General features: G+C 40.6%; 1 protein-coding gene and 2 pseudogenes across 14 annotated transcripts; 1 reads left to right on the top strand and 2 right to left on the bottom strand.

Moving 5' to 3' along the window:
• Window positions 1-11434: 11434 nt before the first annotated feature.
• On the bottom strand, window positions 11435-243188 carry Reps2 (RALBP1 associated Eps domain containing protein 2). Of its 14 annotated transcripts, none has more exons than NM_001290633.1 (18): window positions 242757-243141; window positions 164711-164834; window positions 154280-154428; window positions 152026-152149; window positions 146238-146332; window positions 125741-125879; window positions 122405-122468; window positions 119604-119746; window positions 117812-117906; window positions 113762-113834; window positions 112162-112215; window positions 107090-107135; window positions 103254-103390; window positions 71278-71339; window positions 40520-40603; window positions 38131-38276; window positions 27136-27241; window positions 11435-17094 (listed from the first exon to the last, which is right to left on the bottom strand). In NM_001290633.1, exons 1-18 carry the CDS (start codon window positions 242988-242990, stop codon window positions 17026-17028), a joined length of 1944 nt encoding a protein of 647 aa, NP_001277562.1. In that variant the 5' UTR covers window positions 242991-243141; the 3' UTR covers window positions 11435-17025. The 14 variants fall into 14 exon arrangements, with proteins under 14 accessions (NP_001277562.1, NP_839987.2, NP_001346031.1 ...); NM_178256.4 differs by having other exon boundaries at window positions 152026-152152; XM_030251264.1 differs by having other exon boundaries at window positions 11436-17094; window positions 113762-113831; window positions 242757-243188.
• Gm7331 (predicted gene 7331) lies at window positions 166294-166814 on the top strand (annotated as a pseudogene).
• Gm15206 lies at window positions 176101-178316 on the bottom strand (annotated as a pseudogene).
• Window positions 243189-288358: the final 45170 nt, after the last annotated feature.

Consider the following 288358-nt stretch of genomic DNA (forward strand, 5'->3'; position numbering starts at 1 on the left):
GGGGGGTAACATTTGAAATGTAAATAAATAAAATATTCAATAAAAATATGTCTATGATATAACAAGGGCAGACCTACCCTGATCTCTGGAGAGCAATCCAACTCTCCACTGCTTTACTCCTAACTCAGTCTCCTGCACATCCCTCCTGTAAGCAACCCAACTAGAACAGAGGGACAGAAACTGTGGGAAACATACCAGCTGACACATTACAAACCACTTTGTCTTGGCACTTATTTGAATAGCAAAACACTTAGACGGGAATTGGAAAGTAGCTCTCATGCACTAAACTTTACATTTCTGAATGAAAAAAAATCTCTGAGATAACAGTGCTAAAACTCACCTAGATTCTAGATAGGTTGCCACACGATTTCATTAAATTGAATACAAGCCACTCTCCTCCTCCTCCTCCTCCTCCTCCTCCTCCTCCTCCTCCTCCTCCTCCTCCTCCTCCTCCTCCTCCTTTTGCCACTCGTCTTTTTAAGTTTCTTTTTGTTAAGGATTGGCCTTGTGCACACTAAGCTACACCACTTCCAGCCATGTTTCATTTGTGGGATAGGAAAAATCTTATTAAGAAGTCTTACAGAAAGATGGTTTTCCAAATGCTTTTCTATTTTCTTTTTTATTGATATTTACTTCTTGGAAGTTTCTGGTCTTCTACAAATTTCTCTCGATGATTCCAGATAGTCTTCTAAAAATGTTCAGATACCATAGGCTAACTACTTCTACCAGTCAGAAGGGGTGGTTGTCACCAGGAGAAAACACCACTGAATCAACTAAGTAAGTCTCACATGGGCTCACAGAGACTGAAACAGCAAGCACTGGGCCTGCAGGGGTCTGTGCCAGGTCCTCTGTGTATATGTTATGGCTGTTAGCTTGGTGGCTTTGTGGGACTCCTAACAGTAGGAGCAAATGTGTCTTCGACTCTCTTGCGTGCTCTTGAGACTCTTTCTCTCCTACTGGGTTACCTTGCCCAGCCTCAATATGAGGGTTTTGCCTTGTCTTATTGTATCTTGTTTTGTCCTGTTTGGCTGACATCTCTTGGAGGCCTGTTCTTTACTAAAGGGAAATGGAAGAAGAGTGGGTCTGGGGGAGAGAGGGGTAGTGGAAGGAACTTGGAGGAATGAAAAGGGTAAACTGTAGCTGGGATGTACAGTTTAAAAATTACAATAAAATTAAAATAAATAAAAATTAAAATGCAAAACAACAATAACAATAACAACAGAATCCATTCCTACCCACTTGGCAGAGAACAGACAAGTATACCTCCCAGTGTTATATTCTAGGTCTTCCATAAATGAGCAGGAGAAGAAAGAGCTATATTCTCTCCATATCTTATCTAGGATCCATAGATCTTTGGGATTCCACAATCAAAAGGGACCTGACTCTCAATGGAATGGAGCACCGCAATTAATTTTAATGTTTTTCTATATGTTATTGGAAGCCTTTTTCCACTCTACCATCACATGTAGGCATGTGAAGATGTGTACTCACACACAAGCACATGTACATGTGTACACCTTGCAACACATTCTTAAGCAGCCTGTTTATTTTTTTATGGTAAAAATCATTTGGAAGTCCTAATGCCCTAAATTACCCAACATAACTGTATGTCAGCCTTCTCTGATACATCCCAGGAAAACTGCCTTCATGAATATGAGAAGGAGGCAGAAAAGCAGCTTGCCACACCCAGCTCCTCCTGAATACTATAGCTACAGCAGTGGTAAGAATCCCTGGAAACATGTGAGCCATGGTTGAGAGCCAGGAGTCCCATGTGAGCAGCCATACCTTCTCTCCAGAAGGAGCCAAGACAAGGTCTCCCCTTGGCACTCTCAAAGGTATTCTGAAAAAGAATTCAGTCAATATTGCCTGGTTTAAGTTGTATTAGACATAACAAAGTCCAGCTATGAGTTAAGTGATGTTGCACAGTCGGCAAGATGCCTCGATGTACAGCCTGTTATTGAATCAGAGCTGCAATTCCTCAATGTGGGTCTTCTCCTCCACCCTTAATGATAAGATGTCAAGGCAAAGTTAAGAGGAACAATGTTCCCAGAGCCACAGCTTTGACAGCAGCACCCAGGACTGCCATTCAGGCCTTCTCAGCTCAGTTCATTGCTCCTATCTTTCTGTTCTGTTGCGGCCATCTGGGACCCAGCTGGCAGCACTTAGCTGCCATGCTCCTCCTCTAAAGGACTCTCCACTCCACCCCCACACTCACAGTCCAGGCTGTCTCTCTCATTTTTGTAACCTCATCGGTATAGCATCTCTCTGTAACTATTCTACAAAGGTTGCTTTCATGACCAGGCTCATAAACTGGGGAAGAAATAATCGCTTTGCAGGATGGATATAGCAAAGAACAGAATGGTCTCTACAAACCCACCAGAAACACTCATTGTACCTCTTTGACTTTTTTTTCATTTTCCAAAAGACAATCTTTCATGAAAACCATGAATGCTCAGAGAGGTCAAAAGAGAGGTCTTAGATCCCCACCCCTTCCTACTCCAGCCCCAGCAAATTCTCAGTAGACAAAATGTTGGAAGCTGAAACCAAAGTTTCTATTAGTTGATTACTTTTCTATTGCTGTTATAACAAACTACCAAAGCAGAGAGACTTTAAAAATAGAAAGTTACTGTCTTAATGCTTTCATGTGTGAAACATGGCTCAAGTGAGTCCCTTCTTCAGGGTTTCTCAAAACAAAACAAAACAAGCAAGCAAGCAAATAAAAACAAGAACCAAGATTCTGGCAAGGACATAATCCTTTCTGGAGGCTTTGGGATGAACCTGCTTCCATGCAATCACCAATTGACAGAATTCAGTTCTTCGTGGCTATGGGGCTCATGTCCCCTTTCTTTTCTGTTAGCTGGGATATCCTCTCAGTTCTTTACGGCTGCCAAGACTTCCTCCTTACTTTGCCACCCCGTCTTCTCAGGCTTCCATCCTTGCAATCTCTCTTCCTCAAGGGCTCATGTGATTATACTCAGAACCCAAAATAATCCCCCAATTTTAAGGTTAACTGAGAATTACTTCAATTATCTCTGTGAAGTCTCTTTGCCATAGAATATAATGTAACGCTAAGAGTAGAGATTAGGAGAGCACAAATTCTGCTTGCAGACTGCTATCCCCTGGTGTACCCTATGATTCCAAACCATTCCATACATAAAACATATTTACCTCATTCTAAGGTACTTAGAGACCTCATCCTTTTATACCAAAAGTCTCTTCTGAGTCTCACTAGCTCCAAAGTCCCACATCATATCATTTGTATCATCTAAATCAGACACAGATACAGCTCAACTTCGGGACATAATTTCTCTCCATCTGTGAATCTGTAGAACTAAAGAAGCACATCCATCCATCCCCTGTTTTCAATACACAATGGAAGGACAGGCAAAGCATGAAATCTGTGGACAATTATGCTTCAATAATAGATAAGTGAATGGGGAAAAAATGAAGCTTTGTTCCAAAACATTTTCAAATCCAGCCAAATTCCATTATGTTTCAAGGATTTGAAGGAAGCCTTTGCTGGTTTTCAGCGTCCCTTCCAGGCTCCTAGCCTTGCTCTCTGAACCCTTCTTATGTCACGCTTCCTTTTTCATGAACACTGGTCCAAGTTTATGTGGGAGCATCAGCTTACTTCCTGCCTACGGAATTTGAAGAATCTAACAGCCCTTTCCTTTCAGTTTTTCTACTGATGTAAAATCGTCACAAACTTATGAAATCTCCTAGGAATGTCATGGGTCACACTCTTAGAAGCCAGATCTGCAACCATATTTTATTTTATCTAGTCTCTTTTCCATTTTCAGCTTCTGCTAGATGGCTGAGCAACAGTGCCCTTCTTCATTCTGAAAGGTCCCTGGGAATCACAGCTTTCATCTCTTTAAAGTCTTTGAATGAAGGTACTGACCTCTGTGGTCTAGAAGGGCTAATAATTTCCCGTGTTCCTTTTCTTTTTTTCTTTTTTTCTTTTTTTTCAGATTCCTTTCTGTTTAACAATTCTTTCCTCAAATTTCTACCCGTTCTCTCATATTTTCCTATAAAAAGGAAGAAATCAAGTTCACTATTGTATTTGGAAATCTCCTCCCCAGCTCTATATCCAAGCATACCTTTCAGAAGTCTTGCTTTCCATGCCATTCCAGAACAGTCCTTCCAGGTTGTCTACCACTGCAGCCCCCTTCACTCACTTCTAAAAATGGGATTCACACTTCCTAGTGACAGTTCACAAGAATAGATTCCTACTGCTTCTTGGCGAAATTCAGACCTTCTCTGAGGTGATTTATAATTCTCCTAGATCACCAAAGTTTTTAATGACTTTTTTAAAACTGTCACGCCATGAGTAAACTAGTTCACTTCTTGAAGATCAAGCTTTCCTCGTTTCTACTGTAATTCTAGCTTCCACTTTAAAGAGAATATATCCCACCCCCAAATGATCTTAATCTTCTGAGTGGTTTTGAATTTTAGCCATGACCATGTTCCATAAGAAGAAAGCCATCAAAAAAGCCAGCAGCCCCATGCTGGCCAGTTCAAGGAAAAAGGAGGGTTATTTTGGTAAAGTTATTTGCCTCTCTTGAAATCAAGAGTGGGCTGGTGGTCTTTGGAACAATGGCCCCTTTGTATTCTGCTTCCCAAGGCTTGGCACAATAACAAGACCTGACAGACAACCAGCCAACAGTCAATTTTCACTTTAGTGAACATGTTTAGCAATTGCTTGGCACCATTGCAACTGATACACATACACTATTATTAGTGACTTATAGATGAGGGTTTGAGTCAGAGGGAAGAAAAGAATTTGCCCAAGACTGTGAAACATTATAGGCAGGGTTTGAATCCAAGGGTCTAACTCAAGCTCCTATCCTAGTAGCACACAATCTACCAGGCCACGTTCTCTTACTCAGTGGTGTTGGAAGACGATGACAAGAGAAAATCATCCCCCACCTCACTAACCTTTAACTATAATAGAACTAAGAAAGAGTAGTGCTGAAAAAAGAAAGGAGGGAAATGAAAATTACGGTTTGGAACGTACAAAGAACTTGGACATTAATGGGCTCAGAATGTTCCAAGTTTAACCTTCATCTACTGCATCTTTTCCATCTCACTGGAGCATGAAGTTGACTTTCCAGGTCTCTAGACTATCATCCATGCATGCTGAGCATTCCAGAGTCTGAGAAGGTAAGGAGACAGAGAAGTCTGCTTTAATCTCCACAGTGCTAATGGCAAACAAAGAGTTGATTAAGTGATGGTTTTGTTTTTAATCTCTGTGTCTATCAGCAGAAAGGTACCATTTGCTTAAAATGGCAACTTACTACCTATAATAGCCATCCTGCCGTCCAATGGGAAATGCGTGCTGCTGAGAACTGGGCCGTCTTTGAGAGGCTGCTCAGAGAAAGTGTAAGAAAACGTGGAAATAGTCAAGCAGCTTCATTCTCCACGAATGCTCAAGGTGAGGCTGCAAACTGGCCATGTGTTTGGCCTGCAGGACGTCAGCCTGCACAGAGTTTGTTCTTCCCTCAATGTTTTAAATAAGAAATAGTTGCCAACACACACACACACACACACACACACACACACACACACACACACAGCAAGTATCCTTTGACAGACGTATTGCAAAGAAGTTCTACTGTTTTGCAGCTTGCCAGAACATTCTTAGTCATAGATTCTGATTAACAAAAGTTCTTAGCTTTAATGAAATCTTATTTATTAGTCTTTTCCTTCATGGGTAATACACTTTGTAAATTTTATTTTTTAAAAATCTTTCTATTATTATTATTTAAGATATTATTTTAGACTTTCTTCTGGAGGTAGAATTTTTGGCCTTTAATAGTCAGACCCATACTGTATATTGAATTAAATTGTGAGCATGGCACAGTGTCTGCATGGATCTGCACCAGGCCCTCTGAATATATCATATGGCTTCCAGTTTAGTGTTTTTATGGGAATCCTGAGTGTGTAAACGAGTGGGTGTCTTGATTCTTGTGCCTTCTCTTGAGATCTTTTCGTTTTGTTGATTTGTTTTGTCCAATATGATGCGGTAGTTTTCTTTCATCTTAATATACTTATTTTGTTATAATTTAAAAAAAACGAATAAATAAATGAATGAAAACCTAGCCACTAGGGCAAAGGTTAACAACTGAGCTGTTATTTATGCCTGCTGGGAGAGGAAAAGTCAGCTTTCTCCAGTGGAGTGACACTGAGTGTATCAACCAGTCCAGGGCAGGACTCATGTTCAGGAGGAGTTGAGCAACACTTAATGGACTCCATGGATTGTTTTGTGTGCTTTCATTTAGTTATAGGTTTGTGGGGTTGTTTGTCTGTTTGGGGTGTGTGTGTTTTGGTTTGGTTTCTTGGTTAGAGGGGGTTGTTGTTGTACTGGGTTTGGTTTTGAACTTAAAGTTGGGTGGGTAAGGAGAGGTAGGGATCTGGAAGGGCTTAGGGAGGGAAAGAATATTATCGAAATATGTTTAAAGTTTAAACACTGTTTTCAATAATAAAAAATAAATTGTGTGCATGGTAGGGATTCCAGGTTTATGCTTTTTTCTCATGTGGATATTCAATTGTTACACTGCCATTTATTGAAAAGATAATCTTTTCCATCACTGAATGATGATGGCTTTTAAAATTATAAATCAAGGAACTGTATTATGTGGAGGTCTGTATTCTTGCCATTAATCTGCTCATCGTTTCCATGTGTGTGTGCCAGTACCTTTCTTGGTGTGGTTTATAGTAAATATTAAAGTCAGATAATCTAAGGCCCCCAGTAGTCAATCTTCACGGTTACCCAGGCACACTTAAAATGCATGCGTGTGTCATCAGAACGTAAACAACATAAAAGGACTTGCCAGGGGATGAAGGAGATGAGATGGTGAGTCTCTTCGGGAATCAGAAATGTAGTGACATGGCCACTTGTGTGGCAATAAACAACACTGGTACTGTCCTTATAGGCAGGGTAGACAGCTGCATGACCACCATCCCCACCACTTCTTGTTTCCTATCACCGAAATGGATGACCAGTGCTGCTGTTCATTTTATCCAATTCACTTCACTCATTTACATTTGAATTAATGAGCTAATTTAGCATAGCCTTTCAATGTAGCCTTGGCTATTTGAGGAAGTCTCCATGACAGTAGTGAGAATGGGGGTAATTTGCTATAGATAATAGAGGAAAATGGACCTCAATGGGCTCCTCTGAATAGGACTTCTCAATTTGCTGATATTTTGGGGCCAGATCACTTTTTGTTTTCAGAGGGCTATCCTGTATATTGTAGCATGTTTAACAAATCCCCACCCTATATCTACGATATGCCAGGAGCATCCCTCGGTTATGGAAACTAAAACCATCTCTAAACATGAGGCAGAATTAAACCCAGCTAAGAACTATTAGACTAGATCCAGTGTAGAAAGAAGGTGGTGAAGGAGGGTAGAAAGGCACTGGGTTACAAGTGCTGGCAGGACCACCAAAGTTCCCACCTCCCTACCGTCCCTCAGCCAGCAGTATCAGAACAGTAGATCCATATGTAGGGTAAAGGGGTACATTTTGGTAAGGTGAAGGTGAACTATGAGGCATAGAGATATGGAGAAACCCACTGCATCTAAAGGGTATCGTTCATATAGACTACAACATGAACAATGTCCTCTGGAGTTGTACAATGTGATCAGCCTATCCATAAACTAGTTCAAAGTTCTTATTACCCCTAAATTTTCTATAAATGTTGCCTCTTTACTATTTTACTTCATCCTCTACATACACATAAATACCTAGTGTTTATAAACTGAGGGGGGCAGGTAGATAATCTATGAAACTAATTCCTAAGAAGCCTCTTAGAGACAGAAGCAACAGGAACAAAAGTAGTAATCTCTCCACCATCACCTGGGTCACAGAAACTCCAGGGAGACCAGGATACAGGCTTTCAACACACGTGGGTTGAAGTTCAAGCCAATTTCATTTGAATATCAAAGAGCCTGCATCACAGTTCTCTGCGTCTGCATTTAATTTGTTTGCTTGCTTTTATTCCATTCCACAAGCATTATCTTTCTTCCCCTTGGCTTTCCTTCAGCCTTGTAGTTTTGATTAAGTCCAATACAGGAGTGAAGGCATGCAGTCTGTTTTATAATGCTGTACCAAAGATGGAAGTAGTCATCTCAAGATATAGGAATAGGAGGGACATTCTCTTTAGAAAACTTAAAAGCAACGATACAGACTACAAGCCAGCTGTTCTTATCGTAGTGAAATCTTCCATGATTCCAAACACCAATGATCACATTCCCCACTTTCCAAACCATTCTTAGCAGTCTATGCTTTAAACAACTACTCTGGCTGTTTCTATATCTACCTCTCTCTCTCTCTCTCTCTCTCTCTCTCTCTCTCTCTCTCCCCCCCCTCTCTCTCTCTCTCTGTGTGTGTGTGTGTGTGTGTGTGTGTGTGTGTGTGTGTGTGTGTGTGTACACTCTACTGATGATGCCACAGAATCCTCACAGCTGAGTTTTCAAATTTTCCTGTTTCTGTTCCAATCCCTTCTACCCAATTTGCTATGAGAACTTCAGGGAAAGCAAAGGAAGATCTGTGTGGGGTACAATCCCATACCTTTCCTTCTGTGTTTAAAAGGAAAATGCTATGAAGGAAACACTCCCACAGATGCCTGTAAATACCACTGTCCACAATCCTACAACACATCACCATTAGAAAACGGTACGACAGGGTTCTTGGACCATGGAGACATTCTACTTGGAGCATTTTCTGGGACAGGCTTGGGGATTTCTTCAAATTGTTAAGTAAAATTACTATGTACTCTTATTCACAAGTAACAATATTTCCCAACACTTCATTTCCCAAAACTTTATTTCTGCACTTTGATAATCTTCTTGACAAAAAACAAAAACAAAAACAAAACCTCTACAGTCCTCAATCCTCACAGGGTCCCTGCAAAGGGACTGGGGATGGAACAAAACACACTTTCACATTGTCCCATATAGTATCTGCCTACAAAAGTTTATTCTCTTGTTGTGGTGGTTTGAATGAAAATGGCCCACTTAGACCTATAGGGAGTGGCACTATTAGGATGTGTGGCCTTATTGGAATAGGTGTGGCCTTGTTGGAGGAAGTCTGTCACTGAAGGGGTGGGCTTTGAGATTTCAGATGCTCAAGTTAGGCCCACTGTGTCACTGTCTCTTCCTGTTGCGTACTGACCCAGATGTAGAACTCTTAGCTACCTCTCCAGCACCATGTCTGCTTGCATACCACCCTGCTTTCTGCCATGATGATAATGAACTAAACTTCTGAATTGTAAGACAACTCTAAATCAATGTTTTCCTGATGCCTCTTCATTTCAGTAAATCCCTAACTAAGATACAAGTGTCTTAGATTCTTGTACATTGCCTGAATACATACATTCTCTCTCATATATATATATATATAACATATATATATATAAAATATATATATATATATATATATATATATATATATATATATATATATATATATAATTAAGCTAGCAGGTTTAGATCATATTAAAAACACTAGTTTATAGTCTTTGAGTAAAATAATTTCTTTATAGAGGGCAGAAAATGGGGAAATCACAAATCACTCCCTGAATATTAGAACTATGAATAATTGCATACATTTTCTCTTAATTATTGAAAATAGCTTCTATCTCAACTCAAGGTAGTTTATGCCTTCACAGTATCTACAATTAGCCTACCCTAACACAACATATTCCACTCTGTCTCATCTAGAGTTCTCCATCCCAATGATCTGTGAACTTCTTGAAGCGACATCTTGCTCTCATTTCCAGCTCCTGAGACAGTACTTGGCTGTGCAGTATATCATCTACAGCCAGCTGGTTAGCACACAGAACAAACTCATGGGCAATGTAGGAGAGTCTCATCACTGTGGAAAAATGCCTTACATAAACAGAAGATATAATTTGACTCATGGTTGAATGAAAAAAGATGAAATAGAAAAAGAAAAACATGACTGCTCCTAGATATGGTGGAGGAGAAGGTTTACCATAGATAAAAGGGAGCGCATAGTCAGAGGCAGGGATATCTGGAAGAGTCCAGAGTTAATAAACCCAAAGCAGAGCTGTGTGAGGGAGACGAAGTGATGGCAAAGAGGGGGAGCCTTGGCCAAGAGACTGACAGCCAAAATGGCTGAGTCATAGAGGGGTCAGAGGAACTGGAGGGAGTGAAGCCCAGCCAATACCTGGGCTGGTGAGTTCAGGGTAGAGGACAGGGTATGTTAGCCAGGACCACCCTGTAACAGGTAAAGACTATGAGATGCTGGGAGAACCTGATGGCCAGGTCTGCTTTGATGTGCCAAGGAAACCTCAGTTAGCCATTTGTCTGGGGTTTGAGATCTAACAATGGTTGCAGACATTTTGGTGCTCTGTGGAAAAACACCGCCTACATTACAGCAAGCAGAAAACAGGGAGACAGAGAGGGGCCTGGGACAAGTTACAGCCCCCAAGGATGTGGTCCTTCCTAAAGTCCTCAGAATCTTCCAAAATAATACCAATGGCTGAGGATCAAGCCTTTAATCCATGTCCAAATCCTAACAGATGGACACGACAACATGGCAGAAAGTCCAGACAATAGGAGACTTGTGCTTTGAAGGTAAAGATAAGAACTTACAACTGATGTATAAGAGTAATTGGTCAGAATTTGGGGACATGTATTCCTCATTATTCTTTATCATCCCTGTGATGGTCAGTATTGTTAAGTTGCCAGAACCTAGAATTACCTAGGAGTCAGGCCTCTGGGTGCCATATTCCTTGCAGCAGGAAAAGCCCTCTCTGTGGGCGGCACTGTTCCTTGGATGGAGAAAGAGACCTGAACAGCAGCATGTACTCCCCTATGGATGCAATGGAACAATAGCTCCAAGCTCCTGCCACCCTGATTGCTCAGCTATGTTGGATCGTGAGCTAGAATAAAGCTGTTCTCTCTGAAGCTGCTTCTGTCAAGATATTTTATGACAGCAAAAAAAAAAAAAAAAAAAAAAAGGTAACTAAGACAGTCCTTTGCAGCTAAGGATACCACGATGGGTGTCACTGTTTTACTGTTTGGGTTTTGAGACATGCCCTCACTATATAGCTGAAGCTGGCCTTTAACTCACTATATAACTCAAGCTGGTCAATAACATTTGATCCCCCTGCCTCAGCCTCTAAAGTGGTGGGATTACAGAAATATACACAATTTAGGAATATTCACAAGCTTAAAGAACACTGGGGAAATAAAACAAATAATTTGGTCCCACATTGAATCCAGTTTCGAGTCAGTAGTGTTTACTGTTTATAGATATTGAAGAAGCTATCTTGCCAGGAGATAAATTAATCAAATCTCAAACTTTGATTTTAATGGAATAGACCCTCCAACTCCTTCTTTCGCAATGCCTGATTGAAGACCAAATAGAAATCAGAAAATACTGACACCAGGACACCACAAAATCCATGAGTTATCATACATTTATTTTTAACATAGCACCCCAGTTTCACATCATGTACATTTTTCCAAGTTGGAAAACCTTAACTTACTATGTTCTTCACAGATTTTTCAACAAGTGTGAAAAAGAGGCAGTAAAGTTAGCATGAGTCTACAAATCACAATCCAAATATAGGACACTCTCAGGAATTTATTTATGTTTAAGGTAAATACACAGAATGTTCCCAATGCTTAGCAAATGAGTGAAACTCTGGCTGAGTTAAATATTAGCACAACTTGTTAGCACAATATCATGAAAGACAGAAAACATCAAATATATACTTTGCTGTTACACGTTTTACTGTTACATGTACCTATAGTGAAAAAATATAATATACATTTTTTTACCTTCGAGTTTAAAATAGACAGTCAGCTCATTATCTCTCTTAGCAGATAACTATGAAGACTAAAATGGCTCTGTTTGTCTCTGGCTCACTTAAATACCTTCCTTGTGCTAAAGATGAAAAGAATGGCAGCTCTAGTCCTAAAGAAGAGGGTATCCCTGCTTCCCAAGATAGGTGCAGTAGAACTTATCACACAAGTTGACTTGAAACAAAAACTCCAACTTAGTTCGTCAAAGTGGCATATGATAGATATGCTCTGTTTGCTCTCATGGCAGAGCTCCCTGAAAGAACTTTAGGATCTCGTCCTATCATCCCGGACTGCTCTGAACCAGGTACCTGGGGGTCTCCTGACTATAGTCCTTGACTCCCAATTTAAGCCCTCTTAAAGCCTGCTGTCCTCTGGTCTTCAGAGTCATAAACCTAGTGTTGCTAACTTCCCACAGCCATGAAATTAGCTAGGAACAATACAGGAGAAATCACAAGACATGCAAACCAAGCATTCTCCAATAGTTGCCAGCAAAGCCAGGCTTTTGCAGACCATGTGGGTACTGTCAACTGCAACCTGCAGTACTTTCAATGTGTTCTTTACCATCAGGTGTGTTTAAAGAAACTAGGAAGTAAACCTACAAGCCTAAAACTAACTATACCTGGGCTGCCCAGCTCATAATTACACAACGGCTGCTTCAAGGCATATTTCTAAGACTTCTGCTGGGCAGCAGCTCTCAGAATCCACATGGATAGTTTTAAAGTCTGATCCTCCTTGTGTACAATTCTTCAGAGGTTCAAATAATTAGAGACAATTCTTTTCACAAACAAGCAAAGCAAAATGGCCCACAGAAATATTTATGAAAATGGCCATCGGTGACCAACCTGTCTATGTTGGTGGCATGTCTCCATCAGCCTGCTGAAAAGGGAAGGAAGCTGTGAGGCTGAGGACTGCACACCTCCAGATCTCTGCTTCTCACTAGGAATGTGAACCACACTGAGTCATGACACAAAAACTCTAACACCCACAACTAAAGTACAAATTTAACTGATGTGTTGAAGTCTGAGTTTTAAGGGAACATTTGAAATAGAACTATTCAGCTAGAAAGAGAAAAGAAAGACACTAGTGTTGTATTTTGTGAGAGGAGAAGATTTCTTTAGCCACTGCTTCATTTTCTTCACACCCTCGATGTTCAAACCACAACCCAATGAGCCTCCTTGTCAATCCCATCAGGCAATCTGCTCAGGAGAGATAGTACATTCCTGTTTTTACACTTGTACATCCACATTCTCATGATAATATCAAGTCAGAGGTGTGATGGTAGTTTGTGTTGAACAAATGTTTTGGCTTTAAGGTGTTAATACTATAATTGAGCTCTTTCTAACTACTGCTTAGAAAAAGACATTTGCAAGTGTCTTGAATGCAAGAATCACATTAATATCAGATGTTGTCTAAGTGATCTTCTGATTATGTACCTATTATGGCCAACGTTATGAGACCATCCAGGATACAGAGAAATATTTAGAAATACTAGACAGTCAAAACACGGCTAAAGAATCATACTATTTTACAATAGTTTAGACATTGGTGGGAAGTCAAATAAAAGTTCATGGTTTTGATTACTTATCCCTAAAATGTGTTCAAATGAATCATTTGTGAGTGACCAACAATATACTGGAGAAAAGTATAAGCTACTACATATTGAGTTCATTTTTATCACAGTAGTCTATTTGAGAAAGCATGGGAATATGCCCATGGGAATATGCGGCTGGAATCTATTGAAAGCAGTAGCTTTAGAAAGTTCTGCCAAGATTTAAAGGAACATACTGCATCATCAAAAGTGAAGCATTAGAAGAATGGTTTAATAACATTATTTCCACTCAAATTTTATTTTTTTTTAAAGCGGAGAGAAATATCTAAATCTAAAACTCCTTAGAAGATGCTTTCATATCTACAGACCAATTAAGTCAATAAAATTCAACATGATAAATAAAAAAGGCTTTCTAATCTACTTTTAGGATAGACAGAGGACTACCTTGGAATCTATATAATCAGGCTACATCCCAATTCTACCACTAGCTATTATTGTGGATTCCTGGGCCAAGAGTCCACAATTATTAGGGATGGGATTTTCCCATGCTAGCTATAAAAGAGGAGCACTGGTCCTGCCTAGTTCTAATAGTCACACAGCACAGCTTCCATCTAAGCTGGCTTGTTTCTCAATTAGTCCCAAACACTTGTCTGATGCTTATAAAGTGCTTCGTCTTTCCAACTAGAACAAATATCTGCCTTGATTGTCACATTACACATCCATTCTTGCTATTTATCATTCAAGCTCTGCTTTAGGTTTGTGGATAGAAAGCCAGCCAAAGCTGTATGCTACTTACTAGAGATGCTAAAAGCCCCAATAAGCCCATGATCATTTCCTACTTTGCTTTCATCTGTAGGACTGGAGAATCCCCATGCAAGAACACCATTGAGCAATAGGGCAATTAAACCCCCATGAATGGAGACAAGGTTAACCTTCATGCTATAGAATTCTGCAAAACAAGCAACTCTTCATCTCTCCTCCTTCATCAAAGAAGCTTCTTTTTGTGGAAAATGGAGATAAATTCCAAAGTAGTTCTACAAGTGATATCAATGTATCTGCCTTCCTATATCATATTAAAGGCTCTCAAAAAATATTATCAGGCACTATAACTCTAAAAGTGTACATCCTAAGAAAACACAGAAGTAAAGGATAAATACTAGTCACATAACATGTATTTAGTAGTGTATATTTAATAGAAACACAAGTATTTTCTTTTAAGAATCTATGTATAAGCAACTACTCAACTGATCAAAAGTCCAGCTAAAAATACTGTGTGTGTGTGTGTGTGTGTGTGTGTGTGTGTGTGTGTGTGTGTGTGTGTGTGGTGTGTGGTTTAATGCAATGCCTCAGTTAAAATATTGGTGATGGGCTGAGGGTATGGTCCAGCATTTGCCTAGGATGAATGCTGTCCTGGGTTTGATCCCAGCACCACAAGAAATATATTGGTGAGGCTTCATTGTCCTTGATTGTCCAATGCAAGTTTTATCCTTTAAGGAAAACAAAGCCAACTAAATAAAATTCCAATCTCTTCAACCAGTTCCCTGTATCGTTTACTTCATGAGGGAAGCAATATGTCAGTGTTTTTTAACTGCTCAGTGGACTAACATTCCTTAGGTTATGTCTGCTTGGTGGATATGAAGTGCTCTCCCACGTGAGTGTATATGCACTGGAAGATCTTGAGATAAAGTGCATATGTTAGTCTTTCCTCTATTGAATGTACAAAATGCCAAACATGCTGTAATCATAACACAGCCCTCCCATCCCGGCACATGGAAAAAGGAAGTCACCTGGAATCTGTACTGACCCAACCATAATCTTAGGGGGGGTTAAATCATTCCTGAGCCCTCCCCACAAGAACAACAAACAAACAAACAAACAAAAGGCAGCCAAAGGAAAAAAGAAATGCAGAAACTGTTCAAGTTTCATGACTTTCCAAATCAAATCAGATTCAAATCCTTAAAATATGCATGGAAGAGAGTCAACAATTTGTTTTTCTTTGGAAAAAACATCATCTGTTTGAACTCTTCTCTTCTGTTGTTAAGCTACTGATAAAGCTTGCCAAAGGAACAGGGAAATATTAAATAAATGCCTATTTTTACTAAAAGCTCTCAGCTCTATTGAAATCAACAGCTTAATCTTACATATTGTAAATCTATCCAAAACCATTTCAAAAGTACCCTGTGCACACTAATGCTAATATTAAAATGCCCTGTTGAAGATCAGTGATTCAGGGACCCTATAACCCTACAGGTCAGTCATTTCCTACTTTCAGCTGGACTGTATTACGACATTTCGACAGGATAGTTGCTTCTGTAATTTAAGCTTGCTTTGTATCACTTCCACTAGAGTTAGCTGAGATCCCCTGAACTGTATATAAAGTTAATACTTCCCAAGAGTACACTTCACAGAGAACAAGTAGTCATGTAGCTGGTGGGAAGATTGCATTCTTTCATTGTGTCTTCAGAAGCAACACATCTGAAATCCAGCCTAAAATAAAGACAACAATGACAACAGCCAAGGATTGTTGCAGAGTTAGTGGCTATTTTTCTTCCCTTCTCAGCCTGGATACCCGGATTCAACAACAAATAGGTAGCTATCCAGCTACTAATATTTGTTGGGTGGTTTCCAAGCTTATACATTTACAAAGATGTTATCCCATGCAGGATAAAAGCAGAGATCTGGCAACTATTTATTTAATTTGGTCAGGCAAGGCAGTTAAAGTAGATTGTGCTTGCACAAAAATTTACATGAAAAGGACTAAGTTATCTAGGTTGATGGCCTAGATTGGCCAAGTTAAACAGTTCATTGCCAAAATTCTCTACTTCACAGAGGTGTAAAGACCCAGTAAGGTTCTGATATTTAATAGAAAACAATAGTCAGATATTATGTATAACTGACATAATATCAAAATGGTACTACAGAAGCAGTTTTTGGCATATAGTGGTAGAGGGCACAGTGCCAGTGTAAATCTGATGCTTTAATTGTATTCCAGCTTTTGATTTTATTATCATCATGCCTAAGACTATCCAGCTGGAATGCACACTATTCGGGAAACCAACATACTGTATGTAGCATACATATAAGAATAAAATGGGCATGAGCATCCTGGAAGTACAGCATTAATAGGTACTGTAGAATTATAAATTCTTTAAATAAATAATGCTCCGAATTATCTGCTAAAAGGGTAACTTAAATAAGGAGCAGTATCTAAAAGTGGTTAAAATGGGAGATAAATTCCAATGATAAGTATATTTTTGAAATGGGATTTAGGATTAAACTGAGGCTTCCTGTATATCAGGCAAGCACTCTACCACTGAGCTATACACACACTTCTCTTTTCACTTTCTATTGGAGACAGTGTCCCAACAAGCTTCTAAAAATGGCCTTGAGCTTATGACCCTTCTGCTTTATCCTCCGAAGTATTAATATTTTAAGTGCAATGATCAGTTGAAGACATATTTTACTACCACTGTAAAATACACAAGTGAAGTGCAAAAGAGAAAGTCATATAGATTGTGTTGTGCTGCTGACAGCTTTTGACATTCAGACATATATGACAAGTAGTTGGGCTTAAACACTCAAAAGGAAGATCTTGGCAGACAAGGTCACCTGCTGTCACTCAAGCCTCTAGGATGTCACAACACTGTGACTGGGCGAAGTTGTTCCAATTGGTTTTCCAATGCGATCCGTTCTTGATGAACTTCCTAAATTATACAAAACAGGAGAAAGAAAAAGAAGAAAAAGCATCATTTCGTGGGCTCATCTCTATTTCTTTACACGTTCAAAGGAAATATAGAACCAACCCTCAAACACTTGGAGACAAGTGGCCCAAAAGGCACTGATTTCAATGCTAGGGATTAGACAGTGGGGGATTCCCAGTCACTAACCTCAGCCACTGTACTGCTCAGCACTGATATGTGTTAACATAGAGTGGAAGCCTCAAAACAGCCATCTCAGCTACAGGAATGGGCAGCTAAGTTCCAGCATGATCACATGGCACTTCGAGCATGGTACAACTAACCTACTTCATAGCACACCTGATAAAATTTTCTTTGCAACCCTGCCTTAGCCTCGGTCTGCTTTGATAGGCTCAGAAGATAGTAGAGAATGGCATTAAATATTAAAAAGACAACAGGAGAAAACTAAAAGAAAAAGGCAGACTCCCAATACAGAACATGAGTCATCTCAACTAAATTTCTAGTTGCAATCTCTGGCTTCTTTTCTGGCACAATACTTAGCTAGGGCTGAAGGATAAAAAGACAGAATGGTTATCCTGCCACCAAAGTCTCTTGTCCAGGCTCTTGCACATAATACAGCTTAGCATAATTTCTGGCTATCTTTGTTCAGGTTTTATTGCTGTGAAAAGACACCATGACCAAGGCAACTCTTATATACAAAAACCTTTCATTGTGGCTGGCTTACAGTTTCAGAGGTTTAATACATTATCATCATGGTGGGAAGCATGGCAGCATCCAGGTAGACAGGGTTCTGGAGGAGCCAAGAGTTCTACATTTTGATCTGCAGACAGCAGAAGGAGACTGTGTGCCACACTGGGCATAGCTTGAGCATAGGATACCTCAAAGCCAACCCCCACAGTGACACACTTCCTACAATAATGCCACACCTACTCCAATAAGGCCACACCTCCAAATAGTGTTACTCCCTATGGTCAAGCACTCAAACATATGAATCTATGTAGGCCATACTTATTCAAGCCACCACACTGAGTAAAAAACAGAATATGCTATTTTGAAATTGAAACATTCAGTCTTAAAACAGAGTTTTGCAGAGACAAAGAGGACACATAAAGGTACTCTTAAGTGGAATTGTTCAATGTGGGAAAGAATTCTTATATAAAGGCTCAATTCTGAAATGCTCCAAAGAACCAACATATATTAGAAAACCAATGTATAGAACCAACTATTCATTCATTCACACTCCTGGCAAACTATCTTCTATATCTATTAGCTCTAGGTCAGATGCTGTTCTAGCTATCATAACAGCAAAGCCCAAGAAAAAAGTAGGCCAGGACCCTTATATGGCTTATATTCAAATGAACAGACAGACAATAAAATGGGCAAAGAAGACAGCTCTGAAAGTAAATAAACAATATGTTACATTAGAGAACAACAGGGTTAGCAGACCAGGGGAAAACAGAAAAGTATGACTAGGGAAGACTGCTTAGAGGTGATGCAACTTGGTCAGAGACATGAATGAAGCTAGAAGAAAGCTACTTGAACACATTGGGCAAAGATATGCAGGGTGACTACACTGCAACTTCAAAGGCCCCAAGGGAGCAAATAAGTTTTGTGAAAATGATGTGCAAAAAGAATGGAGTTCAGTTGGTAGAGTGCATGCCTAAAAGGCAGGTCACTCCAGATTCCATCTCTAGCACCACATAAATAGGCCATAGTGGCATGTTGCCTGGGATCCCAGCACTTAGGAGGTAAAGAAAGTATAATGAAAAGGAGTTCAAGGCTGTAATACATTAGTCATTCTGATATCAGCCTGAGCTACATGAGACCCTATCTCAATAAAACAAAACTGAAAAGAAACAAAAAGAACACTGAATAAAGCTAATCTACCTAAAAACAAAAGGATAGAAGACAGGATAAAACCAAACTAAATGGAAAAAAAAGAGGTAAAAGGGAGATAAAGATAGCTATCACTTCCAAAGCTTACTGAATGACTTTGCAGGGTGAGTCATTTTTCTATTTTGTGGTCCCACCACCAGCGCATGAGGCTCCAGTTGCGGTCCACTGACAGTGCCATTGTTTGTTTTAGCAGTTCTAGGAAGTGTACAGCAGCATGCAATGCACGATTACCTTGTCATTTCCTAAGTGGCTAATGACAGAGAATATCATCTTATGTGTATAGATGCCATCCTTATATCCTCTTTGGTGAAATATCTGTTCCAGTCCTTTGCCAATTTTTAAAATGAGATATTTGGCTTTTTAAAGTTCTTAATCTATCTTTAAATTTATTTACATTCTTCATTCAACATATTTTGATCATAGATTTTGCACTCCAACTCGTTCCAGATCCTATTTCTCTACCCATCCAAAGCCATGTTCTCTCAGTCTCTCACACAGGGAAAAGAAAAATGAAAATCAAAACAGACAAACAAGCTGAAAGAAAGATAGAAAGAAAGAAAGAAAGAAAGAAAGAAAGAAAGAAAGAAAGAAAGAGAGAAAGAGAGAGAGAGAGAGAGAGAGAGAGAGAGAGAAAGAGAAAGAGAAAGAGAAAGAGAAAGAGAGAAAGAAAAGCAATAAAATAAAAACAGCAAAGCAAATTTTTAAAAGTACACTGAATTCACCTTGTGTTGGGCAACTACTCCTGGGTATGGGGCCTTCCCTGAAGTGTGGTCACTATACTCAGTGAGACTCCACTAGAGAGAGCTGATTGTCCCTTTACCAGAAGGTGTCAATTGCAAATAGCTTCTTAATTAGGGGTAGAACTTTGTGTCTACTTCCTCTTCTGCATGCTAGGATTTTGTCTGGCTTGGACATGTGCAGGCCCTGTGCATACTGCCACAATCTCTGTGAGTTCATGTGGGTATCAGTCTTGTGTCTGGAAGATGGTGTTTCTTTGGAGTCATCCTCTACCTCTAGCTCTTATAATCTTTCCACTTCCTCTTCCACATAGATCCCTGCACCCTGGAAAGATGGATTTTGATGAAGATATCCTATTTAGGATTGAGTGTTCCCATCCTCCTTCTTTCTATACATTGTCTAGTTGTGAGTTTCTGTGTTAGTTCCCATCTAGTCCAAAAAGAAACTTCCCTGATGAGGGCTGAGTTGACTGATCTATGGATATAGAAATGTGTCACTAGGAGTCATTTTACTGTTGTGTTTCTTTATAATGCAGACAGTAGTAGGTCTTCCCAAAGACTTATTTTTGAGTTTTAAAATTACTTTTAATCAGAACAAAAGTTCTCTGACAAATATGTAGTTTGAAAATATTTTCTCCCCATCTGTAACTTGTCTTGTAATTTTTAGTGTCTTTGGCAGAAAAAAGGTGTTTTATTTTAATGAAGGCCAATAAACTAAGTTATATTCTTCTAGATTATGCTTTTAATCATTTCTTTACACTGGGGGGGTCATACCTAACTTCAAATCATGAACTGTTTTTCTTCTTTACTTTTTCCTAAAAGTTTTATAGCTTTATGATTTCCATTTACATGGACAAGTTAATCTTTGTACATGGGGTGAGTCTTAGATCAAGATTCCCTATTTGTTACACATGGATGGCCAATTGTTAAATATATTGTTGGGAGACTGACTTTTTTTGAGTTGATTTAGCATCACTGTCTTTTTATTAAATGGCTTTATTTATCAAATGGCTTTATTTAGATGATCTCTTTCAGGATTCTGATTCATGCCCCATTCTCAGAACTCTACTGTCTTGATTACTGCAGCTTGACAGTGATTTCTTCATTGGTTCCGCATCTCACATTGGAGTTTTGTAATTCCAAGTTCCTCAGCCCTCCCATATAAAATTTTTAGATCTGCTTGTTTGTATTCATTTTTAAAATCCTGCTGCGATCTTAATTGGTACTGTCATGAATCTAAAGATCACTGGGGAGAAAAATGACATCTCTATTCTATTGACTCTTCCAAATATATAAGAAAATATATGCATTCCTTAGGTCCCCCTGTATTTGTTTCGGCGGCATTTTTAGTTTCCAGTGTACAAATCTTAGGTTTACTCTGATAGATTTGTACCAAAGTATTTCATTTGGGGAAGGAGCCCAGCTACTATCAAGTGGTACTTTAAAAACAATTCCATTACCAATAATTTATGACTTATACACAGGAATATGACTGATTATTTTGTATATTGATCCTATATCCTGGGACCTTCAGAAATTCAACTGAACAACAGAATTGTTTTTTTAAATCTAACTTGAAATCGTATCACAAAGATTTTGGACAAAATTCGAAAGAGTACATACTCAAATCTTAGAAACCCTCAGAGGATTTTAGATGGCTAAAATAGTTGTAGCGACTCCTCTGCTTAAACTAATTGATAGAGTTAATGCAAATCTACCCATAGTCCTAACAGTTCTTATTTTGTGGCATTTTCCTACCAATCTTCAAATTTGCATGAGAGAAACAGCTTACAATATCCAGTGGAATCATGAAAAAGAATATGCTGAAAATTTTATATTACCACATTCCAAGACAGAATAAGGCAGCAACAATCAAGAATGTAACACAAAGATCTATAGAAAGACTAATAGAACAGACTTAGATGTCAGAACTGAGCCCCCCATGATTACAGATCATTGGATTTATGATAATGGCACCAAAGTAATCGATCCAAGGGAGGAAAAGTCTTTTCATCAAATGGTGCTGGATTAAGGAAATACTAAAGTGGGGAGAAATGAACCTTGACCCTAATGTCACATCATGTACAAATTTAACATAAAAATGTTAAAGAAGGGCTGGTGAGATGGCTCAGCAGTTAAGAGCACTGACTGTTCTTCTGGAGGTCATGAGTTCAAATCCCAGCAACTACATGGTGGCTCACAACCACTGTAATGAGAAACAAATAAGAAATCTATGGGCTGGCGTGAGCAGGGCCCAGAGCGAGTAGGGGCCAGAGCAAGAGGGAGAAGGGAAGGGAGGAAAATGTAAAAGAAAAAAAAACAATAAACCTGTTAGAAGAAAATATATTAAAATTATTTTATAATCTATAGATATATAGTTTCCTTACATTGAAAGTAACAAACATATGAAAAATAACAGTTGGATTCTATCAAATTTTGAAGTATTTGTTCATAAAGGTACGTAATTATCAAATAAATAGGTGATACAAACACTAGAAGGAAATACTGACAAATTTTGGTGGGATTACTTGTGAAGGAGTACTAGGTGTGGCCTTGCTGGAGGAGACATATCACTGGGGATGGGTTCTGAGCTTTCAAAAGTCCAGCCAGAACCAATCCCTCTCTCTGTCTGCAACTTATAGATAATATGTAAGCTCTCAGCTACTGCTCAACTGCCATACCAGTCTGCGTGCTGCCATGCTCCCCACCATGATGGTCATGGACTCACGCTCTGAAACTGCAAGAAAGCCTATAATTAAATGCTGCCCTTTATAAGTTGCCTTGGTCATGGTGTCTCTTCACAGCAACAGAAAAGTAACTAAGACACTTGGGGTCTGTCTCTTTCTGTCTCTGTCTCTTTCTGTCTCTGTCTCTCTCTCTGTCTCTCTCTCTGTGTGTGTGTTTGTGTGTGTGTGTGTGTGTGTGTGTGTGTGTGTGTGTGTGTGTGCGCGCGCGCGCGCGCGCATATGTATTAGTCTTTTTTTTTTTCGTTTTTTCAAGACAGGGTTTCTCTGTGTAGACCTGTCCTGAAACTCACTCTATAGACAAGGCTGGCCTCGAACTCAGAAATCCACCTGCCTCTGCCTCCCAAGTGCTGGGATTAAAGGCGTGCGCCACCACTGCCCGGCATATTAGTCTTTTTGAGACAGGGTTTTTCTCTGTGTATTCCTGGCTGTCCTAGAACCCACTCTGTAGACCAGGCTAGCCTCAAGTCACAGAGATCTACCTGCCTCTACCTTCCAAGCCCTGGGATTACCGATGAATCCTGATTAGGTAATCTAGGTCCTCTAGAATAAATGAGAATATATATCCAAACAAAAACATGTCTGAAATTTCTGCAGAGTATTATGTCATAAGTGGAACATGGATGTCATCCCTCCCTACAAGGCTCATGGAACATTTTTGGAGAGTGGGCAAAAAAGAATAAAATAGCCACAGGCTGTAAAGAGGCCTAGGGCAAACCAGCATTTTCTGAGCATGACTGAACTACTCTACTCATAAACTCACAGAAGTCATAACTGCATGCACAAGATCAAGCAAATGAGCATCCAAGCATAGGGGAAGGCCGGGACCTTACCTGCATACATGGGAACTATTGGCAGTTGATGGATGCTACCTGAGAGTCAGTTTTCTTTAGGGGTGTAGTCCCTCATAAATTGACTGGCTAGCTAGCTACCTCACACCCATACATATAGGGGCAGCACAAGTTAGACTCAGTGAATTATTGTAAAAAGACATGAGGTAAGGAAAGGGGTAAATATGACCAAAATACATTGCATGAAATTCTCAAAGACTAAGTAAAACCATGATATTAAAACATGTTCAAAGAATGGCTAAGATCAAAAATTCAGGTGACAGCAGATACTGGTGAGGATGTGGAGAAAGAGGAACACTCCTCTATTACTGGTGGGATTGCAAGCTTGTACAACCACTCTAGAAGTCAGTCTGGCAGTTCCTCAGAAAATTGGACATAGTACTACCAGAAGATCCAGCAATACCTCTCCTGGGCATATACCCAGAAGATGTTCCAACTGGTAGTAAGGACACATGCTCCATTATGTTCATGGCAGCCTTATTTATAATAGCCAGAAGCTGGAAAGAACCCAGAAGTCCCTAAACAGAGGAATAGATACAGAAAATGTGGTACAGTTACACAATGGAGTACTACTCAGCTATTAAAAACAATGAATTTATGAAATTCTTGGACAAATGGATGTATCTGGAGGATATCATCCTTAGTGAGGTAACCCAATCACAAAAGAAGTCACTAGATATGCACTCACTGATAAGTGGATATTAGCCCAGAAACTTAGAATACCCAAGATACAATTTGCAAAAAAAAGAAAATCAAGAAGGAAGACCAACATGTAGATACTTCATTCCCCCTTAGAACAGGGAACAAAATACCCATGAAAGGAGTTACAGAGACAAAGTTTTGAGCTAAGACAAAAGGATGGACTATCCAGAGACTACCCAACCTGAGGATCCATCCCATAATCAGCCACCAATCACAGACACTATTGCATATGCCAGCAAGATTTTGCTGAAGGGACCCTGATATAGATGTCTCGTTTGAGGTTATGCCAGTGCCTGGCAAATACAGACGTGGATGCTCACAGTCATCTGTAGGATGGAACACAGCCCCCCCCCAATGGAGAAGCTAGATAAAGTACCCAAGGAGCTGAACCTATAGGTCCGCAACCCTATAGGTGGAACAGCAATATGAACTAATCAATACCCCCCAGATCTTGTGTCTCTAGCTGCATATGTAACAGAAGATGGCCTACTCGGCCATCACTGGGAAGAGAGGCCCCTAGGTCTTGCAAACTTTATATGCCCCAGTAAAGGGCAATAAATGCCAGGGCCAAGAAGTGGGAGTGGGTGGGTAGGGGAGCAAGATGGGGGGAGGGTATAGGGAACTTTCGGGATAGCATTTGAAATGTAAATAAAGAAAATAACTAATAAAATAAAATTTTAAAAAATGTTCAGTGAGGCAGTTTAATTCACTATGTTCTAAAACTGTAAAGAGCTCCAATTTTCAATAGACCTAATAATGAAACTGGAGCATATTCACTCAGTACGGTATTAGGTAGCAGTGAAAGGAGTGGATTCCTCGTGCACACAACAAAATAAATGAATCTCAAAAACTTTATACAAAAGTATTTGTTATAGGATATCATCATATACAGTTCCATAACAGGCAAACCTATGGTATGAAAACATCAGAATACTGGTTGCCCAGTGAGTGGGGTAGAAGTAGAATAGGAAGGGAAATGAGAAACCCTCTTTGGGGATGGCAACAGTCTCTAAATCTGTAGAACTTGGATTATATAAGTATATCCAATTTGTTACAAGATCAGCAAGAATACAGTTATGATTTGTATGTGTTAAATTTCACATCATAAGGTGTCCTCGCTAGTTTTGTGTCAACTTGACACAGCTGGAGTTATCACAGAAAAAGGAGCTTCAGTTGAGGAAATGCCTCCATGAGATCCAACTGTAAGGCATTTTCTCAATTAGTGATCAAGGGGGAAAGGCCCCTTGTAGGTGGGACCATCTCTGGGCTGGTAGTCTTGGTTCTATAAAAAGAGATCAGGCTGAGCAAGCCAGGGGAATCAAGCCAGTAAGTAACATCCCTCCATGGTCTCTGCATCAGCTCCTGCTTTCTGACCTGCTTAAGTTCCAGTCCTTACTTCCTTTGGTGATAAACAGCAATGTGGAAAATGTAAGCTGAATAAACCCTTTCCTCCCCAACTTGCTTCTTGGTCATGATGTTTGTGCAGGAATAGAAACCCTAAGACATAAGGAAAACCTGTAGAAAAAAAATGAACTGTATGAGGAGGCTAGACTGTTCTGCACACATAGTAAGTTCCAGGATGAAGGGCTATGTCTCAAATAAATAGAAAAACTGAAATCTAGCTAACAATATATATGCTGAGATATTTAAGGAATATATACAGATGTTAGTAATTTATTTAAGTATATGTCGAAAGTAAACTGATGAATAGAGCTGATAGACAAACTGACACATGTATAATAAAACAAGTATAAAATACTGCTAGTGGCAGAGTAGTGGCTGTACAAATATTCCAAATTTTCTATGCATTTAGATTTTCTGGAGTAGAAGATCTTGGTAGAGAAGTCAGGAATGGGAAGAGAGTAGAGTACGCTGAAGCAGTACCATGGAGTAGAGGGCCAAGGAGGGACAGCACAGTATCTCAGTCGCAAGCACTGTCTCCATATCAGCATGCTGGTGCATGCGCATCAGCTCAGAGCTCAGGAGGATTCTGTGTTCTAGGCCATCCTGGGCTATGTATCAAGGCTTTGTCTTTTAAAAAAAACTGAAAAGTAATTTTAGAAAAAATGGTCATTTATGTAGATTCTTCTAAAAACGAGAGAGAGAGAGAGAGAGAGAGAGAGAGAGAGAGAGAGAGAGAGAGAGAGAGAGAAAGAGAGAGAGAGAGAGAGAGAGAGAGAGAGAGAGAGAGAGAGAGAAGAAGCAAAGCCCTTAAGAGGAATGTGAGACAGTGAATGAGAATAATCCCTAAGATTACTAATGCTGGAGTATGCTTACATGTAGATTGAAAATGACCCAGTAAATCATATCCCACCAAAATATGTTCAAATCCTAACTCTCAGGACCTGTAAACATGATTTTTATATGCAAGGAGAATCATATGAGGTTGATATCATGCTTGATTAAGTTGGGCCCTAATCCAATGACTGGTGTCCTTAATCAGAAAGGTCCAATAAGAACACATTACAGTCAAGACACAGGAAGAACGTTACATGACAGAGGAGATTGGACCTTTCTGTACAGGCCAAGGAACGTCAAGGATTGGCAGATAATACTTGGAGTTGGGAAGCAATAAACATGTCATCTCTGAAGCTTTCGAAAATGTCAGGGCTCTGATGACACATCGGCTTCAAACTCCAGAGCCAGGACAAAATACCTTACCACCACATTTGTGCTATATGACTAGAGGAGAAATGATGGAGAGAAACAGGTGAGAAAACCAGGGCTGATGCCCTTGAGAAAGTGAAATGGAAATTTCCAAGGTACCAGAAAAGGGGTTTAACCAGGCTGCCTACTTCCACAAAAGTGAGCATCATTCTTAGATGATCTACATATTTATGAACTTACCCAGAAGCTTTGGACAACAAGGAATACAGAGTTTGTAATCCTTTTAACTCATACATGGTATGTAGCCTTTAGATTGAAGTTACTAGTCCTAGTCTAATCATTCAAGAGCCAACCCTTGAAATGCAAATACACTTGGTCTTCACCAGCCAAAAGAGCTTTGAGAACAAAAGCAGGTCTTAGTGAAAGGAATGGGGAGCTGATGGTCGAACCGAATCAGAACCAAACATCAGAGTAAAGTGAGGGGATCCAAATGGGAGACATACTCCTTACCTTCAGCTGCTGCTGCAGCTCACTGTTCAATCGGGCCAGCACTGCATTGGCCTCCTTATTTTTGCGAATGGCAGTCTGAATAGCCTTCTTCTGCTTGGAAGACTGCCTGTAAAATAGTGCAAACATTTCTATGAAAAGAAACTCAGAGGTCTGGACTCTTTCTTGCAAGTCAGAACTCAGATTCATGAGAGGAGCTAAACTGACAAAGGTTAACATCCCAGGGCTCCAAAAATAACATCTCGAGTTCTCAGGCCAGCAAGCCAGCAGGCAGGCAGGCCCATGCCAAAATGAAACAAATTTGTCAGGATGAATTATTTATACCTGAAGCCATTCCCCATTTTATAACTTGAATAGAGATTGTGAATTGAACCTTTTCAAACATTTGTGTTCTATTATTCCAAGACATCTTTTTTTTTTTTTTTTTTTTGGTTTTTCGAGACAGGGTTTCTCTGTGTAGCCCTGGCTGTCCTGGAACTCACTCTGTAGACCAGGCTGGCCTCGAACTCAGAAATCTGCCTGCCTCTGCCTCCCGAGTGCTGGGATTAAAGGCGTGCACCACCACGCCCGGCTACAAGACATTTTAATACACATTTTTCTGATAAGTCTTATTAGCCAAATGACCCTTTTGTATAGGCATTAATGGAATCTACTTGAGTGGACAAGATTGGTAGAAAAGAGAGGAACTTTCTCTTAAGCAGAAATTTAGCAAGACTGCCTAATTCTCCTTTATTTCTTTATGAGAGGGCATGTGAATTGTACTATATATTACAATATATCTGAAGCACGTGAAGAAAATGAAGAATGTTTTTGTACCAGCATACCTTAGCTAAGTCAGTACTAAATTTAAAGAATGGTTGTAACTAGGGAGATCATGTGTTCCACTTGGGCCTATTAAAGTATCCATTTACACTGTTAGGCCATAAGTCTTCTTAGTACCATCTTGATCTTTTAAAACTGTCCATGGTGGGAATGATAAATCAACATGGTCATCACAAGTGTAACTTACAAACTCTTATTTCCCACAGCAAGAAACACAACAAAAAGGTGATTTGTACTCTTCTAGAAAAAAAAAAAAAACCAACCATATTTTTAATCACTGGCAAACGGGTTCTAGTACTGATCTACCCTACAGATAGGATGACTATCTCCTGAGGGATATCATGCTAGCCACCCTGCTAATCTGTAGATTAGTCCCTTCTGCAGAAAGTTTAAAGGGTAATTGTCTCAGCCACATAGAGGCAGGGAAGAGGCTTCAAAAGTGGACTTTATTATAAAGCAGAAACTGCATTTACAGTTGTGCTCTGGGATTTAAACTCAGGTCCTCGCGCTTATACAGCCAAGTGCTTTACCCACTAAGCCATCTCCCTCACTTCTTACAAAAGAATTTCATTAGCATATATTCACTGAGCTAACTAAGTGAAAGGTTTCATAATGACATTTTCATTCAAATACATTTGCACTTTGGCCAATATTCATAACTCAATACCCTTTCTTGTCCTGTTTATGACCACATTAGGTTCCATTTTCTTTACAAATGTCTTTACAAATGTTGCACATGTATGCATGTGTGTGTGCATGCGTGTGTGTGTGTGTGTGTGTGAGAGAGAGAGAGAGAGAGAGAGAGAGAGAAAGAGAGAGAGAAAGTTATCCAGGTTCCACATATAAAGTAAAATTTTAATTCATAACTCTTTACCGAATGAATAATATATTCAAGAATATGATAAAAATAAATATTACAAAGTAAAATGTTGAGAACAACACCAACATAACAGAAACAAAATATAAATAGCATAAGAAGAAAGCTTGAATTTTGATACAGGATCTATTCCTTTCCTTTACAACAAACTTAAATTTAAATGTCTACTAGAGAAAAACTGTGCCTTGGTCCGAAATTAGTGCTTTTTTCCAAAAGAACAACATTCTAGAAGGCTTTTTCTTTTACTTTGAGGTATTTACTATTCAGATATTTGTTCATGTACATAGATTTGGATTCAGTGGCAGATCTACAGATCTTGCTATTCTGGTAACATCTTGAATCACATCTATTTCTGAGCAAGGACTATTTCAAGTTCTCAAACCATTGATCCTTGAAATGAAATATATTTCAGTTGTGGGTTTTTAATAAATTAAGATGAAGTAAAATTAACCCTTTCCTCCCTACAGGAACAAAGAGCTATTATTAATGTTTAGAAACTCAACTATGTCTTTCTACTCCAAAGAACATTAATTACTAGCTCTTCTGGTAAGGCAATAAATGTTCCAAGATAATATTCAATATATGTACAAAGATTACACTGAATATCATGCTTGTGTGAAGAAGCCCTCACTTCCAGCTTCACACTTGAATGGCGGCTGGAGCATCCTTACCTAAACAGCTTCTCTCTCCTAGGTAAAAGAGAGAACTGGTCAGTTATGAGTCCAGTTCAACCATGGCCCTTCTTTTTTTTTTTTTTTTTTTTCTTTTTTTTTTTTCCATTTTTTATTAGGTATTTAGCTCATTTACATTTCCAATGCTATACCAAAAGTCCCCCTTACCCACCCACCCCCACTCCCCTACCCACCCACTCCCCCCCCTTTGGCCCTGGCGTTCCCCTGTACCGGGGCACACAAAGTCTGCGTGTCCAATGGGCCTCTCTTTCCAGTGATGGCCGACTAGGCCATCTTTTGATACATATGCAGCTAGAGTCAAGAGCTCAGGGGTACTGGTTAGTTCATAATGTTGTTCCACCTATAGGGTTGAAGATCCCTTTAGCTCCTTGGGTACTTTCTCTAGCTCCTCCATTGGGAGCCCTGTGATCCATCCATTAGCTGACTGTGAGCATCCACTTCTGTGTTTGCTAGGCCCCGGCATAGTCTCACAAGAGACAGCTACATCTGGGTCCTTTCAGTAAAATCTTGCTAGTGTATGCAATGGTGTCAGCATTTGGAAGCTGATTATGGGGTGGATCCCTGGATATGGCAGTCTCTACATGGTCCATCCTTTCATCTCAGCTCCATACTTTGTTTCTGTAACTCCTTCCATGGGTGTTTTGTTCCCACTTCTAAGGAGGGGCATAGTGTCCACACTTCAGTCTTCATTTTTCTTGAGTTTCATGTGTTTAGGAAATTGTATCTTATATCGTGGGTATCCTAGGTTTTGGGCTAGTATCCACTTATCAGTGAGTACATATTGTGTGAGTTCCTTTGTGATTGTGTTACCTCACTCAGGATGATGCTCTCCAGGTCCATCCATTTGGCTAGGAATTTCATAAATTCATTCTTTTTAATAGCTGAGTAGTACTCCATTGTGTAGATGTACCACATTTTCTGTATCCATTCCTCTGTTGAGGGGCATCTGGGTTCTTTCCAGTTTCTGGCTATTATAAATAAGGCTGCTATGAACATAGTGGAGCATGTGTCCTTCTTACCAGTTGGGGCTTCTTCTGGATATATGCCCAGGAGAGGTATTGCTGGATCCTCCGGTAGTACTATGTCCAATTTTCTGAGGAACCGCCAGACTGATTTCCAGAGTGGTTGTACAAGCCTGCAATCCCACCAACAATGGAGGAGTGTTCCTCTTTCTCCACATCCTCGCCAGCATCTGCTGTCACCTGAATTTTTGATCTTAGCCATTCTCACTGGTGTGAGGTGGAATCTCAGGGTTGTTTTGATTTGCATTTCCCTGATGATTAAGGATGTTGAACATTTTTTCAGGTGCTTCTCTGCCATTCGGTATTCCTCAGGTGAGAATTCTTTGTTCAGTTCTGAGCCCCATTTTTTAAGGGGGTTATTTGATTTTCTGAGGTCCACCTTCTTGAGTTCTTTATATATGTTGGATATTAGTCCCCTATCTGATTTAGGATAGGTAAAGATCCTTTCCCAGTCTGTTGGTGGTCTTTTTGTCTTATAGACAGTGTCTTTTGCCTTGCAGAAACTTTGGAGTTTCATTAGGTCCCATTTGTCAATTCTCGATCTTACAGCACAAGCCATTGCTGTTCTGTTCAGGAATTTTTCCCCTGTGCCCATATCTTCAAGGCTTTTCCCCACTTTCTCCTCTATAAGTTTCAGTGACTCTGGTTTTATGTGAAGTTCCTTGATCCACTTAGATTTGACCTTAGTACAAGGAGATAAGTATGGATCGATTCGCATTCTTCTACATGATAACAACCAGTTGTGCCAGCACCAATTGTTGAAAATGCTATCTTTCTTCCACTGGATGGTTTTGGCTCCCTTGTCGAAGATCAAGTGACCATAGGTGTGTGGGTTCATTTCTGGGTCTTCAATTCTATTCCATTGGTCCACTTGTCTGTCTCTATACCAGTACCATGCAGTTTTTATCACAATTGCTCTGTAGTAAAGCTTTAGGTCAGGCATGGTGATTCCACCAGAGGTTCTTTTATCCTTGAGAAGAGTTTTTGCTATCCTCGGTTTTTTGTTATTCCAGATGAATTTGCAAATTGCTCCTTCTAATTCGTTGAAGAATTGAGTTGGAATTTTAATGGGGATTGCATTGAATCTGTAGATTGCTTTTGGCAAGATAGCCATTTTTACAATGTTGGTCCTGAACCATGGCCCTTCTTAACAAGGCAATTAATCTGGGGAGCTGAAAGTGGTAGACTTCTTCACAGAAAAAAAAGTGACAAATACCCTTCAGAAGACTAGAGAAATTTCAGGAGTCCAAAGGTTTGCTGGAATTATTTTCTATAAACCACCCCTACATCGTTAAAATGAATGTGGTTCCTTAAAGTTTTTTATGGGTCAACAAAGAATATGCTAAGATACTCCAAGTTGTTGTATTGCTGTTATTGTTGTTTTGATTTTTGGTTTATTTTGTTGTTGTTGTTGTTTCTCATTTTTAACCAAAGGAGTCCTAAGTAAAGCAAATATCAGGTCCCAATTTAGACACCAATGTTTGGTCTAGGGCATCTGTTTACAGTTCAGGAAAGGTGTTTATTTTGCCTCTTAATTGCTTCTGAAGTTTTCCCCTACAAATTCCCCTAATGTTTTCCTCCATGTTCCAATCTGGAATACAACTGGCTCTGTTTCAAAGGCAGAAGCCTGTCCAGTAGATCCTGGCTTCATTTCATTCCATTGAATTCCACCTTATCACATGGAGCAGAAGCACTGTGCAGCACTGTCAGCATGAGAGTCTGAGGCAGAACACCTCTCAAAAGAGTTTTTCTGGTGTTTTATGGTGTTTATGGGGATTGAACTCAGGGCCATGTGTATGCTAGGCAAGCTCTCTACAACTAAGCTCTCCTTATGCCCTCGTGTTCCATATGCTATAACCCTTCTATTTCAACTGGCTATGTGGCCACCTGCCCTACTCTTATGTTTCATACTGTTGCTGTGATGAAATACCCCGACAAGGAGGCAGTTTAGATAAGAAAGGGACTTATTTGATTACAATTCCAGGTTATAGTCCATCATAGCAAAGAAGTCACAGTAGCAGGAGCTCAAAGCAGCAAGTCATATGATATCCAGAGTCAAGAGCATGCAGAAATACATGCATGCAAACCTATTTATATTCTCAGCACCGCAGGCCTAGGTAATGGAGGCAGCCACAGTGGTATGGATCTTCTTACATAAATTAAAAATCAAGACAATTCCCTCACAGACATGCCCATAGGCCAACCTGATCCAGACAAGTCTTTACTTAAGAGCCTCTTCCTTCCTCCCAGGTGATTCTGGGCTGGGTCAAGTTAACAGGTAATACTGATCATCACATTACCCAACCATAAACTGCATTTCTCTGTTGCCTTGGTAGGTAAGAACATGCGACTAAGCTTTAAGCCAGTGAGATCAGAAAGATTTTAGCAATAAGCTGGGGATTTTTCTTTCCATTTGTTCTTTCTCCCTTTCTATGCGACCTGAAATATAAATACATTGGTGACAAGTCACCATTAGCATATGAATAAAGGCAAATCTCAACAAAATCAATAACAGAAGACAAGATGCCTGGTTTCCTAACAGAGCAATCCTACTCTTCTGAAGTGTATTTTCTGCTCAAGTAGCAAATCTGAATTTTGAAATATATTTTTTTGCTTATTCTTTGAGAATCTGAAACATATATTTTATAAAATATATTTTATTATTTTAAAGGATATAAGCTAGGCTTAGTGGCTCACACCTATGACACAGAACTCAGAAGGCTGAGTCAAGAGGATTTCCAGATGTTTGAGGCTAGCCTAGGCTATGAGGTAGCCAGCCCAAGCTATAGTTCGAGACCCCATCTCAAAAAAAAATCCTTCCAAAAAAGAATATAAAGAGGATTCTCTAAGTGAAAAAATATATATATTAGCCTGTATATTTTGGCTCTCACACCTGTCATGCAAACATTTGGGCAGTGACAAGAGGTTCCTCCTTAGATACACAGAGAACCAGCCATGACTACATGAGATACTTACTGCCTTTAGGAAAAGGATAAATCTTCTTAGCCTTATCCCTGGGCTTTGATTTCCCCCAAGAAAATTGGGTGCATCTTCTGAGTCCCAAAGTTGTATTGCCTTTTCTATTGTTGGAAATGGAGGACTTCTACCAGGTATTCAAGCCATCAATCCCTTAGACAATCCCAATATATCAAGCATAAGGAGGGAAAGAAAAAAATTCCAACCACATTGAGAACATCATGCAGCCAAACAAACAGTCTATACTAGCTGCTAGAACACACTCTGAAGTTAGAGCAAAGAATACAGACTACAGAGTCTGGCCCAAGGCCATGGTACTGTCATATGGTGTCCTCTGTCTCCACACTGCATGAATAATCCTATTTTCCAAAGGTTCATCTTTAGTAGACAAGAAAGATTGGGCAAAGAAACAACTAGGCCCAACTGTTTCTAAGCCAAATTCATGTTTGTCCTTATTAATTTAATAATGACACATTATGAAATGCTTAGTGCACATAACCTGGACTCAGCAGTTTACTATTTCTTTGTGTGGGCAATGTAAGAGCAAAAGCTGAATTTGTTTTTGACCATGGTTCCCTTTTTATGTTAATTTCTATAAAAGCTGATGACAGGTTTACAACTAGTTCTACTTTATTTTTAGCCTTTCTTCATGTTCTATTGGAGAATTAGGCTTATAGAAAACGTTAGGGGCTCTTTTTTTTCATTTGCCTCAAAGATAGTACCTAGCAACTAACATTGTGAACAAGAAAAAAGTAGGGGAGGGGTGACGTAACTATATACATATAGCACATGTCTAAGGGAATCTGAGCTTACATCCCTCTCAAAACTTTGGCTTGGGAAAGACCTGTAGGCCAAACATTTTGTATATTCTGTCTTTTGCTCCAAGCCTTGAAAAATTATGAACATTAAATTTCATTCTATTGTGCCAAAATAAACTGGTCTTGAAACTAAACTAAGAAGCTGTATAAAATCCTCTCATGTGAACACTTAGGTCCTGACTATACACACTGTTACCTGTGCACTAGTCTCTTAGCTAAACACTACATGATCCCCACACTAGCATGCTGACAGACATTCACAGAACAAATGAATAGAAGAAAACACCATTTCAATAAATACTATAGGGACAACTATATAATTACTATGTCAAATAATGAATTTGAACCTCATCTTCACATGAGATACAAAATGAACTCAAAATAGACCATAAGAGTCAGCATTAACTATAAAGTGACAAGACTTTTCTAAGTAAATAATCTTTGTGAACTTGAACTAGGCAAGAGTTTCGTAAATATGACAATAAAAATCTAAGTACCAAGTAAGACATGGAGATTACACCTTCAATCCCAGAATTTAGGAGGCAGAGGCAGGTAGATCTTTGTGAGTTCATGGCCAGACTGGTCTACAAACTGAGTTACAGGTCAATCAGGGTCACAGAGTGAGATCCTTTCTCAAACACACACACAATGTAAACTTGGTACTTCAAACTATACAGAGAGAGGGAAAAAACACAAACAGGATAGGAGAAAATATTTGAAAGTCATGTATCTGACAAAGGTGATTTATACAGATTATATAAAAGGTCCCATAACTCAACTGTAAGTGGGCAAAGGATATGAGTAAATATTTATCCAAAACTATATTCAAATGGCCAATAAGTACAAGGAAAGATGCTCAACAATATTTAATCATTAAGGAAATGCAAATCAAAACTGCTGTAAGATGCTACATTACAGTCACTACTAGAATAGATGACTGCCTAAACATGACCTGAAAGAAGACAATACCAATAGACATGCTAACATGGGCACAGAAAAGATCACAAGCTCTCAACCCTAAACAAAGAACTACAGGCAACTAAGGAATGCCGCAAGAGAAATGGTCTTCCTCAGTGAAGAGCACACCAATTGGTTATCTAATACCAAGTGGTCAGCCCTAAAAACATACATACCAGTAACACCATATAGACTTAGCAGGTTGTGGTTATGTATTTAGGAATGCTATATGAATGTAACAATAGCTAATGAAAAAAAGAGGCCATGAGTCTGAAAGAGAGCAAGGTCGGGGGCCACATGGAAGTGTTTGGAGAGAGGAAAGGAAAGGAAGGGTAATGCAATTATATTATAATCTCAAAAAATATTTTTACAGAAATTAGATAAATATTGATAAAGAAGTAGAGAACTAGAAGCCTCAGAGACATTGCTGAAGATATAAAAATGGAATGGTTGGTCAGTGGGAAAAAGAATCTGGCACTTCTTCAATGTGTTAAACAGCATTACCATGTAAGTCCAAATTTTACCCATATATGTATTCCCAAGAAAAACAAAAACATAAAGTCCACACAGAAACATGAACACAGATAACACTATTTATTTAAAATATGCAAAAAGGTCAAATAACCCAAAGGTCTGATTTATGAATCACTGAATAATATGTGGAACACTAATAGAATAGAATAATATTCCAGCCTAGAGCTAAGGCTGTCCCACAGCTCACTGCACCCAAATCCCACCCAGAGAGAGCTAGTCTCCCAGGAGTGCTCTCACTCCTAAGCCCAGAGGTGAGATTACCACTTTTGCTCCAATAACTGTTCAAAGAGGGACCAGCCAGGAGTGTACAGGGCACAGGAACAGCAGAACAGCTGAAGACAGGAAGGATCCTTTGATCTCCATCTGCGCCCCATAGCTAAGGCTGTTCCACAGCCCTCCGTACCCAAATCCTGCCTGGAGAGAGCTGGTCTCCCCAGGACACACCTAAGATCACAGGCTCACAGGCCCACAAAAGGGGCAAGCTCCAGTCAGAGCCAGCAAGACCAACTAATACCAGAGATAACCAGATGGTAAGAGGCAAGCACAAGAACCTAAGCAACAGAAACCAAGGCTACTTGGCATCATCAGAATCCAGTTCTCCCACCATAGCAAGTCCTGGATACCCCAACACACCAGAAAAGCAAGATTTGGATTTAAAATCACATCTCATGATGATGATAGAGGACTTTAAGCAGGAAATAAATAACTCCCTTCAAGAAATACAGGAGAACACAAATAAATAGCTAGAAGCCCTTAAAGAGGAAACACAAAAATCCCTTAAAGAATTACAGGAATAGTATTCCACATAAAAAATTAAGTTCTAATTCATGCTACAACATGGATGAACCTTGCAAACACTAACAAAAGTAAAAAGTCAAACACAAGGGACCACATAATGCATAACTGTATCAATGTAAAAATGTAAGCAAAGTACAGAGAGGGGGTAAATTAGTGGTTTCCAGGAGCTGGGCAGGGAAGAGATCTTAGGGAACAACTTCCACTGGGCATTGAATCTTTTGGAGATAACAAGAGAAGGTTCCAAAATTACACTGTGGCAATGATCACATGAATTTTGTGAATATACTAAAAGCCACCTAAGTGTATGCTATGCAAATTATATTTCAACAAAGCTGATTTAACAAAAGAGGAAAGCAACATCTCTCTGTGTGAAGTTCACCAGATGCCTGCAATCTACCTTGGAGGGTAATGTGGCCACCAGTGACTGACTGGAATTAACATGAAGCTGAAATGAAGAAGGAAAACATAGCCATCTTTGTGCCTGACAGAACTCTACGCTCCTGGCTAGGAAGGTGACGATGATGCAGAAAATCACTCCCTGTACTGCACCCGTTGCTGCTCTTTCCACAGTGGTGTGGCAGAAGGAAGGCTCCAGAGCCCCTGAGATCTGAAACCCTCTACAGAAAGATCACAAGAAAGCACAAGCATTTGCGATACTGGCCAGCATGGATCACTTCAAGTCAAGCAACAGCAGTGGGATTTTGCCTTCAATATTTCACCTAACGTCACTACAGAATAGATCTCAAAGACAGCTTTCTAAGGAGGGTGGTTTGTCCAAAGTGTCTCGATCTTTGGTCCTGACCATGGTGTCTCCACAATTCCTCCAGTATCTGTTCCAGATGGTAAGGGAGGTATGGAAGATCTGACTGCATGATTCAGTACTGAGGTAATTAATAACAGGAACTCTACTATCACACTTCCATCCATATTTGTGTGTGTTGGTTCTCCCTGTCTTTGTCCCCCACCTGTGTCAGGATTTTTTCTCGAATCTTGGCACCTTGCTTTTGCCTGACCACCCCATTGGCCCCTGCTCTTTCCCAGCTGGCACATAAAGATGTTTTCAAATCATACTTCATACCCCAATTCTGCCAAGAATGGGGTCTGTGATCGCTGAGCTGGCCATATGCCCTAAAGGAACTTAAGATCAGGCATGAAATGAGAGAAAATGGCCTTGCCATACTGACCCCCTTCATAGGAAAATCTGGACCAACACAAAAAGGGTTATGAAGGAAAGAAAAGAGAGAAAGATGGGAAACCAAACCAAACACTCGCTTAGGACTTGCCTGCTCCTCTGGGTCAGGCTAACAGGAGTATAAAGTCTACTATCAGACTGGGAGCCTTTAATGCCACCACAATCACCATCACCAAGGCCGAGATGACTATGACAACCATCAAACTCTGTGGCTAGGAACAGAAATGCAAACACATTTCTAACAAATACATATGCATGCAGATGTAAGAGGAAACTCCCCACATTCTTCACTCATCTTTTTGCCACTTACTTTTGTACTGTTGGATGGGGCTTCACCATTGCTGCAGAAACTGCCCCTCCAACTGCAGCAGCAGGCTCTTGGCTTTCTGTTGTTTGATTTTCAGGTCGGAATTTCCTGCGAATAGGCTTTGATGGAGGCTGAGCATGTGGTGCATCCTGTGGATTAAAAATAAACCTAAAAAGCTCAAAAACTTTTTTTATGATCCTTCCATCTCTCTTGCCACTATTCACAGTTCTGTGCCCAAGATCAAAAGACGTCTCTATTCAAACCACACACCACAGACCTATAGCTGATTCTTGGCTCAGCAAGTCCTGGAGGGCTGATGGCAATGGGTTCCAGCAAATACCCTACCCGTCTGTCTTTTTAAAATACACTGGGAATCTACTACCCTTGCTGTTATCAAGAAGGACAATAAAATAAGATTCTAGTGATATTACTCTTGCCCTTTTTTAATGTTGTAAACAATCTATACTTTCTCGTCATTTAAAGTCACATAGATTTTATATAACAGCAGTTCTTAGCCTCTGGGTTGTGACCCCTTTGGAAGTCACATATCAGATATTCAACACCTCAGATACTTATATTACAATTTATAACAGTAGCAAAATTACAGTTATAAAGTAGCAATGGAATAATTTTATGGTTTGGGGGTTACCACAACATGAGGAACTGTATTAAAGGGTCGCAGCATTAGGAAGGTTGAGAAGTACTCTTGTAGTTATAAAACTACAAGGTCTCTTAATTGAAGACAAAACTGACTCTTGCCTCACCCTGAGCCTTTTTGAAGAATATATTTTAAAGTCTATCTTGGCCTTAGTCATATGCTCATCATTTTTCTATTCCTGATCCCTATATGAAGTCAAACAGAAAGCCAGTGTGTTCAAGGAAACAGTTGACCTGCTTCCTTAGAGGACCCCATGTCACCTTCCAAGCCCAAGGTCAGGTCTCTTAGCTAAGAGAGTGATCTAAGGGATAATACTGAAGACCAAAAGGATCGTGAGAAAGTAAGTGGGGAGCACGATAGTGAGTAGTGCCAGCTGGGAAAGAGCAGGGGCCAATGGGGTGGTCAGGCAAGGGCAAGGCGCCTGACACAGGTTGGGGACAATGATGGAGAGAACCAACAGACACAGCAAAACAAAACAAGAAAAGAAAGAAATCATGGTGCCAAGAAAGGGAGGCTGTCCTACCCAGCACAAGGGGTACTAATAGGGTCTCCCTGTTACCTGGAGTTGCTGTCTGAAACTACATGGTTCCAGATTCTTGCTGTCTTATTCAAAGAATTTCAAAACGAGCACATGAATGGCAAAGCAGCAAGATGCTTGATTTCAACAGACCGAACAATCTGCCTCTGTAGGCAACAAGTCAGTCTCATTAATGGATAGGATTGGATACACTGCAGAAATCAGTGGGCTATTGTTTGGGGCTTTCTCTTAGGGGGACCAGAAGAAAGAGCAAGTTTCTGAAAGGTGTAATGTGGAGGATTCTATTTGATTGTCAGACTTTAATTATATAAGCCTTTTCCTCACTATGCATGTCTTTTCTTCTGATATATCTTATTTTAATCATATGCACATCCAACCATGCATGTATAGACATAAAATGGTAACTAGAAGGTTTTCCTTAAAACTTCATGCAGAAGATACAGTTTGCCTTAATGCACATGCATCCAAAACTAGTTCAGGACAAATGGGCTCCCCGTGTCTCATCCCTGATATGTTCTGGGCATTTTTCAAAGAAAATTGACCACAAATGTGTAACTACTAAATGGCTACTAAAAGCCCGGAGTAATTTGTGCCATTGTTTGAAGTGAGGTATGCATGAAACTTGATGCAACTGAGGGTTCTCGGCTGCTGGCTGCACTCTTAGGAGAGCAGTGTGTGCACACTGGAAACCAAGTGAAGTCCAAAGCTGCAAAGCCATACCACCTCTACTAGTCTGCCTCATTAGCAGATGTATGGAGGCTACCAGAGTCACCCAGCTCTCCCCACATTTTATACTTAATTTCAAGTTGTCTGTATGTGCACCAGACTTGTACAATGAGCACAGATGTCAGAAAGTAGTGTACCACCATATATGGATGCTAGGAACTGAATCCAGGCCCTAGCTATGCAAGAGCAGTAAGCACTCTTAAAATGCTAAGCCATCTCTCCCGCTCCTCCAAAACATTTTTTGATCTTGTCAAAAGCAAGGCAGCCATGCTTAGTTAGAACGTTGAGGAGAGTACAAACTACCAGGGATATCCATAGCCCAGCCCCAGAACCTTCAGGATCCTAATCTTCAGAAAGAATTCACACTTCAGAACTGTGGATCGGTCACATTCATCTTGGAGGAAACTTTCAAGTTTCTGTAAGAAGTAAGTCATTATGCTACCACCGCAGCATCCTTTTGCCGCTCTTACCATCTTTGTTGGACTGCTTTCTGCAGCTTGGGAAGGAGCTCTGTTCAGCTGAGAGTGTAAATCAGCTTCAGACACTGGTTCAGACTGCAACAAGATCAAAGAGAAGGTATGTATGTAAAACCCAACTGTGTAAACATATGACCAAGAACACTTTGGAAAAGAGTTACTCAGGAAGACCAAGTCATACTGGTCTAGACCACACCACAGATACGCAGTTATCCTTGGGAAAAATCTTCCACCATAGACCTTGCTAATCCCTTCCACGTCTCCTTCCAGTATCAAGAAAGGGAACCGTGAGTATCTCATATATTTTCACATACAGATTTCTTAAAAAAAAAAAAACTAACACTTTAAAAAAGTATAAAAAAATACTAAACGAGAAAGGGTTAGGAAAGGACTTAAGGAATACTGAGAAAAACAATCAGTTCATAATAGACCCATAATTTTCAATATTAAATTCCTAATAAAGAAACACTATGTGGGCTGGAGAGATGACTCAGTAGTTAAGGGCTGCATTTCCAGAGAACTGAAGTTCAACTCTCAGCGCCCACACCAGGCAGCTCACAACACAGCTCTATAAGATTAGATGCCCTTTTCTGGCTTCTACACACACACACACACACACACACACACACACACACACACACAAATCTTTTAAAAATTGAAGTACTCTAATAAACATAGCCATTTACCTTTAAAAGGGAAGGAAATATGTAATGACTAATCAGAAAGGCTGACTATTAAGTGCACAAAGACTGATGAGGGATACTCCCAAGCACTTCACGACATAGAACACAGCCAAGAGGAACACAGGGTAAATGGTACATAAGGCTCTCTATGTCCCCAAGGCTTTGTACCTTCAGCTGTGGTAGAGCACTTTGCTTTCAGTTACTATTAACCAGTGATGCAAAATATTGACATGATGAGAAAAACCAGCTACCTAGGAGCAAAATGATTTCTGCATTGTACTGGTACCAGTCCTTCATTTATCCAAAATCTAATTCACACCACACACAAAAAAAAAACCCTCAGATTGTAGCACAAACAACTGCCACTCTGCCCCTTGCTTGGCCATCTCTAGCCTCCTACAGTGTGCCTTCTTTCCCGTGAACAGACTGGCTCCTAGGAAGCTAAGGCTAGCAGCAGACTCTGGCTGCCTTTATATTCTCCCCATTCACCTCCCTTCCAAAATGGCACCCCTGGTGCTCTCAGGTGGTGGGGAAGTGACACTCTCCAAGTTGTAGTCCTTCTCTTTCCCTTTTCCACTCTGACTGTTCTCACTCCTGAAACGTAGACTGTCTCGGGGTTCTCTGTCTTTAGTTCCCCTGCTGCAATTTTTCCCTGTTCATTCTTTCCTAGGGTAACACCATCTGCTCCTGAATCTTACTTACTCTTTTTTTATTAATATATGTATTGTGTGTGCATGCACGTGTGTGCCATGGTACATGTATGGAGGTCAAAGAGGACTTTTTGTGGGAGTTACTTCTCCTTCCTCAACATCTGGGTCACAGGGATCCTGCTCAGGTTGGTAGGCTTGTCAGCAACCACCTTTACCCACTGAGCCACCTTACTGGCCAAGTTCTTTATTTATTCATTTTGCAGTAGTGGAGATTGAACCTAAGGTTTCACACTTGGGAGGCAAGCACTCTTATACAGTATCTCCAACCCTTGTTCCTACAGTTAATCCTGAACAACTCCTCTCCTACCTCTTCTACATCTAGATACACGCATTCAACATGCTTGATGTCAAGTTCCACCTGCTTCTCACAGCTTCTCCTTCCATTAGAGATGACTGTGGTACTCATGCTGCTGCTGTTGCTATGCTTAGACTCCAGGACAAACTGAATTCTATGCATGTGTCATACAGACCTTTCTCAAGTGTTCTGCATAAATTATTATATCACATCATCATACCCTTAAGAAATAGGGATTATCCCCAGCCTGCTGATGACAAACTTAAAGAAGTCAAGAAACTCACCCAAAGACAGTACAAACAACAGGGTCTGAGGCCAGGTTTTGAGTTCCAAAGCTAGGCTTGTTACCATGGTTTCAAGTTCCAAAGCTAGGCTCGTTACCATGGTGCAATACAGCCTCAGGCACTCATAGGCCTCAGTGTTGTTCCTGCAAGGCATTACTTATCAGACAGCCACTGCTGGCTAGCTCTGCTGGCACTCAAAGAGAAACAAGGATCAGCTCTACTTACAACCATCTGGTGGTCCAGTGGAAGAAGTAGATAAATAATCAGAGATGCATGTTTCAATGTAGTGTGGTAGAGGAGTGGGGATTATAGGAGCACTCATTCTTGTAGGACAGTTAAGACTTAGGAGGTGACATTGCAGCTGAGGTCTGATTGAGATGTAGTATACAGTCAGCTACAAGAGATACATGTGTGGGTGAGGAGAGAGGTAGGTCCAAAGTAAACTCATGAAGGTCTATTGTACTGGCCAGTCTTATTTCAACACACAAACTAGAGTTAGCTGATTAAATTAGTGATTGATAGGACAGGGCCAACCCACTGTGGGTGGATCCATCCCTGAGCTGGTGGTCACGGGTTCTATCAGAAAGCAGGCTGAGCAAGCCATGATAAACAAGCCAGTAACTAGCATCTGTCCATGGCCTCTGCACCAGCATCTGCCTCCAGGTTCCTGTTCTGTATTAGCTCCTGTCCTGACTTCCTTCAGTGACAAACTACAATGTAAAAGTATAAGCCCAATAAACCCTTTCTTCCCCAACTGCTCTTTGGTCATGATGTTTTGTTACAGCAATGGAAATCCTAGCTAAGATACGTGTATATACTCAGACAATCAGAACTGTAGCCTGGAATATCAGAAGATTGAGGCCAGTCTCTCAGACAGGAAGTGTAGAAGGAGCAGTGTCTTAGGGTTTTATTCCTCTGAAGAGACTCTGTGACCATGACAACTCTTATAAAAGAAAAGCATTTAATTGGGTCTGGCTTACAGTTTCAGAGTTTAGTCCATTATTATCATGGCAGGAAGCATGGCTGCATGCAGGCAGACATGGTGCTGGAGAAGGAGCCTAGAGTTTTACATCTGAATCAGGAGGCAACTGGAAGAGAGAGAGCCTAGTCTGGGTATTTGAAACTCCAAAGTACACTCCAGGTAACATACTTCCTCCAACAAGGCCACTCCTCCTAATGCTACCCCCTAGTTAATGTTTGAGTCTCTGGGGGCCACTCTTATTCAAACCACCACAAGGAAGAATAAGGAGAGCTTGTTTAGAGGCATGTTAAGTATGAGTGAAGCTCTCCAGGAGCCATACATTGTCAACAGTCTGGAGAGTGTAGCATTCACCCCCTTGTCCCTGGGAGTTCTGAATCACCCGCCAAGATCCATGAGTGAAATGTCATTTCCTAGAAGCTGAGAGCTTCCCACCCACTCAAATACAGAGCTTCTGGTGAAGACCCCATCTTGAATCTGAGGTCCCTTCCTACCTGCCACTTGCAATTTATTCCCTAAAGGTATATGCTCTGGCCCCGAGTCTATGCATGCAGGCCCCTGCAGGGACCACAGGTGTGCAGGGACAAATCACAGCAGAGGAGTAGCTGGTCCAGGTATACTGCCTGTTGATTTTCTAGTTCCCTTCCATTACAAAGCAAGCAGAGGTTGTATCTTCCACCGATTCCCTGTGGAGATGGGTGAAGTTTCCTCGTGGAAATACTGAAGGAGACGACAAACTGACCTTTTCAACATAAATGAGGATTAGGAGCCCAGCAAAAGCAGCAGACTGACTTTGTTATAGCCACCTAAAAATAAGCAGCAATCTGGTAGGAAGCCGGGGAGGCAGCAGTAAGGCTTTTCCATTTACAAATGTACCTTCCTGAAATTGTATGTAGTGACCTGGGTATTATTGCCCTATGGCTGAAGACAGACAACTGCTTAATATTAGCTCAGAGAGAGAATCTTGCCAACAGTGTCCTTGGGAAGCACCCCAGGACCTCCCTACCATGTTTGTTACCCCAGGACTGATTTGAAATGGGTTCATCTACTGAGTATTCAAAGGGATGAATCTCACAAAGGTTGGAATGTAGAAATTGGAGAGGCAGTGTCAGAAGGTGGTACAGGAAGAAAAAAACTAATTCTATGGTAAGAGAAATTGAGATTTAGACATGCAAAACTGCCTCATCACAATAAGCTATTCCATTTCCCTTCATAAAAATAGCAAAGGCTTCACATTTCACATCAGGTTTAGCAGCTGGGTGGCAGCAGAAAGTGGGGGAAGGTTCCTTTGCTATTTCTTTACACATCCATAAAGGCAGGAGGGCCTCAGGAGCTTCCTTCTTCCTCTGTGCATTTAAGAAACTGGAGGTGGGGAAGACTCTACTATGTCAACAGTATGGCCTTGTGCAGAAGTCTTGGTTGTATAAACTGAAGTCCACCTTTTAATTCCAATGAAACAAGCATCCATTTAGCTTATAACTGATATTACAAACAGCAGTCGTACCTTCATGACTCCATGTAAAACAACATACAGTCAGTGAGTATGCAGACAGCTAGGTCACTGAAGCTTGAAATACATATGTATATGAATTTATAGATAATATATATATAACATATAATATATAACATGTTTATTTCATCATCTTTAGTTTATATTAATTATACATACAGGTTTCATTATGGATTTTTCATATATATGTATATATTTGATCATATTTCCTCTGTCACACTCTCATGTCCCCCTCTCATTCCCACAGATCCTTTCCTCTCCCTTATGAGTTCTTCCTTATTTATGTCTTTTTGTTGTTTTGGGTTTTGATTTTTTTGGTGACCCAATGAGTTTCACTAGGGTTGCTTGCAAACGCACAGGCGAGAGAGTTGTTTACAGGAATGTAGGCACCTTACTAGTGGCTACAACACTGAAGAAAATCTCTTTCTCCTGTAGCCACTATTAATTGCCTACAGATGCTAAGGGAGGGGTGGAGCTTCATGAGCTCCTCCCCCTTCCATGCCAGATTTTGTTGGGACCGATTATATACTGATCTTGTACAGGTAATTACAAATTCGGATTCTGTGAGTTCAGAAGGGCAATGAGCATGTCATGTCTGGAAGTCAGCATCTCACACCAGTCTTCCACTTCCTCCAGGTCTTACAGTCTTTCCACCCTCTCTTCTGTGATGTTTCATAAGCCTTGTAGGGGGTGATAAGGGTGTCCCATTTAGGACTGCACATATAACAGTAGCTTATTTTCAGCACTTTGAACAGTTAATAAGCCTCTGTATTAACCATCCCTCCATGCAAAATGTAGCTTCGTTGGTCAAAGGTGACAGCACCACTAATCTATGGCCATAAGCATAGTGTCTTAGCAAGAAATATGACAGGCACATCATGTTCATTTAATAAAACAACTGCAACGGAGTTGGTGAGGTGTCTCGGTGGCCAAGAGCACTTGGTTGCTCCTGTAGAGGACCCAGGTTCAAGTCCCAGTACCCACATGGTGGCTCATAACCATCCATGACTCCAGTTCCAAGGGATCTGATTCCCTCTTCTGGCCTCCACAGGCACCAGCAATGCCAGTATTGTGCTCACTAATACACATAAAATAAAAATAAATAAATCTTAAAATAAAAATGTATCAAAAAAGCCACCAAACCAGCAGTAGTTTCTCTAATGGGGCTTTACACCTTCCCAACCACTTGTTTTGACCACATCTATACAATGTTTTAATATTAATGTTCCTCTTCCTCTAATATAAATGAAAATATTTTCATTCTAATTTTTCAATGAAACAGCCTCATTAGATAACAGGATGTGAAACACTAACCTGTTGCTTTATGTATTCCCATGGCTGATGAGATACGGCCTTTGCTTATCTGACTTACCAGAAGAGCCGCAGAGAGGCTTCTATGCATTCATTTAGTCAGCTATAGACATTTTTTTTTTTTTGCCTCTGGTATGCCAGGGGCCATGGTAAAAGTATGAGCTAAAGGAAGGAGGCAAATAGCTGTCAAAAGTTCCATGGTGTCCTGCTTAGATCACCTTTACATAGATGGTACACACCCATCCAGCTAGCTGCCCTGAGTGCTAGCTACTAAGATCTTATATCTGCTATCTTCTCAATGGAGGAAGCCTGCCTCCCAAACTCACCCCCAGCAGTCTACAGATAATGAGTAACTCACTTGTAGATAGCTATAAAGGCAAGTTTCCTGCCTCTGCCTCAAAGAGGAGAGCTGAGTTGTAACTTATGCACTAAAATCTTTCTGTGTAGATTAGGCTCAGTTCTTTTCCCTTCATCATGCTTCCATCTCCTCTTTCTGTTTCTTTGTTTGTTTCCCGAAAAGCACTCCCTTAATAAATCACTTTCTAATATTCTTCACCTCGGGCTCTGCTTACAGGGAAGCTGACATGAGGTAGGACACAACATGCTCTCAGAAGAGGGGACTTGAAGTGTTCTTAAACATCCTCCCCTCTGCCCCGTGTTTGGTTTTGCCTTTATGTGGGCCTTTCTGTCTCTTCTATCACTTGTCCTGCAGGAAGCCACTTACCATGTTATGAAGGGTACCTAAGCAGTCCTAACATGGAATCTAAGCAAGGAAGTGAGGTTTCCAGTCAGTAGCCACCTTAGCAGTGGAGAACCTTTAGCCCCAATTGCTTTCCTTCCTTGATTTCTTGACGATAGCTTCATGACAGACTGTGAGTCAGAACCATCAACCAAAACACTCCCAAATTCCTCATCCAGAGACAGTTACACATGTTAGTTGGTTCCGTTTTCTTTTTTGAAGGTGCTCTAATGTCCCAGAATTTGGGATCTGGTTAGGGTAGTGTAAGGGGAGGGAGGCTATGGAGAGAAGAATGCTGGCAGGGCTCCATGACCTTGCACCACCTAAAGCATATTTGATACTATTTCCCACTTCTATGCTTTTCCCTACCTTGCAGCTGGTAGAAGCATGGAAATAGCTAATCCTCTTGGTACATTCCTAACTCCGTAAATTACATCATTTCTACTAAGAAGTAGCATAGTCTTCCCGTTTTCCTGACCAGACCTTAGCCCCATATATGTGAATGTTAAGAATTTGGAGCTTAGCCTGAGGGCGTTGGATCTACTGACAGATTTTATGTAGAGAGTGACCTAATTTCCTATGCACTTTCAAAAGCTTATTCTCCATCCAGTGAGTGGAAAGGACTAGATGCAACCCACACGAAGTGAAGGGAATTCTATTATAATGCTGAAGAAGAAACCCGGACTAGAGCAGATTCTTATGCAAACCATGTACACCTGTGATTTGAGGCGGGGGAACTGCAAGGACAAAGACTGCCTGGGCTATCTATTGAGACCCTATCTTAAGAAACTAAAATAAACAATAAAATAAGCCAGGTGGACAAGAATGGGAACATGCAGTGATGAGAACTATTTAGACTAGAAACTGAATACATGCTTGGTAACTGATGAAATATACTTACGTGAAACAACAACAACAAAAAAAAAAACACACAAAGATAAGGATCTCCAGCTTTGACCTGGGATGATGGGTAAATAGCTAAGAGAGAAAATAGCTCCAAGCAAGAGGGAAAAATTTATGGGCACACAGAAACTGAATATAATTAAGCAGGTGCATCACGGCATAGTGCTAGAAAAACGCCACATAATTCCCTGGGGCAGTAGCTCTCTAATGCAGCTACACAGAGAAGATTAATCCATGAACTGTCTAGAGCAGAAACATGCAAGCTTTTTCCATAAAGGGGCATACAGTAAATATTTTAGGTTTGGAAGATGGGCAGCCTCTATTTGCCACAGACAATATAATGAATGGGAATAGTTGTGCTCCAAGAAATAGTATTACAAAAAAAAAATGATGAAGGACAAATTTGGCTCTGAGCCATAGTTGCCAGCCCTCGTGATATAAAAGGAAAATATATAAAGATCAGCTTGGAAAGCACCGTCTCACCCATCTCCTCCTTGAAGCTTCACAGAACACATTGTACATTCTGAAATGCTGCAGGGAAAAGAAACCATTTGCCTTTGCTTGACCATAGCACGTCCTATACTCACTGGCTTCATTTCCTTCCTTTTGTGTTACTCCTGTTAGCATCCAGCAGAAGGAATGCTCTGTGGAATATACTTTTAGAACACAGAACATGAACTGGGTACTACTGGAATGAAGACCATGCTATTTGATTTTAATATCATGGCCCATGTGCTGGCTAGTTTTTATGTCAACTTGATGCAAGCTAGAATGATCTGAACAAAAGGAACCCTAATTGAAAAAAAAAAATTCCTCAGTAAGATAGGACTGTAGGTAACCCTGTAAGGCATTTTCTTAATTAGTGACAGATGTGAGAAGGCCAAGCCCATTGTGGGTAGTGTCACACATGAGCTAGTATTCTTGATTTCTATTAGAAAGGAGGCTGAGAAATCCATAAGGAACAAGCCAAAAAGCAGCATTCCTTCATGGCTTCTGAACCAGCTGACTCCCAGTTCCTGCTCTGACTTCCATCAATAATGAGCAGTGTCTATTGCTGTGAAACAAAGTATTTAATTGGATGCTTAGTTTACAGTTTCAGAGGGTGAATCCATGACCATCATGGCAGGAAGTAGGGCAGCAGACAGGCAGACAGGACATTGGAGCAGTAACTGAGAGCTTACATCCTGATCCACAAATTGCAAAGAGAAAGAGACCAGACCCAGCATAGGCTTTTGAAACCTCAAAGTCCACCCAAAATGATATACCTCCTCCAACAAAGCCACACCTTCTAATCCTCCCCTAAACAGTTCCACCAACTGGGGACCAAGCATTCAAATATATGAGCCTACAGGAGTCATTCTCATTCAAACCACCACAAACAGTAATGTGGAAGTGCAAGCAAGATTTCCCCACCAAGTTGCTTTTAGTCATGGTGTTTCATCCCAGCAATAGTAACCCCAATAAAGGTACCCACATTCCATCCTTGGTAAAAAACATAAGAGAGACCTTCAAGGTGGCTTAGCAGGTAAAAGTACCTGCCACAAAGCCTTACGACCTGAGTACAATTCACAGAACCTAAATGGTAGAAGTAGAGAATCAACTCCCTAAAATTGTCCTCTGATCTCTACATGGACAACAAAACTATGTACATACACACATGTACACATGTGCACACACACACACACAAAGCTTTAAAACAGGGTAGAAACCATCTATGACGTTGATAAAATATAGATTTTTAAATAACATAATCCAACACAATCCATTTCTTGTTCCACATTACCCACCTGGGCTATTGCAAAACCTTGAGCAGATTTTTTTCCCCTGCCTATAGGTTTTTATCCACACCATTCCATCCTGTGTGGAGTAATTCAGCTTGTATCTCATCCTAACTCAAAGCTATATAGTGGAACCCCCACTATATGGGGGTTTGCTACACACAATATGATCCCTCTACCAGGCAAAGGTTTTTCCATCAACTGACTCATAACCAGTTTACTTCAACCACAGAGAGCCTGTGCTGGGCACAGTTACATTCCAAATCTTCCAGCCCAGTAGCTTCCAAATACAGCTGACAGAAGAGAATCATCTAGGGAAGTTTAATAAACTACAAATATCAAGACAGTACTGTAGACTTTCCTCATCAGAGTTCTCCTAGGGATAGAACATTAGAAACAGATTTTAACAAGCCCCTGTGTGATTTTTATGCAGCCATCCCAGACCAACCCTTTATTTAAGAATTTGGTACTGATAGATCAAATTCTTTATTTAAGAGATGAGAAAATCAAGTCTCTGAGATGCTGGTCAGGACTGAGCCACAGGTAATCTTGAAAGGTTTGCTCAGCTACTTACACATGGAATGGGAGAGCAAGTCATAAAACTATAAATGCATATTAGCAGGAAAATTTAGTTTAAAATTTGATTTTGAAACAAAAACGTCCAATTTTATTTTTTAAGTTTAACTGCAGAACTTTGCCAAGGTATGAATAATTGGTGACTTTGAAATTTTTGTAATAGCCATACCCATGGGTTAGAAAAAGAAACACAAGGCTAGAGAGATGACTCAGTGGTTAAGAGCACCGGCTGCTCCTCCAGAGGACCACCCAGGTTCAATTCCCAGCACCCACATGGCAGCTCACAACTGTCTGTAACTCCAACATCTGACACCCTTACACAGACATACATGCAGGCAAAATACCAATGCACATAAAATAAAAATAAGTTCTTTTTAAAAAAGAAAAAAAATGAAATTCAAGCTTTGTTTAATCCTGAAGATCCTAGATTCTAGATCGCTAGATTCTAGAGAGATATATGGACAACCCTGCAGCAGCCTTCTGGGGATTTTCAGCATCATCTCAGAATCCTAAATGTCAGTGAGTGCCTGATTTTCACCTGGCCACATCTGTGCTCAACAAGGTCCTACCAGAAAGCCATGTGATGAAACCTAGACAAAAGATGCAGAATCAACAGCGGGCAGCACCCTAGTTCTCTGTTGTTCTACAACCAGTGTCCAGAGCTTCCTACAATCCACAACCCAATTACATGCAAAATAGAGAAATAGAAGTGAACTGTAAGCCCCTTGAGAACACAATGTGTGCCTTGTTTTGTCAACATTTACCCTGTACATAGCCTACATCAAGCAAGGGGTGTTGTAATCAACAAAAGGAATGAGGCAGCAACAAACTCAACACTGATCAAAAGGCAACTGTGATCACAGAACACAGCAGGTACTAGGTACATACTATGCAGTCAAATCCAGTTTGGGGCCTTACTAGGTGCATACTTGACCTCTCTAAACTGTAATTCTTTTCATCCACAAAATGAGGATAATCTATCTAATTCACAGCACTATGAGGATTACGGAGACTATCCAGGATGCTAAGCACAATTACATAATGACTGTTCAATAACGGCAGAAACTGCTATAATTAGGACTAAAGGTACAATTGATCTCTTAGGCATAGTTCCTGTCATTGTAAATAGCAGCCAATTCAATGCAAGGGACATTTTCTCCCTTGTAGAACAGATGAAAACCAACAGCGAGAACATGCTGGCTCCAGTTTAGAGTAAAAGTGATGAACTATCCGCAAAATAGATCTGTGCCACTGGATATTATTCCTATCAATACAGGGTGGGAGAACTTACGAGAATACAGTTGATTCAAACTCAGCCAGTTTGCACTGAGCACCTCTGAAGCACCCTCTTCCTCGCAGCACATCAATCCATGGAAGACACCAGAGAAAACACTGCCAAGATTCCCAGACACAGTTCAGTGACAGAAATCAATAACTGTAAACTACACCCTGAGTTCAGCAGTCATATGGTCAAACCTCATGGGGACTGTGGAAATCCACTGGATTATGGACAGTATCCATGAAACACATTTGCTCATACAACTAAGGAAAGTGTTTTACTTGGGGGTAAAATCAAATCAAAATCTTTTAACCATCGCTGAGGTTTGTTTTTTTCTGTTTACAATTTCTATTCACAGGACAGAGGTCTGAGCTGAATCCACACATCATTCTATCACGCACCTACAGTAGAATACACAGTATGCTCCCCAGAGACACAGTTGTCTATGGCAGACTTCTTCTGAGAGTTGAGTTCCCCAGGAGTAAGTTGAATAAGGATGCCTTATGCAATTCTCTTTCTTGCCTGTCCAAACAGGCCCGCAATTCAAAGGCATCTCATGATGAGGTCTTGAAAAAACTTCTTTGCTTCTCCCCATTGCTGTCTCTGAGTGATGGAGTAGTAGAATAGTATCTTTTCAAACTACTTTTAGTTCACAGTCAAGCTATTACAAATGTCCAAAGAGTGGTTGACAAAGCCTTTCTGGATGAACTTTATCTATGAGAGAAATATGGCTTTAAAATATCAGTTAAAAATAGCTTGCCAACAAGGAACTCCAAAAAAGGAAAGTGAAAAAGAAGAAGAGAGAAAACTATCTAAGAATTGGGATGCAGCTATAAAATAAGTTAGCACCTATGACACTGTGCAAGAGGGGGCTAGTGAGATAGCTCAGCAATTAGCAATACTTGTTGCTCTGGCAGAGGACCTGCTAATACCTACACAGGCAGCTCACAACTATCTATAACTCTAGTTCCAGGGAACTCAGTATCCTCTTCTGACCTCTGCAGGCACCAGGCACACATCTGGTGCACAGACATGAATGCAAGAAACATCAATATACATAAAATAAAATAAATAGATCTGGTTGGGCATGGTGAAGCATGCCTTTAATCCTAGCACTCAGGAGGCAGATGCAGATGGATCTTTGTGAGTTCAAAGCCAGTCTGATCTACACAGCGAGTTCCTGGCCAGCCAGAACTACATACTGAGACCTTGTCTCAAAAAGTCAAAACTAAATAAATCTGGAAAAAAAAGAGAATGAGCAAGTGGAAATGGAGGGCCACTAATAAGGTATTATTGTACCTTGTAAATTTGTTTATAGTTTCTATGAAAGCTGAAGATACACATATGAACATTTTATAACCCAGAACATTCTATGCTTTATACCCTCCAAAATAAAAATAGATCCACTCAACAGCTTAGACACGGTGGTACAGAGTTGCACTACTCCTCATTGCCAAAATCTGAAAACTTCCCAATATCCATCAACAAGAGCAAGCTACAATATTTGCATATATAGTAGAATACTATACAGCAATGATCATATATGTTATTTCAAAAATCACTTAAGCAATAGCAGCCAGACAAAAATAAACAGAACACAACTCAACTTATACAAGTAGAAAACATAGAGGTAATCTATGCTGCTAGAAGTCACAACAATGTTAATCCTAAGGACATAAGTATATCAAAACAGCATGGGGTGGAGGATACTTCTGAAGTGTTGATTATATTCCACTTCTTGATTTGTGTGTATATTACATGTGTGTATTCTCCTTTTCAAAATTGATTGAGTTGTACACTCAATGTAGATCTTTTGATATTTCTTTATTATATGTCAAAAACTTTAAAACATAAATCCAGTTGTGCCAATTTCCTGCAATGTCCCTAAAGTGCCACCTAGTGGCATAAGCTAAACGTATACAGAAGAAAAGTTTCACCGCAAGCAACAACTGCAAAAACATTTTAGCAGATGTTCAGGGATTGGGTTAAAAACAGTACCCTAAACTAAAACAGATAATGTGATCCCAAGGGGTGGATGCTCGTGTTGCCTGCTGGGAAGAACCCCCAGGAAGGAGTCAGAGGCAAGTGACACTCCAGCACACAGCAGGTTGGTATCAGTGCTGATAACACACACACTCCCTCCTCACTCTGCCTGTGATCAGCATGGTAGAAACACTGGAATATTACCAAGGCACTAAAGGCCGAAAACTGAGGCTTCCCCAGAATCCTCCAGAAACAGGGGATAGCGACATGTCAGTAGTTTGTCAGCAGGGCGATGCACGTTGGAAGGAATTGAGAACACCTGTTTTATCCTGTTTTCTCTAGCACTTTTTCATGACAGCGAGCCTTTAAAGCTGCCAGATGAATAAAGATATTTATCAAGAGTTTTTCTGGTAAAGTATGAAAGATGGTGCATCTTGGTCAGACAAAAATCTTCAAGAAAATAAAGAAATCTACAAATCCTGCACACAGAGATGATGCTCGCTGAGTTGGGAGACTGTAGGGGCAAAGACTGAAAGGACAGACAGACGCCCTACTTAGCACGCATTCATCTCCTTTGCCTTAGTTTCACTTGTGTTAGAAGTCTCTTTGGACTTGTGTTCTCCATGAGGGAAGCTTGAAGAAAGATGGCCTACACCTGCTTCTTGCCAACAGATTCTCCTCCTTCCCATTTCTAGTATGAGTAGAAACTGGTGACTGGTGATGATCTGGACCTGAGAATGATACAGGCAAGAGTGAAGCTCCTAGGTCACAGACATGAATAAGAAAGTGATTTGAATGTACATGTGCTACTACCACCTGTAATCCCAGCACCACGGAGGCTGAGACAAGAAGATCACAAGTTGGAGGTCTGCTTCGACTACACAACAAGACTCTGCCTCAAAAAAAGCAAAAACGAAACAAAAACAAAGGGCTTGTGGCTCACAGGTAAATGACTGGTCTAGCATGTGTGAAGCCCTGGGTCTGATCTTTCCAATTACCATTAAAAAGAAAGAAAGAAACGAATTCTATTACAAGTGGTCACGTGATCTATGCCAGCACTCATCCTTGGTTTGTGGCCACTCTGGCTATCCTGAGTTTCCTGTATTTTCCAACTAGATCTCATCCTTTCTGTTTCATTTGGCATAGAGTAATAATAATTATAATAGCTCTTAATGACTGTGTATGGCTGGTCATATGTCAGACACTAAGTGACCTATTCATTTTTACTCTTTCAGTTATAAAAACAGATACTCCTACTATATTCATTTTTAAGATGATGAAATTGAGGCAGGAAAACACTAAGTACCTTGCCCAAAGTTTCGAAGCCAGTAAGATATAGATTCAAAGCCCAAGCCCATGTTCTTAGTTACTTTCTCAGGCTGAATCCCTGACTCAAGCCCTACTGTCCTCCACTGTCATTACACATTAAAGCCAGAGTACACCTAGGACTACTTCCTGTTTTCTGTCACTATCTGGTGATAAAGAAGGAAACTGAAGAGAAGAGAAACAAGAACTTCAGGAACCTAGATAGCAACTGTAACTCATCCCCCATGGGGAAAGTTGAGCTATCTTGTTACTCAAAAAGAAAATAGTGACTACCTATTGTCTATAGTCCTTCTCAGTGAAGCACTGGGTTTAAATGAGACACATAGAATAGAATAGTTACAGAAAGGTACCATGAGAAAGTACACAATAGATGATTTGGGCCTGACTGTCTTCTGAGAACAATGAACCATAAAGGATAGGGCTATTACACCTAGCTTCATGCTCCCATAAGTCTTAGCAAAGTATGGCACTATAGTCAGTCCATTCCATTAAAGCTTGATGAAGTTACTACACAAACAGATGGGAGTGACAAGAAAAAGCATGTCAGAAAAGTAAGCTTTATGCAACACAACAATATCAGAAGCATAATGGGGGAGGGGGTCACTAGTAGTAGGGTAGGGTGCTTCAATTACAGTGTTTTTTTAAATAAAATATATTCTTGATGCGTCTGGTTGGTTGTTAAAAGTAAAAAAACAGCTCTGAGACACAGATTCACAAGTGGTGTGAATGAGAAATACCTCACATAGGCTCCTGTATTTGAACACTTAGTCCCCAGTTGGAGGCTATTTAGGAAGGTTATGAGCCTTGCTGGAGGAAATATGTCATAGGAGTGGGCTTTGAGGGTTTTCAGCCTTGCCCCCCACTTCCTGGTCTCTTTCTCTCTCCCTCCCTCCTTCCCTCCCACCTTCTTCCCCTCTCTGCTTCCTCTGCATGGATGAAAATATGATCAGACAGCTTCCTTTTGCCACTATGCCTGTCTGCTCCATGCCTTTCCCCACTACTATGGACCCTAACCCTCTGGAATCATAAGCTAAAATAAACCCTTTCTTCCCTAAGTTGCTTCTTGTCAGGGTATTTTATCACAGCAACAGAAAAATATCTAATTCATACATTATAGCATCACAGTGAAGCTGGTACTTGGGGTAGGCAGCACACTTAGAATCACAGCTTTGTGACAGTCCTTCTCTGAGTGACCTTGCATAATTTCCTGAGTTCTCTCCTAGTTTACTTATCTTCAAAATGAGCCACACCCATTAGAAGGATCAAATGAGTTAGCATTTGTATAGCACTAAGGAAGTTTCCATGTTCTCTATGGTTCGTAGGCATCTCAAAAACAGTTCTACAGTACACAAAAAGAGATTTCTTTATCATACAAAAGTTGCATCTTTTTGTTCCTGTTGGAAAGCACAATAAAGGTTACAGGTATCCTTTTGCTACAATAAATATGGAGTACAGACCAGCATTAGAGGCTTTGGAGGGGGCAGGATGGTGTTATAAGCACTAGTGAAGGCACTGTAAGCATTCTAGATGAAGGTTAAAAAAAACTTCACATTTGGAAAATGGCCAGTAGCAGCAGGTACTGGAAATTCTTGTCACCTTTTGATTAACAGTTAATTGGTGACATAAAGCAAATTATTTTCTCCCCATCTAAACATTCATCATAAAATTTCTAACACTTTCTCTGGACAGGAGAAGCCTCTGTCACCAATGACCTACGAGGCTGTAAGGGGCTCACTTCTAATTGCTAAACCCCAACTTCCTTTGTGGTAAAATTACAACGAAATGACACACAAAGACCTGAACATGAAGGTGTTCACATTAAGTAGACTTAGGACATACTCAGGAAAGAGCAAGCAAACGACTTCTATTAGCTAAGTCACAGCTTGGTAAGCCAAACTAAGGTTTTTGATGTGGCTAAGTAGCCTCACATTTGTGTTTAGCACAATGACATGGATTAAAATGCCTTGAGTGGTCAACAAGATGATGGTTCAGTCGGTAGAAGGCTGATGAGCTGAGTTCACTTACTGAATAAAACCTATGGAGGAAGAGCAGAACCAATACCCCACCCCCAGACACACACACCATGGCTTATATCTACTCATATTCACACACACACACACACACACACACACACACACACTCACACACACCTGCACACATGCACACAAACATACCATACACACAATAATAATAAAATAAAACACTCCGTGTATGGCAGGGAAGTGGTACCAAGTTCATCCCTTGAGGCCAGAGGCTACAGTGGTTCTTTAGTGCCTATAGTACTACAAAACTGGGATACAGAAAGTGCTCAGCTGTGCACTTAGGAATACAATTGGTAAACAAATATACAGTCCCTGACTTAACAATGGCTTAAGTTAGGAATTGTCAACTTTATAAGTGGGCAAAAACATTCCGGCAACCATTATGCTTTTCACTTTCAGTACAATAATATAAATTGCATGAGATACTCATTTCTTTATCACATGACAGGTTTGTGCTAAATGTGTTGAGGCCCCTGTAGCCTAATATAAGCATTCTAAAAATAAATCTAAACAGGTCAGAATCTTGTCATAAATGAAAGACCATTCGTCTAATATCATAGCATGGTATTGGGATAAGCCACCATCTGGGACCATCTTTGAGAACTCTTGATATTCACACCAGATAAAGGTGTTATACCTGAAGTCTAAGAACTGGCTGTGCATTGAAGGCCACAGGTATGGGTTTGTGATAGCCCTGAAGTGCTAGAAAGAAAGCGCTCAGAGAACTGAGAACATTGGGCTGAGGTCAGGGACTCTCATGGAAGAATAGAAGGAAGGACTGGAGGCCCTGAAGGGGTTAGGAACTCCACAGGAAGACCAACACAGTCAACTAGCCCGGACCCTTGGGGGCTCTCAGAGACTTCATCACCAACCAAATAACATACACAAGCTGGACTTAGGCCCCCTGGCACATATGTAGCAGACATGTAGCTGAGTCTTCCATGTGGGTAGCCCAACAACTGGAACAGGTGCTGTCCCTAAAGCTGTTGCCTGTCTGTGCAGGGCTGCCTTGTCTGGCCTCAGTGGAAGAGGATGCAGCTAACCCTACGGAGACTTGATGCAGCAGGGTTGGAGGAATACCCAGGGGGCCCTACTCTCTCAAAGGAAAAGGACAGGGGGAAAATGGGAGAAGGATTGTGGGAGGGGATGACCGGGAAGGGGAACAACAATTAGGGTGTAAAAAATTAATTAATTAATTAATTAATTAATTAGCTAGTTAAATAATTAACTAAAAAGGAAATTTAAACTCAAAACTGAAAATAAAAAACTGCAAGGCAATCAAAAGCAGAAGAGACAAAACCTAATATTAACACAAAGATGATTAGCAAAAAACAAAGCTCATTTCACTCATGATAAAAGTTAAAACAGAAACAAATTTAAAATGCACAGTTCTGCCTACAACTCTCCCAGATAAAAGTAAGTAACTTGTGAAAGAAAAATAAAAGCACAGGTTGCTATCTGGTGTTTTATAGGCTCCTATACCTCCAGCCCCTGGGGAATCTGATGCCCTCTTCTGGCCTCTAAAGGCTACTGAATTTATTTACTTGTATATAGCTCCACACAGACACTCATACACATTATTTAAAAAAAAATAAATCTTTTTTAAATTTTTTGACTATACACAGTTATGCAGTATGCAGTATTAAGTCAGAAAATGGTCATTTCACCTGGAGCCAGCCCATTACTAGAAATAATAGATGTGTTGAAAGATGTAACCAAGTGGCATTCAGGAAGTAATAAACAGAAAAATAAGCAAAACCCATGGAGATATGGCTCAGGGTGTTCTAAAATTAAACACATGATTTTTCAGATGGAAAATGTACACTGTCACCTGGCATAAATTTAAATCTATGACTAGTCATATCACAGTGACGTTGAAACAACATTGAGAGTACAGTTTTTCAAGTTCCCCTGAAGAAAAAGCAAAGTCACTCCAAAGGAACCTAAACTAGAAAAAAAAACAGTAGCCCAAGAAATGGCACATAATAAGGACTTGATGTACTTTAAATGGAGAGGGAGAATAACCTACAGTCTACAATTGTGACCATAGAAAAACGAGCGAGCATTTAAGAGTGAGGGTGCTAAGTGTTTGCCTATCCAGAGAAGTGGATAACAACTAGGTAACCTGTTTCTCTAAATTGTTTATTTGAACATAACAACTGCTAGAATTACTGCAACTAGGTGATTACTCAATGTCTCCATTTCTGGGAGCATGCTCTCTTAAAGTGGCTCCCAACAGTCATTTTGTTCTGGCAAAGTTCCAAATGATGTTTTAAAATTCTAGACATCTTATCTAGAGGATAAGCCAGGAGGCTTTCCCCCTGTTATCTTCAATCCTTGATTACAAAAGATATTTTTCTTAAAACTGCATTTTTCCTGCCACACCAGCTACTTTAAGCTTCTACCAATTCCTACACGCTATACTACCAAACGCTTAACAGAGCACGAAAGATCTGATTTTCTTACAGCATGTCGGTGCACAGAGCGAGTGAGAGAAGGAAAACCCAGCTCAAGCCATTTTGTCCTCAACTGTGCTTGATGACTTCTCATCTACATTTTGAATGCAATTTAGTATGCAGACTCAGAGGCCTCCATACTAGGACCCACCTCCCTGAATCAACTGATTTTGCAGAAAAAGAAATAGGTCCAAGGGCATAATTTACACAGTTCTTCCAAGGTCAATGAGTTACACAGTAGACTGTTAACAGAGTTGTTCAGCATCATCCTAGATAAAGATAAATCCTTGTTTTCCATCTTCTCTGATCACTGAAGTTCTCATTAACATAGTGCTGGCCTACATTGCAGCACAAAACAGTCACACTTGGGAAGAAAATGAAAAGTGGCATCTTAGGTAACAAATTTTGTAAATTCGCTTCAGAATAATTTAAGTAGTTTCTCATAAATAAAAGATCGCTCTTTTAAAATTTTCAGTTTCATATGTAACATTCTCTCTTCCTCTTCTCCCTCTAACTCCTCCCCTGCCAACTAATTTTCAAACCCAGGGCTTCTGATTCTTTAATCATTATTTTACACACACACACACACACACACACACACACACACACACAAACACACACACACACACTTATAAATACAATCTGCTGAGTCCCTTTAGTGTTGCTCATGTGTCCCTGTGTTTAGGGCCAAACACTTGGGACTGGATAATCTATTAGGAGGCTTGTCCCTGGAGAAGACTGAATCAATCAATGAATATCTCTGTGTCTCTGTCTCCCTCCATTCCTCTCTCTCTCTCTCTCTCTCTCTCTCTCTCTCTCTCTCTCTCTCTCTCTCTCTCTCTTTCTCCCCCCCCCACCCCCCGGAGTCATTACTATAGTACTTTATATAGGAATAGGGCCATGTGAGATTTCCCCACCCATGGCGGCATGTTGGCATGTCTACTGGTGTTATCATTTTTCAGGTCTTGTTTAGGCAGACACATTGGTGAGATTTCAAGGGTATAGCTTCCCTGCCATATCTAGAAAATACTACCATGAAGCCGATATCCTGGTCTTCTGGCTCTTACAATCTTCCTTCTCCCCCTTCCGCACTGTCACCCCAGCCTTAATTAGTGTGGGAGGTTGTACTATAGATGTATTTGGACTAGACATCACACAGTAAGTTGTTCTCTACATTTGACCAGTATGGCTTCCCATAATGGTCTCTGCTGAAAAAAAAAAAAGTTCCTTTGAAAGGGTAAGTTCTTAGAATGTAGTTAAAATTATACTGGTTTAGGTATGTTGAAGTAGTAGGATCTCTAGGTTCTGTGGCCTCATCAACCACTGGCTAGGTTCACAGTGTCAGGCATGATTTCCCTTCTACCGAGAAGGCATTATATCCAATTAGACTGCTGTTGGCTACCCCCAGGAAATAATGCCACTATTATATCCTGCCATTTGCCTTTGTTGTGCTCCATCCGCATTACAAATGGATCAGACTACTGATCCCCTTGGCAGTTTCTATTACTAGGAATGCTAGTCTCCAGGGAGGAGGCTTCTGGGTCAGAACCAGCTCAATTCCTCTAAGTTCTATATTCAAAGTAAATAGTGTCTTCAGCAATAGAATTTTACCTTCAGTCTCTGGGAGGCAACCAAGAATAACAGTAATAGCCTTATTGCTGTTACCCCTCAGAATACTGCTTTGAGAATCTATAAAACATTGTACTTAATGAGATAACCCAGATCAAAAGTCAAACACGGTATATTCCCTCTTACTTGTGAATCTTAATTCCAAATTTTTGGATGTGAATATATAACACAGAGTAACTACAGCTACAAAGAAAGTAAAAAGGAACACTGAGGTGGGGAGGAGATCTATGGAGGGAATAGTAGAATACTAGTGCTAAGAAGGAGGAAATGAGAAAAAGGTGAGGTAAGGGCCTTATCTGGGGAGGAGGACGTGGGAGTGGGATAAATAACACTAAGGATGTTTTTAAAAGCCTTAAGGAATCATATAATCTCATGTTTATTTAAAATCACCTATTTTACATATAAGCATATGTCTGTGCATATACATACTCTGTGTGTGTGTGTGTGTGTGTGTGTGTGTGTGTGGTTTAGATGAAGCTATGTCACTTGGGATGACATTGCTCCCAGAGATAGTGAAAATCCTCCTTTTGCATTATTGAATAAAAGATAGATATTAATACATATTAATTTATGTGTTGAAGACTAAAAATTAAGCAGTGGAATGTACTTTTGAAAGCTGATAAATACGTCAATTTGAAGAGTGGTAAAATGAAGGAGTAGGCAGTGGTGTCTCGCTGTGTATCTGACTAGCCTTTTCTCTGTCTTGTTCCAGCTTTGGCAGAACTTGAAATGGCTAATGGTGCGGCTGAGAAGGACTCTGAAAAGCCCAAGACAAAGGTGGTTTCCTGCTTGCAGCCTGCCAGCCTGCAGCTCTCTGTGGGCGGTCTTCAAGAACATCTGAAATTTCTGACAAGCGCCCATGGATGCGTGGGTGCAACTGCTGCTGAGCACAGCACAGCCATCCTGGAGTAACTCCACAAATATAATCACACTGGCAGGAAATGTTCCAGCAGACTTAAAAGTAAAGTGTATTGCCACATATCACTCACAACTTGATGTTTGTGGAGATGAATAATTAGATTCTCATCAACATTATAATTGCTGCTGGCGGTGTCACCCCACATACCCACCAATCTCTAACTAGGAAGAAAAGACAACAGAAAATTGTCTAAGGATGCCTGGATTCTTTACATTATCTCAGTCATCCAGTGCAGGTAACTAACTCCAGTGTACTGTATCACTATAAAATATACCTTGGTCTTTCATAATTGTAGCTGAACAAGCTGGATGTTTACTTAGCTTTCTAACTAACCTAACAGCTGTATTTCAATCTTAATCATACTTAATGGTTACTATGCCTTCAAAGCAGCTACTGATTCTGAAATAGCAGGTCTGGATTAAGATAACTAAGTTTTTATAACTGGATTTTATAGGCAGGAAAGTTGAATGGCTCAGTGGTTAAGACTGTGTACTATTCTTGCAGAGGATCCAAGTTTAGGTCCCAGCATACACATGGCAGCTCAGTCTCCAATAACTCCAGCTCTAGATGATCCCTCACCCTGTTCTTGACGTTGTGGGAACTTGATCAAACCCACATATAGATATACATAATTAATGATAAAATATAGTTCTAAAACTGGGTTTTCACTGTGAGACAGAAGTCACAAGAGCAAATACACAGACACACATCTATGTATGTATGTATGTATGTATGTATGTATGTATGTATGTATGTCTCAGGACCTCCTGCACAGCTGTTTCTTACATTAGGATTTTCCTGTACAGTAGAGCTCTGTATCCTTCAAACATCTTAAACAGAAAGGTTCTCCTGTTACTTTAAAAGTCACCTCACTGTTCACCTTCCTTACTGCCTAAGTTTCTTAGTCTAGAGATAAAAAAGATTAAGATGGCAGCTTTTTCCCTGCCTTCACTTCTGGTGCCATGAGGAGCATTTGCTCTGAGAGAGGAATCCCTAATTCATCAACTAAAATACTGATACAAAACTTAAAGGATAGTATTTGACATACACATCCATTTTTTTCCTTATTAAACATGGTCATGTGAATGCATGGCTTTATCACAATTGCCATAAGAAATTTGCCATGAAAATATACTAGTCCAGCCAGGAATACACAAGCCGCAGGAGCAGTGGAGCAGCTGGGACAGGGTCCTTCCAGCCTCCATCTGCACCCAGGAGCTAGGGCTATTCCGCAGGTCTCCCAGGCTTACAGGCCCACAGGAGGGACAAGCTCAAGCCAGAGACAGCAAGACCGACTAACACCAGAGATAACCAGATGGTGAAAGCCAAGTGCAAGAACCTTACCAACAGAAACCAAGGCTACTTGGCATCATCAGAACCCAAAAAATTCTCTCACCATAGCAACTCCTGGATACCCCATCACACCGGAAAAACAAGATTCAGATCTAAAATCACTTCTCATGATGATGATAGAGGACCTTAAGAAGGACACAAATAACTCATTAAAGAAATACAGGAGAACACAGATAAATAGCTAGAAGCCCTTAAAGAGGAAACACAAAAATCCCTTAAAGAGTTACAGGAAAAGACAATCAAACATAATCTCATGCATTCTATCAGACAACTAAGGCTGATCTTCAATAACAACATAAATAATAGAAAGCCCACATACACGAGGAAGCTGAACAACACTCTACTCAATGATAACTTGGTCAAGGAAGAAATAAAGAAAGGAATTAAAGACTTTTTAGAGTTTAATGAAAATGAAGCCACAATATACTCAAACTTATGGGACACAATGAAAGTGGGGCTAAGAAGAAAACTCATAGCTCTGAGTGCCTCCAAAAAGAAACTGGAAAGAGCATACACTAGCAGCTTGACAGCACACCTGAATGCTCTAGAACAAAAGTAAGCAAATTCACCCAAGAGGAGTAGACAGCAGGAAATAATCAAACTCATGGCTCAAATCAACCAAGAAGAAACAAAAAAAAAAACTATACAAAAAAAATCAACCAAACCAGGAGCTGGTTTTTTGAGAAAATCAACAAGATAGATAAACCCTTAGCCTAACTAGAGGACATAGAGACAGTATCCAAATCAACAACAACAACAACAACAACAAAATCAGAAATGAAAAGGGAGACACAAAACAGAAACTGGGGAAATACAAAAAAATATATCATCAGATCCTACTACAAAAGCCTATATTCGACAAAACTAAAAAATCTGAATGAAATGGACAATTCTCTAGACCGATAACAGGTACCAAAGTTAAATCCAGATCAGATAAATTATCTAAACAGTCCCATAACCCCTAAAGAAATAGAAGCAGTCATTAATAGTCTCCCAACCAAAAATAAAGCTGAGGACCAGATGGGTTTAGTGCAGAGTTCTCTCAGACCTTCAAAGAAAACCTAATACCAATGCTCTTCAAATTATTCCACAGACTAGAAACAGAGTAAACACTAACCAATTTGTTCTATGAAGCCACAATTACTCTGATACCTAAACAACACAAAGATCCAGCAAGGAAATAGAACTTCAGACCAATTTCCCTTATGAATATCAATGCAAAAATGCTCAATAAAATTCTCACAAATGGAATCCAAAAGCACATCAAAATGATCATCCAGCATGATCAAGTTGGCTTCATCCCAGGGATGCACGGATGGTTCAATAAATGGAAATCCATCAACATAATCTACTATATACACAAACTCAAAGAAAAAAACACATGAACATTTCATTAGATGCTGAGAAAGCATTTGCCAAAATCCAATACCCCTTCATGATAAAAGTCTTGGAAAGATCAGGAATTCAAGGCCCATACCTAAACACAGTAAAAGCAATATACAGCAAACCAGTAGCCAACATCAAACTACATGAAGAGAAATTTGAAGCAATCCCACTAAAATCAGGGACTAGACAAGGCTGTCCACTTTCTCCCTACCTACTCAATATAGTACTTGACTTCCTACCCAGAGCAATTCAACAACAAAAGGAGGTCAAAGGGATACAAATTGGAAAGGAAGAAGTCAAAATATCACTATTTGCAGATGATATGGTAGTATACTTAAGTCACCAAAAATGCCACCAGAGAACTTCTAAACCTGATGAACAACTTCAGCAAAGTGGCTGGATATAAAATTAACTGAAAAAAAATCAGTGGTCTTCCTCTATTCAAAGGATAAACAAGCTGAGAAAGAAATGACTGAAATGACACCCTTCATATTAGTTACAAATAATATAAAATATCTTTGTGTGATTCTAACTAAGCAATTGAAAGATCTGTATGTAAAGAACTTCAAGTCTCTGAAGAAAGAAATCAAAGAAGATCTCAGAAGATGTAAAAAGATCTCCCATGGTCATGGATTGGTAGAATTAATATAGTAAAAATGGCTATCTTGCCAAAAGCAATCTACAGATTTAATGTGATCGCCATCAAAATACCAAATCAATTCTTCATAGAGTTAGAAAGAGCAATTTGCAAATTCATCTGGAATAACAAAAAAAAACAGGATAGCAAAACCTATTCTTGACAACAAAAGAACCTTTGGTGGAATCACCATCCCTGACCTGAACCTGTACTACAGAGCAATTGTGATAAAAACTGCATGGTACTGGTACAGTGACAGGCAAGAAGATCAATAAAATAGAATTGAAGACCCAGAAATGAACCCACATACCTATGGTCACTTGATCTTTGACAAGGGATCTAAAACCATCCAGTGGAAAAAAAGACAGCATTGTCAACAAATGGTGCTGCTTCAACTGGCAGTTATCATGTAGAAGAATGCAAAATGATCCATTTTTATCTCCTTATACAAAACTCAAGTCCAAGTGGATCAAGGACCTCCACATAAAACCAGATACACTGAAACTAATAGAAAAGAAAGTGGGGAAGAGCCTGGAGCACATGGGCACTGGGGAAATTTTCCTGGACAGAAGAACATCAATAGCTTATGCTCTAAGATCAAGAATTGACAAATGGGACCTCATAAAATTGCAAAGCTTCTGTAGGCAAAGGACACTGTCAATAGAACAAAATGGCAACCAACAGATTGGGAAAAGATCTTTACCAACCCTACATCCAATAGAGGGCTAATATCCAATAAGAACTCAAGAAGTTAGGCTCCAGAGAACCAAATAACCCTATTGAAAATGGGACACAGAGCTAAACAAATAATTCTCAACTGAGGAATACTGAATGGCTGAGAAGCACCTAAAGAAATGTTCAACATCCTTAATCATCAGGAAAATGCAAATCAAAACAAACATAAGATTCTACCTCACACCTGTCAGAATGGCTAAGATCAAAAACTCAGATGACAGCAAATGCTGTCGAGGATGTGGAGAAAGGGGAACACTCCTCTGTTGCTGGTGGGATTGCAAGCTGGTACAACCACTCTGGAAATCAGTTTGGCAGTTCCTCAAAAAACTGGACATAGTATTACCTGAGGACCCAGCTATACCAATCCTGGGCATATACCCAGAATATGCTCCAACATGTAATAAGGACACATGCTTCACTATGTTCATAGCAGCCTTATTTACAGTAGCAAGAAGCTGAAAATAACCTAGATGTCCTCCAACATAGGAATGGATACAGAAAATGTGGTACATTTACACAATGGACTACTACTCAGCTATTAAAAATGATGAATTCATGAAATTCTTAGACAAATGGATGGAACTAGGAAATATCCTGAGTGAGGTAACCCAGTGGCAAAAGAACACACATGGTATGCACTCACTGATAAGTGGATATTAGCCCAGAAGTTCGGAATACCCAAGATACAATTCACAGACCACATGAAGCTCAAGTAGAAGGGAGACCACAGTGTGGATACTTCGGTCCTTCTTAGAAGGGGGATCAAAATACCCATGGGAGGAGATAACAGAGACAATGTTTGGAGCAGAAACTGAAGGAAAGGCCATCCATAGACTGTTCCACCTGGGGAATCCACCCCATATACAGTTATCAATCCCAGACACTATTGAAGATGCCAACAAGTGCTTGCTAACAGGAGCCTGATATAGCTGTCTCCTGAGAGTCTCTGCCAGTGCCAGACAAGTACAGAAGTGGATGCTCACAGCCATTCATTGGACTGAGCACAGGGTCCCCAATGGAGAAGCTAGAGAAAGTACCCAAGGAGCTGAAGGGGTTTGCATCCCCATAGGAGAAACAACAATATGAACCAACCAGTACCCCAGGGACTAAACCACCAACCAAAGAATACACATGGAGAGACTCAAGGCTCCAGCTGCATATGTAGCAGAGGATGGCCTTGTGGGACAACAATGAGAGGAGAGGCCCTTGGTGAAGGCTCGATGCCCCAGTGTAGGGAAATGCCAGGACAGGGAAGCAAGAGTGGGTGGGTTAGTGAGCAGGGGTAGGGGATAGGATATGGGGGTTTTTTGAAGGGGAAATGAGGAAAGGGGATAAAATTTGAAATGCAAATAAAGAAAATATCTGTCTTAGTCAGGGTTTCTATTCCTGCACAAACATCATGACCAAGAAGCAAGTTGGGGAGGAAAGGGTTTATTCGGCTTACACTTTCCACATTGCTGTTCATCACCAAGGAAGTCAGGATTGGAACTCAAACAGGTCAGGAAGCAGGAGCTGATGCAGAGGCCATGGAGAGATGTTCCTTACTGGCTTGATACTTGCTCAGCCTGCTCTCTTATAGAACCAAGACTACCAGCCCAGAGATGGTCCCACCCACAAGGGGCCTTTCCCCCTTGATCACTAATTGAGAAAATGCCTTACAGCTGGATCTCATGGAGGCATTTCCTCAACTGAAGCTCCTTTCTCTGTGATAACTCCAGCTGTGTCAAGTTGACACAAAACTAGCCAGTACAATATCTAATAAAAAATTTTAGAAATACAAATAAAAGAAAAGAAAGGTTTGTATCACATCCTGAATACCATGTATATAATATTATGGGTAATTTATTCAGTCTAATAATGAGACATTATTAAAATATGTAGTTATTCTCCATTTAAATTATTTCTGGTGGTCCTATTCACTAAAATAAATAAATAAATAAATAAATAAATAAATAAATAAGAGAATCCTAGTGAAGGAACTTAAGCTATTGAAGCATCAGGTCATCCTTAAGGTTAAAAACAAAACCCTTAGCAGAGTGTTGACTTATAAGGCAAATGCAAACTCTGTGGATGGTGTTTCCCTTATTTTATATGTGATCTAAAACATTTAAACTCTTACTTACCACTGTTCTATGTGAAATGGCTTAGTCTAATTGCCTTTTGGTTGCTTATGCTATGAATAATTTGATTAAATATGAAATAAAATTAGATCACCTCCTCTGGAGTGAGCCACACCCTGGTTTCTAGAAAATGAGAAACCAAAATACCTGATTCTTTCTTTACTTAGCACTCCTATATCTTACCTATACTGAGAAAAATACAATACAATATTTGTTTCTTTGATGTTCATATCACTGTGGTACTTGGTATAAGACAAGCCAAATAAATAGCATCTTATGCTGAAAAACTGTTTTGGTTTTGGTTTTTCAGTGCTGTGGACATAATCTATGACGTCTGTATATGCTAACCAAGCGCTCCACTCCTGAGCTCCATCCCCAGCCCTAGGTATACTTTTCTTGTATGTGGAAGCATTTCACTATTGGTTTGTTACATGCTTTTAAAGATAGTACTCCTTTGTAGAAAATAAAACATTGTCCTGTTTACTACAATCTTGTCTTACTCATATTATATAACATAGAATTTTTAAATCCAAAGAATTAGGAATTTTTAAATCTCATTTAGAGCTACTAATAAGTGGAATCATTTAAATTACACCAGACTCGTTAGTTTCTTCTCTAGGTGTCTGGTGGTGTTACTACAATGTAAACCTCAGAAAAGCCTCTATGGATATATTTCCATAGTCAAGGTCAGATTGATGGTCCATATACAGCAAAAAAAAAAAAAAATCAAAACCATTTAATAGAGCAAAAGCAGCATTCAGAAATGTTTAAGTTCTCTATAATAAAATCTGCTATGCATCGATAAAAATGATCTCATGAGAGAGTGAACAAGAAGGAGCAGATTCATGAGGAAGAAAATGAAACAAACTGAAAACTGGGACAATTTGAAAATCCCAGCCAAAGCACAAGCGATCAGCTTTCACTTTAAATTCTTCAAGGGAGGGTATTCATGTAATATGTAGAAGGCAACTTTAATCACGTAATATACAAATGAGGTAGCAGATGAGAGCAATTTGGCAACATTCAAGGCAGGACTTTAATGTGGATGTTTCAGTGTTTCCTAACCACTAAGTCCTTACAACAGAAATAAGTGTTTTCGATATAAAAAGAAGGTCAAAAAAGCTAGGAACTTGTCAGCTTTTACAAAACTGACCTTTGTTTTGTGTTTTATTATAGGACTTCAAAGCCTTTGGTGGGTTGGTGTGCACTGTCAATCTCCTGAAGGAGTTAGGTAAAGCTTCTTGCAAATTCATTTTATCACAAACCCCTATTAATGTCTCCCAGATTGTTTCATCCCAGGTAGCTTTGGAAACACTCTGATGTCACATGCACATGGCTATTTAGCTGTTTCTAGTTTGGCATGGCACAAAATTAAATACAACCACATGTTTATTACCCAGGACTTTATGTATTATATAGATGTGTCCCATTTACAGTGAACAAAGGGAAGTAAGAGGAGGGAAGTGGTCTGGGGATTTTCTGCCTACATTCCTTACACACCTGGTCCTGTAGTCTGAAATCTGGAAATTGGAGCTTAATGCCCAGCTCAGCACTTATGTCTTTCTAGGAATCTGGTAAACAACAGAGCAGACTTATTCATTAATATAAGCTTGAGAATTCCCAGTTCTCCCTGTCAAATTCTCTGTCATTAACTCCCAAGCAGGCAAGATGCTCTGGGCAAGCAGCTCAGATAAGGACAGCTAGTAGCAGCAGTGCTCTCCAGATAAGCATCCCAGAATGCTTACTAATGAATGCTATTGTGACCAAGTCCAGGTTTGCTGTAGATACAGAGTGGGAGTCTCAATTTCTCTGTGCCTTCTGCAAGAGGCTGTGGAGAAAGTCTCAGTTACAAGTGAGCACGACAGATCTACCACCCGTCTTGATGTACATTTAGATACTTAAACTCCCAGGATTGAGAGAAAGAGGGCGTAAACACTTCAGTTTGGGAAGGGCTCTACTATTTACTAGGTATGGCCCCTTGGTAACTTGCTTAAAACTGCTATGTTCCTTGCCAATTAGACAAAGAATAATATTAGCACCTACTTCATAATAGTTTGGGGAGATAAAATTCTGCATTAAAAGTGACTAGTGCAATGCCTGCCCTGATGCAGATGCTCAATTAACATAGCTAATTTTGAAGGAAAACATATTATAACAAAGGAAACACTTGGGCTAAAACTAAGGTTTGACATTAGACAAGTAGCAAGGACTCAATTACCACTTCTTAACAGATCAATTTCTCTTAAAGCCAGTGCCAAATTCTAGAAGAGGAGTCTTCACTTGTTTATATGCAGATCAGGAAGAACTAGGCTCTTTATTACCCTTCAGACTGAAGTAAAAAGCCTCACAGTATTTGTATCTCCTGGTTGCATAGTTGCTAGAGAAATTGTCTGAAGAAAGGCTATCCAAATGGTTTCCAAGACTGATCCTGAGACTCATGACATGGAAAAGTGTGGCCTGTTCCACACAGAGCAACAAAATAGAAACCTCGACTCTCCATGGCCATCTCCCAACATTTTTCACCAGCAGCTAGAAGTGACCTACAGCATTATGTATACCACCCCATGGGTTTGCTGCTCCCTCTCATTTCCAAATCTGGATGGGGAAGGCCATGGTAGCACACAGACAAAGGTGGCACAGTGAACTGACAGGGAAAACAGATTCTGAATACACACTCTCCCTTTCCAGCTTTCAGTTTATTAATCTGAGTGGAAAGGGCATCCTTAAGAAAAGTATTATGGGCCCAAGCCACAGCATGGGCTAACACTCACTGATTTTCAGTATATGTGGAAGTAACACATCTCCTACACTGCCACTAAACATATGGCTACTCGGGCTGCATGTATACAGAACACCTGTGTCCCCTGACCCCAATTACAGATACACCGTCTACTTCTCTTTGTGTAGAAAAACCACACACAGCTCTTAAGAGCCAGAACTGAAAGTGTAACTGTTAGCTAACAAAAGAAACTCCCTTTTCCACATGAGGAAGTGGAAGTCATTCCTGAGTTAGGAGAGATGAACTGCTATTTTCTTAATCCAGAAATTAGTTGGAGACTCCAATGCAAAGTACCATATTGGAAGGACAACAGTTTGCAGAAATCAAATATGTCACCTACCTGTGTTGGACACGGTCTCGGAGGAAGTGCCGGTGGTGGGGGTAACAATCCTGAGTTAGCAGCTAAAAAAAAAAAAAAAAAAGAATACTGTTAATTACCACCTTTCCATAAAAAGATGAAAAAATGTATTCAACTAATAATGTTGATGGCATTTAACATGTCTGTGTTTATTAAATCCCTTTGAAGGCTTAATTTTTCTATATAAATGCCTATACTATTCACAATGGCAAAATTATATTATAATGTGTGAATGTGTGTATATATATATATATATATATATATATATATATAATGGAGTCTTATTTAATAATAGAGAAAAATGAAATTATATGCTGAAAAATGTGTACAAACAAAGATCATAATATTAAGTGAATAAGCCAGACTCGGGAAGAAAAATAGCATGTGTTTTTTTCTCATTTACGGATCCTACATTATATATAGTTACATAAAGCCATGAAAGTAGAAAGGACACTAAAGAGAACAGACCTACCACAAGGGATGAAAGGGAAGGGGACCAATGGGAAAAAATGGGAGGGGCAAATAGTCAAAGCACATAATATACTTGAAAGAATAAAATTGTCATATAACATACAATGAATATATTCCAATAAAAAAAGAATGTGTGTTATTTCCAATCACTTTTTCATCTTCATGGTACCCAAAATTCAAGTATTTATGAAGGTGGTGAAGATTAAGACAGGATAAAAAATAAGGAAAACTTTTTTTTTTTTTAGCAAAAGACTGGATTTCACATGGAAAATGTGGTCAAGTCTTTATTCTGTTGTTATTTGCTCATTTTCAAATAAGCCAGATTCAAATAACTCAGGCCAGAAAGAATCTCCTTTTGGTTCTCGTATTTCTCACTAGCTTCCAGTCACTATTGCTCATCAGCTCGGTGCGTAGGCTGCAGTGAAGAGGGGCCTGGACTCAGCAGCTCTACCACCTAGGAAGAAATGGATTGACCAGCACAAGAAGAAACCAAAAATGATCAATTGGCTTTACTGATTCCAAAGATTTCTTTCTTTTCTTCTCTCCTATTGTTACTGGCAAGGATAACTAAATATGATTCTAAAATAATCTGGCCACATTAGAAGGATCTTTTGAAAGAAAGTTGAAGTGTAGCATTTTCTTTAATTTTATGAGATACAGAAAATTCCTTCGCTGAGGAAAGGAAGACCATCCAAATTCTAACTTAACAATGCAAACAAACACCTGGTATGGAATTATAATTAGAATCCATGATCACACACACGAAATAAGTTTAGAACCATACAGTGTCAAATTAAACCACATTCTTTATAGACTACTCTGAAAACACCAGATCTATATAACTGTACATAGTTTATTCACAAGTCTGTGATAAATGTGCTAATATTAGACAATGTTCTGTACCTTAAAAACAAGAGCCCCCTACAAGGCTCAGGCACCATCATGGAAGAGAGGACAGAAAAGACTGTAAGAGCCAGAGGTTGGGGAGGACTGAGACAAAACTGTATCTTCTAGACACAACAGGGTAGCTGCACTCAGGAACACAGCAGCAGCTCTGGTTGCTGCACAGGACTGCACAAGCCTAAGCCAGTCAACATTCCAGCATGGGGGAGGAAGAAGGTCATGAAGAGCAATTGACAATCCTATATGGCTTCTAGAGGGCAGAGAGCCTATTTTCCTTAATATATGACTATTGGTAGGTCCACCATGCTCCAGTAGATGCCCCCACACCCAAAAACATTTGGGCAACACACATTAAACTCACCGGGTTATTAAAAAGAGGGGGTATGTGAAGTTGGGGGAGTGAGATAGATCAGGGAAGAGTGGGATTAAATTTGATCAAAACACATCGAATATAATCATAGAATTAATAAAAGTATTATATTGTTAAAAAGAAATTATCATAGTATATCAAGAGCATAAATATTCTTGTACTTTCAAATGAATTTTGCCTTTCTTGATCAGACAAGCCAAAAGATGGAGCTTGGAGCTTTCTATAGATGTAACTCAGAATAATGTCACAGAAATGTTTATTTTTGGCTAGTGCCTGGATACAGTACCACCAAGTGTGTCCACCTGGGATCTGCTCTTCATTACAATTTTGAAAACAAATCAGTGGGTCATAACTTAACAGGGTGGGTAGGAAGGTTTACAGCCATGAGGATGACCTATCGCAGAGCCCTTAAAATCCTCATGGGCTAGGCCTTTACATTACCACCAGTTACTTTTAAAACAAAACAAATAGACAAGCAAAATTTGTACGCTTTCTAAAGAAAATGCCAAGCAATAAACAGTGCAGTTATCAAAGAAGACTGCTCAAGAAATGATTAAGCCATTTAAATACATTGACTCAACTTCCCGCCAAGATGAAGTATGAAAGAACACATATCCTTCACCCAGCTGAAGCAATCAAACCTAGAAAAACAAATGAAACAACAATTTCCATGATACTGGGACAAAACACGTAGGAAGAGTTTTGGAATCACAAGAAAATTAGGCAAGATGGTGATCCCTGAGAGAGAGGAAACAGAAAATAGGGGAGCCCTATGGCTGATTCCACTTGCTATCTTGGCGTAGAAAAATGACATAAATCCAGATCCAGGTCTGAATATGCTGTTTTCCAAAAAAATCATTAATCAATTTTATTAATTGGTTTCACTGAAAATTGGCCCAAATTTTGAGTTGTAAAAATTGAGATTATTCACAATGTAATCCTAAAATGAACAAGGATACATACTTGTAATCCCAGCACTCAGGATCTGAGGCAAGAGAAGTATCACAAGTCTGACGCCAGTCTGGGATACTGATAATGAGACCTTGTCTCAATTACGCACTTGTGTGCGCTCGCATACACACACACAGTATGAGAAATTATGAAAATTCCCATCTATTCTTATTTTGATTTTTTCTATGACAACCTGATAGTGAATTTTAACTAGCACTGCAATTGTATCCACTCATATGATAATGTAATTTTTTATAATGTGATAATGTGCTAAATGGCATTATGAATTTTCTAACATGAAAGCAAGACCTAATTCAAATTGCTCAGATTTTTCTATCTCCTAGGTAAAATTGGATAATATTTTGTTTAGGATATTTTGCAACCATATTCAGAGGTGACACTGACAGTCATGATTTTCCTTTCCCATATGACCCTTGGTTACACTTGATGTAGCTGGAAAGCATCCTCCTATTCCTTATTTTTCTGGAACAGGTTGTAGAGAGTAAGAAATGTTTTCTCAACTATCAAGTTTAAACTTTCCATCAGAGACATCTGGAAGGTGTTTGGTTGGTTGGTTGGTTTGGTTTGTGTGCTTAATTTGAAGGAGGAAGATCCACTTCCTATCCAATCTTTGAGATAGGAAGACACACCTTTAATCCAAACCTTGAGAAAGGACAAATCACCTTTATTGTGGTCTAGCCTTCTGCTGGAAGCCTATCTAAGGATTTGGGAGAAGGAAGCTCTTGCTCTTTGCCTGTTTACCCTCACTTCGCTAGCAAGTTCATTTCTTCACTGGCATTAGAGGTTACTTCTTCCGGATTCCAGCATCTACTGAAAACCAGCTAAGACTTCCAGCCTCGTGGACTGAGCAACTACTGGATTCTTAGAATTTCTGTTCGTAGGCAGCCATTGTTATATTAGCTAGACTACAGCCTTTAAGTCATTCTAATAAATCATGTTCTATATATACACAAAGAGATTCATTCTGTAAGTTCTGCAACTCCAGAGAACTTTGACTAATGGAACAATCCTCTATATCATGTGTTTGTTTTATATTTCATTAATCTTTCACTGACATGCTTTGGCCTTGCCTTGTTTTACTTTAAACTGGTTGCTTAGATTGTTGCTTTATTGCTCTTCTCTTTTTATACTGAGATAGAATTATAAATTTTATTGTAATTACTTTTTATTAAAATCTCCTAAGTTTTACATGTGATGATTTAGTGTTTAAAAATATCCTAGCTGAGATGAAAGGATGGTCCATGTAGAGACTTCCATATCCAGGGATCCACCCAATAATCAGCATCCAAACGCTGACACCATTGCATACACTAGCAAGATTTTATTGAAAGGACCCAGATGTAGCTGTCTCTTGTGAGACTATGCCGGGGCCTAGCAAACACAGAAGTGGATGCTCACAGTCAGCTGGTGGATGGATCACAGGGCTCCCAATGGAGGAGCTGGAGAAAGTGGCCAAGGAGCTGGGGGGATCTGCAACCCTATAGGCGGAACAACATTATGAACTAACCAGTACCCCGGAGCTCTTGACTCTAGCTGCATATGTATCAAAAGATGGCCTAGTCGGCCATCACTGGAAAGAGAGGCCCATTGGACACGCAAACTTTATATGCCCCAGTACAGGGGAACGCCAGGGCCAAAAAGAGGGAGTGGGTGGGTAGGGGGTTGGGGGTGGGTGGGTATGGGGGACTTTTGGTATAGCATTGGAAATGTAAATGAGCTAAATACCTAATAAAAAATGGAAAAAAAATAAAAATAAAAATATCCTAGTTCACGGGGTGGTAGTGGCACACGCCTTTAATCCCAGCACTAGAGAGGCAGAGGCAGGCGGATTTCTGAGTTCAAGGCCAGCCTGGTCTACAGAATGAGTTCCAGGACCACCATGGCTACACAGAGAAACCCTGTCTCGAAGAATAAGAATTAAAAAAAAAACCTAGTTTCCATTCTGATTTCTTGATTTCTTTTATGATGTTACTATCTATCTTGACTGAGTCCTGAGCTTTCTTTATTAGACGTCTATTAATAGCAAATTTGGTTATTGAAATACTATCTTATCATAGCATGTTGAGGATAGAATTTCACTGTCTTTCAACTTCCACTATCATAGTTGAAAAGTCAACTGTCAGTTACATCATTGTTCATTAGTTATTAGCTTTCTCTCTGGCTGTTTTGAAGAACTCTCTCTTTGATACTCTGAAATAGCAAGCTTTCCCCTTACCTGCACACACCCTACTTTCTTATTCTTTTCTTACCTACCTGAGGTTTTATAGAACTTCTCAACTATGTGGCATCCAAAATTAACTTTGGACAATCCTCAGGACAATTTTCTAAGACTTATTGTCCAATTAAGCAATTGTCTTTCTAGCTATACTTATTACACTATGAACCCAGTCACTAAAGTTTAGACACTAAGTATTTTGTTATCTTGCTTTTATTTGTTGTTTTTTGTTTGTTTGTTTGTTTTGTTTCTGTTTTTTGTTTTTTCAAGACACAGTTTCTCTGTGTAGCCCTGGCTGTCCTGGAACTCACTTTGTAGACCAGGCTGGCCTTAAACTCAGAAATCCACCTGCCTCTGCCTCCCAAGTGCTGGAATTAAAGGCCTGTGCCACCACGCCCGGCTGTTTTGATAATTTTTTGAAACACAATCTTTCTATATAGCCCAAGCTGACCTTGAACATACTATATAGCAGTTTCAAAGCATCCATTTTTCATGCTTCAGTATCCAAAGTGCTAGAATTACATGCATGTACCATGGCACCTGACTGATTTTAACATACTATATATACTCAGTAATTCTGTTATCTGAATTCTTTATATTTCCTATTTATTGCTTCTGCTGATTCTCATTGTGTTTCATTTCCTAATATGGCTGGTAACCTTTGAGATTGAACTCATCTCATTGTCTGTGGTAATACTTGAGGTCTGGGTAGTGGGTCCTTTACTTCTCTTTTGCTTCTGCCAGATACATGAGGGTACTACCAAGAGGCAGAAGTGAGATTAAGTCTGACCTGAGCATATACTAATATTTTTGTAATATATAGCAGTTTGAATAGACACAACTAATTTTACTCTTAACTCATTAATGCAAAAGAGAAACAAGTTGTCCAAATGTTCTTTAAATTTAGAACTCAGAAAAATTAGAAAAAAAAAATACTAATAGGTTACTACATAAATTTGAGAAGACCATTTAGTATGAAAATGCATATTCTTTAGATACTGAGACTTTTTCAAATCTCTTCCCTTCTAGTCCCCCAAAAAATGATATCCAAAAATTAAAAGAATGTTTTCCAAGAAATCTGATCAACCAAGAAGATAGATCAGAAGATACAGATAGATAGATAGATAGATACATAGATAGGTCGATAGATAGATATCACCAACAATGTTACCCTGCTACATAATTCTATTATTTATGCCCACATTTGGCAAATCCCATCCATTTGTTCATATATTCTATTAGCATACCTCTCATTCTTAAATATAATCAGGTGATTAAGTATTACTAGGTATCTGTATAAAATATTCAAACAAAGTACAGAATAAATAATAATAGAAAAAAATGATTTCAAAGAGGCTTGACTTATACTAGGAGAAAACTTTAAATTATACATTATTAGCATAATAAAATTAATTCCAGAAATACTTAAATGATTACTATATACTAGGCACTGTTTGGGGTGCTACAAAAATACTAGTGGAGAGGCAGGAGCTGAAAAAAAAACTTTATCCCTATAAATCTTATATGCTGAGAAGATAAAAATAGAGGGTGTGAGATGAAATCTTAAGTAGAATTATCAAGTAAAGTTGCAATAAGAAATGCTGTTTAGAAAGATGAGATAATTGGAAGCTATTGAAAAAAAGAACATTCAGAAAATTAAAAAGCACTCAGAAATTAAAATATGATAGCAGAAAGTGAAAGCTCAATAGAAACTTTCAAAGATAATCTCAGGAAATTTCCCAGAAAGTAGGGTACTATTCAAATAAAAGTTCTACCAAGAGACAGAAAATATAAAAAGGGAATCAATTAAATGGTTTAATAAATTTTTCCAGAAATGAACAGTTTGAGCTTCTAAGTTAAATGGGCCCACTGCGTACCTAACACAATGGAAGAAAACAGAAGTATGACAAGACACATTATCACAAAAATACTAGAATTAGAAAATATCTACATGTTTTTGTCAGGGAATGGGAGAGGAAGGCAGGCCACATACAAAGTAACAGATGTTCAAAACCTTTTAGAGTTTTTATGTGCCTTTAGAACCTAGAATTCATTGAAACAATTGTATCAAAATTCTAAAGAAAATTTACTTCCAAGTGATGGCTATATATTTGCACTTTTATTGTGAAATGTCCTCCACAGGCTCCTATTTTGGATCACTGTCTAAAACTGGTGGTAATGTTCTGGGAGCCTGAAGACTTGAGAGAGGAAATAGGTCACCAGTTCAAGCCTTGAGATTTTACAGCCCAGTCTTACTTCCTGAACTCTCTTTACTTCTTGGTCCATCTCAAGGTGGGGTTAAGGTCCAATTACCCACAAACTTCAGCACACCTTTCCCACCATAATGGCCTGAACCTTCTAAAGCCATGAGCTCAAATAAACCTGTTCTCTATCAAGTTGGGTTTTGTCAGGTATTTGGTCACAGCAATACGAAAAGTAACCGATATAGGATATTAACATCAAGAAATGGGGTTGTTGCTGTTGATAACCCTGAGAATGTGCTTTACAACTTCTGGAAATATTCTCAGTAGGAATATGCAAAAGTCTAGGACTGTGGACTAGAGCAGCTCTTGGATAGTAGTCTGGACTTAATGGGCCATTCTGATGGAAGCTCATAAGATGGGAATGGCAGTAGACACACAGACTGTAAAGACTAAGCTCACAAGGTTTCAACAGGGAAAGAAAAGCTCTACTGATACCTGAGCTGAAGGCCATTCATATTACATTCTGGTAAAAAGAAATCTGTTTGCATTCTATCCATGTCCTGGAAACCTAGTGAGGATGAATGAACATGCAACTGACTAGTTTATTTGGGAGAAGCAATTTTAAAACAGTATAATGTTCAAGCTGCGGCATGTTTATTGCTTGTTATATTCATTCTGATTTATAGGGAAAGAGAAAAAAGTGAAGCTTAAAGAAACAGAAAATGTGCAATTCAGTGAGAAAAGGAAGATAAACCTGGTTAAAGTCATGGAAAGAAATGTGAAGTTTGGAGAGGGAAGGTGCTTTAAACTCAAGTAAAGCTGAGAGTGGAAGAACAAGGGGAACGTGACTATAGTTATTCAAATGTTTAACACCATTAAAGTGAAATCTGGACTCTGCAGTGAGAGTAACATAAAGAGCACCTTGAGAGTAGGACCCTACTCATCAAAAGCTCCAATGGAAATCATGTATATTCAATTAAAAACTTTCATTTTGGAGGAAAATGCCTAAAACAGAGCCTTCAAGGTTCTCTACAGGAAAAATAAAGATGACCTGTAGGGGAAAATTTGGCTACGTTCATCCAAGAAGGCCACTGCAGCTATTATCTATGGAAGCCAGACTATAGACTTTGGCATTATCCAAATGCTGCTGGTTTGTAGGCACGCAAATTTCAGAGTTAAAGGGTCACAGAAGTGTGCACCAAGATTTCATAAAACCTCTGGTATCAGATAATGTATAGCAGGGTCTGATTCCCACCATGGCACTTGTAAGATGGCTGTGTGTACAACTATGGAAGTTAAGCATACATTGCAATAGAGATATCAGGATCAAGGTATTGGAAAGATGTCATAATCATAGAACATGCCAAAACTAAATTCCAAGACACAAAGTGTACCCAGTCCAACAGTGATACCACATGTGTTGTAGGCAAAAGAACTAGAGAGGAAGGGCTAGACGAACCCAGTGAGCTCAGGTTACCAAGCATGAAGATTCAGGATTTGCTGTTTATACTGATATATCTAGATTTTCTTTGGTCTGACCATTCTTTGATATTACTCATTATTCCCTTTTGGAATGGGAATATTTACTGTATGTCACTGTATATTGGAAATGTATATGACATGTTTTATTTTTATTTTACAGAGGCTCCAAGTTAAAAAAGAAAACTGAATTCCATCTAAAAAGAAATTTTGGACTATGGACCAGTGTTGTAACTTTTAAGGCCATGAAGATTCTTTAAGTTGAACTGAATGCATTTATATTATGAGATGACCTTGAAACTGTGGATATCATGAGTGGAATATTGTGTTTGAAAATGAAATGTTCCTCAAAGGTTCAATGTTTGAACTCTTGGTCTCCAGGTGGTGGCACTGTTTTGAGATGCTTTGGAAACTCTAGGAGGTAAAGTCTCACAAGAAGGTGGTCACAGGAGCACACCTCAAGATTTTTATAGCTTGGTCCCACTCCTTGAACAGTATTTCCTGGTCTGGAAATGGTGTAAGGAGTCTCAACTATATGTTCTAATGTCCATGAATTCCTCCATGTCTTCCACTCAATGGACTGTATCCTCAAAAACTGAGAACCAAATAAACAGCTCCTCTCTTACATTGTTTCTTGTCAGGTATTTAGTTACAGTGATGAAACAAATGACTCATGCACTACTCAAACTAACATCCTGAACAATGGTATAATTAAAATGAACACTGCATGTATGCTTTCCTGGGAAGCCACTTAAGGGTATGTTCTATCAAAATAAGAGAGAAAAGAGTTAAGGAATAATACAAGGGATATGGATAAAAGAAATCCTATATAGTTGAATGAGTAAGGGAATCCTGTGGTGACAATATGGAGAGATGTCATGAAGAAAAAAGGATTTAACAAGCACTTAAGACCATACATTTATATTTCTCTAAGAGAATAAAATGTATAGAATATTTGATGTGTCAAAAGTTCACAAGGGGAACTATAAAAAAACTGATGGGGTCTGTGATCAAATTAGGGGAAATAAAGTGGAAAAAGAACAAGTTGCATTATTCACTCTAAGATGAACTAAAACCTGAACAAACATAAAGGGTAAATGTACAAACACAAAAAGTAAAATTACTATATGGGGGGGCTGGTGAGATGGCTCAGTGGGTAAGAGCACCCGACTGCTCTTCCAGACTGCTCTTCCAAAGGTCTGGAGTTCAAATCCCAGCAACCACATGGTGGCTCACAACCATCCTAATGAGATCTGACTCCCTCTTCTGGAGTGTCTGAAGACAGCTACAGTGTACTTACATATAAATAAATAAATCTTAGAAAAAAAACAAAATTAAAAAAATAAAAAAAATTACTATATGGTTTAATGCACATAATATAAATTCTAAATATGTATCTAATTGCAGGCTACTTACGGTAGACTATCACCTATCAGTAAGGCTGTATCAAGGCAAAAATCTTGACTGAAAGGTTAAGAAGACATTATATTATTTATTCATTTGTGCAGGGAGACATATCAAAACAATCAACATTAACAATCTTATAGTAGAATATGTTCCCCTAAGTTTGGAGAGGCGATCGACGGCCTGAGAGGAACTCCACAGACTTGTTTATCCCTTAGTTTGGAATGGAACTTCTAGGCTGTTCTCTCTACCATGTCAAGATATCAGAGATGGCACCTTACAAGCTTCTTCCTCCTCTTTCAAAAGTCATTTCTGCTCTTACTTGTCTCCTTACTTCTTGTCCCTCACACCCCCTCTCTCCTCTCTCCTCTCTGTCTTCTCCTCTCCTCTCTCCCTCTTACTTTCTCTTTCTCTCTAGCCCTCTCTCTCTCTCTCTCTCTCTCTCTCTCTCTCTCCCCCTCTCCCTCCTTCCCTCCCCCCCCCCTCTCTCTCCCTGCATTTCTATAAAAAAGCTCTAAAACCACTTTTAAAAAGTCATTTCCACTACCCTCAATCAAGAGAAGGAAAAATTAAGAATGAGCATTCATTTCTCTTTGCTCCAGATGATTTGTCTATGGTACATATGGTTTTTGTAAGGAAACAGACAGCCAGGAATATATGAGTATGCTCAGATCTCTTATCCATCCTCCCTGAACAGCAACCAAATGACGCATGTCTTTGGTTGCTGTAAAATAAAAAACGTTTCCTTATGTTTATGGCTCATGGTGTGAGGTACTTAAAAAATCTCATTCTACCAGTTTAATATCTAATCCATCTGCCTCCCTCAGCACCTAAGCACACTGCCAATGTTTAGTAAGCTCTTACACAATGCTTTAATAACTAGAATTGAACTTAATGAAGAGTCTTCTCTTTTATTTGCAACGTGGTTTTGACTTAAAATTAGATTCAAGTATTTGATCCTGTATGTTCTAATCAATCAAAAAGAAAAAAAAAAAGAAAGAGAGAGAGAGAGCTTCACAAAAAGTGCCACTTTAAAAATACTTCGGCTAAATAACCTTTCACAAATTATGCAAATAATGACAATGTGCCTGTTAACTGTAATGGCACCATCCCTAGAATGGAAACAGAGGTAAGAATAGAAGAGGGAAAATACTTTTCTATACACAATTGCAGGTTGCTTCTAGCTAAGGTGGAACATCAGCTATCAGTAAGGCTTTATCAAGGCAAAAATCTTCATAAGTACAACCAGAAAAAAAAAATGTTGCAAGATATTTGAACCTGTTTCTAATTGTGGTGTGACTCAGCCCATAGTATAAACCTTTAATCCCAAACAATGAAAGTAAGGTTAGTTATTAGAAGGAAGCATCCATGTTTGAAAGTGATGTCTAATTAAGAGACAGGAAAAGTAATGAATCAGAGAAAGATTTGACAGAATAAGGTATATCCAACTCTCACAAGAAGACAGAGGAAAGGAAAGCTACTTAAGGAAGAAACAGACAGCACAAGAGAAAAAGAGTGTATTACAGGAATACAATAGAGTTTGTAGAGAACAGTGCAGTAGAGTTGAAAGAGAGAGTAGAGCAACAGAGAGAGGGAGGAGGAGTCAAGTTTACAGGGAGAGTTTTAACAGAGACACACTGAAGAGAGAACAGGCTACACACAGGTAAAGACAGAATGAGTCTGAGAATGAGAAGGAGCCAGAAAATTAGAAAAGATTGCTAGAGTTAGTTTGAGGCCAAGCAGAGCAATTCACAGGCAATGAGAAAGCCAGACTGAATAAGTCAGTTGGGAGAAGAGTCTGAGCCAGAACAGCTGAGTTGAACCAGCCAGCCAGAGTTCAGAAAGAACTAGAATGGGTGAGTTTTTCAGCAGTGAGTCTCAAAGGCTGGAAACATTCTAGGCCTAGATGAGATTGTACAGATGCTAGAAGCTTCCAGGACCAGGCCTAGGTTAGCAGACGGAGGCAGTAAGCCTCCCAGACAACAATTACAACAGGAGAAGAAAAGTTACTCTTACAAAAAATACTCAAATCATAAAAGCCAGATTTAAAAGTTCAGGTAAATAAATTGTCATTTACTACTAAATTCACATAACATGTTAATAGGCCTCCTCGTTTAAAATTATTTCTTGGGCTGGAGAAATGGCTCGGCTTTAATGGCTAGGCTTGCAACCAAAAAATATAAAGCTAATTCTCTTTTTCTTTTTTTCATTGGGTATTTATTTTATTTACATTTCCAATGCTATCCCAAAAGTCCCCCACACGCTTCCCCACCCACTCCCCCACCCACCCACTCCCACTTCTTGGCCCTGGCGTTCACCTGTACTGAAGCAGATAAAGTTTGCACTATGAATGGGCCTCTCTTTCCAGTGATGGCCGACTAAGCCATCTTCTGATACATATGCAGCTAGAGTCAAGAGCTCCGGGGTACTGGTTAGTTCATAATGTTGTTCCACCTATAGGGTTGCAGATCCCTTTAGCTCCTTGGGTATTTTCTCTAGCTCCTCCATTGGGGGCCCTGTGATCCATCCAATAGCTGACTGTGAGCATCCACTTCTGTGTTTGCTAGGCCCCGGCATAGCCTAACAAGAGACAGCTCTATCTGGGTCCTTTCAGCAAAATCTTGCTAGTGTATGCAATGGTGTCAACGTTTGGAAGCTGATTATGGGATGGATCCCTGGATATGGCAGTCTCTAAATGGTCCATCCTTTTGTCACAGCTCCAAACTTTGTCTCTGTAACTCCTTCCATGGGTGTTTTGTTCCCAATTCTAAGAAGGGGCAAAGTGTCCACACTTTGGTCTTCGTTCTTCTTGAGTTTCATGCGTTTAGCAAATTGTATCTTATATCTTGAGTATTCTAAGTTTCTGGGCTAATATCCACTTATCAGTGAGTACATATTGTGTGCTGACAGAATCACCAGAGGAACAATCTCTAACCAGAGACAACTATAACAACTAACTCCAGAGATTACCAGATGGCGAAAGGTAAAGCTAATTCTCAAATGTATTAAGTTTGATCCTCTGGATCACACCCAAAATACTAACCTTTAACATTTTTTTTATCCTTTTACATCGTTATACTTAGAAATTTCTAGGCAAGCTGAATACATGTTTATAATCCTAGCTAGTTCATGTTATAATCCTAGCACTCTGGAGACTAACCTGGGTCTCCATACATACATACATACATAATGAGTTCCATCCAAGACAGCCTAGTCTAGAGAGTTGAGAGCTTATTCCAAGAAAATATTCTCAGCAAAATAGTTTTCCTAGACATAACTATTTATTAATTTCTTTCTGATTTGTACAAGGCCCAAACAATCAGATAAAGGAAAACGTGTCCTAACTTACTGGATGAAAAGAAAGCATCAGACGTGAATGAAAGCTTCAAGAACAGAAGGACAATTCTGTAAGGGAGTGAAACTTGGAATAACTTCAGCTAGAGAAAAGGAACTCAAGTCCCTACTAAGAATAGTTTATGAAGAAAATAGAACTGTTCAAATTCCAATGGGGAGGCACTCGAAGAAGGGAAACTGTTAAAATCAGTCTGCCAGTAAGAACTAGACTTTTAAGTATCAGTCAAGTACAGAGTCATCTGGGGTCTCATCAGGAAGGACCCTTTTTCTTCTTAACAGTTTCACAAAGTGGCTATTTCACAGTAATAGAAATTGTTCATTCTTTTCTTTCTAGTCACAAAAGTATGTGTGATCTTATATCTATCTCCATTCCATCTCCATTACTCAGTCATACACAGGGATATCACAGCTATACCTATGTACTTAGCAAAAGGATTTCCAGGAGTGCGTTCATAATAATACCTACCTCTAATCCTGTTGGTTGTTCATATGCATGCATCCCCCAAATATAAATTCTATTAAAATCTATATCAGAATGAAACAATTTTGCCAACAATTAAGAGAGATGAATTTTTAATAGATATTTTCTTTATTTACATTTCAAATGCTATCCCGAAATTCCCCTATACCCTCCCTCCACCCTGCTCCCCAACCCACCCACTCCCACTTCCTGGCCCTGGCATTCGCCTGTACTGGGGCATATGATCTTCACAAGACTAAGGGCCAAGAGAGATGAATTTATACATGCTTTATTCAACAAGGATAATCTTATTAACTACGTTTGGAAAAGTGATACGATCAAATTCGATTCTTTCACTTTGTAAATGAGAATATTAAGGCCTGGAGAATAAAAGGATAATGTGAAGTTTACTACCAATTTCACATTTTGAGCCTTCAAGACAGGTAAAGAGCAGAAAAATCCAGGGAGATATGAAGAAGCAGGTAGATGGGGAAGGGGATGTTAAGCCCAGGGAATGAGCATTTCAAAGGGCCTCAGAGTGATTTGAAATGTAAATACATAAAATATCCAATAAAAAAAGAAAAGAAAATTTAAACAAAGAATTAGAAAAAAAAAAGGCCTCAGAGCAAGAATATGCTAGCTCATAGTAAAAGGATGCTTCTGATCATTTTATAAGCCAGACTCAAAAATAAAAGTGAGCTAGTGATACGGCTCAGTGGATGCCTTAGAGTTTTACTGCTATGAAGAGACACCATGACCAAGGCAACTCTTATAAAGGACAAAATTTAATTGGAGCTAGCTTATAACTTCAGAGGTTCAGTCCATTATTACCAAGGTTGGTGAATGGCAGCGTCCAGGCAGGCATGGTGCAGGAGCAGCTAAGAGTTCTACATCTTCATCTGAAGGCTGCTAGGAGAAGACTGGCTCACATGTGGTTAGGAGGAGGGTCTTAAAGCCCATGCCCACAGTGACACACTTCCTCCATCAAGGCCACACCTACTCCAACAAGGCTATACCTCCAAATAGTACCACTCCCTGGGCCAAGCATTTTCAAGCCACCTCAATGGGTAAAAGCACTTGTCATGCAAGCTTGACAGCCTGATTTCAATGTCCAGAACTTACATAAAGGTGGAAAGATGTTTATCCACCTTTCTTTTGATTTCAAGAAAGTCAAGGGCCCGTGAGATGATTCTGTAGATAAAGGTGCTTGACTCCAATCCTGATGACCTGAGTCTGATCCCGGGACTCACATGGTTGAAGGAGAGAACTGACTCTTCCATTCCCCCACGTGGTCCTGTGACCTCCACACATGTTCCTTAGTGTACACAGAGGGAGAGACGGGGAGGAGAATAAATAAATAAAATGTAAAAGGCCCACTTCACAAGAGGGAACCCATGCCTGCCATGCCTGGTCATACAAACCCAGTTTACCAAAACAAACAAAAAAAACATAGTAGGGAAATCGAGGTCCTGGCATGGGAGAAGAGACTTACTACTGTTGTTTAGTTAAAGTGTCATGCATAATGTTAAAATGCCTTCTATACACTTGTGTTTATATTCATAGACAAATAGTATTCTCAGCTTTAGTCAAAGAAGGCTCTCTTTACTATGAATGACCATTAATATGGAGATGCACGGTTGTTCAGGACATTTATGCCACCTCCTCTAAAGCCCAGGAAACACCCCAGATAAACGGTCAAAGAAGGTGAGAGCCAAGGAAAGGGAGAAGGGCTGTGAAATGTCATCTTCTAGGCACAACACAGCCATTGCTGTGTGATGAACTCACAGCGTTTGAAGTTAATGTAAACTGAGTAGTCACAAAATGTGGCCCTGTCAACAATCAGTCACTGATAGAGGAAGGCTCATGGAGCCCTGCTTCGAGCTGAACCATTGGGTACAGATGAATCTTGGAAGACAGAGTAGCTGTCTTTAGTTGTTTACCCACTGGTGAGCCGACCAAGCTCCAATGAACACTTCCATGGTGATACAGATGGCCCCGGTTAACCTCAATGGGATATAAAACAAAAGAAGTAAATGTAGGAAAAGGATTTGTAGGAGAGATGTGATGTTGACAGAAGTAGAATACAGATGAGAAAGGATAGAGCAAAAAGAATTAGGATGTGTTATATACATGTATAAAAAGTATCAAAGAACAAATTAAATAAAAAAGTAAATTTTAAATTAAAAAGTTATGTGATCACCTATTTACAAGTCCCAACTTTGATTTCCAGCACCTACATGGCAGCTCACTATCTGTAATTTCAGTTGCCAGGATTTGGATGCCCTCTTCTGGACTCTACTGGTACTTGCATTTATACAGATACATAGATAGATAATCAAATAAAGCTTTAAGTGTATATATCTAGTGTGGTATTGACATAAGAATAAGCATATGGGTCAACAGAAGGGGTCTAAAAGGACACCCTTAGAAGTCAGGTGAATCTCAACAAAGGTCCCAAGCAAGGCCATGGAGAGGGAAGTATATTTTCTTTGACAAATGGTTCTGAAGAAACTGGACATCCAAATATAAAGTGATTGACTCAGGACTTTACCTCGTATTTTATGCAAAACTAAAGTCAAAATTAATTATGAATCTGAGTACAAGAGCTAAAGTGATGAAACTTAGAAGAGCATGGACAAAATGTTCTAGACCTTGAGTTAGATAAAAAGTTCTTAGATATGATCCACAAAAGGTAAAGACTGATAAAACCACAACCCACCCAAATTCAAACTTACAACTAAGTCCAGTAGCACATTCCTTTAATCCTTAGACCTTTTAAGTCCCTGTTTTCATTACAGCGGAGTAATAGAGACAGACAGACAAAGGAAAAGGTAACCTGGGGAAAGTTTCTATCATCTGGAAATCTCTTTTCTACTCTAAATTTTTTAAATATGCTAGTAGTCAGACTAAGTCTTAAACATTTCTTATTGAGTTGACAAAGAATTTGCACCATAACTATAGCCAGGGAGATCACCCCGGATGCTAATGAAACTTCCTTTAAAACTTCTTAAATCATTGTGGTTCTTCCCTGATCATCATTTTTTTCTTGACCATGAAACAGAATAGAATCTTATTATCTCTACTTCCTTCCTATAATATATTCCAGCCCAGGCATGCCAACCCACGATACTGAATTTGTGTATTCTTGTGACTTCAATCTTAGTACTAACAGGAACTAAATGTTGACATAACAGGCCTTGAAGGGTTATAAGCAGGGAAGCAACCTCATTGCTACACTTGGGGGTGGGGGGAGGATCCTGTAGCTCCAGGAGAGCAAACAAGATTAGAAACTACTATTGAAGTCTCTCCAGCAACTAGCAATGTGAAATGAACAAATGCAGATGTTAAGGAAGAATCAATAGGATTTGACTCCAAAATAAGGTCTATATTTTGACATTTACTTCAACATCCCTACATTCCCTCTGTATACACATGAACTAATCGTTCTAGCTAGCCAATGCCTGTGGTCAGTTTCTTTGTCACATCATATTTACCAGGAGAGTTTGGAGTCATATCTCTATTCTTCATGGGATGCTACCCAATGCCAAACATGCAGTAAGCATTTCTTAAATACTGATAGGATACATACAACACTTTCCCTAACCACCATCACTAAAGTTATCTCAATATTCAGAAAATTCGATAAGCTCCTACAAATACTACCTTACACTACTAGTATATTACCATTTACTAGTTATGGTTTCCCTCAGCTTACATGCTTTAGAGTAATCACGAGCTTAATGCTCAACAATAGGATAATGGTTAAAGGAACCACAGTCTTAACTAATAAAGGTCAAAGTGATAAACTATAATACCATAATGAAGTAGAAACTTCTAGTTCTTTTGGAAAGTTAGTTATGCCAAATCATGTTTTGCTGGGGCACACAGGTGAAAGGATGTTGTGCTTAAGCAAACAGGTGAAAGACTGTCTTCCTGAAGCAGACAAGGTGAAAGGACTCTTGATGACGGAGTACAAATACGACCCCACAGACATGGGAGACAAGGACTGAGCTTTGGTTTGCTCTGCCTTGCCAAGCCTGGCCATTTCTTCAGGACTGAACTACAGCTGCCTGGTGTCTGCTTGCTGAAAGAACTGTACCATGGCTGCTGGTTTGTGCCTAGTGTCTGCCTGCCTAGAGGACTGGTCTGCAGCTGCTAAGCTATGTTTGGCATATGCTACAGGACTAAACTGCTGCCCAAGAAGATTGATCTCACCCCCAAAGAACTATTGCTGAACAGGTCCACCCCCCCATAACCTAATAACTTTTCTCTTCCACTACCTCTGCTCGGTGGTGGGCTAGAAGAGAAATTGAACCCTTATTAAAAGTAGGTTGCAAAAAATTTGTGCCTACACCATAATTTCATGACGACCAGTGAAATAGGACCCTGACCAACAGTTTTCTGGAAAGTGTTCATGCAAGCTTGTGAGAGCCTGTTGTACACACCAGTTCACAGCTCAGTACTCAGTGAAACGTCATTAGGCAAGAAAGCAGCCAAGGCAGGAGTGTTTTTTACCATGAAAACTGGAAAATGACAGGATTTTAACATTTACCAGTATACTGTTATATGTAGTGAACAATGATCAATGGCTGATATAAAAGCAATTATTTGAAAGCTTATTTGGGATCTCCATCACAACCCATGCATCAGGCTAATTCTATATGAACTCACTAATGAAACAAACAATTCAAATTAGAAAGACATTAAATATCAAGAATCTCCTAATATGCAACAGGAAAAAGTAAACAGTGTTACTAGGAAGTAACTTATAAAACAATTCTGATTCTAATCAAGTAGATGTACCTACTAGTTCACAGGAAATACAGCATATGGGAAAATAAGCAACCAGCCAAAACCTTGACAATAGAAATCAACAAGATGAACGGTTTTCTTCTGAACAAATGAGTGCATGGATGGATGAATAAATGAACAACTATAAAGGGATAAAAATGATTGAGAAAGGAATCTACCAATTAAGAGACAAATAATCAAAGCAAGAAGAAATGCTTATGTAGTCACATGTTTGAATCTCGATTTGAACAAGTCACTACAAAAAGACATACTTGGCAGAAATCAGGACACTGGCTGAATATTAAATGTTATTTATGAATTATTGATAATTTTATTAAGCAGAAGGGGGTAGAAGGGAACCACAGGAAGAGGAGGAAGGACTAGAGAGGTTGATAGGAGGAATATGAGCAATGCACAGCGACTTGTGTGTATGAAAAGGTCAATGAAACACATTAATTTGTATAAAAAAATTTTTAGAAGAATTCAGCAACCAATGACAATTTTAAAGAAGCTTTATCTGATACACACATGGAGACACTGTCTTATAGGGAGTATATAATATTTAGGATTTATAGCAAAATAATGTATGGAAATGGTCCACTAAATTTGAAATTTTTCATAATACACTTTTTTTTTTTAAAGGAGGGCCCGACCTGCACCGAGAGGAAAGCATGTCTGTGAGAAGAGTCGCTTTACTCTCAGGCGTTTAATTTTTATTTTTTTAAAGATTCATTTATTTATTATATGTAAGTACACTGTAGCTGTCTTCAGACACTCCAGAAGAGGGCATGAGATTTCGTTACAGATGGTTGTGAGCCACCATGTGGTTGCTGGGATTTGAACTCGGGACCTTTGGAAGAGCAGTCGGCACTCTTAATCACTGAGCCATCTCACCAGCCCCCATAATACACTTTTTAAATAAATTATTATACAGAATATCTGTATAAGAGAAAGACAAATGTCAGATAGACATGGGCCTATCTCTAGGAAATAACATGAAAATGATGAAGAAAACATAATGCATAATGTGGTCTCAAGTATTTTAAAGAATAAAACCTCAAGTTGATGTCACAAGGACATATAAACACTCACAAATGCACTATCAAATGTCAGAAGGAGACACTGCGTGGGCTGAGGTGGCACAGAGGACTTGGTGGGGATGCAGTCAAGAAATGGACTTATCTTTGACTGTACATACAAGAGGCATTTACTAATGGAATGAGTTTCATACACATTTTCAAAAGAGCAGTCACTAACTATTCCTACTTCATTCTCCGGAGACTATGGTCCTGTTCCTCCCATACATGCCCTCTGAAAAGCATTCACCAGCCAGGAAATCTCCATAAAATCAGAAAGGAGACAAAGAGAATGCACCCCACCCAGCAGCTCTGGCTTGTCATTACAAGGTTTGCTAAATCCCCCGGCTTTTACCTTTTGGAAGCCCAATCCACTGCATTGTGTTAGTCGAGCAAGTCGCACAGAATTTGTTGGAGAAGAAAAAAATCTCCTAAATAAAGACAGGCAGGAACCAGAAAAGGCAAAAGAAGCCAAGGACGGCTAGTGCACTGGCCCACACTTTGAAAAGACTGCCTTTCATCTAAGTGTTCATGCTGAGCCCTGGCACACCCAGGCTTAGAAGCAACCTGAACGAATCTCATACCTCTGAAAAGATTCATCTAGGCCAATGTCCAAATGTACTTCTCATTGTTTACATAAACTTCTTGACTTCAAATCTCATGCCAAAGGAACACTATGCTGCAGCCAAGACTTTTTATCATCTCAAGTACTGAAAACCTTAAAAAGACATATTAATGCTCTGTCAAGATCAATTCTGGTCGTGTTACTCCTAGGAGCAGGTCTAAAAGCAAAGATTCAGATCTGGAATGCAAAGGGAAGACTTAGCCCCACTGTTCTCAACCTGTGGGTTGTGACCTCTTTGACAAACCTCTATCTCCAAAAATATTTATATTATTATCCATAACAGTAGCAAAATCCAGTTATATAGTGGCAACAGAAGTAATTTTATGGTTGGGCGGGCTACCACAACATGACGAACTGGATTAAAAGGGCGCAGCATTAGGAAGGTTGAACCAACTGCCTTAGGCCTCCAAAGCCAGGTGACTGTACTAGCAGTCGAAGGTCTGAGTATGAGTGAAGAGGAGTTCTGGTCCAGCTAACTGTAAAGCAAAGTGAGGTGAATGAGTTAAAGTAATCACAACTTGATGTCTGCTGCTATGTCCCACTTCCACAAGAGGAAGCTTAGCAGATACTCCTATAAAATATTTGATTGAGCAGATGAATTGGGAAAGGCAAATGAAAGAGATGGAAGAGAAAAACTGCCCCTTTTGCAATTGCAAACTGGGGTCCTAGCTTTAGACCATATAGTTAAAACACTAGCTTTAATTGCAAGTACCTCAATGACCTTAGGCAAATTAACTTGCACCTGTTTCTGTGTCAGTAAAATGAGGAGGAAACAGTATCTACTTTGCAGGGTTACTGTGAATTTTGGAGATAATGCACACAAAATGCCTTAAATATGTCCTTTGTACAAAACAAGACTCAAACTCTTGTCACTCATAACTATTACATCTGGTGGTAGGCAGTAGTGAAATGAAAAACCTGTAAGTACAAACAGGGAAGCCTTACTTAAGGTAACATTGCCACTGCATAGCTAGAGCATATATTACTTGAGAAATGGTCTGAGATCAATTCTTTCATACACAAGAGAAAAACTGAAACTAAAATGTGACATTCAATAATGATCCTATTGGTGTCTTCCAGAGAGACTAAAGAGGATTTCATCTTTAATTTGTGCGTATCTGAAGGATTATTAGCTAAGCTGTTAGGAGCCCTGTAATGAACACACTCCCACCTCACTACGTAAGCTTCAGAATAAGATGTATCCAAACAAAAAGTCAATGAGGCTACAGAATTCATGATAAATAACTAAAGCCAACTGTATTTCTACACATTATCAGTTAAAGTTTTGAAAATGAATTCTCCTTTAAAAAATCTATTTAGAATAAAATTTTAAAAGAACAAAGTTCCTAAGACTAAATTTAACAAGATAAGTATAAGATCTGAAAGCTTATGTGGTATAAGACACTACTGAATCCAATTGAAAGACCTACATGAATTAAAAGTCATTCTGTGTTTGGGGAGTAGAAGACAATATTAGTAAGAGAATAACATGAATCAAACTTAACCTAAATATTGGTGCAATCCTTACTGAAACTCCAATCAAATTTTTTTCTTGCAGGAACCAACAAGCTAATTCTAAATTTTATATGGAAACACTAAAGAATCCAAATAATGAATAAAAAATATTTAAAAAGAAAAAAGTAGAAAGTCTTGTCATTCCTGACACCAAAACATACTACAGCAGCTATGAATTTACAGGAGAGCTGGGGAGTGTATGGGAGGGTTTGGAGAGAGGAAAGGAAAGGTGAAATTTTGCAGTTCAACTGCAATCTCAAGAAAAACCCTTTAAAGAACTGGAGATGGCTCAGCAGTTAAGAGCTCTGGCTGCTCTGCTGAAGGACCTGGGTTTGATCCCAAACACCATCATAGTGCCTCAGCTATAACTCTTACCTAAGGGGACATAATGCCCCCCTTTGGCCTCATGTGTGCACACATATGCAGGCAAAACAATCATACATATAAAATAATTTTCAAAAAGAACTATGAACACTTAATTACTAAGATACTGTGATGTTCAGATAAAGGGATAGACTTGAGGCTCTAGAAATAAACACATACTTAATTGACTTTCCACCACAGTATCAAAATTTAATAATCTTCAGGAAATGGTACAGGGAAAACTGAATAAAGGTATGCAGAAAAATAAAACTGGAGTTCTGTCTCATATGCAACAAATAACTTGAAATGGACTCCAGATACAAGTTTTAAAAGCACACTCATGAAACTTTCTGAAGCAAAGGAAATGTGTAACCTTGGGCTAGGCAATGATTTATTCAATGGGATACTGAAAGCACAAGTGACAAAATGATGTAAACTGAACCTATGAAAGCGCTCAAAGGTTTGCATTCAAATGATTCTATCAAAAATGCAAAAGACAAGCCCACAGAATGAGAGAAGGTATTTGCATGTGAAAGACCAGAAAAGAAACTTGTATCTAAAATATGTTAAAACAAAACAAAACAAACAACAACAACAAAAAAAAAAAAACAGGAGCTGAAGAGGATGGCAACCCCATATGAAGACCAACAGTGTCAACTAATCCTAACCCCTGGGAGCTCCCAGAGACTAAGTCACCAACCAAAGAGCATAAGAAGCTGATCTGAGGCTCCAGCACAGGTAAGGGGAATTCCCCAGGGAAGGGAAATGCAGGGGGCTGAGGTGTGGGGTGGGCAGGTGAGAGGTTAGGGAAGCGCTCTCTAGGAGGCAAAGGGGAAGGTTATGGGGTGAAGAACTCTTGGAGAGGGAAAGGGGAAGAGGGTCAACATTTAGAATATAAAGTATGGGGGTGGTTACCAGGGACTGCAGGGAGAAAAGGGTAGATGGGGAATGACTGGTAATGGATGAAGATCTCTTCTTGAGTGTTGAAAACGTTCAGAAATTAGAGAGTGTGGTTGACTACTTAATATGCTAAATATACAAAGGCCACTGAGCTGTATACATCTTTAAAAGGTAAATTTAACCTCAACTTATAAAAAAATAAAACTGCTCAAACTGGATTTGTATCATGAGCTTCAAATACTAAATGTGCAGCAGGAATCCCATAATCCTACTAAAACCTAAATCCTACTAAATTGTATGAAATTTCGAAGGGAAACAACTACCTCTTCCAGGAATGAGACATGAAGCGATCTATAAAGCAGAGCTGACCAACATCGTTCAGAGAAGGTGAAATGAAGTCTGGTTTTGAAAGCATCTCTTATACCCAAGGAGTTTCCTATTTCTCAAGTCACAGAGGAAAATAACCATGTATATAAAGTCTGGGACGGACTTCCACCAGCTCACCGCTGAGTAATGAGCACTCGCCTCCCACATTAAGCCGGAACCACAGCAGGACGTTTTACCTGAGCAAACATCTCACAATGGGAAGTTATGGGAAGTCCCCCAGCCCCCTATACTAAAGGGGTACAGAAAAGTAATCTGAAGAATATAGCACTACCTGAAAGAATGCTCTAGAATGCTTCTGTCATTTCAGCTGCATTCCAGGAGGTGGTAGCAGATGGTTATAAAGATATCCTGGAATGGTAAGCAACTTTGAGATGGGTGAATTTAGCCAGGAAAAATAGCTCTGGATTCTCATGTACCACCATTACCTATTACAGCATAATAGGTAATATGCATATATGCTGCACTATTTGAAAGAATGAATGAAAAGTAGGACTGTCTCTCATTCCTGTCCCAGCCATACTGTTCCTTTCCCTAGAGACAAACACCATGTATCAGTTGTCCTGAGCCAGGCACAGTAATCTCGGTACTTGAAAGGTGAAAGCAGATAAACCTGGGTTACAGGTTTTGAGACCTATCTCAAAAATAAATATAAGTATTCTTCTTGGAATTATCTATACATTTACAAGCACAAATATTCTGCAATGTGTCTTTGTTGCTTAATTTATCTCAGATGTTTTCTATGTAGTACACAGACATCATTCTTTCGAAGAGCTTCATTTTATGGTATGGATGAATTGTAATTTTAATTATGGGATGAATTTTATTATCAATATTTTTAAAGCAAAGGTAGCATCTTTCTTTTCTTTTCCTATGATTTAAAAAAAAACACTCTGACAAAAGCAACTTAAAGAAGAAAGGGCTTATCATACATAGCTCACAGTTCCAGGTTACAGTCCGTTATAACAGAGAGGTCACAACAGCAGGAATTCCCTTCCAAGGTAACTCCAGATTCTGTCTAGCCGGAACGTAACACTAACCATCATGAGTGGGAACCATTCATGATGTAAGAATTTTGTTCAGCCGTTTGAATGGTTCTAATATGTGGCTCTTAATGGATGAGGCCATATGAGGTATGGTAGAAAAGACTGTCCATCAATATCCACCCTCCTCTTTTAAAATAAAACAGTGCCATTAGAAAATTACTACCCTGTTTCATAGCTAAATGTATCCATGAGACCAGTTTTTGCTCCCTTGGTCAGAGTGGAAGAAGTGGAAGTCCCTAATCTAAATTTTTAAAGGGTAGCTATAACTCCTCACAGTCTTTGTGCTTCTGCCAGGATTCTCAATTACAAGAATAGATAGGACTGTTGTGATAAAGGCAGAATGAAAGCTTTTTACCATCACCATGGAAACCACAGGCTGTAAACCGTAGGCATGGCTTTGGAAGAACAGGTCAGAGTCAAGAGTAGGAGGGGAAGTTCCATCCAGTAGGAGGGAAAAAAACATTTCATGGAAAAAAGATTCACCATTGTAATGATAAAAGCCAGTTCGATTGTAAAAGGGATTGGCCTCAGCATGTGATTTTTCTTATAGGAATTTCAGTAATAGATGTTTCATGGCTACAATAGCAGACCTACAAAACTAAACCATCATCAAACAGGCCTCAGGCTTGCCTACCTCTAGATTTTGTAGATCTGCATCACACTCTACATGATTATCACATTTACTTATGTGTTTGTGCATGCACGTGGTGGGCTCATCCTCACACATTTATATTGTCTTTCAAAGATGGCAGTTGTGTGAGACTCTGAGTAGATGGCTTTAAGACCAGGATTAGCTATAACAAATTATCTGATCCAATCATATAACCTTCTCCAATGAAAGCCCACACTTGTCTGTTGCCTGTTCCTAGAGCCCTGGGCTCCTGTAAATTACATATCCACACTTTCTTTGCAATTCTCAAAATTGAAACCTATTTCCAGTATTTGCAAGCTTGCTGTTTTCTATACATTGTTGCTTCTTGTTCGATATAAATATTACTCTTCTTTAACTATCTCATCTTTCTCTTCGTTTCCTCTTGCATGGTTGCTTCTTGGCATTCTCTCTTTATCCATTTTTTTCCTTCTTTCCTGCCCACCTGCCTGCCTTTTTTTGGTTGTTTTTGCTTAAGAAATGTTCTCACAGCCGGGCAGTGGTGGCACATGCCTTTAATCTCAGCACTTGGGAGGCAGAGACAGGTGGATTTCTGAATTCGAGGCCAGCCTGGTCTACAGAGTGAGTTCTAGGACAGCCAGGGCTACACAGAGAAACTCGGTCTAGAAAAACCAAAAAAAAAAAAAAAATTCATTGTGTAACCCTGGATGGCCTTGAACTTGCTTCGTAGACCAGTCTGGTCTTGGACTCACAGAAATACACCTGCCTCTGAACCCCAAGAGCTAGGATTAAGGTAGTATACCACCACACCAGGCTTCGTTTTTTAGAATTTTAAAAAGAATTATTTATTTTATGTATATGAGTGCACTGTAGTTGTCTTTAGACACACCATAAGAGGGCATTGGGTCCCATTACAGATAGTTGTGAGCCATCATGTGGTTGCTGGGAATTGAACTCAGGACCTCTGGAAGAGCGCTTAACTGCTGGAAGTACAAAGAGGGTGTTAGAGCCTCTGAAACTGGAGTTACATGGGTGTCTTAGGTTTCACTGCTGTGAACAGACACCATGACCAAGGCAATCCTTACAAAGGACAACGTTTAAGTGGGGCTGGCTTACAGTTTCAGTTCAGTCTATTATCATCAAGGCAGGATCATGGCAGCATCTAGGTAGGCATGGGGCTGGAGGAGCTGAGAGCTCCACCTCTTGTTCCGAATCAGCTAAGAGAAAACTGACTTCCAGGCAGCTAGGATGAGGGTCTTAAAGCCTATACCCACAGTGACACTTCCAAATAGTGCCACTCCTTGGGCTAAGCATACTGAAACCACCACAATGAACAACCATGTGGGTACTGAGTACTAGACAGAGTAGTCAGTGATCTTTGCTGCTGGGCCACTTCTCTAGCCCCTCCATCCAATTTCCTTTCCATGTTATTTTTTTCTTTTTTTATTGGATATTTTCTTCATTTACATTTCAAATGCATCCCAAAAGTCCCCTATACCCTCCCCCACCCCCGCCCTGCTCCCCTACCCACTCACTCCCACTTCTTGGCCCTGGCGTTCCCCTGTACTGGGGCATATTAAGTTTGCTAGACCAAAGGGCCTCTCTTCCCAATGATGGCCGACTAGGCCATCTTCTGATACATATGCAGCTAGAGACATGAGCTCTGGGGGTACTGATTAGTTCATATTCTTGTTCCACCTATAGGGTTGCAGACCCTTTCAGCTCTTGGGTACTTTCTCTAGCTCCTACATTGGGGGCCCTTTGTTCCATCCTATAGATGACTGTGAGCATCCATTTCTGTATTTGACAGGCACTGGCAAAGCCTCACAGGAGACAGCTATATCAGGGTCCTTTCAGCAAAATCTTGCTAATGTATGCAATAGTGTCTGCGTTTGGTGGCTGATTATGGGATGGACCCCTGGGTTGGGCAGTCTCTGGATGGTCCATCCTTTCGTCTTAGCTCCAAACTTTGTCTCTGCAACTCCTTCCATGCATATTTTATTCCCTATTCTAGGGAGGAATGAAGTATCTGGGAGTTGGTCTTCCTTCTTGATTTTCTTGTGTTTTGGAAGTTGTATCTTGGGTATTCTAAGTTTCTGGGCTAATATCCACTTATCAGTGAGTGCATATCTAGTGACTTCTTTTGTGATTGGGTTACCTCACTAAGGATGATATCCTCCAGATACATCCATTTGCCCAAGAATTTCATAAATTCATTGTTTTTTAGTAGCTGATTAGTACTCCATTGCATAAATATACCACATTTTCTCTATCCATTCCTCTGTTGAGGGACATCTGGGTTCTTTCCAGCTTCTGGCTATTATAAATCGGGCTTCTATGAACATAGTAGAGCATGTGTCCTTATTACCAGTTGGAACATCATCTGGGTATATGCCCAGGAGAGGTATTGCTGGATCTACCGGTAGTACTATGTCCAGTTTTCTGAGGAACCTCCAGACTGATTTCCAGAGTGGTTGTACAAGTTTGCAATCCCACCAGCAATGGAAGAGTGTTCCTCTTTCTCCATATCCTCACCAGCATCTGCTGTCACCTGAATTTTTGATCCTAGCCATTCTGACTGATGTGAGGTAGAATCTCAGGGTTGTTTTGATTTGCATTTCCCTGATGATTAAGGATGTTGAACATTTTTTCAAGTGCTTCTCAGCCCTTCGGTATTCCTCGGTTGAGAATTCTTTGTTTAGCTCTGTACCCCATTTTTAATGGGGTTATTTGAATTTCTGGAGTTCAGCTTCTTGAGCTCTTTGTATATATTGGATATTAGTCCCCTATCAGATTTAGGATTGGTAAAAATTCTTTCCCAATCTGTTAGTGGCCTTTTTGTCTTATTGACAGTATCTTTTGCCCTACAGAAGCTTTGCAATTTTATGAGGTCCCATTTGTCAATTCTTGATCTTACAGCACAGGCCATTGCTATTATCTTTAAGCTACTCTCTCTCCATACCTTGACAGCACATACTGCTTTCTATCACCCTGTGGGCCCCATCTTTTAAAGAAGGCTTTGTTTTTTCCACTTAAGTCAATATCTTGCTTCATCTCAAACCATCTTCCCTTCTTTACCATACCTTTTCTTATTCCTGTTTTTATAAACAGAGCAGCCCAGATAGACTTGTGAAAGGAGAGACTGGAGGGATAAGGATCTAGCAGAGTGGCAGATCATTTCAGCTGCCCATGGCCTGTTGACATTCTCACATGCCTTAGAGAAGAGAAGCAGAGTTCTTAGGAAAGGTGAAAAAAATAGTAAATGGTACTTGTGATTCATCAACACAAGCTGAGTGAACCTTGTGAGCAAATGATTCACAAAAGATGAAATAATGGCCAATAATAGTGTAGGGGAAATGCTTGAACTTACAAGGAATCGGGAAAGTTTTTGCCTACATTCAAAAGGATGAAGACTGATGCCTGAGGGTGTAGGGGACACACTGAGACAATGCTAGAAATAAAGCAAGCTCACGGGCTTTCTGCAGCAGTCTAGCAATATACATCTGGACCATAAACATCTATAGCCTTTGATCCCAAAACCCCTCCATTTAGGATTTAACACAAGAAAATAATTGGACGAGAAAAGGTAAGTGTAGATTTGAAATCACTGACAACTTTGGCCTTGGTTAATCCTAAGAGCAAAGTGGGATTGTGGGGAGGAAAAGAAGGTGTGTGTCTGTTGGGAGAAATTTTTCCAGCAATGCATAATCAACTATTGTACATCCATATCATGCATCCATTAAAAAGAATGATACATTTTTTTTCACTGTGAAAAAGGGAAAAAGGCTAATTGGAAAGGACAGGACATGGAACAGCAAGTGTAATCTGATCCTGTTTGTCTAAAGACAAGTGCAATGAGCATGATCATAGAAGTTCTCTCAGGCAGACTCCTCTGGTATGTCTAGTCTCTCTCTACTTTAGGCATTTCTGGTTCATCACATTTTAAATATTTTCTAGAAATACAGAACATAATAAAATTATGTGCAATTTAGAAAACCTCTTGTACTTTTCTGTAAGAATGAACTAACAGAAACAAAAGTAGATGCAATGTATGGTGGTTTGAGTGAGATGTCCCTCCTATTCTCAGGCATTTGAATATTTGGCCCTGCTGGTGGCCCTGTTTAGGCAAGCCTAAGAAGTGTGGCCTTACTGGAGGGGGAATTATGCCACTGAGGACCGGTTTTGAGAGCTTGAGGGCCTGTGCTTTTTCGGGTTTCTCTCTGTTTCCTGCTTGTGGTTTAAGATGTAAGCTGCCAGTTTTCTGCTTGCTGCTCCACTTCTCCAACCACCATGGTGATGACTGGTCTCATTCCTCTGGAACTGTAAGCCCTTCTGTAAGCTCCCTTGATCTCGGGGCTATATCACAGCAATAGAAACCTAAGACACAATAACACCTGCCTTTTATACTATAGAAACATTCTATTCCTCATGAGATAAATTTAAACTGCTTGTTAAAAGTTCATTTCTGTAAGCCTTCTCTGTAAGTACTTGAGAGACTGATGCAGGAGGATTCCCCTAAAAGTTCTAGACTACCCTGGGACTACATAGTGATTCTGAGGCCAGCCTGGCCTAAAGAGTGAGACCCTATATGAAAACAAAACAAAAAATATCCAGTTGTGTACACCTATGCTTAAAAGACAGTGGAATTAGGCTATGAATGCAGATCTCTCTGCCCAGCTATTATTATTATTATCATCATCATCATCATCATTTGTGCGCATGTACTTTGCCTGCGTATAAGTCTGTGAGCCACATACATGCAGTGTCCATGGAGGCCAGAGAGCGTTGGATGCCCTGGAACTGGAGTTACGGATACTTAGAGTAGCCATGTGGGTGCTGGGATCTGAATCTAGGCCCCTCTGGAAGAGTGACCCATACTCTTAACAATTGGGTCATCTTTCCTAGTGCCCTATCAGCTATTTTTAATGCAACTATTAAATTTATCTAGACATAATGAAAGAGTTCTCTCCAACACATTTATCAAACCAAAATACTTTTCATCAAGAAATACATGTCACCATTGAAGATGTTAAAAGACACTGCCTGAATTCAGAATGTCCCTAAAGCAGCCTTAAGAAGGGAACTTCAGGGTACATCTTATATAGTTATGGGCAAAGTTAGACAGAGCAGGGGGGACAGAAACATATAAGATTTGTTAACAAATAGGTGCGATGACAAACTAAACCGTACTCTGATATTTCTGTAAGCATTCTAAAAAAACTTTCTGGAAAGAATCACAGAACTATCCACTGGCGTCAAGGGAGTGCTGGGGCTTTGTCTTCATCACTCGAAAACAAAGTATCGGGGCTGCCCCTGGAACTTTTCATCCATGGAAATGTGAGCCTTGGGTACATATTAAGGCCAAGCAGGTTAACATTTGAAGTATGTTTATCAACTAACCAAAGCTTTACAATCCCAAGTGCACATATTGGCCTTACTTTAAGATAAAAAATCTGGGGCAAAAGATTAGCTCACTCTCTGAAACACAAACAGGCAAAAAGCATCGACCCATGCTCCAAATACACTGAGATCCACATAACGTTTCCATTCTCAGTCCATGCAAGGGAAAGACACTGACACAGCTATCCATATCATTTTAGTCTTCTTGCAATCACAGTAGAGTCTTCTAGTTCCTAATCCTATATCCATGTGAAAATTTCATAATCTCATCAACCTATGGCTACTCTTACCCTAAAGACCTATGAAATTATGTCAGAATTTGGAACAAAGTATAGTGGAAGATTTAAGAGAAATTTTGATCTGATGAACTCGTTGCAGAGAATCAGTTTGATAGAGAAGTCCCAATTTGTGTATATTTAAAAAACCATCTATACCTTCACTATAAGAAGAGTATTTACTAGAACATGGGAACACCCTGAGCTCTGCCAGGACACGGAGCTCATGCCAATGAGACGCTGTGCTTTAGTAGAAGCGGTAATCATCTACACATCACTACCAGGCAAGTCTGCCTTGATTTAAACTGCATACAGATCGAGAAAACATTTCAGGAAATTCTATTGATAGTTCGCTTACATACATCAGTGGAAAGGCCCTTGTAGCTCCCCTCATGACGGCTGAGACAATCTGCTGTCACCTGTGCTGAAGCAAAGGCGTGTTTCCTACATTTTGTTCCTCGGCTTTCCTAGGAGGACACACCCTACCTACCTCACAGGAAGTAAAGGAAAAGGCCGTCCTCTCTGACACCTCTGGCCCCAGTGCAGCTATACAGCTCTGCTGACTCAAAACTAATTCCCAGAAACTCCAAAGCAGCCCACCCACAAGCCCCACGGCTCTATACCCCTACCCAGCACCCAAACATCATTCAGATTTGGAGTCTTCTGAATTGAACCCTAAGAACACAAGGATAAACTCCCATAGAAGGTTCTGGCCAGGGGCTGGTCACTGAGCTCTGACCTCAAAAACACACATAATGTGTCAGGAAAATAGCAGTGATCTTACTTTAAAATTACCATGATATAGAGGACAAGACTGCAGCCAGGCAGGCTCACAGTGGGCAGTCTGCAGTTGAAGCATTTTTGTTCTCCTACTTAAAAAAAAAAAAAAAAAAAACGAACTTCATAATTCTTGATTCTTGGCAGTGTGGGAAAGTCTCCAGCCCCATATGCTATGCATCTGTCTGGGATTTTTTTTTCCTGCCCAAGAATATCATAGCAACATAAAGACTTGCATGGCAAGGAAAGCTGCCAGGTCTGTGTGCTCTTTTCCCTAACACAGAGGCCTCTGCAGCAGGGATGTATGTGCACTGGCTCCAACAGGCAAGGGAACAGCTTGGGTAGATGCAGAGGGACACTTCACCTGGCGCACTGGGCAGGAAGACTTTATTCAGATCCAAGGAGGAGGCTCTGGAATGGGTTTTCTGTGGCCGTGGTGGTGGGGTGGGAGGGTCCTCACCCCTTTTCATGGCCTCTTCTATGGAGGTGCTAGAGTAAGATCTGTAGCAAAATAAGGGAAGGTCAGAGCAAAAGAGCAGAGCTTTATTCCCTGAAGCTGGGTGGAAACAGAGAATACCCCAATGTCAAAATGACTGCAGAGAACAGGCAAGGTGCCAAAGGGCAGCTAGAAATTCTACTGTCCCTTAAATGCCATTGCGTATAATAATTGTCCAAACCCAGCCATTACTGGGATCTTTTGCCCTTAGTATATTATTAGGCCTAAATTTACAACTTCTCCAAAAATGGTTTATATAAATTCAAATCAGTTTCTGTGATAGTTGTTAATAAGAACAATGTGTAAATAAGCCTTTCAGCTTGCAGCCTTCTGTGTTTGAGGAAAAGGGCTTCATGGTATTAACTGATTAAAACCCTGGTTTACTCACAGTGTGATCGCAGGCAAATGTGGAATTGAGACAGCCACACTGACCAAGAACTCAAACACAAGGCTTATACCACAAACGATGCTTCATTCAGAAAGGGAAACACAGCAATCAGCTTCAGGAGGTAAGCCAGCCTTGTCCTAAGAGGGTTTATGGAAATTTTCAAAGCAAAGGCTTAACTTGAACTTTCTTTAAAGTGCTTTAAAGTGAGGCAAAGCACAGCTAACTTGGTGACTTCTGACACTATAATAATAGCATTTAAAAAAAATGGAAGGAAAAAGCCAGAATCTTGCAAACTCTGATCTGTTTCAGTTTTTAAGGTGTTGGTTCAGTGCTTGTGAAACAGAGAGTAAATCTTCCTGGAGTAGTAGCTAGGATATTGGCAACATACTTGTTTTCTATGTTAATGCAATAACATACTTTTTGGTTTATTAATATGGACGAGTTCCTAATATGATGATCAGGAAAAACACGGAGATATGTGTGTCCATCTCTGCTGTTCACTTTCTCAGCTGACTTCATGACAAAGCAGAAAGCAGAAAATTACCTCTGAAGCAAGATACATCTGAGAAAGAAATTACCTTCAGGAAACTTGCTTTTGTAATTAGCTATTACAACAGTTCTTACTAAATCAGAGTTGATCGATGGCTATTAAACTCCTTTAGTTTTGGTAAAGCTGTTTTTGACAAAGCAAAGTTTTGCTTGCTTTGAACTTTTGTTAGGTCTGTTCTTTGACCACTTCATATATGTGTAATGTGCATGTGGATTATTACAGCCCCCTCTCTAAATTCCCTCCCATTTCTACTATTCCTGCTTCTTCCCAAGTCTCCTTCCCACATTCATGAGGTTTTTTGCTTGTTATTTTGTTTTGTTTCTTTGCTCATTAGACCCACTGAGGTTTATTGTGTGACTACAGACTTGAAACTTTCGATTTGTGCCTGGTGAACTCCTTGGTGGGTATGCAACTAGACACAATGGCTGCTCTTCTTCCAGAATCCGTCAGTAACCAATAGTTCAGCAGGGAGGGGCAGGGTCCCAAGAGGTCCAATTCATAGTCAAATGTTGCTAGGCAATGTTTTTCTTTTCAAAAAACAAAAGCTTCCCAAAGGTCTTTCTGTGGTGTCTACAGGTTTTGTTTGTCTTGCAAGGAAGCAGTCTTTAAGTCAACCATAATAATGGTTTGGGGGAATTCTCTTTGTTTGATTCTTGTACTGTATCTGGCTAGACAGTCAAGGCAAACAAAGACTAGAGCTAAGGGAAAAATTCTCTAACTCTGTCAAACAGAACCAAAGGGAATCAACAACTGTTCATCAAGTAAGCTAGAGTTCCTAGCTAGAAGTTTAAAAAAAAAAAGCTTTCTATGCCATGTACAGCTTTGGTGACATGTTCTACACAAGGAAGAAAAAATAAGTATAGAAACATAAGTGTATCAGTTTGTGTGAGCATGCATATGCTTGTACACATATATACATACTATCCCATACTCATATATGTACATACATATACATACTATCCCACACTTCCTTCCTGTATATGATCTCCATGTTTATATTTTTACATGGAAAGGTAATCAATATCAAATAAGTAAGACTGTATGGCATGACTGTGACCAGGTAAACCAAAACATAATGTGCAAGGGATCGGCAAAATGATGGACAACATCATAGCAGAATGGTCATTTTCCCTCTTACCCTTATACTTCTACAAATTCTTACCACTTGACAAATGAGAATAAAGATGGTTTGACAGTCTTGATCTCAGTAAATAATCCGTTAGAAATAAGGAAAATAAAATTATCCATATTGGACCAAGGGTCCAACCTCTGAAAGAATAATACATTAAATTTGTCCAGTCCATTACTAGTGGAGGATGTGCCTTTGGGATTTTGTACTTTCATTCATAGTGAGAGGAGAGAAGAACTCATCAAAAGCTATATTATGAAGTTCAATTCAATGGCTAATATCGTATATATCAAAGCCATATTTATGAAGTTGTTTGTGGCTAATATAGTATACATCAGCTCATTTCTGCAATTCATGGAAGGCCTTTCTTTTTTAAAAAGAGATTATTTGTTTGTTTGTTTATGTATATGAGTACATTGTTGCTATCTCCAGGCACACCAGAAGAGGGCATCAGATCCCACTGCAAATGGTTGTGAGCCACCATGTGGTTGCTGGGAATTAAACTCAGGACCTCTGGAAGAGCAGTCAGTGCTCTTAACCACTGAGCCATCTATCCAGCCCATGGAAGGCCTTTCTTATTGTAAATGTAGGTTAATATTATCATTTCTGTATCCCAGAGCTAGTACAGACTAATATGTAAAGAATCTGCCAATCCTTAAAAGAAAAAAGAATGATTAAATATGGTCACCAAAGAAAAAGTGACCATACTTTTCTTTTTACTGAAATTGTTGTTTAAAATATATATTAATATAAGTATCTGTGGCCTATATGAACAAGAAAGTGAAGCCTAAATTGTTTGATTTACATTTAGGTAGTGTTCCTTAACTTTCAAGTGCATAAAATATGATATGGTTTAAATCAACTTGCGGAGTGGTGGAGAGGAGCTGAAGCTGAAGGAGGAAAAGAAGTCCCTGAGGGTTAGAGCCAAGCAAAGCAAACAAACAAACAAAAAACACAACCAACCATGTGGTAGCCCATACTACACTACAGCTCTACTGCTTAAAAGTGGCCCCGATATTTCTTGTCTTCAGTGTCCTAGCTCTTTCGGTGTCTCTGGATTTCCCCTCTGCTCCTCCATTCCAAAGCTGATAACAGCCACGCTCTGTTCTTTTGGTTCTCCTCTTTTGTTGATGGCTATTTTAGAACTGTGAAGCTGAGAAAAGACACCAAGAATGGCTCACACAGACTCTAGGTAGTGCTTACCTGAAGCCCGGTGCCTCCTTGAAGTCACCATAAACATTTTCCCTTCTATAGATTTTCTGTTCCTGAGTTCTTACTGTTTCGGTGTTCACATTCACAGAAATGTTAGTTGTTGCCTTTTAGCCCTAATTCTCTCTTAACAAAGCTATACACCTACCCCAGCTCAGTCATGTTACACAAACTACTTCCTGTCAGGGGTCCAGATAACACCTAGCCACCATCTTCTAGCACTAATGCCCACAAAGACTAAAAGGCTCTCCAGCATCACTGTGTAATCGAGGCAGGCCACTCTTGAGAAGTGAAATGACCCACATCTTTAGATTTAAATCGAAAGGTAAACCAGATAGTGATTTGGATGTGGTTTGGGGGATTTTTATTTACTTCTAGGCAGGGAAAAGGCACAACAGGCACCAAATGAGAAATTAAATAAACACTACCTGGATCTTGGTCTTGCTTTGAGACTGTTGTAGTCCTTAGAAGTTGCTGAAACAAAAGATTATTTGTTGGTTGCTTGGCTTCTCATTTCTCAGCTAATCAGGGTAGTAAGTAGCACCTAGGCTAGTACAGAACGCAGCAACACGCAAAACTGAGGTTGATGTACCCATGTGAGAACGCAGGGGCTTCCACACTATGATAATTCTTATTTTACTTTTAAAGTTAAAGGCAAGAGAGGGAAAGAAGTCCAGCAAGTTTTCTTTCATAGAAACACTGAGAGACCATTCTCAAGTCTAAAATTTTTTTAAGTCTAAATGGATTAATGGAGACATTCCAAGATAAAAAGACAACCTACTTAAAAGTTTGTCTTTTTATATGATAGATTCCCACCTGAGGGCTTCTTGGTCTCCCATGATAGTCTAATAATAGACTTGAAACCAATCTCCCACAAAGGTTAGGAATATATCTAGCTGCATATCTTCTGTAACTATAGAATATTGCCAGAGTCAGATATAGTGGCTAATACCTGAATTCTAGACGCAGAAGCAGGAGGACTGCCACAAGTTCAAGGCCAGCTTTGTCTATATATTGAGTTAAGCCAGCCAAGACTAATTTAATGAGAGCCTGTGCACATTCATGCATGTGTGTGTATGTACACATTTGTATACATACATGTGTGCATGCGTAGAGCACCATGGTTACCATGGTCATGAGAAAGCTGAGCTCTTACAAAACAAAGTTAAAAAGGTGTGCAGCTTTTCCTATAAGAAAATACCCATAGCCAGGCGTGGCTGCCCATGCTTATGATCCCAGCACTTGGAAAGCTGGCTCAGGAATATCATCATGGGTTTGAGGGCAGCCTGGGCTACACGGTAAATTCCAGAATAGCCTGGCTAACCTACAGAATGAAACCCTATCTCAAAAACCTCCCTCTATAAAAATATGAAAGAGAAAATACTCTGGTTCATTCCCCTGTCTTTGTAACCAAATCATACAAAGAGTACGATGGATTAAAATGTGTTTCAACCACACTTTTCCTAATGAAACCTAAATCAGAAGCTCATGCTCACTATCAGTAGCCATGGAGCCCACGTTCCCATCAGAAGTAGTGGCGAGCTCTCTTTTGTGTTTCCACTTATTTGTAGAAGGTGTCTTTAGAACCTCAGAGCTCTGCTATGGTTTTGCAAACGCTGCAAATGTTTATCATAAAAATCCACAGGAAGAGTGAAATGGGGAGAATATAAGTTGTTTCTTTGTTTCACATTATTTATCCAAAAGAAAGTATCTTGCTATGCTATTCTGTCCTCATCCACACCATTCTAAAGATAAAAGCCTCCTCTGGTATGAAGCAGCATAGGTTGATGATGGTCATTAAAATCCTTGGGTTAGACAAGCAAGGAAGAAAGGGAGCTGAAAGTCTCATAAATGCCAGCAAGGCACAAAGCAAACTCCCTAGAGAGCAAGCCTTTACTTACATATGGCCAGCTGCATTAAAAAAAAAAAAACACCATTTCTCCTAACTGTGAGCCCAGGCATGTCTCAGCTTCCAAATGAAATGCTGCCATAGCTCCCTCCTCACCAGCAAAAGTGTGGAAAAGCTAACAAGACTGAGACTCTCCTTGTTCATATCATGCACACACTCCTAGGCAAAGAAGGACCAAACCGTCTGTCCGTCCGTCCCTACCACTCCAGGAAGAAAAGAAAGGCAACCCTCCTCAGCCAGACTGCCCTGGAGCTAGGAGACAAATCTGTGCCCAGACTCCCTGCAGTGCTGGAGCCTGCCTCTGAGTAGGCCTGCCACCGCTCCTCTATGCCCTTCTTCTCCTTCAAGACTCACTGCTTTCCAGAAATATTTCGGGAGCAAAAGTCCTAGCCATGCTAAAACACTGTTTCCCAGCCCACCACACCATGGTAACCGTTCACTCCTTCGTCATTTGTCTTCAGCATTATCTTTGTGCTGCTGCAGGGATGGGTGTGGAAGCAAGGATGAGCTCTGCTAATGGGAGATACACAGACAGGCAGACAGACAAATGGAGTAAGGGTGTGAATGAGCCATGAAGAAAGGAACAGAGACCGGGTTGGGGGTCCAGAGACCCCAGTGCTCCTCATCACTAACCAGCTGAGCTGCCCTTCCCTCGCCTGGTAAACAAGGCTGGAGTCCTAAGAACGTGAATGTCCTGCAGAATGGCAAACAGTTCCATTTGTAGAGGATGTAAACAAAGGTCCCTAATATTCTAGGCCTGAAAATCTGGATTCTGAATTTAGTTCATTACAGGATAAAAAGAGACAGAGATGGAGCAGGTAGCAGAAGGCAAGAAAGGCTGCGATGCAGAAAGTCTGTGAGCTGCTCACTAGCAACGAAACAGCACCTGGAACTGTCCACAGCAATCTGGAGACCATGCTGCACAGGAACACTTCACTATGATCCAGAAGCAAGATGACAACTACTACCGTGCACTATGTGTGACTGAATTAGGCTAGACTGGAACATGAGGCATGTTAGACATCCTAGACTCCACTAACACATATGCATTCAATAACTAAAATTGTGAGAGTGTGTCGGATATGTTTAACAAGGAAAGGAATCTCCTCCATTCCCTCATCTATCACCCAGCCCCTCCCCTTCACTGCTAGCAGCAGCACTGCCACCATGTATAGTAATAAGAAGCAGAGCAGAGACTTACTTTTCCTCTCTACCTGCAAAGATGTTTCCAAGGTACAGCTTGGTAAGTTGGCCCAAGTTTCAGACCACAAAAGCCTCAACAGTACCAGGCTAGTTAAGTCTTCCATCTGCCACCTGGACAGCCTGACTCAGTTCCCCAGTGCATGTGAGTATCTGCAAAAATGGCAAGGGCATACTATGTTGCAAGCTCAAGCAAAAGCCAATGGATGGATCACAGCTTCTCATTTAGCTGGAGAGAGGGGAAAATGACAACTTCCTGGAGCACTCCAGGCATGTTATCTTTCATCATCTTTCCAGGAAATGAGTCAGAGAAGATGACACAGACCTAATGATTAACCTAAAAGCCTGCAATGGAGCTGAGAGGAACTGTCTCCAGTACACTGACTACCAGAATTATAATTACCATCTTGTGACTCTCCTATCTCCTAGGGGAAACTGGGGTGACTTGCCAGGAAACAGGCTATTAAATGTGTTTGACATGAGAGATTGCATTATATCCAGAAGGGGGCAGCAGTAGGAAGAATAAATCAAAAATCACACAGCATGTTCCCAGGCAGTGTGAAACAAATTTAGATATACTTCATGTGCTGTGGCACACCTGTTAGGTTTTATCTGGTGGTGCCAAGTCCTAGTCAAAGAATGTTAAAAATGAAAACCGAGGCTCATGCCTCAGAGAACACTTAATCTCGTGCTGAAATCTCTGGAACAAATAGAAAAATTTAGGATTCCCAAAGCCTATAGGAGAAGCGTTAAATTAACACTCCAAATTGAAATAGCTTTTACTAATACCACGACATGAAATTTACAAAGCATCTACCTTAACATCCACAATCAGAGACGCTCAGAATTGGCCTATGGAAATAGAACATTTCCACCGTGAAGAATGGATCCAAACACATTTCAAAAGTCAAAATCAGGCTTGAGAATTCCCACTGATTTTAGAGTCATGATTGATTTACCATCTTAATTTCCTATTTTGCAGCATTGCTTTTTGGAGGCAGTAGTTTCCAAATAGGCCACATAGCAGAATCACCTGGGGGCTGGAATGTCTTCTGTGCAGTCCTTCCTATCTCCTCCTATTTCCTCTTTCTCCAACCTACTTTTGCTTTTAAACTTCAAAGGAAGTTAGTATTTGGAAAATATAAGCATAAGCTTCAGTAGTCTACTGATTGCTTTGTTGAAACTTTAAACAAATAAGCTCAAGATGATAGTTAGTGAACCAGAAGAAACATTATTTACATTTGAAATATGCAAGGACAATAATAATAAAGAAAAAAGGAGAAACTTCATTCTGATCCTCAAAACCAAAGATCTAAATAAAAAGGCTTTCTGGAGCCACTTGAATTTAACAGGGTTTATCTTGCTTCAGTGATGGCACCATTAAGAGAGAGCTAAAGGTGGCTAGAGAGATAGCTTATTATTCTTGCAGGGGACCTGGGTTTAGATCCCAGCACACACATGGCAGCTCACAACCATCTGTAATTCCAGTTCCAGGAATCCAATACCTCTTATTGGCATCCATGGGCACTGCACATATATAAGGCACATATATGTGCTCAGGCATATACATAAACACACATAAAAATAAACAAATAAATAAACAGGTTTTAAAGAAAGAGTTGAAAACATGGGCCCTGTCAGGCAGTGGTGGCACAAACCTTTAATCCCAGCACTCGGGAGGCAGAGGCAGGTGGATTTCTGAGTTCAAGGCCAGCCTGGTCTACAAAGTGAGTTCCAGGACAGCCAGGGCTACACAGAGAAACCCTGTCTCTAAGAACAAAGAAAGAAAGAAAGAAAGAAAGAAAGAAAGAAAGAAAGAAAGAAAGAAAGAAAGAAAGAAAGGAGAAGAGAAGAGAAGAGAAGAGAAGAGAAGAGAAGAGAAGAGAAGAGAAGAGAAGAGAAGAGAAGAGAAGAAAACATAGGCCCAGAAATTCTCTATGGTTTTACAGACATGTTTTCTCCAAGGAACTGACTTCATAACTTCCTTTTTTTCCTCCTTGGAATCTACTCCATGTTTAAGCAATATCTTCCTGGTAGGGAAGGATTATAAAGATATTTGAGATTGACATTTTACCAATGAAAATATCAACTCTGGGCCTCTAGTTAATCCATATTCTGAGTTCCTTACCTTACACAGAAAGCACTGTCCCAATTTGGCACTTCTAAACTCAAACTGAATGAAATCTAAATGCAGAGCCTAAAGTCATCCTCTAACTGAAGACACGGAGAAGGTATAAAATCTAAGGCTTCTTGTTTTACAAACCACAAGCCAAAAACTTAGAGACAAACAGACACGCTATCACAGACACAGCAATCTTCAGGTCACCAAACAGCTGAGATTTTACAATTAGATTATTGGATAGAGAATACATTAAAATGGTTTCATCCTACCTGTATCCTCAGATACGTCCTTTGGTAAGGATTCGTTAACAGTACTTTTCAAAGCTAGTAGTATTTTGTTTCATGTTTAAGCAAGAAGAAAGAGAAAGGAGAAGAAAGAAAATAAAGGCCTTGTGAAATTTTATTGTGAGATACATCACATTAACACAAATAATCCCTAACCATCAGTTTAAAAAAGGTCTTACAAACCTCTAGAGTTGCTGTAGCATTTTTAGAACAAAGAAAACCCATACAGCACAGAGACAGGTTCCCCACAGACAGAAGGAAGGCCTAATGTCAGCTTCCTTTTTTAAAAAAGGATTTATTTATTATTATATCTAAGTACACTGTATCTGTCTTCAGATGCACCAGAAGAGGGTGTCAGATCTCATTATGGATGGTTGTGAGCCACCATGTGGTTGCTGGGATTTGAACTCAGGACCTTCGGAAGAGCAGTCGGTGCTCTTAACTGCTGAGCCATCTATCTCTCCAGCCCTCTCATTTTCTTTCTTAACAGTCAATCACTGACAAAAGAATATTTGGAATTTAAACCCATGTTTTAATATTTTTTAAGAGTTTGGTAGTTGAGGCAATGGCTTGTAAGTTATGTGAGTGATCAGCTGTAGGCAATGTCTAGTTCCAGCTGAATCTCCTAAACAAACACTTAAATCAAAAGTATGGAACCTTCAGTGCTTAGTGGAAAACTTTTTCATGTTTAATGTCTCTGTGAGGCTGAATTAATGGCAGGGCTCAATGGTAAAACCTGAAATGGCTTCACTTCAGATGGGCTTCTCCCACTTGTGAGTGGTGAATTGATGGAACAGATGGAACACTGGCTTAAGACAGAAACTCTTAGTTCCTGTCTCAGGTCTCTCTCTCTTTTGTGAAAGTAGATCATTCATACTGCCTGCCTGAGCTTGCTGCTTATTTCTAAATGTTGAGTGATTTTAAAGGCACTAGTTTTGTGAGACCTGTATGTAAGATGGTATATGAGGAGGGGCCTGGTAAGTCATAGAAGGATCATGCAAATTACACAGTCCTTAGAGGAGAGGGTCCTTCCTGAACTGTGGATATTACAGGCCAATGTGCCCCATGCCTGGGGGTATCTCTAACACTGGACACTGGGCTGACTGCCTTCTCAGCTAAATAAGCAAATTGAAACTGGACTCCATATCACACATTCGCACCAGTAGGACTAATGAGAAACAGATACAGCTTTAAGATTGAAGCTCTGTTTGAAAGAACTTCTTTATGGATTAGACCTCTATACAAATGTACATTAGTGCTGTTTGTTTTTCAAACCATTTATGCCAACACTAAATATTAATCTCCCAATTCTTTCCATTTTCTAACTATGGGACCAGAATCCAATATGATACCTCAAAATACCCTCAGATTAACAATGACCAATGAATTAAGGCCATTCAGAAAAAAAAGGGTCCTACTGCTACTTGATGAACTATAGGCTTCTGACAACTTAGACTATACAATATATCCAGTGAGTGTGCATCTGGCTCAGTGTCCTCATATGATCTAAAACCCGTGCAGGGCGAAATCAATGAGGAGATGGAGGAAGACATCCTTATAAGGATAAAACGAATTATTTTCCTACCTTGTTTGTCATCAGCAGTAGTCACATCTTGGGTAGGGACAGGGAAGTCAGCCACGTCTTTAACAGATGTCTTCTTGGGAAAGAAAATTAAATATACGGGTTGAAATAAAAAATTAAGTGATAATCACATGAAAACATGTTTTAAAAGTTATAGTTCATGTCCAAAATGTTTGTCTTCAGTAAGTTCTGACATTTAATCTACTTTATTAATTTGGTTTCCTAAGGAGGTACAAGTAAATTTGCACTAAAATATTTACATACATAGAGGAAAGACATAGATTTGAGAAACAAAGATTCAAATCAAGGCTTATTAGTGAATGGTACTTTAAATTTCAGTCTTGACTGGGAGTCAGGCAGAGACTTTTTTCCATTTGTCCAGTCAGCCAAGAACCAAGCCTTTTTCACAAACAGGGAGAGGCTGTGATAAGTGGGCCTACAGTGCGAGTACTTGCCAGGATCTGTTATGTATTGGATGTCCATCCTCCTCATTGTAGATGTTTATAGATGAGCAGATAAAATTTTTCTCCTAAAGCTGGACACGGTGGCAGCCCCTCTTCTTTAAAGATTTATTTTCATTTTTATGTGCATTGGTGTTCTGCCTGCATGCGTGTCTGTGTGAGGGTATCGGGTCCCCTGGAACTGAAGTCACAGACAGGTGTGAGCTGCCATGTGGGTGCCCTGGGGATTGAGCCCAGGTCCTCTGGAAGAGCAGGTGGATCTCTGTGAGCTTGAGGCCAGCCTGGTCTACATAGTGAGTTCTATGACATAGTGAGACTCAAAAAAAAAAATCCCCTAACTCATAGATAAGAACAGGGTGAGTTGGTACCCATAAGGCGTTTCCCCTTTTCTGAGGAAGTAGAGGAGGAGCTTGAAAGGATAGAACTGGGAAGAGAGGAGGGAGCTGTGATAGGGATGTTAAGTGAATTGATTAATGCAAAAAGGCAAGTTCTCAGTATATCGACTGAATACTCAAATTGATCACATATGAATCATTTTCAAATAGTTCAAAGTCTAGTAATTATACTAAGCTTTCCCAATATGTACTCTAACTATAGTATTAGTAAAATATAGTGTGTTTAAAAACTGCCCAGAGAACAGATCTTAAATCTCCACTAAAACAAAGCCATTGTGTAAGGTGACTGAGGAACTACTTGGCTTGACTGTGGTAATGATTTTACAATGTGTGTATGTCTCTATGCATGTATCAAAACATCAAAAACATGTGAAATTATATTGGTCTTACTAGATTAATATACTAGACAAAGCTGAAAAAGTATGTACTCTAAGGCTTCTGCTGTGGTTAAAGGATAAAATATATTCATATTTGTGCCATCTTTATGTACAAGGTCTGCAAAGGTATCTAAAAATGAAAAATAGCTAGGTAGACAGAGAGAAGAGTGACAGATTGATTTGTCACCAAATGTACTTTGGTATTACATACATTTTAAATAGATCTGAAACTTCAGAGATCAGTGGAAAAATGCAAGGATGGTGAATAAAAGCATAGAGGTCTTTGGTTCAGTGGTTAACTTTCATTTACTTCTCAGAACTCAAAGCCATGCTTCTAGTTTGAAATAGTTCCAAAATAAAATTTCATAGCACTATTAGGTGGGAACATGATCTATGGTCTAACACGCCTCATCTAGGTGATTCAAGTGTTAATGTCACGGTTATAGCATAATGTAATATATACTGAATCACTTTAAAGTAAAAAGATGTATGCATCACTACAGATAAACCACTAGACAAACAGCTCAAACACCCACTGAATTATGTGATAAACTGGAAAATATTTTCTCTGTAAAAAATAGCAAAAAATGTAACATTTCTCAGGCTAAGTCCATTTAAACCAAATAGCAGCTGAATTATACATCCATGGATATTGTTTAAATTCTAGAATGCAGGAAGAGACTTTAGATGCATCTCTCTAAAAGAGCCATGTTTGACTTTTAAGTTGTGTACATGAAGTTCCAATCTTTCCCTTTGTTTTTAATTTAGTTTATGAGAAGCTCATATCTAAGTGCTGTCTTTATATCATTTCTCTCACATGCTCCCCTCCAAAGCCTCCTATGTCCTCCCACTCCTTTCAAATCCATGGCCTCTCCTTTCATAATTATTTTTATGAGCATATGGATGTATGGATATATGACACAGCTTTCTAAGTCCATTAGTGTTGTTTACATGACCACTTGGAACTGGATAGCCTATCAGGGATCTTGTCCCTAGAGAAGGCTGATCCTTCATCTCTTAGCAGGCATGTTCTTCATCTAGGGGTAAGCTAATGATAATACTGGTTGACATTCCAATGTGGAAGGAGGAAATCTCACAAGGCCCTCTCACTTTTTGATTTATATGGTATCATTTTCTGTAGACTAGTACATAGTCTACATTTACATTTTAGCTGTTTCTTCTGAAAGGGTAGCCAACACCTCCTTTAATCGGTTTGATACGGCATGCATTCCTATCCTAAGAGGTGATTTTCCATAGTTCAATGAAAGCCCCTATTCATAGTCTATTATCTCTAATAAATTATCAATGTCTTCTTTTTTACACTGCTGGGGATTGAACCTAGATCCTCATAGCATTCTAGGCATCTGGCTATACCACTAAACAATATCCCATTGTGCTTTTCTGTTTCTCTATTGAGACAGGGTTTCATTCAGCTTTCCAGGTTAGTCTTAAAATCAGTCCATAGACCAGAATGGCCTTGAACTTATGATCCTCCAGTCTTCACATAGCAAGCAGTTGGCAATCCAAAGGTGGACAGAAATTATATCTATTTTTTTTTTTTTTTTGGTTTTTAAAGACAGGGTTTCTCTGTGTAGCCCTGGCTGTCCTGGAGCTCACTGTGTAGACCAGGCTGGCCTCAAACTCAGAAATCCACCTGCCTCTGTCTCCCAAGTGATGGGATTAAAGGCATGTGCTACCACTGCCCGGCCAGAAATTATATCTTAATAGGGCATTTATTTTATTGTCTTCTCCTATCTTGACTGTGTTACAGATGAAAATGGTCTAGGAATAAGACAATTCAGACAAAATAAATCCAAAATGTCACTGAAAAAGCTAACTGAAGACATAGCTCAGTGGTAAAGCACTTGCTTAAAACACCAAGAAGAAACAAAAAAGCAAATAAAAATGGACACAAGATTTTAATAAATATTTCACCAATGGAAATACACAAATAGCTAACTAGCAAATGAGAAAAATGTTCAACACCACTGGTCATTTTCAAACCGAAACTGTCATGAGAAACAAGTGCATCCCACTAGGATGGCTAAAATGAAAATGACATGAGCCAGGGTGATCAGGAATATGAGGAAACAGGAGCCATTATACATTCCTGCTTGGAGAACTGAAATAATGCAGTTTGGTGATTCCTCAAAAGTTTAGCACAGTTATGGTACAATCCAACAATTCCACTAGTAAATACATTGCAAAGAGAAATAATCATATTTATCCATATAAAACACTCATATAGGTTCATAATAGTCAAAATATGCAATAAGGAGGGAGAAATGAACAAAATATAGCATATCCATACAATTAAAACTATTCTGTACTAAAGAAGTACCTTCAGAACATTATACTAAATGAAAAAGACACTCGAAAGCAGACATTCGCCATTGGTCTACTTATAGGAAATGCTTAGAAAGGACTAAACCAGAAACAGAAAGGTTAGTAGGAGCCAGGGAGATGGGTCAGTGGGTTAGAAATCACTTGTTACCACATCTGAGGACCCAAGTTCAATCCACCAGATCCCAAACTGTAAGGGACAGGACTCATGTCCTCTGTCCTCCATGCTGATGTCACAGCCTGTGCACCCATCCCCAAATGAATAAATAAACATAATAAGATTGACTAGTGACCATCAAATGGTGGCGATGGGAAGTGTGGCAAGTGGTGCTAATGAAAAGAGGGTTTTAATTGGGAGTAATAAAAATGTTTTGCTATAAGTGTTCATTTTCCAGAGTTTGTGAAGACATAAGCTAGAGTTTACTTCTATCATACATCCTGATTAACATGGGAAAGTTTTTTGTTTTAATTTTTTACCTCCATCCGATTCAAGTCACAGGACTGTTGGTTTGCTGGCATTGACTCAGAATAAGAATCAAAAATTGCACACTCCCACTTGGATTTAGGGAAAGCTAGTAGGGAAGAAAAAATACGTAAGAATATTTACTATAGCCATAGTGGAATGTCTTAGCAGTGTTTCTGCGCTCGTTAAATGTAACGACAAAGTCGGCTCACTCATATGTACTATTAACATCACTAGCTGTAAAGAGATAGCATTTGAAAGTCTTTACAAACACAATCTAGTAGCGCTATTCCCATTTCAAAGACACTGAAACTGAGGAGCGGGGAAGGCAAACAACTCACTCAAGGGTATACAGCTAGTCAGTGACCAGCAGAGACCTGAACACCCAGAAGTCCAGCTGACGAATTCTTACTCTTAGCAATGAATGTTACCACATGGTAATAATTGGCCACATTGGCTACGATGGTATGTTAAGTTTTAATCATATTAAACACAATTTTTAAATGCAGTAGCCATAACAATGGTTTAAATACTATGAAGAATACCTCCTTTTAGGTATTGCTAGAAATAAGCAAAATACTAAAATAATATATACTAAACATAACTTTATGAAATACATATCACTTTGGTTAACAGAAGTTACAAAAATAAAAGTATACATTCCTACTGACTGACAATAGAGAAATAGCATTATAAGTCTCTTAGAGCATACAACAGCAAAAGTAGTTGTTAGTTGGGAAGCTCAGAAAATTGGCATGAGAGAGAAAGGATGCTACATGATAAGCTAATTGCCTGGCAGCCAGGTTGTTTCTTAAGAGAGTAATAGTAAAATACTTTACTACTTTGCCATGAGGTATCCACTAGCATTTGGGGGCAAATAGAAGAAGGCAGTCTTGTTCCGGAAGCTACACTTCAAAGACTACAAATGACAACAAACAACTGATAATTATCTCCACCCTATCGTCTATCTCTGAGTCCACTGTCACCTCCTCAATCTGAGTAGGTAACCCATAGAATCATTGCAGACAAGAAGTCTAATTTTGTCATCTCCCTGCCTTCCCCGGGCCAATGCTATTGCTTATGATTTGTTTCCTGCTTTTCTCTTCAGCCTCATCCTGGCCTTGCTTCTTTGTTCTATGCACTCCAACAGCCATGGCCTGAAGTGTCTATTCCTTGAGTGTCCCAACTCCCTTCTCAACACCTCTCAGCATACCTGCTGCCCCTCTTCCCAAACCACAGAAAAAAAACATAGTAAAGACTAAAAACATTTTAACATGCTTTATAACAAAAATTTTCTCCTGGAATCCACCCAGTCCCCCAGACATGGAAGTATCAAAAATGGCTCATACACAGTCCACCAAACAATGCAATGTAGCCTTACAAGGCTGTCTTCTAATTTAGAGGGAAAGATTATTAGTTCTATGACTGTTTGTTAAAGAAAAAGACCTTATAGCTTTGAACTACCCTACTGAAGACCAATTAGAAATACTAGGATATATCTGAAGATGCCAAGCTTATAGTTGGCTCTTTAAGATTTATAGTCTATCAACAGGGGGATTCAGTACTTGCCATCCATGACTGTCAAAAGAAAAAAACAGTGATATTGGTTCTAATCCACCCAGAAGGCACCATAAATAGAACATATGGTTTATACTTCCTCAGATCATCCCTATAACTTGTATTCTAAAAAAATCTTCAGATGTCAAGGATTCCCTGGTGTCCAGACATCATTTTAAGAAATAAGTGTTTGCTGTTAGGCATTCAGAAAATATAGCTAAGGTTTATGATGTATGATAAAGGCCTTACCTGCTTGCAAGTACTCTGGCTGCAGAGTTGGAGGCAGGCCCTCTGGCAGTGGGTAGCCGTTCTTCCGGGCTACGATGAGATGGAATGCAGCACAAAACTCGGACAAGGTCAGGGCTCCATCACAGTCAGCATCACTGAGTTCCCTAGAAGATGAAAGATGTCATGAGTTGCCTGTCATGCAGCATCAGCCTCAAGCACGCACACACAGTTCCCAGATTCCTGCCCATGGCCTGTGATAATCTTAAAGTTTCCCAGGCAAACCCATGTGAAATCCCAGGGGCCAATGAGAGGGGGGAAAAAAGCTGATTTGTGGCAGTACCATCAGTGGCACTTTGTAAATGAAAGTGGAAATTCTTCTGGCTCTCTGATAGGTCTGGTTTTTTTTTTCAACACTAAGACAAGGCATAGGAAACTCTAGTGAGAAAAAAAAATGATGCTTGGGTTTTTGCAGTTACCTGACAGTTGCTCGATAAGCGCAGGCTGTGTGGTGTGAAGAGTGCTGGACTTGATGCTGGAAATGAGCCAAGGGAGGGCAGAGCCAGCCACTAAGTTCATTCAGACTACAGACATAGGCACTTCTCTCTCTCTTTTTTTTTAATTTTAAGGGAAAATGGTTTGAAGCAGTGTGCATTTTGGTAGCAAGTTAGTCTCTACATGAGAATTTTTTCTTAGAAAGCCGGGCATAGTGGTATATACCTGTAAGCCCAGCACTTAGGAAGCAAAGGCAGGCCGGTCAGGAGTTCAAGACTAGTCTTAGCTACATAGCAATTTCTAGCCTGAGGTACATGGGACCCTGTTTTAAAATATGGACACAGAGATGGGATGAGCAAAAGGAGAAAGAGGGAGGAGACAGAAGAGGAGAGGGGAACAGAGAAGACGAGAGTATATAGGAATACAAAGAGGTTCAAGAAATACTGGTTGCATCATAGTTTAATATAAAAGTAGTAACTAGTAAAAGGCTGGTACTGGAAAAGAGAAACCTGAAGAAAGGGAGTCTTAAAAAGGCATGTCTCTGCTTCAGTCACCATCTTTCACTAAAAAACACAGGCCTATTCATTGAACACAAAAGAAGCCTATTTGCTAAAAGAACTAAGGTCCCTTAAGCACCAACATCTCTGTGGTATACAGACACAAGCAGACTTGTATTAGAACAAGTGTAGAAATGACTCATGTAAAAGTGTACTAAAAAGATACTGCTATTGGGGGAAAAAAATCTCTAAGGGAAGGTCTATAACTTTGCGTTGGACCATTTGCATCCTCCTATTCCCCAGGAGACTGCTGCTCTCATTCAGAATGCAGCAGCCCTGAAACAGCTGCTCCCCAGGGTGAGGCATCTGGGAACTGCGTCAGATGCCGGATGGAGAGTATGCCATTTAGCCTTCATGCATTTGTCTCTACAAAATGACAGGAAGCCTCACAGGGTAATGTTAAGGCTGGGAGTTCTGCCAAAGCAGACGCTATTCTTTTCAAAATGGTCATTTTTTTTCCTACCCTTAAAATCTAACATAAGACTTGTTGAAAAAAAAAAAAAGACAAACTATATATGCCAAAAAACGTAAATCCAGCTCAAAATCCCAGCTACACTGGCAAGCACGATATACCAGGAATAGTTTTTCAATAAGATCAACAATATATGGTATGTGATTCTAAATTCTAAATTCTAAATTCTATCATAATTTTGTAATGCCTCATGAAAAACTCTTTACATAAATATTCCAATGTTTTAATATATATTTACGATAGCATGATCCACAAAGGCAGGAGTTTATGGTGCTGAGCATTTTCAGACATGCAAAGAGAACCATCTGGACCATGGCAACGCAGTCCTCCTGGAGCTCCAAGTGTGGCAGGCCTCAGCAGCAAGGCAGAGCCGGCACTGCAGCTGCACTGGCTGAATTGGGGCCCAGCTGTGAAACACCTGCCAACTTTACAAAGTTCACAGGCTTCTAGAATAGACAAATTTAACTTCGTTCCAGAATGTTCTTGGACCTTCTGTTCACCCTACCTTATAAAATATTATGAAGAATGGCTTTTCAAGGTCCCCTGGCTCCTTGCCTCACACTAAGTTAAAAATATGAAAATAAAACGTATGACAGATTGTCTCACATGTGCACAACTGCCTAGACTGAAATCAGGATGGGAAAAAAATAAAAGTAGGGAATTCCTTTTCTTATGTGTAGATGCACGTGCATGTCTGTGTGCACCACATGAATACAGTGCCCTGGGAGGCCAGAAAGGGTGTTGAGTCCCACGGAGCTGGAATTACAGGCAGTCAGGAGTGCTATGTGGGTGGGAAGAACCAAAACCACCCCTCTAGAAGAGCAGCCATCTCGCTAGCCTGCAGAAATTACTTTTAAACTAGTAGCTAACACGTAGGGCTCCCTATGCAGGTCTGATACTGCTCATTGTGATTTTCATAGGGTAATTTATTTAATCTTCATAGCAACAAAAACCTGAGTTCTATTCTCTCTCAATCAGTTTTAAAAATCATCCAGAAAATAAACTTCTCAGGACTGGGAGTGGGGCCCAGCAGGGGAACACTTATCTGGTGTGTGTGAGGCCCTAGGTTCAAACCTTAACACCACCAAAAACAAAACCAAAAATCGAAACTTACTTGAGAGGCTGAGGCATGGCACTTGCTGCAAGTCTGAGGCTAGCCTGAGCTACACAGACAGTGAGTTACAGGTCATTCTAGACTACAGAGTAAAACTCTCTCTCAAAGCAAACAAAAATTACATCTTAAAAAATCAAAACAGCGAAAAGATGAGTCTATGATCACACTTGGCAACAAACATACTCACCAGATATAAGAGAGTTCTGGAATGGAGAGCTTTGATTTGGTGAAGAAGTTCTTGGCCACAGACCCTGTCAAGAGCCATGATTTAAGTCAGCATTACTTGTCTGAAGCAGCTTGGATGTGCAAGCGAATTGTCATGTTTTGCTTTAACGATCTCTACCACATAACCACAAACACTTTTATTCCTCAAGCAACAACAATTACAAGGACTTTCATAAAAGCAGCATGTGGCTTGCCTAGCACATCTGAGGGCCAAAGATTAGTTCTTCTTGTTGCAAAAATGAGAAAAGTACAAATAAAAGGGATATAGAATATGTAAAAAGAAAAAGATGCAATGACAAAATGCTCATGACAAATACAAATAAGATAAACTCCTGCTGTGTTTACCAAAACTGCACATTTTCATTAAAAATGCCTAAGAAAACATTCAAAATTACTTAAGTAAATGAGAATATGTTGAGTTTTATACTTAGAGAATGGAAAAGCAATGTAGAGGCATGGAAAAATGGTAAGTGGAACGAGAAAAATTGTATCATTAACCCTTCCAAAATATTGAGAAATAGTTTTGACAAAATCTGAGATTTCCCGGCAGTGATGGCACATGCCTTTAATCCCAGCACTTGGAAGGCAGAGGCAGGCAAATCTCTGAGTTTGAGGCCAGCTTGGTCTACAGAGTGAGTTCTAGGACAGCCAGGGCTACACAGAGAAACCCTGTCTCAAAAAAAAAATTCTAAGATTTCTTGGTGGCACTTTGAACAATGTAGCCAGAACTTTTGTCAGTTGAAATTCAGCAATCATCCCATTGTCCCAGCTGCACTTGAAATGCTAGCCTTCACTGACATTTTTCTTGCTTTCATGCTCCCAAAGGTTCCACAATTCAAAAGCCTCATTTCCAACATAAGAGAGCATTAAAGCCCCAAATTTTGTTCTAAGATAAGTCAAAAGACTCCCAGCGCAATTAGAAGTGCTCTAATTGGCTTTAAAAACAGTAAGAATAGGTGGGAATTTAGTTGGTAGATACTTGATTGCCATCTGCAAAGCCCCAACACTACATAAACAAACAGAAAAATCAGGCCAGGAATGGCCTGCACACCTTTAATCCCTGCACTTGACTAACAGAGGAAGGCAGGTCTCTGTGAGTTTGAAGCTAGCCTGACCTACATAGCAAGTTCTAGACCAGCAGGGGTTACATAGTGAAACACTGTCTTCAAAATAAAATTTAAAAAGGGTTATAATGGATCCTAAAGCAACACTCAACTTTCTTTTGATAAATTATTAAAATTCAAAAGCAAAGTATCAATAACCCAGTGAGCCTTCTCCCTAAATGTATTCTGTCAATAATGCTATCACATGACTCTTGGCTACCAATGCAACCGACCACCTTGTGAAACACCTGACATACAAAACTTGTTGGCTCATTTACCAGCTATCCTATAGCAACCAAGATATAAAGGCATTCTCTTCTCCTATCAGTCTGTCGTCTGCTGGATCCATCCTCTTCAAAGAACAGTAGCTGATGCTGGCTTTCATACTGGAGACTATTGTACCATAGAGTCTCAAAAAAGTTAGGTGGAAGGCATTGGGAAGCTGACAGCTATCAAATTCAGCTGTGTCCCAGATGTCACCAGCTAAAGAAGGAGCAGAGGAGAAAGCCTGAGTCCTGTCTCCTTTGAGTGCACCATGTGAGAAGTCCTCATTTTCACTCCACCTCCTCCACTAAGCCACAAGAAAAAGAGACTCCATTTATATATCCATATAAAGAATATATATTCATATAAAGAATGTTTATAAGAATGTACAGCAGTGGCCTAGGTCTGCGAGGTGGAGAAGACAGGAGGAGGGAGTCACTGCTACTAAGTGGGTGGATTATAGAGGGGTGATAGAAAGGTTCTGAACTTAGGTTATGAATCTTGTCTGTAAATGAACTAAAACTGCTGACTGCACAGTTCAAATGGTAATATTTATGGTATATGAATTATATTTCAACTAAGTTATTTATTTTAAAAGACATCAACTAATGCCATTCATGAACTTCTTCATTGTAATCAAACTAAACATTTTTTAAAATTTTATGAGACAGATAATTCTGAACAATGAAGAAAGACTTGATTGTGTTAAAGAATATGTGATTTTTTTTCTCACATGTATCAGTGAGTTCTGGTTATGTTTTTCTAAGACACCCAAAGATATATTCTGAAATATTTTTCAAATCAAATGGTCTGGCAATGGTATTTCAAGATCATCCTTGCTGAGAGGGAATATAGAGAAAACTGCCAGCACTTGTCCGTGGGGATTTTTTATAGCTGTAAGTCAAGTTGAATCTACACTTGAAATTCTGCAAAAATAAAAAGGTTGAAAGACATTTTCAAAACACCTCAAACGATTTATCCATATTTGGCTAAATATGTGCATATATTGCGAAAAGAATCAGATGAGCAAGAGTATGGAATCTGGATTTCTGTTCATATATTCTAAATCATGATGGTAAAACTCCTTTGTTATTTCTAGACTATTCTACCTTCCATAAGGTCATTTATTACTAATCACCAAAATGATGTTTGCCTTTACATATATAAGAATATATCAATTATATACCTTATTTCACAGAAAATTAGTCTTAATCCATGCTTGACTGTTAGCTTAGAATGATCAAACCCACAGATATTCTTTACATCTGAAGGGTAAGAAGTTGTTTTATCCTTTTTTCTTCCAGACTCTAGGATTTCACTGTTTGTTCAGCCTGGTAAAATGAAGGCACATGGGAACTAAATCAATTCCTCTCAGTTTGAATGTTACATGAGGGCACAACAGGAATGCAGACATCTGAAGATAATCTAGAACTGATATTGAGAAGGTGCTGGCCAGTCTTCCTTTCATATCTCAATTTCAAGAACCATGAAAGAAAGGCTTAAGCCAAAGAAAATGAGCATGAGCTTAAACTTCTGGGAGCATAAAACCTAAGGGGACCTCTGCCGGAAGGAAGGAGGACAGGCAGGAAGGCAGGTTACACTTTGTCTTTGTTCTGGCTCTAATATAATGAGTAAGCAATTGAAGGTGTCCCATGGCACTGTCATCTACTGTTCCACGTGCTTTAGCTGATAAGGTGCAGGATCTAGACTACGTTCCCCCAAATTCACATTTACCCTTCTGCAATAGCAGTGTAATTTTCCCCACATCATTACCATTTTTTTTTCTGCATGACTTATATTTGATAAGAAGTTGTACCTTAGAGGAATACAAATTGGAATCAAAGAAGGTTATAATATTCATTTTGTATTTCTCAAGATGTTCTGTAGTTATTCACATGGGCCCCACGTTCCAGGACACCATGTTCTCTCACCTGAAATGAAGGAACTCGGGTCTGGCTGGAGGGACCGAAACTGATTGACGTAGTACTCCCGCTGTTCTTCAGTTATCCTCCAGGGCTCATCTGGGTAATTACTGTTGTTCTCCTGCGGTTCTCTCTCCACTGAAAAGGACTTTAAAAAAGAAAGTGCTCACAGAACGTGCCTGTCATGAGATGAGGTGTAAGACTTAAACACCAATGAATGTTATTTTGTATTTTTAAAATTTTCTCCTGAAAGGAATAAACATAACTGTCTCATAAAAAGAATTTAACCAAAACATAAACTATAATATAAAGGAGACAGCAAGCTTCATGGTTTTTTCTATCTTCAAAGTTAACAGGAACATGAATTACTGAACAGGTAAAGAATGATGACAGGTTTTAAGGCCACCATTCTTCTCTTCAACTATTCATCACATCTGACCCTCTTAGATTGGCTAAGTGGTTAATAATAAAATTTTCACATGTATATGTATGGCATGTTGGGGGGCAAAGATGATATAAGGAGTCTTCTTCAATTTATCACACCTTATGTATTGAAACAGAGTTTCTCAACTGAAGGTTTCACTCTGTTAAGTCTACTGTAGTTAGCCAGCTTGACCCCTGACTCCACATTCCAAGCACTAGAATTATAGGTAGGCTACCATGCCCAGTGGACATTAAGCAGATTCTAGAGACCTGATCTTGGTCTTCACATTTGCATAACAAGTGCTTTATTTGCTGAGCCATCTCCTTAGCCTCAGATTCTCTTCTGCGCTTCACAGAACATATGGCAACACTATAACTGCATAATCTTTTAGTTTCATATATTTTCTTTGTTTCTTTGTTTGTTTGTTTGTTTGTTTGTTTGTTTTTGAGACTGAATCTCATACTGTAGCCCAGGATTGCCTAGAACTCACTATATAGCCAAAGTTAGGTTCAGATTTAATGATTTCTGCTCCTTAGTGCTGGGATTATTGATGTGAGCTATCATAACTGTGTTGCTCTTCTTCTCCTGTTGCATTTACATTGTATAAATTCAGGAGTCAAAATTTCCAAGCCCAATCCAAGTCCCTGGGTCCTAAGTCAGTATCGCTGAATCTACCCTTCACATATATGAGTTGGGACTGTTTACTAAGTACAAAGCTGAGCAATGAGAACCACTGCCATCAGCAGGGTAACAAAGGGGTGCACCAAACCTGCCACTAGAGGGCAGGCAGGCATGCCAAATTTGAAGATTTAAGAGCTCAGAAGCCCAGAACGCAATGCAGGAGCAAATAAAAGCTAGTCTAGGCTTTCAGAACAGACACAAAATGGAAGTGCTGAGAGAAACATCTGGGGCTTTGCTCCATCTTTCCCATCCACCTTAAAACCATGTATTTTTACCATGGGCCATGTCCATGGAACCAAGAGGTGGTCACAAAGAAGGCAAAAGGAAACGAGTAAAGACAAGACAGGTATCGCTGCACAGAAGTCTTCATGCTAAATGTTGATCTGCTGCATCGCCTGCTACTAATGGAAAGCCCTGCTCCCTGGGAGTGCATTATTTCTCTCCTGGGAAAGAGGCCTCCCAACCTAGTCCCTCTTCATTCTAGCCCATGGTTGCTCCTTCTCCAAGCTCATAATTGGAGACATTTTGAGAAATTGAGAAATTTGAGAAAAAAAATCTATTAATCTTGCAGCTACTTTCTTTCCTATTTATATTACTTCATGCCTGAGTAGCGTGAGTCACTTTTTAATAGGTCTTGGTCTATTCTACCTGGCCATCAGGACTCTTGCAGTCCATGCTACTCTTTGCTGACTTGGTAGGTTTGTAATTCCCCAAGTGCTCACGTCTTACAGACCAAACTCAGGTCTTCTTCCCAGGAAACTCTTCTTCTGGTGCCAGCCTGATGAAATCCTTCCCCTTCTTACATCCTTCTGCTCCAAAGTGCCCTTTCCATATTTCTACCATATGTACATCCATGCCTACACACATAACTGAGGTCACTTCCTGCCCCAACACAGTCTGTTACAAAGGTAAGCAGCAGCTAAGTGTGGCTGTGTGGATGAATGACATGACTCATACCTGCTATCATCTGGCTACACGGAAACAACAGTAATTGGGCTCATAACACACTGGCCTCTGAGATGCTTTGGCATTTGTACTGGCTAGTTTTGTGTCAACTTGACACAGCTGCAGTTATCACAGAAAAAGGAGCTTCAGTTGGGAAAATGCCTCCATGAGATCCAACTATAAGGCATTTTCTCAATTAGTGATCAAGGGGAAAAGGCCCCTTGTGGGTGGGACCATCTCTGAGCTGGTAGTCTTGGGTTCTATAAGAGAGCAGGCTGAGCAAGCCAGGGGAAGCAAGCCAGTAAAGACTATCCCTCCATGGCCTCTGCATCAGCTCCTGCTTCCTAACCTGTTTGAGTTCCAGTCCTGACTTCGTTGGTGATAAACAGCAGTATGGAATTGTAAGCTGAATAAACCCTTTCCTCTCCAACTTGCTTCTTGGTCATGATGTTTGTGCAGGAATAGAAACCCTGACTAAGACAAATTGGTACCAGCATAGTGGGGTATTCCTGTGACAACCTGACCATGTGTTGAGGAGGACTGTGGAAGGACTTTGGAACTTTGGGCTTGAAGATCCATTTGTTGTTAAGAACTCTGTCAGATGTTGTGTAGGAGCTTATGATAATGTTGAGAACAGTGCAGAAGATGGAGGCCTGGCTTGTGAAATTTCAGAGGGAAGATTAAAGACTCTTTTCAGGGCCATTGCTGTTTTGATTGTGAAGATTCTGTAGTTCTGGTTAGCGGGGGCTGAAGAATCAGCTGTGATTAACAAGATACCAGAACTACTAAAGCAAAATCTTAGGATTACTGGGACTATTGATGCTGATTAGCTATAGCTAAGAAATTAGCGGTGATTAAGAAGAGACCAGCATCATTGAGGTGACATCTTCTGGGAAGTGTTTTCTGAGAGCACAGAGGCTGTATTCCAGAGATAGCCAAGGTTGTACCTTGTGCTGCAGTGGGACTTCGTAATGTGTAAGAGTCACCCAGGTGGTACTGGATTTGAAGGCATGCAGAGCAGCTGAGGCTCGGCACTGTGAGAGGCCATGGAAGGCCATTGGTGAAGGTACAGCCTCAGTTGAAGTTGATGGCCCAGGACTGAAGGGGGTCATGCAGCATTTTGGAGATGCCAGTACCATGAGATGACCACCAAGAACAGCAGCAGCAGTGCAGTACAGGCAGCTGGAGTCTAGAAGACAAGCCGTGTGCTATAAAGGACAGGACTGGAGAAGTGACCCAAGCCCTTGGAGGAGCCCAGAAGATCGTGAGTTGGATCCCAGACATTGGACAGTTGGAGTTTAATTTTTGCTTTTGATTGTGACTGTGCCCTGATATTTTTCCCTCTTGAAGGAAGAAAATATTTTAGTGGATCCCACAGTTAAGAGACTTTTAATTGTAAAAAAGACTTTGGATTTTAAAAGATACTGGACATTTTAAAGGGATTGACTTTTAATGTGTAAAGACTGTGGGACTTTTAAAGTTATTTAGATCTTGGGGATGAATAAGAAATTAAGGGTTGAGGCTTACTAGTGATGTGTTTGTGTGTCAAGTTGACAAGGGGTCAATTGTACTGGCTAGTTTTGTGTCAACTTGACACAGCTGCAGTTATCACAGAAAAAGGAGTTTCAGTTGAGGAAATGCCTCCATGAGATCCAACTCTAAGGCATTTTCTCAATTAGTGATCAAGGGGAAAAGGCCCCTTGTGGGTGGGACCATCTCTGGGCTGGTAGTCTTGGGTTCTATAAGAGATCAGGCTGAGCAAGCCAGGGGAAGCAAGCCAGTAAAGACTATCCCTCCATGTCCTCTGCATCAGCTCCTGCTTCCTAACCTGTTTGAGTTCCAGTCCTGACTTCGTTGGTGATAAACAGCAGTATGGAATTGTAAGCTGAATAAACCCTTTCCTCTCCAACTTGCTTCTTGGTCATGATGTTTGTGCAGGAATAGAAACCCTGACTAAGACAGGCATTGAGGATGGACCATCTAGAGACTGCCATACCCGGGGATCCATCCCATAATCAGCCTCCCAACGCTGACACCATTGCATACACTAGCAAGATTTTGCTGAAAGGACCCAGATAGAGCTGTCTCTCTCTTGTGAGGTTATGCCGGGGCCTAGCAAACACAGAAGTGGAGGCTCACAGTCAGCTATTGGATGGATCATAGGGCCCCCAATGGAGGAGCTAGAGAAAGTACCTAAGGAGCTAAAGGAGTCTGCAACCCTATAGGTGGAACAACAATATGAACTAACCAGTACCCACCAGAGCTCGTGTCTCTAGCTGCATATGTATCAGAAGATGGCCTAGTCGGCCATCATTGGAAAGAGAGGCCCATTGGTCTTGCAAACTTTATATGCCTCAGTACAGGGGAATGCTAGGGCCAAGAAGTGGGAGTGGGTGGTTACGGGAGTAGGGGGGAGAGTATGGGGGACTTCTGGGATAGCATTTGAAATGTAAATGAAGAAAATACCTTTAAAAAGAAAAGAAGTAGTTTTAAATAAAAAAAAAAGAAGATGCATGTTCTTAGAAGAACAACCTTTGTCAGATTAAAGATATGAATAATACAAATACAAATCAACAAACAGAGAAAGCAAAACCTGAATAGATACACAGCCAGGCCATGAGTCAGAACAAGGGCCAGGTGCAACTTAAGCTATGAAGCAGCAAGAAGAGTCTGTGAGATTAGGACAGAACCGATATAGAGAAAGGAGTAGGGTGCATGCCTATAATCCATGCATCCAGGAGGCTGACGTAGGGGATCATGAGTTCAAGGCCAAGCTAGGCTACATAGAGAATTCAAGTTCTACACAGTAATACAGTGTCTCCAAAAAAAAAAAAAAAAAAAAAAAAAAAAAAAAAAAAAAAAGAGGAAGTGGCCAACTCCTAGAAGCAGCCCATTTTGGGTCACATAAACACTTCCAGTGCAGCACAGACCTGGGTGGAGTTGCCTCAGTCTGGCCCAGGTGAAAAGCAGAGCTCATAGTTAACAAAGTATATCTAGAAGAGGGTAGGAACCCCAGATAATATTCAACGGGATGATAAAATATTCAGACTCCAAGTCACAGAGGGATCACCTCACTGAAATGTGAAGACAAGGAAGAACAGTTACAACCATTTGAGCAACTGAAGCCAGAGACAAATGTGGCTTACAGGTAAGAAGAGTTTGGAGAGAAATGAAAGAGAACAAAACCCTCACACAGCCATCAGCACAGAAGACCCGCTCCAGAACTGAAATTGTAATTCAGAGCCTCTTCGTCAGTATCTAAGGACCATCTTACTGCAGGACCCAAATACATGGAACCACCACCTCTGAGGTAACCCCCAAATCAGTCAAAGTTATGAATAAAGTAACTTGAAACAAGTAACATTCTGTCATGAATAAAGACTTGAAAGTTCAGTCACCTATAAGAAATTAGCAGAGACCAAGGGCACTGAGAAATAGGAGTAAGCATTTTATGGAGACTCAGCTACTCAAGCAGAAGCCAGAACCAGGAAAGGCTCTTCCTTCAAGTACATCCTAATGAGCCTGCCTGTTCAACCCCAGCTCCACTGGTTTTGTTGGCTGGGCAGAGATATTTGCTACTTGATGCCAATTTTGAGTTTTGCCAGTAGTTTGAAGGAAAAAAAGACAAGAAAAAAAGAAAGAAAAACCAGGGTGATGGTACATTTTGGATCTAGAGGTAGATCCAAATGGACCAGGAGTTTAAAACAAGCCTTGGCTGCATAGTGAGTTAGAGGTTGGCCTGAGCTACATGAAACTCTGTGTTCAAAAAGAAAAACAAAAAACCTGAGGAGAAGGAACATTCTTCCACATCTGTCTACACAATCTACAAACATATGGCACATTATACGGTTTCTCCAGACCCAGGAGAATTATATTTGCTTATATTCAAAACATTCAATTCCTTGATTTTGTTTCAAATGAAATGCAAATATTTGGTGCTTCAAGTTATTGTCTCCAGGGAAAACATGCTGTTTGTAATGAAAGAGCCATCAAAAGACTTATTAAAAATAATACTATTCATAAAATACCCCAAAATGAAATTTACCCTCAAAGTACCTTTAAAAAAAATCACAAAAAGGTGAACAATATGAATTACAAAGAAATATTGTCTGGTAGAATGTTAAAAGGGTGTGTATATCCTGTTTTATCCATAGAACATTTCTGCTTACAAAATAAGACTACTCTGGAGGTCTCCTATACATGCTGCTGACTTAAGAGTTTAGCCATTCCACCAATGAAGGGAGAGAGATTTTAGACTAAAGTTCCTTTGTAGCCTTAGCAGAAACAGTACAAAAACTACTTTTTGCCATTATTTTCAAAAGTAATTTAGGGCTCAAATTTCACCATCTTAGGTTAATGTTAAACTGCAGAAATCTTTCTGACCCTACTGTACAGTATGCAGTTGCTAGCTCTAAAGACAATGTAAAGTTCACAGCAATGACTAGTCTGGCAAGATATGCCTACTGATGTAGATTTTATCAAAATACATTATGTGCATATATGAAATTCTCAAACAAAAGAAAGCTATCCCCACAAACATAAGTGAATGTTTGGTAATGTGTATTTACCACTCTGCTAAATGGTAGACAGTATAAGTAACTAATGTATCAATTCTCATCCTTGTAATAATGCTACAAAGTAGGACCCATTATTTCCAATTTGGAGAACAGGAAACTGGGGATTAGGTAAATGAAGTAGTTTACCAAAACCACAGGCCTAGAAATAAGAGACAGAACACGAACTCTTTGTCATTGAGCTCTGTGGTTATCTCTTTCTGCCTACCCACCCATCCTACAATAAGGAATTGTTTTCTTTTCAGAAAGTGTGGTAGATCAAGGATCTGAGTTTGAGATGTGAATGATTATATTAGATTTACACCCTCCCCCATCATCTGATTTAGTTTCAAATTACAGCTGGTAGACCATTAGATTATTCAGAAAACCTCTTTTTTAAGCACATAATTTTTGTATGTGAGCAGCATCTGGCATGTTTTCACATGTTCAAAGAATCTGGAAGATAGGTTACCATGCATATAGTCAATCAGTTTATTTATTGTTATTTTCATATGAAACACAGATGCTATTTTGATGGACATAAGAAATACTTCTTAGTAACCTCTCCAATTCTTACATAAGAAGCCAAGGTCTACTTCTCTGGACAGAAAGATGCCCTTTACAATTTTCAGGTTTTTTTCCTCAATGCCAGGAGAAAATAAGAAATCAGCAGTAAGATGAGACTCTGTTAAGGCCACAGACTTTCAAACACACTGTAACAATGTTCTGTCCCCATCCCTGTAGGTCAGGTAGGCTGCCTTGCCTGACATTGCCAGGATGTTCTCCCTTTCACACTCAAGAGAGCCTGAGGCCAGACGGGAACCAGATGCTCCAAGAACTCAGGCTAAAACCAAGAAATACTTCTGAGATTTAGGCTACAGACTCAAAGTACGAATAGAGTTCAGGTGCCAGAAGCATGCAAACTGGCATTCAAATGTGGAGGGGCCCTTATTAACAACTTAATTTCCAAGCTACCTGCTTCCCACACCAAAAAGGCAATCCCAAGGCCCATCAAGTCCTATACTGATCTCCAGTCTCATCTCCCTCCCACTCCAGGCTCTAGTCACACCAGCCTTTAGTTCCAGTGTGTCTGTTCTCTATGTGATGTGGAGCAGACTGGCTCAGTCAAAATACATGTTATCCCTGCTTAGCATAGCTCCCTGGGCTGCACAGGCTTCGTAGTAAAAGAACAGCAATGCCCTAATACTTGGTGATAGAATTCCAGGTGGGACAACGGACCCACTAAACAAATACACCCATGGAAACCTGATTCAAATCCAAGTTACAGGGTGAAAGAAGAGGTGAACAGGGCCTTCATGTGGCTTGTTGAGGTCACACAGTGGAAGTAGACGTGAAACGATGGCAGCATTTCCTAACCCTGTAGCTGTCTGACTGTGGCAGAGGAAAGATGCCAGTACCAGCCGAGCTTATCTGTGAGACTGGAGGTGTTGTGCTTCTAGGCTTAGATTTTCTTTGGGTCTTTCAAAGATTTAATAAGTTATCCATACTGCCTATTATGAAGCACTTTTGCTTAACTACTCAAAGGAGTTCCTGTTGTCTGCCATTAAGAACCTGCCCCAGTGGATCCATCTCAAGGGGAGGCTCCAAGCCCTGACAGTTTTACTGATGCTATGATGTGCTTACAGACAGGAGCCTAGCATAGCTGTTCTCTGAGAGACCCAACATGCAGCTGACTGAGACAGACACAGATAATTATACCCAACCAACAGGCTGAACTCAGGGACCCCTGTGGTTGGTTATGGAAAGGCTGGAAGAAGCTGAAGAGAAGGATAACCCCATTAGGAAGACTAGCAGTCTCAATTAACCCAGACCCCTGAGATCCCTCAGACACTGAGCCACCAAACAGGCAGCTGGTCTGAGGCCTCAACACATATACAGCAGAGGACTGTCTGGCCTGGCCTCAGTGAGAGAAGATGAGCCTAAACCCTCAAGAGAATGGAGACACCAAGGAGTGAGGAGGCCTGACAAGGGGGCAGGCATCCTCTTGGAGACAGGGGTAAGAGGAATGATATGAGGAACTGTGGGAGGGTGATCTGGGAGGGGGATAATGACAGGACTGTAAAATAAAATAAAATAAAATAAAATAAAATAAAATAAAATAAAATAAAATAAAATAAAAAATTTTAAAAAAGAACCTGCCCAGTGAATGCCTCTTGTCAAGGGTCTTGCCACAACAGGAAAGATTCCTCTCCTCACATCACAGCTCCATCCTTGCCTAAGTCAACTTATGTCCCACGTCATGCTTCACAGCTGAGCTCAAGCATCAGCTCTTGGGGGAAGCCTCTCCTCATTTTGTAGCCTTATGTTGTATTTTTTCTGTTACATGCCACTCCTTATCTTTCCAGTGATTCTGTTTTAAGTTCTACATGCATAAATGGAGATTGTATGACTTGAACTCATCTCCTCAACTTGGTTACAAGTGCCTTGAGAACAAGTTTGTACCTTCAGTGTAACACTGGGATGCTTGCTGACTCCCAGAAGCTGCTTACTAAGATTTACAAATGGATGGATATAATGACCACTGTGCAAGACTATTGGAAAGGCTGAAAGGGCCAAGCACAGCTTTGCCCGCAGATATACACTCAGCCAGTAGTCACTACTGTTGTTGGGACAGAAGCCATGACATTACTGTTCACCTCACACGAAGAAGAGTATAGATGGGCAAAGGGCTAAAATGGTGCCCTTATAAAGGAGGCTTACATAGCAACAGCTTAGTCTATGACTAAGACCAGAGCCCTGAGAGTAAATAAAAAACAAACACCACCCTTAGCTCTACTTATATAAAGTGCTGTCTAAGACCTAGCATTCAGACAGGTGTTTGCAGCTATATCTAAAACACTGTATCAGAGGAGCTTCTATCTATCAAACCAATGTGCACCCTAACTATTCCTCAGAAAGTTCTGGCTACAATATTACTTCAGTTCTGAGGCTTACTTCAGTGTAATACCTCATACCTCATGGGAGAGCATTAGTGCCACAAATAGAACACACTCAGCTGCAGTTATCTGTAGTCTAACCACCCAGTTGCAATACCATTAAATCTATGGCTATTATTTGTTACCATTTCCTCATCGCCCACTGTCTAAATATAAATACTTTCAGGCCTTAAGGCAATACTCTGATCGGTTCTGATAATTGCTGAATTAATATCTTATTTCTACAAATATCCTTCAGCTTCTCTCCCAGATATGTACTCCCTGGAGTTTTCATTCAGTAATCCATTTCTTTAGTATTCTCATCTTATAATAATAATAATAATAATAATAATAATAATAATAATAATAATAATAATAATGCTTGTTATATTAAGTAATTACTACCTTCTTGGTAGTAAGGTGACTACCAGAAAAGAAACAAAGCAACTAGAGTAATTGTCAAGAAACCCAGACACTATTGTGGATGCCAAGAAGTGCTTGCTGACAGGAGCCTAATACAGCTGTCTCCTGAGATGCTCTGCAGTAGGGTCTCCAGTGGAGGAGTTAGGGAAAGGACTGAAGGAGCTGAAGGGGTGTTCAACCCCATAGGAAGAACAACAATATCAACCAACCAGACTCCCTCCGCAGAGCTCCCAGGGACTAAACCACCAACCAAGGAGTACACATGGAGGGACCCATGGCTCCAGCTGCATATGTAGCAGAGGATAGCCTTGCTGGGTATCAATGGGAGGAGAGGTCCTTGGTCCTGGGAAGGCTCAATGTTCCAGTTTAGGGGAATGTCAGGGTGGGGAGGTGGGAGTGGGTGGGTGAGTGGGGGCACACCCTCATAGAAGCAGGGGGGAGGGGATAGGGCGTCTCCAGAGGGGAACTGGGAAGGGGATAACATTTGAAATATAAATAAGTAAAATATCCAATAAAAAAAAAAGAAAGAAAAAGCTGGTTGGTAGTGGCCCATGCCTTTAATCCTAGCACTTGGGAGGCAGAGGCAGGCGGATTTCTGAGTTCGAGGCCAGCCTGGTCTACAAAGTGAGACAGCCAGGACTACACAGAGAAACCCTGTCTCCAAAAAACCAAAGAAAGAAAGAAAGAAAGAAAGAAAGAGAGAGAGAGAGAGAGAGAAGAAGAAGAAGAAGGAAGGAAGGAAGGAAGGAAGGAAGGAAGGAAGGAAGGAAGGAAGGAAGGAAGGAAGGAAGGGAAAGGAAGGAAGGAAACAGGAAAGTAAAGTATACTAAAATGAAGCAATTCCAAAGACAGAGCATATTGAATGTGTTTTGAAGAAGATGGGTATTGGAAGAAAGGTGCTTGGAGTCTTCTTAAAAACATACATTTTTCACAGAAGATATTTTAAGCTAACTATAAATGAGAATACTAAGAGAAACACTCTTCTGTTTACTAGCACAGAGAATAACACACAGGCTTGCAAACTGTACTTTGTTTTGTTTAGCATCTATATTAAAGCACTTTTCTTTCAGTTACATGGAGAAATTTTACTGTGTTCTGTGCAATTTGTATATGAAGATACAGGATATTAATGAGGAACAATACTCCTGTACCAAAATATAACAATTAAAAAGACAGAACATAATGAATGCATTTTGAAGATGATATGTATTGGGAGAGATGTTCTTGTTGCCTTCTTAAAAACACACGTTTTCTGCCTAAGATATTTAAAGCTAACTGTACATGGGAATACTAAAACACTCTTCTGGCTATAGCACAGAGAGTAACACAGAGGCATGAACACTGTACTGTGATTTGTGTAGCGTTTATGTTAAAAAAAAAGAATGGTCACATAATGAGCATTTACTGAGGAATACAAAAATTTTTAAAGCTTTCAGCTGAGAAAAAATATAAACTTCAGAATCATTTGAAGTAAAATAATTCTTCCCCCAAGAATAATAGCTAGGAAACTAGAAAAAGAACTATGAATGACCAAAGGAAACAAGTAGACAGAAGGCTTGATACTACAAAAAAACAGGTCCTCCTTGTAGTTACAGTGCCATGTAGTTATCCATGGGCTTTACAGCAGACACGGTGAGGTAAAATATACATTAGACATACAAACCTCATTATCACTTAGGAATAGTAAAGGAAAAAAAAGTATAGCTAGGGCTTGAAATAAAATGGAGAGTGAATCTGGTAAATAATGTCCCAAATCAAGAATGAGGACATATATAACTATTTAAAAAAATCAAACCAGTTCTACACCTCTTTCCTCAAATGCATATACTTTCTCTTCCTCTGTCTTCTGCTTTAGGCAGAGGGAGAGAACGGAAATAAAAACAGAGAAGCTCACTTCCTATCTCCAATAACAAATGACCGTTAAGCCCTAAGCTATACTCATAAACTAAGTGTGGTAATTTGAATAAGAATGGCCACCATAGACTCATAGAATTGAATACTTCATCAAGGAGTGGCACTATTTGAAAGGATTAGGAGGTCTGGCCTGGTTGGAGGAAGCGTGTCAGGGGGGGGTAAGCTTTGAAGTTTCAAAACAACCTACTTGAAGCCCACTGTTTCTCTCTTCCTAATGCATGTGGATCTGTATATAGAACTTTCTCAGTTACTTCTCCAGTAGTATGTCCACCTGTGTGCAACCCGCCATGATGACAGTAGAGTGAATCTCTGAAAATGTAAGCAAGCCCCAATTAAATGATTTTTAAAGTAAGAGTTGCCGCGGTCATGGTATTTCTTCACAGTAATAGAACACTAAGACAGTAAGTAATTCAACCTTGTTGGTATAATCATATAATAAGAGATTCCCATTGCCTACAGACCTGATGTACCTATGGAGCTGAAAAGAAACTTGTGTCCCTAACCTCTTTCAAGTGCCTCAAGTGTCCACAACCTGTATTTGAACACCTAACGAGCAGTTTTCCACACAGCTTGCAGAATCTCGTGGGTTTAAAATGTCACCTTATGGTTTCAGGCTTTAGAATAACAAATCAGTACAAAATCGTGAATACCCCAGACAAAAGACAAAAGGCCTATGAAAGGAAGAAGCAATACACAGTAAAGTATACTTAGGGAAAAAATACTGTAACATTAAAATTTCCAATTCACTAAAAGGTATGTTAATTAATATACAAAGACAGCATTTTTCCATAGAATGAGAAATATCTATAAGTTTGTTAATGTGTTTTACAAAGGTTCCAGAAAAGAGACATTTTCTACATTATGTCAAGTGTGTAAATTGGTAGAGCTTACAATCTGAACATTTCTATAAAAATTACCAAAGTATAGACAATTTCAATAAAGAGTTGTATACCTGAGAATTGAATCTATATAACTTCTAACAATGCTACGCTTGCAAGAGCTAGATGTCAGTAAGAAGAGGCTGTTTAAATGGCTTATGGAAAATACATACAACAAAACACTAAGAGCTTGAACAACAAAAACACAAAAAGAGTTTTTGTGTGCTGCCACAGAATATTAGTAAAACTATTGTTAAAGAAAAATGCTGAGTATATAACAGATGTATAATAGATTACCACATAGGTAAAAGGCTGAACTATATACATACTTTGAGTATACTACCTATAATTATTTAAGTATTAGGATAAGATTCAGATACAGCACTAAGTAAAATAAGGTATTTTATATACAACTATACAAAAGAAATGGGTTATAGTTGTTTCTAAAATAGGTGCTCAAAGGGTAGGAGTGAGAGGGCCATTTTTCACTCTGTACCCTTTTCAATATTTGACTTTGTAAAAATCTTTCAGCATCTTTAGAGCTTACAACCCACAGTCCCAAAATAACATCTGCAGTGTAACGTGCACTGTATAGCATGAAACAATCCAAACTGCAGAATTCTATCGCCATGGCTTTATTAGGAGAAAACTGACCATGAGGTGGGCCATTTGTCTCTGCATAACTTTGTTTACCTTAAGTCATTCATAAGCAAGCACATCATCCTAACCTCTGTGGATAATACAGGAAAACACAAGAACTAAATGTAGAAATAGCATTATGCTGAAGTAGCCACTGGGGCTCTTCAACATAGTCAAGATAAGTGTTCTTAGACAAGGGGGAAGACTCTAAAGGAATAAATGAAAAAAAAGGCCTAATTTCTAACTTAATACATGTGTAGGATACACACACATAGAGACTTTCATTCCTCAAAATGAACCTCTAAAAAGCTGAGTGAGTTCTCATGGCCCAAAGCTGCCTTGTGGGCCACTTCCTAAGCTAACCAGTGACAAAGACAGTGCTTAGCACTGTCTTATCTAAGCTCCCTGGCCTAATCCTAAGCTTTCAGCCATTGTTTATGCTCTGCTCTTCTTGTCTTGCCAGAATCCTGATCCAATCCACCCACAAATACTTTCATAGCACAAAAAAGAAAAAACCCAAACAATGATCTCAGTATCGTGTTGGCCTCCCCAAAGGACTCTTTCTTTTTTATTCTCATCAAAAGTCTTACAGGAATACTTTACCTGTGGCACAAGCAATTCTCTTCTGACCTACACCAACAACATTCCAACAGAGACTCATAAGTGTTTCTTTCTTTTCTCGTCCTTACATACTTGCTTTAACTCTTGAGAACTATTTCAAGGATTAGGAAGACTGTTTCTGGCCCTGAGTGTCTAAAGTGAAATCTCAGGGGTAGGAGAGAAACAAGGCTCAAAACTGTGGAACTCAGTAGGAAACAAACACACAACTACACACGATAAGTGCTTTTCCATTTACAAACTTTTACATGAACGTGCTGCTAGCTTATCCTGCCATACCATCTTGGTACAAAATTTATAACCCCAAATCTATAACCCCAAAACCCAAGTGCAATGGCAAGCGTCTAAAAGACTCAAAGTTCTACTATTATTTTATCTAAGAATAGCCGATTGATGAGCACTGACTGTTTACAACACAGGAATGCTCAGACCTCCAAGATAAGACACTAGACAGCAAGCTTGGTTAGGGTTTCAAAAGTGAGGCTGATTTTGTTTAAAATGGAAGATAATTGTGTTTCATCAATAGTTGCAAGGAAATTTCATTTGCCAAAGCAGCCTCCCTAAATTTGGGTTAAAAAAATAAAACGAGAGGGGAACATTTTGAATTAATGAGTGAATGCAAATACACATATATACTTCTATTTGTGTGTCTGCATAAAATGTTCTCGGAACAATATAAAAAAAGTCTAGTTGCCTTTAAGATGGAAATCCATAATGATCAGACTCACAGTCATCTGATTGAGTTTCACAGATACAGTTGAGCAATAAACTGTTTTGTTTTTTTTTTAAGAATGGAAATTGCAGGCATCACATATGCATGAGCACAGTAGGAAACCTCATACTTCATGCTGTCCCTGGAAGAACAAAAGCAAAGATGAATTCAGACAAAGGAAGAGCAAAGGAGGCAAAAGTAGAAGTAAATAAACAAAGACTAGAAGTCCCACTGGAAATGCTGACTGCCTGAGAAAGGACAAGAAGCAGTTGCTGGGCAGTGTGGCTTTAGGTGAAAGCAGAGGGCAAACAATACAAGTGCCCAGGAGCCATATTTGAGAACACAGATGACATGGTAAGAACCATGAGCAGTGACAGATCAAAGTCAGTATACGATGAGCAGCTGTGAAGGAGATAACTAAATGTATTTTTAACTGAGCCTAAAAACATAACACTTGCACATAATAATGAGTGGTATGTAGAGTTTCAACACATGTATACATTGTAAAATATTTAAATCTCTTGCCTGATTGTATTTGTAGGGTCTCTATTGTTTCCAAGCATGGTTTCAGATACCTTTAATCCCAACACTTGGGAGGCAGGGACAGGCACAGGTGCTGAGTTCTAAGCCAGTTTGGTCTATACATAAAATTCCATCCCAGGCAAGGCTACGTAGTGAGATCCTCCACGACCACCACCCAAAGAACATTGTCTGCAAGAGGATGCTGGCTAGAAGGTGACACGATAGGGGTTAATAGCCCAGATTCCCTGACAGATGATAATTGCCTGGACCAAGTCAAGCAGAACAGGTCAGCATCTCTCGCACATAGAATGCTCAGGACTTGGTAACTGAATAAGCATGAGGGGTGAAGGAGTTAAAGACAATGACCAACATTCTGGTCCATGGTAATGGGTGGTAGAACAAGAAGAGTGAGGCTGGGAGCTCTTCTGTGAGGAAGATCAATCAGTTGAAAGTCACAGGGAGCCATCTAAGACTGTTTGGCAGATGGTGACACATCAACACCACACCCTAGTAGCTAAAGAACAGTAACAAGGCAAGTGATTTCAAGGACCACTGCATTAGGAGCAGGCAGTTAAGATATTGCAGCAAAGGTAGCCAAAGAATCAAGACTGTTATACCCAATGTGGTTTTCAACAATCCTAGTAAAACAAAGAAACAAGTGAAAGCAGAAGTTGTAGTTCTAAATGTTATGAAGACTGAGTCATAATCTACATGCAAAATGTACAGACTGGCTTATGAGAAATGCAAACCACAAATGACCTCTGAAGATCTGTTACCAGGTAAAGCCAAAGACTTGCGATTGATTTTTAAAAACCCCATCTATTCACCAAAGCACTGTCTGAAACTTTAATGAGGAAACATATCTATTCTTTGAACAAAAAAGTGACTAAAATATTCAGGAAAAAGACTAACAATTCCAAAGTATAGAATTTGACATAAATACCTCCAAAATGCTAAACCCATGGGCTATAATAGCACTGGCCATGGGTCCCTAAAGGTCTGCACTAGGACTCTGAGGCCATGTCCCCTCTAACTTATTTATGGTGTTGGCAGTGATTTGAAATCAGAGTCTCAGGCTGAGGCTGGTCTTCCTGCTGTGTACTACTGTTCCCAGTTTAGGAAGTGCTGTGGAATGAAAGACGTGGTTTTTGCTATGCTGATCTAGCTGGCACTTTACCAGTGAACTATAGCTGCAATACCCCACTGTTTGCAGGAAAGGTTTGAACAGAAGGTGACAAATACAGCTAGAACAAAGAGAATAGATTGTCATCAGCATAGGGACATGGCACCATGAGGGGAATTAGTCACTCTAACTTGCTTAGCACTATACCCAATAAATATTAATCCCCCACCACCAAGAACCTTCACTTCAAATCTCATCCCCATGACTAATTCAAACTGGCATTTTGCTTTCTGTAACATGGAGTTCAGCCAAACCAGACTGACAGGCACAAGAAGGAAACCTAAGAGCTGAAGAAAGGAAAATACACCCACCACAAAAACCACAGACTGCCATCCTGGGCAAGAAAGGTCCCTTGCTATCATCCTAAATAGAAGGCCATGCTTCCAACAGGTGGTAGGAGAACAAACAAACATTGAGAGAGTCACACTGGCATACTGCTAGGATATATTGCTAAATCCATACTGTGATGTTAATGCAACAAAAAAGGAAAGGAACTTGCTCCAGGTCATGTGGAGTCAGGGGGGCCCTGGGCAGAACCTGTTTTGTTTTGTTTTGTTTTGTTTTGTTTTGTTTTTCCTGTGCTTCCCAATAGTGAGTTGTTGCCAAACATCCATATCCAGCCTCAGCTGTCCCCCAAATTCAGACCCATAGAAACACAGAACTCTTGTTCACCTCCTCTGAGGTCTCTCCAAAGCTCCAGGGCTGGCATTCAACACTGAACTTACAGCTGGGATTTGTTCTCAGCACCGTTTCTTCCAGTCCTTCCTTGCTTAACAGATGACAGTACCATCCAGTTCCGGAGCCAGTAGCTGAGGAATGGTGTCCACTGCTTGAACTCTAGCCCATCCACTTCCCAGCTGTGATCTTTGGAAAACTCAATAAGGCATCTACACCTTCAGCTTTGTCATCTAAAATGTTAGCTATGATGCAATCCCAGAAGACAGTGGTGAGTGCTGAGTTAATGTGCACAAAATTCTAAGTACATAGAAAATGTCTGTGTACATGCAGCTCTGTCTGCTTTCTGATCTGTTCCCCATCCTTACCACCTTACCTAGCTAATACTTCTGTTATCCTTCCCACTTCAACTCTATGTTACTCCCCAAAGAAGTCTTCTTTGACTAACCTGTCTGCAAGTCTAGGTTATATTCTATTGCCATTTTTTCACCTTCAAAGTGCAGCATAATTTTCATTCACATCATATACTATAACCATATGTTGTCTTTGTGATAGCTTGATTAATACTTGTGTCCTACAGTAGCCTGAAAGGTCCACAAGGGTGGGGCCTACTGATGGCCAACATCATTTAATATAGTATCTGGTACTTTATAGGTATTCACTAAGTATTTGTCAAGTGAAGGGTTCAAGAAGCATATTTCTCAGCAGAAAGGAAATCTAGAGATTAGAAGACAGATCACAAATCCAAATAAGGGATCACGGCCATGCTTCCAGGGAGCTTGGTAGGAAGGGTCCAGTGAGCCCCATCCTACCCCTGTGAAACGGAAGATTCACTGCTAAATTTGATCAGAGTTCTACCCACTCAAGATTTCCTCTCCACAGAAACAGAACATACTCTGCAGGAACCTGCAGGCCACACCTTAGAGAGTTTTGAGAGGATTCCCTCCAATCCCTTCCCTAATGTAAACATGCCTCCCCAGTTTGTGTGGTTCTCATGTTTAAAGGCACATATTTTTATACCATGGGATCTCTAAAACATAGCCAAGTACTACATCTGGGGTTCAGCTGAAGAAACAATCTTGCATTACAACTTGAGGGTAAAACTCATCTGTATTGACCTTAAAGGAGAATGTCTTTCTTTTCTTTTTTTTCTTTCTCCTTTTTTCTTGAGTTAGGGTCTTGAATCTTAGAAGTTGACTTTGAACTATGTGCTCACAGATGACCTTGAACTCCTGACAGGTATTCTCTCAAATAACACTTTCAAGAATAGTTTTTTTGATGAGGATGTAGTACAATAGTACAGTTTTTGCCTGGCACAGGCAAGGCCATGGGTTCCAACCCCAGCAACACACACACACACACCGCACACACATACACAGCACACACACACACACACACACACACACACCGCACACACATACACAGCACACACACACACACACACACACACACAGAGGGGTGATATTATAATACCTAGTGTTTGTTCATGATGTCATCTAGTCTTCATGTAATATAGAACTTTAATGTGGAGCTAAGTGTTTAATGTGCACGCTTTGATACTGAACTCTCCTAGACTCAAATTCTGGCTCTGCCACATACTAGGTATGAATGAAATCTCAGACTTGCTACTTGACCTCTCTCAGCTATCCATCTATACTAATAGATACAGCAGTGCCTAGAGCTTATAATTATAGGAAACATTAAATATATCACATATGACTTAATTGCTATCTTTTAGAGAGTTTTTTGCAAACAGAACACTGCTTTAAGATTGAGTACTTTGTCATGTCTAACAGTGTCCTATGACCAGAAGCCATTCACTGAACTCAGGATCTTATGCAGACTGTTTATTCTCTTCTAAACTAGCAGCCCACTTCTTTGTGGGAGTGTCTGACTTCACTCTTCTATTTTGAGTAGAGCTGCCTGTGCAGAAATGGTCCTTCTTCCTGAGTTCCACAATTGAAATGTTATACAAACCACCACCTACTTCCTTTTGTCTTTCATGTTAAATAATAAACCTATCTTTTTAATAGTTTCTCCCCATGTATGTACACACACATACACACACACACACACACACACACACACACACACACAATCTTTCTTCAATAATATACCTTCTCCATACAAGAACTTAGACATACAAGACAACAGCTATGAATTTGGGGGTGGGGAACAGAGCTCTTTATCTGAAGGAAAATACTAGAGAACCAGAAGCTGAAAGTACCTAAGCTATGATATGACCTGAAGAAACTTAATAGCATTATATTTGTGCCATAATATTTTATATATTACATGTAGGAAGTAGTAACTTGTTTATACTTACACATAAATTGCTATTCAAATGGAATTGTCTGAGGCACTGAGAGAATACAGAACTACTGCAGCCTTTCAAATGCTTACCACATAATTGGAGACACACAGCAAATGGAAAACAGTTAATTAGGCATTAAACAAGTGGTAATAAAGAATAAGGCAAACACGAGGCAAGCTGCTACAGAAAATGTGACGCTCTGCTTTAGAAGGAACTCCATGATTAAGTGAATAAAGGGGTAGGAGTGTTTTAGAGACACTGACGATCAAGAGACAACCTCTAGTTTATTCTAGAGACTGGAAGAGGTAGAAACAAATGAAAAATTAAGAAAATATACAAGCAAAACAGTGTAATGTTTGAATGAAGAAGTAGTTTTATACCTTTCTTGAAGCAAAATAGAGAATAATCAAAAAGCCACAGTCCTCAATAGAAGACAATTAGCTATATTTGACAGGAAAGCAGAAGGATAGAGTGTTTGGTAGGAAGAAAATCAGTAAGGATGTAGAGGGGCAGGAAAGGGTCATGGGGGGAGACAAACACAGTTTGATATATACGTGTGAAATATTACAGTGAAGCTCGGCATGGTGACCATGCCTGCAATCTCAGCTCTTGGGCGGTGGCGGCAAAAGGACCAGCCTCAGATACACAAGCAGTTTGAGATGACCTTGGTGACACCCTGTCTCACCCTACCCAACAGAAGAAAAAAATGTCAAAATGAAGCCCCTCACTTCATATGCTAACTGTAAAATAATTAATGCTTTTAAATGCCATAGTTCTTTCAGAGTTTTCTCTATAATAGTTATTTTTAGTAAATGTATGCATATGTAATGTGTATGGGTATGTGTACATGCATGCAGCTATCCATGGAAGCCAGAAGAGGGTGTTGGACAACCCTAGAGTTAGAGTTACAAGTAGTTGTATGTGGTCTTTGTAGGTACTTGGACCTGAACACTGATCCTGTACAAGAGCAGCAAATGCTTGCAACTACTAAGCCATATCTCCATCCCTAAATGCCATATCTCCACAGTATAAATTTTCTCCCAATTCTGTCATTGAATTCTGTCATTGTAGGCCCACATCATCACTTACCCGAATAAGAGATGCCTGCCGACGAAAGGGTTTGGCTCCTGGACCCTCTGATGAGGGTCCTTCAGGCTGGCCAATGGGCTGCCTTTCATATGGAGCTGAAAAACAAGAGAGACTGCTAGCAGGGTATACAGAGACTCTATTACAAAATTATCATTTTCCACTCAAGCTGATGTAGCATGTGCTTTTCAAGAAAAAGGTAATAAAGGAATTGGAACATATAATCTGAGCGCTACCTAAGACTCACAAATCTTGATCCTCTTACCTCCATAATTTCACTAAACAATCTAAAGACATTTAACCAATACCATGATAAAACCAAAAGGGTTAAGGTTAGGAATAAGGCAAGAGGGTGATGCAGTGAGAACCTCAGAGTGAGTCCGCAGTAGAAATGTGCCATACTACCAGTACTCATTGTTTGTTGCTGCTTTCTGTTAGGGGGGCAGTAACCTTGGACCATGACCTGAAGTAGTGGAGCTCACTTTTATGTTCATTCATGGTTTTGAAGGATGTGATTTTAGCCTAAAACAAATACTTGGCTGTAGGTGAGAATTAAACAAAGGCCTGATTTGAATACTCAGCACCCCCAGCCTTATAAACTATATCTAGGGACGGGCTGTACTTTTCCTGGATGGCTGAAGGGCTATTTTGACTTCCTCCTTCTTTTCTTCCAGTGGAATCAAAACTGAAGCATGGCATGCACTACTGCAATTGGATCCCCTGTCACTTAAAAAAAAAACTATAATGAATTTAGACATCGGTTTTTCCTTTTTCCAATTTTATGCTATATTCAAACAAAGTTTACATTCATTTGGGGAGAGAAAAGTAAAAGGGAAAAATAGCCTTGCATTTTTAAAAAATGAATTAGGAACAAATAAAACTCAACTGTACATCAAGTAGAAAACTCAGGAATCCAAAATACTATCTGCCCCTAAATGAATTGTATATTTCATCCCTCCAAATTAAGCACAGGAACTACACTATAACTTTATTTATGGAAAGGAAACTGATTCTGAGACTGGAATGATTGCCTATTTGACGTGGGCTTAATGCTTATTCATATCATCTATACATATTAAAAAGTATCATTTTATTTTGAGTATTTGGATATTTTACTTGCATGTATGCCTGTACAACATGTGCATGCTTGAAGCCCATGGAGACCAAAAAAGGGCACTGGATTCCCCAGACCTGGACTTAAGGAGAGCTGTAGGCTTCAAGGCTTCAGTGTGGTTTCTGGAAACTGAGCCTAGGTCCTCTGGAAGATCAGTCAGTACTTTTTTTTTTTTTGGTTATTTTTGAGACAGGGTTTCTCTGTATAGCCCTGGCTGCCCTGAAACTCACTTTGTAGATGAGGCTGGCCTCGAATTCAGAAATCTGCCTGCCTCTGCCTCCTGAGTGCTGGGATTAAAGGCGTATGCCACCACTGCCCAGCTCAGTACTCTTTTTTTTTAATTATTTTAAATATTGATTTTTTTATATGAGTACACTGTAGCTATCTATAGACACACCAGAAGAGGGCATCAGATCCCATTATAGATGGTTGTGAGCCACCATGTGGTTGCTGGGAATTGAACTCGGGACCTCTGGAAGAGCAGTCAGTGCTCTTAACTGCTGAGCCATCTCTCCAGCCCTACAATGCCTCTGTCTCTGCCTCCCGAGTGCTGGGATTAAAGGCGTGCACCACCACACCCAGCAAGAATTTGTTAATTAAGTTTTCTGAGGGCTAGAGTGATGACTTAATGGTTTAAGAGTACTGTTTCCTTTTTCAGAGGACTCAGGTTCAATTCCCAGCACCCACATGGTAGTTCACAACTACCTGTAACTCCAGTCCTTGGGTATCCAACACCCTCTTTTGGCCTCCACCGGTATCACATGGACTTGGTATACAGAATGACATGCAAGCAAAATACTTGCAAACATAACATAAAAATAAAGCTTAGAGTTTTAAAATAAAAAATGAGGCTTGTAATTCTTTTGAAATTATAGATAAATACCAAAATGTAGTTATAATTTATAGATACCCCCATTTAAATGTATTCAATTAATTATATAACCTCTAAAGAAAATTAATATAAATTTTGAACACTAAAACTTAACATTAAAATTTACTATAAAAATAAATGGTTATCTTCCTTGTACAGAATGTAAAACGAAGTATACAAAAATGAATAAATGTATTATATATTTATTATTCTACTAATAAATAACCAAAATATTTTAAATGATTTTACTACATTTCTAAGCCACAAAATGAATGATATTCCTTTTATTTCCAGAACACATAATAATACCCTTGCCAATATGGTAACATGACAGTTAAATATAACCAGCTCCAACAGAAAGGAGAAATTATCACCCAAAATGAAACCATTTCTCATCTCTGTGGGCTAACACTTTGAGGACTTAAAATATGTAAATATATAAACTGCTTCTTTCTGTAACTTAAAAATAAAATTGAGTGGCGAGCAGAGGTGGCTGTTATGGTACCACATTTAGCATGATTTGATAGTTTTAAAATAAAGAATGTACAACAATAACACATCAAGAATACTAAACAGGCTGGACTGTGGTGCACCTGTAAGATAAGCAGGCAGGGGGCCAGACTGGTACTCATGAGACCCTGTCTCAAAAAAGAAAGTAGAGAAAAGAAAGGAATGGAACAGGACAGGATAGAGGAAAGCAAGAAAGCAAGCAAACAAAAAAGAAAGCAAAAAAGAAAAGACAGGGAGGGAGGGAGGGAAGAACGGAGGAAGGGAGGAAAAGAGAGAGGAAAGGAAGGGAAGAAGGAAGAAAGAAACTAAGAAAGCAACAAACTATTCAGGCTCACAACTACATTTTGTATTTCTTCCTAGCAACTAGAACACCAAATTATAACAGATTAAAATATCTAAATGATTGCCTGGCAACACATTTAGTGCATTTCAGAACCTACTAGGAGTACATATAAATGTAAAACTACAAAAGAGAATTTCATAGGTATTATATAGTCTAAGTCTTCAAAGTAAATTTCAACTTGTAGGCAAGTATTTTCCTCTGATAATTCAGATTTTTTTCCATGTTGATGGAACCACAATAAACTCTTCATACCAACTGAACCCTACCAAAAAGTTTTAAGCACAGTAAGCCAGAGTATAGCTAGGATCCTAGTGCTTATAAATTCTAATGAAACCCATGGACCTGGACTTCCCATAACAGAGAGGACTCGTCTACCACCCAAAGAAGACCCATAGGCGAAGAAGGTACCATGTGAACTTCAGCTCAAATCCCTTACCTATAGGGATTGTAACATGGAGAGACGGATGTATTTTATCAGTCAGGTTTCAATGAAAACTCAGCTAGACAGGAGCTCACTTTAGAGAGACAGGTTTTTCTTCCACTAAGGGAAAAGGTTGGATTGGCCAAGGCTGCCTGTGGCTGAAAAAGTGGGTATCAAAATTAGCCATCTATCTAAGGAATGTGCTCTGTTTAGCTACATGAGCAACAAAGCTGATAATTGGGCCAGCAGCAATCTGATATCTGACTTGCTCCTTAACTGAACCTAAACTTAGGAAAAGGGTATATATTATTTAGTGCCTCAACTCTCTTCCTTACCAAAGGAAACCCAAAATATGCAATTCAAAAGCAAACCAAGTAACTCTTCAATTCCTTTACAAGAGGTTTCTTATGGATATAGACACATCATGTTTCTCCAAGGAGAGGACTGTTTTGTAGAACCCTGAAGATATCATTCCTCTGAAGTTCAGTTTCAGAGTGGAACTGTGGCTGTTTGTACACCCACACCCAAAGATTCTACTCCTAAGTGTCAAGGAAATGACCATGTAACTCATAAAAAGAATCATGAACAAATATTGATGGTATCCTTATTCATAATAGCCAAAAACTAACTACAGTTGCCCAAATGCTCATCAACAGGAGAAGGACCATTAATCCATGGTTATCCTTGCAATGAGACCTCCTGAATAATAAAATGCAAGGAACTAGCAATACACTAATAGGAATTTTCACTGTTACATTGAGGAGAAGGCAGCAGACACAAGCAAAATCAGTCTGCACGTTTTCTCTTGCATGAAGTTCTAGAAGAAGTAAAACTAATAAAAAATGATAAAAGTCACAATAGTCCTTCATTTCAGGGTGGGGTATGGTTGGAAAGAGGCAGTACAATGGGATATTTTTATGTCAGTGGTACCTACTTGAGCATAGCCATTTGTTAAAATTTAAATACTTAAAATATGTGCACCTCGTCATAGACAGATATTACCACCTTCAAAGAAAGTATAAAAATGAATGAGGGCGTACAGAGCCTTGGCATCAACTCTTCAGAATCCAGAAAGGAGGGAAGCAGGCTGCCTCTTCAGTGCTGCAGGGATGGGAGCCCATTTAGCATCGGATGAGAGGATGGAGCAGGAAATAGAGGACACAAACAAGGACTATCAAAGGTAGAAGTTAATGACAGGCTGACTTAATAGAACACAGATGGACTTACCTGTGGACTAAGCATTAATTTCCAAGCCCAAATTAGATTTGAAATAGAAGCAACAACTGTACTTCTTTTTAAAAAGGAAAATAATACAAGGGAAAGTACAAGAGGAAAGTGAAGTCTGACCCCTGTGCAGTTTCATACATCAATGAGACAGATGATTTTCAGGAGAATTTTTAAATTATCTATTAGGAACACTATCTTGCATTGAATAGGATGTAATTTCCAGATGAGTTTACATTCATATTTCCAGTAAATCATCTTAACACCCTCATCACTGTTTTAAAAAGAAAAAAAATATGGTTCATAGAAGCTCAATGGTTTGCCTAAAGTCATTCAGGGGCCTCCCAATCCCAACCTTCTGGTTCTAACCAAAAGCTCTTTTCATAGCATCCTACCTGCTTCTCTCAGCAAAAGGACAGCTTCTCTTTACTTCAGCCTAGAATATCATTTTATTTCTGTGGCCCTCTAAAAGTCATTACTTTTTTTCTAATACAGCAAAATCCTGCAGAAACTGAGCCATTTCCATCATATCACACAAATTGGGCAGGGGGCTATAGGGCATTCTACTCTGGAATACATTAAACAGGTCATATCTGAAACTAGAGATGTGAACCACTGAAGAACAAGGTGCTGCAGTGAATTCATGGAGTTTCACACATTGCAGTCTGGGCAGGCAACTCTGCAAGTCATGCTGAGGACTAGCTCAGGCATTCTACCCGGGGAAGGACCAAGAGAGCAGAAATAAGAACACGCAGGTAGCCCCATAACTGGGCATGCTTCACGTTTCTCAGCAAATCACTTCCACTGCATTTCCTTTACCCTTATCCTAACACATAAAAGCTCAATATTTTCATTTATGTCCCCACTCCTTAAAGATGGGATCAACTCTTTTGCTTTTTGCATAGTTATGTTTTTACAGAATTTCCATAAAAGCAGTTACTGAGTAAATGTGCTCAGTGTCCTTGCAGAAGGAAATAACAATTCTCATAAAAATACAACCCCTTTATACATGCTACATTCCTTTAATGCTATTTGAATATGAAATATTAAATCATCTAAATAGTTGTTTACAAGTCTAAGGACAAACCAGCTTCCAGACTAGGAAACAAAGCATTGCTGAGATATGCTTAATTTCATTTAAAAAAAAAAAAACCCTTTGCTTGAGAATATAAAATGAAATTGAGCCATGTTTCCAAAGACAAGAATAATTAAATCAGGGAATTAAGCAGCTGGTGGCATTGCTGCCTGGTACATTAAGAAGACTCTAAGATATTGCTTGTGACAGCTGGCCCCCTGGTCGCCTCTTACCTGGATGCATCTGTTCTGTGCCGCTCCGCAGTTTGCTGTAGCCATGGCTCAAGGACACCCTCTGGTAATGAGGCGGGGAAGAAGGAGGGGAGGCGAGGGGTGACATCGTGGGAGACTGTGTTTCCTGCTTCAAAGAACCAGAGCAGAGGTCAGAGGCAACCACTGGAGAAGCCTGGCATTCTGAGCTGCAGTTTAAGAAGCAAAATGTGACTCTACGGCTGGTGACCCGGCTGATTTAACAAATGGGGAGAAATGTTTCCTCAAAAATGCAGCATAGCAAAAAAGGTACCCAGAGAATACAGGCTCACCAGTGCTGTGCTACCTAAATTACGAATGCCAGCCCGAAACGCTTGTAGCTAGCCCCACAATATTTTCCTCTGGAAAATGAAAGACACTGATCACATGAGAGAACATTCATAAACCTCAATTGTGGACAGATTCCATTTTCATTCAATTAATGAATTAATGAGTCTTCCTTTTTAAGATTCCTATTTACTGAATTTTTATTCACCAAGTATAAATCTAGAAAATGCAATAAAATTTATATTTTAAATGTTTAATGTCTAACGGTGGGTATTCTTAGAGCTTATTAGACAAAATTAGATGTTGAGGAGTTGTTTGTTCCTCATTGAGAGACTTTAAAACATAGCCACCCCATCTAAGATGCTCCAAAATACTAAGATAGACGAAAGCCTTCACAAGTACAATTGGAATCCAACTCAACAATGACCATGATACTGGACTCTAGGTCAAATGAGCAGCCTGGGCCTGTTTACTGGATTTCTTCCTTCTCTTCCTCCTCCTCCTCCTCTTCCTCTTCCTCCTTTTATTTCTTTAAAGACTACCAATAGACTGTGAGCATAGGGTATCCAAAGAACAGGAAAATAATGCTTTTTATAACCCAGAGACTATATTGGAGTCTTTAATTTAAAAACAAATACATGATCTGAGATAAGACCTGGATCCTTTCTGGGGAATCTACCACTGTGAGACAGTGTGCCCTCAGTCCTCTCCAAATGCTGGTATAGACTCATATCAAAGTATACTGACTACAAATTCCTGTGCCTTTCTAATATGCCACTTAAATAATTAAAGCAACCTTACATGGAGTTATTGAACAAAGTGAGACACACTTCTTATCTATAAACATAAAACTTTGGCTAGGCATGATGAAGCACACCTGTAATACAGCATTCAGAAGGCAGAAAGACCACATAAGAATGATGCCAGCCTGGGCTATACAGACAAACCCTGTGTGTCAAAAAAAGAAATAAAATAAAGAAACTTGCAACCTTGACTATCCAAGACCATCAAAGTTAACCATGTAAGCTAATTTTCTAGCATAACCATCTAATATTCATTGCATTGTAAAACATCTTGGTTCAATTCTTCCTAAAATATAGCATGTACCTTTACCTTACAGAAGACACTGTTGAATACAGTCTGATTCTCTGCACGTCTCTTTATCAAAAGAATGAGTTATCTCATGATGATTGTTGTTCTCTTCCTGATAGGCCCACTATAATGGCATTCTTTTGTCTTTATTAATCACGACCTGATGGCTGCAATCAATGGCCTGATTTTAAAAGCCCATCCTCCCTATTCTGGTTCCAAGCCTGGTAAGTGGGTAATAGCATTTGCAGAGATGCTGTTCCACATATGTTTCCCAAGAAAGGATTCCCTGATTTAAAAAATAAAAAGAGTTTGGTAAACAGATCTCCAGGTCTCTTTACAATAGAACCTGCCTGTTGATATACATTCTAAACTTCCAAGGCTGACTTAGTCTTTCCCATACGAATGGGATATGAGGACACACTTTCCAACCATGTTTGAGCATAGTCTCCCTCAGGGCTCCTTTTTGGAGGGGAGCACTTGCTAATTCCTAGACAGACCATTTCTTCCTTTGGTTTTAGCTTTGTTGTTTGTTTCCATGTTGTTGAGAAGTTATAGGTCAATGAACCCACTTAGAAAACCACTGACCTAGATAAATCAAATAAGTGTGTTAAATCAACAGCACTATTTGAGGCACAATTCTATACTAAGGCAGATTCTAAAGGGCCAGTGGGTGGCTAGCAGTAATTCCTATGTGTCAGCTTCTTCTTGCTATGAGAAAACTTTCCTGGCTGACTTCCAAGTCTGTAATTGTGTTCCAGATGGTAATATTTGCTGGGAGTCTGGCAACAGACAAGAGACTGTGCTACAATGAGGCTTCGCAGTCAGAATCAAATGAACATGCCAAACCAGACACCTTTACCTGCTTATCCTCATTGTCCATTCTTTTGAAGGAATTTTTCTCTGTGGTTAAGTATGGAATCTGAACCTTCGGTCCATGCAGCTCAGCTGGGTTCCCAAACCGTATCTCACCATCATTCTTCGACATCACAAAGCGAGGCAGAGGCAGTTCTTTAGAAGCAGAAGTAGAAAAGCTTAAGTGAGGCTTTATCTTAAAACTGTAAAATGGGGAGCTCAATGCCCAAAATAAATCAATTTAAGGGAAAATTCCAGAGCACTAAATATAGTTTAAATTTTAGTTCAGGCACAAGGGAGAGTTCTATAATAATGTCACAAGAAAGAAATGTAATGCTTAAGCAAGGTATTCCTGCGTAACATTTTTCCATGCTGCTAGAATCATCACAGAACAAATTCAGGTTTGGGACTAGCTCCCACTTGATCCTGGTGGGAGGGGCGGGAAGATGTGAAATTTTATCAAAACAAGAGGCAAGGACAGCAAGCAAAGCTTATAAATGCTTAAATACACCAGATGCAATGTTAGGGGACTGCAAATACCGACCCATTTATCTTCACAGCAGTTCTGCAAGAGAAACTAGCATTAGCAACTCCCTTTACAGCTGTAGAAACTGATGTGAAGAAGCTACATAATGTCCCCCAGGACTACACAACTCATCTCTGGGCAAGATGCAGTTTGAACCCAAGCAAGCTGGTTCTTGCCAGTGACCTACATTAATGACCCCCATTCCTGGGGTAAACTTACTGGGTTAAATAGCTTCCCACTCAATAGAATTCTTTTTTGAAATTTCACACTCAATCTCTGTTTGCCTGTTGATAAGAAAGTATTATGTAGTCAGAGCAATTATTCTAACATTTTGCCATTCTAAAGTCAAAACCACTGGCCACTCACAGTGCAAAAATGGTCTGCCTGGTATATTTACTTATCTTTCAAATTCTGACAAACTATTCTGAAAATGAAAATTGTTCTTTGGCATGCTTCTAGTTCTCAGCACAGCAAGTCACACACAAGCATGTGACACAAAGATCCACACAAATAAAGATGATGTTGTGGATTAGGCATAATGATTTGCATCTGTAGCCATTGTTCAGGATAATTCCCAGTGTGCCTATGCACTTCTGTCATCCCTCCACTCCAAAAACACAGCTGTGCTCCCATGATGGATGCTGTGCTAAAGCCAGGAAACATCTTAGCAACAGCAAGTATGCTACTCCCCAGGCAAAGAAGGCCCTACTATGCACATATTTATTTTTAGTTGCTATGTTCACATTTGGTTCAAAGAGGTAGGCAATTATGACAAATCCCTGTGTGATCAATCAGCTAAGGACCCAGGAGACATAAATAGATAAATCAACCTGAAAACTTAAATCAAGACTCCTCTCTAAAGAAAGACGGTCACCATTTTTAATGTTTGAGTATTTCCCAACAATGGGCATCTCTCCAGCACTGAAGGCAGAAATGGATTTCAAAAGGGAAAAGTTAAAAAGAAACTCCAGAGTCTTGGTGAGTCACACAGAACTGTGGCTCTCTGCACAGAAATAGCTCTTTCAGATGGTACTCACAAATGGATCTAAAATACAGGACAAGAGCATACAAAATACTTTCTACTCTGGACCATGAAACTTCCATCTACTTCAAATATTTCTTCAAGCAAAAAAAAAAAAAAATCAAGATGCTTGGTATCTATAAGCTCCCTGGCCAATGCATTCAGTCTGGGGAACAATGGAACGCAAATATAGCATTCCAAACATTAACAGCTGTACCAGGACTCCGAGATACCCTTAAGGACACTGTCACTTCCCACGTTCTCCCACTTTGGCTCTGGCATTTCTCCAGAATCATTTGCCTAGGAAACAAGCTTTCGCCTCCAGATGGCCTGCAGACAGTGAAAGACACAATACAGCTGAATTCTTTCTGGACTTTCTTCAGTCCCGGGATTTTAAACAACTGTCACTTAGCAGAACTGAAACCATATATATTATCCTTTGCAACTCATGACCGTGTCATCTCCCTGAGGCTGCTACAAGCTTTTAAGAAGGTAAAACTTCAAGTCTTTGGTCTGAATATTTTTTGTCATCTGTACACTGAATTTGATAGTGAAGCTTTTTAGAAAGTGAATCAGTAAGCACCCACTGTATGGTGCTATACAGTGACACATGCCAAGTGATCCCGGAAGGTCGGCTTGTACTCGTTGCTTAGACTCTTATATCCCAACCTTAATTAAATTAGCACATGACAAACAAGGTAGGAGCAGCAAGAGTTCTCAACTGCCATCTTTCAAGTCCCCTAGACATTTCTGTTCAATGACCAAGGGCACTTTGTCTGCAAGCATGGGGACCTGAGCAAAAAGGTAAGCAAGGACAACTCCAAAGCTTCGGCGAATCACACAGAAGCCAATCCTGTAAGTGTTCTCAGAAAGCTGTCTTTCAGCTCAGTCTGCAAAATGGACGTAAAACACAGGCAAGAGCATACAAAACTTTCTACTGTGGTCCAGCCATGAAAAGATAACTCTATTTCAAGTATCTCTTCAGGAAAAAAAAAAGGCAAAAGATGCTTGGTATCTATAAGCTCCCTGGCCAATGCATTCGGTCTGGGGAACAATGGAACGCAAGTGCAGCATTACAAACGTTACCAGCTGTACAGGACTCCACCATACCCTTAAGGACACTTCTCCAGAATCATTTCAAATTCGCAGAAGCTATGTACAAACTTGAGCATGGCTGTGTGTGCCTGGAACTCCAGCACTGGGGAAGGAGATGGGAATATCCGAATAAATTGCTGGCCAGCCAGTGCAGCTGAAAGAACAAACATTCTCCAATTGAATAAGAGACCCTGTCTCAAATCAACAAAGTGGACAGCAGTAGATAATGACTGATGTCATGGACCTCTATGCACATGTATAGGTGTGCACACACAGACACATGCATGCAACACACATACAGAGGGAGGGAGAGAGAAAGATCACAAAAAAGAAAAAAATCAAAGTGAAATAACTTGGTCACAAAACCCAAATATTCTGTGATTCCACCTACATCAAGAGTAGTAAAATACAAACAAGTAGAAGCTTGTATAGTGGTTACCAGAGATAAGGAATGTCAGGAAAATAGGTAGTTGTTTAATCATATTTTCCATTCTATAAATGGAGGTAGAAATGTCTAGAAACTGCATGTACAACAAAATGAATAGACCTAACACTTCTAGATTTTGGGCTGGAGAAAGGGCTCAGTGGTTAAGAACACTGACTGCTCTTCCAGAGGACCTTAGTTCAATTCCCAGCAACCACATGGTGGCTCACAACCATCTGTAATGGTATCTGATGCCCTCTTCTGGCATGTCTAAAGTCAGAGACAGTACACTCATAAATAAAATAAGTAATTCTTAAAAAAAAAACACTACTAAATTTCAAACATAAAATAGTTAAGAGGGGAAATTGTGTGCCATATGAATTTTATAACAAGAATTTTTTTGGGGGGGGGTCTTAGATAACTTTCTTGTTTTAATTAGGTATTTTCTTCTTTTATATTTCAAATGCTATCCCAAAAGCCCCCCATACCCCCCCACTCCCCTACCCACCCACTCCCACTTCTTGGCCCTGGCATTCCCCTGTACTGAGGCATATAAAGTTTGCAAGACCAAGGGGCCTCTCTTTCCAATGATGGCCGACTAGGCCATCTTCTGATACATATGCAGCTAGAGACACGAGCTCCAGGGGTACTGGTTAGTTCATATTGTTGTTCCACCTATAGGGTTGTAGACCCCTTTAGCTCCTTGGGTACTTTCTCTAGCTCCTCCATTGGGGGCCCTGTGTTCCATCCAATAGCTGACTGTGAACATCCACTTCTGTGTTTGCTAGGCCCCGACATAGCCTCACAAGAGACAGCTATATCAGGGTCCTTTCAGCAAAATCTTGCTGGTGTATGTAATGGTGTCAGTGTTTGAAGGCTGATTATGAGATGGATCCCAGGGTGGGGCAGTCTCTAGATAGTCCATCCTTTCATCTCAGCTCCAAACTTATAACAAGAATTTTTCATTTTAGATGAAAATATAAAAATGTCAAATTAATTTTAATTATTTTAGCCCCATATCATTATTTCAACATATGACATAAAATGGTGAAGGAAGCTGAAAAGCCCAGGGACATAAGCACTCTGCCTAGCATGCTCAAATCCCTGGGTATGATTCCCAGGGCAATCAAACATGTTTATAGTTTAAATCAATGGAGTATTTGTTTTTAGTGAAAACTCTTCACACTCTTACTTCATACTTCAATGCTTGTCCTATTTTAAGTGTTCAGGAGACACACATGGCTCTTGGCCACCATACTGGAAAGGATAAGCCACATGAAAAATGGGTCACTGCAGTCAGAAATCTGCATCTTAATAAGAACTATTATAATGTTAAATGCGAGCAAGTGAGTGAGTTTTCCGCAAATAATGCAAAGGGTATTTTGTATGTAGTTATACTTTATACAGATCATTAAAATACCCCATTTGAAGAGTTTTGACTTGCATGTATGTGTGAGTATATCAGAGACAGGAAAGGGAAGGAGAACCAACATATAAATTAAAATACCAAATTTTCTTTCATGTCCCATTACTCCTTTTCCCCACTGCCAGTGTGTAGTTTCCTGGTAAGATCCAGAGCTATTACTAGATAAAAGAGTCAAAGATGGCCAGCAAGATGACTCAGTGTGTAAAGCTGCTCGGCATCAAGGCTGACAACCTGAGTTTGATCTCTGGGACCCATGTGGTAGAAGGAAAGAATCAACTCCCCAAAGTTGTCCTCTGATATCTACACACAGACTGTAGCATGTATACACAAGCACACACACAACACATGAACGCGCGCACGCGCACACACACACACACACACACACACACACACACGGAAATGTAATTTTGTTTATTTTTTTAAAGATAAAAAATTCTACGAGAGAGTTCTGTATCAAGCATAAATAAACAAAGGTGAAAAGTACTGCTCCGGGGCTGGAGAGATGGTTCAGTGGTTAAGAGCACTGGCTGCTCTTCCAGAGGTCCTGAGTTCACTTCCCAGCAACCACATGGTGGCTCACAACCATCTGTAATGGGATCTGATGCCCTCTTCTGGTGTGTCTGAAGACAGACAGAAAGAGTACTCATATACATAAGATAAATAAATAATTCTTAGAAAGAAAGAAAGAAAGAAAGAAAGAAAGAAAGAAAGAAAGAAAGAAAGAAAGAAAGAAAGAAAGAAAAGTACTGCTCATAAGGTTGGACATGACCTTGAGGAGAAACGAGGCAACAGAAAAGCTGAGTCCATGGGTGGGTATGGAGAGAAGGCATGCCTAGAAAACACTATTGGTCAGCCATACAGTTGGGAATCACTATGCACAGGGGAATTCTTCAGAGCAGCTCTAGATCCCCATAGGAAGGCTGAGAGGGGGAGAAGGTAGGATGGAAGCTACTAAAAGAGTCACTGAATTTTCAAAAGAAAAAGAACTGAGGCTTTAGGCAAAGCATTAGGCAAAAGGGCTTAATTGACTTTGGCTTAAAGGCAAATCCCAACACAGTACTTAGTATTCAAATGTCCATCTCTGCTTAAGGAAGGAATTGCAAACGCATCAGACTCACTTGGCTCCATCCTTACCCCTAGGAATTCTCACCCCACACCTAGCCATCCTATCCACCCACCCTAAGGAGTTGTCTTTCCTACAAAGTACTTGTCCCACCCATAAGATTCTCTTCTAGCCTTCAAAGATAAAGTCTGCTAAATAAGCAGTGTACAGCATCTACCCCTCCCCTCCAGCCCTCTGTTCAACTAGAGAATCTCTGCTTCTGTTTGTCTTGGATACAATAATTCCCATTTGAAGAGAGAAAAAACCCAGTGAAACAAAAATCACTGCTCCAAAATCTTTCCACCTCACTCAGGATCTAAAGGCCAGGGAGGCAGCAGGATTAGAAACCCCACCACGCCTAAAAAGGCTGCTTGATGTTTACCTTGCAGGCAACTTTCTCAGTGTTGGTACTTCCTTGCATATTAGACTGGACAGTTTGTTACTGTGAGGCAAGGGACCTTGTTCTATACAGTGGAGGACATTAAGTACCATCCCTAGCCTCTGCCCACTATAGCGTCCTCCCCTCTCTTATAACAAACAAAAATGTTGCCATACACTGGCTGAAATCTCGTGAAGGTACAAAGTCCCCTGGGTTGAGAATGGCCATTTTCCAGCCAGGACCCACAACAGTAAAATGGTTTGCCTAAGGATCTTTGCACTGGTATGTTTGAAATTATAACATGGCTCACAAATTTTGTGATTTCATAGAACAGTAAATATTTCTACCATTTCACCAAGGACCAACATAAAGTTGCCACATTTTGACTTTGCCAAGAATTTTAAGCCTAGTTGTCACTTGGGAGGCCGAAGCAGTTGTATAGTCATGGGCTCAAGGCCAATCTGGGCCACAGAGTGAGAAGCAGCCTCAAAAACAATGAAGTGTTTTACCCCAAACCATAACTCATTAAAAGGGTGCCTAACAATAGGGGAAAAACTTTTGGAAATAAACATATTTATGCTATAAATAACTCATCTTCCCTAATAGTTCGCTCTCTTTCAACTGCAAATTGTGACAAACTACCAACAGAGTATGAGCCATTTTCGAGAAACACAGTCCTGAAGATAACAGGAACCATACCATTGCACTAGCAAAGTTCACAGATTCCAAGAGGACTACAGAAAAGAAATCAAGTCAGGCCTTGGGGCCACCCCCTGAGCTGAATCCCACTTTGGGCCTGTCACTGGACCTCCTTTCCCTCAGTCTCTTTTCCATTTCTATTCCTGCAGTTCTTGCAGACAGGAACAATTCTGGGTCAGAGTTACCTGGAAAAGAGCAGGAAAACCCACTGCTTTATTTCCCATACCCTAAGTGAAGTAAAAACCCTTCTTTCCATTAAGCATGGAGGCAGCCAACTCCTATGGCATCATTTCATGTCATTACAGTTGTAAACATGTTCATTATTGCTCTGCAGCTGTAACCACTGTTTCAACCACTGCAGGAACTTTTATTTAATACATTTAATAAAGAAAAATCACAGAAGAGAGAAGGAGGGAGGGACCTGGGTGGGAAAGACAAAAGGGAAGGGAAGAGGGGAACATGATCAGGTATTGGGGGTAGGGGACAGGACTGAAGCCCTGAGAGCCAGCAGAAAGAATTGAAACAGGCAACATCGGGGAAGTAGGAGGTGGGGGGAAACCCTCTAGAATGTACCAGAGACCTGAGAAGTGAGAGACTCTCAGGACTCAAGGGAGGACCTTAGATGAAATGCCTGACAGTGGGGATAGGGAACTTGTAGAGTCCACCTCCAGAAGAAAGTGGAGGGATGGGGTTGCCATCCCATAGTCAAAAACTCTGACCCAGAATTGTTCCTTTCTGCAAGAACTGCAGGAACAAAAGTGGAGAAGAGACTGAGAGAAATGAGATTCACTGACAGGCCCAAATTGGAATCCAGCTCAGGGGGTGGCCCCAAGGCCTGACACTATTACTTAAACTATAATGTGCTTACAAACAGGGGCCTATCATGACTGCCCAACAAGCGGCCGAAAGAGTCAGATGCAGATATTTGCACCCAATCAATGGACAGAAGCTGCTGACCCCTGTGGTTGAATTAGGGAAAAGCTGGAAGTTGAGGAGGAGGGTGACCCTGTAGGAGGACCAGCAATCTAAACTAACCTGGACCCCTGAGATCTCTCAGACCCTGAGCCACTAACCAGGCAGCATACACCAGCTGATATGAGGCCCCATCACATATACAGCAGAGGACTGCCGGGACTCGACTCAGTCAGAGAAGATGCACCTAACCCTCAAGAGACTTGGGGCCCAGGGAGTGCGGAGGTCTGGTGGAGTGGGGGAGGGAGGTGTGGGATGTGGAACAGTCGGATGGTGTTAACCAGGAGGGGGATAAAGTCTGAACTGTAATATAAACAAATTAATTAATTAATTTTAAATGTTTTAAAAAAGAAGCATGCTCCCAATTCTAAGAAGGGGCGAAGTGTCCACACTTTGGTCTTCGTTCTTGAGTTTCATGTGTTTTGCAAATTGTATCTTGGGTCTTCTAAGTTTCTGGGCTAATATCCACTTATCAGTGAGTACATACCATGTGAGTTCTTTTGTGATTGGGTTACCTCACTCAGGATAATGCCCTCCAGGTCCATCCATTTGCCTAGGAATTTCATACATTCATTCTTTTTAATAGCTGAGTAGTACTCCATTGTGTAAGTGTACCACATTTTCTGTATCCATTCCTCTGTTGAGGGACATCTGGGTTCTTTCCAGCTTCTGGCTATTATAAATAAGGATGCTATGAACATAGTGGAGCATGTGTCCTTTTTACCAGTTGGAACAACTTCTGAATATATGCCCAGGAGAGGTAGGAGTTACAGAGACAAAGTTTGGAGCTGAGACGAAAGGATGGACCATCTAGAGACTGCCCCACCCTGGGATCCATCCCATAATCAGCCTCCAAACACAGACACCATTGCATACGCCAGCAAGATTTTGCTGAAAGGACCCTGATATAGCTGTCTCTTGTGAGGCTATATCGGGGCCTAGCAAACACAGAAGTGGGTGTTCACAGTCAGCTATTGGATGGAACACAGGAGGAGCTAGAGAAAGTACCCAAGGAACTGAAGGGGTCTGCAACCCTATAGGTGGAACAACAATATGAACTAACCAGTACCCCCATAGCTCATGTCTCTAGCTGCATATGTAGCAGAAGATGGCCTAGTCAGCCATCATTGGGAAGAGAGGCCCCTTGGTCTTGCAAACTTTATATGCCCCAGTACAGGCGAACACCAGGGCCAAGAAGTGGGAGTGGGTGGGTAGGGGAGCCCCGAGGGGAGGGTATGGGGGACTTTTGGGATAGCATTTGAAATGTAAATGAAGAAAATACCTAATAAAAATGGAAAAAAAGAAGCATGCATATTGCTATAGATATGCTAACAAGTTTCCTTTATAATTCTATTCCTTTGGACATATTTGAAACATTGTTCTGGCCTGGAGTGCAGGTCAGTAGAAAAGTATATGTTTAATATGGCCAAGGCCCTGGGTTTGATTCCAGGACCCTAAAATAAAAATAAATTAAGCCCAAGAAGGATTTGCCAAAATGGTTCGTGGCACCCACAAAAAGGTTAAGAATCCTAACCTGCATCGTGGCTAACCCTCCCTTAGTCCTCACACATGTTCAGTCTCCAGAAAGGAAAGACAGCAGAAGTTCTTTGTGTTCCATAAATTGCACTCCTACTTACCTGGTAAACTGTTCAGTTATCAATTCAATTTTAGTTGCAACCAGGGCAAGGCTACAGAAATGCTTAGTATCAACATAAGGGAGGCATTAACCACTAGGGTCATGTAAATGCATATTTAGCACTTAAACAATACTGATATGTGTTTCCTTAAATGGAGTGCCCTGTATGCCACTATCATGAAATATATATTCATACCATATGCAAAGTTCTTGGAAATATTTCACATGACTTTCATGAGAAGTTACTCTCAACCTTGGTTCCATGTAAGAATCACCAACAGAACTCCCAAAAGTCCCACTACCCTGGATAGAGCCCGGACTAATTAAATAAAAACTTCACATCTTTTCATTTTGTACTTAAAGCACAACAGGTGATTCTCGAGAGATGGGTGACAAGCAGACTAGAAGGACTTCTGCTCAATTTCCTTGAGCACTTCCAGGGGATCTAAATTCTGACTGATTTAGTGTAGAGTGACAAATAATTACAATGCCTTCCCCATGTGTCACCACCTGGATCTTCAGAACTCCAAGAAGGCAAGGGACAGAGCTCGGTGTGGGACCCTTGTCTCACATGCACGAGATGCCCTGGGTTTCATGCCAGCATGTGAAAAACCCAAAAAACAAAAAGCAGAAGAGAACTCTTGAGAAGATAAAGTCATTCTGCCAAAATCTTGGTAAGCCCTAAGTCATCGGAACAGCTAAATCAGGAATGGAGATTTAAAAGGCGAATAGGAGTGGAGGAGAGAAAAGGACAGCCAGGGCCATGTCACACTTTCATTAGTCCATCCTAATCCCTAACAGAGCCTTAAGTGATATTAACTGGCACCTGAAGTGGAAATTAAATGGAATGGTATTATTTTGCCACAGTCTGGAGAATTCCTGCCCCACTATAACCTTGCTAAAGAATAAGATCTACCTTAACTGCCAGCTGAAAGGATCTAATCCTAGGTCACTATAAATTTTTTTCCCCATCTGAAAAAGAAAACAGCAACTAAAGCTACCTGGTGAGTTTCCTTATATTATTTAACATTGAAGGTAAAAGGAAGCTAGGAGAAATTCCACAAAAGCTGAGAGAACACACCTTAGACACACGAGAAAGATTCACACAGATAAGAAACCTGTTGTAGACAATAAAACATATAAATGTAAGCTACTCACCACATTTAATACTCTCTGTTCTCACAGGGAGGCCAGCCTGTGCTGCAGCAATCAATTTCAGGGCAACATAAAACTGTGTTGGGCCAAAATAACCAACCCGCTTTGCACCACACAGTTCTGTGATCTGAAACAGACAAAAAGAAAAATGATACTGAAAACCCCATTTCATAACAGGAAAAACGAGGCAAAGCTACATGATGAAACCTTGACATTTCCGCAGTATAATTAACCAAAAAGTAGCCCCAGGAGCCTACATGTATGCAGTGGTTGAGTGGTCTTTCCCTCCAGTTTACAGAGAGGGGTTTTATTCAAATTGTTAATGTCTGCCTACTCACTATGTTTCAGAACTGATTATTCCTCCTCTTTTGAAGACAAAAATAAAGATGACAAACGCTGGCTGTTCCTCTTCTTATAAAAGAGAATGGATGACTTTTCAAGGTTCAAGTGTACAAAGTCTAAAAGATCAGATTAGTCATTACCACTGCTTAGGTGTTATCCCGGTTTGCCAAAACTGAATGGGAACTGGTCAAGAGCTAGGGATAAGACTCAGTGGTAGCATACTTACCTACCATGCACAACGCCCTACATTTAACCCCAGTACTACGAAAATATAGTTAACAAGTCAAGTCACTTCTTAGTAAATTATACCTCAGGTGCCCATTGCAGAGAAACAAAAAAGCACTATGCACATAAATACGTAATAGTACAATAACTGATGGTCCCGTTCTGCCCCCTATAATGAGAGTATCTTCCTTCACACCTAGACTGAATTCAACTATTTCTTTTCTACAGATCCTTCTTAAACTCTTGGGTAGAATAGTTTATTTTCCCCAGTGCATTCTGAAAGCACACTATTCAAATGACTAAAAGTAGCCATCCCACGATACATTGTCTTGGAGGTATTTAAAAGGAAAAAGGAAGAGAAGACAAGCATGTGAGGAAATCAGGCAGAACCAAGAGTTAATAATTGTTAAAGCTAGGTTCACAGTGGTTCATTCAGTTTTCCGTACTGTCCATTCTACTCTCATTCTCTCTTTCACTCTGCTTCCCATTAGCATGAATTCTCTTCAAGATCAGGGACATTTTTACCTCCCAACACAAAAAAATAAGACACCCAAGATACAATCAATTCTCAATCGTAGTGAATGAAACCTACACTCAAAATAAAACGGAGGTGAGTTTCATAATCTGTCCACTACTGTGAATATGTAAATTACACATCTTAAGTTATACATGAGGCTGTACATGGAAAACATGACCTATAGCGCCCACGTAGTTGCAGCATCAAGAAAGTTATCTTATAGGATAACTCCAATTATAAAAAACTACAGTCCTTGGTAAGTGAACAAATGAACTCTATTTCATAAAGTGAACAATTACATTTTAGAAAGTATCAATGAAAGGGGTCACCACGATGTTTCAGCAGGTAGGGACACTGCCAGAAAGCCTGACCAGCTCAGTTTTATCCCCAGAATCTATATGGAGAAAGGAGAGAACCAACCCCTATAGGCACACATGCATCCATGCCAGATGTATCCACACATGAGAGGAATAAATAAAATGTAATAAAACACTGTCTTGGTCTGTCCTCTTTCTCTTCAACGAGGCGGGCGAGCGGCAGACGCCAACATGCAGATCTTCGTGAAGACCCTGCCGGGCAAGACCATCACTCTTGAGGTCGAGCCCAGTGACACCATCGAGAATGTCAAGGCCAAGATCCAAGACAAGGAAGGCATCCCACCTGACCAGCAGAGGCTGATATTCGCGGGCAAACAGCTGGAGGATGGCCGCACCCTGTCCGACTACAACATCCAGAAAGAGTCCACCTTGCACCTGGTGCTGCGTCTGCGCGGTGGCATCATTGAGCCATCCCTTCGTCAGCTTGCCCAGAAGTACAACTGTGACAAGATGATCTGCCGCAAGTGCTACGCACGCCTGCACCCTCGTGCAGTCAACTGCCGCAAGAAGAAGTGCGGCCATACCAACAACCTGTGCCCCAAGAAGAAGGTCAAATAAAGCTGGGGTCATACCTGGCATGTGACCCCGGGACCAAATAAAGTCCCCTTCCATCCACTGGAGCAGTAAAAAAAAAAAAAAAAAAAAACACTGTCTTAAAAGTAGGAATTTACTATTGAATTGGCTTTAAGCGACTCCTTTACCGTAGCTACTAATTCAATGTATACAATGTTTTACAACACGTAACTGAAATTGCTGGTAAAACTCATCATGGCACTTTAAGACTCACCGTATCTGACATCAGAAAACCACCTTATTTTCATTTGGTTCTATATTTTGACGTATACTGTTAGAATCACTGCACCTTAGCCAAAATAGGATAGACACATATAAGCACAGTCAGGTCTTAGGCCACGTCTTGCTCTTTGTACACCAAACCTCCTAGAGACATACCAAGACCTTTCTGAAATGCACAAGCTTCAAAGGAGAGAAAAGAATTATAAACCTTTGGAATTTACCTATGGAGTGGTGCCTCATCAGCCTGAGATTTTGCAATCCAAATGATAGGCTGCTTTTAGAAGGGTTTGACTGTGTTGTTTTGTTGTTTTTGTTCATTAAGATTCAAAGTCCTGCCGGGCATGGTGGCGCACGCCTTTAATCCCAGCACTCGAGAGGCAGAGGCAGGTGGATTTCTGAGTTCGAGGCCAGCCTGGTCTACAAAGTGAGTTCCAGGACAGCCAGGGCTCACAGAAAAACCCTGTCTCGAAAAACCAAAAAGATTCAAAGTCCTGCCCGGCATGGTGGTGCATGCCTTTAATCCCAGCACTCGGAAGGCAGAGGCAGGCGGATTTCTGAGTTCCAGGCCAGCCTGGTCTACAAAGTGAGCTCCAGGACAGCCAAGGCTATACAGAGAAACCCTGTCTCAAAAAACCAAAAAAAAAAAAAAAAAAAAAAATCAAAGTCCTTCCTGATTAAATTCTCCATTGGAAAGTTCTAAGGTGTGTATAGAAATAGTTTAATGATATATAAAGTTAAGAAAGTTACTTAAAAAGTTACTCCAGCTACTCGATTAGCAGGCAGTATTTCATAAGCTACCTCCTTTGCCCTCTTCTTCAGCTTACCCCAAACACACACCACACTCTGCTGGGTCTGTCTTCGATTACATACTGTGCAGATTTACAGTATAGAATGCAAACCTTTGGACTAGGGTTTGTTTTCTCAGGTGGAAAGCAAGACATGGCAAAAAGGAATGGATAGAATCAACTTCCTCACAACTTCCAGATGCACACTAAACTGGATGTTGGATGCTACAAATCAGAAAATTTTACTGGCCATTTGGGAGGAATACAGACACAGTTCCAGGAGTTTGAAGGCCACTAAAATTGCTTCCCTCCTACCTTTTTCTGTAAGATTAAGTGACTGTGTGGAATCAGTCCATACGCATTCCAGTTTGGCTGAAATAATACTTTCTTTCCTAGCTGAAAGATAATAAATTTTTGGAGTAGTTCAAAGGTTTGACTATGCTTCAAGTATTTTTAAAGGCCTCCACAGAATGGTCTAAATAGGGGCTAGACGAATTCTCCAAGAAACTCTCCCCTCTCTCCCCTGCCCTCTCTCCCTTTCCCCCTCTCCCCTTCCTTTCCCCCTGCAGCTGGTAAATTCAGTCTCTGCTCTCACCTTACCGGCTCACATCCTGTTCTAGACTGTGTACCTTTATCTGCCAGCTTCAGCATTCCTTCCACAGTTCCAAAGTGCTTCCCAGGCTCCTTGTGTAAACTCCTTCCTGTAAAACTCAGTCCTGAGTATGGCTTTTGAGGCCCTTCTATCTGATCCAAACCATCCTTCCAACAACTCCCACCCTGATGTATAAAGTAAGGTTCTAAGCACACCAGACACCAGTCTGTTTCTCAATACCCATTCAGGAGTCCCCTACATAGAAGCCAATCGTGTCCTTGTTTCTTTGCCAGCCAGGCTTGTTCTTCACGATACCCATTGACAGATGTTAACTCTGAAGCCTTATGCAATTCCACGACACTATGTTAGACTTTTCATTGCTGTGACAAAATACCTGACACAAACACCTTAAATGGGGAAGGCTTTCTTTCACTCAGCGTCAGTGATTTCAGTCCATTATGGACAGTATATCAGGGCAAGAGGTCTATCAGGAGGCAAAACAGCTCACTTCTCAGCAAGGAAGAAGCAAAAGAAGGAAACACACTATTGGTACTGTTAACCATTTCCATTCCATCCCAGCCCACCTTGTGTTACATATCCCCAGTGTGCAGCATAAGTCAACAGTATGGTTTTATCATGGCTGTTCCCTAGGAATCATACTTCATGATGTTTGCTGTACACTTTTCTACTCAATGAATATCTACTGGTTAGTTTATACAGCCTGCAGAAATAGAGCAGTTCTCTCTCGTGTTGTAATTACTTTTATGAGCAGCTGCTTAAGTAAATTATTAGCTTTAGCTATATCATACCATATAGCCAAGAATTCCTACAAGAATACAAGAGATTTTGAACTGCTCTGTTCCCCACTTTTTCGGCTAGGAGAGTACTGGTTCAAACCTAACTGCTCATCCTTATTCATCCTCGCCCTGAGATTCAGAATAGAGTATCACAGTGAGGTCTTGCCACTCTAGAGATTTTTTTTTCTTGTGCTCAGTATACCCTAGTAGATGTCAATTGGCACACTCAGTAACAACATGGAAAAGAATTTGAAGGACATGCTCATAGGTTTTATTTCGGCCTCTTAGGAAACAAATGAATTGTCAAATCAATTGCATTCTGGCTTTCCCTTTCCCATTCATTTATGCTTTCTAATGTCACTTCAGTAAGTCACTCAAGAAAAGATGGACTCCTATATCATATTGCTCAATATAGCAAACTGTAATATAAGCCTGTGATGGCTTGTATATGCTTGGCCATGGGAGTGGCACTATCAGAAGTGTGACCCTGTTGGAGTAGATATGTCACTGTGGGTGTGGGCTTTAAGACCTTCATCCTAGCTGCCTGGAAGCCAGTATTGTGCTAGCAGCCTTCAGGTGAAGATGTAGAACTCTCAGCTCAGCCTGCATCATGTCTGCTTGGATGCTGTTATGCTCCCACCTTGATAATACTGGACTGAATCTCTGAACTTGTAATCAGTCCCAATTAAATGTTCTTATAAGAGTTGCCTTGATCGTGGTGTCTGTTCTCAGCAGTAAAACCCTAAAATAGAAGTTGGTACCAGGAGTAAGGTGCTGCTGTGATAGGCTTGACCATGCTTTTGTTTGGAAGAATGTGAATTTCTGGACTTTGGATTTGGAAAGAGGTAGAATGTTTTAAATTGGGCTTAATTGGACATCCTAGTAGGAATATGGAAGACTTTGTTGCTAAGAGTAATTTGAATTGTTCAGACCTGACCCAAGAAGTGTCAGTGGAGAACTTCAATATATGGCCTAGAGACTGTTTTTTGTGGAATTTTGGTGGAGAATGTGGCTACTTTTTGCTCTTGTCTGAAGAGTCTGCCTGAGGCTAAAGTGAAGAGACTTAGATTAATTGCACTGGCAAAGGAAGTCTCAGAAATGCCTATCATAGACTTTGTTTTGTGGTTAAGTCTTATGAACAGCATTTTAAACAAGCATAGTAAGCTGAGAAAGGAAAAATATAAAATAAAATGTTTGAGTATTAAAGGGGCACCAGGAAGTTAAATGGAGCCTAATTCTGTGTTCTAGGAGATAGCAGATTAAGGGAGTAGGACTTTGGGGCAAGATACTATCCAGCTAAGTTCAGATCCAAGTGGTACACACCTCTAATCCCATGAGACAAACTTGCAGAACTCTTGAGTTCAAAGTCAGTCTACAGAGCAAGTTCCAGGACAGCTAAGCTTAGGCTGTGAAGGAGTTGGAAAACAGAAAGGGGGTCATAACGTAATATAACAAGGGGGCCAAGTTCCAGCCCCAGGAAGCAGCAGAATTCAGCAGCTTTGGCCATTTGGCTCTGGCTTTATAGTCAAGAGGAGAAGGAGAGTACTGGGACAATTGATGCTGGTTAGCTGGAACTAAGAAATTAGTGGTGATTAGGAAACCAGTATCATTGAGGTCACATCTTCAGGGAAGTGTTTTCTGCGAGCACAAAGCCAAAGATAGCCAAGGTTGTATCTTGTGCTGCAGCTGTACTTGGTAATTTTTAAGAGTCACCCAGATGGTACTGGTTTTGAAGGCATGAAGGGGTAATGAATAGCAGCTGAGGCTTGGCACTGTGAGAGGCCATGAAAGGCCATTGGTGAAGGTGCAGCTTCAGTTGCAGTTAATGACACAGGACTGAAGGGGTCATGAAAAGGATTTGATGGCACCATTTGATGATACTGAACTGGACTGATGGCACATTTCTTGGCACCATGAAGAGAGTCTATGAGAAGGTATTGGTGAAGCCTAGTTGCAGCAGAAGTCTCCAGCATATTTGAGATGCCAGTACCATGCATGGGATGATCACCAAGAACAACAGCAGCAGTGGAATGGATCAACCTGAGCTTAGAGTGATACTGAGGGAAGAGCTGGAAAAGTGATGCCACCCCTTTGGAGGAACCCAGAAGATCATGTGTGGATCCCAGACATTTAAACAAGAAGCTGTAACATTGAAGTTGCCTTGGAGATCCCAAGATGTTTGAGATGTCAGAGCCATGGGCTATCTACTGAAGAAAACTGCTAACAGGGAGTGGAACCAGCCCAGGAGAACATCAGCCATGGAGATGCAGAGATTGGAGTTTGCCCAGTTGGTTTCCTATCTTGCCTTGGGAATTACAATTAAATAATTGGATGAATCTCAGGAGAGACTTTGAACTTTGGACTTTTAACATTGTTGAGAATGCTATAGACTATAGGGACTTTGGAAGTTGGACTAAATGTATTTTTTTAATCATGCTATGTTTAGGTGTGGCCCTCATAGACTCATATGTTTGAACAAGCCTATGGGGGCCAGGGAGTGGAATGGGGATGGCTTATATATGCTCATCCAAGGGAGTGACACTATTAGCAGGTGTGGCCCTGTTGAAGTAGGTGTTCCACTTATCCTAGCTGCGTGGAAGTGAGTCTTCCACTACCAGCCTTCAGATGAAGATGTAGAACTCTCAGCTCTGCCTGCACCATGCCTGCCTGGTTGCTGCCATGTTCCCGTCTTGATGATAATGGTCTGAACCTCTGAACCTGTAAGCAGCCCCAATTAAATGCTGTTCTTATGAGAGTTGCCTTGGATACAATTCACAGACCATATGAAGCCCAAGAAGAAGGAAAACTAAAATGTGGATGCTTCAGTGCTTCTTAGAAGGGGGAACAAAATACTCACAGGAGGAAATATGGAGACAAAGTATGGAGCAGAGACTGAAGGAAAGGCCATCCAGAGACTGCCCCACCTGGGGATCATCCCATATACAGTCACCAAACCTGGACCCCATTATGGATGCTGGGAAGTGCTTGCTGATAGGAGCCTGATATGGCTGTCTCCTGAGAGGCTCTGCCAGGGCCTGACAAATACAGAGGTACATGCTCGAAGCCAACCATTAGACTGAGAGAGGAGTCTCCGATGGAGGAGTTGAAGAAGGGACTGAAGGAGCTGAGGGGGGTTGCAGTCCCATGGGGGGAGCAACAGTGTCAACTGGCCAGACCCCCCAGAGCTCCTGGGCACTGGACCAGCAACCAAAGAGTACACATGGAGGGACCCATGGCTCCGGCCGCATAAGTGGCAGAGGGTGGACTTGTTGGACATCAGTGGGAGGAGCAGCCCTTGGGACTGAACCCCAGTGTAGGAGAATGCCAGGAGTGGGTAGGTGGGTGGGGGAGCATCCTCATAAAGGCGGGGGGAGAGGGGATGGGATAGGGGGTTCCTGAAAGGGGGATAACATTTGAAATGTACATAAAGAAAATATCCAATAAAAATCAATCCTCATCCTACTACACATCAAACACAGACTACTCTAAGAAATAAATAACTGGATTGTTGACGTAAAAAAAAACAAAGAGAGAGAGAGTTGCCTTGGTCATGGTATGGTATTTGTTCACAGCAGTAAAACCCTAACTGAGACAAAGCCCAAACCAAACCACCTCACTAAAGAGAGAACAGACAAGCAAGGCTTAGGTGTGATATCAGACAGCAGATCTTATTAATCTTTTTCTATGCTTTATGTATGGTAATATAATGTACATTAAGTAACATTATAATAGAATGCCCCCTAGCTATACACAAATAAAGCTCCCAGTTCAAAAAGTTAAGTGAGATATTCAAGGTCTCAAATTCAAAGACAATATCAAACTACATGTGATAAGGCTCAAAGTTCATACTCTGTTCATTATATCAGGGCTGGAAAACTACTGGTGCTCATGGGTGAACACCAGTCTACTTCCTGATTCAGCACACAAGCTGAAAATGGGCTTTACAGATGATCATTTTGCAATCCATTTGACAATTGCAAATACTAATTTAGAATTTCATTAAGGAAAATGTTATCCCTGATACATTAATTCCATTCTTCTTACGAGTAGATGTGGATTATTTTTCTGAAGTCGTTTTGGCTGAGAATGCAACTTTGTGCGTAGAGTTGACAGTCTCCATGAAAAATCCCTGGGTTAGATCCCCAGCAACACATAAAACCATGTGTGGTAACATGCCTGTAATCCCAGCATTCGGGACGGGGGACGAGGCAAATCAGCCAGGTGGTGGTGGACGTGGACGCCTTTAATCCCCCCACACTCAGGAGGCAGACGCAGGTGGGTCTCTGTAAGTTGGAGGCTAGCCTGGTCTACAGAGTTAGTTTTAGGACAGCCAAAACCACATAGAGAAACCCTGTTTCAAAAAAAAATTGAAAATCAAATGTCCTAATTCCCATGTAACTGAGCTATAAACAGGCCATCTAGGCTCCATTAGAAACACATTTCAAAATAGCCTGCTTTGAAGAGAAACAAGGAAGTAAAAGGACTATTTTGTTCAGAGCTTCTACTTTTGTAGATGTAGCTGAGGAGTGAGTGGCCTTTCCAGTAAAGGAGTGGGGAAAGAAGCAGTTACTGTCAGTCAAACCCCTGGGGTCTGCACGTAATGAAGGTTCATGTACATAAGGCTTCTGCTTGGCATGAGTAGTGTGTGTGGCTCAGGGCTTTGCTACCGGCAAGCTAGGACCCACCCACCCTGTTTCTCCAGCTCACCAAACAATCCTGTGACTTACCTCAAACCCTTTGGTTTGCCCTAGAGTGAATTATTGCCCTAGAGATCACCAATTAACAAGGAATGAAGAAGTCCTCAGGATCTTCAGGTTACCTTGGGATAAACTGAGAAAAATGAAAAGAACCATGGTGCTCAGCAGTTACCGTAGTGGAGATCAGATGCCTTGCTGGGTGTGAAGACACATAGTTTAGAGATAAGCCAGCTCTCTAAGTTGAAGCTTACAAAATTGACTGCTGGCTGCCTCTAGAAACAAGAGCATAGGAAGAAGCAACAATTTACTCTATATTATTTTGTACCTTGTACAATCTGAATCACATTGTCAAAATTTAGTATGAAGTATAAAGAGCAAGAGACACGGCCAAACATCATGTTAGCAAGAAGTGTCCGAGAAATACACCAGAAACATTCGCATTCCATGTGCTATTATTATGGGCAACTTCAGAACAAAGTGCCCAATGGGACAACACTTCAAGGGATCCCACTCATCATCCCAGACTTCACTCACAAACACGGGGCTCTTTTCTCTCAACTGTCAACACAGTCCAAAGCAACACTTTGCCTTACTGAAGACTGTCTAGCCAGGTGACTATAGAGGAGGCATCTGAAGTCCTTCAGGTTCTGGTCTCATCTATTAGAACAAAGCATTCACACTAGATAGAGTGTAAGGCTCTGTCACGTTCCCCAAACATTCTATGACTATGAGTAAAATCTAAAAGGAGGGTTTCAACCTTGTGCTCTGATACTTATAACTTCCATCTTGCACTGTGGTTCTCAGTACACCTAATGCAGGCGCCTACATGGATGGAACTCTCTCCAGGTTAAGTTTTGCATCTTTAATTTCTTGTGTATACAGGCAGAGACAACTTTCAGGAGTTGGTTCTCACCTTCCTCTTGTTTCTGAGGCACAGTCTCTCTTGTGGCTCCTGCACTCACTGGATCGCCCAGGCTAGCTGGCCTTCTAGGCAATTCTTCCATCTCAAGGTAAGAATGTCGGCAATACTGATGTTTGGCATTGCATCCAGTCCCTTATGAAAATTCTGGGAATTGAACTCAGGACACCAGTCTTATGCAGTAAGTGCTTTACCCAATGAAACATCTTCCTGTCCACAAGTCTTGCATTTTAAAATCATCTTTCCCTTTCCCAAAGCACTCATATTACTTGTCCAGCTCACAAAATAAATATTCTAATTACATTTTTAATTATGCATGGCATGATGAAAAAACCCCATATGTGGTGTTTTACATCTTTGGATAGCAAACTGTATGACTATCAATCTAACCAAATAAATACATTTTTGTAACTTATGTAAATAGAAGTTGTATTTTATTAAATATTTTACTTAGTATACAAAATAATGGTTTTTAATTATGACATCTTCATACATCTTTATTTTATTTTATTTTATTTTATTTTATTTTTGGCTTTTCAAGACAGGGTTTTTCTGTGTATCCCTGGCTGTCCTAGAGCTCACTCTGTAGACCAGGCTGGCCTCAAACTCAGAAATCCGCCTGCCTCTGCCTCCCGAGTGCTGGGATTAAAGGCATGCACCACCATGCCCAGCTAATACATCTTTATTATTGTATCTTGTTCTTACCCACAATTACCCTCCCCAATCCCTCCTTCCTCCACCTTGTTAGTTTCCTACTACTTCCTTCTGTTTTAAGGCGTGTGTGTGTGTGTGTGTGTGTTTAAATCAAAATTATGTATATGAAAGAAAACATGTATTGTCTTTCTAAGTTTGGCTTATGTCATTTAACACGATATGTCGTGTTGGCAATCATGTAAAATGATTGCCATTTCCATCCTACAAATATCATAATTTCATTCTTTACAGCTAAGAAAAATTTCATTGTACATATGTATTCCACTTTCTTGCTTTCTTTATCCATTTACCTGCTGATGACTAATGTACATATGGCTGATTATATATGTCTTGGCTATTATGAATCATGCAGCAATAAACAATGATTTGGATTCCTTTGAGTACATATAAGTTAGGTATGGTTGAGTCTTTTAATTATTTAATATATTTTAGCATATATGTGCACACTTACATGCCATGATACACATGTGGAATTTAGAGTACGATCAATGTTCTCCTTCTACCCTGTGGATCTAAGGGATTGGCCTCAGGTCATCAGGGTTAACACCAGGTGCCTTTACCCAAGGAGCTATGTTGAAGTCCTATTTTTGGCTTTTTTCAGATCCTATCTTTTTATTAATGCATAAACAACAATTACTTGTCTTCTGATTTGTTGAAGCAGTTAAGTCAGACATTTGCCACAGTACTGTCTGTTCAAGTGGCAGGCTATGAAAACTCCAGCATCACATTCATCAGAAAGGCACTCTCAACCCAGGCCGTTTTCATCCACCTTATCCACTTCCATAGAGACAGCTTAACCTTCTTTCCCTTCTGCTCATTCTGCTTGCGAGGGCTGTAAGACCTCTTCCTCTTCTCAGCACCACCATGACATCTCAACACAGGATGAAGGATGGGCTCCTTTTGAATGTTGTAGTCAGACAAAGCATGACCATCTTCCAACTGCTTACCAGCAAAGAGCAGCCTTGGCTAATCAGGAGGAACAGCTTCCTAAACAGAGACTTTGGCCTTCACATTTTCCTATAGTGTTTGGGGGATCAACCTTGAGCATGATGGTCTTTCCTGTGACGGTCTTTATGAAAAACTGCATCTTAGCAGCAGTTCCACTGTAGAAGGCAGATCAAAGAGTATTTCTAGCTTTATAAGGAACGTCCACACTGGTTTCCACAGTGGTGGCACCAGTTTACACTTTTTCCAGTAGTAAATAAGGCTTCCTCTTTACCACATCCTTTCCAGCATTTATTTATCATTTGTTTTCTTGATAACCTATTCTGACTGCTGTGAGGTAACCCAGAAATAAACCCACATGGCTATGGTCACCTGATAATTGACAAAGATTCCAAAACCACCCAGTGGAAAAAAAGACATCGTTTTCATCAAATGGTGCTGGTTCAAGTGACAGTCAGCATGTAGAAGAATGCAAATTGATCCATATTTATCACCTTGTGTAAAGCTCAAGTCCAAGTGGATCAAGGATTGCCACATAAAACCAGATACATTGAATCTAATAGAAGAGAAAGTGGGAAAGAACCTCAAACACATCAGCACAGGGGAAAATATCCTGAACAGAACACTAATGGCTCAGGCTCTAAGATCAACTATTGACAAGTGGGATCTCATAAAACTGAAAAGCTTCTGAAAGGCAAAGGACACTGTCAATTGGACAAAACAGCAACCTATAAATTGGGAAAAGATCTTTACCAATCCTACATCTGATAGAGGGCTAATATCCAATATATACAAAGAACTCAAGAAGATAGACACCAGAGAACCGAATAACCCTATTAAAAATGGGGTATGGAGCTAAACAAAAAATTCCCAACTGAGGAATCTCGAATAGCCAAGAAGCACTTAAAGAAATGTTCAACATCCTTAGTCATCAGGGAAACGGAAATCTCAATGTTTTAATTTGAACATTTTTCCAAGTATTTACTATCTACTTGTGTTTCTTCCTTTGATAACTACCTATTCATTTTCCCATTCACTGACTTAATGATTTGAGTAGTTTGATTTTTAATTTTTAAAAGTATTTATAGATTCTAGAAATTCATCCCCTGTTATATGTATAGCTGGAAAGAATTGTTCTCCCATCCTGTAGGCTGCCTCTTCATCCTGCCAGTTGTTTCCTTTGCTTTGCAAAAGTTATTTTAATTTCATGCTAGCCCTTTGTCAGCTCTTTTTATCCTGGGCTACTGAAGTGCTTTTCAGAAAACCCACACCTCTGTCTCTATCTTGAAATGTTTGCTTCCAGCGGTTTCAGAGTTCCAGGTGGTTTGGGATAATTGGTTGGTTGGTAGGTTGTGTAGGGTTGATGCATGCCACATCTGCTCTGCCTCAGGGCTTGGGCCACTCGGGAAAGTGACACGTGGGAAGTTTTGACTATGCTTACCCCACACCAGCGCCAGGCAGGTGTTGGGCTATGGGAAGCCATGGGACTTTGCTCCAGGGGTAGGGGGAGCACAGTCTGAGGTTCCTAGGGACTGCTGGAGCTGGCTTGGGGGTCCCCGAGCCTGCAAGGAGGCCAGGACCATCTGGTTCTCAGGCTCTTGGGCACCCAGGTGCTGCTGGGAGTCACAAAAGAGCCAAGAATAAACTGGTAACCCTGACAACCCTGAACTGGATCTAGCCCAGGCAGAAGGGGAAGAAGGGGGTGCTAGTCCTTGGCTTGTTCAGCACGTGGCTTGACTTGGCTTGGTGGAGGCCATGGCTGGGAGCACTGAGAGGCCTTCTGCAGGAGATTAAACAGAAGGCCTTTTCCATTGCATCCCATGGCGGGGCCCGATAAAAAGAGGCAGTCCATGGTTTTAAGACATTTATTGTCATGGTGGAAAGTGGATGAACTGTACCCCACTTCTCAGGGGTGGGCCTAAAGTTAAACACCTTTTGCAGGGAGGTGTGTCTGGGAAGGGGAGTTTATTGGCTAAGCCTCCAGGCCTTTAGGTACCTCATTAAAATGGAGATCTGTCTTGAGGCTAAGTGACCACAGGTCATGTCCTCTACCTATGGAGGGGCTTGGAAGGACACAGATCTATGGAGGGCTGCGGTCTTGTGCCAGGAGGCTAGTGTCCGGGAACTAGGCGAAAGCTAAAAATTACAAATAGCGTAACCCTCCAAAAGCTGGGTAGAACACAGCTCCAATCACATGGCTCCCAAGTTGGGGAGGGGGGTGGTGAGAAGCACAAGCTTCATCCACAAGTAATCTTAGGAAAGGTGGAGGTGATCTTAGTAAAAGGAAACTGGCAATCCTACCCACAGCCCAATCCCACAAGCCTCGTCTAGTGGCTGCTTTTGATGAGATTAGGTCTTCCAGAAATGGGTCAGTAATAGAGATATAATCCCATTCCGTACTCTATATGACTTGGAAGGTAATGTGGCCAGGTACCATCTTGAAAAGGAACCTTTTAAACTGAGCTACCCTGGAAAGATGTAAAAAAAAAAAGGGGGGGTGGGGTGGGGATAGCAAGCCATATCACCCAAATTTAACCTATTATGGGCCAGGGGTAAGAGATAGAGCTCATAGGTAGTTATGGAGAGTTAGGGAACCACATATTCAGCTTGAAAGTCCAGGCTGCAAGAGGTTCAACTCAGTAGTGAACAACCCTCACCTTCAGTAGTCAAAAGCTAATTTCATCACCTGAGAATAATACTGCCGTTTGATACCCATGAGTCTGAGGTCAGCAAGTGGATCAAGCTCTGGAGCCAAGTATCTGCTATTTACTGCTATAGAACCCCAAGAACTCTTAAGTGTATCCACCAGCAGGTTGGTTCATGAGGAGCTCTTGAAAGTAGGAAGACAGCCCCCCTTGTCTGTACAGATCTCACTGTGGTGAATACTTTCCACACTCTCAACATTCCGAAGAGACACTCCACAACAAGATACTAGCTCCTTCAAAGAGGTACTGTCCAGGCAGTCTTGGAAGAATGGAGAGAACCTGCACAGCTCACAGACTGCAAGACTAAGCATGGCAGCAAAGGTCCCTGGTATACAGAGAAAGGAAACTACCAAAGTGAAAACAGCTATGGTGGACCTCGGACACATATCCAATACAGGCTTTGAAACATGGTCTCATGTAGCCAAGGCGATGCCTGAATTTCTGATACTCCCTCCAGCTTTCTCTTCCCCATTATGTTCTGCGATTACAAATGGAGGCTGCTCTATGGTAATTTTTTTCTTTTGCACCTAATATGAGGAGAATGGGGACTGATGTGATGATGTCAGTGATGCTGATGTTCTCTTGTGACTTTCTTCAACCCGGCCTTCTTTGACAAGCCGATGCTATGGCTTTCCAAGCTGCCCAGATGGGTGCAATCAAGTGATTACTCATCACTACAAGTTCAAGGGTTCCTCAGAGCTGACACATGCCAAGGAAAAAATAGGATCCAACCACGCAAAGGTCAGCAGAGGGGGAGGTGGGCAATGAAGTGAACTGCCAAGTCACAAAGGGCCCTCTCCATTAATTTAGGAGAGAATAGCAGGCTCCACAGTAACAAATAAAATTTACCAAAGACCAGGCACTTGGCCTAAATACCAGGAACTAATGAAATGAAGAAAACACGCCATATACACACAAGCAATCTTGACACCAGAACTGAATTAAAATGCAATTATAGCACAGATTACAAGAGAAAATTACTTTCAGGATTCTGGCCCAAGTTTCAGGGCTTTGCATATCACAGAAGTTCTGTGCAGCTGGATGCAGAGAAATCTCAGGTGAATGCAAATGAACTGCCAGAATTATATAAAGCTTCTGCTGGTTCTGGCAACTCAGACGTAACACACAAGCCAAAGGATTAGCGTTGCAGATAGTTCCTTTTCTGACAATTTTAGTGCTTTTCAAAAGTAAAAGCCAGGCTTATGGTGCATGACTTTAATCACAGCACTCAGGAAGCTAAGACAGGAAGATCACCATAAATTGAAGGTCAGCTTGGGCTACATAGTTAATTCCAGGCTAGCTTGAGCTACAGAATAAGACCCTGTCTCAAAAAAAAAAAAAAAAAAAAGAGCCAGGTGCTCTTGACTTCTTGCTCTAGCTCTGTCCTCTCCCTCCTTCTCTCCCTCTCTCTCCCCAGTGCTCATGGCCAGCCTCTAATCCTCCTCCTCCTCCTCCTTCTCCTTCCTCTCTCCCTCTCCCTCTCTCTCTCTCTGCTTTTCTCTGTCTCTGCTACCTTCTCAATTCCCTCCCCATCCCCTGAATAAACTATTCTATATTTTAAAAGAAAAAAAGATTCAGGCATACTGATGCATGCCTTTAGTTCCACCACTGGAGGCAGAGTCAATCAGATCTCTATGAGTTCGAACCCTGCCTGGTCTACAGAGTAAGTTCCAGGACAACCAGAGCTTACATGTCTTAGATAGATAGATAGATAGATAGATAGATAGATAGATAGATAGAAAAATTAAAATAATAGTTGCAGGTTATTTGGATTTTCCCAAGTTGATTTCAATACATTCTATATTTTGTACATAATATTTGGTGCACGTTTCCTTTTGAAAGAAACTAAAACTTTAATAAGAATAGGATAAATCCAGGCATTTCTAGTGAGTGGATCACTAGTACTATACAAAGATCTTTGGCATGCTGAGGGAATGAATAAATTTAAGTTCAGTGTACATCATAAGAAGTGTCTACTCTGTAATTGAGGAAAATACGTAATTAAAAAAAAAAAGAAAAAAAAGTTCAATAGGTTAAAAAAAAAAAAGAAGTGTCTACTCAACCTCAAATCCAAATAGACTGGAGATTTCTGGCATGGAACTAAAGTTATTCTAGAAACACCAAACTTAGATCGGCTAAGCAATCTGACTCCAATTATTTGGCTTTTTTGTCCCAATGGAGGCCTTCTCTGGATGTTAAAATAACAAACACACCTCTCAACTTCCTGACATCCCAGCACTATCCTCCCCAACCCCTGAACAGTTCACTGGCACTAAATTTGGATAAGGAACTTCTTCCATATTCAGGATTATTCTCACCAACAGCAGGGTCTCATGACAAGCAGAACACTCTATATCGCCATGGCATAACAACAAAGATGTAAGTGTAGTTCAGGGCATTAGATCTAATCTTAGGAAGTTGGTCACAAAGAAAGTGTTAGCGAAGGGTGAGGTATAGGACAAGCAGAGAGATGAGAACAAAGCCAAGTCCCAAAGTGTTCAAACAGTTGTGGCATGAGGGATTTTGTTATGGAATTGGCTTGGTTATTAACTGAGAGATTAGTTGGTGCAATGTAACTATTAAATACATATATTATTTGCCTCACTGACATGACAAAATTCTATGGCAAAAGCAACTTAAGAGAGGGTTTGTGGGGCTTGAAGTTTGAGGGTGCAATCCATCAGGGCAGAGAGTCATTTCTGCAGGTGTGTAAGGCAACTAACTGGTCACACTGTATCCACAGTCAGGAAACTGAGAGAGATGAGGGCAGGAGTTTTCTGGATAATTATAAATACTATCAAGACTGATCACCATAGTGGCAGAGTGCCTCCCTAGCAGATATAAGGCCCTAGGCACTATCAACCCAGCACCACAAAACAAACAGTAAATAAAAACAAGTGTCACATGAACCATTTCATTGTGCAACTAGTCAACCTATAGGCTCACTAAGATATAAACTATTCAGCCCCCATGGGTAGGACACTATGGAATGAATGGAGTGTCTTTGGGCCCGGCAACAGAAAAATGTACTATTCCTACCTCAGTAGGCAGAGGTACATGCAAGTTAGGCCCACTATCTCTGAATGCCCACCAGCATGTATCTCTGAAGGTAAACAAGGGCTGGGGTACAGACTCAGAATTGTTTCCTCTCAACAGAATATGGAAACAAAATACAAATCTGGCCTTATTAACTGTGTTGTAAAGAACTAATGAACATTTGACATTTTTCTTTTGACTGCCCAGAATCAGAATATTCTCAATATTCATGAAGTTGTCCACTTGCTTTCAACTAAATAAGCTAAATAATAACTGTTGGATACTTTCTTTTGTGTGAGTGTGTGGTGCTAGGGAATCGAATCTGCAGCCTTCTGCATGTTAGACAGCACTCTACCACCAAGCCACATCCTCAATACAAATACTCTCCTGATTTCTTCCAAGTCAAGGTCTGGGCACAGAACTAACCTTGGCCAATACTATCCATATGGGCTTTTGAATCCTTGATGCAAAGTATAAAAAGTGGTTGACTGTGACACCCAGATCCAAAGACAGTCCAACCTCTGTGCAGTAAAGGTAATGCTCCTGTTGTAGTTGGGGCATCCTCTATTCACTATCTAGAATACCAGCACCCTCACTGGCTCAGTTCTATGGTGTGATCAGGCTGTGGTTCTGGCCCTACTGCCCTTTACCTGTGCAGCTTTCAACCATCCTCAGCAGCTTTCTTAGAGAAAGGTGCAACTACGCAAAATTCTGCTAATAGTTCCTTTTCTCCACCAATTAGCCACAATTACTTCTAGTCTAGATGTTGTTATTAAGAATGTTGGGAGTGACAAAAGATAACTTAAAGGTGAGCCTTGATCATCTAAGAGCTTCTAATCCTGGCTATATCAACTACTAACCACTGAATAACAAATTGCCCCCAAAGGACCTGAAAGCAATACTTTTTCAGTTCAAACTTCTGGGGCTCAGTAATTTGGGCCCAGTTCAGCTGGGCAATGCTGCTGTTCTAGGCCAAATGTCACTGATCTCAGGTGGGCTCACTTATGCTTCTGCAGGTGGCTATCGGTTGGCTTGGTACTGCTATTTTCCTCCACATGGTCTCTCTTCCTGCAGCCCAAGCCTGTGGTTTTTCCACATAGTGGCAGAGTTCCCAAAGCAGTAAAAAACTGAAATGATTCTTCATGTCTGGGATCACTGCAGACTAAGGCTGGTCTTCAATAACAACAAAGACAACAGAAAACCCACATACCCATGGAAACTGAACACCAATCTACTCAATGATAACTTGGTCAGGGAAGAAATAAACCCTAACCCTAACCCTAACCCTAACCCCTAGCCCTAACCGTTGGTCGGTCTGGTGAGGTGAAGGTTGGGAGATGGGGACATCCTCTTGGAGACAGAGGTGGGGGAGGTATGGAATGGGAAGCAGCTAGGAGGCAGACTGGGAGGAGGAGGATGACTGGACTGTAAAAAAGGATTAAAGAATAAAATAATAATAGTAGTAATAATAAAAAGTAAAAGAAAAAGTTCAAAACCACCCACAGGTAGTGTGAGACCCTGTCTCAACAACAACCACATGGACTAAAACCATATGGCATTCAACATCAGTTTTCCGGAGTTAGCTTCTGTGTCCATGAACCTCAGTTTTCTACTGCAAAGCTCAGAAAATGCTTACTGCATACACATAAATGAGTAGTCTGATCAATTCAGACAGAATATTAGTTAACATCTATGAATTGCAGGAAAATGTAATATAATTCTAAAGGAACGAAACAAATTCTGCTCTGAATTCATTAGGTTGTTGAAATTTAACCAAAACCCTTACCAAGAGCTGTGCAAATAGGTAGACCCCACAAACTGAAACGAAATGTTTCCCTGACAACTGCTGAAAAAAGCAAGGAAGGTCTCCATGGAAACCACCCAGGCTTTGCATCTACTATTCACCTTACATTTTGCCTGGCATTCAAGCACATGAAATCTGCAGTAAAAGCATACGGGAGCTGGAAGAGAAGGCTTTAAAGCAATGAACAATGTCCATGTTTGCTTCAGTGAGATTTTTTTTCTCAGAAACACAAGATACAGCCAGTCCAAATGTCTCAGGACTCAAAGAAAGAAACCTTTGCATGGTCAGCCCAGTTTTAAATACTCCCTGACTTGATTCCATTTGGGCTTTAGCAATAAGCTACCTTGTATTCAGATTAGAAATTTATTTTTCCCAGTTCTGGACTCAAAGTCTATGTAAGATCAAGATGTGAGCAGATTCAGATTCAGTATTTGGTTAGGGTATGAAGGGCAGAGGTGTCTGTCTTCTCCTCCCCTCCTTGCCTCCTCCCCTCCATAAATGGCACTTCCTTGCTTTTTTTCTGCATCCATAGACTAGACAAACAAGCTCCCTTCAGCACTCCTTTACTGGGACACTAAACCCATCCATGAGGACCTTCTCCTCATGATCTAACCACTTAATACACACTCAAAAACAGAGCTCGCCCAAAGAGCTAGGTACTACTTTCCCAGCTCTGTTAGAACCATGCACATTATGTGGCTTAGGACAAGAGACCCTATTTACTGTCTTACAGTTCTGGAGACTGGGAACCAAACCTGAGGTATCAGTAAGCAGGGTGCCTCCATTCAGAGTGCTCTAAGTAAAGAATCTGCCTCTTGCTTCTCAGGCCTTGGATGTTCTTTGGTGCCTAGATCAGTGGTTCTCAACCTTCCTAATGCTGTAACCCTTTAATACAGTTCCTTATGTTGTGGTGACCACCTAACATAAAGTTATTTTTGTTGCTACTTCAAAACTGTGATTTTGTAGCCGGGCATGGTGGCTCACGCCTTTAATCCCAGCACTTGGGAGGCAGAGGCAGGCAGATTTCTGAGTTCGAGGCCAGCCTGGTCTACAAGTGAGTTCCAGGACAGCCAGGGCTATACAGAGAAACCCTGTCTCGAAAAACAAAAACAAAAAAAATGTGATTTTGTTACTGTTATGAATCATAATGTAAATTTCTGTGTTTTCCACTCATCTTAGGATCCCCTGTGAAAGGGTTGTTTGACTCCTCCTCCATGGGTCATGAGCCACAGGTTGAAAACCACTGGCTTAGATGCACCACTCTGATCATCATGTTACATGCACTCTCTCTGAATCTGTCTTTGTAGGACTGTCATCTTAAGAATACCACTCATAGTGAATTAGGCCCATCCTCCTTCAATATGAGCACATCTTAACTAGATTACTTCTGCAAAGAGCCTATTACCAAAGAAGATTGATTGCATCCTTAAGGTACTAGAGTTGAAATATCAGCATATCTTTTGGAAGACACAATTCAATACAGAGCACACTGCATTTATAGCAATTATTTTATTTAATCTGTTAACTTCTGTTATTGTTATGATTGTTATTGTTGTTGTTTTTAAGTAAATTGGGAGCTCCGTTTAGTTTACACCTCAGTCACAGACTCACACATAGCTACAATGAAATCTGGACAGTTGCAACCTTTACTTTGGGCCACACTCAAAATGGGAAGTTCTGTTTTAAAGGAAAGGGAATGAAAATGTGAAAGTCAGGGGACAACTAGAAATCCCTATCACACAAGGAACAAGGAAAATCACCCCAGGGAAAATCACTCTGGCCTTTTGATGAAACACTAGTGCAAAAATGAAATCATGAAAGTTAAGGAAAGATCCCCAAACTGAGATGAAAACATTTGCTTTATGTCTAACAAAAATCAAGAAGCAAGAGACAATGGACATACAATGAAGAGTCCCCCAAATCTGCTGTATTGAGGAAAACATACATTCACGTGAAATCACATGAACCCTTATGGCTCTATCTCACAAAAACGCTGAACCAGTACTTTGGAATACGACCAGATATAGGAAGAACAACAATATGAACTAACTGGACCACCCAGAGTTCCCAGAGATTAAAGCACCAACCAAAGAGTACACATGGAGGGACCCATGGCTCCAGCTGCATATGTAGCAGAGGATGGCCTTCTCAGGCATCAGTGGGAGGGAAGGCCCTTGGTTCTGTGGAGATTTGATGCCCTAGGGAAGAGGGATGCTGGAGGGTGATCTGGAGTGGGTAGGTGGATGGGGGAGCACGCTCTTAGAGGCAAAGGGGAGGGGGAGAGGATAGGAGGTTGTGAAGGGGAGACAGAGAAGCGGGGTAACATTTGAAATGTAAATAAAGAAAACAATTAATAAAATATTAAGTGATACCACAGAGTATTGTACCTCTCACATTCAGATCCTTTCCCATCCAGGTATCATCTGTTTCTATACTTATGTTTTTCATTTGAAGTATATGCCCACATGCAGTTATAAGAAATGATACAGAGAGCCTTTGAACTCTTTATCCATTTCCCCCCCCATGATAATTTACAATGCTACTGTACAGTATTACAACCACAGTGCCAACATGGATGCACTCATGAACAGAACATTCTCATCACAAAGCCTCCTCAGGGTGCCTACTTTTAGCTACTCATTCCCTCATGGCTTTGGCCCCTCAGCCCTCAGCAACAATAATATATTCACCTTGCCTATAATTTTTAAAATGCTAATTAGAAAAACAAAAGGATTTGGAAGAAAGAAACTGGTTTTTTTGGTGTTTTGTTTTGTTTTGTTTTGCCTGCTTGCCCTCACTTTCACTGGCAAGTCCATTTTGTTCCTTCACAGCAACAAAAAAGTAATTACAACAGAGCTAGGCAGGGCTTGATAGTAAGTAAAATGAATCATATACAGAGGAACACACATTGTATGATTTTCCCTTCATAGGTAAACACTAAAGTCAATTTGAAAATATAATTGGAATTATTAGAGATTAGGAATGTGGTAGAAATGGAGTGTTGAGAGTTGATCATTTCACAGTAGACATATACATGTCACTCAAGCTAAACTGATGTATACAATTAAAAATGTGTTAATAAAAAAGATCCATGTAATATGGTGTGTGCCTGTAATTCCAGCTACTCGGGAAGTTTAGGAAGAAGGATATATTAAGCCAGGAATTCTAGACCATAACTGGCAGCAAGAGAACTCATTTCCGAAGTAAATTAATTAAAGGGTGAGGACTCCATGGCAGAATGTTTGTCTAGCAAGCACTAGGCAATGGGATGACAGCCCAGTGCCAGCACCCAAGAAATCAAAAGTAAGTGTTTTTCAAAAGTCAATTGAGCATATTTCTGAAGGCCTATTGCTAGTTCTTTGTCCTCTTGCATTTAACTGCATTCACCTATTGTCACAGTCTTAATTGCTATAGTTATGCAGTACATTGTGAAACTATATGACTAATTCCTCCCGCTTTCTACTTCTTTTAGAAGATACTGTTAGGTGTTCCACACCCTGTGCCATTTCATATAGATCTTGTTGTGATCCATATATGCTTTAAGATAAAAATATGTATATCTATTAAAATAATCTTTCTAGGATTTTCATAAAATTATTTTAAAGCTGCTTTTCAATCTGTAGGGAATTGCAACTCCAATTATTCTGAGTCTTCCAATAATGACTATGATACCGTCTTTCCATCTACTAAGATTTCTCTCACCTCTATGGTTTTCAAGACATGTGTCCTACAAACACTCTGCTAGGTTTACTTTTCAGTTCCAGCCTGGGCCACATGAGACCCTAATTTTTTAACAAAAAGATTGGAAATATAGCTCAGGTATAGGATGCTTGGCTATGATATTAGTACTTTCTGACTAATGGTAAGTGGTATTATTATGTATTCTTATGGAAGAACCTAGGGCATCATACATGCTAAGCTAGTATTCTACCACTGAACAATACACTCGATAAATACCCAGGTAGTATATTTTTTCCACCTTTAGTGTTTATGTGTTCGTAGCTAGTATATAATGTATTCATTTTTAACATTTATCTTGTATCTCACACTTATTAGTTCTAGGAATTCTTTTGTGGATTTCATGTGTTTTCTTTATATAGTTAATCTGTAAATAGAGAGATTTTTTTTCTTCTAATCTGTATGAGTTCTATTTCCTTTGCCTTATTAGCATACTGGCTAGGATTCGAAACACAATGTTGAAAAACAATGATAAGAACAGATATCCTTGCCTGGAAAGTTCTTTGAGGCTGGAGATGTAATTCAGTGGAAGAGCTTTTTCTTTGGATTAATCCTCAGTACTAAAATAAAAGATCCTAGAGAGAACTTCAAATGCAGAGCAACAAATAAAGGAGAAAAGCCCTGTTGTGGTAGAATGCGCCTGAAAATCCCAGCACCTGAGAGGAAGAAGAGGAGGACAGGAGTTCAAAACCAGCTTACACTACAGAGAAAGTTTAAGTCCAGCCTTAAGGGGTGTAAAGGAAAGGAAGGGGTAAAGAGAAGATGTGCCGGGCGTGGTGGCGCAAGCCTTTAATCCCAGCACTTGGGAGGCAGAGGCAGGCGGATTTCTGAGTTTGAGGCCAGCCTGGTCAACACAGTGAGTTCCAGGACAGCCAGGGGCTATACCAAAACCAAAACCAGAGAGAGAGAGAGAGAGAGAGAGAGAGAGAGAGAGAGAGAGAGAGAGAGAAGATGTAAAGGGAGGGGAGAAGGAACAAAAAGGAAAAGGAAAAAAGATATCAATTACTTTAAATTAGGAATTGTCCTATGGGCCAATTCTTCCCTACTGTCTGTCTGTATAAATAAGTTTCATTGAAAATGGGCATGCAAAGACCTTTGCATGTTATCATGGCCACTTTGGCACTACAATAGCGGAGCTAAACAATTGTGACAGACCATATGGCTTGCAGAAACAAAATATTTACCATCTGGCCTTTACAGAAAAAAAAAAAGCTAAACTCTGGTCTAAAGAAAAATGCCAGCAGAAAATAATAATGTCATGTCGTATACTGAATAGAAGACAAAAATCACAGAACTTGGGTAGAAGGATAGATAGAGTTAACAGTCCTTCTGAGCTGGGCATGGTGGCACATGCCTATAAACCCTAGCTACTTGGGAGGCAGAGAGAAGGACATGGAAGATCCAAGCTCAGGCTGGACAACATGGTGAGATCAGCATTTCAAACATAGCGGGAGGTATGCTGAGAGTGGGGCATGGTAACAGATACCTATAATCCCAGCATTTGCATGGGAGACCCAAAGATCAGGAGTTCAAGGTTATCCTCAGTTACACAGTGAAAAGCCAGCCTGGACTACATGAGACCCTAATTTTTTAATAAAGATTGGAAATCTAGCTCAAGTGTAGGATGCTTGGATATCATGTAGGAACAGTATGTTCAATCCCCAGCACTGGGGGTGGGAGGACATCCTTGCATTTTCCAGAAAAATAGAAGAGAAACACTGATTTTTTTTTTATCCAAACAGTCTCGAAATATATCGTTTTAGGGGTTTTTCTTTTTTTAAGTCAAATCACAACAGAATCACTCACCTACTATCACAACTGGACAGCAAGGAATTACATGTCTATGATAAAGCAATCCCTCTTCAAAACACCCAAGGGTTCAAAAGCATCTACCCTCTGCTTTTCACTGCCAGTGAGGCCATGCCATGCTGGTTTGCTTGCAACTGGGGGGCTGGAGTCCTGAAAGATGATATTTGCAGAGCTGAAACTATAAAAGTTCACCTTGGTCCTCTTACTTCTAGAAGGCCATAGTAGTGAGAGCCTAAGCCCTTCATTTCTGGTGAGCAGGTTAATTACAGTGACCAGGTCAGTTCTAGTGAGCAAGTGAGTGAGTCATCGAGCAGAACTCATTAACGTGCTCAGCCTCACCTACCAAGCGTCACTAACAACTTGTCCCCAAATGATGCCTTTGAAAGCACACACACTCCTTGGCTCCTCAAAGGTGAAGAGTGTCAAAAAGGTAGCTGAAATCCAAGAATGCTCGGATACCTTATCAGCCTCTGTTTTCTCACTTTTTAGATCCCAATATCGTACAAACTGATACCACCAGTATGTAGCACAGAAACAAAATCTATTTTAATCTAAGAGAATTGGGAGACTTCCAAAGAGCGCTGACCTGAAAAATCTTGACAGAGCAGAGGAAATTGATTTTCTCTCAGAGCCATGCAAAGGATTAAAGTCAGATTTAGGCCAATAAAAGATTTATATTCCACCCAGGTCCCAACATAACATTATCTACACACACACACACATACAAAAGATGCTTATGAGCCACCATAGCTGACACACAGCAGAAAGCCCAAAATAAAAGTCAGCTCTTAGGAATGCTACTCCCCAAGGCAGAAAGACAATATATACATCCCATGAAATTTTCTGTGATAGAACATTTTCAGCCTTTCAAATGGATGCTTATAATTAATTTTAATCCTCACCCTAGCCCATTTTCAAAACAACTGCCCATAAAACCTCTATATTAGGAAATAGAACTGGCCGAGTATTTAAGATGACCAAAAATACTTGTAAGATTGATAATAAGTAACTTAAAATTATGAAAACCTCTAGCTTCCCAATTTTCAAATATTGGGCATCAACTCTGTTCCCATACCACTAACCTACATAGACAACTATGTCATATCTTGTTTTTACTCTAACCTATTAACTATAGTAAGCACATTGGACCCAGCTCTACAAAAGAAGTACTGGCACCCTGCCCAGCCATGATTGCGCTGGCCACCTACACTGGACACTGTGAAACGAGAAAGCCTTCCCATCAGGAAGGCACCTTTCTAGCTACAGGAAAAATTAAAACCCAAACTGGCTCTTTCACAGTGCTTATTGCTTTTGTAAGTTTTCTTCAAATTGTGAAGTTTTTTTTTTTAATCTCTCCTATGTCTAAGAAAGGAAATATGTCACACAGGGTTTCAAACTAAGAGATAAAAATCAAGAAAAGCTATCGCTGTGTAAATGAAGCAAGACACTGGGACAGCAGGAGTCAAGAAAGTGAGTGAGTGAGCCAGAGCCGGGGGCGGGGGGGGGGGGGGTGAATCGGTCACGGTCAACTGAATGCAATCAACTGAATGCAAAAAAGAAAACGCTTGAAGGAAGCCAAGTCTTATGCCAGTGCATTCAACAGTGCTTAGAAGTAATGTGCTGATTCCTAGGGTGGAAACCATTTTCTTTTGTGGGTGCATGGTCAGACACCCTGTTACAGCCCTCTAACTCCTGAATGCTCAAAGCCAAGCATAGTAAGCAAAAGTATAGCTCAGGTGTGTAAGAAAAAGTACTAGTTGACATTCTCAATTTTTAAGAAAGCCTAATTTAATTTCCAAGCTATACAGGGAAAATCTCAGGGCTAATTGTTCAAAGTCCTTTCCAAGAGCCAATAGTACTAATAGACAGCACACGTTGACTAGAAGCGGATGCCTCCCAGCCTTGCATCTACACTTTGTCTGGCATTCATGTGCATCCAATCAGCAGTAAAAATGGTTAGGGCTATAACTCAGTTGGCAGAGTACATGGTATGCACAAAGCCTTTGGTTCAATCCCCAGACCACATAAAACTGGGTGTGGTAGTGCACGACTGAAATCGCAGCACTTGGGAGCATGGGCAGAAGGAATGGCATGAGTTTGGAGCCAGTGAGGACTACACACCACCCAGCTTCATCGGCAATGGCTATGCCAGCATACCTCACTGAAAGACAACTCCGGTAACAGGGTGGGAATGGTTGATAAGTCTGGAGATACAGCTGTACAGAAGTCATAACTTCCAATGTTCAATATCAAGGATAGTAATGGTAGCTATCAGTGATTAAATGTCCATTTCAAAATATCTAGAGAGAGAATTTGGAATGCTTCTGACACAAATTATAAATATGACAGACACATCAATAACTATGATCTCAGCTCACACACCGTAAGTATACTGAGATAACACTATGCAAGTATGTTTCAACTTAAAACAAAAATATATTTAAGCCCTACAAATGAAGTATTTTAACCATTAACTTTTATACTAATTATTTTATTTTCCCCATTTTCTACATATTTACAAAACTAAATTTATATTTTCACTCATATTTTAGATAATCTGAATTGTTTGAGATAGGGCCTATGTTTCCCTTGCTATCTTGGAACTCTATGTAGACCAGGCTGGCCTCAACTTACAGAAATCTGCCTGCTTCTGCTCCCCCCCCCCCGAACCCTCCCCTCCCCCCTAGTGCTGAGATTTAAAGGCATGTACCAATACACCTAGCCAATCTGAATGTTTTAAAGTATAAAATAAAATTATAGAACTTAAAAATAAAATATAATATAATTTAAGTTTTGCTAATTGTGGCAAAAGATCTTACTATGGAGCCTGACAACCTGCACCTCCTGGTATTCATGGTGCCTGGTAGCATTGTCTGCCACATCCTGTCAAGAATGTGACCAACAGAAGAGGACAAAAGCAATAACATGAGAGTTCTGAGGTTAGAGCATAAAAGATAATTGTTAATTCTGCCCTACTGTCTCTCTCATATCCCTCACTCTGGGGGCAGTCACCAGTCACGTCATAACTGAAGGTGCTCGAGCAGCCATAAGGAAAGGCCCACATAGTGATAAACGGAGCCTCTTGCCAAGCACTGTTTGACTGGGTCATCATAGAAGTGGATGAATCTTTAACCTCCAATCGGCCTTCCGACAGCTGCAGCCCTAGAATACATCTTGACTGCAACCTCAAAGAGGACCCTAAGCCAGAACCTCCAGATTATCTCCTCCTATCCAGCTGCTCATTTTTTACCCGTGTAAGCTTTAAGCTACCTTCCTACTAAGACAACATGCAACTGTTTTTTTTTTTCCTTTCCTATCTGTCTCTTTTTTTTCCATTTTTATTAGGTATTTAGCTCATTTACATTCCCAATGCTATACCAAAAGTCCCCCATACCCACCCACCCCCACTGCCCTACCCACCCACTCCCCCTTTTTGGCCCTGGCATTCCCCTGTACTGGGGCATATAAAGTTTGCGTGTCCAATGGGCCTCTCTTTCCAGTGATGGCCAACTAGGCCATCTTTTGATACATATGCAGCTAGAGTCAAGAGCTCCGGGGTACTGGTTAGTTCATAATGTTGTTCCACCTATAGGGTTGCAGACCCCTTTAGCTCCTTGGGTACTTTCTCTAGCTCCTCCATTGGGAGCCCTGTGATCCATCCATTAGCTGACTGTGAGCATCCACTTCTGTGTTTGCTAGGCCCCCGCATAGTCTCACAAGAGACAGCTACATCTGGGTCCTTTCGATAAAATCTTGCTAGGGTATGCAATGGTGTCAGCGTTTGGATGCTGATTATGGGGTGGATCCCTGGATATGGCAGTCTCTACATGGTCTATCCTTTCATCTCAGCTCCAAACTTTGTCTCTGTAACTCCTTCCATGGGTGTTTTGTTCCCAATTCTAAGGAGGGGCATAGTGTCCACACTTCAGTCTTCATTCTTCTTGAGTTTCATGTGTTTAGCAAATTGTATCTTATATCTTGGGAATCCTAGGTTTGGGGCTAATATCCACTTATCAGTGAGTACATATTGTGTGAGTTCCTTTGTGAATGTGTTACCTCACTCAGGATGATGCACTCCAGGTCCATCCATCTGGCTAGGAATTTCATAAATTCATTCTTTTTAATAGCTGAGTAGTACTCCATTGTGTAGATGTACAACATTTTCTGTATCCATTCCTCTGTTGAGGGGCATCTGGGTTCTTTCCAGCTTCTGGCTATTATAAATAAGGCTGCTATGAACATAGTGGAGCATGTGTCCTTCTTACCAGTTGGGCCATCTTCTGGATATATGCCCAGGAGAGGTATTGCTGGATCCTCCGGTAGTACTATGTCCAATTTTCTGAGGAACCGCCAGACTGACTTCCAGAGTGGTTGTTACAAGCTTGCAATCCGACCAGCAATGGAGGAGTGTTCCTCTTTCTCCACATCCACGCCAGCATCTGCTGTCACCTGAATTTTTGATCTTAGCCATTCTGACTGGTGTGAGGTGGAATCTCAGGGTTGTTTTGATTTGCATTTCCCTGATGATTAAGGATGTTGAACATTTTTTCAGGTGCTTCTCTGCCATTCGGTATTCCTCAGGTGAGAATTCTTTGTTCAGTTCTGAGCCCCATTTTTTAATGGGGTTATTCGATTTTCTGAAGTCCACCTTCTTGAGTTCTTTATATATGTTGGATATTAGTCCCCTATCTGATTTAGGATAGGTAAAGATCCTTTCCCAATCTGTTGGTGGTCTTTTTGTCTTATTGATGGTGTCTTTTGCCTTGCAGAAACTTTGGAGTTTCATGAGGTCCCATTTGTCAATTCTCGATCTTACAGCACAAGCCATTGCTGTTCTGTTCAGGAATTTTTCCCCTGTGCCCATATCTTCAAGGCTTTTCCCCACTTTCTCCTCTATAAGTTTCAGTGTCTCTGGTTTTATGTGAAGTTCCTTGATCCACTTAGATTTGACCTTAGTACAAGGAGATAAGTATGGATCGATTCGCATTCTTCTACATGATAACCTCCAGTTGTGCCAGCACCAATTGTTGAAAATGCTGTCTTTCTTCCACTGGATGGTTTTAGCTCCCTTGTTGAAGATCAAGTGACCATAGGTGTGTGGGTTCATTTCTGGGTCTTCAATTCTATTCCATTGGTCTACTTGTCTGTCTCTATACCAGTACCATGCAGTTTTTATCACAATTGCTCTGTAGTAAAGCTTTAGGTCAGGCATGGTGATTCCACCAGAGGTACTTTTATCCTTGAGAAGACTTTTTGCTATCCTAGGTTTTTTGTTATTCCAGATGAATTTGCAAATTGCTCCTTCTAATTCGTTGAAGAATTGAGTTGGAAACATGCAACTGTTATAAATCAATGTGGCCATCCTCGAAACCAATGTAGTACATAGCATGGCAAGAATAGGTATCTGGAGGCAAACAAATGCACTTCAAATCCTGGGCCAACCAAACATAAGCTCTATGAGTGTCTCCTAATTCCTTAATAAAAACAAGATGGCAGTGAGAAATACCAATTTCAAAAAGCATTGTAAAAATAATAATAAAAAAATCAAGCTATACACAAAGAACCTGGTACAAAAGCTTTTAACTTTAGTTTCCCTCCCTCCTCCTCTCCTCCTCTCTTCCTCCTTTCCTCCTCCTTATCTCCCCGTCTCCTCCCTCCTATCCTTCTCCTCTTTCTCCCCCCCCCCCGGCACCCCCCACACCATGTGCAAGCACACACACCCTTCTTCCCCTCTTCCCTCCTTTCTTTCCAGGCTATCCTGGAACTTACTATACAGCCCAGGATGGCCTGAAACTCACTTCCTGATTCTCCTGCTACGGGCTTGGATATAGGCAAGCATCATCATGCCCAGCAAATTCCCACAGTTTTTAAGATGAATAAAAGACTTTTCCTTTGTTTCAGAGTCTCAATTTATAAACACAAGAACAATTAAATAATACTGATCCTTAGGGAAGTCCAAAAAAGACTAATTTTCCATAAAGGCAAGGGAAGAACCCAGAGCTGTTGCCAGACCCTGTCACATAGTTATAAAACAAAAGGTCATCCCATGTGCCAAAGAGCTTTATATAATTTATTCCATTTAATCTTTTCAATATCCTTGCATTATTAACTAGGTTACACTAATGTAGGCTTTCTCAATCTTAGCACTACTGACATTTGGAGTTAATAATTCTTTATTTCAGGAACTAACTAGCCTGGACCTTGTGCTCACTAGGTACCAGTATCAGTATCACTTCCCTAACTGTGACAACCAAAAGATATCAGCAGGTATTCTCAGATGTCTCGGGGTGTTTGGGACTAAATAGCCTCTGTCTGAGGACTACTATGTTAAAACATCAAATAGTCACCAAATTGTTTTTTATTTATTTGCATTCCAGTCATTGCCACCTCTCTCAGTCCTCATCCTAACCCTCCTCCTCGATGCTCCTTCCCATCAGGCCTCCCCCTTCCCTAGGACCACAAGTCTCTCAAGGATTAAGTGTGTCTTTGCCTACTGAGGCCAGACCAGGCAGACCTCTGCTATATATGTGCCAGGGGCCTTGGACTGGTCCATGTATGTTCTTAGTGGGTGACTCAGTTTCTTGGAGCTCCCTATATTCAACAAATCTTAAAAACTTAAAATAACATCATGTACTTGCTCATACTACAAAACTTGGTAGGATTCTGACCAACCTCACTATCATTCTGATATCTAAACTGATAGAGCTGAGTCTATAACATCACCAGTTGTCATGATATAAAGGAAAAGAAATAAATCAAACCCCTTGCTAGATCTTCAAGCTGTTGCCTAGGGCTGAGAAAGCAGCTCAGAGTTAGAGCATTTATCTACCACACATGAGGCCAAAGCACCATACCCAGCACTGAAGAAGGAAGGCTTCTTCCTGGAAAAAGACAAAACACCTCTAGCCTTTGCAGGCCACATACTAAGTGAAGCCACAGGCAAAGCAAACAGAAGAAGGGACCAGTGATTTTTAAGGAGCAATGCAGTTTATCAACCCTTGAAATATCCAGAGGCATGAATATTTTAAACATCAAGGATATTCACAGAAGACTGATAAAACTCACCACACCTTTTTTTAAAATTTTTTATTACGTATTTTCCTCAATTACATTTCCAATGCTATCCCAACAGTCCCCCATACCCTCCCCCCACCACTTCCCTACCCACCCATTCCCATTTTTTTGGCCCTGGCGTTCCCCTGTACTGGGGCATATAAAGTTTGCAAGTCCAATGGGCCTCTCTTTGCAGTGATGGCCGACTAGGCCATCTTTTGATACATATGCAGCTAGAGTCAAGAGCTCCGGGGTACTGGTTAGTTCATAATGTTGTTCCACCTATAGGGTTGCAGATCTCTTTAGCTCCTTGGGTACTTTCTCTAGCTCCTCCATTGGGAGCCCTGTGATCCATCCATTAGCTGACTGTGAGCATCCACTTCTGTGTTTGCTAGGCCCTGGTCACCGCACCTTTTAAACCAAGAGTGCAACCCTGATCTACCCCAACACACGCTCCACTTCAACACTTGTTTGTGTTCCACAGACATAAGAAACTTCTGTGCTGAACAGGTGGTGGCTCGTGCCTTTAATCCCAGCACTCAAGGCAGAGGCAGAGAGGCAGAGGGGCAGAGAGGCAGAGGCAGAGGGGCAGAGGGGCAGAGGGGCAGAGGGGCAGAGGGGCAGAGGGGCAGAGGGGCAGAGGCAGGTGGATCTGATCTCTGAGTTCACAGTCAGTGTGGTCTACAGAGTGAGTTCCAGGACAGCCAGAGCTACACAGAAAATAAAATCTGTCTCAAAAAACAAAAAGATACTGTCACATTACAGCCAATTCACTCGCCACTTTGTAGAGAGCAATGTGTTGGGGGAAAGACAAGTGCAACACTTCATTTCTGCCTCTCTGCCTCTCTCTGTTTGCCTGTCTTCTGCATTCGCAGTCCCTTCTGTGACTACTCCGGGTTTCATGCAGAAACCTCAGGTCACTTCCCACCAAGCTAAGCTAAAGACTGGCTCTACAATGTAAAAGCATCTCAAAAATGCAAGTGCGTGGTTCCTGAGGGGTAATAATCATAATTGACCTCTGGCCTACATGTACATACGCACACACACACTACACACAAAAATTTTCTACATGTTGTTTCAAAATACAAAAAATGGGATCTTAAAGGAAGCCAATTATATTGAAATACTCATTGAAATATTACAAAATACTAAATGATGATATAGCAATGTGTTCTTTATTATGATATTTAAAATAAAAACTCTGGGAGGCAGAGACAAGAGGATCACCACATGTCCCAAGCCAGCCAAAGGTATGAGACCGCATCTCATAAAAAATAAATAAATAAAAATAAAAAGGAGTTTCCAATAATTCTAGTAACTGCCAAAATTCAAAATCAACAATCAGCAAAACTACTACTTGAAGGTATCTGCAGCAGACCAGGGCATGGTGATCCATGCCTATAAAGCACACTCGGGAAGCTGAAAGGGGCATGCAAAATCCAAGCTAGGTTATGTTACAGAGCAACTCTTGTCTCAAAACCTTATCTGCAGAAGTTATGAAAACATCTGCGGTTTACTGTCTCAATTAGGGTTTGCATTGCTGTGAAGGGACACCATGACCACAGCAACTCTTATAAAGGAAAGCTGGGGCTGGCTTACAGTTTACAAGTTTAGTCCATTGTCATTATGGTAGGAAATGTGGCAGCATGCAGCCAGACATGATGCTGGAAAGTTAGCAGAGAGTTCTACATCCTGATCAGCAGGTAGCAGGAAGTAAGTGAAAAATGGACCTGGCTTGAGCATCTGACACCTCAAAGTCCACCCCCTATAACCACTTCCTTCAACAAGGCTGCGCCTACTCCAACAAGGCCACAACTCTTTTTTGTTGTTGTTGTTCAAATTTTGAATCAAACATTGTTTTTTTTAAACCTGTTTATTTATTATATGTAAATACACTGTAGCTGTCTTCAGACACACCAGAAGAGGGCGTCAGATTCCATAATAGATGGTTGTGAGCCACTATGTGGTTGCTGGGATTTGAACTCAGGACCTTTGGAAGAGCAGTCAGTGCTCTTAACCGCTGAGCCATCTCACCAGCCCCCAAACATTGTTTTTTTTTTTCAAACTATTTTTTTTTTTTACGTATATGGGTGCACTGTAGCTGTAGAGATGGTTGTGAGCCTTCATGTGGTTGTTGGGAATTGAATTTTTAAGACCTCTGCTCACTCCAATCGGCCCCACTTGCTCTGGTCAACTCCGCTTGCTCAGCAGAGCTGCTGTAGCTGTTTTCAGACGCGCCAGAAGAGGGCGTCAGTTCTCATTATGGATGGTTGTGAGCCACCATGTGGTTGCTGGGATTTGAACTCAGGACCTTTGGAAGAGCAGTCAGTGCTCTTACCCACTGAGCCATCTCACCAGCCCACATTGTTTTTTTAAAACAGTTTTTATTAGATATTTTCTTTATTTACATTTCAAATGCTATCCCAAAAGTCCCCCATACCCTCCCCCCCTCCCCCACACACCCTGATCCCCTACCCACCTACTCCCACTTCTTGGCCCTGGCGTTCCCCTGTACTGAGGCATATAAAGTTTGCAAGACCCAGGGGCCTCTCTTCCCAATGATGGCCGACTAGGCCATCTTCTGATACATATGCAGCTAGAGACACGCATTCCGGGGGTACTGGTTAGTTCATATTGTTGTTCCACCTATAGGGTTGCAGTTCCCTTCAGCTCCTTGGGTACTTTCTCTAGCTCCTCCACTGGGGGCCCTGTGTTCCATCCAATAGAAGGCCACAACTCTTAACAGTGTCAATTCTATGAGCCTATGGGGGCCATTTTTATTCAAATCACCATATTTACTAAGACACAACTAGGGCTGTGGGCTATCATTTCTTGGCAACACTCACTGACTAATTAAAATACTGAACAGCCATGGTTAATCAAAACGATATGGGTTTTTTTCCTATTCAAGGTCAGGGTCCACTTGAATTACATCCCATAAATCCTCAGAGAGATAAAAATTGAGGTAAAGAACTATTTTCTTTTTTTTTCAAAGTAATCTAAGTCATAAATCTTTCCAAGACAGATATAAATGTAAAGATATCTGCTAACACTATCTAAAATGTGTTTTCTGCAAATGACATATGTACAAAGGATTTTTATACCACCAATGTCTCATCCCCACACATAAGAAAGCTTATGTTAATAAGTAAGTGATAAATAACATTAACTAAATGTTAATAACTAAAGAAACAAGACCTAGATGAAAGATATAAGTTATGTTACCTTTTCTTCTGGACTATCTCCTGGTAAAAATCCTGTTACTGACTTTGGCTGACTGCCTAGAATATTTTGAACTATCCTTTAACCAGAGGAGAAAAGCAAATTTTATACTATCCTCAGAATTTAGCCTCCACCTACATCCCACATTTCTTGAAATTGTTCTCAGATTTCTTAATCAATATTGAAAGATATAAAAATCTCCTGTGGCTATGAATTTTGGCATGCTTAATGGTAACCATGGAAACGTCCTAATTGAAAACATTCAGTTCCCATTGGATCATCTCATCCCATGAAGTACTGAAGAGAATTTATTTAAATCCTCCCACATATTTGACACCATATAAAGAATTTTGAAGCACGAGGTAATATAATATATATCATGGCAGAAACCTTCTAATCTGACCATCCAAAATAATTCTAGGGAATTACTTCCAGGCACTCAAAACCCTGATCTGGGATGTGATTAAACACTTTGAAAATTCAGAGGTTTGTCTGTTGTGTAAATGGCACTCTGAAGTTGGGCAACACCTATCAAAAATTTCTTTTTTCACTACATCAAAAGTATTTATTGATTTACCTATAGAAAAGAAGGAGCTGGAAGCTAGAAACCATTTGTTTCTCACCTTTCCTGATAATTTTGTCTCAAACATCAAATGCCTCAAGATTTCTAATTAGAATCTGTATCACTTTTCCTATTTGAAAAACCCTCCACGGCTTCCAGGAGTCAATTCGGGTGACCTTACTCAAGATCCCTAATAGCAGGGACATGGAACAGGAAGAGGCCACCTCCAGTAGCCAGGCAGGACCCCCAGTGGAGAGATAAGGACACCAATCCACCCACAAAACCTTCAACCCAAAATCTGTCTGCCTAAAAGAAATGCAGGGGCAAAGATGGAGCAGAAACTAAAGGAATGGCCAACCAATGACTAGCTCAACTTGAGACCCATCCCATGGACAAGCACCAAACCCTGACACTATTAGTGATATTCCATTATGCTTGCAGACAGGAATCTAGCATAACTGTCACCTGAGAGGCTCTACCCAGTAGCTGACTGAAACAGATGCAGACAGTCACAGCCAAACACTAGACAGAGGTCAGGACCTTTATGAAAGAGGTGGGGGAAGGATTGAAGGCCCTGAAAGGGATAGAAACTCGCCAGGAAGACCAACTTAATCAACTAACCTGGACCCCTGGGAACTCTCAGAGACTGAGCCACCAGCCAAAGAGCATAAACGGGCTGGACCTAGGCCCTCAGCATATATGTAGCAAACGTGCAGATCAGTCTCCATGTGGGTACCCCAACAACTGGAGTGGGGGCTATCCCTAAAACTGTAGCCTGACTGGACTATAACTAATTATTTTTTTAAAACCTCCACTACAAGTAATAAGCACAGAGTTATAAAAGATCCAGTGCTACTATTTTGCTCTTATCCTAGGAACATGTGTTTTGAATTATTAATTGTTACTATGGTGAAGAAGGTGGATAGAATCATATTCTGACCTTTAAGAGACCATTTTATCTTTATGTTTTTATACTTTTGCCTTACCTGTAAAACATACACTAAGATGGCATGGCACTCTTCTACTGAAGCCTCAGGAGGATTAGCATAATCTTACCCTTACCACTTTGTACTCAGCAATGCCACTCCTCCTGTTAGAGCTCCAAGCATCCTTCTGACGTCAGCAGGAATAGCTCAAGGAAAAAAAGGAAGAAAGAAAGAAAACACAAGGGCAGAAGGAACATGGCAATCAGCCAAGGCTGACAGAATTTCAATAACCTAGGATTTGAAAAGCTGTACAAATGTATTTATTATGAAGATGTTCCAGCTTGTTATTATTATCTTGTTTTTATTGAGTAAAAGGTTTGTGCTCATGCCAGATGAGTGAGAAAGCATTAGGAAATTGTCTCTGAAGGATGGCACTCAGTAATCCAAATCAAGTCCAAAAACTGATCCCATGCTATTCGAACAACCCATCATCCACACAGTAAGCAGAGAAGGCAAAGTCCTCTTCTTTCCTTTAGGTTTTTATCCTGACTAGTTTAGGACAAAGGAAAATGACAAGTATCTGAGGAGTGCTCTGCCCCAGATGGGAGATCTCTGTCACATGCATATGTGTGCACGCGCACACAGGGCTCAGGAACCACTGAGACAGAAAGGAAGTGAACGACTATAAAAGCCAGGGACTGGGGAAGCAAGAGGTGAAACGATGTATTCTACTCATGAAAAGACCCCTGCACTCACAGACTCACAGCACTTGCGGCTGCCTACACAAGTCCTATACGAGATCAAGCCAGTCAATCGATAGGCTAGCGTGGAATAGGAAGGGCTTACAAGTTCCAACCCCTAACTGAAGAAGTATAGACAATATGATTATTTCTGGGAGAGTCGTAAATTTCTATAATGTGTAGATCCTGATAGGTTGTCTTAGTCAGGGTTTCTATTCCTGCACAAACATCATGACCAAGAAGCAAGTTGGGGAGGAAAGGGTTTATTCGGCTTACACTTCCATACTGCTGTTCATCACCAAAGGAAGTCAGGACTGGAACTCAAGCAGGTCAGGAAGCAGGAGCTGATGCAGAGGCCATGGAGGGATGTTCTTTACTGGCTTGCTTCCCCTGGCTTGCTCAGCCTGCTCTCTTATAGAACCCAAGACTACCAGCCCAGAGATGGTCCCATCCATAAGGGGCCTTTCCCCCTTGATCACTAATTGAGAAAATGCCTTACAGTTGGATCTCATGGAGGCATTTCCTCAACTGAAACTCCTTTCTCTGTGATAACTCCAGCTGTGTCAAGTTGACACAAAACTAGCCAGTACAATTGACCCCTTGTCAACTTGACACACAAAAACATCACTAGTAAGACTCAACCCTTACAATCTTATTCATCCCCAAGATCTAAATAACTTTAAAAGTCCCACAGCATTTCCATATTCTTAAAATTTCAATCTCTTTAAAATATCCATCTTTTTTTAAATCCAAAGTCTTTTTACAATTAAAAGTCTCTTAACTGTGGGCTCCACTAAAACAGTTTCTTCCTTCAAGAGGGAAAATATCAGGGCACAGTCACAATCAAAAGCAAAAGTCAATCTCCAACTCTCCAATGTCTGGGATCCAACTCACGATCTTCTGGGCTCCTCCAAGGGCTTGGGTCACTTCTCCAGCCATGCCCTTTGTAGCACACGCATCATCCTCTAGGCTCCAGATGCCTGTACCCCACTGCTGCTGCTGCTCTTGGTGGTCATCTCATGGTACTGGCATCTCCAAAACACTGCATGACCCCTTCAGTCCTGGGCCTTCAATTGCAACTGAGGCTGCACTTTCACCAATGGCCTTCCATGGCCTCTCACAGTGCCGAGCCTCAGCTGCTTTGCGTGACCCCTTCATGCCTTCAAAACCAGTACCACCTGGGTGACCCTTACATATTACCAAGTCCCGCTGCAGCAGGAGTACAACCTTGGCTATCTCTGGAACACAGCCTCTTTGTGCTTTCAGAAAACACTTCCCAGAAGATGTCACCTAAACGATGCTGGTCTCTTCTTAATCACAGCTAATTTCTTAGCTCCAGCTAACCAGCATCAATAGTCCCAGTAATGCAAAGTTTTTGCTTTGGTAGTTCTGGTATCTTGTTAATCACAGCTGACTCTTCAGCCCCAGCTAACCAGAACTACAGAATCTTCACAATCAAAACAGCAATGGCCCTGAAAAGAGTCATTATTTTCCCTCTGAAATTTCACAAACCAGACCTCTATCTTCTGCACTGTTCTCAACATTATCTTCCAAGCTCCTACACGACATCCGACAGAGCTCTTAACAACGGATGGATCTTCAAGCCCAAAGTTCCAAAGTCCTTCCACAGTCCTCCCCAAAACATGGTCAGGTTGTCACAGGAATACCCCACTCTGCTGGTACCAATTTGTCTTAGTCAGGGTTTCTATTCCTGCACAAACATCATGACCAAGAAGCAAGTTGGGGAGGAAAGGGTTTATTCGGCTTACACTTCCATACTGCTGTTCATCACCAAGGAAGTCAGGACTGGAACTCAAGCAGGTCAGGAAGCAGGAGCTGATGCAGAGGCCATGGAGGGATGTTCTTTACTGGCTTGCCTCACCTGGCTTGCTCAGCCTGCTCTCTTATAGAACCCAAGACTACCAGCCCAGAGATGGTCCCACCCACAAGGGGCCTTTCCCCCTTGATCACTAATTGAGAAAATGCCTTACAGTTGGATCTCATGGAGGCATTTCCTCAACTGAAGCTCCTTTCTCTGTGGTAACTCCATCTGTGTCAAGTTGACACAAAACTAGCCAGTACATAGATCAAGTATACTCAAGTGGAGACACCAATGAGCATATAGGCAACACAAATTGGAATTAATGGACTATTTTTCTTAATGAAGCAAACTTGGGAAATATCCATAGATGTTAAAAACTAGTAAGGGGACAAGGGGAGAGAGCTGTCAAAAGAGGGACTATGCAATACAGTAATATAAAGAACAAAGAGGAAACAACAAAACAGAGAAGGTTAAATAGGATTGAGGATGGGATGACAGGGTAGAAAAGGAAATATGGAGAGAGATGACTCAAACTAAAAGCCTTCTGAAGAAGTCATATGAAAACCTTCTACATTAGAAGGTCTTTGAAATATATACATATGTTTTTAAAATAATTTAAATAGGATTGCCCTATAACAGGGTAACAATAGCCTACTAGACACCACATGCCAGCAAATTAAACCTCCAATATCAGGAATAGGCTACCTCTTTTTTACTTGTTGGCTAGTGAGAATCTTGGTTACCCTCCAGAACGTGATAGCAAACCCTTTGCTGAATATACCACATGCTGAGTCATAAAACACAGAGAAATTAGGCTGCTACTGACCTAGAAGCTTTATACTGGCTAGCTTTCATAATGCTGGAAGGTCTATGCATGCTACATGCTACCAGAGGAGAAAAATAACCATCAATCCTACCCGGCTAGAAAACTATGAGCTACAACAATTACTGTCTTGGCAAGCTTTGCTCACTGGTACAATGGCAGCATGAATATTATGGGAGTAACCAACCACTTTTTGATTGAATTTAAAGTCTGCTGTATGAGATGGAACCCATATCTAACACCATTATCAGAACCAAGAACCTATGATTAGCCCTAAGGGAAACACAGTATTAGTCTGCTAAATAAACATAGTATTAAAACAACTTCTAAAATGACGTATTACTATATTCATAGATTAGTGCATCTCCTTTTTTAAGGATTTATTTTATGTATATGAGTACACTGTAGATGTATAGATAGTTGTGAGCCATCATGTGGTTGCTGGAAATTGAACTCAGTACCTCTGCTTGCTCCGGCCCTGGGCCCCACTCACTCCAGCCCAAAGATTTATTTATTGTTATATGTAAGTACACTGTAGCTGTCTTCAGACACACCAGAAGAGGGCGTCAGATCTCATTATGGATGGTTGTGAGCCACCATGTGGTTGCTGGGATTTGAACTCGGGACCTTTGGAAGAGCAGTCTGCACTCTTAACCACTGAGCCATCTCTCCAGCCCAGATTAGTTCATCTCTTAACTTTCATCACAGAGGATTCTTATCACAGTAGATGGCAACTAAAACAAAGACCCACAACTGGTCAATATGCAAAGAATAAGAGGCTGCACTGCAGAGTACCCAACCCTATATAGGATTTTTATATCATATTCACTCACCCCAAGACTCAGGAATGTTTAAGGAAGGGGGCAGGAAAGTTCTAAGAATTAAAACTGGTAGAGGACTAAAAGAAAGGACTGCCTTCTGGATACACAGGGTAGTTGCACATATGAAGTCACAAAGATTGTAACAGCATGCACAAGCTCAAGCCAGTCAACAGTCCAGCATGGAGCCATGGGTGGGGAGCGGGAAGGACTTCCCAGCCCTAGCTAGAGAGCTAGTAGCACTTGGTAGGTGCTGGGAGAAAAAGGGTCAGTTTTCCTTAAGGGTGTGACACCTACTAGGTTGCTGATACTTCAAGGCAGCTTCACGCCCAAGAGTATTTAGATAACATGAATTAGACTCAATTGGCTGGAAAATGGAGAAAACATGAAGATGGGTGTGTAGGGAGGTAGGGTGGATCTTGGAGGAGTTAGGGGGTTGAATGTTATCAGAATAAACTCTATGAAATTCTGAAAAAAATGTAATAAGAAGATGGGAAGTTGATGGGGTTGAGAGTAGTTGTAGAGGCAGATCTAGGAGGAATTATGGGAAGGAGCTGGAGGTGAATTTGATCAAAATACGCTATGAAATTCTGAAGGAATTAATAAAAACATTAAGTAAAAATAAAATTTTATTAAAACAATATAATTTTGAAAAAATAAAATGGCAATATTAAATAGTTTTACTGATACTGACTTGAATTTTTTTTTTAGAGGAGGCAGTCAGGTTTAATGTATCATTAAATTATTCTTATTATTTATTAACTGGTTGTCTGGCTGACAATAATAGCTTTCCCTCAACATCCATTTTCTGTCTTTTTTAATTATAAAATGTTCAAATACTAGCCGAGAACATATATTCCTAAGGGAAAAATTTCAAAGCACCATTTACAGGTAGCATGGCTATACAATTAAATTCTTTTTTTTTATTACTTATTTTCCTCAATTACATTTCCAATGCTATCCCAAAAGTCCCCCATACCCTCCCCCCCACTTCCCTACCCACCCATTCCCATTTTTTTTTTTTTTTGGCCCTGGCATTCCCCTGTACTGGGGCATATAAAGTTTGTGTGTACAATGCGCCTCTCTTTCCAGTGATGGCCGACTAGGCCATCTTTTGATACATATGCAGCTAGAGTCAAGAGCTCCGGGGTACTGGTTAGTTCATAATGTTGTTCCACCTATAGGGTTGCAGATCCCTTTAGCTCCTTGGGTACTTTCTCTAGCTCCTCTGACTTGAATTTCAAATAAAGAGCTTCATTATATACACTGCCCTTTGAGAAGTAGAACTATCCAGGGACCACAATGGTATGAGTATCCAAGGTGTGAGCCATATGAAAAGCCCTAGAGATGGACATGACCCAGCACAGAGAGGCTAAGCACAGTCACTGAGAACCACAGAATAGTGATAGGCCATCCTGGAAAGAGAATCTCCAGTTTTCAACCACCAATGCCCTATGGAGCAGTAATAAACAACCAGGAATGTGTGTCCCCCAATCCATGACCAACACAACTGTGAGAATGCCCACTACAAGACACTAAGATGGGCTTTTAGGTACCCAAAACAAATAGTTACCATGTTTTGATACAACCACAGAACTAATAACAAGGGAGCCTAAGTCTTCAGACAAGAGTTGAAAGTGAATGGGAATCAAGACAGGTTTGGGGGCACATGCCAATCAATAATCCTAGCCTGTGAGAGAGGCTGAGGCAGGAGGATCACAGTGTAGCTTAGCTAGCCTCGGGTACACTGTTGAGTTCAAGGCCAGCCTGGGATACACATTAAAATTCTATCTCTAAAAGAAAAGTAGGGGTAAGGAAAGAAAAGAAAAGAAAGTGGGAGGGAAGGGAAGAGGAAGGAGAAAAAAGAAAGAGGGGAAGTGGAGAAGTAAAACAGTGCAAAGAAAGCCAGCCTTCCCGCTGGCTGAGTACCTCGGAGTTTTCAGGCAGGAGTTGGTTTCAACAAGTAGAGAGCTTTACTTCTAATCAACTCCTGCTAACAGGAATAGCAGGGCCTATTACCCTGTACCCTGGGTGCTGCCTAGATGAAACTCCTGCTCATTCCCAGAAAAGTGAGTTAGCATCCTAACCCTCCACTGGAGACTGTTGTACAGGCCTATAATTCCAGCTTCTAAGGACAACACTGGAGGCTGAGGCAGGGGGATTGCAAGTTCAAGGCCTAACTGGGCTACAGAGTAAACTCAATGTCAGCCTAGGAAACTTACTGAGAGTCCATCTCCAATTTAAAGTAAAAAGAAGACTAGGGAAATAGCTCTGTAGTCGTGTACTTGTCTAACATGTGTAAGAACCTAAGTTCAATCCCAACACCACAAAAGAAAAAATATCTTTCAATGCTCAACTGGGAATCGGTTTCACTTTAGTTCCACAAACTCAGAATGGAAAAATTTCCAGAATATATATTTTAAAGACACGTGTACAATCCTAGCACTTGGGAGGCTGAGGCAAGAGTATCTTTATAAGTCTAACATCAATCTGGACAACATAATGGTCCCAGGAGTGCCAGCTACAGTAGGAGACCGTCTACAACAAAAACAGTTCAAGAAAAAAGAGGGGCCTTATTCTGGCTCACAGTTCAAGGATACGGTCTGTCTTAGGGTTTCTATTCCTGCACAAAACATCATGACCAAGAAACAAGTTGTGGATGCTTACACTTCCACATTGCTGTTCATCACAAAGGAAGTCAGGACTGGAACTCAAGCAGGTCAGGAAGCAGGAGCTGATGCAGAGGCCATGGAGGGATGTTCCTTACTGGCTTGCCTTCCCTGGCTTGCTCAGCCTGCTCTCTTATAGAACCAAGACTACCAGCCCAGAGATGGTCCCACCCACAAGGGGCCTTTCCCCCTTGATCACTAATTGAGGAAATGCCTTACAGTTGGATCTCATGGAGGCATTTCCTCAACCGAGGCTCCTTTCTCTGTGATAACTCCAGCTGTGTCAAGTTGACACACAAAACCAGCCAGTCCACAGTCCATCATGACAGGAAAGTTGTAGGTACTTTGAGCAGCTGGTCACATCAGTCCACAGTCAGAAAGCAGTGACCAGGCCTGCTAGTGCTCCACTTTCCCTCTCTATTGTATCCTGCCCAGGGAATGGACCTGCCCATAATTAAAGTAGGCATTTCCACATTAATTAACATAACCAAGATAATCCCTTACCTTCTCAGAGGTTACCTTTACTATAGATAATTCCTCCTGGGTATGTCCAGAGGCTTGCCTTGTAGGTGACTCTCGACTCTGTCAAGTTGACAACACTAACCATCACAGATGTGAAAACCCTGGTGCAAACAGATGCTAGTGACGCTTGTGTGATAATTTTTTAGTATGTTTAGCATTGAACTGTAGGCTCAAAATGATTAAGATAGTAATTCAATGTATACTTTACTATAATAAGAGGATGAACTTAAAATATTTAGTTAAGATATGAGGCACAAAAAGATCTAGTAATTTAAAAAAATTAAAAAGACAAGTGCCTGCATAAGAACTAAAACAGAACCGGGTGTGGTGACACTTGGCTTAATCACAGCACAGGAGGCGACAGAGGGCAGCCACAGCTACGTAGAAAGTTCAAGACCAACCTGAACTATATTATTTTAAATAAGCACAAAGGAAGAGAGAGAGAAAGTGAGGGAGAAAGAGATTTAGAGAAAAGCCAGAACTCAGGAGGCAGACATACGCAGGTGGATCTCTGTGAGCACAAGGCCAGACTGTCTACGTGGCAAGTTCCAGGCCTGTCAGAGTTACATGGAGAGACCCTATCTCAGAAAAGAAAAAAAAAGATTCAAAGAAAGAAAAAAGAGAAAGGCAATAGATAAAGTAAAAAAAAAATCCATAGAAACAAAGAAAATAAGAAGAGAGGGGAAGGAAGGAAGGTTAGATACTCATGAATGGCTAAATTATTCATTCACATTTTATAGTGAATAACTCAGTTCATATTAGTTCTATCCAATCTGTCTATCTGCCATACTAAACAGTAAATGCAGGGCCACGTGCATACTACACAAACACTGCACAAAAAGAGCTGCGTGTAAATGAGCTTTATTTAGTCCTAGCCTTTATTTTATGCTTATTTAAAATTTTGAAACAGTAGCTCCCTAAACTTTCTGAGCTAGCTTTGAATTCAATCTGTAGTCCAAAGAAGCTCTGAATTTTTAATCCCTTTGCCTCAAACCCCCTAGTAGTTGGGGGTGACAGGTTGGCACCACCAGTCTCAGTTTTAGATATGAACAGTTTTTGAAAACTTTTCAGTCATAAATTTTCAATCTACAACATTAATGTAAGATGTTCCATGACATTGATCACTCTAGTGTATCATATTTAAAATTACTACAGGCCTAAATAACACTTTGACCGAATGATCAAAATTACAAGAAGATACAGTATGGACAGGTAAATCACTTATCCAGAAAAAAAATCAAGCAAACCCAAACTTGGCACTTTCTACAAAATAATGTCAATGTGATCAAAGAAAAGGAAAGGCTAGACATGGCGGTACATGCCTGAAATCTCAGCACTTCAGAAGTAAATGCAGGAGAATTGCCACAAGTTAGAGGTCAGCCTAGTCTATAAAGCAAGTTCCAGGACTACACAGTGAAACCCTGTGTCAGTAAAGAAGAAAAGAACAGAACAGATGAAGGCTAACAGGAACTATTCCAGATCAAAGGAAATGAAAGAGCTATGACAAATCAATTCCATACACCATGTTGGCTACAGTGTACAATAGAGAGGAACTACTCCAACAAAGAATGTTTTAGGGATAACTAAGGAATCTGAAATCTAAATCAGAGACTAGAAGGTTGCATTAATATTAAATTTCCTCTTTTGGGCTTTATTTTGCTTTTTTTGTAGTCTGGGGATTGAACCTAGGGTCTTACACATACTGGGCAAGTACACTACCACGAAGCTATATCACATATTTCCAGCCCATATTTCCTATATTCAAGTAATAGTACATACATATACAGGTTTCAAACTTAAAGCTTCAGTGGAAAACTGTGAAAATCATATCTTAACTGGATATGATAAAATATTAAAAACAAAAAGAGCTGCATGTAAATGCTATAATGTAGTTAATGGACATATTTCTTGAAAAAGTCTGGGTTTGCAACTCTAAAACTACCTAATGTATATACTAGAATTGAACAGGTGAACATATTGTTAAATTTACATATTAAAGTACAGGAAAGTTTGATAAGTGCAACTTAATCTCAAATGAGTTTGTAGAGAGCAACAGTTGGACAATGCAGATATATAAAGAAAGTGGGAGGGAAAGAGGGGGTAGAGAGAAACAGAGCCACTGTAAGAAATGTTAAGTAAACCTAGGTCAATGGACCTACAAGACTCGTTGGTACTGCTAGATCCTACACTTTGAAATTACTTCAGTGTAAAATGTTAGCCCGAAACCTTTAGTCACTACATGTCACACAACCACCTACATAACCAGAAATTTCATATTGGGGGAAAAAAAAGATGTCTGTGTTGAGCCCTGGAAATTGGAGAACACACTAGCTAGAGTCATACTAATACAATAGGATTTCAACATAATTTATCTTCATTTAGGGCACAGTCTATTCATCTTAGTCACATATTTGTCACAAATACTCTAAAAAATGAGATTGACTGACCCATAAATGAATGAGCAAATTTTCAAGGAAAAATGGAATATGTGCATTGTCTTAAAGCATCTCTCCCAAGATACTTTAACTATAAAGGGAGAAGTAGCAATTTGACAGTAAAGAAATTGCAGATTCCAATTTAAACACAAAATCAAGGTATATGTCCTACCAAGACCTACCAAAATCATATCCCTGATAAGATACTAAAAATATGCATAATCATTTTTTTACCATTCTTGCCCCAAAACGCACAATTTTATTTGAACCATAAGAAAACATCAAACAAAGCCAGACACAGTGGCTTATAACTCTAAGTCCAGCACCCAGGAGACAGGGACAGGAGGATAAAGAGTTCAAGGGTTCAATGTCAACTTCAGCTACATGGTGAGTTTAAGGCCAACCTAGCTACACGAATCAGACTATGTCAAAAAGAAAGAGGGGGAGAGAGTGGGAGAAAGTGGGAGAGAGAGGGAGAAAGTGGGAGAGAGAGGGAGAAAGTGGGAGAGAGAGGGAGAAAGTGGGAGAGGGAGGGAGAGAGGGGAAGAGGGAGGGAGAGGAAGGAAGAGGGAAAGGGAAGGAGGGAGGGAGTGGGAGAGAGAGGGAGAAAGTGGGAGAGTGAGGGAGAGAGGGAAAGAGAGGAAGAGAGAGGGAGAGAGGAGGAGAGGGAGGGAGAGGAAGGAAGAGGGAAAGGGAGGGAGGGAGAAGGAGAGGGAGAGGAGAGAGAGATCAGTCAAACTCAAATTGAGAGATGGTCTATGAAATAAACAACTCATGTTTTTCAAAAGTATCATGAAATATAAGATTAAGAAACTGTTACAGACTGGACAAAACTAAAGACAAATTAAAAGTAAATGCAATAAGGAATTCCAGATAAGATTCTACATCAGAAATGGACCACCAGTAGTAAAACTGACAGTCAGATATGGTGACACATGACTTTAATCTGAGTATGTGAAGAAGAGCCAAGCATATCTCTGATTGGTCTAAACAATGGGTCACAGGACAGCCAGGGATATATAGAAAGCACCTGATTCCAAAAAAGAAAAGAGAGAGAAAAAAAAAAACTGATGGAGCTGGGCATGGTGGCACACGCCTTTAATCCCAGCACTCGGGAGGCAGAGGTAGTGAATTTCTGAGTTCAAGGCCAGCCTGGTCTACAGAATTAGTTCCAGGACAGCCAGGGCTACACAGAGAAACCCTGTCTCAAACAAACAAACAAACAAACAAACAAAAAACTGATGGAGTTCTAATGCAAATTAGTAGTAATGAACTGATATCAGCCCAACTGTTCTTTTATTTTTCTTCAAGCGTGGTTAATGTGGGGCTTTTTTTTTGTTTTTTGTTTTTGTTTTGTTTTTTGAGACAAGGTGTCAGGGTTTCTATATGCAGGATGGCCTCAAACTTGTAGTGATCTACCCATCTCTATTTTCTGGATACTGAGATTCCAAGCAGGTTGTCTGAATGAAAATGACCCCAAAGACTCATATGTTTGAATGTTCCATTTGCAGTTGGTGGGATTATATTTTACAGATTAGGAGGTGTGGCCTTATTGCCGTAGGTGTGCTACTGGGAGTTGTTAGCTTTGGTTTCAAAAGCCCACGCCATTCCAGTTAGCTCTCTGTCTGCCTCCTGGGTTGTTGCCTTAACATGTAAACTCTCGGCCATTGCTCCAATGCCTGTGTGCCCTACCATACTCCCCACTGTCATGGACTCACTCTCCAAAATTGTAAGCAATGAAACATTTTCTTGTATAAGATGCCTTGGTCATGATGCTTTGTAACATCAGCAGAAAAGTGACTATGATAAGCTCAATCTCCCATTCTTTTAGATAATTTGTATTTACTTGTGTGTATGTACATGTGCATGTGTGAGCTTCTGTGCATCATGTATGTGCAGGTGTCTGTGGAGGCAAGAGGGCATTAGAGCTCCCTGAAACTTTAATTATAGGTGGTTATGGGCCAATAGTGCTGGGATTCAAATCTGGGGCCTCTGCAAGAGAAGTAACCACTCCTTTTTTTTATTGGATATTTTATTTATTTACATTTCAAATGTTATCCACTTCCCTGGTTGCCCCTCCAGAAACCCCCTATCCCATTCCTCCTCCTCCTGCTTCTATGAGGGTATGCCCCCACCCACCTACTCCTGCCTCCCCGCCCTCGTATTCCCCTACTCTGGGGCATCAAGGTTTCTCAGGACCAAGGGCCTCTCCTCTCATTGATGTCTGACAAGGCCATCCTCTGCTGCATATGTGGCAGGAGCCATGGGTCCCTCCATGTGTACTCTTTGGTTGGTGGTTTAGTCCCTGGGAGTCTGGGGGTACTGGCTAGTTCATATTGTTTTTCCTCCTATGGGGCTGCAAACCCCTTCAGCTCCTTAGGTCCTTTCTCTAGCTCCTTCATTGGGGTCCCTGTGGTTAGTCCAATGGTTAGCTGTGAGCATCTGCCTCTGTATTTGTCGGGTTCTGGCAAAGCCTTTCAGGAGACAGTTATATGAGGCTCCTGTCAGCAAGCACTTCTTGGCATCCACACAGTATATGGGATGGATCCCCGGGTGGGGCAGTCTCTGGGTGGCATTTCCTTCATTCTTTGCTCCACACTTAGTCCCCTGTATTTCCTTTAGAAAGGAGCCCTTCCAGGTTAAGAATTTGGAGATGAAACCATGGGGGTAGGTGTCAGTGTGAATTACACAATGGTAAGACAGTCAGAGGAGAAGTCTTAGGTAGCATAAACGTTCTTAGTGACTCTGACACCCTTCCTGGAAAGCAGAGGCTTTCTCTAGTCCCATTCTGCTCTGGGATGTGAAAAGGTGTCCCTGGCATTGGTCCCTTTCTCAGTTCACTTATTAGACAACTTTAGAACAGCAAAAGAAATATGGAATGTGCCCAGAAATGGGACCAGGGCATCTGCATACAATCTCTGTCCAAATTCTACTCTTCCTCTCCTTTTATATACTGACCTCCTCATTCTTGCTATTCATGACATTTTCCCATGATCCATCAAATTAAAATAAATAAATAAATAAATAAAATATCACCCAGATTAAAAAAAAAAAAGAATTTGGAGATGAGTGGGTGGCCCCACCCCCCAACCGGGGTCCTTGCCTAACCTCTGTAAATGGTCTCTTCAGGTTCTCCCTCCCCTTTGTTGGGCATTTCAGCTAATCTCAGTCCTGTTGGGTCCTGGGAGCCTCTTGCTTTCCTGGCATCTGGGACTTCCTGGTTCCTACCCCCAGTTTCCCATCCCCCATTGCTACACACATCTGTTCAATATCCTGACCCTCTGTATATCATCCCCATCTGCTCCCATACCTGATCCTGCCCCCTTTTACCCCTCTCCCTCCTTTCTTCCTCCCAAGTTCCTCCTACCCTCTATCTCCCATGATTATTTTGTTCCCCCTTCTAAGAAGGACTGAAGCCTCCACACTTTAGTCTTCATTTTTCTTGAGCTTCATATGGTCTGTGAATTGTATCTTGGGTATTCTGAGCTTTGGGGCTAATATCCACTTATCAGTGACTGCACACCATGTGTGTTCTTTTGTGACTGTGTTACCTCACTCAGGATGATTTTTTTCTTTTTTTATTAGATATTTTCTTTACTTACATTTCAAATGTTATCCCCTTTCCTAGTTTCCCCTCTGAAAATCCCCTATCCTCTCATCCCTCCCCCAGATGATATTTCTAGTTCCATCCATTTGCCTAAGAATTTCATGAAGTCAATGTTTTTAATAGCTGAGTAGTACTCCATTGTGTAAATGTACCACATTTTCTGTATCCATTCCTCTGTTGAGGGACATCTGGGTTGTTTCAGCTTCTGGCTATTATAAATAAGGCTGCTATGAATATAGTGGAGCATGTGTCCTTATTACATGTTGGAACATCTTTTGGGTATATGCCCAGGAGTGGTATAGCTAGGTCTTCAGGTAATACTATGTCCAATTTTCTGAGGAACCACCAGACTGATTTACAGAATAGTTGTACCAACTTTCAATCTTACCAGCAATGGAGGAGTGTTCCTCTTTCTCCACATCCTCGCCAGCATCTGCTGTCACCTGAATTTTTGATCTTAGCCATTCTGACTGGTGTGTGGTGGAATCTCAGGGTTGTTTTGGTTTGCATTTCCCTGATGATTAAGGATGTTGAGCATTTCTTTAGGGCTTCTCAGCCATCCAATACTCCTCAGTTGAGAATTCTTTGTTTAGCTATGTACCCCATTTTTAATAAGATTATTTGGTTCTCTGGAGTCTAACTTCTTGAGCTCTTTGGACTCTTAACACCTGAGACATCTCTCGAGGCCCTCAACTCTTTCGCTACTGATAATGGTGTTTATGTTTGTATAGAAAATTAACATTAATGAAGCAAAGTGTGGATTAAACTACTTTTGCAACTTTTCTATGTCATTTTCTGTAAACTCATCTCTTTAGTGACTGGGTGGATAGTCTGAGTGGGTGAACATGCAGGTGCATCTCTGGTCTCACTCAGAACTCCACCAGAAATAGTAATACAGGGCTCTTTAAATAAAAAAGGCTTAAAATTAGAAGCATAAGAGAAAGGAAATGGAGAGTAAAGTATACGGCTGAAACACTGACAGACAATGATGACAGGAAGAAGGCTAATTCCTACAACACAGTCTTGGTGGGGGGCAGTATCCAGACCTATCTGAGGTATAGCTAGAGCTGGAGGCAGAAAGAGAAGCCTATGACACCAGTACTTTAGGTAGCACTCTGGAAACACTGCCCCACTCTTCCTCTTACTGACAGAGCTACTTTAGACTTAGACTTTCACTTATTGTTCAAACATTAAAAGGCAAACAGCAAAATTAAGTGTTCAAGATTGCCTAAGAAGGCTTCATGTTTAGAATCAGACATCCAGTCACCTTTTGGGTGCACAATGGTCAATTCCTGTATTTTGCAGTTCTGTCTTCCATGCCTCATTCAGTGGACCTCTATGAGTTCAAGCCTAGCCTGTTCTAAACAGGGAGTTGTAGATAGGCCAGGACTACATAGGGACACACTCATTCTCATTCATATTCTCTCTCTCTCTCTCTCTCTCTCTCTCTCTCTCTCTCTCTCTCTCTCTCTCCCTCCCTCAAAATAGATAAAACAAATCAAGACACTATGGTATTCAAATGATGATAAAAATATATCTCTATATCTCAATAAGATAGAACTTACAGTTCTACAGTTCAAACATATACTCTTACATTTACAGTCAATCGATTGCAGACAGGGTTCCAAAAGAATCTGATAGGACAAGAGAGGTATTACAGTCTCAAGTCCCAGCACCAGGGGGATAGAAGCAAGAGAATCAGAAGTTTAAGGTCATCCTTAGCTACCAAGCAAGTTCAAGTCCAGCCTGGGATCTATGAGGTCAAGAATCATAAAAAGCAAAACAAATAAACAAAAAACAGTCTTTCAACAAATGGTGCTAAGAAAACTACAGGCCCATGTACAAAAGAATAAATTTAAACCATTACTTCACAGAACATAGTCAAATTAATTCAAAATGGATTTTTAAAAAAAAACTTCAACATGTGAACTATAACTACAAACTCATAGGAAAAATATGTAAATCTTTGTGATCTTGGATGAGGCAATGGTTTCTTTTCTTTTTTTTTAATTAGATATTTTCTTTATATACATTTCAAATGCTATCCCGAAAGTTCCCTATACCCTCCCTCCACCCTGCTCCCCTACCCACCCACTCCCGCTTCTTGGCCCTGGCATTCCCCTGTACTGGGGCATATAAAGTTGAGGCAATGGTTTCTTAAACATGATACCAAAGGCCAGTGAGTTGGCTCAGTGGGGAAAGGTGCTTGCCACCAAGCCTACCAACCTGAGTTTGAGCCCCAGGACCCAGATGAGAGAGAGAAACAACCCCTGAAACTGTCCCTTTATATCTGCATGAATGCTATGGCACATGTGTGACCTTCCCAGCACTCAAATCAATCAATATAATTTAAATTCTTTAAGAGTTTAACTATTTTTAAAGAAAGGCATCAAAAATACAAATGACAAAAGAATTTAAGCCCTCATCACAATTAAAACTTTCTTGTTTCAAAGAACACCAGAAAGAAAGAAAAACTCAAACTAAAGAATGGGAGAACTTTTTTTGTAAATCACTTATCTGATGGCATATCTACACCTAGAACATATTTTACAACCCTTACAATTCAAGCTATGAAGAAAAGCAATACAACTGTTCAAATGGACAAGAAAGCATATGCATATATCTATAAAAAAAGACATGTACAAGGCTGGGATTTCACTCACTCAGTGGCTCAGTTAGTGCTTTCCTAGCACACACAAAGCACTGGGTTTGATCCTCAGAACCAAATAAATTAGGTGTGGTGGTTCACCGCCACAATCCCAGTACCTGGGAGGTATGGGGAAGAGGGTCACAAATTTGAGATCATCTTCTACTATAGATAGCATTAGAGGCCAGCCTGGAAGACATAAGACACTATCTCAAAAATAAAAAAAAAACAACCTGGAAATATACAAGTATCCAATAAGTATATGATGAGATCCTCAAAGCTAGATATGGTGATATATACCTGTAATCCCAGGACCCAGTAGGCTGAGGCAGGAGGATTACTACAAATTCAAGGACAGCCAAGCTACATAGTGAGCTCTAGACCAATATAGGCCACACAATAAAGCTCTCTCAAAACAAATAAGTGGGAGGGCAATGGAAGAAGTTCAATAGTAAAAGTCATCTAGGAACTACCAATTAAAACTACAGTATGAGAGCTGGGCAGTGGTGGCACACGCCTTTAATCCCAGCACTTGGGAGGCAGAGGCAGGAGGATTTCTAAATTCAAGGCCAGCCTGGTCTACAGAGTGAGTTCCAGGACAACCAGGACTATACAGAGAAACCCTGTCTCGAAAAACAAAACAAAAGAAAACAAAACAACAGTATGAGGCCGTCATGGGAGTACGCGTTCATAATCCCAACACTAAAAAAGCAGAAGCAAGAATACTGCTGCATGTTTGAGGCTAGCCTGCTCTACATACCTTGTTCCAAAATGATAAGGCACAATGGGCTACCACTACACACCCACTAGGCTAGCTAAATTCAAAGCAATAGACAATAACAACTGTTAACAAGGATATGAAGAAATGAGAAGCCTCACATTGGTGATAAGAATTAAGACACTACAGCTGTTTTGCAAAGGAGTCTAGAAGTTCCTCAAAAGCATGTAGCCACCCAGTTAGAATGTGATACAACTCTACTCCCACATATAATTTCGAAACAATGTGTCCACACAAACACTCAAACACAAATGTTCACAGCAGCATAAAGGTAAGACTAATCAGATGTCTATCAATTAATGAGCCAAGAAGTAAAATGTAATATGTCTATACAATGGCATATTATTGGGCCATAAGAAGTACTAATACATGCTACAACATAGATGAACTGGAAAGCATGCTACATGGAGTTAGTGACAAGTAACTATATATAATATGACTGCATTTCTTTTGTTTGTTTGTTTGTTTGTTGGGATTTGGTGGGGGTTAAAGATTTATTTATTATTATATGTAAGTACACTGTAGCTGTCTTCAGACACACCAGAAGAGGGCGCCAGATCTCATTACAGATGGTTGTGAGCCACCATGTGGTTGCTGGGACTTGAACTCAGGACCTCTGGAAGAGCAGTCAGTGCTCTTAACTGGTAAGTCATCTCTCCAGCTCAGCATTTATTTTTGTTTCTTGATTTTCTTAAAACATACTCTTGCTCTCTATTCCCAGAAAGATGTGAAATCACTAGGTCATCCAGATTAACCCAAAACTTGCAGAAATTCTCCTGCCTCAGTCTCCCACATGGTGAAATCATAGGAGTTCACCATTGTGCTCAACTTTATAGGTTCATTTCTAGGAGATGTCCAGAATAGGCATATACATCTACACAAATAGAGCCTCTGTGGCTGTCTAGTATCCATAGATAGGATTGGAGGTCACCACTAGGGCACATGGGGATTCTTTTGGAAGTAATGGGGATATTCTAGAATTAAGTAGTTGTTATAGGTATACAACTCTATGGCTATAGTAAAATCATTGACTTGCATACTAAATGTACAAGTTTTAAGGGATGTGGGCTACAATTCAGTAGCACTGTTATGTTTTAAGTGGAAAAATTAGAAAAAAAATATTTAATTGCAAATACGTTCTGAACTTGATTATGTCAAGCAAAGTTCAATCTGATAAGTGGAGATTATGTCATTGTAATCATGTGTGTAAAGATTCATCTCATTCCAGGTGTCTTCATTCAGATTATTAAACGGTCAATGGTTATATGTTTATATGTTGGCTGAAAGCCCAAAAGTAGAAAGAAATATGGTTAGAAACAAAAAGTGCTGGAGAGATTACAATTACTGTCCCAGCAAAGGAAACCCACTAACTAGTAAGATGATAAAATGTATTACTCTCAGCCTCACTGGGAAGGGTTGTGGATATTTATGATTTAAAGGCTAATATGGGTACAGAAAGAAAACTGAAGACAAGAATATTTAAGATAAGCTGTAGCCATCTCTCCAGCCCCACCTCCACCCAATTTCTATATTCTTAACAAGAAGGCATTATGTGTTTTGACTCTAACAGAAAAGGCAAAGGTAGTAATTCCATCTCTGTAGTCATTTAGTGCATATAAGAACAAAAGCTGTTGCTTTTAGTTGCAAACCTCCCATCTTTGGCATTTTCTCAAGATGGTCTCTAAAATTCTCAAAGCTACAGTACATTTTATTTCAGCACCGAGAAGCTGTTGTTTCCATATAAGACAAATTTCTGAAAGATAAGAAAATAGCAAAATTTTTATGTGGTGCTACTCTAAGAATTTGCCTAAGGAATTTTTTTTTAAGAAAAATGAAGAGTAGAATCAGATTCCATCCTTGGCTACATCTGTGAAGCCAATACTAAAACCATCAGGGAGAGCTAACCTTTCCGAAAAAGCTGTTGCGTTTAAGAAGCCAAAGAAGTCATTGCTTGATAACATCTCAGAGCTCATCTGTTCCACCTGACTGCTTCCTAATCCTTGAGTAGAAGTACAAAGTGCTTAGGCAGAGAACCTGAGTTCTTAGAGCAGGGCTTCTTAAAACTTTTGTCATTTGTAATCTTTTTGTCCAAGAAATTTAAATATAACCCCAAGTATACAGGTATACTAAATCGTACTACAACTCAAATATTCACTGATAATAAATCGTAAGTAAATTTCATTTAAAATAATTATTTAGTGTATTTATAATTTTACCATTTGTTCAAGACTAAAGCAAAATTGCAAACGAGTGCAATGGGTGTACTTGTTTGTTTTTTACATAAAAATTAAATTCTGGAAGGATACTGCAAGACTTAGGTGCCCTTAACACTTCACACAGATGATCACTGTCAGTTCTGAAACTGCTGCTTCAGATAAATATGTAGTATAAAATGGGAAAGGTATGCTAAAGGAATTTCAGAAATTGTTGAAATCACAACCCAAAATTCATTAGATGACTTTTGTTTTATGAAATTCGAGGTGGCAATTAAATTTCTATAATCAAACATTCATTTCACTTGTGACCTTTCTAACCCAATAATATAATAATATAACCCAAAGCTATATTAGCTTGATATTTACATTTCACTACTGTTTCTACAAGCACAAAGCACTTTGTACTTAAGGTGGGGTAGGGGACACTACAATTCATAACACACAAGAGTCTCGGTCTGAGACAAGGTGCCTCAGGGAGCCTTCACTGGTGCTGTGTGCTGGGCTGCAGAGTACAAGGTGCACAGTGGTGTTCAGAACCAGAGAGCAGTAGAGGCATGCAATACAGCGTGGGGGAGGGGGTGTGCTGCCAAGAACACCTAGGACCAGTTACACATTTGATTCTGAATTAATTTTTGGTTACTGCACATTCAGTTACACAACCTGCATACAGGGCTGCAACCTACAACCTAAGAAGCTGGGTTCTTGGGTGAGAAAACTGCCCCTACTGCACCTCTACACCAACCTTGTGTTCCACACCTGCATCACCAACTAAAGAAGGGGAAAGCTGTGACTCATCACCATAGGGTAGCTTTGATGATCATGTTGACCTGACTTGCAAGGAAAGGCTTGCAATTAATAATTCAACAGAGTGCCAGTGCACCAATACCTGCATTTGCTAGATAAAGTTACATTTTTGAGGTGAAAAAAACCAATATTCATTTTGATTTTGCAACTTTAAACAATGGAATTTGGGAGACTGCTCCTGACAAAGCACCCTGCTATACATTCACCAAGCAACCTGTCAGTACCATCATTCTCCAACAAAGGGCTATTTTTATGCAGTACAGTACAGAGAGAGGGATAGAGAGAGAGAAAAAAAACTTGTTGCCGTGGCAACGAGTTTTCCAGCAGATATGTTAATCTGTGAAAAATGCAAAAGAGAACAAAGCTACCTCTTTGCGTTTCCCTAGATATCAGATTGGGGCCTTGGTGGGCTTAAGGAAGATACAAAGAAATCCTCAGTACATACATGTACACTTACAGGTGTATTATTGTATAAATTAAAGGTATAAGAGATGATGTTTTGCCACCAACCAAGGAGTACACATGGAGAGACTCATGGCTCCAGCTGCATATGTAGCAGAGGATGGCCTTGTTGGGCATCACAATGGGAGGAGAGGCCCTTGGTCCTGTAAAGGCTCGATGCCCAGTGTAGAGGAATGTGAGGGCAGGGAGGCAGGAGTGAGTGAATGAGTGGAGAAGCACCCTTATAGAAGCAGAGGGACAGGGAATGGGATAGGGAGGTTCTGAGGGGGGAATCAGGAAAGGGGACAACATTTGAAATGTAAATAAATAAAATATCCAATGAAAAAAGAGATGATGTTTTGGCATGCATAACTAGAGTCAAATAACTTAACATTTCCATCACTTTCCATTGTTACCATTGTGTGTGTTGGCATGTTTGTGTGTGTGTGTGTGTGTGTGTGTGTGTGTGTGTATACAAATGCATATAGTGGGAATGCCTAAAATCTACCCTCCTAGTAAATTTTCAATATACAACACATTAAATGCAAGTTTGTGCCCTTTGACCTCCATTCTTCCCTGGTTCCTACATTCCGCTGGCCCTGCTAGCCACAGTTCTAGTCTGTTTCTATGTACTCAAACTTTCAGATTCCACACATAAATGAGATCTAGCTTTCTGTCTGTGTCTAGACCATTTCATTTCACTTAGCATAATGCCTTTCTTATTCACCAGAACTGACACCAGTAACATCTTTTTGAAAGACTAAATGATAGTCTGCTGTGTACATATGTACATGTATGCCATAATTTTTTCATCTACTCAACTGACAGACACTTCAGTCATTTTAGCTATTAGGAAAAAACTGCACGGAACATTTACTTCTTCCCTTTCTTTTGTCTTCTTTTTTTTTTATTAGATATTTTCTTTATATACATTTCAAATGCTATCCCAAAAATTCCCTATACCCTCCCCCTGTCCTACTCCCCTACCCACCCACTCCCACTTCTTGGCCCTGGCATTCCCCTGTACTGGGGCATATAAAGTTTGCAATACCAAGGGGCCTCTCTTCCCAATGATGGCTGACTAGGCCATCTTCTGATACATATGCAGCTAGAGACACGAGCTCTGGGGGTACTGGTTAGTTCATATTGTTCCACCTATAGGGTTGCAGACCCCTTCAGCTCCTTGGGTGCTTTCTCTAGCTCCTCCATTGGGGGCCCTGTGTTCCATCCTATAGCTGACTATGAGCATCCACTTCTGTATTTGCTAGGCCCCGGCATAGTCTCACACAAGACAGCTATAACAGGGTCCCTTCAGCAAAATCTTTCTGACATATGCAATAGTGTCTAGGTTTGGTGGCTGATTATGGGATGTATCCCCAGATGGGGTTTTCTCTGGATAGTCCATTCTTTCGTCTTAGCTCCAAACTTTGTCTCTGTAACTCCTTTCATGGATATTTTGTTCCCTATTCTAAGGAGGAATGAAGTATCCACCCATTGGTCTTCCCTCTTCTTGATTTTCTTGTGTTTTGCAAATTGTATCTTGGGTGTTCTATTTTCCGGGCTAATATCCACTTATCAGTGAGTGCATATCTAATGACTTCTTTTGTGATTGGGTTACCTCACTAAGGATGATATCCTCCAGATACATCCATTTGTCCAAGATTTTCATATATCCATTGTTTTTAATAGCTCAATAGTACACCATTGTGTAAATGTACCACATTTTCTGTATCCATTCTTCTGTTGAGGGACATCTGGGTTCTTTCCAGCTTCTGGCTATTATAAATAAGGCTACTATGAACATAGTGGAACATGTGTTCTTATTACCAGTTGAAACTTCTTCTGGGTATATGCCCAGGAGAGGTATTGCTGGATCTTCCGGTAGTATTATGTCCAATTTTCTGAGGAACCGCCAGACTGACTTCCAGAGTGGTTGTACAAGCCTGCACTCCCACCAACAATGGAGGAGTGTTCCTCTTTCTCCACATCCTTGCCAGCATCTGCTGTCACCTGAATTTTTGATATTAGGCATTCTGACTGGTATGAGGTGGAATCTCAAGGTTGTTTTGATTTGCATTTCCCTGATGATTAAGGATGTTGAACATTTTTTCAGGTGCTTCTCAGCCATTCAGTATTCCTCAGTTGAGAATTCTTTGTTTAGCTCTGAACCCCATTTTTAATGGGGTTATTTGGATTTCTGGAGTCCAGCTTCTTGAGCTCTTTGTATATATTGGATATTAGTCCCCTATCAGATTTAAGATTGGTAAAAATCCTTTCCCAATCTGTTGGTGGCCTTTTTGTCTTACTGACAATGTCTTTTGCCTTACAGAAGCTTTGCAATTTTATGAGGTCCCATTTGTCAATTCTTGATCTTACAGCACAAGCCATTGATGTTCTGTTTAGGAATTTTTCCCCTGTGCCCATATCTTCGAGGCTTTTCCCCACTTTCTCCTCTATTAATTTCAGTGTCTCTGATCTTACGTGGAGGTCTTTGATCCACTTAGACTTGAGCTTTGTACAAGGAGATAAGAATGGATCAATTTGCATTCTTCTACATGATAACCACAAGTTGTGCCAGGACCATTTGTTGAAAATGCTGTCTTTGCCATATCCAGGGATCCATCCCATAATCAGCCTCCAAACGCTGACACCATTGCATACAGTAGCAAGATTTTGCTGAAAGGACCCTGAAATAGCTGTCTCTTGTGAGACTATGCCAGGGCCTAGCAAACACAGAAGTGGATGCTCACAGTCAGCTATTGGATGGATCCTAGGGCCCCCAATGGAGGAGCTAGAGAAAGTACCCAAGGAGCTAAAGGGAACTGCAACCCTATAGGTGGAACAACAATATGAACTAACCAGTACCCCAGAGCTCTTGTATATGTATCAAAAGATGGCCTAGTCGGCCATCACTGGAAAGAGAGGCCCATTGGTCAGGCAAACTTTATATGCCCCAGTACAGGGGAACACCAGGGCCAAAAAGTGGGAGTGGGTGGGTAGGGGAGTGCGGGGAGAGGGGGGAGGGTATAGGGGACTTTTGGGATAGCATTGGAAATGTAAATGAGGAAAATACCTAATAAAAAAATATTAAAAAAAAAGAAAATGCTATCTTTTTTCCACTGGATGGTTTTAGCTCCCTTGTCAAAGATCAAGTGACCATAGGTGTGTGGATTCATTTCTGGGTCTCCAATTGTATTCCATTGATCTACCTGTCTGTCACTGTACCAGTACCATGCAGTTTTTATCACAATTGCTCTGTAGTACAGCTTAATGCAGGCATGGTGATTCCACCAGAGGTTCTTTTATTGTTGAGAATAGTTTTTGCTATCCTAGGTTTTTTATTGTTCCAGATGAATTTGCAAATTGCCCTTTCTATCTCAGTAAAGAATTGAGTTGGGATTTTGATGGGGATTGCATTGAATCTGTAGATTGCTTTTGGCAAGTTAGCCAGTTTTACTATATTAATCCTGCCAATCCATGAGCATGGGAGATCTTTCAATCTTCTGAGATCTTCTTCAATTTCTTTCTTCAGAGACTTGAAGTTCTTATCATACAGATCTTTTACTTCCTTAGTTAGAGTCACACCAAGGTATTTTATATTATTTGTGACTATTGTGAAGGGTGTTGTTTCCGTAATTTCTTTCTCAGTCCATTTATCATTTGTGTAGAGAAAGGCCATTGATTTATTTGAGTTAATTTTATATCCAGCTACTGCACTGAAGCTGTTTATCAGGTTTAGGAGTTCTCTGGTGGAATTTTTGGGGTCACTTATATATACTATCATATCATCTGCAAATAGTGATATTTTGACTTCTTCCTTTCCAATTTGTATCCCCTTGATCTCCTTTTGTTGTCTAATTGCTCTGGCTAGGATTTCAAGTACTATGTTGAAAAGGTAGGGAGAAAGTGGGCAGCCTTGTCTAGTCCCTGATTTTAGTGGGATTGTTTTGAGTTTCTCTCCATTTAGTTTAATGTTGACTACTGCTTTGCTGTAGATTGCTTTTATTATGTTTAGGTATGGGCCTTGAATTCCTGATCTTTCCAAAACTTTTATCATGAAGGGGTGTTGGATTTTGTCAAATGCTTTCTCAGCATCTTACGAGATGATCATGTGGTTTTTGTCTTTGAGTTTGTTTATATAATGGATTATGTTGATGGATTTCTGTATATTAAACTATCCCTGCATCCCTGGGATGAAGCCTACTTGGTCATGATGGAAGATTGTTTTGATGTGTTCTTGGATTCGGTTTGTGAGGATTTTATTGAGTATTTTTGCATCGATATTCATAAGGGAAATTGGTCTGAAGTTCTCTTTCTGCACTCTCTGCAGGCAAGCTCTCCTCTTGCAGGGAAGGTGCACAGATATCTGGCATTCGGACCTGCCTCCTGGCTGAAGATGAAGGCCCGAAACAGGGCCTGTCCCAGAAGTTGTGTAGCTTCTGCCTGTCCCAGAAGCTGTGTAGCTTCTGTAGCCCACACTCTCACCTGCGGAGACCAGTCTCTGAGGGATCCGGTACCCAAGATGGCTCCCCCAGGTGCTCAGGCAGAACCATCCTGGGAGGACACCTCTCCTCTAGCAGGAAAGGTGCCCAGATGTCTGGAGCCCGAAACCAGATCTGTCCCAGAAGCTGTGTTGCTTCTGCCTGTCCCAGAAGTTGTGTAGCTTCTGTAGTCCGCACTCTCACCTGCGCAGACTAGTCTCTGAGGGGCTCTTTTGTCTTCTTTAGGAACCTCCATATTCTTTGCCATGCCAGCTATACTAATCTACTCTCCCAGCAACAGTCTACTATGGTTCCCTTTTCCCCACATCCTGGCCAATATGTCATCACTCCTCTTTTTGATAATTACCCTTCAGAACAGTTGTGAGGTAATTTCTCATGGTGGTTTTGATTTTTGTTTTGCTAATGGTTACTGAATCTGAATGCTTTTCCACATCCCTGTTGGCCATTTGTGTGTTCTCTGTGGGAAAATGTTTACTCAAGACCTTTGTCTATTTGTCTAACTGGCTTGTTTTCCTGGTGGTAAGTTATATTAGTCCTTGTTTTTATATGAACTTATCATACACATGGTTCATAAATACATCATCCCAATCCATAAGCTATCTTTATCTTTTTCTTTCTTTCCTTCTTTCCTTCTTTCTTTCTTTCTTTATTTCTTTTTTCTCTTTTGTTGCTGTTGTTCTTGCTACTGTTTGTGGTTTGGGGGGTTGTTTTTTAGATAGGGTCCCTCTATTATGTAGCTCTGGCTGTTCTAGAATGCACTATATAAACCAGGCTGATCTCAAATTCAAACTCACAGAGATCCACCTGCCTCTGCCTCCCAAGTGACAGGATTAAAGGCTTGCACCACCATACACCTAGCTTCATGGGCTGTCTATTTTCTTGTTCGGTGGTACAGAAGTCCTTCAGGCTGATAAGAAAAACATACTGGTTTTGGTTTGTTTGTTTTGTTTTGTTTGCTTTGTTCAAGACAAGGTTTCTCTTGTTTAGCCCTGGCTATCCTGAAACTCGCTCTGTAGATCAGGCTGGACTCAAACTCAGAGACTCACCTGCCTCTGCCTCCCAAGTGCTGAGATTAAAGGCATGCGCCACCACCATCAGGCTTAACTTACTGTTTTTTTAAAGATGTATTTTATTTCATATCTATACAATGTTTAACCTGCAAGTATGTATATGTACCACATTCATGCCTGGTACACCAGAAGAGGTCATCAGATAGATCCCCAAGAACCAGAGCTATAAGTGATTGTGAGCTGCCATGTGGGTGCTGGAAACTAAACCCAGGTAGTCTGGAGGAGCACCAAGTGCTCTTAACCATAGAACCATCTCTCCAGCCCCAACAACTTGTTGTTTTTGCTTCTTTTGTGTATGTTTACGCATGATATTCAAAAGGATCACTGGTGGTTGAAACCTTATCTAGTATATGAGAAGCCCTTGTTTCAATCCCTACTACTACAAAAAGAAAAATATTTTTTATAAAAAGGAATAGAGCCAGATGTGGTAATGCACATCTATAATTTTAGTACTCCAGAGACAGGAACAAAGAGTTTAAAGTTTGAGGCAGACTGGGTTATGCAGTAAGACTCCAGTCTCAAAAGCAAATAGTCAAAGCCAACATCAAACATCCTTTCTCCTACGTTTTCTTCTATAAGATTTACAGTCCTAGGTTTTGTATTTGGGACTTTTCTCCACTTTGGCTGCCTTTTTGAATATGAAGCAAAAACATTTTTAAGTACATTTTTATATATCTTATAAAATAAAGGTCTGCCTTTCTTCTTTATAATACATGTAAATATCCAGTTTTCCTCATAAATTAGCGATAAATATCCCTGTCTATTTTATCTCCTTGGTGGCCTCATCAAACTCTAATTAACTAGATACTCTTGAATTCATTTCTGGGATGGCTAGTTTGCTCAAATGATGTATAAGTCTGTTTTATGGCATTTTGATTGCCTGCTGCCTTCTATAATAATTTGAAATAAAGAAGGGTGGTACCTCCAACTTTTCTTTCCTTTTTGAAGACTGTGTTGGCTAGTCTGGATCTTCATAAATAGAACACAAATTCTAAAGATTTTTTTCTACTTTTGTGAACAAGTCTTTGAAATTTTATAGGATTACATTAAATATATAAATCATATTAGATAATGTGAACATTTTATTTGGGCTCTCGTGTGGCTCAGGCTAGCCCTGAAGTAATTATATAACTAAGAATGCCCTTGAACTCCTCATTCTTCTGCCTCCACCTCTTGGCTTACAGGCCCAGCTAATGTAGACATTTTAACATCGTAATTCATCCAACTTACAAGCACAGAGTATCTTTCTACTTATATTTCTTCTTAATTTTTTCATCAACATTTATTGTTTTCAGCATATGGGTCTCTCACTTCCCTGGTTAAATTCGTCTCTGATTCTTTTAAGACTACCATAAGCAGAACTGTGTATAAATCAGACACGGTGGCACACACCTTTATTCCTAGCACCTGGAAGGAGACGCGTACCGATCTCTGTGAATTTGGCCCATCCTGGTATACACAGTGAGATGCAAGCCAGTGATGGCTACACAGAGAGAGACCCTGTCTCAAAAAAGAAGTGGAGATAAAAGCATAGTGACAGAGGGAGCACTTACCTAGCATTCATAAGGCTCTGGCATTGACCTCCAGCACTGCTTGCCCACAGTGCAGCTGACTTTGTGTGTTGGTCTGGTGTGTGCCAACTGTATCAGATGCATTTATTAGTTCTATCAAACTTTCATGTTTCCTTCTGCAGAATCATGCCAGCTGCAAACTGGAACAATTTTTCCTCTTCCTCTCGGATTTAGATGTCATTTATATCTCTTTCTTGCCCTAGTGCTCTTTTTTAACTTTTATTTCATGTGTATGTCCATTTTGCCTGTGTGTATGTCTATGTGTGCAATAGCCAAGGAGACCAGAAGAGAGTGTTGGATCCCCTGGGAGTTACAGATGGTTGTGAGCCACATGTAGGTGCTAGGAATTGAACCTGGATTCTCTGGAAAAACAGCTAGTGCTCTTAACTACTGGGGCATCTCCCTGGTCCTCTCCTTTTTTAAATGGGGTTTTATATACCCCATTATGGGGCTATATAATGGGTTATATATGGGGTCTTCATAGGCTAGCCTCTAACTTACTATGTAATTGAAGCTTCCGCCTTCCAAGAACTGGGATTACAGACTTAACTATCACCCCTGTCTTGCCTGACTATTCTTGCTAGTAACTTTCATACTGTTTTTGAATAAAAGTGATGAGAGTGGGTAGCCTCACTTTGTATAGGATCTTAAAAAAAAAAAACTTTCAGTTGTCACCACTGATTTTGAGATTAGCTGTGGAGCTTTTTCCATAAATGTCCTTCATTATGTTAAATGTTTTCTTTCAATACTTATTTTGTTAAGAATTTTTATCAGGAAAGGATGTGGAACTTTGTCAAGTGCTTGTTAAACATCTATTAAAATGGCCATTTACCCTTTTACCCTTCACTCTGTTCATATAGTGAATCACATTGTTTTGTGTATTTAAAGCAAGCCTGAATTTCAAGATAAACCCCACCTGTTCATGGTTTATGATCCTTTGAATATGTCATTGGATTCTGCTGGACAGGGTTTTATTGAAGATTTCTGTGTTGGTGTTCATCAGCGAAATTGGCCTTTCGTTTTCTTATGGTTCCTGCACCTGATGTTGGTATCAGAGCAATGCTGACCTAAGAAAATGAAGTTGAGCATACTCATTTTACTTCTATTTTCAGAAGAGAGTATAAAGGACTGGAGCTGGGCATCATGGTACTTGCCTGTAATTCCAGCTACTCAGAAAGCTGAGACAGCAAGTTCAAGGCCAGCTTAAACTGCAGGGTGAGGAAAAGTCCAGCTGAATCTATCTAGTGGCATAGGTCTCAGGCAAAGAGCCAAACAAAATACATGTTCCTTGTTTGGTTTTAGTTTTGGCCCAGAAGTACATGGTGGTTCCTGCCTATAATCCCAACACTCTGGGAAGCTGAAACAGAGGGACTGCTGGGAGTTCAAGGCCAGCCTAGTGGATACAGGGAGTTACTAGACAGTTGGAGTTACAATGAGATGCTGTATCTATTTTTAAAAAATGAAGGAAAAAAGGGAGGAAAAGGGAGGAAAAGGGAGATAAGCCATGCCCTTTACTGACACAACACACATGTAATCATACCTTTAACCAAGACTTCCAACATCTACCGAATGAATATAAAAGCAATAATGCCTCCTCCAAGACATTACCAGAAATAGCACATCAAGTGGGAAGAAATCACAGATGTCAGACATTCTACATGCACAGGACAGCTGCTCAACCTCTCACAACTTCTCAGACCAAAAGTGTCTGTAGAGTTGAGGTTTTTCAAACTTTGGTCTTGGAACAAAGAATAATTTAAGATGCTAAGACATCCGCACAATAAAATTTACATAGATAATTCTTACTGCTATCTCTCAATATTAAAACTATGAAAGTGCCAGGCAGTGGTGGCACACGCCTTTAATCCCAGCACTTGGGAGGCAGGGACAGGCATATTTCTGAGTTCAAGGTCAGCCTGGTCTACAGAGTGAGTTCCAGGACAGCCAGGGCTTATACAGGGCTATACAGAGAAACCCTGTCTCAAAAAACCAAAAACCAAAAACCAAAAACCAAAAACAAAATAAAAAACAAACTATGAGAGATTGTGTGGAAAGGAGGGATGATAAAACATTTCCAAGTTGAGGGTGGTGGTGCACATATTTGGAAGGTGGAGGGGGAAACACTAGAAATCTAGGAGTTGATGATCATCCTCCACTCAAGGCCAATCAGTGTCAAAGTGAACTACATGAAACTCTACCTGAAAAACAAAACAAAAGAACAGGAAACCTAGGGCCTGGGATCACTTAGTGAGCAAAGGAACTTATAGCCAAGCCTAGCATTCTAAGTTCAATCTCCAGGCCCCACATGATGGAAAGAGAAAAGCAGTTCCTATGAGTTGGCCTTTGACCCCCCCCCACACACACACACATAAATACACACATACACACACAAATACACACACAGATACACACACACATACACACACATACACACACACACAAATACACATACACAAATACACACAAAAAAACACAGATACACACACAGAGATACACACACACACAAATACACACACACAAATACACACACGAAAATATAATTTTAAAGAGGAAAAAACTATATAATTCCAACGGTAAACTCAAAAGATACAGCATACCAAATGCCTCTGAGACAAAAAGCTGTTAGTCTACTGACATCTGTTTTTCACAAAGCTGACTCTGAACTAAGAAGAGACAAAGAGATTATTGTGTTAAACATGTCCTTTTGAAAGTATCTGGGACAAACATTATTTCAAAAAGATCCCTTTAAATAAATTTTTTGCAATGTAGGGGACTGAATCCAAGCCCTCACACATAGTAGACAAACCCTCTATCATTAAGCTATATCCCCAATCTTTTAAAATATTACTTTTAACATTTGAGACAGTTTCCCTAAGTTGTTCAGGATAACCTAACAAATGGGGACTACCATCCTCCTGCCTCAACGCCCCAAGTAACAAGATTATATCTGCGCTGCCAGGCCTCAGTTAATAAACAAATTTTAATAGCTGGCATTTATTGGCTTCCTTCAGTTACTCAGAAACCCATACAGGTGAAACCCCAAGGAAACGAAACCAAACTATTTCTCTCTAAAATGGATTAAGTCCAAACAAGCCTCTCCTACTAGCTCAAGGTTAAGAGCATCTCCTGGTCCTGAATTACCTACAGATGCAGAACAGCAGTTCTCAACCTGTGCGTTGTGACCCCTTTTGGGGGTCCCATATCAGATACACTGTATATCATATATTTACATTATGATTCATAGAAGTAACAAAATTACAGTTATAGAGTAGCAACAAAAATAATTTTATGGTTGGGGTCATAAGGAAAGGTAAGAACCACTGATAGAGAGGATAGCTGAATTTCTCAAACCTTTCAAGTCTGTTAGAGCTAAGGGCTCTCATATAGACTGAGCAGAAAATAGGCCCAGCAAGCAGCTGGCACTTGCTCCAGAGTGGCTCTCGCAATCCGCCCTAACTCTTTTTTTCCAGCACAACTCAGAGATGGGACTGCAGCGGCTGTCAGGTATTTGAGGAAGAAGCTGAGCATCCAATTCACTCTGGGCTTCCTGGAAGAGAACCTGGAAGCAGGAGGACCACAGCATCCTTACAGAAACTCACTCCCAACTGGGACAACGATGAGATAGGAAGAACAGCTATTTCTACTCCTAATACCATGAACTCTTCAGAGCAAGGCCTTTTAACTATTTTTGCAACACACACAAAATGTATTTAAAGGCAGTATTTTTGTGTAACGTTTGCCCCAGATACTTTCATATTGTGGTATGTGAATGACTTTTAAAAATAATGTTTTAAATGCTGTCTTAGTCAGGGTTTCTATTCCTGCACAAACATCATGACCAAGAAGCAAGTTGGGGAGGAAAGGGTTTATTCAGCTTACACTTCCATGCTGCTGTTCATCGCCAAAGGAAGTCAGGACTGGAACTCAAGCAGGTCAGAAAGCAGGAGCTGATGCAGAGGCCATGGAGGGATATTCTGTACTGGCTTGCCTCACCTGGCTTGCTCAGCCTGCACTCTTATAGAACCCAAGACTACCAGCCCAGAGATGGTTCCACCCACAAGGGGCCTTTCCCCCTTGATCACTAATTGAGAAAATACCTTACAGTTGGATCTCATGGAGGCATTTCCTCAACTGAAGATCCTTTCTCTGTGATAACTCCAGCTGTGTCAAGTTGACACAAAACTAGCCAGTACAAATGCATAAAACACATAAGACTATAAAACTATACTGAAATATAAGCCATCAAAACAATAAAAACCAAAAATATAGTAGAAACATTTTACCACAATGAATAATAACAGCCAATGTCTAATCTACAGTAATCCATCACTGATAAATCTCTAATAAATGTATAATCTTTTTTAAAAAATCTTTTTGTTTTTGTGAGACAAGGTCTAACTGTGTCGCCCAAGCAGTTCTCAAACTCATGGCAATTCCCTGCCTCAGCCTTCTAAGTGCTTGTAAAATATGTGAGCCACCAAACATAGCTAAACATCCTATTTCTGTAAAGATGGTGATGTTATTGTGACATGTTGGCCATATACATAGTGAAATGCTCGACTTCAGCTGGGGAAGCTAATAAAAAGTTAGACAGTACCAGGCTGGCCAGGGATACACACAGCCAGTCAAGACAACATAGCAAGACTGTGTCTCAAAATATGTATTATTTTCAACATCCAAACTGACAAAATCCTGGCTTTGTAACTTTTTACAGAGGTCAGACCTGCCTCTCACACATTAGGGAATTACTCAACCACTGAGTAACATTCTCTGTAGCAACATATGTTTTTCTACTTCTTTTCCTACCTCCTTTGAATTAAGAGGGAAAACAAATTACCTAAAGAGTAAAGTGGAAAATATCTAGGAAAATGGACTTACCAGTTCTACTTGGAATAAAAAAAAAAAGTTATACATGAAAACCAGTGGAGCTCTCAGGAAAAGGAGTACATGAACAGCCTGAGTTACACTAGATCTTGTCAGAGAGTGGAGAAATCAACCAACCCACCTTCTTTCCTTTCTTTGTGAGACAGGGTTTCTCTGTGTAGTCCTGATTGTCCTGGAGTTCAGTACATAGACTGGCTTAGACACTAACCCAGAGATCCACCTGCTTCTACCTCCTCCGTACTTGAATTAAAGGCATACCTGGCAGAGTTTTCTGGGTGGTGGTGGTTGTTGTTTTGTTTCATTTTGGTTTTAAGAAAAGATAAACTCTAACTTAGTTACTAAACAGTGTGTATGTGTGTGTGTGTGTGTGTGTGTGTGAGTGAGTGTGTATGGGTGTGTGTTTGTGTTTCTGTATTTGAGGTAGCCTTAAAAAGCTAGCCAGGCTGAGTATCTTGGAATATGCCTGAAGTCCTAACCTTTGGGAAACTAAGGGGGAAAGACTATAAATGTGAATAGAGCCTAAGCTTCAAAGGTCAGCCTAGGCTACACTGGGAAACCCTGACTCAAAAAATGCTGTTTCTTAATAAAAAACTAATCACAAGAATAGTGTTCATCTTCAGACAAAACGTAGAAAGCAAGCATAATACAAAGACCTTAAGGTATCCCTCCCCTTGCAACAATTCTCACTTCCTATTGTTAGCATTCTCCCCAAATACTGACAGGACCTGTGGCCTGCTTCTAGCCAGCAGATTACATCAAAGGTGACAGGACATCATTTATCCTAGCTGGCTGGAGAGAGACAATCCCCTGCTAGCTTTGAAGAAGCAAACAGCTGTGCTGCAAATTGAAAAAAAAAAAAAAAAAAAAAGAGGACCATGTCAGTGCTTTTGAGTAGCTCAGGGTCTTAGTCCTAAAATCACAAGCAGACTTGGGAGGTGGCTCAGTGGTGGGGGCTTACCTAACAAGAACTGAAATAAATAAACTTTCAAAGCACAAGCAACTGTATTCTACTCTACTAACAGCCACTGAAGGTTGGAATGTGAAGTTCCTCAGCTCCAGAAGCAATGTAGCCCAGCTGACATCTTGACTGACTGAAGCTTTAAGAAACCCCTAAGGAACTCCTATCTCACAGAAACTCGGGGAGACTAAATGGGTGCTATCTTAAGGTGTTAAGTTTGTGGCAACTCAATCGAGAGAAACAGATGGATTCTGCAGTTACCAACAGAGGGAGAGCCAACTGTTCCAATGTGCCAGGGGCTGTCCAAAGTCTAGAGATCCCAGCTGCAGGAAGCCTCAGTCAAGGGGATGTGCAAGAACAGAATTCAATAAAGACAAACAATAAGGTACTTGAGTATAGAAAACTAGGATTTGGGGGGTAGGAGCTAGAAAGGAACCAAACCACCTTATAGAGGTTTCAAATAATTAGCAAAATAACCCAAGATTACCTCAAAACCAGTTTCCTATGGCCTTAAAGCAGGCCAGTCCCAAATTAGGAGCATAAAACTAGGACAGTTTTCAAAGCTGTCTGTCTTTTATTTCTGGACTTCAGTTGGTTACTTTTCAATCCCCCTATTGCTTTCTCCAAGTATTCTCTCTTATTGTCTTTTTATTAATTTTTTAAGTTACCATAAGGTGATGGGCTTCACTGTTTCCTTTTCATAGATCCATATCTATTTCATCCCCTTTCTCCAATGTCCTCTCTATTGCTACTGCCCACTGCCCACGTATCGGTCCCTTATTCCCCCACAGATTATATGTATTCCATTACTCTAGTTTACCCCTTCCCAATCCCTAAATATCCCTTCCTTCCCTTGCATGATTTTTCTAGTTTCATATCTCAACCCCTCCCCTCTCTCACACACACACCAAAAAAAAAAAAATCTAGATTCTGCAAGAAAAAAAAAGACATATTTTCTTTCCCCGTCTGGCATATTTCTCTTTCCGTGCTGATTTCCAGTTCCGTTCATTTTCCCGCAAATGTCACAATTTCACTTCTCATTATAGCTACATAAAATACAATTCCATTGTGCATATATACCACATCTTCTTTATCCATTCATCTGTAGGAGGGCCACCTGGGCTGGCCTCAGGTCATGGCTATTGTGAACAGTACAGCAGTAAACGTGGGTGTGCAATTAGCTCTGTGGTATTCTGACTTAAGTGCTCTCTGCTTCTATGTCCCCAACTATTACAAATCAGTTCTCAAGCACCATTACCCACAGCCAATAGCTTGATGTAGAAAAGCACTGTCAGTCTTATCATTTAACCAAGGACTATTATGTACCTCGCCTACATATCTTAAAGCACTGCATGCTCCAATCTCCACCTGCCCCCTCCCAGGTTCATCTCCTGAAGATAAAACCTATCAAACGTACATCTGAAACTTGACTTACAATATAATAGGAAGAAGGAGACCAAAGTTAGAATTAGAGATTAGGAGGACTACTACATCTAGGACATTTTGTGGGGTTGTTGTTGTTCGGGGGTGGTGTGTATCTGCTGACACCCACTTGGCAAAAGGTTGTGCAGCAAAAAAGAAACAAAGAACAAAAAGGAAAAGATGTAACCTAGGCTGGCCTGAAACTCCTCCTGCCTCTAATCCTTTTCAGCATTTGCCTACCAGTATGCACCACCACAAACAGCAAGATTCTGTGGTTTTAAAAAGGTGGCATACACAATGGAATTCTATTCGGCAGTTAAAAAAAAATAAAAAAGTTCAGATAAGTGGATAAAACTGGAAAGTACTGTATACTAAGTGAAGTAACCCAAACCCAGAAAGACAACTACTGTGTATTCTCTCTTATATGTGGATCTTACCTCCAAACCTTTAGATCTGAGCCAAGAAAATAGAAAGGCAATGCAGGAAGAAGCTCTATATAGAACACAGTTGCTATGAAAGGAGAAAGAGAGAAATGGAGGGAGTCTTTAGGGAGGGAGGGAGGGAGGGAGGAGAGTAATACAGAGGGAAAGGGGGCAGGGGAGATAAATAACACTAAGGATATTTTTAAAAGCCATCAGGAAACATTTTATGATCTCACTTAAATATATACCTTATATAAATATGTGTATATACAGATACACAGAAACACACAGACAAAGAAACAGACAATGACAGAAAGAGACAGAGAGAGAGAGAGAGCATTGAGGTGGAGCTGAGCTACATGGAGTGATAATGCTCGAGACTCCCTAAACAATATAATCTACTGCTGCTGTTGCCCATGGCTGAATACCTGAGCTGGAGCTGAGCAGAACGCCTCCCCTCCAAAGGCAGGACTAGCTTTCATAGACTCAGAAGGTGCTAGGTAAGCTGCCAAGGGAGGAAAAAAATCAATAGTCCTAGCCAGCTGTAAAGTCTCTGAACTACAACAATAACCTGACCCACAAGATTTCACCAATGGTCCAATAACAGAACTTTATCTTGTTGGTAGCAGCTGTCTAACTGGACTTAAGGAATGCTCAATAGAAAGGATTTCTTGTCTAGAACTGGTCTGCTACTATATAACAACTATCCATGGCTAGAGAGGCCACACATTCTACAGGACAACCTACTACTACCAGTTTCCTAAACCAATAGAATTTCTAGCTTATTCTAAATACTTACCCTTATGCCTACAGATATGTGGAATTCTCACACCTCAGCAAAGCAACTTCTTGAAGAAGACAGAAAGCCACAACTGGTCAAAATGCAGAAAGTAAATGACCACAAGGTGCCAGCTCCATTTGGTGTAACTATAACACAACTCCTACACCTAAAGCTCAAGGAAAATTGAGGAAGAACAGACGAACAGACAAACAAACAGACAGACAGACAGACAGAACGAGCCAGAGGATCAGAACACCTGCTAACAGACTGCCTCTTCTATACGAGAAGGAAACTACACCCATGAAATCTCAAAATTTTGGTTACATAAACAAGATCTGCATAATGACAACAATTGACATTCCAATGTGGATGGCAGAAATTCCACAAAGCCCCACCTCTAGATAAAGAGCTACAGGCAAGTAATGGCTGCTGTGAGAACAAAGTGAAAACCAGTGAGAGAGAGAGAGAGAGAGAAAGAGAGAGAGAGAGAGAGAGAGAGAGAGGAAGAGAGGAAGAGAGGAAGAGAGGAAGAGAGGAAGAGAGGAAGAGAGGAAGAGAGGAAGAGGAAGAGAGGAAGAGAGAGAGGAAGAGAGGAAGAGAGGAAGAGAGGAAGAGAGGAAGAGAGGAAGAGAGGAAGAGAGGAAGAGAGGAAGAGAGGAAGAGAGGAAGAGAGGAAGAGAGGAAGAGAGGAAGAGAGGAAGAGAGGAAGAGAGGAAGAGAGGAAGAGAGGAAGAGAGGAAGAGAGGAAGAGAGGAAGAGAGGAAGAGAGGAAGAGAGGAAGAGAAGAGAAGAGAAGAGAAGAGAAGAGAAGAGAAGAGAAGAGAAGAGAAGAGATCCCAACTGGTCAACCCTAAACACATGTACATAAGAGCACCATTAAATGGATTCAGTAATGTATGTGTATGTGTCTGTGCATGCATGAATTTGAATTTTTGGAAACTGTGTTATCAACTTTGGAAAAAACTACCCCAGTTTGCAATGTTGAGTTGGCATTGCACAGAAACTAACAGCCATACTGATTTAGAAATGTTAAATTTGGTTTTTTTCTTTAACATTTGTATACTGTATTAAATATATAAGGTCTTATCTGTGTGGATTTGATTACAAAAGCTAATAGAATATTCTCTAGCAGAAAAACTTAGTAAGATTAAAAGACGGGGCTGGTGAGATGGCTCAGTGGGTAAGACCACCCGACTGCTCTTCCGAAGGTCCAGAGTTCAAATCCCAGCAACCACATGGTGGCTCACAACTATCTGTAACAAGATCTGACGCCCTCTTCTGGTGTGTAAGTACATGTAATAAATAAATCTTTAAAAAAAAAAAAACCTGTCTCAAAAAACCAAAAAATAAATAAATAAATAAATAAATAAATAAGATTAAAAGACCACTGAAAAACACTCACTAATGACAGTGTGCATTGTATGTGAATAGAATGAGGTATTTTTGATGTTCATGTGTTTGGAACAATCCTTAGTCATGTTACATTGTCCATAAATCAAGAAGGTCACCTACTTTCCTTTGGCATAAAGATTTCCACAATATCATGATGACTCACTGTCAGCGTGGGTAATAAAGTTTTCAAAAGGAAGCAAACAAACTGACGGGACATATGTCAACAAGGACAAATTCCAAAAAAAATATAACAATGAGAGGAAAAACAAGTTGTAGAAGGTGATGTAGAATACAATGTCTTATTTTAAACTAAAATAACGTGTAAAAATGTTTTGTTTTAGTGACATTTATATATATATATAACAAAAGTAGAAAATAATCTTTAAAAGTCGTGTATGCTGAAGTATTGTCTCACTATGCAGATCAAATAGGCTTCAAACTTGCTATCCTCCTGCCTCAGCTTCCCTAGAACTGGGATTTTAGGCATGCCTCCCACTGCACCATACTTCAAACATCCTTTTAAGTAGACAGTGTCTTGAATGTGGTACTTACTGTATCTGCTGGTATCTATTCACTTTTAGAAAGATAAACTTGGCAGGTTGTATCCCCAGGACCTGGGAAGTAGAGGGAGGACTGGGGGAGTTTAAAGTGGTCTTCATCTACTTGGGGAGTTTGAGACTGGCCCGGGCTACATAAGACCTTGTCTCAAAAAAACAAAACAAAACAAAACCACCATTCATTTCTACAACACACCCTCATGCCTAGCACTTGGAGATCATTATAGAAGAGGGAGTAGGAAGACTGTAAGAGCCAGAGGGTCAGGGAGTTTGCTGTGAGATTGTCTCGCCTAGGACTGCCTGGGGTGCCTAAACTCTATACAAAGAACAACAGCAACTAAGAGATTCTGAGAGTGGGAGAAACAGCATTCCCCAGAGAAGAGCATATCAACTATATCCAATATCCAATACCAAATGGTCAGCCCTGAAAACATATACATACAAGTAACATTATACAGACCGAGAGGGTTAGATTTAGGAAGATATATGTATATACATATATGTGAATATACATGTAACAACAATGAATTTCAAAAGAGGCCATAAATTTAAGTGAGAGCAAGGAATAATATATGTGAGGGTTTGAAAGTGGGAAAAGGAAGGGGAAATAATGTAAAAGAGAAAAAAGGAGAAATTATATTATCTCCAAAGGAAAAACTATTTAAAATTTAAATAAATAGTTCTGGCTAATAATCTCATAACAGGAAAAAGTTTTCCTGATAAGGATTTTGTTGATTTCCTTTTACCTGTGGATCTCCTTAATGATTAAGCAGTTTTATTTTGAACATATTTTTAATTTTCAAATAAGTAGCACTTGGGAGATAGTGGCAGGAGTTCAAGGTCAACTTTTGCTACATAGAGAGTTTGAGGCCAGCTTGAGCCACGAGGGAACCTAAATTGAAATTTTTAATGACTTCTCAAAGATAAGCCTGTGTCCAGAGATGTTAAAATCTTCCTATGGAGCTAAAGAGTCGGCTCAGCATTTAAGAGCACTTGCTGCCCCTGCAGAGAACCAGAGTTCAATTCCCAGCACTCACATGGCAGCTCACAACTGTTGGTAACTGCAGATCCCAGGAATCTGATGCCCTTTCTCTGACCTTGGTGCATACCAGGCATACACAGGAAAAACTCTTATATGTATAAAATAATAAATAAATCTAAAATAAAATAAAATAAACCTACTTCTCACAGCCAGGACGTGCTTCTTTGCCTTAATCTATTATCTGACAATCAGATGTTACTAACTGGGATTCTTCCCGATTTAAAGGTTTCTCCTGATAGTACATGTTAAACAATATTTATAACCTATCTTGATGTCTAAGGATGGCCTATCATTGGATCTCTGTGAGTTATTAGATAATAATCATCATTTTAAGACAAAGTCTCATTTACCCAGACTGACCTCAAATTAGCTATGTTGCTGAGCGTGACCTTGAACTTGTGACCTTGTTGCCTCTACCTCCAGAGTGCTGAGATTATAGGTATGTGCCACCATGTCCGATTTTGTGCAGTGATGGGGACTGAATCCAGTCTTTCATGCATGCTAGGCAAGCACTCTACCAACTGTGCTAAATCCCCAGCCCTACATTACAGTCATCTTAATCGTATGCTTATTAAGAGGAAAATCTGGCCATTAACCATAGAAACTACCAGGTCTGGTTACTGTCTCCATGATTTGAGCAGTTATACCTGTTGGGCCACTTACATCTGAACTTACAGGTTTCGGTTTAGAAGGGAAAGGGGGAAGTTTTCTACATTTGTTTTAAAATCGCTAGTATACTAATGAATTAAAACAAATGAAGTCAGACAGGGCACACACACATCACCAAAGTGGTAGATAAAAGTTAGATAGCCACTAGATCCCAGTTTTGACTACCCTTCCCAGTTCAGGGTGACTTTAAATGTTAATTGTTACCTGTACCAAGAGTAATGGGCCATTCTAACTTGTTATGTTAAAAGGGCTGTGTTTTATTTCTCTGGGCTGAGTACCTTTGGTTCTTTTTAAATTATATGTTCTTCAAGAAAGCATCAGTTATCACACTAGAAAGATCCCCTCTCCAATTCCTGGGAAAACCTCAACCAATTTTCATACACCCTTTTCTTTTATCACACTTGATGTATTACTGTCCACAAATTAATCCCGGCCAGATGTACAGCACAACTATTTGGTGCATTGCCTCGGACACTTTAGTAAATTTATTATGCTCAGCAGTATTCTGAGGTCCTTGTAATAGTTTCTTTCAGAACACCAACTTCCTTATCACCCCGTGCAACTCAACTGCTTAGCAACTGTGGCAGAACTATCTTCTTATCACAGAATTCTACAGGAACAAACAGCCATGCTAAATTCTATGAATACTAATCATGTTCAGAAATCCTCAATTCGAAAGGTGAACCAAGTGGCTAAAATTATGCTCATAAACATAGGAGCATCTATGTATACCCCAGCAGTATAAAACAGTCTTGAGTGCCAGAAAGAAGGAAAGAAAGAAAGAAAGAAAGAAAGAAAGAAAGAAAGAAAGAAAGAAAGCGGGCCTCACAAAGGCAGAGAAAGATATGATAAGTGAACCATAAAACCGTCAGTACTTCCTAGGAACTACATTTTAAAGCATTTGCTCACCACTGTAAATATTCCATTGTTGCTAATAACTTTCACACTATTGCTTTTTAAGTATAGGTTCACATTTAGGGCTTGATATTAACAATATGATCCCCATTTACTGCTGGTAACATCAACCGACAGACAAAGGGCTTCCCAAGCAATTTCTCCAAGCCTCGAGGAAAGCACAAAACAGCACCTGCAGTGAATCACTCCTCCCTCCTTTCCAGGTACGGGGCAGACAGACAGAAGCTATGACACCGTCTGTTTCGTAACTCCACGTCAAAGTCAAGTGACAATAAGATGACAAACTACAGCTGTAGACTTCTGAATCCACCCCTGGACCCAAATGGGGAACTTACTTTGAACTTGATCAATGTTCCTATCTTGTAGCCCTGAGTCCCTGTTCTACAATTGGGCTTTAAGGTTTTCCAGTTCTATACTAATAATCAGAAATACATTAGTGAACAAATCTATGTAGCAGATATGTACATATCACAAGTATAAAGGACAACATGTAGCTGTAGGCCCAGAGCCTACAGACACACATGTACACACCCTTCAAGTTCAAATCCCAACAAGGCACCCCGAGAGTGTAGTCAACAAAGGGAGGGGCAGGAGCAAGGAACAGAGGTTAAAGCAAACAGCAGCCAAAACAAACATCACTTTCGGAACAGGGCAAACTTTGGGTCTGGGAGATTGTAGAACCCCCAGATATGATAGGGGTGTCAGACTTTCTCAAGAGACGAAGAGCACAGCCAAGCACTAGGCTAGGAGCAGATGAGCTGCAGAGGAGGCTGGTGTCCCTGGGGACAAGGGCGTCGCCGCCATCCTCGGCAAGAGAGCACCCCCCTTTTTTTTTTTTTTTTTTTTTTTTTTTTTTTGCGGTCCTGGCCACCGCCCTCCAGATCTCCGGGAATAGTCCCTGGGAATAGTCGTTGTTGCCCCATTCTTCCCATAGACACTGCCCCCACAGACCAGAGAGGGATAAAAGAGCGCAGAGACATACCTGGTGCAATGTCTCTGGTGGCAGCTGCGACGCTCGAAACAGATCAGCTACTGGACCAGCGGCCGCAGTGGCAGTGCCGGGGGCGACCCTGGTAGCCTCGGGGGGACCAGGTCCGGGGCCCCCGCTTGCAGCGCCCGCACAGCGCGCGAAGAGCTCAGAGTAGCACTGCTGCTCGCTATCGCTCAGCAGCAAAGGCGGCCCGGCGCCGCAGCCTCCGCCCGCTGCCACTTCCATAGGGCCTTCTGTAGCGTCCGAACCGACCGCCTTCCCTGGCCGAGGTGCTGGTGCTGCCGCCAGGGCCACCACCGCCGCCTCGGCCTCCGAAGCCGCCGCCCCCACGCCCCGCAGCTGCAGCGCCGCCGCTTCCTCCAAGAGAGCGCCGGCCCCGCCCCCTCCGGGCTTGAATGTTGTGCCTCCTCTGCGCGGCACATGGAGACAGGCGCGGCGCTGACCAATCACAGCCCGAAATCCCACCTGGGCCCCTCCCCGAAAGCCCGCCCCGCTCCGCCCCTTCGCCAGGTAAGGAACGCAACTCTGGCTGCCGCCCTCCCAAGCCTTTCACCTGCTCTGCAAGGGAGGCCAGGCAGAGAGAGCTGCTGCCAACGCCCACCTAGCCCACCGTGTTCCTGAGGGGCATCTTGGGCTCTCCACCCTGGCTAAGAAGGGAACATCTGGACACACACACAAGAAAAAGAGTTTTTCAGGGGATGGGGAAAACTGAGATGTTGTCTCATTAGGAGTCCCATAGGGATGTGGTGTCCAATTAGAAAAAGGACCAGTCACAAAAAGTTGGATTTCCCTTCCTCCTATGTCCTGAAAAGCTAAAAAAAAAAAAAAAAAAAAACAACCAAACAAACAAAAACAAAGATGTGAATGGGGTCCCAGCAGCACCCCAGAGATGATGGGGTTTGGCCACTTTCTCAGGTATGGCTGGGATCTGGATTTGAACCTTACTGAGAAGTGCCAGAAGGTATTTCTTGAAGAAGGTACTTCAGAAGGTCCTTGAGAAAGAAGTGGGAAGAGGCGTTTTGGGGTTTTGTTTGTTTGTTTGTTTTTCAGATATGAGGTCCATTATGCTCCACTGCTTGACTGAAATCTGGGAAACAGTTGGTGAGAGACACTATCTGGAAAATTTATGCTTCTTAAGTCCTGAAAGTACTGACCTCTGTAACACAGAGTCCTCACTTTCTGGAAGGATTTTTTTATTTTCTTATTTTTTTTTTTTTAGACAAGGTCTTTTCTTAAGACATCTGGCTCAGAAAACACTTCTTTTGGCAGGAAAACAACAGTTTTTTACATTTTGTCCAAAATTTATTTGTCCAAGTTCCTACCAAAAAAGTCAACACTGGAACTCAGAACTTTAAAACCCAGTGTGCGTGTGCGTGTGCGTGTGCGTGTGTGTGTGTGTGTGTGTGTGTGTGTGTGTGTGTGTGTGTGTTCAAATGGGCTTCTTCCCTGATGGCTATTGCTCTAGCCAAAAGTGTGGTGGTTCTTGTTTGTAACCTTAACACTAGGAGGCTGGGGCAGGGGAATGACCAAAATTTTGAATCTACTCTAGCTACACTGTGAATTACAAGCTAGCCTGCAAAAAAAAGGGGGGGGGATCCACAAATAATATACTAGAAGAAAAACGTCTGCCCCACAACAGTGTTGAAAATGTCAGTTATAAGTCTTGTATATTTGCATTTTTTCCAAAAGAAAAATCTGTTTTTTATTTTTTAGGGCAGGGTCTCTCTACATAGCCCTGGCTGTCCTAGAACTCTCTGTGGCCTCAAACCATGCTGACCTCAAACTCATGGAGATCTGCCTGTTTCTGCCTCCCGAGTGCTGGGATAAAAGACATGTGCCACCACACTGGGTTCCAAAAGAAAAATCTTAAGTGCCATTGTTCTTGAGAAGAGTTGCACAAATGTAACCATTGTACATGCATGCCTCATGCCAAAACACTAACCAAAAAGGGGAAACCTCTTTGTGATTAAACACTAATTAAAGGACCTGTTAGACCTAGACCTGGTGTCACATACCTTTGTAAACCCAGAACTCACGATGCAGAGGCCAAAGGATCTCTGTGAGTTTGAGACCAGCCTGGGCTACTGAGTCTCATGCCAGCCAGGGCTACATAGTGATAAAAGAGGGATAAAAGAATATGTGTGTATTAAGAATATATATATATTCCATCCCAAACAGTTTTTTATTAAAAGCGTGAAGCAGTCAGATGTAGCAAATACCTGTAATCCTGCCACTCCAGAGACAGAGACCACTCCAGAGAAGACCCATTGCAAGAACAGTAACAACACAAAAAAGCAAAAGCCGAAAACAAGTCAAAAATACTATCAAGGATAACAAGCACACTTTGATATTATAGTCAACTAAAATAAGGACCAATGGAAGGAAGAGAAAAGAATGAAGAAGTCAAAAGATGGAAAAGCAGACAAGGAAAAGGGAAGAAAGAGATGTACAAAAGAAAAAAGAAACGTGTCAACCTCAATTATAGCCAGAGTTATACTTCCCTTTTGGACTCTGGAGAAATAAAATATAGACGATTCATGGTGGAGGTATGACTCAGTAGCACAGCATTTGCTCAGCATGTGCCAAACACAAGTCTGTCCTCCAGTACCAGAGAAGAAAAAGTAAAGATTCAGCCCAAGCATGTTAGCAGCTAAGTGCACGTGAACGTGTAGACAAGCTCCGATGCACTGTCTGGTTTTTTTTTTCTGCTTGTAAAATTTCATAAGACTTTAGCAAGAACGTTGAACAAAGCCAGAGGCATTCTTGTTATCTTTATAATGCAAACTGATCAAGTCCAAAAGAGTTGCCTGTTTTTTGTAGCTTTCTGAACACTGGCTAAATGACCATAAGCTAAGTACAACCAGAAATGTGTGTCTTCTCCTTGAACTAGCACCTTAAACTGAGCATGCTCAGAAATGTGCCTGCCCATAAAGGGTTTTCATATATGTATGTGTGTCCACTCCTGGAATAAAATCCCCATGCTTCCTTTGTTCACTAAGGTACTGTTTCGGACATAACTCATCTTACCCAGTAAAGTTATTAACATTTCAGCACTCATATTCCCTGCCCTGCCCTTGCCTGTCTTAGCTTTGCACTCAACAGGAGGTGAACCTAGGTTTGCTTACAAATGCAGAAAATTTCTCTTTTCAAAGCTTTCATTCCTCATTCCACATTTTGCTTCAGAACTGCTGACAGAGACGACCGCAGCAATACACAAAGGATGAAGTAGAGAAATAGCAGAGTCTGTCTGGCTCTAGAAAATTTCTACTTCAAAATCTCATCACACTTTCCATGACTGTCATGCCTTTTCAGGAACATAGAAGCCATGAGATAGGTTATTCTCTTCCTACTTTTCCAATCTGTCTCTGCTCTCCTGAAGAGTAGCCACATGACAGAGTAGTCTGCTCTATATGATAGGCAACAAGCCTCACTTCCCCCAAGCACTCCTGCAAGAACAAATATAGGATATCATAGCCACTGATATAAAAAGCTTTACATGGTATTGTTGTACACACTAGTCTAAGGTAGCTTAGGAAGATGATAGATAGATAGATAGATAGATAGATAGATAGATAGATAGATAGATAGATAGATAGTGACAAGGTCTCTTGTAGCACAGGCTGGCCTTGAACTCCTGATCTTCCTGCCTCCACCTGCTCTGTACTGTGGTTACAGGCCTGCAACACCTCATCCAGTCAGAAAGACACTTTCTTGAAAGAAAAGACCTCATTTTGTATACCAGGCTGCCCTCAAGTCTGTGATCCTCCTGCCTCTACTTCCCAAATGCTAGAATTACAGGTGCATGTCCCTGTCATGGTCCAAAGGAGAAAGGCCTCCCACAGACTCACATATTTGAACACTTGGTTTCCTGCTGGTTGCACTGTTTGGAGAGGTATAGGTGATAAATGGCCTTGCTGGAGGAGGTGCATCACTGGGGGCAGACTTTGAGAATTATGAGCCTCACACCATTTCCAGTCCACTCTCTTCACGGTTGTGGTTGAAGTTGTGAGCTCTCTGCTCCTTCTACCAGGTCTACCATTTGCCTTCATGTCTCCCCGACATCATGGATATGTGTATCCCTCTAGAACCATAAGCCAAGATCAACTCTTTCTTTGGTAGGTTGTTTTTGATCATGGTGACTTTAGAACAGCAACAGAGAAATAATACAGTCACTAGGACCAACAAGAAGGCATTTTAATCCTCATTTGACAGGTATGAGTTGTCCAACTGGGTACCACATTTGGAGCTCGCTTCCTTCATTACTCAAGCCGGTTCAATAAAGCTGACAAATATTTATCAAGCAGCAGATATTACAATGTGGATTATTAAAATGTTGATCTGGAGGAAGTCTCACATCTATGCCTGTCAATCTATAAATAAAATAATCAATATTTATTGATAAGGCAAGGGGTGCTTACCCTGTGTGTGCTGGAATACTTCAAAGAATTTAAAAAAAAAATACACGATATGTAGCTTTCAAGGAATCAACAACCTCACTAGAAAAGTCAAGGATTAGCACAACAAAGAAAACTAAATGAGACAATGTATAATTAAGTGCTAAGTTGTGTACCCCGGGCTAAGTACTGTGGGAGTTTGGAAATTAGAAACCAGTCAATGAGCCAGTGCTAACCCAAGAAGACTCAACAAGAGGACTGGTGTCTGCTGAGACTAAATGGATCTGGGAAGGGTAAATGGATGGGACAGTGGGGGTGGGGAGAGAGGATGACCCTGGCAAAGATAAGCACACCAGAGACTCCTCGGCAGCCTGAGTGAAGAAAAAAGCCAACTGCACTAGACAGGTGAGCAGCTTCTGCTGCAAGCCTCCAGGCTGCAGGGGAGATCCTGACCAGCCAAGATGAAGGGGAACATTCGGAAGGGGTCTGGCAGCAGTAATATGTAACCTAGAAAACGACAGAGGGAACGTGCCACATTAAGTGTTCTTACTAAGTCAATCAGAGTGGTTCAAGCCTACAACCCCAGCACTTGGCCAAAGCAGGCAGACCTTGTGAATTGTTGGATCTACATGAGGTGTGCTAGGCCAGCCAGGGCTATTCAGCAACAGCAGCAGCAGCAGCAGCAACAACAACAGAAGTAGTAATAGTAGTAGTAGTAATATCTTTTCTAAAGAAAAAAACTTTAATAATGGGCGGAAATTAATGGAGTGCTCAATTTTGACACCAAATAATCACTTATTTCATTTTAACTTTTTCTTCTTGCTAATACTGAGTTCAGGTAAGTCTATCAGTATGAGAGGGAATTCTGTTCCCCTGGCCACATTTTTTTCTCTGTTGTTCCTCCTATGGGGCTGCAAACCCCTTCAGTTCCTTGGGTCCTTTCTCTAGCTCCTCCATTGGGGACTTTGTGCTTTGTCCAATGGATGGCTGTGAGCATCCACTTCTGTATTTGTCAGACTCTGGCAGAGCCTCTCAGGAGACAGCTATACCCGGCTCCTGTCAGCAAGCACTTGTTGGCATCCACAATAGTGTCTGGGTTTGATAATTGTATATGAGATGGATCCCCAGGTGGGACAGTCAAACCCAATTTTTTAATCTCATCACAGCCCAACACGACACTGTAGAAGGCATAGTTTTGTAAAGCTCATTCAAGAACACTACTGTAACCTCCATTTCCTAAGACCTCAAGTACCTATGCTAGACCCCTTGCATCTACTAACAGTAAAAAGAGAAGACATGGAAGATGTTGCACAGTGGAGTTACTGGTTAGCCCAGAAGAGGCCTAGATCACTCCTCCCTACTTTCCATTGGCTAAAAACAAGGTATATACCCATAGCAAAAGGATTTTGGGAAATGTAGTCAAGTGTGTAGCCAGGAATCAAAACAACTGGTTGGGTACTAACTAACCAGTTTCTTCCCTAATTACCATGAAAAAATTTCAGACCTATAGTTAACACCATTGGTTCACTGCCAAGATTCCCTATACTAGGACAGGACCACTGGTGAGCAGTCTGCTAATGGCCCATAGCTATTCTCATTACGTACTTACCTTTTAACAAACCACTTGTAGGTTATACCCTTAAAATTAACAACCTGTGCAGAAAAAAAAGCCCACAGGAAATGACTGATTTCCATGAGTGGATATAATGCTAGCCTGAAAGATCAATAAGGGGGTTATCAGGTGAGCATGTGGGATTATCCATGAAACAGTTGTAGGGTTGTTTCCAGGACAGCTTAGGTTACATATACTGAAACCCTGTCTTGAAAGAAAAAGTTATTCGAATTTAATGTTCTGTAGCACAAAATCCACAGAAAGCCACTTCCAATATTTACTGAGGTAGATACTCTTCACATGATAGAAGTTATGACAGTGTAGCATTATCTTCCTGTTTACTTCCTAAAACACCCAGCAGGTACTTCCCTCTCTGTTTACACACAGAAACAGGCTTAAACTAGGTTAAAATTCTATTCACTCACTTATCTGTGAGCATGACGGCAAACTTTGACCGTGGGAGGTGGAAGTAGGAAGATCTGTTTGTTTCGAGACACACAGTCTCACTTTGTAACCCAGGCTGGCCTTCAAGTTATTACGATTCTCCTCTTAGCCAACCAAATGGCAAGATGACAAATGTGAGCTGCCACACCCAGGTTAAAGCAGTGGGTGTGGGTTGGTAATGCTAAGGGAGGTAATAGGTAAAAGGGGGATCATTTTGTTAGTCTAAGTATTTTGTGGATTTCTAAAATTTCACATAATAAAAAAAAAAAATTCAAGCCAGGCATGATGAGCCATGCTTTTAATGCTAGTACTCAGAAGCTAGCAGCCAGAAGACCTCTATGAGTCTGAGGCCAGCCTGGTCTACATAGGGAGTTCTAGACCAGCAAATACTACACTGTGAGACCCTCTGTCAAAAAAATTAATAATAAAAATATAGTCTGCTACTCACAAGGAAAACTTAAATGTGGATCCAAGATACCATGATCTCAAAGGGTAGTTTTGCTTGTTTGCTGGGACATGGTATGCTGTGTACCAGACTGTTCCTGAACTTACTAAGTAGTGAAGACGTTCACCTCAATGTAATTTACTTTGTAAGTCCAATGATAGCTTAGGGCTTATGAGACAAACATCCAGAGACATTTACAGCTGCATTCCATATTACCCGCAGGTGAGGTGAGACGGTGTCCCAAATTTTCACTAAAATACTCAAGCATAAAATACAAAAGAAAAAGTTGGGAAGCAACAGCTTGAAATAAAACCTAAAGATATGGACAATTGTTTTTAGGTGAATAATGAATAGAGGAAAGGCCACGCACTACACGAGTCTCTCAAAGGTTTTCATATGTGCCAAGTGATCCACACCTGGAATTCAAGCACTTAAGACATTGACACAGAAGGATATCCTAGACTGCAGACTGAGACCCTCTCTCCAAAAAAAAAAAATGGTGGAAAGGTTATATCTAAAATTTTCCATACTTATAAAAAATACTTTTTGCAACCCTAGCACTTGAGAGGTAGAGGCAGGAGGATCAGGAATACCAAGGTCATGCTCCACTACATAGTGACTTGGAGGATAGCCTGCACTACATAAGACTGCAGCTGCTCTTGCAGTCTCATTTGCTCATTCCAATATGTGAGCCCTTACTGAGTTTCCATTCTAATATGTGAGCCCTTACTGAGACTCCTGTATCGCTTTAGCTTTAGCTTTTTTTATTGTTGAGGTATTTTATTTCCTTGTCTGTTTAAGACATAGTTTCATGATGTAGCGTAGGCTGGTCTCAAGCTCAGACTGGTCCCCTGCCTCGGTCTCTCAAGTGCAGAGATTAGAGGTGTGTGCCACTGTACCTGGCTCCCAACATGACTGTGCACTTTAATAATACCCAGAAGTGGTAGACACAATAACAGTATGAAGAAAGAGTGCTTTTGTCTTAGAAACTAATGAAATATCTGGCAACTAGACAATTTTTTTCATTGTGTTAGAATGTGAGTGCAAAAGAAAGTTTAGCACATCTGACTGATAATGCCTGATTTCCTTTGGGACTTGGAGAAACAGAAGTGCATGTTGATTTTAAAGTGGATGTTTATCTCTCATGCCTTATATTATCTTCAGGAGACTCCACCCACTAACTGATGTGCAAAGAGGCACAAGAGCACAGCCTAAGAAGCTGTTCTCTTTTTTTTTTTTTTTTAAGCTTTAGAATCTCTTAGGGACTATGTGTTTGCAAACAGTTTCCAAACTATTAGACATGCCAGTTCTGTAACTATGAAAATAGTTGTGCTGGATTCAAAGACTAAGAGACTTGGTCACCTCCATAATTATTTCCATTTTGGAACCAGAGTATTAAACTTGCTTTGTTAAAGGGGGTGGAGGCCTTAACATGCAATAAGGATTACATTTGAAGACTTGTGTGACAAAAAAAAAAAAGTGGAACTATTTCTGAGTCCATGAAACTCATTCTTAAGTTTGACCCAAACCAGCTGTTTTATTTAAGCCAACAGAAATTATTTTTAAAATCAGTATTTCTGGAGCTAGAGACTATCCAGCAATGGCTCTACAGATTTTGATCCTTTAGAAGAACTCTGTTATAAAAGCTTTCTCAAGCCTGTTACCTCTTCACAGACTGCTCTTTGCTTATTTATTTTGCTTTCATGTGTATGGATCTTTTGTCTTTAGGTATGTCTGTGCACCACAGTCATTTGTGATGCCCTTGGAACCCAGATGAGATCATTTATATTTAATTTTTATATTAATATATTATATTAATACATATAATATATTTACATGGCTCTGTGTATGTTCACATCTGTCCAAGGGTGCCAGAAGAGGGTTATGGACCTCTGAAGCTGGAGTTACAAGTGGTTGTGAGTCTCTCAATGTGAATGCTGGGAACTAAACTCTGGTCCTCTGAAAGAGCATCCGTTTTTAACTATTAAACTATCTTTCCAGACCCTCAAAAATTACTATTAATGGGCTGGAGAGATGGCTCAGTAGTTAAGAGCACTGATTGTTCTTCCAAAGGTCCTGAGTTCAATTCCCAGCAACCACATGGTGGCTCACAACCATATATAATAGGATCCGATGCCTTCTTCTTGTGTGTCTGAAGACAGCTATAATGTACTCATATAAATAAAAAATAAAAACAAATAATAAAAAATATTAATAAAATATTACTATTAACTATTTGCTTAAGTTGTGTATTTAGACAAGCATATGAGAGCTGATCAAATACATACCATAATCCACTGACAATAAGTATTAGCAATGATGCAGAAAAATTGGAGTTCATATATACTACTGCTGGGGATATGAAAGAAAACAACCCCTTTGGAAAGCAATCTAGCCATTCCTCAGACTCTTAAACACAGAGTTCCTCTATGTGTTTGTTTCGTTCCTGTTGCTGTACTAGAATACTCTGCCAAAAGCAACTTAGGGGCTGCAGCGATGGCTCAATGATTACGAGCACTGGTTCCTCTTCCAGAGGATTTATGTTGGACATGGCAGCTCACAACATCTATAACTCCAGTGCCAGGATCTGATGCCTTCTTCTGATCTCTGCATGCATGTGGTATACTTACATATATACAGACAAGACACACTTAAAATAGAATTACATTTTAGAAAAAAAGAAAGAGAGCTGGGCGTGGTGGCGCACGCCTTTAATCCCAGCCCTTGGGAGGCAGAGGCAGGTGGATTTCTGAGTTCGAGGCCAGCCTAGTCTACAGAGTGAGTTCCAGGTCAGCCAGGGCTATACAGAGAAACCCTGACTTGGAAAAACAAACAAACAAACAAACAAACAAATAAAAGAGTTATGGAAACGGTTCTAGAATTAGTAATGTTAGCTCTATAACTTTATCAATGAACTACAAACGATCAACTTATGCAATTATAAAGAGTAATGCTTTCTGGTGCTTGTAGAGGTCAGAAGAGGGCTTTGGATCCTCCAGAAGTGGAGTTACAGACTGTGAGACACCATATGGTTGCTGGTGTCTTCTGGAAGAGCAGCCAGTGCTCTTAACTGCCAAGCCATCTCTCCAGACCCAAGGGTGATTCTTCATTTTTTAAAAATATAGTATTTAATTAAGCATACAATGTATTTGTCCATATTCACGTCCACTCTTCCACCAACTTCTCCTATGTCCACTCCCTACTCACACCCTTTTCAATTGTGTTTCTTTCTCTCTCTCTCTCTCTCTCTCTCTCTCTCTCTCTCTCAAATAATCCTGAGTCCAAATACTCATAGGTGTGGGGCCATCCACTGGAGCACTGACCTATCAGGAACCACAAATTCTTAAAAAAAACTGACCCTTCCTCCCCAGAAGCCATCAACTTGTAAATAGCTCCTGAGTAAGGAGTGGTGTCAATAGTTTCTCAGCCTTCAGCCTTCTCAGCCCCGAGTGGGACTCACGATCCCCTTCCCCCTCCATGCTAAAATGTTGACTGACTTGATCTTAAGCTGATCTTGCGCAAGCAACCACAGCTGCTGTGAGGTCATGAGTGCTGTCGCCTCCGGAAGCAACTGTTATGCTCTGACCCTTCCCCAGCTGCCTCTTACAATCTTGTGACCCAGCATTTAGGATTCGGTGACAAGGAGATTGTGGTCACACCTTTAAGGAAAGCTTGGAGTACCTCACAAGTTCCAGTCCAGCCTGAGCTATCAAGTATAGCCATGCCTCAAAACGTAAATTAAATTAAGCTAAAATGGTGAATTTTAAGACATGTGAATTGTGTCTCCATCAAAAAATGTTCTCAAATAGCACGTTTCTGGCACATTAACTTCCTTGAAGAAACAAGTAAGTTGAAGAACAACGCAGAGCAGGCAAGGTAACAACTGAGTTCCTCTTCATTGCTTAAACCATGATCAGTTTTTTCCTTCTATTGAAAATAGATTCTTAGGCCAGGCGTGGTGGCGCATGCCTTTAATCCCAGCACTCGGTAGGCAGAGGCAGGCGGATTTCTGAGTTTGAGGCCAACCTGGTCTACAAAGTGAGTTCCAGGACAGCCAAGGCTACACAGAGAAACCCTGTCTCGAAAACAAACAAACAAACAAACAAAATTCCTTTCCCAAACAATGTATCCTGATTACAACTTTCTTCCCTCTGCTCCCCTTAGTTCCTCCCCACCCCTTCTCCTCTCCAGAGTCACCCCCTTTCTGTCTCTCATTAGAAAGTAACTGGCTTCTAAAGATTACAACAAAACATAACAAAATAAAATCTAGTTAAGATGAAACAAAAACCACCATATCAAAACTGGACAAGGCAAACCAACAGAAGAAAAAAAAAAAGCCCCAAGAGCAGGCCCAGGAATCAGAGACACACTCATTTATAAACTCAGGAGTCCCATTAGAACACCAAACTGAACGCTATAATATATACACAGTGGCACTGCTGCAGACCTGGGTAGGCCCTGGGCATGCCGTTTCAAACTCTGTGAGTTCATGTGAGCTTCCTATGAGGGCCTTGTTCTCCTGGTGTCCTTCAGCCCCTCTGGCTCTTATATTCTTTCAACTTCCTTCCCATGGGGTTCCCTGAGGTCTGAGGGAATTTAATGGAGACATCCCTTTTAGAGTTGTGTATTCCGAGGACTCACTCTCTATTTATCTGTGCTTGTCTGTCTGTCTGTCTGTCTGTCTGTCTATGAGAGAGAGAGAGAGAGAGAGAGAGAGAGAGAGAGAGAGAGAGAGAGAGAGGAGGTCTCTAAGTCATGTTTATAATGTACTTCTCCAAGCATACCAGTCCACACTGCTCCAAACAGGCCACAAACTACAGAGTGCAGCCAGACTTCTGACAGTTCATTACAATTGGGTAAATGCTGTGATCCTCTTGCATCACATCAATTCAGAGCAAGCATAAAGACCCTGCAGGTACCCAGTAGAAATGGGGGTTCTGAGCTGGTGCCCTTTCTAAATCTTGCCTCCTTCTGCCTCTCTATTTTCTGAGTCAAGATCTCCAACAATATTTCATTGGCTCCCCAGCTCTAGACAGTGTCTAAGTGGCACCTCCTTCTGACTATCTGGTCAGTGAGGGCACTTTTCAAACCTTTTCCCAGACTCCCTGACAGCCATCTCTCTTTCCCACTGTGCAGTAGGAAAATGCTTTAATGAGACACTCAGTTGTGTCTCACTTGGCACAGTGGATGTGTTATAACTGGCTTTGAAATGAGTGAAATTTGAACAAATGAAGGATGAGCTGAAAGGATAAATTTTATTATGTCTTATTTCATTAAATAGATCTCTGATTCTTTAGTGAGTCAATCTTTCATTTCCATATATCTAGTCCATAAATATACACATATACATTTATTTACATCTGGACATCTATTTGTATCTGTAATTAATCAGTGGAGAGCTTTCTGGGCCCAGAAAGTGGTTTGCTTCAGATTTGAAGTAGTATGATTAAGTTAAGCCATGATTTGTAGCAAGTCTCAAAAACACACATTCCAAACTTTAGTAAATGTAAGTCTAATTAGACTTTGGTTTGGTTTCTTGGTGGTGGTTGTGGTGGTGGTTGTGGTGGTAGTGATGGTGGTTTGAGAATAGGATGGCTTTGAATTTTCTGAGTACCAAAATTGACCTTGCACTTCCTGAATATGAAGATTATAGATGTGTGCCATCACATATCATATTTTCTTCTTTCTTTCCTTTGTTCTTTCTTCCTTTTGTTATTTTTATAACAAGGTCTCAATATGCTGGCCCTGAATTCTTAGATTTACCCAATCATACTATCTCATGATCCCAGGTAGCTGGGACTACAAGTTCATGCCATCTGCAGAGACTCAAACCTGGGTCCTCATGAATGTGAGGTAAACACTTTACCACTAAACTATACTGTAGTGCCTGGCTGCTTTGGAGAGAAAGATGGATTGAGACAGTGTCCCACTATATAGCTATATAGGCTGACATTGAACTTCTGATCCTTCCATATCCACCTCCCAAATTCTGGCAATGGCATTTTTGTCCCACTGTACCTGACTTGTTTTGAATTAAATGAAATGAATGCCTCAGCTTTCATAGGAACGAAGAAGAGTGTAAATTTGTAAAATAATAACATTTACAAAGTTAATCATGTCGACCAAAAGGTCCATTGATAGAATAATGAATGAGCAAAGCCTAGTGTGTACATAGACTGGAAGGTTATAGACCCTAAAAAAGGAAAAGTCTCATATATGTTATAAGATGTATGGATTATGCCAGGTGAAATAGAAAAATCACAGACACTCACTTTATGATTTCACTGTATAAGGTATCCAAAGTCAATAATTTCATAGAGACAGAAATCAGAATGACCGTTTTCAAGGGCGAGGAAGAGGAGGAAACTAATTCTTGCTTGATGGCTATAGAATTTGAATTTTACAAGATGAAACAGGTCTGGGGGACTTATAATACAACAATGTGAAAACAGAGAACACTATTAAACTGTACACTTTAAAATGATTGATTCCGTGCTATGTGTGTTCTACTACAATTTCAAGTGTCTAGCTATAAAATATACTGTTGCATTGGAATGCATCAGTCTTAATTTACTAAACTCTGTTTTCTAACATACTCCCTGCCAGACCTGTGAACTGTTGATGTTTTGGCAAATCATACTACTGATGCTAATGGTTCTCCTTTCCACCGTCAAGGTCTTCCTGTCCTCAGCCACCCTCATTATTACCCTGTATCAAGTATCCTCTAAGAAGTGTTGGACAAGTAGAGTCCTCAGGCTACTAGTGATGCCTAGAGTACATAAAAGTGTCCATGCAAAATTCAAGGGTCTTGGAGGAAAAACAAAAACAAAGGTGTCCACACACATGTAATAATTTTAAATGTAAGAAAAATTTATAATTTAACAAAAAAATTCCCACCTCATTATGTACTCAGCTATCATTACAATCCAAGTTTTGTATATTCATCATAGAAAATTCATCAGGGGGCTTAGTTCTGTGGATAATGTGCTTGCCCGCAAAACATGGAGATCCCAGCACACATGTAAATGCAGAAAAAGTATGATGTGTGTAACTATCTTAATGTGCAAGAGGAAGAGACAGGATACCTAGGGCACACTGGCTAACCAGACTAGCCAAAACAGTAAACTCCAGATTCAGTGAGAGACCCTGTATATCACACACGCACGTGCACGTGCACACACACACACACACACACACACCCCACAAATAAAAAATAAATAAAAGAATTTTTTATCAGGGGCAGGGGATACAACTCTTCAGTAGAGTGCTTGCCTAGAGGGGAAGAAAACAAAAAACAAACAAACAAAAAATTCAACTAGTGAGTCCCTAGGTGGGCAGTGGTAGCATGTAGATTTATCCCAGCATTCAGACGGCAGAGGCAGGTAGATCTCTATGAGTTCAAGGACAGCCTGGTGGTCTGCAGAATGAGTTCCAGACTACCTAGAGGAAATCCTGTCTCAAACAACAACAACAACAACAAAACAAAACAAAAAAAAACGGTAGTTTCTCTTGTAATATTCGATTGCTGGGATACATTTAACCCCAGCCAATATATTTTATCCCACTTGCCATCATTTACATTTGTTTGGTTTTCAATTTTTGTTGTGCTTCAAAAATGTGTAAAAATGGGTCAACACGAAGCCTAAGAAGAAGGAAGACCAAAATGTGGATGCTTCAGTGCTTTTTGAAGGGGGAACAAAATACTCACAGGAGGAAATATGGAGACAAAGTGTGAAGCAGAGACTGAAGGAAAGGCCATCCAGAGACTGCCCCACCTGGGCATCCATCTCATATACAGACACTATTGTGGATACCCACAAGTGCTTGCTGACAGGAGCCTGATATGGCTGTCTCCTGAGAGGCTCTGCCAGAGCTTGACAAATACAGAGGCAAAAGCTTACAGCCAACCTTTGGACTAAGCTGGGGATCCCAGATGGAGGAGTTGGAGAAGGGACTGAAGGAGCTGAGGGGGGTTGCAGCTCCATGACGGGAGCAACAGTGTAAACTGGCCAGCCCCACTGGAGCTCCTGGGGACTAGACCACCAATCAAAGAGTACACATGGAGTGACCCATGGTGCTGGCTACATATGTGGCAGAGGATGGCCTTGTTGGACATCAGTGGGAGGAGAGGACCTTGGGCCTGAGGGGATTCGATGCCCCAGGGTAGGGGAATGCCAGGGCAGGAGGATGGGAGTGGGTGGGTGGAGGAGCACCCTCATAGAGGCAAAGAAAGGGGGACTGGGATAGGGGGTTTCCAAAGGGGAGACCTAGAAAGGGGAAAACATTTGAAATGTAAATAAAGAAAATACCCAATCCCAAAAAAATCTGAAAAAAAAATGGATCAACACTCCATCAAATTTGGGGGTGGTAGCCCATGCCTGTAACACCATCACTCAGAGGAAGGAGAACTTCAAGTTTATAGTGTCTGGGGTGAAATCCTCATTTTAAAAAATATCCAACAAAAAGATTATTCTTTTGAGCTAGATGTGGTAATACATTCTTGTAGTCAGAGCACTTGGAAAGTAGAGGCAGTAGGATCAGGAATTTAAGATCAGCCCTGACTATAGGAGCTGCAGGAGCTCCTCACTCAGAGAGAGAGAGAGAACAAAGCCAGGTATGTTAGCATACATCTTTAGGTCCAGCACTTGGGAGAAAGAGGCAGGCAGATCTCAAGATATCTCAACAGAGTTCAAAGCCAGTCTGATCTATAGATCTATATAGTGAGGTACAGGACAGACAGGACTGTGTCAAGAGAGACCCTGTCTCAAAAAATAAACACAGTAGAAGTTTTCAAAGGAAAGAAAGAATGATCACACAGATAGAAAAAGAAAAGGTTCGAGGCTGGACATAGTGACATATACACCTGTAAATCCTAGCGCTCAGGAAACTAAAGCAGAAAGACAGCCAGGAGTCCGAGGCAGTCTGGTCTACATAACAAGTTGAAGTCCAACCTGAACTACAGAGTGAGACCTTGTCTCCAAAAAGCAAGCTAAAAATTGGTCTCAGAAATACTACAGTGAACAAGATTAAACCAGTCAACATTCCAGCATGGGTGGAAGACAGTCCCCTGAGGCTCCTGTCCTACTAAAGGGCTATTAGCAATTGATGGCCACTGAGGGATAGAGTCACTCTCCTTTGGGAACATGGACACCGTTCCCAAATGGTAAGATGCTCATGCCCCATTGGACAAGTACACACCCATGTGGCATATGGGTGACACTAATTGGGCTCTAGTGGCTATTCATAACAAAAAAGAAAAGAAAACACGAAGCTTCAGGGGATGTGACAGTGGGGGCTGTAAGGGGAGTTAAAGGGAGGTAGTAGTGGATGGAAATGATTAATACACATTCTATAACTATAAAAAACTCTCAAAATAAAAATATTATTTAAATAAAATAAAAATGTCGATGTGAAGAAAGAAATACTGCAGCATAGAATATGTTCATAAACACAAGCAGTATGTAGAAATCATGTAGCTACAGTGGGTCTCTGTATCATCAGAATGTAAATTTATAAAAGTGTTGGGAAAAATAAGAAAGAGAGAGTGATGGGCAGGTGGCTTTGCCCTACTCTTTAGTAGGAATAAGAAGCAACAATTCTATGAAAGTCTGCTGCTATTTTTCCATAGACTCCCAGACTTTGCCTGTTAGGAAACTGACAAATGCATCAGGAAAAGACCAGAGCCCTTGACTCCTTGGCCGAAACAAAGCACAGTGACCTTTCTGGTGAACTAGCTAAGATTTTCCAGAATAAGCTAACAACTGGGCTTCCCAGGATGTTGAAGGTTCAAGTTGTTCTATTGCCAACAACTTTATAAAACAACTCACAGAGTTAGTAGACGTGTTCCAAAAAGATGAACTAATTGACATCATTTGCCTATCAATTGACTGTGAACATCCCCTAATATCAATGGCATTCTGTGTAAACTAGGACTCACTATGCTGTTTAGATATTTCTCCAGTTCATTACCCATGGCCTGTGCAATGAACCATGTGAGTGAAAAGTGCTACAAGAACTATTTATCATCCAGGTAGAAATGACTTAGGGAGCAGCAACTGTGCAAAGCAGCATTGCAGGACTTGGCCAAATTGGTCAAATTGGGCACAAGGAATAAAAAGAAAATTACAATGGCTTCAAGCCATAGAGAAGGTAACAGAATTCACATGCAAAGTTTTATCAGCACAAATGTTTCTGTGTGTGCTTTTTTTTAGATAAGGTCTTCTTCCTGTGGCCAACAATAGGCTCAATTTCAAGGTAGCTGAGAATAACTTTGAACTCCTAATCTTCCTGCCTTTGCCTCCCATGTACAGGAACTACAGGCACGCAACACCACAGCCACCCAGCTACCATGTTCACTTCATTTTTAGACTCTGCAATGTCTCCCAATTATTCCAACCACATATACTCTCAGACTGAACTCTTATGTGCCTCTCTTCTAGCAATACCACTTATTGTCTACTTGGCTTTATTGGCTAAACTGAATTGCATGACTACTCAGGAATCAGTTTGGGGAGAAAGAAATACTTTGGCCAAGTGTGGCAGTACAAACTTTCCATTCCAGCCTTTATGAGCCAAAGGCAAGATATCAAGACATCAAGGCTAACCTAGGCAACATGGTAGATTAGAGCCTACATCTGGGCTACTAAGACTCCCTCCACGGTGGAGAGAGGAGACTGAGACAGAGAGAGATTATGGTTGACAATCTTAAGTTGCATCCATCTTTTGTGCTGAAAATGAATTAAACTCTCCCTAAAGCACAGTTTGATATGCGAAAATAGCTGTCCTTTCAAAATAAAATCAGAGAGAGCTACATGAAGGAAATGTTGAATAGAAGATAGACACAGGGGTGATAATACATGCCAATTATAGCATATAAATAAAATGAGTCTCTTCGTGCTTCTTTATTCATTCAGGACAGCCAAATGTCAGCAGTATGCTTCTTGACTTGTCGTGAAAGTAATCTGCCTAAATTGCTACCTCTCAGTGACTGCTTCTTCAGGATGCTGTGAAAGTCATATGTAACAAGTAGCTAGGGCTTTTCCAGGCAGAGAGCATCAACTCACAAGATGTTCATGCAAGTATGACCCTAACAATGTCAGTAAAGACCATACCTCCAGAAAGACATACACTGTATGTTCTCTCTCATATATAGATGCTAACTTTGAATTTTTAGATATGTGTGTTTAAGTTGGAGTACCCATAGAAGGCAGGAAACTAGCAATAGGTCATGAGGAGAATTTCAAGGAATGAAGGGAAGGCTGGTACAGGTAGTAAGACTGGGAGATAGGGGGCTGGTGAGATTGCTCAGTGGTTAAGAGTGCAGACTGCTCTTCCAAAGGTCCTGAGTTCAAATCCCAGCAACCACATGGTGGCTCACAACCATCCATAACGAAATCTGATGCTCTCTTCTAGAGTGTCTGAAGACAGCTACAGTGTACTTACATTAAATAAATAAATAAATAAAATTTTTAAAAAGACTGAGAGATAGGAAGGAAGGAGAGTAAAGAGGAATCGCTAATACTTTAAAAAAAAAAAAACTTTGAAAAAGGTTATCAAATAAAAAGCCTAGTGCCAGATAAGCATTACTGATTTTGGAGTTGTAGGCTAGTGGTGTCCCATAGACTGCTCCCATTACATTACAGGTTATTGTCATTGCTAGTAGCTGCCCTCCATGACTTATAAGAACCTACTGCTGAAAGAGCCATGTACTTGACTCACAGTACATGGAGAAATTAAGCTGATACTAACTATACCAAGCATATGTGAGTTTCCATACACCTCTCTCTCTCTCTCTCTCTCTCTCATACACGCACGCACACACACACACCTTTCTTCACTCAGTAGAAAGATAAAAGAAACATTTTTTAGTAACTCACAGAGAAGCAGAAATCCATCCCCAAGATACAGCCGATAAAATATAAGAAATAGTAAATATTTTTTAAGCTAGAGGATAGATGGCCAAATGCTAACTGGCATATAACGAAGCATGGAAAACTAAGTGCCCACAAGGTAGGAAGTTACACAGAGCAAAACGACTCATGTTATAGTACCCCAGAAAGGCTTAGAAATTGGAGGGAGAGAGAACCCTCTGAAAGTGAAGTGTGGGGCTTAAAAGAGCCATAACCAAAATTTAGTAAATAAAATAAAATTTAAAATACAGTAATACCTAGATCCAAGGTCTTCATCTTAATCCTGTGGAGTCCTAAATACAGAGTGGGTGTGTGTCAGAATGTTAGTGAGGAAGCCTACAGCATAGCAACGATCATTTAAGAAACATGCTGCCTATAATCTCAGCTATACAGAAGGCTGTAGTAGGTATAGCAAGTCCAAGCCCAGCCTGGGCAACTTAGTGAGACCCTAACTCAATGGAGAACTTAACAGTGAGGATAGGAACCTGACAGTGATGGAAGTACTCAGGATGCAGAGGCAGCAGATCTATATGAGCTTGGGGCCAGCCTGGTCTACAGAGTGAGTTCCAGGACAGCCAGGGCAACACAGAGAAACCCTGTCTTGAAAAAACTAAAAGAAAAAAACCTGAGGACAGGGACTGGAGCTAGAGTGGCACAGAACTTGCCTAGCATGTGTGAGCCCCTAGGTTCTAGCCTCAGTATCACCACCACCACCAATAACAATAGTAATGGTACAAAAATAATGAATAGATACAAAATGCCATTGGCTTTCTACTATCAGGAGAAGTCATTTAAATGGGAAAAGGCTCAATTAATAATTGCTGCCTGTTAAAAAAATGATTAACATAAGCCAGTAAAATAAAACTGTGAGAATTAGAAGCATTTTTAAGTCCACCAACACCTCAGTCACCTTGAACTCAAGGTGACTTTCTCTCCTCCCCATGATCTATTAAAATATTCAGCTTTGGAGATTTTTCTTCTCAGTGATAGAGAACTTTGCTACCTTGTGAGAGGCCCTAAATTCAGTCCCCAGTACTGCAGAAAATAAAGGAGGGTGGAGGGAGGAAAAAGGAAAGGAGGGAAGGAGAAAGAAAGGAGAAGCAGAAAGGCTGAGCGTAGCAGTGTACACTTGCAGTCAAAAAAGAACTGCATATCCAAGCAGAAAAAAAAAACATACTAGAGTGAGTTTAATTTAGCAACAAAAAAAAAGTTACAATCCTCCAAAAACAATAAAAGCTTCAAGGTTATCCTTTATGCTGTACATTTCTATTGGGCAAAAATATGCCATTTGCTATATAATTCTGCAGTGTATGAATGCTAATTAATACAAAGTAAGATGCCAGAGACCTGTAGCCTCAGAAGAGAAGGAGAAAAAATGCATTGGAGTTGGTTTTAATGTCAACTTGCCACAAATTAGAATCACCGGAGTAGGGAGCCTCACCTGAAGAATTGTCTTGATTGATATGAACATTTGGGAGCAGCCCATATTGAAAAAGTAGTTTATTCTCACTTTTTGCTCCATTGGCCTTTTCTTTGCCTTTGAGTTGATTTGCCCTATTGCTGCTCCTTTTGCTGCTGCTGCTGCTGCTGCTGCTTCCTTCAGTGACAGTAGGACCAGCATTTCCAAGCTCACATCAAGGAACAAGGACCAGGCATTGTCCCAGAACTTTCAGAGCTACAGGTATCAGGTTAGACTATTGAGGGACCCCACTTTTTGGACTGAGTGACTACCTTAGGTTGTTACCCCCAGTGAAAGACAGCTTTCTGGGACTATTCTACTGCAGCTAGCAAGGCATTCAAACTCAAGGACCAAGTACTAGCTTCTCAGTATCTCAGGTGTGATTTTGCTATTGTTAATATTTTATGTATGTAAAAATATATGTATTATGTCAGTGTGTATGTATGTATGTATGCATGTATGTATGTATGTATTCATCTCCTTGGTTCTGTTCCTCTAGAGAACACTGACTAAAACATAATGAAAAATAGAGAGGGATGCTACAAAATATTATATTCTGAACATGGCATACCTATTGCACACACAAACTTACAGCAACTGTGATGACCTGCACAAGGTCAAGAGAATTAAAAATTTCAATATGGAGGGGGCAGAGTCACGTAGGCCTCCACCCCTATCTCTGAGAGGTTATTGGCAGTTGATAGCTACTAGGGAAGGAGTTTCCTTTGGAAGGGTGGTCATGTTGCCAGTGCCCAGTAGGTGACCCCACAGTCATGCACATGTGGGGAGAACTAATTGTACTCAGTGAGTTATCTTCAAAAAAAAAGGGAAAAAGAAAAAAGAGAGCAAGGGAGGGAGGAAGGGAGGGAGGAAGAAAGAGTACTTGAAGATGGAAGGGAGATATATTGGGAAAGAAATTCTGAGAGAGTTATGGGAGGAAGTGGGAGGCAGCTATAATTAAGATGTATATATCCATGAAAATTTCAGGGACTAAGTTTCTAAAGAGAAACCTGTAGCTAAATGAAAGTGAATGTAGGGAAACTCAGCATTTCCTCAAAGTCTTAGTTTAAACAATAAGACAAGAGATAACAGTTGGAAATACATATGCACCAAGATATCAGTGCTCCCAGTTTCACAAAACCAAACACAAATGGACATAAAAGGTGTCTGGCTAGTGTTATGTCAACTTGACATGAGCTAGTGAGCTAGTCTGATGAGACAGGAGAACCTCAACTGAGAAAAGGCTCCAAAAGATTGGCCTGTGGGCAAGTCCGTGAGACATTTTCTTGTTTAATGATTGATGTTATATGGAAAGATCCTGCCTACGGTATGGATCCATCTTAACACATTGTGCCAGGATGTAGAAGAAAGCAGACTGAGCAAACTATCAGGGAAAAGCCACTAAATAGCCCACCCCCCATGACTTCTGCTTCTGTTCCTGCATCCAGATTCCTGCCTTGAGTTCCTGCCCCGTTCTTTGGTGGTGGACTGTCATTTTGAACTGTAAGCTGAAATAAACTCTTTCCTCCCCCAGGTTGCTTTTCTTCTGTCACAGCAATAGAAACCTAAGACAACAGTCAAATCGATCCTAGTTCAAATAGTGTTGTGTGGTTAAATGCCCTACTCTCATCTCTATATCTGTCAAAACTGAAAATCAACAAAGAAACCTCAAAGTTAAACTCATAGATCAAATGAACGTAATAGACACATACAGAATATACCATCTGGCAGATACCAAGTACAAATTCTTTTCAGCAGCTCATGGAACCTTCTCTGAAATAGACCCCATTCAGAGCTGGGGAGTCAGCTGAGTCAGTAAAGTGAGTTCCATGTAACCATGAATACCTGAGTTCAATAAGCAGCACCCATGTAAAGAGTCAAGTGTGACAGTATGTGATTGCTATCCAAGTACTGGGTAGACAAAGACAGGAGGATCCTTGAAGGTCCCAGCTAGCCAGTATAGATAAATCGGTGAGCTCTGTTACAGTGAGAGTCTCTGCCTCAAAAAAGGAGAAAGATAACTGAGAAAGACATTCACTGCCTGGCAGTGGTAGCACACGGCTTTAATCCCAGCACTTGGGAGGTAGAGGCAGGCGGATTTCTGAGTCCGAGACCAGCCTGGTCTACAGAGTGAGCGCCACGACAGCCAGGGATACACAGAGAAACCCTGTCTCAAAAAATTAAAAAAAAAAAAAAAGACATTCACTACTGGCATGGCCCTCCACATGCACACAAACATGTACACACATATACAAGCCACAAATCAATTTTGGACAAACACAAAAGACTTGAAAAATCCTCTTGTATTGCATTCAATTGTGGTGCAATAAAACTAGCGCAGCAAATGCACGGAGACTAAAAACTACACTCTTAAATGGATTGCTGAGTGAGTCAGGGAAGAAATCTTAAAATGCCTCAGATCAGAGGAAAATGGAAGCGCAGTTTTCTGGAACCTTTGGGAGAGAGCTGAGGAACAATGAGCTATTGGTGCTTACCATAAAAAAAGAAAGTTAAAAACCAAAGAAATATCTCGAGTAAATAATCTAATGGTGCATCTCAATGTCCAAGAATAAAAATAACAATGGGAATTCAAAAGTAGTGTACAGCATGAAATAATAAAAATTAGGGAAGAAATTAATTAAATGGAGACTAAATTTACAAATATCCATATAATCAACCAAATATATCAATGACAGAGTTGATTCTTTGAACCAGTGAATGAAATTAGCTAAACCCTGGCTAAATTAGTCAAAGTGAAAAAAGAGAGAAAACAAGATAATAAAAGTTAAGATAAAAAAAAGAAGAAGAAAATGGGGGCTGGTGAAATGGCTCAGTAGGTAAAAGCACTAACTGCTCTTCAGGAAGTCCTGAGTTCAAATCCCAGCAACCACATGGTGGCTCATAACCATCCGTAGTAACATATGACGCCCTCTTCTGGTGTCTAAAGACAGCTACAATGTACTTACATATAATAAATAAATTCTTTAAAAAAAAGAAAATGATAAACTCTAAACAATTATTAGGGAATATTTTGAAAACATATTCAAAAAATCTAGAAGAAATAGGTAAATTCCTAAACAACATATGACTTGCCAAAATTAAATAAAGATTGTGGACAATTTACATTTATTTTTAAAAAGCAACAAGATTGAAGCAGTAATAAGGAGACTGCCAAAACGCCAAATGAATTCTTTGCTGAATTCTACTAAACTTTGCAAGAAGAGCAAACACCAATATTCCTCAAACTGTTCCATAAAACCAAAAATATAGGAACACTAACAAACTCATGTCACAAGCCAGCCTTAACCTGGCACCAAAAACCAGGACAAATGAAAAAAAAGACAACTAGACCAATACCTCCAATGGAAATTTTTCAATAAAATTCTAGGAAGCCAAAGTTAAAAACACACTTAGAAAACAATATACTGGGCTGGTGAGATGGCTCAGTGGGTAAGAGCACTCGACTGCTCTTCTGAAGGTCCAAAGTTCAAATCCCAGCAACCACATGGTGGCTCACAACCATCTGTAACAAGATCTGACGCCCTCTTCTGGAGTGTCTGAAGACAGCTACAGTGTACTTATTACATATAATAAATAAATAAATAAATAAATAAATAAATAAATAAATAAACAAACAAATAAATAAATCTTTAAAAAATAAAACAATATACCATGGCCAAGTTATCTTTATTCTGTAGATGAAAGATTGGCTCAAAATGAACAAATCAATAAGTGTAATTCTGCACATACATAGACTGAAGGACGGAAATCACATGGTCATTTCTATCAATACACAAAAGATCTTTAACAAATTTCAACAGCACTTCATGATAAAACCTTTTTTTAAAAACTAGGAATATAGGCTGACTTGCAAACTTTATATGCCCCAGTACAGGGGAACGCCAAGGCCAAAAAGGGAGAGTGGGTGGGTAGGGGATTGGGGGGGTTGGTATGGGCTACTTTTGGGATAGCATTGGAAATGTAAAAGAGGAAAATACCTAATAAAAAAAGAGAAAAAAAATTTAAAAAAAAAAAAAGGAATATGGGCTGGAGAGAAGGCTCAGCGGTTAAGAGCACTGACTGCTCTTCCGAAGGTTCTGAGTTCAAACCCCAGCAACGGCGTGGTGGCTTACAACCATCTGTAATTGAGATCTGACACCCTCTTCTGATATGTCTGAAGACAGCTACAGTGTACTTACATATAACAATAAATAAATCTTTTTTAAAATGTTTTTTAAAAAACTAGGGATACAAGTAATACACTTCAACGTAAAAAGTCCTCTATATACAACAAACCTATAGCCAACCCTGTACTAAATAGGGGGAAACTGAGAGCATTTACTCTGAAACTGGTAAAGAGATAAGGGTGCCTACTCCCTCCACTTTCATTCAATACAATATTAGAAAATGTAGCTAGTGCAATAAGACAAGAGAAAGAAACAGAAAGAGATACATAAAAGACCTTAACTCTCTGCCAGGAAACACATCTTATAGATATTTTCAGTAGTAGAATCAAAAATCAACATGATCAGTAGCTTTTTTTAGCTACTCTCAATAACCTGGTGGTAAGGCCCCACTGCTGAAGACATGACTCACTTATGTCATTGAGCCTGAGGAGACTGAGCCCAAGTAAACGCTTCACCCCTACTGACTAGCATGCATGGTGCTCAAGGGTACTTTTCACGCTACCAGAGGAAAAGAAAAATCATCAATATATACCAGCTACAGGCCTGCTCGCCTACAACAGAGACCTGTCTGAAAAATATACTACTAGTGTGATACTGTGACATAAACAGTATGGAAGTAACCATCCACTTTTTGTTTTGTTTTGTTTTAAGGGCCACTCCAGGAGACACTGCTAAAGTAACCAAGAACCTAATGCTAGATAGATCATGGGCCTAGTGGGGAAACCTGCTATTATTCAGCTAAAGAAACATAGCGATACAATGACTCATAATGACATTGCTATACCGACAGATCACTACATTATTTAACCTTCATCAAAGACGCTTCTTCTTGTATTGGAAGGTAATTAGCACAGAGACCCACAACTAGGCAAAGTACAGAGAATGGAGACTTAGAAGCACTCAGCCCCAAATGTGAAATTATGCAGAAAATGAAGCAGGAAGATTCTAAGAGTCAGAAGTGATGAATGACTCCAAGGAAACAGTATCTTGCAGACACAACAAGACTGATAACACGCCCTTCCGCTCGACTGGAGACTCGAGCCCCGGGCTACCTTACCAGCAGAGTCTTGCCCAACACCTGCAAGGGCCCACACGGGACTCCCCACGGGACCCTAAGACCTCTGGTGAGTGGACCACAGTGCCTGCCCCAATCCAATCGCGCGGAACTTGAGACTGCGGTACATAGGGAAGCAGGCTACCCGGGCCTGATCTGGGGCACAAGTCCCTTCCGCTCGACTCGAGACTCGAGCCCCGGGCTACCTTGCCAGCAGAGTCTTGCCCAACACCCGCAAGGGTCCACACGGGACTCCCCACGGGACCCTAAGACCTCTGGTGAGTGGATCACAGTGCCTGCCCCAATCCAATCGCGCGGAACTTGAGACTGCGGTACATAGGGAAGCAGGCTACCTGGGCCTGATCTGGGGCACAAGTCCCTTCCGCTCGACTCGAGACTCGAGCCCCGGGCTACCTTGCCAGCAGAGTCTTGCCCAACACCCGCAAGGGCCCACACGGGACTCCCCACGGGACCCTAAGACCTCTGGTGAGTGGACCACAGTGCCTGCCCCAATCCAATCGCACGGAACTTGAGACTGCGGTACATAGGGAAGCAGGCTACCCGGGCCTGATCTGGGGCACAAGTCCCTTCCGCTCGACTCGAGACTCGAGCCCCGGGCTACCTTGCCAGCAGAGTCTTGCCCAACACCCGCAAGGGCCCACACGGGACTCCCCACGGGACCCTAAGACCTCTGGTGAGTGGATCACAGTGCCTGCCCCAATCCAATCGCGCGGAACTTGAGACTGCGGTACATAGGGAAGCAGGCTACCCGGGCTTGATCTGGGGCACAAACCCCTTCCACTCCACTCGAGCCCCGGCTACCTTGCCAGCTGAGTCGCCTGACACCCGCAAGGGCCCACACAGGATTCCACACGTGATCCTAAGACCTCTAGTGAGTGGAACACAACTTCTGCCAGGAGTCTGGTTCGAACACCAGATATCTGGGTACCTGCCTTGCAAGAAGAGAGCTTGCCTGCAGAGAATACTCTGCCCACTGAAACTAAGGAGAGTGCTACCCTCCAGGTCTGCTCATAGAGGCTAACAGAGTCACCTGAAGAACAAGCTCTTAACAGTGACAACTAAAACAGCTAGCTTCAGAGATTACCAGATGGCGAAAGGCAAACGTAAGAATCCTACTAACAGAAATCAAGACCACTCACCATCATCAGAACGCAGCACTCCCACCCCACCTAGTCCTGGGCACCCCAACACAACCGAAAATCTAGACCCAGATTTAAAAACATTTCTCATGATGATGATAGAGGACATCAAGAAGGACTTTCATAAGTCACTTAAAGATTTACAGGAGAGCACTGCTAAAGAGTTACAGGCTCTTAAAGAAAAGCAGGAAAACACAGCCAAACAGGTGATGGAAATGAACAAAACCATACTAGAACTAAAAGGGGAAGTAGACACAATAAAGAAAACCCAAAGCGAGGCAACGCTGGAGATAGAAACCCTAGGAAAGAGATCTGGAACCATAGATGTGAGCATCAGCAACAGAATACAAGAAATGGAAGAGAGAATCTCAGGTGCAGAAGATTCCATAGAGAACATCGACACAACAGTCAAAGAAAATACAAAATGCAAAAGGATCCTAACTCAAAACATCCAGGTAATCCAGGACACAATGAGAAGACCAAACCTACGGATAATAGGAATTGATGAGAATGAAGATTTTCAACTTAAAGGGACAGCTAATATCTTCAACAAAATAATAGAAGAAAACTTCCCAAACATAAAAAAAGAGATGCCCATGATCATACAAGAAGCATACAGAACTCCAAATAGACTGGACCAGAAAAGAAATTCCTCCCGACACATAATAATCAGAACAACAAATGCACTAAATAAAGATAGAATATTAAAAGCAGTAAGGGAGAAAGGTCAAGTAACATATAAAGGAAGGCCTATCAGAATTACACCAGACTTTTCACCAGAGACTATGAAAGCCAGAAGAGCCTGGACAGATGTTATACAGACACTAAGAGAACACAAATGCCAGCCCAGGCTACTATACCCGGCCAAACTCTCAATTACCATAGATGGAGAAACCAAAGTATTCCACGACAAAACCAAGTTCACACAATATCTTTCCACGAATCCAGCCCTTCAAAGGATAATAACAGAAAAGAAGCAATACAAGGACGGAAATCACGCCCTAGAACAACCAAGAAAGTAATCATTCAACAAACCAAAAAGAAGACAGCCACAAGAACAGAATGCCAACTCTAACAACAAAAATAAAAGGGAGCAACAATTACTTTTCCTTAATATCTCTTAATATCAATGGACTCAATACCCCAATAAAAAGACATAGACTAACAGACTGGCTACACAAACAGGACCCAACATTCTGCTGCTTACAGGAAACCCATCTCAGGGAAAAAGACAGACACTACCTCAGAGTGAAAGGCTGGAAAACAATTTTCCAAGCAAATGGACTGAAGAAACAAGCTGGAGTAGCCATTTTAATATCGGATAAAATCGACTTCCAACCCAAAGTTATCAAAAAAGACAAGGAGGGACACTTCATACTCATCAAAGGTAAAATCCTCCAAGAGGAACTCTCAATTCTGAATATCTACGCACCAAATGCAAGGGCAGCCACATTCATTAGAGACACTTTAGTAAAGCTCAAAGCATACATTGCACCTCACACAATAATAGTGGGAGACTTCAACACACCACTTTCTTCAAAGGACAGATCGTGGAAACAGAAACTAAACAGGGACACAGTGAAACTAACAGAAGTTATGAAACAAATGGACCTGACAGATATCTACAGAACATTTTATCCTAAAACAAAAGGATATACCTTCTTCTCAGCACCTCACGGGACCTTCTCCAAAATTGACCATATAATTGGTCACAAAACAGGCCTCAATAGATACAAAAATATTGAAATTGTCCCATGTATCCTATCAGACCACCATGGCCTAAGACTGATCTTCAATAACAACATAAATAATGGAAAGCCAACATTCACGTGGAAACTGAATAACACTCTTCTCAATGATACCTTGGTCAAGGAAGGAATAAAGAAAGAAATTAAAGACTTTTTAGAGTTTAATGAAAATGAAGCCACAACGTACCCAAACCTATGGGACACAATGAAAGCATTTCTAAGAGGGAAACTCATAGCGCTGAGTGCCTCCAAGAAGAAACGGGAGACAGCACATACTAGCAGCTTGACAACACATCTAAAAGCCCTAGAAAAAAAGGAAGCAAATTCACCCAAGAGGAGTAGACGGCAGGAAATAATCAAACTCAGGGGTGAAATCAACCAAGTGGAAACAAGAAGAACTATTCAAAGAATTAACCAAACGAGGAGTTGGTTCTTTGAGAAAATCAACAAGATAGATAAACCCTTAGCTAGACTCACTAAAGGGCACAGGGACAAAATCCTAATTAACAAAATCAGAAATGAAAAGGGAGACATAACAACAGATCCTGAAGAAATCCAAAACACCATCAGATCCTTCTACAAAAGGCTATACTCAACAAAACTGGAAAACCTGGACGAAATGGACAAATTTCTGGACAGATACCAGGTACCAAAGTTGAATCAGGATCAAGTTGACCATCTAAACAGTCCCATATCACCTAAAGAAATAGAAGCAGTTATTAATAGTCTCCCAACCAAAAAAAGCCCAGGACCAGATGGGTTTAGTGCAGAGTTCTATCAGACCTTCAAAGAAGATCTAATTCCAATTCTGCACAAACTATTTCACAAAATAGAAGTAGAAGGTACTCTACCCAACTCATTTTATGAAGCCACTATTACTCTGATACCTAAACCACAGAAAGATCCAACAAAGATAGAGAACTTCAGACCAATTTCTCTTATGAATATCGATGCAAAAATCCTCAATAAAATTCTCGCTAACCGAATCCAAGAACACATTAAAGCAATCATCCATCCTGACCAAGTAGGTTTTATTCCAGGGATGCAGGGATGGTTTAATATACGAAAATCCATCAATGTAATCCATTATATAAACAAACTCAAAGACAAAAACCACATGATCATCTCGTTAGATGCAGAAAAAGCATTTGACAAGATCCAACACCCATTCATGATAAAAGTCTTGGAAAGATCAGGAATTCAAGGCCCATACCTAAACATGATAAAAGCAATCTACAGCAAACCAGTAGCCAACATCAAAGTAAATGGAGAGAAGCTGGAAGCAATCCCACTAAAATCAGGGACTAGACAAGGCTGCCCACTTTCTCCCTACCTTTTCAACATAGTACTTGAAGTATTAGCCAGAGCAATTCGACAACAAAAGGAGATCAAGGGGATACAAATTGGAAAAGAGGAAGTCAAAATATCACTTTTTGCAGATGATATGATAGTATATATAAGTGACCCTAAAAATTCTACCAGAGAACTCCTAAACCTGATAAACAGCTTCGGTGAAGTAGCTGGATATAAAATAAACTCAAACAAGTCAATGGCCTTTCTCTATACAAAGAATAAACAGGCTGAGAAAGAAATTAGGGAAACAACACCCTTCTCAATAGTCACAAATAATATAAAATATCTTGGCGTGACTCTAACTAAGGAGGTGAAAGATCTGTATGATAAAAACTTCAAATCTCTGAAGAAAGAAATTAAAGAAGATCTCAGAAGATGGAAAGATCTCCCATGCTCATGGATTGGCAGGATCAACATTGTAAAAATGGCTATCTTGCCAAAAGCAATCTACAGATTCAATGCAATCCCCATCAAAATTCCAACTCAATTCTTCAACGAATTGGAAGGAGCAATTTGCAAATTTGTCTGGAATAACAAAAAACCTAGGATAGCAAAAAGTCTTCTCAAGGATAAAAGAACTTCTGGCGGAATCACCATGCCAGACCTAAAGCTTTACTACAGAGCAATTGTGATAAAAACTGCATGGTACTGGTATAGAGACAGACAAGTAGACCAATGGAATAGAATTGAAGATCCAGAAATGAACCCACACACCTATGGTCACTTGATCTTCGACAAGGGAGCTAAAACCATCCAGTGGAAGAAAGACAGCATTTTCAACAATTGCTGCTGGCACAACTGGTTGTTATCGTGTAGAAGAATGCGAATCGATCCATACTTATCTCCTTGTACTAAGGTCAAATCTAAGTGGATCAAGGAACTTCACATAAAACCAGAGACACTGAAACTTATAGAGGAGAAAGTGGGGAAAAGCCTTGAAGATATGGGCACAGGGGAAAAATTCCTGAACAGAACAGCAATGGCTTGTGCTGTAAGATCGAGAATCAACAAATGGGACCTAATGAAACTCCAAAGTTTCTGCAAGGCAAAAGACACCGTCAATAAGACAAAAAGACCACCAACAGATTGGGAAAGGATCTTTACCTATCCTAAATCAGATAGGGGACTAATATCCAACATATATAAAGAACTCAAGAAGGTGGACTTCAGAAAATCAAATAACCCCATTAAAAAATGGGGCTCAGAACTGAACAAAGAATTCTCACCTGAGGAATACCGAATGGCAGAGAAGCACTTGAAAAAATGTTCAACATCCTTAATCATCAGGGAAATGCAAATCAAAACAACCCTGAGATTCCACCTCACACCAGTCAGAATGGCTAAGATCAAAAATTCAGGTGACAGCAGATGCTGGCGAGGATGTGGAGAAAGAGGAACACTCCTCCATTGTTGGTGGGAGTGCAGGCTTGTACAACCACTCTGGAAATCAGTCTGGCGGTTCCTCAGAAAACTGGACATAGTACTACCGGAGGATCCAGCAATACCTCTCCTGGGCATATATCCAGAAGATGCCCCAACAGGTAAGAAGGACACATGCTCCACTATGTTCATAGCAGCCTTATTTATAATAGCCAGAAGCTGGAAAGAACCTAGATGCCCCTCAACAGAGGAATGGATACAGAAAATGTGGTACATCTACACAATGGAGTACTACTCAGCTATTAAAAAGAATGAATTTATGAAATTCCTAGCCAAATGGATGGACCTGGAGGGCATCATCCTGAGTGAGGTAACACATTCACAAAGAAACTCACACAATATGTATTCACTGATATGTGGATATTAGCCCCAAACCTAGGATACCCAAGATATAAGATATAATTTGCTAAACACATGAAACTCAAGGAGAATGAAGACTGAAGTGTGGACACTATGCCCCTCCTTAGATTTGGGAACAAAACACCCATGGAAGGAGTTACAGAGACGGAGTTTGGAGCTGAGATGAAAGGATGGACCATGTAGAGACTGCCATAGCCAGGGATCCACCCCATAATCAGCATCCAAACGCTGACACCATTGCATACACTAGCAAGATTTTATTGAAAGGACACAGATGTAGCTGTCTCTTGTGAGACTATGCCGGGGCCCAGCAAACACAAAAGTGGATGCTCACAGTCAGCTAATGGATGGATCATAGGGCTCCCAATGGAGGAGCTAGAGAAAGTAGCCAAGGAGCTAAAGGGATCTGCAACCCTGTAGGTGGAACAACATTATGAGCTAACCAGTACCCCGGAGCTCTTGACTCTAGCTGCATATATATCAAAAGATGGCCTAGTCGGCCATCACTGGAAAGAGAGGCCCATTGGACTTGCAAACTTTATATGCCCCAGTACAGGGGAATACCAGGGCCAAAAAGGGGGAGTGGGTGGGCAGGGGAGTGGGGGTGGGTGAATATGGGGGACTTTTGGTATAGCATTGGAAATGTAAATGAGTTAAATACCTAATAAAAAATGGAAAAAAAAAAAAAAAAAGACTGATAACACATATGAACTCACAGAGACTATGACAGGACACACAAGACCTGTAAGGTTCAAACCAGACAAAATCCATGCACTGTGAAGAAATGAACACAAAGCCTGACCACTAACCAAGAAGTTATTTACAAATGATACTCTCTGGGAAAGAAAAAAAATCATCTTTCTCCAGTAAAATATCACTGGGTATAGCAACCATACTCCAGTATAAGCCTGTTGGAGCTTTTTGTTTGTTTGTTTGTTTTTGTTTTAGTATTTTTGCCTTAATTTTTCATTTCTTTATATTTTTTTAGTTTGTCTTGAATTCATTTTTGTTGTTGTATTTCTTGTTTTTGAAAGAGAGAGAGTTGGATGGGTAGGAAGATGGTGAGGATGTGGGAAGAGTTGAGAGAGAAAGGAAAGAATATGATAAAATATATAAGAGTTGGAAAACAGAAAGCTGGTAATAATGTAGTAGAACCATGGGACCATGCTCTGGCTCCAGCAAGCAGCAGAACTCAGCAGATTTGGCCATGTGCCTCTGGCTTTAAAGTCAAGAATAGATACAGTTACTGGGACAATTGATGCTGGTTAGCTGGAGCTAAGAGATTAGCAGTGATTAAGAAGAGGCCAGCATCACTGAGGTATGATCTCCTGGGAAGTGCTTTCTGAAAGCACAAAGAAGCTGTGTTCCAGAGGCAGCCAAAGTTGTACCTTGTGCTGCAGCTGGACTTGGTAATGTATAAGAACTACCCAGGTAGTACTGGTTTTAAAGGTATGAAAGGGTCATGCAGAGCAGCTGAGGCTTGGCACTGTGTGAGATGCTATGGAAGCCCATTGGTGAAGATGCAGCCTCAGATGCAGTTGATGACCCAGGACTGAAGGGGTTATACAAAGGAGTTGAGGCTTGGCATTATAAAGAGAGTCTATGAGAGTCTATTGGTGAAGCTTAGTTGCAGCAGAACACTCTAGTGATTTAGAGATGCCATTACCATGGAATGACCACCAAGAACAGCAGTGGCAGTGGAGAGGAGAACCAGAGCCTAGAGTGCTACAGAGGACAGAGTTGAAGATGTGACCCAAGCCCTTTGGAGGAGCCCAGAAGATCATTTGTGAATCCCAGGCATTGGAACAAGAAGCTATGCAGTTGAAATTGCCTCAGAGACCCCAAGATATTTGAGATGCCAGAGCCTTGGGACACCTGCTGAGAAAAACTGCTAACAGGGAGTGGAACCAGCCAAAGAGAATTGTGCTGCAGTCAACTAAGCACAGGGGAGTTAGACATCAGACATGGAGATGCAGAATTTGGAGTTTTCCCAGCTGTGCTTTCATCTTGCTTTTGTACAGGGTTTACTCACTATGTCATTTTATGTATATCCTGTGATGTTGGAGGTATGTGATCTGCTTTTTTATTTTGATTTTATAGGGGATTACATTTAAGCCATTGGATGAATCTCAAAAGGGACTTTGAACTTTGGACTTTTAAAGATTGTTCAGACTGATAGACTATGGAGACTTTTGAAGTTGGCCTAAATGTATTTTGCTTTATGCTATATTATTATATATTACAGTAATATAATATATAATGTAATTAATATAATATAATATATAATAATAATTATATAGATATATTATATCTAGATGTGGCCCCCATAGACTCATATGTTTGAACAAGCTTATGGATGCCAGGGAGTGGAATGTGGTGGTTTGAATATTCTTGCCCCAGTGAGTGGCATTATTAGGAGTTGTGCCCTTATTGGAGTAGGTGTGGCCTTGTTGTAGAAAGTGTGTCACTTTGGAGGTTGGCTTTGAGACTGTCCTCCTAGCTACCTGGGAGATAGTCAGTTGAATAGTCAGTTGATTGCAGTTGAATCAAAGATATTGAACTCTCAGCTCTTCCTGCACTATGTCTGCCTGGTCTGCCATGCTTCCTGCCTTGTTGATAATGGACTGAACTTCTGAATCTGTAAGCCAGCCCCAATTAAATGTTGTCCTTTATGAAAGTTGCATGGTCATGGTGTCTCTTCACAGCAATAGAAACCCTAACTAAGACAGGGGTCTTCCCTCATTCAGCACTAGGTCTCCTAACATTCTGCTTGCTGTAGCCTGCAGCCTGAATATATATATATATATATATATATATATATATATATATATATATATATGGAATAAATGTTCAGACATGGCATTTAGGGTTACTCTGCACTTATGATTTAATAATGTTATATAATGGGCCCAATAAAATTGTTCACTTTCTTGTCAGATAGATAGATAGATAGATAGATAGATAGATAGATAGATAGAGGGAAAGTTTAAATACAAATGGCAATAAATGCTTAAAAACAAATGGGACATCCTTAGCCATCAGGGAAACGCAAATTAAAACTACCTTGCAATTCTATCTCACTTCAGTCAGAATGGCTATCACCAATAAAACAAACAATAACAAATAATGGAGATGGCGTGAGCAAAGAGGAACCCTTATTTACCACTATTGCTAGGTAAACTTGAACAGCAGCTGTAGAAATCACCATTGTGGTTTTTCAATAAACTGACATTAGAAATACCATATGAGAATATACCCAAAGGATTCTAAGTCAGCATTCTACAGAAATATTTGTACAGCCATGTTGATAGCTGCACCATTCACAATAGCCAGGGCTGGAGAGATGGCTCATAGTTCAACAGGACTTGCTGGTACTTTTCTGGCCGCTATAACTCCAGTGCCAGAAGACCCCCTGGGTCTTCTGACCTTCATGGGCACTGCAAACTCTTGGTGCACAGGCATACATGCAGACAAAGCACCCATACACATGAAATCCATAATTTTTAAAATGAAAATGAGGGACATCGACACAACTGAATATTGGACATCCACAAAGGAAAATGAAATCAGGAAAAGGGATGCAACTGGAAATCATTCCATTAAGTGGAATAAGCCAAACTTAGACAAATACAGCGCAGCGTTTCTTCTCTCATGGACAAACTCTCAATTTCAAATTATATAGCATGTGTTCTCTCTCATCTGCAGTTTGTTCCTAGCTCCAACGCTTCAGATGTGAATATACAACATAAAATGACAATGGAAATCAGGAGATTACAAAGGGAGCATGTAAGGAGCAAGGGCCGGTCGGGGGAGTCATAGGGAGCAATAGCAAGGTACTGGTGATTTGAAGTTGAAAACGAAGATCAGGGATGCCCAATTCAGAAGAGAAAGAAAGACAAATAAGAACAAAGTCTCACGGAATCATTTTGTGTTACATTTACCTAAATTTATAATTATAGACAACGTGCATGTCACACACACACAATCCCCCCACACACACACTAGAGCTGACGTTCTCCACAAGAATCATAAACAAGCTTTCTCATCTTCCCTCCCTCCCTCTCTCCCGCACCTCTCTCTCTCTCTCTCTCTATCTCTCTCTCTCTCTCTCTCTCTCTCTCTCACACACACACACACACACACAAGCCAGCAACTGTGTGGTCTTTGCACTGCCAGATGCTTCACAGTCACAAACAGGACCAGCAGTGGGATGATAAGCAGTGGGACCAGCAGTGGGATGATAAGCAGTGGGACCAGCAGTGGGATGATAAGCAATAACAAAAAAAGCCCTTTGGGGCACAGCCCTGAGGACCCATCCCCATGCAAAGAGAACTGTGCTGGAAAAAAGGAAGGGTTGAAGCCAGACAGGCAAATTCTGATATCAGGAAGTGTGTCAGGGTGCAGCTCGTGGAGAACACCATAGATCACAGCGTTTATGCTCAGTGATGACTGTTTGAACTTCAATGAGGAAAATGATGCTGGAATTGGTCTAAAGGTCATGTTGTAGGTCATATCCCTGGAGTCTGCTTTAAGGCTGTTAAAGTAGCCAATGTGACTCTTTTAGTTAGTCATGTACAAAGGCAAGAAGAAAAAGACTGTGATCATAAATTTTGACTATGGAAATGCAGTAATACATTTGTATATTTAAAAACTTAGACTAACAAAAACCCCAGTATCAGACATGAGAAACCTCCATTCAAAAGATGGGTCAAGGTAGTCCATGTGACTCCCCAAACAAAAGAGACTACTGTTGCCCTTCCTTGCCTCATGGAGGTTGAAGATAAGCCCCATTGCTGAAGAAATCGTGCACTCAGAACACAGGACTTGGGTGGTTCCAGCTGGATCTAACCCGAAAGCCTCCTTCCTGCAGTATAGTTTCCATGGCACCAGAAAATACTGTTCAAGTTGCCAAGGGAGGGAAACAATTAAGCAGTCCTACTCAGCTGCAATGCCTATGAGCCACAACAATGACCAGCATGGCAAGACATATGTAAAGGAGCAGTAAGTGGCACTCACATATAAATGGTAACCAACAGCTGTCTAATTGGACTTAAGGCCCATTCAACAGGAGGGGAATAATGCCTGGTACTTAACCAACTTTCTGGGGCTAGTGAGGTCATAAACCTAAGAAAAGAATCCACTACCACCACTTTGCTAAACCAGCATGATTTCTTCCTACATTCTAAATCTTATCCTTATACCCTTAAATAAGTGCAGCTACCACTCCTCATCTAAAAAGCTCCTCTACAGTAAATAGAGATCATCACAGAAAACCACAACTGGAAACAATGCAGAGATTAATGATCCTGGGAAGCCTAACCCCAATGGATACATGTATATCACAGCTCCTGCATCTATGGCTCAGGGAAGACTGTGGAAGAAGAGCTGGAAAGATGGTTTAAACAAGAATACTGGGAAGTCTGCTGTGAAAATCTATTCTAGAAATGTCTGCATAAACAAGAATGGAACAATGGCAACATCAATAGTGATCATGTTAACACAGAATGCAAGGCACAGGTTCATGGGGTTCCACCCCTGGATGAAGGACTACAGGGAGCTAACAATGCTGAATAAAGGAAGAATTAGCCTTTCCCAGGGATGGGATTCTGAACTGGTTATCCAGTACAAGTGGTCAGCCCTGAAGCCCTATATACACAAACAATAAAATGGATTCAACATGATGTATTTATATATTTGTACAGACACATGCTTATATGTATGTATAATGTATGTAACAATAAAAATTAATGAAAAAGAGGCTATCAATTTGAAGGAGAGGCATGGGAGTGGTTGGAGAGGGGGAAGGGAAGGGGTAAGTGATGTAATCTATTTTAATTAAAGGTGTATTAAAATAGGGATTTTTTTTCAGAGGGTCTTTTTCTCTGTGTCTACTGCATGTGTGTGTTTCCTCATACCAATAAAATGCCTTTATGTCTTGGTAGGTGAGTTTTCTTTGCTGCTATCTGTTGTTCTTCAGGGGCGTTTTTCTGTCTTTAAATATTTTAACTGGAAGAGAAAACAAACTCAAACAAGACCCCTAGACCTCATAATTTCCAGACTTCATCATTTTGGGGAGGAGTTCATTTCTGGATTTCTTCTGAAGATGGTGTCATTCTGGGACCTCATCTTGGATTTCTTTTAGGACCACCAACTCATCAAGATGGGGACAAAATCCTCCAAGATTCCTTCAGTGCCACCACTGGCTTGTCTCCTGGACAATTGGAGCAAGTTAGACCCTCAGTCAAAGAAACTGGCTGATGAAAGGCTCTTTGAACTCTTGAACCAGACAAATGGCCTCCTACATGGTGGACATCTTACAGTAGACAATGGTGCTACCTCACTTGGATGGCAAGCTCCAAAGATACACACCATCACCAAATAACTGTCTTAGGCTCTGTGCTATCATCATCTGTTAAGTTTCATTTTGGCCCCTTAGGCAGGCCCTTCTAATGTAAGGCTCCATGATTCACTGAAGAATGATAACCCAGACTCAAATAGTTACACAAAAGCAAAGAGCGTGTTATGCTGCAGAAGTCCAGCATGCATGGCTCTACCATTTACCAAGATGGAGACACCCAGATGAGTTCTCAAGCCCAATTTAAAGCAGATTAGGGCAATTCCAGGGAATGGTAGGTGACCTTTATCTTGATTGGTTGGCTCAATCTCTAGGGTATGGGAGTCTTTGAAATTGGCTAGGGCCTGGGGGGGATGGACAGTCCAGGACCATTGCTGGGGGAAAGGAGGGCAGGAGTCTGTTGCTAGGGAAACCTGGAAACATGTTGCTGACCCACTGCTCTTGCCTCACGCCAGGAGGTGGGGCAGCTTCTGATGGCAGGACAGTTTCTGATTGGCTGCCCACAGCCTGTGGTTTTTCCAGTAACTGACTTGCCTTGGCTTGCCCAGTTCTGGGAAACAGAAATTTAGGACTAAACTGGGCAGTGGTGGCTCGTGCCTTAATCCCAGCACGTGGGAGGCAGAGGCAGAGGCAAATGGAATACTGAGTTGGAGGCCAGCCTCGTCTACAGAGTGAGTTCCAGGACATCCAGAGCAATACAGAGAAACCCTGTCTCAGAAAGAAAGAAAAAGAGAGAGAGAGAGAGAGAGAGAGAGAGAGAGAGAGAGAGAGAGAGAGAGAGAGAAAGAAAGAAAGAAAGAAAGAAAGAAAGAAAGAAAGAAAGAAAGAAAGAAAGTTAATTTAGGCCTAGTGTCATGAACTGCCAGTTTGAAGCCTGTCATGGAGTCAGCCTATCTCGGTCCTTGAACTATGAAACTACGAGGTACTCTGACTACTGATCCCCATCATCAACCCTTTGGTCATCTTCCCAAACCCCCTAAGAGCAGTTAGGGTGACCTCTGAGAGTGGGGAATGAGAGACCTGGAGTTAGACAGACTTCCTAGTAAGCAGACAGATAGGGAGAGGGGCCATGGCTAGTTAAGAAAAGTGTCACAATTCCAAGATGTCCAATTTGTTCCTCACCCTCCTAATGTGAGACTGACTCCCTGATAGACAGGTAGGGAGGGGAGCAATGGCTAGATAATAAAGGCGGCAAATCTCCAAGATGGCCAGCTTCTTCCTCAAACTCCTAATTTAAGAGAAAAGGTCTTGTTGACTTCTGTGTTCCACCATATTTCCCCCTGCTAATGGATTGGCTCAACAAGTTCAAGGATGGATCAGAACATATCATACAACAGTTCTAGACCAATCAACCAACCTAGCTTCAAACTGACCAACCCTAACTCAGGGGAGGAGGAATCTTCAGAGGCCTTAAAACCCCCAGACCTCAAGAAAAACCTGGATTTTTCAGTCTCCCAATGTCGCGTCCGCTCTCGACCAGCAAGAACGACACGACCACCAGTCCTTCTAACAGCAGTTTATTCAGTCCTGATTCTTCTTGTTTATATCTCCCCCGAACCCTGGGCCTCTCACTCCTTTTATACTCTCATCCACGCACAGCAGGCCACGCCGCCTCACCAGGCACACAGCTTCAGCTAATCAGGGCAGCAGGGGCATATCTCCATCAAACTGGATTCACCGGTATCCTGGTACACCTGCGCAGCTCTCAAGATGTTTGTGGCTTATATGAGGAAGTCAGGTGCAAGTCATACGACTTAGCTACAGTCCCTGGCGCCTTTGGGACTGCCGCCACACCCGCTCCTAACATCCCAACCCCTTCTGCTTCACAGAAGGTCTTTCTCTCTGTATGTCTGCTGCATGTGTGTGTTTCCTCTCCCCCATAAATGCCTTTCTATTTTTTTTACTTTTGTTTTGTTTTGTTTTGTTTTGTTTTGTTTTGTTTTGTTTTGTTTTGTTTCGAGACAGGGTTTCCCTGTGTAGCCTTGGCTGTCCTGGAACTCACTCTGTAGACCAGGCTGGCCTCGAACTCAGAGATCCGCCTGCCTCTGTCTCCCAAGTGCTGGGATCAAAGGCGTGTGCCACCACGCCCGGCTTTTTTACTTTTTTTTTAATTGGATATTTTATTTATTTACATTTCAAATGTTATCCCCTTTCCATTTTCCCCTCTGCAAACCCCCTACCCCATCTCCTCTCACCCTGCTTAAATGAGGGTACTCACCCACCTACTCCCACCTCACCACCCTAGTATTTCTCTACACTGGGGTATCAAGCCTTCACAGGACCAAGGGGCTCCTGTCCCATTGATGCCAGATAAGTTTCCTTCAGCTACTTCATTCCTTCCCCTAACTCCTCCATTGAGGTCCCTGTGCTCAGTTCAATATGTATTGGTAGAGCTCTGGATGATACTCTCAGGAGACATCAGGCTCCTGTCAGCATGCACTTCTTGGCATCCACAATACTGTCTGGGTTTGATGTCTGCATACAGGAAGGATCCCCAGGTGGGGCAGTCTCTGGATGGTCTTTTCTTCAGTCTCTGCTCCACTCTTTGTCCCTCTATTTCCTTTAGACAGGAGCAATTCTGGGTTAAGATTTTGGAGATGGGTGGGTAGCCCCATCCCGCAACCCGGGGGGAGGGAGGCATACCTAACCTCGGGATATGGTCTTTACAGGTTCTCCCTCCCCTTTGTGTGGGTATTTCAAGTATTGTCATCCCTGTGGGGTCCTCGGAGGCTCTTGCTTTCCTGACATCTAGGACTTTCTGGTTGCTACCCCCATTTATCCATCCCCTATTGCTACACACCTCTGTTCAATTTCCTGACCCTCTCTACATAAATGCATTTCTTAACTGCTAAAAGATATATATAAAATTTTAAAATATAATTTCAAAAACATTATATATGCATGTATATATTTGTGTGTGTTTGTGTGTATGCCTGTAGGGTACAAAACTAGAATGGAGATCATGGAAACAAAGTAAAAAGGCTCAAATGAGGAGATAAATAGAAAGGGTCATGGAATACATGGAATAGAAAAGGCAGAAGGGGTAATTACAGGGAGGATGAGAGAAGTCAGCACAAGATCAAAGGATAGAATGAGAGACAAATGAGAAAGAAATATATAACATGTATATACATACATGACATAATAAATTACATTACTTTTGAACCAAAATAGCTATAAAAAGATAAGTAAATAAGTGTTTGTGTGTCTGTCTGTCTGTCTGTGTCTGTCTGTGTGTCTCTTTCTCTCTTTCTGTGTGTGTGTGTGTGTGTGTGTGTGTGTGTGTGTGCATGTCCGTGTCCTGGAACTGGAAGGAGGACCATGACACAAGAGAAAGAAACCTTCTGGGAGGAAGCGAAAGAGAAGAGTGTTGAAACAAATATAAGTGCAGGGGAAGGTATTACCTGGGGGAGGGGAGGTAACCAGCCAGAGAGGGGCAGAGGGTATGGAAGAGAGCAGTGGAGGAGGGCAATGAATAACAACAAAGTATAACGGCACACTGCATGAAAATGACACAGTGCAACTTCTTATTCTGCATAAAATTTGTTGACAAAGTAAGACAAGCAAATAAAATTTCAAAAAAAAATAAAATGAAAAGACTGATTCAGTCTCACCACAGCATCTGACCATATTTTAAGAAAACATGCCTTAGTGCATAAATGGAACAGATGGACAGTCATAAAGCAGAGATGAGTGTCAACACTGCCTGGGTAGAGTCCAGGGAGTCGAACAAGACAGCCATTCTGCCCATGTGGCTCCCTGACTGCCTCAAACAGCCCTCCACACACTCCTTCACACGCATCTGCAGGGCCTCAAAACCGCTCTGGCGTCTGCTCCCTTCTCCAACCTCTTGGCCTGCCTGACTCCCACACCAGGTCTAGTCCTGTCTCACACAGGTCACTCCTCCCTTGTGCCTCCTTGCATCAGCCTTGTTCTTAACTCTCTTAAGGTTCTACCCTTTGCTTTGCACGAAACTTACCTGTCCTCATGCAGAGCAAAAGGACTGACTTGCATAATGTGTCTAATGCTGACTCTTCCCATAAATCCAATATGGAAAACCTCCAATGAACGAACCTGAGCTTATGGCTTATTTTAGTAAGGGAGAGCAGGACCTTGACAGCCTTTATAGCATCTCAGAAGGGCAACAATGAAATTAGTATATTTATGAGGTCTTCTTGGCAGGTGTGCACTAAATCTGGTCAAGATCATTCCTCACTGATGAGTGGTCTCCTGAGTTCCATCACTGTAAATTAGCTTTACACACTCTTGAACTTCACTTAAGTGGAAGTGCACAGTATTTCCTCTTGGGTGCCTGGCTTCTTTCACTTATCATGTCCATGAATCATGTGTGTGGTTAAGTGCAGCAGGGGCCTATTTTTATTGGATTGCTATGTAGTATTCTGTTTGTGTAAAGATTGCCTTATTTATCTATTGTCCTATCAATGAGGGCTAGAGTTGTCTCCAGTTCTATCATGAACAAAGCTGCTTTGAACAGTCTCATGAAGTCCATGGCAGACACGGGCATCACTTTCCTTTCTTTCTTTCTTCCTTTCTTTCTTTCTTTCTTTCTTTCTTTCTTTCTTTCTTTCTTTCTTTCTTCCTTCCTTCCTTCCTTCCTTCCTTTCTTCCTTCCTTTCTTTCTTTCTTTCTTTCTTTCTTTCTTTCTTTCTTTCAGTTTTTATGTGCCACCACTGCCTGGCAGGACATCACTTTTCTTGATCCTATACATAGCCTTGCAGTTGTTGGGCCATGGGATATCATATGTTTTCTTTTGGTAGATAATGCTAAGGGGATTTGACACTGTATACATAGATTTATATGTGGTTTAATGGATCCTAATGAACATCCAGGGCATTTAAATGAGAGACCTTCTGCTCCACTTGACTCCAGGCTCTATAGGGTCCAGATCACATCTGTCTTCCTCATGCTGCAGCTTGGATGAAGTACCTATGTGGGGAAATGTGCAAATAAGATTTTTCTTCTTTTCTTTTTTTTTTTTTTTTTTGCTTCTTCTTTTTCTTTTTCTTTGTGTGTGTGTGTTTTCAAGACAGGGTTTCTCTGTATAGCCTTGGCTGTCCTGGAACTCACTCTGTAGACCAGGCTGGCCTCAAACTCAGAAATCTGCTTGTCTCTGCCTCCCAAGTGCTGGGATTAAAGGCATGTGCCACCACTGCTGCCACCACCACCCAGCTTAGATTTTTTTTTTTTTTTTTTTTGTAGTTCTGGTGATGGAACCCAGGGTCCCCTGCATGCTAAGCCAGTAATATGCTACAAAAGTGCACCCTGGACACTGATAACTAACTTTGTTTTCTTTCTTTCCTTTTTTTTAAGTGTGTGTGTGTGTGTGTGTGTGTGTGTGTGTGTGTTGTGTTTTGCTGGGAATTGAGACACGTGGTCTTATACATGCCTGTCAAATGTTCCACCAGAGTTATAAATCTCTCTCTCTCTCTCTCTTTCTCTCTCTTCCTTCTTCTCCTCCTTCTCTCCCTCCTCCTCCTCCCCACTTCATTTCTTCCTTCCAAAATATCCATCAACAGATAAAAGGATAAAGAAAATGTAGCCAAATACACAATGAAATTTAATGCAACCATAATGGAAAAGGAAATCATGACATTTACAGGAAATGAGCGTACTTGGTGATCATTATGTAAAGCAAAAGAAGCCAGACTCCAGAAGAGAAAAACACAGTAGTTACTCTCATATGTGGAACCTAGATCTAAAATTATCTATAGTTGTGTCTGAGTGTATGCACATGTGTATCCACAGACACATTTACAAATGTGTGTTTGTAAGTCTCAAAACTAGAAAGGAGTGTGGGCTGAGAGGAAGAAATTGTAAGGGTGTTAGGAATTATAGAGGGTAGTGGGACACATGCAATAGGAAAGAAAACAATAGCATAGCAAAACTATAGCAGAGACAGTACAGGGCTGAGAAGGAGAATGGATCACATCAAGAGGGAGAGATTAATGAGAACAGACTATAATGACACATATATATATGACATGGACATGTAAAAAATATATGAAATGCCTTAATGATTCCTATTACTTTGCATACTAATTTAACCATTTATATTGAAGTGATAAGAGCAACTAAAATAAAATGATACAAGCCTCCAGGGTCTCAAAGTCTCACTGCCCTCCATGCTCCTGTCTCCAAACTCCTAGCCTCTCTGTCTCACAAACCAAAGCAAACTCTTTCAAAATAGGGCTATTTCTTTCTGTTGATTCTTTCATTGCAAGTCAGTATTTATGACTCTGTCATATTCTCAACTCTCTTAAGGTTCTGCCCTTTCATGAGCAAAACTTCAGTTGTCTTCATATAGCTCAAAAAAATGGGCTTCTCTATTATGTCCAATGATGGATCTATCCCAGATGCACCAAGGTAAACTGGTGAGAAACCAGCCTTAGCTTACTGCCTTATTGCAGGCCATGACTTTTGCAATATTCAGAGTCTCTGAAAGACAATGACAATCTTCGAATATTTGTTAGATCTTTTAGCAGATCTTCACTAAAGCTGCTCTTTCCATCTGAAGTCTTGATTGGGCTTGAGTAAGGATCTAATAGAGATAGAAGAGAGGTGGAGGGCATGAGGATTAGAAGTTCTAGGCCAGCATGAACTACACAACAAGAGCCAGTCTCCAAAAGGAAGTATCTAGAGAGAGCAATAAAGTGCTTGAGTGTATAAAGAATCTTGCTGCAATGCCAATCACTCCAGTTGTAGCCAAAGTTGGTTTGGCTTATCTCATCCACTAGGCAGGTGGCCCCTTCCTCCATCTCAGCTCCATTTAAAAGCTATATTCTCCATGCAAAAAGGATAACCTTTCCTAATAGAAGAGTATTCTTTGGCCATGAGTGTATGTACTCAAATTTTTAAAAGCTCCCATGGTCCATTTGTAGAAGAACAGAGGGTAATCAAACTTCAAAAACTCCAGATATTACCAGATGTGGCATTGCATAGGGAAAATTGTCTTACTAAGAAGAAAGAAAGAAAAGGAGCACCGGGCCACCTTGGGCCTGAACTCAGAGGGCAGTCCCACAATCTCCAGAGGACCCTCTACCCAACAGGTGCTCTAGCACACCCAGGATCTTAGGATCACTGGTGAGTAAAACACAACATCTGTTCCAACAGAACAAGGGGTGCCTGGGGACAGCTGGAGCACAGACACAGGAACCTTGACTGATCAGTGGCTCAGGTTCCCTCTGGTCAGCGCTGGTCTACCTTGGTTTAGAACTCAGTGGACAGCCCCACAGTTCCCAGAGGAGGTACCACTTCCAGGTGCTCTAACATGCCCAGGATCTTAGGATCCCAGGATCCCAGGATCCCAGGGTCTCAGAGGAAGCCTGACTGCCAAGAACTCTGACACACCCAGAATCTCAGCATCACAGGATTCCAGAATCACAGGATCACAGAGAAAGCTGGACTCTGAGGAGTTCTGACACAACTGTGATTACAGGAAGGACAGGCTCCAATTCGATATATCGAGGGCAGGGAGCGGGAGCACTTGAGATAATCAGATGGCGGGAGACAATCATAAGAACAGAAACAACAGAAACCAAGGTTACTTGGCATCATCAGAACCAAACTCTCCCACCATAGCAAGTTCTGGATACACCATCACACCAGAAAAGCAAGCTATGAATCTAAAGTCACTTCTCATGATGATAATGGAG

This window comes from Mus musculus, chromosome X, assembly GCF_000001635.26.
Source record: "Mus musculus strain C57BL/6J chromosome X, GRCm38.p6 C57BL/6J".
In the NCBI taxonomy this organism is placed as follows: domain Eukaryota; kingdom Metazoa; phylum Chordata; class Mammalia; order Rodentia; family Muridae; genus Mus; species Mus musculus.

Excerpts from the sequence above, each read along its gene's own strand:
- Reps2 (NM_178256.4), bottom strand. The coding sequence starts at position 242,990 with ATGGAAGTGGCAGCGGGCGGAGGCTGCGGCGCCGGGCCGCCTTTGCTG. Across the intron at positions 146,333-152,025 it reads CACAGAACAGATGCATCCAG|CTCCATATGAAAGGCAGCCC; the intron begins GTAAGAGGCGAC and ends CTTGTTTTTCAG. Across the intron at positions 71,340-103,253 it reads CTTCCTGCCCAGTGCGCCAG|CTGCTAACTCAGGATTGTTA; the intron begins GTGAAGTGTCCC and ends TTTTTTTTTTAG.